The following is a 240361-nucleotide window of genomic DNA, read 5'->3' as shown; positions in this document are numbered from 1 at the left end:
CGAGATTCTGGCTTTCTCCTTAAAAGAGGATATTGAGACTCCTAGGCAGGGCTGTCACCCATCCAGACTTCCGGGGCCAGCCTTAGAAGCCAAAAGGACTTGCTTCCTCCATAGTACTTTGAGGGGTCCTACCCGGAGATGCAACTTCTGGGGTGTTCCAGGGAAGGGCCTGAGGTGGAGGATCCTGAAAGAGGGAGGTGAGCTGGCCCCACCTCCCTGGCCCCGGGCAGAGGTGGGGAGGAGAGGGCTGACACTCCCACCCACCTCCCAAGGAGGGGCCACTGAGAATGTTCTGGTCAGAGACCCCACTGCATACCCATCCCACCAGCCACATAAAGGAGCAGTGGCGGAACCAAGGGGTGAAAAAACCAAGGGGTGTGCTTTCATATCCAAAGGGAAAGACAAGAGGAAGCCGAAAAGTTTTCATAGAATGCTATGTGAAAGTTCCTAACTGTTCAGGAAAAAACTAGAACCCTAACCAGAGGGAACAACTCAGCACATCAGGTGTTTTGTTGGTTTTTTTTTTTTTTTTTTTTGGCCTCACAGCCTGGCAGGAAGGATCTTAGTTCCTCAACCTGGCAGGGACGGCACCCATGCCCCCTGCATTGGAAGCAGCGTCTTAACCACTGGACCGCCGGAGAAGTCACCAGGAGTATGCTTTCAACAGCAGTGAAAACGGACAGACCTGTAAACTGCATCATTGCACAAACCTCATCTTAAAAAAAAAAAAAACAAAACTGCAGAAATTAGCAGAACAAAGCAGAAATCTAGTACACTTTTCGACTCCACGCTCTGCTTTCCTCCACAGCGGAGGTAAGGACAGAGCCTGCAGGGTAAGGAGAGCATCCTGGTGAATATATTCTTTCCTTAAAGTTAATCTGTGTTTATCATTTTTTGAAACGTCTGCATAGTTTGCCATTCTGAGTAGTTTCTCTTTGTAGGATAATTGTTGCAATTTATTTTTATTTCAGTCAAGTGACCTTAAAGGTTGAGAGAGAAAAAGTAAAACGGGCTCCAGGAGATTTTCTTAAAGCCCTGCTCCCAGCAGTGCAGGCACTGGGGTCTACTTTCTGCGCACAGTCAGAGCCACAGGAGAGATGTCTCAACCTTTGACACCTCCACAGGATGCTCGCTCTTGATAAATAACCTTCTGATAATACAAAACTAGTATTTCTTGAGCACTCATCTTTTAATGGGCACATTTTCCTAAAACTGAGGAATTTAGCCTTGTGAGGGAGGTGCTGTTATCATCCATATATATATGTATGTATATATATTATCATCTTGATATTAAAAGCAAGGAAACCTAGGCATAGAGAGATTAGGTAATTTGCTCAAAGTTACAGAGTTGGTAAGTGAACACATACTGAGGTCTAACTACACAGAACTACCGACCTTTACATTCTGCCTCATGCCTACTGATAGCATATAAACCCACAAAGCAGTTTTAAATACCAAAAAAAAAAAAGGTTTTCCATGAATAAGTTGAGGAATCTGAAATCCAGAATATATGAGAAAACATCCTTCTAGCTCTAAACCAAACCAAGAACGTCCTAATGTTATGCAAGAATTTTATATTAGGAAACCTAATTATAAGGAAAGAACATTAACTTGGATAGTCCTCCAAATTAAAAGCATTACTTTCACCAAACACTCTGTGTCCCAGTCCATTTCTATTCATCTGTCAAGAAACTTTCCCTTTGCCAGAACCTTTCTCATTTTGTGTTGGCAATAAAGAACACAAGAGAATAAAATAACAAAGACTACAAAATCTATTTAAAACCCTAGGAACAATTTGCCCCTGCTCAGTGTTACCCAACTTTCTTATCTTAAATTCCAGCCAAGTCCTTAGGAGCCTAAAGGCAAATCACACAAAATTGCTGGTCTTCTTTATTTTCTTTGTTCTCTAAGTATTAGTCGCTCAGTCATGCCCAACTCTTCCCAGTTCTTTGAGACCCCATGGACTGCAGCTCACCAGGTTCCTCTGTCCATCAGATTTTCCAGGCAATGATACTGGAGTGGGTTGCCATTTCCTTCTCCTTCTCTTCAATGCAGGGATTGAACCCAGGTCTCCTGCACTGCAGGCAGATTCTTTACCAACTGAGCTACAAGGGAAGCCCTCTTTGTTCTCTACACATATTTAAAAGTCCACAGAATTCAGCAAAACTCAGAAACCCTGGGTTTCTCCTTCTGAAGAATGAGCCTGCTGTGAAGGCCACTGTCAACACCAACAACTCAGTGGCCCAGCAGCAGATTCAGAGATGCCAAGAAGTGGGCTTCCCTGGTGGCTCAGCAGTAAAGAGTCCACTAGCAACATGGGTTCCATCCCTGATTCGGGAAGATCCCACGTGCGGAAGAACAACTAAGCCTGCCCGCATACTTGAACTACTGAAGCCTGCAGGCCCTAGAGCCCGTGCACAGGAGATGTCACCACAATGAGAAGCCTGCACACTGCAGCTAGAGCAAAAGGCCGCACAGCAACAAAGACCCAGAACAGCCAGAAACAATAAATACAACTATTGTACAAAAAATGCCAAGAAATAATCACCCAAAATGTAGACAAAACACAGCTGTGAAGAAACCAGGCCATGGGGAAATCACCGTATGGTTATGCCTTCCCCTGTGATTGTGGGTCCCCTACCATGGCCCCAGATCAGGGGAAACAGCCCCTGAGAAAAGACCTCCAAGAAGCGCTTTTCCCACAGGCTGGGAAGCAGAGTTCGCAGGATGCGGGGAAAGCCAGCCTCCTTCGGGGAAGAAGAGGCAGCAAATCAGAGTGTGTTTGAAAGTAATGCTCAAAATTCTCCAAGCCAGGCTTCAGCAATACCGTGAACCGTGAACTTCCAGATGTTCAAGCTGGTTTTAGAAAAGGCAGAGGAACCAGAGATCAAATTGCCAACATCCGCTGGATCATGGAAAAAGCAAAAAAGTTCCAGAAAAACATCTATTTCTGCTTTATTGACTATACCAAAGCCTTTGACTGTGAGGATCACAATAAACTGTGGACAATTCTGAAAGAGATGGGAATACCAGACCACCTAACCTGCCTCTTGAGAAATCTGTACGCAGGTCAGGAAGCAACAGTTAGAACTGGACATGGAACAACAGACTGGTTCCAAATAGGAAAAGGACTATATCAAGGCTGTATATTGTCACCCTGCTTTTTTAACTTGTATGCAGAGTACATCATGAGAAATGCTGGACTGGAAGAAACACAAGCTGGAATCAAGATTTCCGGGAGAAATATCAATAACCTCACATATGCAGATGACACCACCCTTATGACAGAAAGTGAAGAGGAGCTAAAAAGCCTCTTGATGAAAGTGAAAGAGGAGAGCAAAAAAGTTGGCTTAAAGCTCAACATTCAGAAAACAAAGATCATGACATCCAGTCCCATCACTTCATGGGAAATAGATGGGGAAACAGTAGAAACAGTGTCAGACTTTATTTTTCTGGGCTCCAAAATCACTGCAGATGGTGACTGCAGCCATGAAATTAAAAGACGCTTACTCCTTGGAAGAAAAGTTATGACCAACCTAGATAGCATGTTCAAAAGCAGAGACATTACTTTGCCGACTAAGGTCCGTCTAATCAAGGCTATGGTTTTTCCAGTAGCCATGTATGGATGTGAGAGTTGGACTGTGAATAAAGCTGAGCACCGAAGAATTGCTGCTTTTGAACTGTGGTGTTGAAGAAGACTCTTGAGAGTCCCTTGGACGGCCAGGAGATCCAACCAGTCCATTCTGAAGGAGATCAGCCTTGGGATTTCTTTGGAAGGAATGATGCTAAAGCTGAAACTCCAGTACTTTGGCCACCTCATGCGAAGAGTTGACTCATTGGAAAAGACTCTGATGCTGGGAGGGATTGGGGGCAGGAGAAGAAGGGGACGACAGAGGATGAGATGGCTGGATGGCATCACAGACTCAATGGACATGAGTCTGAGTGAACTCCGGGAGATGGTGCTGAACAGGGAGGCCTGGTGTGCTGCGATTCATGGGGTCACAAAGAGTAGGACACGACTGAGCTACTGAATTATTTGGAAGGAATGGGTTAGCTTCTACAATGGGAGACCTCCAAATCTGCTCAGAGGATCGAAACTCAGGACCAGGGCCGAGCTCAGAGGCAGGGCCAAGCATCTCGCATCCCATTTGTGAACCTTGCAAAGACATTCCTAGGTTATAGTGGCATTGCCCATGAAGGAGCAGCCTGCGGCAGTGTGTCAGACATGTCTGGGCGCCTTACTGGGGTCAGCTCCACTGTTGCCTTTCATGCGAATTTTGGTCCCTAGGCCTGGTATCAAGGGGCGCATGCAGGATGTTTTCCCCGTGGGATCCAAGAATGTTCCAGACAGACCTAGGCTCACTAGCTGTTGCTAGGCTGCACATTATGCTATACTTATTGCTAACAGTAAAAATACTATTGGAGCTCTAATTAATTTTTTTTTTTACTTGCAATGCTAGTGACAGAACAAAGGCCGATACCTACATCAAACAGGAGAAACGTAATGGAAACTAAACAATTTAATGTAATAACATTGCCGTGCTCCTATACAGTTTGAATGTCAAACTGACATTCAAAAGGACATGATTTTTCTGAATGTTAGAATTAGATGTCTGCAAACAATAAAACTAATAATATATTAATACATAATGTTAATAATATACAGTTGGTCATTCTTTTTCCTATTCTACCACAGCTAACTGACTGGAAGTCAGTTTTAGAACAACAAGCATATATATTGAATGCTATATTGATCAGGGTTCATTGACAGAGAACAGAATCTCCTCTGGCTAGTTTCAGGGGATTTTTTACAGAGTATTAAGGAGGTAATCGGAGAAGGCAATGGCACCCCACTCCAGTACTCTCACCTGGAAAATCCCATGGACAGAGGAGCCTGGTAGGCTACAGTCCATGGGGTCGCGAAGAGTCGGACACAACTGAGCGACTTCACTTTCACTTTTCACCTTCATGTATTGGAGAAGGAAATGGCAACCCACTCCAGTGTTCTTGCCTGGAGAATCCCAGGGACGGGGGAGCCTGGTCGGCTGCCGTCTATGGGGTGGCACAGAGTCAGACATGACTGAAATGACTTAGCAAGGAGGTAATAGAGTTGTTGGGAGAGCCAAAGAAACCATCTACTAGACGGGACTTCAGGAACTCAATGCGGAGCTGGCTCTTTGGTGCTACTGTGACTTGCAGGACCTGAAGTCCTGCCAATCAGGGGAAGTCCTGATTTATCCCTCCCTTCCACATTTCCCCTTTGGTAGCCTTAAGTTTGTTTTCCATAGCCATAAGACTCTTTTCTAGTTTTGCAAATAAGTTCTTTTGTATCATTTATTTTAAATTAGATTCTGCATATGAGCTGTAAAGGTAATTTTAAATGTAGCCACATTAAACAAGCAAAAGGAAACAAATAACATTAATTTCAACAATATATTTGATTTTACTCAACATGTCCCAAACTTTAACATGTACTCAATATCAAAACCATTAACCTGGTGTTCTTCAACTTTTTTGTGCTACAATTTTGAAATCCGTTTACAGAGCATCTCAGTGAGAACAAGCTACATTTCAATTGCTTGATCATCACATGTTGCTACTGTGTTTGATGTGCAGGTTTAGAGCAAAGAAATAGTGATCACACTCTCTTTTTATAACAATTTCCACATTGGATTCCCCCAACTTAATATAACAAATATAGCATGGAGTACTTTACACATTGATTGACTTGCTTAAAAATAGAGGGATCGGGAGTTTAAATTAGGTCTTTTGAAACCAAATATAAATTTAAGTAAAATGAGAAATACCTTACACACCAGAAAAACACAGTTGAGTGAACCATTCACCTGCCTGCTTTTTATTTTATTGACTCGGCAGAAGCATCTCGTGTCAGACTGAATACCTGGCTCACAGCTCCCACCAAACTGGGATCCATCCAACTTATACTAAGAGAGGTCTCATCAGATTTGCTTTGCTTTTTGTTCCCTAAGTTTTGGCCTCCTGTACCCTTGGCTGTTGCTCTAGTCTGGAGCTTGTGTTCTGGTCCCAATCTTTGGTATGTTTACAGACTTTAGTAAGACTTTCAAGCATCATGCTGAACACTCTGCCTTCTTGATTTCATTCAGTTCTCACAAACAAAAACATCTGAAATTGGAATTATGATGGTTGTTTTCAAGATAAGGAGATCGGGGCTCCAAAAGTTTAATAAAATTGACAAAAGTCTCAAACTCCTGACTGGTGGACAGTAGATCAAAACTCAGATCAGTGTAAAGAGAGCCACTTGTCACTTGATCAAACAGTTCCTCTCAAGCAACCATTAAAAAAAAGATCTGAGTTAGGATTAAAAATTCAAGGCAACTTGTATTGAACCAATTCTATTTTTCAACAGTCTTATTTACATTCCAAGAGGGAGAATGAATAGATCCAGATAAAGAATTATGTTCCTTTTAAAATTTTTAAATGCTGAACTTTGAGTCTCCTCTCACTAATTTATTTGGGTGTTTATATTGAGAACTATGCTATCTCCATCTATTTAATCATTCATTACCACAATGCTATAAAATACTTGATGGCCCCAAGAGGAGTTTCTCTCCTTGGTCCTATACTTCATACAAAATCCAGACACACTCCTTTTTATATATCAAAATAACAGAGAGCATCTGAACAGAAATCCTTTCGGAACCAAGAACTAGATTTTTTTTTTTTCTGCATCTTGAAGTCCATTGTTTGGTCTTTTTTCCACACACTAGAATTTGGAATCTTTTTAATAGATGGAATACTCAATTATTTTGGGGAGCAGTAACGTCTGCTGTATGACAGTCCCTTCCTACTACAGCATTCAATAAAACAAAATAATCTTGATGCCGAAGATTACTGTTTCTAATCTCCAGCACCATTATGATCTGCAGCTGTAAAGGCTGCAATGAGTTACCTGTAAAAGTTCCCAGCGCTTGGTAGGTACCAGATGGAGGCTAAGCTGCTTCCCTCCTATTAACATTTACAAGACAGGATACAGGTTTCCATTTTGCCAGAAAATGACTTTCATGTTTTGGTTACATTATCTCAAATATCTCCATACATTACAGAATCTTGCAGAGTGTTTGTTGCTGTTTGCCAAATGCATTAACATCCAGCATCAAGCCAGCTGCTCATTTGTTGGGGCTTTATCCATTGTCTTAGTCCATTTGAGCTGTTATAACAAAAAAAAAAAAAAAATCACAAAGTGGGCAGCTAAAAAAACAACAGAAATTTCCACTCCCAATGCTGGGGCCTAGAAGTCTGAGATCAGGGCGCCAGCATGGTCAGGTGAGGGCCCTCTTCCAGAAGGCATACCTCTGATTGTTTCCTCACACGGTGGAAAGGGATGAGGGAACCCACAGAGACTCTTTAATAAAGGCATCGATCCCATTTGTGAAGGCTCCACCTTCACGCCCTAAACACCATTCAAGGTCCCAACTCCTAATACTATCACTTGAATCATTCGGCTTTCACCGTAAGAATTTTGGGGAGACACAAACATTGAGGCCATAGCGCCGTTTTTCAGGGGGACAGTTTGTGACTCTTACAGGCCGACTCTGTAAAGAGCAGCAGGAGCCAGGTCAGGCACGACTGCAAAAATGAAGTGCAGAGAAGACTTGGTACTCTCTTGCAGGTTTCCATGGCGCTTACTGCGCTCCTAGTAAAGATAATAAAACACATTAGGAGAAATTTATTTGGGACATTTTTCTCAATGAGATCAAATCAGAACATTCTTTCACATGAGAGCTGTTCAAAAATTTGAAAATGATCTATTTTGCTATTAAAAACTGTCTTTCTTCTTCTAAAGCTTGTACAACTCCTTTAGGAGTTTCCTAAGTGGCAGTGTTATCCAGAAACCCATAATTTCCTACTCGCTGAATGTTTTCCATTTATAATTTTCTCTAAAAATGGATTATGTGAATTTTTCTAAGCCAAATTATCACATGCCTCTTTATCATCCTCCGGTAGAAAGCATTTCAACCTATGACTTCAATGCAAGCCCACCTTTTTCTGTTCCTCACACTCTCTCCAGCACTGCCTGGTTCCTGAAATTTTTCTTAGTCTCCAATTCCAAGGATATATTTATCTTTAAAGACATGTAACCATTTGGTTTATCTGGGTGCTGAAACTTTATCTCAATCTACATAGTGCCATTTCTTGCAGGGCTGGTGAAAAAGGCAGGATAACGTACCGGGAACATATCAGGAACATTTCACATATCCTTTAACAAAGAAACTACTAACTCTTCCTCTAAGACCCTGCCCTTTTCTTTCTGGACACCCAGTTGTATTTCATTCCTCAGGCTCCCTCATAGGTGAGTATCACCAAGAGTCTGAGTTCTAGCCGCTGGAGGATTGGAAGAAGCACCGTGTGCTACTTTCAGGCCTTGCTTGTTTAAAATAAAAAAAGAAGAAGAAGAAGAGGATGATTTAACTGGCATTATTGTAAGGCCAGCAGGCTTCCCTGGTGGCTCAGATGGTAAAGAATCTGCCTGCAATGCAAGAGACCAGAGTTCAGTCTCTGAATCAAGATGAACCCCTGGAGGAGTGCATGGCAACCCAGTCCAGTATTCTTGCCTGGAGAATCCCCATAGACAAAGGAACCTGGCAACTACAGTTCATGGGGTCGCAAAGAACTGGATACAACCGAGCAACTAAGCAACAACAGCAACCATAATTGTAAGGCTATGAGTTTATAACACTTCACATGAAGTGGTATATTGTTAATTAAAGGTGTATATTGAACCCAAAGAAGGCATAAGAAGATTAGAAAGAGATATGGAATATACAAACAGTGGGCACAAAATAAAACATAAAGATATCCAAATAATCCAAAAACAGTCAGAAAAAGAGAAAGAAAAAAAAAAAACCACAGGACAGATGAAGCAAATGGGAAACAACTAACAAGATGGAATGTTCAAACCCCAGAGTATAAATAATTATATTAAAAATAAGCACTCCAAACACAATTAAAAGGCAGGCAATGTGATCAGTTTGGAAAGCAAAAAGAAAGGAGAAACTACATATTGTCTACGAAAAAGCACATTTTGTATATACATACACACACACACACAGATTACAAGTAAGGCATGCGTGTGCACGTGCTAAGTCGCTTCAGTCATTTTCAGCTCTTTGCGACCTTATGAACTATGGTCCGCCAGGCTCCTTAATCCATAGGACTCTCCAGCATGGAAGAGGACAAACAGTGCAAGTACTCATTAAAGAAGCTATCTAGTGTAGCAGCATTTATATCATACATAGAAGACTTGAAAACAGGGCATTTTACTGAAAATAAAGAGGAACAATACTAAATGATAAAGGGGTTCTTTTCCAAGAGGACATAACAAATCTAATTTTATACCCATCTACCAGTACAGCTTCAAAATACATGAAGCAAAACCAGTAGCTCTAAAATTAAAAATAAGCAAATGCACCATTGACATTAGAGATTTCAATATTCCTCTGTTAGTAATCAGAACAAACAGAGGGACTCAGTAAGGACGTAGAAGACCTTAACACATTGTTGAGCCATTTATCTGTTTGAGATTTATAGAACGTCTCACGCCAACAGAATCTTTTTTCCTAATGCCCAGGGGATCATTCTGCAACATAGACCACATTCTCGGGGGAATAGGAACCTGGGGTGGGATAAACTGTATATTCTTTGGTCACATGACTAAACAAGAAACTGATAACAAAAGTATCTGGGAGAAAAACCATCAAATATTTGGAAATTGAAGAATATACATAAATAATTCAAGGGTCAAATGGAGAATCAGAAGAAAAATTAGAAGACATTTTAAATTGAGTGGAAACAAAAATATGACATAGTAAAACATGTGCAAACAGCTACAGCAGGACTTGAGGCATTTGTAACATTAAATGTTCATGTTAGAGAGAATGACAGTCTCCTGCCAGTGATCTGAGCTTCTACCTTAAGAAACTGGGGGCGGGAAGCAAACGCACCAAATCAAGTGAAAGAAAGAAAAAATAAAGAGAAAAAAAATGTAATTGCAAAGAGAAAAAAATAGAAAATCAATGGAAGAAAGAAAAGGTTCTTTGAAATGATCAATAAAAATGATAAACAGCTAGTCAGATTGAATAATGAAAGACAGAGAAGAGACACAAGTTGCTGAAGTCAGAACTGAAACAGGGACTTCTCCATAGATCAACCCTTCAGACACTGTCAGGATAAGAAAAAAAAAAAATACATAAGGTTGTTGTTGTGGTTTCGTCTCTAAATCATGTCTGACTCTTTGTGATCCCATGGACTGTAACCAGGCAGATTCCTCTGTCCTTGGAATTCTCCACAAAGAATACTGGAGTGGGTTTCCATTTCCTTCTCCGGGGGGTCTTCCCAACCCAGGGATGGAACCTGTGTTTCCTGCATTGTCTGTGTCTCTTACACTGCAGGTGAATTCTTTACCACGGAGCCACCAGGGAAGCCTATAAGGTTATGTACATGTGTGTGAGAGAATCAACAAAACACACAGTTGGTTCTTTGAAGAGACCAACAGAATTGAAAAGCCCTAGCAAAAATTTTGTGAGACAGAAACAATATAAGGAAATATCCTGAACAACCAAAGGGCATAGTATTCTAAATCTTAAAGACATTAAAATATATAGCAAATAAATTTACTAACTAAATTTACTAAATTTATTTACTAATAAATCTACATTTGAAAATGCAGATTAAAAAAAGACAAATTCCTATGAAAACAAATGTGTCGACAAACTGAAACAAAGTGTAACATTAACAAAATCTGAATAATCATATTAAATACTTCAAAGATGTGCATGAAAATATCCTCAGCAAAAGATGGCTAGACTGGTAAACTCTTCCAGACATTTGAAAAAAATATATATATATATACACTAAAAGCATGCTTCTTTTTCACCCTCAGAAAATGGGAGAACAGAGAAATTCTCTAATTTGCTTTATGAAGCCTAGACATAATTTTAGTATTGAAACTAGAAAGGGGGATAGCAAAACTGAAGAATACTAACCAACCTCTCTCACAGATAGAAAATGAAAAAAAAAGTAAAATATTAATAGATATATAATAGACATATAATAGATATAGATACGTAATAGATATATAACATCAAATACCTTTCAACCAAGTTGGGTTTATTTCAGAAATTCAAAGGTGGCTTAATAATTGCAAATTAATCAATGTGAGTTTTAATATTAACAGAATAAAGGAGAGACATCATATTGTCATCACAGTAGATGGAAGAAAATCATTTTATCAATGTCATCATCGCTTGATAATAGAAAAGAAACACTCTAAGCAAAGAATAGAGGCAAACTTTCTTGATAGATATTATTAAGAAATAATTCTGCACCAGTACAAAGAAATGAAATAAGATATATGGATCAGAAAGGAAGAAAAGAGCAATATTATTTACACTTAACATAACTGCAGAAGTAAAATATGTAACAAAGTTGACTAATCACCATTTAGAATCGAAGAATGAATTTAGATAATTGTTGGATGCAGATCAATATACAAAACTCAGTTACATGCTTATATTCCATCAAAAAATGTAAATAAGCATTTTTAAAATGCCACTTAAATATCATTAAAATGTCAGATGTTTAACAGTAAATCTAATAAGTGACATGCTTTGCATGTGACGCTAGTGGTAAAGAACCTGCCTGCCAAGAGACACAGGAGATGCAGGTAAAATCCCTGGGTCAGGAAGGCCCCCTGCAGGAGGGCACAGCAACCCACTCCAGTATTCTTGCCTGGAGAATCCCGTGGACAGAAGAGCCTGGCGGGCTACAGTCCATGGGGTCGCAAAGAGTCGGACACGACGGAAGCGACTTAACAGCACAGAGCACAACAAATGGCATATAAGACCTGTATTCACCGTACTGCGAAATACAAAAGAGAACAACTAAATGAAACCTAAATATAAGGAGAGATACACCCTGATAATCTGTTGAAAGGCCCACTGTTAGAAATGTTTCCGTTTTCGTCAAACTGAACCATAAAGTGATTGTGACAAACTACCACATATTTTTAAATTGAATATTGATAGTTCAGTTCAGTTCAGTCATATTGATAGGGTGATTCTAAATGTATGTGGAGTTTCAAAATGATAGTCGCTGCAAGGGCAAACTTAAGGAAAAGGTTATATCATTTATTAGAAGACAATAAGAGTTCCCTGGTGGCTCAGCTGGTAAAGAATCCGCTTGCAATGCGGGAGACTCGGGTTTGATCCTGGGTTGGGAAGATTCCCCTGGAGAAGGAAAAGGTTACCCACTCCAGTATTCTGGCCTGGAGAATTCCATGGACGGTATAGTCCATGGAGTCCCCAAGAGTCAGACTGAGCAACTTTCATTTTCAAGACTTACTATAAAGCTACAGTAGCTTTATAGTAAGTAAAGAAGTAAAGCTTCATGACACTGTGGTATTGGTACAAACAGAAACCATACACAGAGTCACCCTCAAGCAGCTTTCCAGGATGAGCTAGGCAGAGTTTGGAGTCAAATGAGTTGGACCTAGAATTTCTGATTCTTCCAGTTGTTGTCACTTTCAGTTCAGTTCAGTTCAGTTCAGTTGCTCAGCCATGTCTGACTCTTTGTGACCCCATGGACTGTAGCACACCAGGCCTATCTCTCCATCACCAATTCCCGGAGCTTACTCAAACTCATGTCCATCGTGTTGGTGATGCCATCCAATCATCTCACCCTCTGTCGTCCCCTTCTCCTCCTGCCTTCAATCTTTCCCAGCATCAGGGTCTTCTCCAATGAGTCGGTTCTTCGCATCAGGTGGCCAAAGCACTGGAGTTTCAATTGTTATGACTTCGGGCCAATTATTTTTTTTATATAAATTTAGGCCAATCATTTAATATCTCCAACCTTACATTTCATTTGTATATAGGGTTTTGACAGTAATTCAAATATCATTATAAAAATTAAATAATATATTTAAGGTGCATAGCATTTAACACAATGTCTGACACCCAACAAACCCCAGAAATTTTAAATGTAACTGTCAATGCATATTAAATAGTTAGGAGAATATCTAGCCTGTGGTAAGCAATCAATGTTAATAGCAATTGTTATATTAATATTAAAAAGGCCAATGTGGAAATAATGTTTGCCCAATGCTAAGCCTTTATTATTCACTCTCTAAAAAGGATTGTGCAGGAATATTCAGGAGTGACTAAAATTCTAGAGACAGGCAGACTTGTCCTCGGTCCTGAAGTGGGTAATTGCTCCAGATCTCCTGATTTTCTAAAAGACCTGGAGAGCGTAGAGGAAAAAAAAACCCAAACATACCTCTCTAGTAGTTATTCTGGAAGTATGGGGACCACGTTGATAATAGCTAAAAATTGCAATTAGAGGAATTTCTTCACAGCACTTCTGGGTCCCATCACCCCTGTTTCACTACAAGAGTGTTTAGCCATTTTCAATCTGTGCCTCATTAGACAGTTAGCAGCAGGTGCTTCCTATAGAGACGTTTGGAAAACAAGCTTTGTGAGGAGTCAGGGGTGGGGTCCTCCCTCACCCTCCTGACCTTGTCCACTCTGTTCTGCGGAGGCTTGGGGACGCCGGAGAGAGGCTTTGGGAGAGGGGCGTCTGGCCGCTGAGCCGCCCGGCACAATTTCTTTCTCTCAGTTTACACGTGCACTCAAAGCACGGGTTGTGGTGGTTTAGTCACTCAGTCATGTCTGAGTCTTTGCAACTCCAAGAATGGTGCCCTGCCAGGCTCCTTTGTCCTTGGGATTCTCCAGGCAAGAATACTGGAGTGGGGTGCCATTTCCTTCTCCCGGGGATCTTCCCCGACCCTGGAATCAAACCCCGGTCTCCTGCACTGCAGGTGGATTCTTTACCAGCTGAGCCACCAGGGAAGCCCCAGAGCATGGGAGAGGTTGCCGTTCTGTCTCATCAGGGAATCCTTAGCTCTTGTGGAGTCCTTCCCTTTCCCGTAGCCTGACTGGACTTGCACGTGGTCTAAGAGGTCAAACACTCCAGCCAAATGCAGCCACTTTATTCCTGGACATGAGAGACCTAGGAGAACCCCATGACTACCCATGTGGTCTTGGCACAGCCACTTCACCTCTGCATACCTCGGTGTACCTTTCTGGGAAATGGGAGGGAGGTGGAAGGGAGGCTCAGGAGGGAGGGGACATCGGTACACCTGAGGCTGATTCAAGTTGGCATATGGCAGAAACCAACCCAATGTTGTAACGCAATTATCCTTCAATTAAAAATAAATAAATTTAATTTAAAAAATCATTTTCAGGCCAGAGCTGAGGATTGAATACAATCTAGAGTGATCAGCTTTGCATGTCTATCTCTTCCTATTTGACTTTGAGGAATTCCCTCAGCTAAAGGTCTACCCTCATCCATCCACTCCAGACTCTGGGATATTTCCCAATAGAAACCTTCCAGCCTCTCCTCAGGGTCTTTGCTCAGCAAATGACAATCCCCCCAAGACACGCTCTTCCCTTCCAGATGTGCCTGTGGAAATAAAATACTGCTTTCTAGGGAGACTACTGCTCTATCTTTTGACCTGTTTAGAATGAACCTCATCGGATTCTAGGGGCTCTCAGTACGTGGTGATTCCCCTCTCCTGCTCCTGTCCCACAACATCAGCAGACAATTTTGATCGTCAGAAGTGGGGTACACAGTGATGAAATGCTGCTACCAGGAGAGGGAGGGAAAGATGGCGGAGGAATAGGACGGGAAGATCACGTTCTCCCTCACAAATTCCTCAAAAGAACATTTCAACGCCGAGCAAACTCCACAAAACAACTTCTGTAGGCTGGCAGAGGACATCAGGCAACCAGAAAAGCAGACCATTGTCTTCAAAAACAGGCAAACACCAAATATACTCTTTGGATGGTTGTTGGTGTTTTGTTTTGTTTTTTTTTGTTTGTTTTTCAATAATTCTTTTTTTTCTTTCTTCCTTTTTCCTTCTGCTTTTCTTTAATATTGTATCTTTGAAAATCCAACCTCTACTCCAGATTTTTAATCTTTGTTGTCAATTTTGTACATTTAAAAACCCAAACTTCACTACCCAAGTTTACCTGAGAGCGAGATTACTGGCTTGTCCACTCTCTCCTCCTCTGGCCTCTCCTTTTTCTCCACCAGGTGGCCTCTGTCTCTTTTCTCCCCCATCTCTTCTCTATCCAACTCTGTGAATCTCTGTGTGTTCCAGACGGTAGAGAACACCTAAGGAACTGGTTACTGGCAGGATTTGTCTCTCTCCTACTCATTCCTCTCTCTTATCCTCCTGGTCACCTCTGTCTACTTCCTCCCTCTCCTCTTCCCCGTATAACTCTGTAAATACCTCTGAGCGGTCCAGACTATAGAGCGCACATAAGGAAGTGACTACTGGCTAGCTTGCTCTCTCCTCTCTTGATCTCACCACATCTCATTCCAGTTACCTCTAACTACCCCCTCCATCTTCTCTTCTCCTTGTAACTCAGTGAACCTCTCTGAGTGTCCCTCAAGGTGGAGAAACTTTTCATCTTTAACCTAGATGTTTTATCATCGGTGCTGTATAGATGGAGAAGTCTAGAGGCTACTGTGAAAATAAAACTGAAAACCAGAAGCAGGAAGCTTAAACCCAAAGCCTGAAAACATTAGAGAACTCTTGAATTCAGGGAACATTAAGCAATAGGAGCTCATCAAAAGCCTTCATACCTACACTGAAACCAAGCTCCACCCAAGGGCCAACAAGTTCCAAAACAAGACATACCACGCAAATTCTCCAGCAACACAGGAACACTCCCCTGAGCCTCAATATACAGGCAGCTCAAAATTATCCCAAAACCTTTGATGTCTCATAACCCATTACGGGTCACTCCACTGCACTCCAGAGAGAAGAAACCCAGCTCCACCCACCAAAACTCCAACACAAGCCTCCCTAACCAGGAAACCTTGACAAGCCACTGATAGAACCCCACCCAAAGTGAGGAAGCTCCATAATAAAGAGAACTCCTCAAATTATCAGAATATAAAAAGGCCACCCCAAACGCAGCAATATAACCAAGATGAAGAGACAGAGGAATACTCAGCAGGTAAAGGAACAGGAGAGTTGCCCACCAAATCAAACAAAAGAGGAAGAAGTAGGGAATCTACCGGAGAAGGAATTCCGAATATTGATAGTGAAAATGATCCAAAATCTTGAAATCAAAATGGAAACACAGATAAATAGCCTAGAGACAAGGATTGAGAAGATGCAAGAAAGGTTTAACAAGGACCTAGAAGAAATAAAAAAGAGTCAATATATAATGAATAACACAATAAATGAGATCAGAAACACTCTGGAGGCAACAAATAGTAGAATAACGGAGGCAGAAGATAGGATTAGTGAAATAGAAGATAGAATGGTAGAAATAAATGAATCAGAGAGGAAACAAGAAAAACGAATTAAAAGAAACGAGGACAATCTCAGAGACCTCCAGGACAATATGAAACGCTCCAACATTCGAATTATAGGAGTCCCAGAAGAAGAAGACAGAAAGAAAGATCATGAGAAAATCCTTGAGGAGATAATAGTTGAAAACTTCCCTAAAATGGGGAAGGAAATAATCACCCAAGTCCAAGAAACACAGAGAGTCCCAAATAGGATAAACCCAAGGCGAAACACCCCAAGACACATATTAATCAAATTAACAAAGATCAAACACAAAGAACAAATATTAAAAGCAGCAAGGGGAAAACAACAAATAACACACAAGGGGATTCCCATAAGGATAACAGCTGATCTGTCAATAGAAACTCTTCAGGCCAGGAGGGAATGGCAAGACATACTTAAAGTGATGAAAGAAAATAACCTACAGCCCAGATTACTGTACCCAGCAAGGATCTCATTCAAATACGAAGGAGAAATCAAAAGCTTTACAGACAAGCAAAAGCTGAGAGAATTCAGCACCACCAAACCAGCTCTCCAACAAATTCTAAAGGATATCCTCTAGACAGGAAACACGAAAAGGGTGTATAAACCCGAACCCAAAACAATAAAGTAAATGGCAACGGGATCATACTTATCAATAATTACATTAAACGTAAATGGGTTGAACGCCCCAACCAAAAGACAAAGGCTGGCTGAATGGATACAAAAACAAGACCCCTCTATATGCTGCTTACAAGAGACCCACCTCAAAACAAGGGACACATACAGACTGAAAGTGAAGGGCTGGAAAAAGATATACCACGCGAATAGAGACCAAAAGAAAGCAGGAGTGGCAATACTCATATCCGATAAAATAGACTTTAAAACAAAGGCTGTGAAAAGAGACAAAGAAGGCCACTACATAATGATCAAAGGAACAATCCAAGAAGAAGATATAACAATTATAAATATATATGCACCCAATATAGGAGCATCGCAATATGTAAGACAAATGCTAACAAGTATGAAAGGGGAAATCAACAATAACACAATAATAGTGGGAGACTTTAATACCCCACTCACACCTATGGACAGATCAACTAAACAGAAAATTAACAAAGAAACGCAAACTTTAAATGATACATTAGATCAGTTAGACCTAATTGATATCTATAGGACATTTCACCCCAAAACAACGAATTTCACCTTTTTTTCAAGTGCTCATGGAACCTTCTCCAGGATAGATCACATCCTGGGCCATAAATCTAAACTTGATAAATTCAAAAAAATCGAAATCATTCCAAGCATCTTTTCTGACCATAATGCATTAAGATTAGATCTCAATTACAGGAGAAAAACTATTAAAAATTCCAACATATGGAGGTTGAACAACACACTTCTGAATAACCAACAAATCACAGAAGAAATCAAAAAAGAAATCAAAATATGCATAGAAACTAATGAAAATGAAAACACAACAACCCAAAACCTGTGGGACACTATAAAAGCAGTGCTAAGAGGAAAGTTCATAGCAATACAGGCATACCTCAAGAAACAAGAAAAAAGTCAAATAAATAACCTAACTCTACAACTAAAGCAACTAGAAAAGGAAGAGTTGGAGAACCCCAGAGTGAGTAGAAGGAAAGAAATCTTAAAAATTAGGGCAGAAATAAATGCAAAAGAAACAAAAGAGACCATAGCAAAAATCAACAAAGCCAAAAGCTGGTTCTTTGAAAGGATAAATAAAATTGACAAACCATTAGCCAGACTCATCAAGAAGCAAAGAGAGAAAAATCAAATCAATAAAATTAGAAATGAAAATGGAGAGATCACAACTGACAACACAGAAATACAAAGGATCATAAGAGACTACTATGAGCAGTTGTATGCCAATAAAATGGACAACGTGGAAGAAATGGACAAATTCTTAGAAAAGTACAATTTTCCAAAACTGAACCAGGAAGAAATCGAAAATCTTAACAGACCCATCACAAGCACGGAAATTGATACTGTAATCAGAAATCTTCCAGCAAACAAAAGCCCAGGTCCAGACGGCTTCACAGCTGAATTCTACCAAAAATTTCGAGAAGAGCTAACACCTATCCTCCTCAAACTCTTCCAGAAAATTGCAGAGGAAGGTAAACTTCCAAACTCATTCTATGAGGCCACCATCACCCTAATACCAAAACCTGACAAAGATGTCACAAAAAAAGAAAACTACAGGCCAATATCTCTGATGAACATAGATGCAAAAATCCTCAACAAAATTCTAGCAATCAGAATCCAACAACACATTAAAAAGATCATACACCATGACCAAGTGGGCTTTATCCCAGGGATGCAAGGATTCTTCAATATCCGCAAATCAATCAATGTAATTCACCACATTAACAAATTGAAAAATAAAAACCATATGATTATCTCAATAGATGCAGAGAAGGCCTTTGACAAAATTCAACATCCATTTATGATAAAAACTCTCCAGAAAGCAGGAATAGAAGGAAAATACCTCAACATCATAAAAGCTATCTATGACAAACCCACAGCAAACATTATCCTCAATGGTGAAAAATTGAAAGCATTTCCCCTAAAGTCAGGAACAAGACAAGGGTGTCCACTTTCACCGCTACTATTCAACATAGTTCTGGAAGTTTTGGCCACAGCAATCAGAGCAGAAAAAGAAATAAAAGGAATCCAAATTGGAGAAGAAGAAGTAAAACTCTCACTGTTTGCAGACGACATGATCCTCTACATGGAAAACCCTAAAGACTCCACCAGAAAATTACTAGAGCTCATCAATGAATATAGTAAAGTTGCAGGATATAAAAGCAACACACAGAAATCCCTTGCATTCCTATACACGAATAATGAGAAAGTAGAAAAAGAAATTAAGGAAACAATTCCATTCACCATTGCAACGAAAAGAATAAAATACTTAGGAATATATCTACCTAAAGAAACTAAAGACCTATATATAGAAAACTATAAAACACTGATGAAAGAAATCAAAGAGGACACTAATAGATGGAGAAATATACCATGTTCATGGATTGGAAGAATCAATATAGTGAAAATGAGTATACTACCCAAAGCAATTTACAAATTCAATGCAATCCCTATCAAGCTACCAGGCACATTTTTCACAGAACTAGAACAAATAATTTCAAGATTTGTATGGAAATACAAAAAACCTCGAATAGCCAAAGCAATCTTGAGAAAGAAGAATGGAACTGGAGGAATCAACTTGCCTGACTTCAGGCTCTACTACAAAGCCACAGTCATCAAGACAGTATGGTACTGGCACAAAGACAGACATATAGATCAATGGAACAAAATAGAAAGCCCAGAGATAAATCCACACACATATGGACACCTTATCTTTGACAAAGGAGGCAAGAATATACAATGGAGTAAAGACAATCTCTTTAACAAGTGGTGCTGGGAAAACTGGTCAACCACTTGTAAAAGAATGAAACTAGATCACTTTCTAACACCGCACACAAAAATAAACTCAAAATGGATTAAAGATCTAAATGTAAGATCAGAAACTATAAAACTCCTAGAGGAGAACATAGGCAAAACACTCTCAGACATAAATCAAAGCAGGATCCTCTATGATCCACCTCCCAGAATGCTGGAAATAAAAGCAAAAATAAACAAATGGGATCTAATTAAAATTAAAAGCTTCTGCACAACAAAGGAAAATATAAGCAAGGTGAAAAGACAGCCTTCAGAATGGGAGAAAATAATAGCAAATGAAGCAAATGACAAACAACTAATCTCAAAAATATACAAGCAACTTCTGCAGCTCAACTCCAGAAAAATAAACGACCCAATCAAAAAATGGGCCAAAGAACTAAATAGACATTTCTCCAAAGAAGACATACGGATGGCTAACAAACACATGAAAAGATGCTCAACATCACTCATTATTAGAGAAATGCAAATCAAAACCACAATGAGGTACCACTTCACACCAGTCAGAATGGCTGCGATCCAAAAATCTGCAAGCAATAAATGCTGGAGAGGGTGTGGAGAAAAGGGAACCCTCCTACACTGTTGGTGGGAATGCAAACTAGTACAGCCACTATGGAGAACAGTGTGGAGATTCCTTAAAAAACTGCAAATAGAACTACCTTATGACCCAGCAATCCCACTTCTGGGCATACACACCAAGGAAACCAGAATTGAAAGAGACACATGTACCCCAATGTTCATTGCAGCACTGTTTATAATAGCCAGGACATGGAAACAACGTAGATGTCCATCAGCAGATGAATGGATAAGAAAGCTGTGGTACATATACACAATGGAGTATTACTCAGCCGTTAAAAAGAATTCATTTGAATCAGTTCTGATGAGATGGATGAAACTGGAGCCGATTATACAGAGTGAAGTAAGCCAGAAAGAAAAACACCAATACAGTATACTAACACATATATATGGAATTTAGGAAGATGGCAATGACGACCCTGTATGCAAGACAGGGAAAGAGACACAGATGTGTATAACGGACTTTTGGACTCAGAGGGAGAGGGAGAGGGTGGGATGATTTGGGAGAATGCCATTCTAACATGTATACTATCATGTGAATTGAATCGCCAGTCTATGTCTGACGCAGGATGCAGCATGCTTGGGGCTGGTGCATGGGGATGACCCAGAAAGATGTTATGGGGAGGGAGGTGGGAGGGGGGTTCATGTTTGGGAATGCATGTAAGAATTAAAGATTTTAAAATTTAAAAAATAAAAAACTAAAAATACAAAAAAAAAAAAAAGAAAAAGAAATGCTGCTACCATCCTACAGCTCACAAGTGAGCCATCTCAATGAAGAACTTCCCAGCCAAACACGCCACCAGTCCTGAAGTTGGAAACCCCGCCCTTATACATACAGCATGGTGTCCAAATCCTCAGCTTGTCCTTCAGACCCTCTGTGACCTGGTTCTGGATACAACAGCCCCATTTTATGCCTTGGCCCTTTCATATGTCATTTTTCCATCTTCTTAGTCTAAAGCCTGAAACATTAGGAATGTGTGAATTCCATGAAGACAGGGGTGATTTTTTTTTTTTTCATTTTATCCACAGCTGTGTTCCCAGGTGCTTGATAAACAATTGCTGAGTGAGTCGGTGAACAGACAGGCAGCGCCTGCCCCCAGGGTTTGCACAAACTCTCTCCTCTGCCTGCAGTGTCTTCTCTTCTTGTTAAGCTAACAAAGCCCTTGTCATCATTCAACATCTAAGCAGGCCCCCTCTTCGAGATGTCCCTGCTTGCCCCAGACCCAGTGTCCCACCTCCTCCGCTGGGCTGTTTGTACCTTTGACATCTGTCTGGCTTGTCTCGTCACATTGTTCTGTGATTTATCTTCCTCCACATTCCTCTTCTCTGTGTGATTACAAGAGCTTTCAAGGCAAGTCTCCTGTCTTAATTATTTGAATATCTCCATCACTGTTCATAGCACCTGACACTGAAGAGGTTCTTAGTAAAGGTATTTTGAATGAATGAGCGAGCGCGTGGTGACTAGAGGTGTGACAGGCATGGTGATAAGTGTGAAGCTGGAATGTGGGCGTCAATTCATCTAGGAGGCAGCAGAGGGTGAAACATCCCTTCTCCATGTGACTTAATGATTCTGCTCATCACCAGGAAGGATGCAGGGCCCTTGTGCAGGGTACCAACTGTTTCCTAGTAGCTATCGTGGACATAAGCTGGGATTCGGGAGAACAGAGACAGCATGTTGCATAGATTCACAAGAACAGGAGAAATTGAGAGCATGTATTAAGACAGATGCAAAGTGTAACTTGCACCACTCTGGGTAATTTCTTCACTTTTTATAGAGGAAATACCATACTTGCATGGAGGCAATGGGGGAGAATTGATGTTTTCAGGGTTAAGGCAGACACTCAGGGGACTGATGGAGTAGACGAGGGTCAGGCAGTCACACTGTCTCCCTGCAGTTGGTTACGATAAAGGTGAAACTCCACACGGGGCCAGGGGAGCTGAATGTCAAGGTGGCAGGGAAGGTGGAGGAGGAGAAAGAAGTCACGGCAGGGAATCAGCCCCGGGGGCGGGTACTCATTTACCGCCGAAAAATTCTCCCAGGGTTGAGTCTGGTGGGCATAGCAACTGTGCTAATCCCTCAGAATTTAAGGTGATTTTGCAGGAAAATGGAGTAAAATGTGTTGTCCCAAACAGTTGATTTTGGCTTGTTCACTGATGCTCAGAGTAAGGAAGAACAGATCTAGCGCTGGTACAGGTCTAGAGAGAAAGGGAAAGAGAGGGACCCAAGAAAGTTATTACAGAAAACTGCTGGCTAAATTGCTAAACAAATTTGGCAGTCTTAGTCATCTTATTGGATAATTCCATAAATACATCTTGTGAAATTGTTCAAGAAAATACGGCAGGCAGAGAAAGAAAATCGCCCCTTAATAGAGAAGAGTTATCCAAAATAAAATCCAGAGAGTGTTGAACTTATAATGTGGGGCTGCCAAATGTAAAGGCTGTTCTGTCCATGGGATTCTCCAAGCAAGATTTCTGGAGTGGGTTGCTTTTGCTTCTCCAGGGGATCTTTCCAATGCAGGGAACGAAGCTGGGTCTCCTGCACTGCAGGCAGGTTCATTATCGTCTGAGACACAAGGGAAGTCCCCTTAATTCTCTAAGGGAAGAGACTTTGGGGGCAGTCAGACAGCTGCACAAACAGTTCCATGAACCAGTGAGAAAAAAGACACTTCTCTTAGGACTCTATGCAATTGTTATATTGTTCTGAGAGCACTCTCCTATGAGCATAAGAAGCTCAACAAGGGCAGTGTTTTAAGTCAAACCAAACTTTTGGAAATTTTTATAGAGATAAATGTTGGGGTTTTGGCTCATTTAGCAGCAGTGTTTATTTGAATTTTTCAATTAGCAAAGTCCTTGATAGAATTACCTTCCCATTTTACATTTTAAATCCATTGGTCTTAATTGCCCAAAGCATTTTTGCTATGGTATATTTAAGTTTGGGGCTTCCCTGGTGGCTCAGACAGTAAAGAATCTGTCTGCAATGCAGGAGACCCAAGTTCGATCCCTGGGTCAGGAAGATCCCCTGGAGAAGGGAATGGCTACCTACACCAATATTCTTGCCTGGAGAACTCCATGGACAGAGGAGCCTAGCAGGCTTAAATCTATATCAACATTTGAGAAATGAAGGATTTCACATTAAAATTCATATTTATCCTTTCAATTAAAAAAATCCTGAAGATCTGGCCATTTGGAACCTTCTTTTCCTCATAGTGTCTTTGGATGGATCTGCCCCCTGCCAGTCCCCTTTTTGCCTTCCATCATGATTTAACAAGATTTATAAATGTTTTTATTGAAACATAGTTGAGTTACAATATTGTGTTTGTTTCGGGTATTTAGAATCTTCTCCATTATGAATTCTGGGAGAGTCTTGAGGATTCTAGCTGCCCCTCACCCTGCTCCCCGTGGCCTCACCCCTATATTTGCCCAGTTCGCTCTGATGGATATTCTGTTTCCCCAAGTCACACTGTTCCAATGGTCTCTTGGTCCAGGGAAGCCCAAATAAGGTCCGCACTCACAGACCCTGCACAACAGCTCCTGCCCATCCAGAAGGGATCTCCAGACACCAGTTGGTTTGATCATTACCTTGGTCCTTAGTTAACAGGACCATCAGAGAGTTTGAAAGGAGAGCTCTTTATCATCTGTACCTTACAATATTCTGTGGGGTACTTCGATGCTTACAATTGCAGGACACCAGAAAAGGCACGGATACCATCCCCGTGTGTGTCAGGGCCACCACAACCACAGAGGCTAGCGCAGTGCTGGCAACATGTTTTGTGAAATGATTGAATGACTTAATGGCTGCTGCTGCTGCTGCTAAGTCGCTTCAGTCGTGTCCAACTCCGTGAGATCCCATAGACGGCAGCCCACCAGGCTCCTCCGTCTCTGGGATTCTCCAGGCAAGAACACTGGGGTGGGTTGCCATTTCCTTCTCCAATGCAGGAGAGTGAAAAGTGATACTGTTTATTGAATACATACTATCCACCAGCTACTTTTCAGGTATTTTCTCAACCAACTGTCACAGCAGCCTAGTGATGTGGGTGGGTGTCTTAGTCTCCAAAGTCCACATGAGACCCACGAAGCTTAGAGAGGTAGATCATTTATTTGAGATCTCACAGCTGAATTTCAAAAACCGTCTGACTCCAAAGCACTTTAGATGAATGGATAATCAAATGAATGAAGGTATCAGTGATGGAAGGAATGCCTCTATGAAAATGCTAGTTATCAGGCTTGAGTCTCATATCAGAGTCTGACACAGTGATTCTCAATCCAGGTTGCCCACTGAATCAACCGTGGAGATTTAAAACCACTTATGACCTGGGCTCCACCCCCAGAGACTCTGGTTGAACTGGGGACAAGAGTGGGCATTAGGATTTTTGTTTTTTAAGCTCTGAAATGATATTTACATATACTCAGGGTTAGGGAAAAGGACATTATTCACTAGGCCTGGTTACATGATGAAGGAGATAAAGCTCATATTGGATATTTCTGGAAGTCAGGTATGTGTATTTTTAAGAATCACATAGAATGATTCTTATCATCTAGCAAGTTTGAGCACCATTGTAGTAAAACTGAGGCAGCTGATTATGTGTCTCCTGTCCAAGGATAAGGATTATGCCTGGACGTAGAAATTGGCCTGATTTTGCAAGGGGATTAGAGGCAATAAAAAGCTCATTGGCCCCACCTAGTGTCGGAGAAGGCAATGGCACCCCACTCCAGTACTCTTGCCTGGAAAATCCCATGGATGCAGGAGCCTGGTAGGCTGCAGTCCATGGGGCCGCTGAGAGTCAGACACAGCTGAGCGACTTCACTTTCACTTTTCACTTTCATGCATTGGAGAAGGAAATGGCAACCCACTCCAGTGTTCTTGCCTTGAGAATCCCAGGGACGGGGGAGCCTGGTGGGCTGCTGTCTGTGGGGTCGCACAGAGTCAAACACGACCGAAGCAACTTAGCAGTGATGGACAAGAGAGACCCACCAGACAGAGTGAAGTAGATGGCCAGTAATTTGGTGCTCTTCAAACTGACCATCCCTAAGTGTTCTTTAACATTTATTTCATAGGGGCTTAGAGTGATTGATTTGCTACTAATGCAGATATAGGTACATGAATGTGTTTCCTTGGTTTTTATTTTATTATTTTTTAATAACATTTTATTGCTGTGACAGCATTTTGTAAGAAGAAAATCGTTTGATAGAGAAATGTTAGGTTTTTGTTTTGAAATTCATTTGTATTACTTTCTAACTTTGGCAGAATAATATAGTCAAATTATATTAGGCAATTTTATTTTGTGGGTATTGAGAACTACTTATGTGATATCCCTAAACAGAGATGAAAAAGATGACCATATACTGTTAGAGGCATTGTGCTAGGTCCTTTAAAGGACCAAAAAAAAAGAAAAAGCAGTGAACTCTTCCCTCTAGTGGGGAAAACTGTACATGCAGGGACTCAGAAACTGCACACTGTAAAAGCTCAGGAATAAGACTGGTTTAGTTAGGGCCACCATGGGGCTTCCCTGGTAGCTCAGCTGGTAAAGAATCCTCCTGGAATGCAGGAGACCTCGGTTCAGTCCCTGGGTCGGGAAGATCTCCTGGAGGAGGGCATGGCAACCCACTCCAGTATTCTTGCCTGGAGAATCCTGAGGACAGAGGAGCCTGGCGGGCTACAGTCCTTAGATTTGCAGAATCAGACACGACTGAAGCAACTTAGCACAGGGCCACTACATTCAGTAAGAAAATAAGGAGAGGGCTCAGCCTCACCTCAGGTATCTCAGAGGGATTAGTGTGGGTCGGCTTTGTGCTGTGTACTGACCTAAATGCCCTGGATAGGGATGAGCAAAATAGACAAGAAAGATCCTGGCTTTCATAAAAGGTATATTCTAGCTGAGTTTTCGGAGAAGGCAATGGCACCCCACTCCAGTACTCTTGCCTGGAAAATCCCATGGACAGAGGAGCCTGGTGGGCTGCAGTCCATGGGGTCTCGAGGAGTCGGACACGACTGAGCGACTTCCCTTTCACTTTTCACTTTCATGCATTGGAGAAGGAAATGGCAACCCACTCCAGTGTTCTTGCCTGGAGAATCCCAGGGACGGGGGAGCCTGGTAGGCTGCCGTCTATGGGGTCACACAGAGTCAGACACGACTGAAGCGACTTAGCAGCAGCAGCAGCAGCAGCTGAGTTTTAAATTATCCATATTAAAAAATCAGCAAAGACCTGAACAGACATTCTTCCATAGAAGGTATAAGCCCACAGACGCATGAAAAGGTGTTCAGCATCACTAAACGTCAGGGCAACGCAAATCGAAACCGCAGTCAGGTGTCTCCTCACATTGTTAGAATTTTTGTTGTCGTTCAGTCGCTCAGTCGTGTCTGACTCTGGGACCAGGGATTGCAGCACACTAGGCTTCCCTGTGCTTCACCATCTCCTGGAGTTTGCTCTCACTCGTGTCTGGCTACTATCAAAATGACAAGAGATAAGTGTTGGTGAGGATGTAGAGAAAAGGGAATCCCTGTGCACTGTTGATGGGGATGTAAACAGGCGAAACCACTCTGGAGAACAGTGCAGAGCTTCCTCAAAGATTAGAAATAGAACTACCATGTGATTCAGCAATTCAAACTTCTGGGTATATTAAAAAAAAATCTCAAGGAGATATCTGAAGTCCCATATTCATTGCAGCATTGATCACAATAGTCAAGCCATGGAGACAAACTAAGTGCTCCTTAAATGAATGAATGGATAATATATATGTAAAATGGAACATTTTTCAACCTTTACAAAAAGGGAAATCCTGTCATCTGAAGCAACATGGATGAAAGTGGAGGGCATTATGCTGAGTGAAATAAACCAGACAGAGAAAAAAATTTCTTCATGCTAGCTAGCATTTATATGTGGAATCTAGAAAAAATGTTGAATCGATAGAAACAGAGAATTAAAAAGTGATTTCCGGGTGTTGAGAGGTGAGGAAAATAGGAAGAGTCTGGTAAAAGGATACAAACTTGCAGTTACAAGAATGGCAAGATTTGAGGATCTAATGTGAAACATGGTTCCTACAATTGATAACACTGTGTTGCCTACTTGCAGTTTGCTAGGAGAGTAGAACTTGAAAGTTCTCACCCTAAAAAGAAATGAATATGTGAGGTGATGAATGTGATCATTAACTAGATGGAGAAGGATCCTTTCACCGTGCATTTGCACATCACGTCGTCACGTCGTTCTCTGTGAATACCGTCCGCCCCAACGAGGTGCTCCCCAACAAGAGCAGCCACCACAGTGAGAAGCCAGGGCCCCACAACTAGAGCGCAGACCCTGCTCACCGCAGCTACAGAACAGTCTGTGCAGCAACGAAGACCCAGTGCAGTCAAAGAAATACAATTATTTAAAAATGCAAAATATCTTATAATTGCATTTGCCAACTGGGTGAATGGATAATGGTGAGCAGTTCAAAGCCCCATGATCAGTGCTCGCCACTAGGTTCTAGGGCTTTAATAATAAGCAAGAGACAGAGCTTATAGATGGCTGGAATAGGTCAGGTTTTACAAGACATTTAGCCTTTGTTCCAAGAACAATGGAACTCACTGTAATGTCACAAGCTGAAGACAACATATCATATTTACCTTTTTAAAGACGAATTTGTGAAGTGAGAGTTTTGCAAATGTAAGGGGTGAATTTTTCCCCCTATGAGGTCCCAAGCCCAAAGTCCATGAATTCCACTGCCTCACTTCTGCTTATCATCCTTGAGACCAGTGGATCAGCCACCAGGAGCCCTGTCACTGAGGGTGACTGTGGCAAGAGCATGAAAAAATAGGAAAAAAGAAAAAAAACCACATGGCCAAAAGCCTTTTCCATTTATTATATTGGAAAATTCAATTTAATTTATTGAAAAGTATATTACTGGCAGGAGTAGTAATGATATAAATTCAAAAGGCAAATATTAACACTCAGCCTACAAGCCCAGGGCTTAATGAGAACTCATCCAACATCTGGTCTCCCATTAAAAGGGCTCAGAGGGCCCCTGTGATTTATATCTGAGTAAAAGTCACTCTCCGTCTCTCAGAAGTTCATTTTTTAAGGGACAAGATAGAGAAAGGAAACTTGGGGCAGAAAGTGTTAAAAAAGCAGCCCCAGACCCGACTGTGGAGTGACCCCCTGGTGGAGAAGCAGCTGTAACAGGCCGAAACCCCCCACACAGACAGGGGAACACAGTCTACAGCGCAGCCAGGGTGGGGCCAGGTCACGGCTTCTAGAGGCCAGCAGGCAAACACCTGGGCCCTAGAGCAGCTTAGCTGCCTCCTTCTGAGTCTCAGTTTCCTCATTTGTGAAATAGGTGCTTGAACCCATGATTTTTAAGGGACGTCCCCATTCTAAAAATGCCAACGCCTCTGTCATAAGGAAAGAAGGGACTGGTCCCAGGGTGGGCAATAATACTAGGTCCTGGGAAAAGCTTGGCCACTTCTTTGCATTTTTTGAAAACTCTGAGCAATAAATACTTCGGTCTATGGCCACGCCATTCTCCTCCCTACACATTGTCTGACACACGTCAGAGCCTTTCATAAACTCTTGGAATAAACAAATTCACTTAACATACAAACAGGAGGGGCAAGAAAAAGTGCAAAGAGGGAAAATGATGCTAGAAGTATTCTGCTGTCAGTTTCAAAGAGCAGGAATTCTGGACCCCAGCTCCCCAAGTGAATCCCTTGGGCTCTATCCTTTTTGACAGCTGGGGGTTATGGCTACTGTTTGCAAATGAGGAGGAGGAAATCTAGAAAGGTCGATCCCTGTTTTATTCTTACTCACAAATTCCTCCAAGAAGAATACAATCTGACACGGGAAAAAATCAAACCCTCAACAATAGGAGAAGGCATCAATAATACTATTAACTATTAGACGTGAGAATCATCAGCGGGCCAGCCCGATGGGAGCTACGCTGATGGGCGGTTACTACTGGAAGTGGGCAGTGGGCATGAGCTCCTGGTAAAGGGCCTTTCCATGTAGCAGCAAACAATGGGTTCTTTTTCCCATGGTGTGCTCCTTCTTTTCTTTACGAAATGAAAAAAAAAAGTCTGTTATTTGTCCTTGTGATTTCTAGCAAAAAAAAAAAAATGGCGGCAACAACAACAACAAAAACACACCTCTTTTTGGAGAGAAGGAAATTATCCACTTAAAATACTTAGAACACTTAATCCCAGTAGTTGACTTAAATATCTTAATTCTGTTTCTCTCAGAATATTGATCATCCAGACACTTCCAGCCAAGCCACCTCCCAGAGTCCGAGAGTTCACTCCTCCAGAAGCATTCTGAGTGAGCAGCTCTGATGGTTAAACTGTCCAAGTACACAGGGTGCGCTGGGCACACGGATGAAGACTTGGGTGTCCCCTCTCACTGAAGGACACGGCCCACTTCCTGACCTGACCCTCCTAAAGGCCAGTTTAGAATCTCCTCACTGCTCTGTTCAACCACCCCAAGACACCATGTACCCTTTTTGCTGTGTGAGTAACAGAAATAACCTCCACCTGCCAGACGTCCTCTGACCAAATGTAGAAGTAACCCCTTCAGCCCTAAGTGCATCCCTAGAGAGAGGCTAATGTACATTTCATAAACACAAAGTCCTGGCCAAAGAAAGTCAAAGGATTTTTTTTTTATTATGATTGTTGTTATCATTATACACATCACGAGCTACACAAAATGCTGACCAAAAAGCAAATGTAGAAAAATAGTAGAATTATATTGGTTCTGATGACTTTGTTATTCCCATCACCGTAATTTTACAATTTCCAAGGATGTTTGGGAGATTATGATTATTGTATACATTCTCACCAGAATAAATATGCATTAGGAATTCACAGTGGCATCAAGCTATACATTCAGGTTCTATTTTCAGAGAAAGGGACCGTGCTGAAGACCCTGCCTCTATTTACCTTCTACAGCATAGGAGGTCACATTTGAAAACTAAATTAAAACATAATAAAACAAAATGAATTCCAGAGCCCTGCGTTGTATGATGGATAAACAAAAAGCCACAGGCTGGTTCTCCTGGTTAAGCTAGAGTGTGATAATGTTTATGGACACAATCAGTAGACCATTTATTTATTTGATAATCTGTTTCACCTATTAAGGGGCTTCCCTGGTGGCTCAGATGTTAAAGAATCTGCCTGCAAGGCAGGATACCCAGGTTTGATCCCTGGATTGGGATGAACCCCTGGCAAAGGGAATGGCAACCCACTCCCGTATTCCTGCCTGGAGAATCCCATGACAGAGGAGCCCAGCAGGCTGCACTCCATGGCATCACAGTCAGGCAAGACACTTTCACTTTTCACACTTTCGCCTATTAACTTGAAAAAAAAAGTAGAATAAACAGTTTAGCCACAGAGCATCCAGAGACTTTGTACTACAGACTGATAAGATGCCATTCAGGAGGTGGTGCTTCTAGGCAGACTGAGCTGAAACCAGCACCACTGAACATCTCCTTTGACAAATTTCCTGCCTTGACACTGACCTGGGGATGGTGTCAGTGTCAGCAAGGAAGCTTGGAGGTCCTGCATGAGAGGCACGGCTTATACCACTACGGCAACTCCTCTGGGCTATTTTCCTCCTTCCAGACCCTGGCAGGATGCTGGCATCCTGGTAGAAGCAGTTTGACTTGTTCTAAGAGATGCTGAGGTGGTAATGCTCTTGGTGTTTCTCATCTGCTCTTTTTCATTACTCTAAGTGGACATTCTTCTGTGTATGTGGGTCTCCTCTCCTCCCCTCAGATTATAAACTTTTGTATGGCAGGGTCTTGTCTGATGAATTTCTGTAGCCACCTGTAGCTAGCATAGAACTCAGCAGAGACTAAAAAAACACTGTTTAAAAAGAAATGCAGTCAAGTGTAAGCTCTGGGAATATTAGGAATGAAGGGAAAATCAGACTTTGATTTTGTTACATAGGAGCAAGACAGTTCGTGGGACAGAATGGGATGCTTCCTTTAAAAAAAAAACAGTTTCAAACAAGCAAAAGATAGTAATGTGTGCATAGGTTATCAGGATCATTATTAAATTCAGTATTTGGATTATTATGAAACTTCCTTGGAGCAAGAAGAATGGAGCAGGATATTTTGCCGTATGCAGTAAGCTTAACCTTGGACTAAAGGACATTTAGCCCAAGTGCTAAAAGTCTTTTTTGTTTGATGCAATAAAAAGATTCTGAGTGACATTTACAGAATTAACACTTCTGAACACCTTAAATTTGATGTAATATTGTTCTTAGTTGGCTGTCAGGCTTCAGCCCCTCCTCTCAACTTAACCATGGCTTACATTATACCCTGAGAAGGAAAATTAGATCATCCAGTTATTCATAGAACTGAGCTGGAAAACTCCAGTTTGGAGGCTCTTGGAATTAACGGAATGTTCTAACTTCTCGAAGTTTGAGTCTTCAAGTTTCAAACAGGGTGATCTCCCTCACACCATCAAGTACGAATGTAAAAAGGTGTGGAGTTATTTTTTATAAGGAAAATTCCTCAGAGCTAACATTTGCTGTAAAATATTTCTGAGCCATCCCCTCAGTGCTTACTCTGCTCAGGCATTATTCCTCTCTGGTTACCCCTTTCTCATCCAGATGCCCTTCCAACCCCCACAGCGACCTTTCAAAGTAGACACATGGAAATCTGTTTTATAGCTGAGGGCACTAGCCCGCTGGCTTGAAAGGACACCCCAGAGATACAGTGGTTCTTCCCGTTACAGGAAACTGCCACAATGAGATCTTCTCAGACACAACTACTTTCCTCTTGCAAATCCAGAAGCCTAGAGGGCAAACAGGAACCAAGGGCAAACAGGAACCAAGGTCAAACTGTTTCTTTATGGGAATCCATTGCTGTGTGTTGGATGAGATGCTAGAGAAGAAAACGCAAGCTTTCAAAGACCTGGCCCTGTCCAGAACTTCCTTACTGAACCCTGACTCTGTAATGGGAAACACTGGCAAATTAGACATGACTCCTGCTCTAAGGAGTCCATATGGAGGAGAACCACCAGAACACAGGAAGGAGAAGAGAGTGGGATCATGGAAACGTGAGAAAACCGAGCTCTGATTGTAAGACATCATGCGGAAGCAGGAATCTACAGGCCAGGAACCACTGGGTCCCGGTTCACAACCAACGGACAGGGAATTGACTCCAACAGGAAAGTAAGGTAAACCCCTCCAGTGTGGGGAAAGCAGAGAGAGACAGGAGGTATAGATGGAAGGGTATGGTCTGGGCAGTTATGGAACGCATTGTGGTCTAGGAGAAAGTGGTTTCAGGCCGGTAGGAGAAAGAAAACTTGAGACACAGTGATTGGGAAAGACAGATGATTAATCAAGAGCCAACAGGCCAGCCAATCACCCCATTATGCTTATGGACAGAGCTTTATAAAACCACCCTTATCATTGAATTATGTTTTCCTTTGCCATCTCACTTATCAGTTATGTAGGTGCCTTGAACAGGAATATATTATGAGAGAAAGCTCATAAGATTACGGTTTAGGATTTGAAGAATCCTGGCATTGATTTTTAACAGATATATGACTTTTGTGATCTATTAACATCTCTGGGTTGGATGCATTCAATAGCATGAAGGATAACAGGGAAGCTCAGGGCTCGAATCTTGACTCCACCATGGCTAAGCTGTGTGACCTTAGTCAAGTTACCTGACTTCTCCCAATACCATCGGCATGCTGTATGAGTTTTAAAGATTAGGTGGACTCATAGATGCACATGACCTAGCAAACCAAAGTGGAGTGCTGCATATTATTTCCATTCCTTCACTCCTTCACATGTTAAAAAGAAGATAAATGAGAGCCCGGATTTCTTTTACCTCTAGAGGTCTCTGAATCCGTGTTAAGTCATGAAGTTTTGGGTTTGCGGATCATGTCTTGCAGTCACACAATCATAACCACATCTATGAAATGAAGACACACACAAGTGGAGACACTTGATAATTTAGTTGTGAAAAGATCAACTGTAGGGCTATGACCTGGCTTAGATATAAACAGAGCGTGACCCACACGGCCATATGTTTACACCTGTTCTAAGCGTACTTGTATACAGTAAGACCATTCCTTTGTTTGAGAGAAGGCACTGGAGCCTTTTCCCCTAAAATTAAAACTGGTTTTTAGAATTTGATCCACTGAATAGTAAGGTGTGTTATTACCATTCAACATAAAACAAGCACTGGGAGAAGTTCAGCTTTTTTCGAGACTTTCCACAGTGTTTTCTATTGCAATGTCTCTAGCATTATGTATAAAGGTAAAGAGGTACTTCGGGGATAAAAAGCTTTGAAAAAAAAGTCAAAAGAGAAAGGGACATAGAAAGATTTGGGAAGGCACCTTGAAGGTTTAGAAAAGTCTTGGTGGGGCAGTCCTTTATCTGAAAGAAGCATGCAGGCAGGCATGCATTTACTACTGCCTGTAACTTCAAAAGAGTGCACTTCGACATACATGGATGAAGACTTAACGTGGTTAGTGGAGGTTGGGAGAACAAAGCTCAGATGCTAAATATCAAGTAGAGTCTGAATGAAACACCACCTCAGTCCTCTTCCAGTTCTGAGATTTCAAGGTTGTAATTTTAAAACTACCAGCTAAAAATAAAACATGAAGTCTGATGGTTGATCCAGATCCTTTTAGTGTTTAGAATTACACGATGCATCTTAATATCTCTACAGCCTAGGACGACAGCCAACACAAAAGAGATTTATAATAAAACAGAGAAAGAATACGTGAATGAAAAGAAAAAAAACAGGAAAAAATGGATCCAGATTTCAGCAGATGGTGTTTGGGTCTATAAATTAGAGAACAACATTCATTCTTCCTAAGGATATTGAGACGGACTCCTTGGAAGAACAGCATAAGACAACACCATTCCTCAATGTGTTCCGTGCTGTGACCTCACTTTCTTTTTATTCAACTTGTGGAGCTGCACATGGCAGCCTGGTTATTGCCAGTGCTTAGCAGTAAATTCTGTGAAATCAAAGCAACAAAAGTGTTAGTTGCTCAGTTGTGTCCAACTCCTTGTTAGCCCATGGACTATGGCCCACCAGGCTCCTCTGTCCATGGGATTCTCTAGGAAAGAATACTGGAGTGGGTAGCCATTCCATTCTCCAGGGGATCTCATCAAAGCAAAGAGCATAGCCAAAAAAAAAAAAAAAAGTCCTGTCAGTTACATTTGAAAGTAAAAGTGAAAGTCGCTCAGTTGTGTCCCGCTCTTTGCAACCCCATGGACTATACAGTCCCTGGAATTCTCCAGGCTAGAACACTGAAGTGGGTAGCTCTTCCCTTCTCCAGGGGATCTTCCCAACCTGGGAATCAAACTCAGGTCTCCCTCATTCCAGGTGGATTCTTAACCAGCTGAGCCACGAGGGAAGCCCTCAACTGGGGGCTTATAAATACCTAAGAATAGCCTCCCTAGTGGCTCAATGGAAAGAATCCGCCTACCAGTGCAGGAGACACAGGTTCATTACCTGGGAAGGAAAGACTCCTGGGAGAAGGAAATGGTAACCCACTGCAGTATTCTTGCCTGGGAAATCCTATGGACAGAGGGCCTGGTGAGCCACAGTTCATGGGGTTGCAAAAGAGTTGGACATGATTTAGCAACTAAACAGCAGCATACAGCAAAATACCTAAGATAATACTTTCAGTTAAAATATCCTGGAGAGAGATGTGATTACAGGTGTGAACTCTGGTTTCTCATGGGACCCTCCTTACTGAGCAGAAATTTCCCTACTAGTGTTAATAATGGAAATTTCTTCCTGATATAAGAAGACAATCCCCCATGGTGGCTAACTTCCACACTTCCTTTCTTGTACCAAAACTGACTCTATCTGCCTGTCCAGTGTAACAAAGGCTCTCAGCTCTCTCTCATATGAAACCTCTTCCTTACCCTGTTAACTCCCTGAGGGTCCCCACAACCCACCCTCCACCCAGCCAACTCTTCTTCAGCCTGGCATCTGGGTGTAGACACGGAATCTTCCACGAGGCCCTTTCTGATCACATACCACCCTACATCCGCAGGGTCCCTCTTCTAAGCCACCATCAGATCCCTGCCACTTCCCTGGGGCCCACTTGCTCTAACTTCCCATCTGATTGGCTGTATTCCTTGCTAAACTATGAACTACTGAATCTTACCAATACATTCCCAGCACAAAGTAAGCCCTCGAGATGTGTTTGTTGAATGAATGATTGAGTAAATGAATTGACGAATGCATGTACTTGGTGGTAACAGGCTATGTAAGGTCAGTATCACACTTTTCAGGTCTCACTTTGAAAGCCCCATTCTTATTCTCCAGGCAATGAAAACTAGACTTCTAGAATCCCCTTGATCCTGCCTGTGTTTCATCAAAGCCCTCATCATACCTTGCCTTACTAACAAGGCTGGATCTTCCGTGCATTCTCTAAGGACACAGACTCTGCATTTTAGCCTTGTGCTCCCACCTGGCACAGGTGGAAGTTGTTCAGTGAATACCTGTGGACTCCAGACACCAATAGGAATCTATTCTTGTCCCACCTGCTCCCCAGGTACACAGCACTCCAGCTGATTTCAACCTGCCATGGAGATATTACTTTTGCCCCAAGGTGACTTTAGCTTCACATTTGTTTCTCTGGGTGTATCTGGCTCATGAACAACAAATTCCATTCATCTCAATATTAGTCATTTTTACTTCTAAACTAGTTCTGAGAAATTTAACAAATCATAAAGACAAAAACAAAAATTTGTTGAGAATGAAGACATACTATTATTATCTTGGCAGGCATTTTGTTATAATTTTATAGTCAATAATAGAATGTCCCTGTTTTACATTATATGTATATTTATGTATATATATATATATATATTATGTGTCTATACTTTGATAGAAAGAGACATAAAAAAGCCTTTCAAATGAGGCATGACACGCAACACTGGACGCTCTTATTTACAATATAGAGATGTATACTTTCTACACAATTATAATAGATGCTCAGAGGCCAGAGAGGGTTTACAAAGACAGCAGAGCACCCCTATAAAAAAGAGGTGCACCACACAGCTGGATGTTTATTGCCATTAGTTCTATGTCCAGACAGCATATTGAAGTTAAAAATGGCATCTGGTTATTGGAAAAGACGACGGCCATTGATTCACCCTGGCTTCATAGCTGCTGGCTGCACGGTCTTTCAAATGATCAGGGGATGACAAACTTTGCTGATGGGCACAGGAAAAACAAACGTGAAATGCTCCTCATTTGGCCAAAAAGGAGAAGATGCTATAAACCATGGTCCCGCCCTGCACTTGGGCACTTGTAAGGAACTGCAGGTTCATAGGCTGCACTGTGGGAACCACACCCGCTCTGGGTCATACAGCAGACTGGTCATGTTCATAAGTAACCAGAGTCTACGCCCATCAAGAGCTTGGAAAAATACCCAGTGGGAGAGTGACCCAAAGCATTACCTATCCCATACATGTTAAGACTAAGATACAATGAGATTTCGAAGAAGACCCACAGAGACCCGGAATCTCTTGTGTGGGAGGTTTTTCCAACTTCCTCTCCAGCTTTTTCTTTCTTTAGAAATGCCTCAGTCTGCTCTCCTGCAAAGTTGTCTACCTGGACTTGATTGCCATGGTCTACTATGTTTTCAAAGTCACACTGTTAGTACCTGAGGAACTGAAAGTCTCAGCTGAGTCTAGAATTCCTTGGCTTACTACCATGGCATTGGTGGGCATCACTAAGGTTATCATCCAGGCACTGGGACCAGGAGTCTGGCTCCAGACGAGTTCCCACAGTTTCAGAAGCAACTTTTGCAGAAGTGGGAGGAGCTTCTGTCTGCAGAAGATGCGTCTCCTGTGTTAATGATCCCTATGGTCCTTGTTCATGTGTTCCTTCATTACAACTAAATGATCCTGCAGGCTTCTGTCAGCCCATAGCACACACTCAGTCTTTGGGACCATATTAAACACTCCCCATAATTTTTCAAAAGTCCCCTTAAGTCACTTACCGATAACAATCTGAGTCCCCAACCTGGCTGTTGTTCTCTCTGATCTCACATTTGTCCTGTTGTCTTGTGTGTGTATGTGTGTGTCTGTGTGAGTGTGTGTGTGTGTGAATCAATGGAAACCTTCCCTAGCCCTTTATTTTCCTAAGGCAAGAAGACATTTCTAGTGAAAGATAACCAGCACCCTTCTCAGAGCCCCCCTGAGGTTTTAAATCCAGCACTCCTCCATTGAGATGTCTTTCCCCTTCCATGGAGAGGAGAAGCAGCTGGCCATGTGGATGGTTTTAATTTTTTTGCAAGTGCATCAAATGCTAACATAGCATTTCTTTGGACGTGTATCAGCAGGAGCTTCACCAGGTGTGTGTTCATTTAAGGGCCACCTTCTGTTAGGTTTAATCTCAGTCTGTTTTCCCTACTACAGACAGAGATGTCAGCAATCACAAAAAATAATGTGTGAACCAGGGTTATGCATAGAAAAAGTCTGGAGGAGTAGTTGGAGCAGCCAGTTCACCAGTTAACTTTTTCTCTGCAACAAACTTGCATTTACCCATAGCATCACTCTATACCTCAAATCACCCCACCAGCTGTTGTTAAGAAATAAAACCAAAGTTTATGAAGCATTCCTTTGTCCCTTGTTGAGAAAAAATGAGGAAAGCATAAGAATATGGGTTCACACGGTCTTGAACAAGTGGCACATTTGAATCAATTAAGGATTATATTTACACAAATATGTTCCACTTCTGCACAGAGGTTAACCTGAGTTCTGAAATGCTTGAGTGCATCAAAAATGATAAAGCTATGAACTAGTCACATACCCAACAAACCTAGTTAACTTGGAGCCATCTCTCTGTGAGCCAGTGGGAGTTAAGAAGGTGGGCTCACCAACTCCAAGAATTCTGTTTCTTTATTTTCTCCAAATTTTGCTAGAAAGCATCTTGAATGAGACTCCAGGTGGCTAGACAGGTTCGGGCAAAGTCTGTTGTCTTTGACACTATTGATTCAGCTTTCCCAAACTCTCCGAAAAGGGAAGCACCTCGAATGTCCGGTCCCACCCACCCTCCACCCCTAGTGCCTTCCTCTCTGAGCTCAACCCTGGAATGACAGAGGTCTGTAAAAGGATGTCTCAGCCAGAGCTCTCACAGATCTTAAACGTTTCTGGCGAGCTCCCCAAGGCCCGCGTGCTCAAAGCCACTACTTGAAGTAGTTGAGTCCCGCCACCAAGAAGAACTTCTCCAGGAAGAGCTCGGAGTCCAGCACAGCGATGTGAGCCGCTCGGCCAATCAGAGTGTTGGCAGTGTTGGGCAAGGCGTGGAACACATTGTGTCTGATCAAAGTGCAGTCCTTGGCATCCACCAGAGGGCGGAGTAGGTTGTTGATCATTTCCGCGTAAACAGGGCCTGGGAGGAGGGAAGATGGATGAGACGTGGGGGCAAAAGTTCAGCAGTGGAATCTAAAGAAAAACACCAGGTGTGTGTTGGGCTCCTAGTCCTTGGCAGAATATCTGATGTGCCCTACTAGGCAGAGTTACCTTCATCATGATTTCCTTTTGCTTTTCAAGTCAGAAAGTCACAAAAATGAAGAAGAAGGAAGAGGAAAGAAGGAGGAGGAGAAGGGGGTGGGGAGAAGAAAAAGAAGAGGGAGATGGAGGAGAAACGGGAAAGGAAGGAGAGAAAGGAGAAAAAAGGAAAGGAAATGTGGCTTACCTGTATGTCTGTCTCTGAGGGCGGTTTTACACATCTCGATCCTGGCTGAATGAAAGGGCACGTAGCGGTCTTGGGGAGAAGCAACCAGCACAACATTTTTAAAATACTGTAGACCTGCAATAAACGGGGTGGGTGCTGTTTTGCTCAGGCAGTTTCAACCCACAGCCTCTGCTTTGTACACATTTCACAAACTTGTCCAGGAGAAAGGAAAAGCGGGAAGACACCAGACACACCAGTGGAGTCACTGAATGAGGGTCTTTGGGTCTAGGAGGGGGAAAGAAGCTCTGCAAGTTAGGGCGGAGGGGCGGCTCTGACTGCATCAGCCGCAGAAACTAAGAAGATCACGACCCTGAGCAGTGGAAGATAAATAACAAGTAAGTGACAAGAATGCCTTTCTGGGCTGGGAACAGTGAGGAGTCCGTAAGGAAATAGATCTAGTATTTGCTGCTCCTCCTCCCCAACCCCATGGTTCCCTGCATTCCAGCCCCAATAGTGTCACCTGCTGGAGGAAAACAGCCTCATCGCTCTGCAGGTCACCTCGCCTCCTTGAATCAGCCTGCTCTGAGGCAGAGGGATGTCCCAGTTGAAGCATCACAGCCTGTTCTTTCAGTCCCCAAGCTTACCAGGGATATCCCGGCACTGCAGTGCTCTACCCAGGTCCCCCATTGAACTGCTTTCAGCCCAGGGACCCTGTGGGGGATGCCTCCAATGAAATGAGCCTTTTCATCCCAGATATCAGCCCAAGACCACAAGCTGGGGTTGGCCAACTCTCAGTGATCCGCAGGGGGCAGATACCAGACCTCTTCCCTCTGCAGGATAACTGTGGAGGCGCCACGTTGTGATCCAACTGCTCCTCTGCCCAAGCCTGCTCCCCTCCCTTCCCCATGGGGGTGTAGCTCTCATGGTAACACACAGAAACAGACATGGGTAAGGAACTTGTCCAAGGTTATCAAGCCCTGGAACTTGCCCAGGGCTACGCCAGGCTCACATCCAGGGAGGCAGAGATAGCATCAGAGTCAGTGTTCTGACACTGATGGAAGATTGTGAACCATAGGACAGACCCTGGGCCAGGCCAGCTTGCTGGGAAGGACTCTGGGACAACTGGTCAACCTCTCTGCTCCCTCAGTGACATGAGGTCACTGCTATGCTCTGCTCACTCCCTTGGCAGGTAGAGTCTTCAACACCTGTATGTGCTTCCTCATTGCAAGTGTGGGTGAAGGTGTGATCTTAGGCACTCCCATGTCCCCCTGCCCTGTCAACAGAGATGGACAGTGTCTACCTGCCCTTTTGGTAGGGGAATCTGCACCTGGGTAAAGGAGCTGTTGGTTGGCACACAGACCTGGGGACATTGAAAGCTTGGTGGGAAGTGGATGCTGCAACTCTAGGGTAGAGGACACTGCAGACACCTGCCTCTGGCCCCCAGGCTGTGAGGGAGACGGTCAAGGGGCAGCTAGTTCTTGGGTAGCTGCTGGGCTCTCTGTGAACTGAGGAAGCTATGTCCCACTGCAGCTCCTGATGGCATCCTTCTGTGAGTGAATTAATGCAACTTTGAACCTAATTTGGGTCTCAAGGTTTGGCTCTCCAGCTCCCACTCATTGCCGCCTCAGGGTGCAGCTGGGGAATCCACTCACCTGTCTTTTGGCTTAGTTGGTAGAGGAAACATTTGCGCAGATCAGCATTATCCCTGAAGGTCAGCTGCAAAAGCGACCCAGATTTCTTCAGTTTCTGCATGAGCCACAAGCCTAGAAAGATGACAACCAAACCAGACCCACATCAAACACTTCCAACCAAAAAAAAAAAAAAAAAAAAAGGCAAAAAAGAATAGGGGAAAAATTAACATTCAACTGTGGCTTTTAGTTAACTTAAAAAAGGAGAGTGTGCAATTTAGCAAATCCTCGGGAAGTTCGAGGTACATTTGTATTGTTATATTCTGGAAGCAGAGATAAAATCTTATGAGACAGGCTTCAGGAGTCATGAAGTTAACCAAACCCTTTGATTTTTCAATCCCCTTCCATAAATCTAGCCTAAGGAAACAGTGTGAAATACATACATACATACATACATACATACATACATATGTATATATATATATATATATGTGTGTGTGTGTGTGTGTATATATATACACACACACATATAGACGCTCCTTACAGAGTTTTGCCAAGAGAACAAACTGGTCATAGCAAACACCCTCTTCCAACAACACAAGAGACGATTCTACACATGGACATCACCATATGGTCAACACCAAAATCAGACTGATTATATTCTTTGCAGCCAAAGATGGAGAAGCTCTATATAGTCAGCAAAAACAAGACTGGGAACTTACTGTGGCTCAGATCATGAACTCATTGCCAAATTCAGAGTTAAATTGAAGAAAGTAGGGAAAACCACTAGACCGTTCAGGTATGACCTTAATCAATTCATTACAATTATATAGTGGAAGTGACAAATAGATTCAAAGGATTAGATTTGATAGACAGAGTGCCTGAAGAACTATGGACAGAGGTTCGTGACACTGTATGGGAGGCAGTGATCAAGATCGTCCCCAAGAAAAAGAAATGCAAAAGGGCAAAATGGTTGTCTGAGGAGGCCTTAGAAATAGTTGAGAAAAGAAGAGAAGTGAAAGTCAAAGGCGAAAAGGAAACATATACCCATCTGAATGCAGAGTTCCAAGGAATACCAAGGAGAGATAAGAAAGCCTTCCTCAGTGATCAGTGAAAAGAAATAGAGGAAAACAATAGAATGGGAAAGACTAGAGATCTCTTTAAAAAAATCAGAGATACCAAGGGAACATTTCATGCAAAGATGGGCACAATAAAGGACAGAAATGGTACGGATCTAAGAGAAGCAGAAGATGTTAAGAAAAGGCGGCAAGAATACACAGAACTATACAAAAGAGATCTTAATGAGAGCCAAACATCCTGGAGTGATAAGACAAGTGGGCCTTCGGAAGCAACACTGGGAATAAAGCTAGTGGAGGTGATGGAATTCCAGTGGAGCTATTTCAAATCCTAAAAGATGATGCTGTGAAAGTGTTGCACTCAATATGCCAGCAAATTTGGAAAACTCAGCAGTGGCCACAGGCTCAGAAAAGGTTAGTTTTCTTTCCAATCCCAAAGAAAGGCAATGCCAAAGAATGCTCAAACTACCGCACAATTGCACTCATCTCACACACTAGTAAAGTAATGCTTAAAATTCTCCAAGCCAGATTTCAACAGTATATAAACTAAGAACTTCTAGATGTTCAAGGTGGATTTAGAAAAGGCAGAGAAACCAGAGATCAAATTGCCAACATCCACTGGATCATAGAAAAAGAAAGAGAGTTCTAGAAAAACATTTACTTCTGCTTTATTGACTACGCCAAAGCCTCTGACTGTGTGGATCACAGCAAACTGTGGAAAATTCTTAAAGAGATGGGAATACCAGACCACCTGACCTGCCTCCTGAGAAACCTGTATACAGGACAAGAAGCAACAGTTAGAACTGAACATGGAACAACAGACTGGTTCCAAATTGAGAAAGGAGTATGTCAAGGCTGTATAATGTCATCCTGCTTATTTAACTTATATGCAGAGTACATCATGTGAAATGCTGGGCTGGATGAAGCACAAGCTGGAAACAAGATTGCTGGGAGAAATATCAATAACCTCAGTATGCAGATGACTCCACCACTATGGCAGAAAGCAAAGAGAAACTAAAGAATCTGTTGACGAAAGAGGAGAGTGAAAAAGCTGCCTTAAAACTCAACATTCAGAACATTGAGATCATGACATCCAGATCGTCACTTCATGGCAAATAGGTGGAGGAACAATGGAAACAATGACAGACTTTATTTGGGGGGGCTCCAAAATCACTGCAGATGATGATTACAGACATGAAATTAAAAGACGCTTGCTCCTTGGAAGAAAAGCTATGACCAACCTAAACAGCATATTAAAAAGCAGAGACATTACTTTGCCAACAAAGGTCCATCTAGTCAAAGCTATGTTTTTTCCTGTAGTCATGTATGGATGTGAGAGTTGGACTATAAAGAAAGCTGAGTGCAGAAGAATTGATGCTTTTGAACTGTAGTGTTAGAGAAGACTCTTGAGAGTCCCTTGGACTGCAAGGAGATCCACCCAGTCCATTCTAAGGGAAATCAGTCCTGAATAGTCATTGGAAGAACTGATGCTAAAGCTGAAGCTCCAATACTTTGGCTACCTAATGTGAAGAACTGACTCATTGGAAAAGACCCTGATGCTGGGAAAGACTGAAGGAAGGAAGAGAAGGGGATGCCAAAGGATAGGATGGTTAGATGGCATCACTGACTCAATGCACATGAGTTTGAGCAAGCTCTGGGAGTTGGTGATGGACAGGGAGGCCTGATGTGCTGCAGTCCATGGGGTCGTAGAGTCGGACATGAGTGAGTAACTGAACTGAACAGATCCATTTAGGATACAGAAAAGTGAAAATCAACGTTTCATTTTGAAGCCCAGCTATTTACTCTGGTTATGCTGACAATAACATGGATGAGTATTATGCCATATGCACAAATACAGGAATTTGATAAAATGCAAGGAAATAAGACACAGGGCGTGTACATATTATGAGTGACGTGATGATGTGCATGCTCAGTTGTGTCTGACTCTTTGTGACCCCATGGACTGTAGCCTGCCAGACTCCTCTCACTGTGGGATTTTCCAAGCAAGAACACTGGAGTGGTCTGCCATTTCCTACTCCAGGGATCTTTCCAACCCAGGGATCAAACCTATGTCTCCTGCATTGGCAGGTGGGTTCTTTACCTCTGAGCCACCTGGGAAGACTTACTGCCACGCAAATGTGCATGAATGCAAATATAAGGAGAGCGAGCCATGCAGAATCACTGTAAATATGCTAGATGAGAAGGATTATTGGGAATGTCTCATTTTTTCAGAGAGACATTTCACTAGTATTGCAAAATTACTATTGGGGAAAATGTCTAAATCATTTGTTTCTGTTTAAAACTGGCTTCCTTGGATTGTGAGGGAAGACAGCTTGACAAAGGAAAGAACTTCATTTCTTATATATTGATGTCTAGATAACCCATGTTCCCAGCTTATGTTCTGTAATAACGTGAAAGCAAACGGATCTGAGCCACCTCCTGTGAGGACATCAAGCAGCCCAGTCCGCCCTGAGGGCAGGCAGGTATGGGTGCAGGGACAGTGTCAGACAGCCAGCGCCACCACTTTGAAGAGGCTGGCTCCAAAGCCAGGAGGCTCCATCAGGAAGAGCCTCCATCTCTGCTTTGCCCTCCCCTGGGCCCTGCATGATGCTGAGGAGTGCCGATGCTGGCGGCATCTTACCTGTGCTGACCAGGGCACTATTGTTGTACAGGGTCCCCAGGTGGGGCCCAGACAGTGACAGGAAGGTGTGGAGTTTGTTGAGGTAATACCGGAACCGAGGCCGCGTGAGGACCGATCGGATGATGATGTTGCCGAGAGAATGGCCGATGAAGCTGCGGAGAGATGGGAAGGGTCCACGTGAGCGAGCGAGGACAGCAGCAGCCCAGAAGATGCTGCACCAGGCGAACCGAGGTGTGAGCCAGCCTCCAGCTCCCTTAGGATTTAGGGGGACATGTGGGGTGAAGTGAGGGGAGCAATAATTCATCCCCGTTGGGTTTCCAAATGCTGGATACGTGGAGCCCAGGATGGAGCCTTTGTGATGGAGACCCTGGGCCCAGTGTGATCACAAGTATGGACACCTTCCCACTGTGTGTTATTAGAGCAGCCCCTCCACCCAGTTCTGGTCTCTACGCATTCCTCGGGGGACTTGCGGGTCCTTTCTGGAATACACATGGGGCATGAACCCTCCTGGTCATTCATAGGGTCAAGTCCCGGCTTCTCAGCCTGGCCCACTCCCACCTGCCTCTCCAGGACCACTCCGCCCTCCATCACCCCACTCAGCCCCCCCGCGCACGCTCTGCTCCGGCTGCTCCACTGCTCTGAGATCTGTGGATCTCACACATCAGCACTTTCAGCTTAAACAGTTATTTGTAGAAAGCCAACTAGATGAGAGTCAGAGCTCCCTAGCTCTTTTCATGGGTATCCTCTTGAAAAGTTTAAGTGAAAGTGTTAGTTGCTCAGTCCTGTCCGACTGTTTGCGACTCCATGGACTATAGACTGCCAGGCTCCTCTGTCCATGGGATTCTCCAGGCAAGAATACTGGAGTCGGTTGCCATTCCCTTCTCCAGGGATCTTCCCAACTGAGGGATCAAACCTGCCTCCTGCACTGCAGGCAGATTCTTTACCGTCTGAACCACCAGGGAAGCCCTGGTATCCTTACTTTTTAGTATTATCGTTATTAATTTTGTCTGCACTGCGGGGCTTGCAGGATCTTAGTAACCCAACCAGGGATTGAACCCAGGTCTTTGGCAGTGAAGGCACCAAGTCCTAACAACTAGACCACCAGGGAATTCTCATGAATTTTTCAGTTTGTTGATAGTCTGTCTGTCTGACTGTGCTGTGCAGCTTGTGGGATTTTAGTTCCCTGACTAGAGATCGAACCCAGGCCCTGGCAGTGAGTATGGAGCCCTAACCACCGGACCTCCAGGGAATTCCCATGTCCTTTTATTTTTACCTAACTCTGTAGGCCTCTGAATCCTCATTTGTGAAATAAAGAAGTGATAGTTCATCCCCAAGGCCTAAATGGGATTGTGGATATCGAGGACTCATTTCCAGATGTGTCCACATTGGCAAGTGCCTGAGGAACACGCTATGGACTATCCCCTTAATGCTTTCAACATTGATACCCAGTTGTCTATTACACTGTAAGGTCACAATTAGTGCTGAATGAAGCCCTTTTATGCGGTAGCTAATGAACCCCCTCGGGCTGGTCCCACTTAATATATGGGGAAACAAAGGATCAGAGATGTAGAAAGCTTGTTCAAGGTTACATGGTAGAATGCAGACACAAACTTGTAACTGTCAAAAGAATAAGGATTGAAAACCTAGAGTATTTGTTTAAGGCTTTCCCCAATGGCTCAGCAGGTAAAGAATCTGCCTGCAATGCAGGAAATGCAGGGACGCAGGTTTGATGTCTGGGTCGGGAAGATCCCTGGAGAAGGGAATGGCTACTCACTCCAGTATTCTTGCCTGAAAAACTCCTGGGTCCAAAGGATCACAAAGAGTTAGACACGACTGAGCACAGGGAACACACATATTAAAGCCCAGTTCTCTTTGTACTGAGTTGCACAAGCTGTAGGCTCCTACACAGCGGCTATGCCAGACATGGGTGTGTCAAGCAGGCCTGGGACCCACAGCTGCTCTGAAAGTAATCTAGTCCCTTGAAAACCCTAAATTAACTAATCCCAGCCTGGTATTCTGATGGCATCGTGCGGAACTCATACACAGCAAACACTTAAAAATGGCACCGCTCCCCCCAGCATTAACTACCTGTGGTTTCCTTTTACCTAATTCTCGATATGGAGAGGTTGTACAACTGGATGTGCTGAATGATTTCATCCAGTAACCGATCTGTCATGGTATCAAAATCCGCAAAAGTGTCCATCTGGAAGGAGAGAGACGAAACGGGTACCGAGGGGGCAGTTGCACAAGGCCAGGCTCTGTGCACAAGCCCGTTTTCCTCCACCAAGCCTTACGGCACATCCTGGGGCTATGCCCATGCCTGACCTTCAGGCTACAAATTAGGATTCAGCATCAAGAAAAAGAGCCCCCAACTGGGGCTTTCCAGATTGGACTGACTATGGGTTCCCTCTTCCATGGGGAAACAACAGGGTCCATACTTCAAAGAAAGGTTGTGAAGATTAAAAGAGCAAACAGGTGCAAGTGCTCAGCACATCGAAGACGCTTGAAATTATTCTCTTTCCTCTTCCTCACATGTCTGTCTCTTCACCCTGCAGAGTACATGGCCTTGTACAAGCAGGTGTCAGAGAAAAGGCGAAAGGACCGACCACTAAGAGGGGAGCAATGAGACTAACATCCAGTATTCGCTTGTTGACTATTCTCTGTACGGCTCCCATGTTCTGTGGCCATGAGACCCTCTAGTTACAAGCCGTTCTCTGCCTCCAGAGGATACTTAGCCTCATCCATCTCAAGTCCCCTGGGCTGGGAATCAGTGACAACACCCAACCTCACCTCTTGGTCATGGACTCTTGCAAGTCTCGTCTACCTTGACACCCCAATAAATCTCCAGCCCTGAAATGGCAAAGGCTCCATGGTTTCCCTCTGGTGATGAAAAGGTCACGATCCAGCTCCACCGGTTACACCAACACCAGTGACAAACCTCTTCCCCAGACAGACCCGCAGATGCCCTATTATTTATGCTCCAAAGCAGTCAGCCAACCTACGACCTGTGAGGTCGAGAGGGCCAGTCACCTGACTCACATGTTCCCCCTTCTTACTATTTCCTCCTCCCCAAGGAAAAGGAGCTCTCCAGACCTGAGCACCTGGCCAGGGTCACCTGGCAAAGCTCCCTCCCACCTGTGTGGCCATAACCATCACGGTGACTTTAGGAGGCTCATCTAAGACGTGAGTCAGGGGTTGTTTCAGTTCAGATGTTTTTGTTGTCATACCTGATTCTTCTCAGACATGAGGAAATCCAGTTTTCCTCCAGGAAGTCCCAGTTCTATGAAAGTCTTTACCAGCCGGAGGTCTGCACTGTTCCCTAAAGAGGAGAGATGACCCCACATAGACCCACATTGAATCATGTGACATCTGACACACTAAGGATTTATTTCTTATTTCTCTCCTCTCCTTCCTATTTCTCATTTTTCATTAAGTCCATAATAAAAGCAACTAACACATGTCCAGTCCACTGGTCCCTGTGCTGCCCCCTCCTCCCGTCCACACAGGCTCAGGGCCACCCTGGCAGCCCTCTCTCACTGGGATTATTCCCCGATCTATCAGTTTCTGGCTTGTGAACATGCCGGTCCAGGAAGAGTTGAAGACACGCTGCCTCCCCCTTCTTTGACAGTTCTGTTTATTCAGGACATGCTGCAAGTGTTGTTGATAAGCAGCAAAACCCAGCCTGATAGCTGTTTCTTTAATTTATTTTTTTTCCATTCCTACATTTTTAAAATTTAAATTTATTTATTTTAATTGGAGGATAATTCCTTTACAATGTTGTGTTGGTTTCTGCTGTAACAGCACAGATCAGCTGCAGGTACATATATACATTCCCTCCCTCATTGATAGCTTTTTTTTTTTTAATGTGGACCAATTTTAAAGTCTTGATATCTACAGGACATTTCACCCCAAAACAATGAATTTCACCTTTTTTTCAAGTGCTCATGGAACCTTCTCCAGGATAGATCACATCCTGGGCCATAAATCTAAACTTGATAAATTCAAAAAAATCGAAATCATTCCAAGCATCTTTTCTGACCATAATGCATTAAGGTTAGATCTCAATTACAGGAGAAAAACTATTAAAAATTCCAACATATGGAGGTTGAACAACACACTTCTGAATAACCAACAAATCACAGAAGAAATCAAAAAAGAAATCAAAATATGCATAGAAACTAATGAAAATGAAAACACAACAACCCAAAACCTGTGGGACACTATAAAAGCAGTGCTAAGAGGAAAGTTCATAGCAATACAGGCATACCTCAAGAAACAAGAAAAAAGTCAAATAAACAACCTAACTCTACAACTAAAGCAACTAGAAAAGGAAGAGTTGGAGAACCCCAGAGTGAGTAGAAGGAAAGAAATCTTAAAAATTAGGGCAGAAATAAATGCAAAAGAAACAAAAGAGACCATAGCAAAAATCAACAAAGCCAAAAGCTGGTTCTTTGAAAGGATAAATAAAATTGACAAACCATTAGCCAGACTCATCAAGAAGCAAAGAGAGAAAAATCAAATCAATAAAATTAGAAATGAAAATGGAGAGATCACAACAGACAACACAGAAATACAAAGGATCATAAGAGACTACTATCAGCAGTTGTATGCCAATAAAATGGACAATGTGGAAGAAATGGACCAATTCTTAGAAAAGTACAATTTTCCAAAACTGAACCAGGAAGAAATAGAAAACCTTAACAGACCCATCACAAGCACGGAAATTGAAACTGTAATCAGAAATCTTCCAGCAAACAAAAGCCCAGGTCCAGACGGCTTCACAGCTGAATTCTACCAAAAATTTCGAGAAGAGCTAACACCTATCCTCCTCAAACTCTTCCAGAAAATTGCAGAGGAAGGTAAACTTCCAAACTCATTCTATGAGGCCACCATCACCCTAATACCAAAACCTGACAAAGATGTCACAAAAAAAGAAAACTACAGGCCAATATCACTGATGAACATAGATGCAAAAATCCTCAACAAAATTCTAGCAATCAGAATCCAACAACACATTAAAAAGATCATACACCATGACCAAGTGGGCTTTATCCCAGGGATGCAAGGATTCTTCAATATCCGCAAATCAATCAATGTAATTCACCACATTAACAAATTGAAAAATAAAAACCATATGATTATCTCAATAGATGCAGAGAAGGCCTTTGACAAAATTCAACATCCATTTATGATAAAAACTCTCCAGAAAGCAGGAATAGAAGGAACATACCTCAACATCATAAAAGCTATCTATGACAAACCCACAGCAAACATTATCCTCAATGGTGAAAAATTGAAAGCATTTCCCTTAAAGTCAGGAACAAGACAAGGGTGTCCACTTTCACCGCTACTATTCAACATAGTTCTGGAAGTTTTGGCCACAGCAATCAGAGCAGAAAAAGAAATAAAAGGAATCCAAATTGGAAAAGAAGAAGTAAAACTATCACTGTTTGCAGATGACATGATCCTCTACATGGAAAACCCTAAAGACTCCACCAGAAAATTACTAGAGATCATCAATGAATATAGTAAAGTTGCAGGATATAAAATCAACACACAGAAATCCCTTGCATTCCTATACACGAATAATGAGAAAGTAGAAAAAGAAATTAAGAAAACAATTCCATTTACCATTGCAACGAAAAGAATAAAATACTTAGGAATATATCTACCTAAAGAAACTAAAGACCTATATATAGAAAACTATAAAACACTGATGAAAGAAATCAAAGAGGACACTAATAGATGGAGAAATATACCATGTTCATGGATCGGAAGAATCAATATAGTGAAAATGAGTATACTACCCAAAGCAATTTACAAATTCAATGCAATCCCTGTCAAGCTACCAGTCACATTTTTCACAGAACTAGAACAAATAATTTCAAGATTTGTATGGAAATACAAAAAGCCTCGAATAGCCAAAGCAATCTTGAGAAAGAAGAATGGAACGGGAGGAATCAACTTGCCTGACTTCAGGCTCTACTACAAAGCCACAGTCATCAAGACAGTATGGTACTGGCACAAAGACAGACATATAGATCAATGGAACAAAATAGAAAGCCCAGAGATAAATCCACACACATATGGACACCTTATCTTTGACAAAGGAGGCAAGAATATACAATGGAGTAAAGACAATCTCTTTAACAAGTGGTGCTGGGAAAACTGGTCAACCACTTGTAAAAGAATGAAACTAGATCACTTTCTAACACCGTACACAAAAATAAACTCAAAATGGATTAAATCTCTAAATGTAAGATCAGAAACTATAAAACTCCTAGAGGAGAATATAGGCAAAACACTCTCAGAAATAAATCACAGCAGGATCCTCTATGATCCACCTCCCAGAATTCTGGAAATAAAAGCAAAAATAAACAAATGGGATCTAATTAAAATTAAAAGCTTCTGCACAACAAAGGAAAATATAAGCAAGGTGAAAAGACAGCCTTCGGAATGGGAGAAAATAATAGCAAATGAAGCAACTGACAAACAACTAATCTCAAAAATATACAACCAACTTATGCAGCTCAACTCCAGAAAAATAAACGACCCAATCAAAAAATGGGCCAAAGAACTAAATAGACATTTCTCCAAAGAAGACATACGGATGGCTAACAAACACATGAAAAGATGCTCAACATCACTCATTATTAGAGAAATGCAAATCAAAACCACAATGAGGTACCACTTCACACCAGTCAGAATGGCTGCGATCCAAAAATCTGCAAGCAATAAATGCTGGAGAGGGTGTGGAGAAAAGGGAACCCTCCTACACTGTTGGTGGGAATGCAAACTAGTACAGCCACTATGGAGAACAGTGTGGAGATTCCTTAAAAAATTGCAAATAGAACTCCCTTATGACCCAGCAATCCCACTTCTGGGCATACACACGGAGGAAACCAGAATTGAAAGAGACACATGTACCCCAATGTTCATCGCAGCACTGTTTATAATAGCCAGGACATGGAAACAACGTAGATGTCCATCAGCAGATGAATGGATAAGAAAGCTGTGGTACATATACACAATGGAGTATTACTCAGCCATTAAAAAGAATTCATTTGAATCAGTTTTGATGAGATGGATGAAACTGGAGCCAATTATACAGAGTGAAGTAAGCCAGAAAGAAAAACACCAATACAGTATACTAACACATATATATGGAATTTAGGAAGATGGCAATGACGACCCTGTATGCAAGTCAGGAAAAAAGACACAGATGGGTATAACGGACTTTTGGTCTCAGAGGGAGAGGGAGAGGGTGGGATGATTTGGGAGAATGGGAATTCTAACATGTATACTATCATGTAAGAAGTGAATCGCCAGTCCATGTCTGACGTAGGGTGCAGCATGCTTGGGGCTGGTACATGGGGATGACCCAGAGAGATGTTGTGGGGAGGGAGGTGGGAGGGGGGGTCATGTTTGGGAACGCATGTAAGAATTAAAGATTTTAAAATTAAAAAAAAAAAGAAGAAAAAAAAATAAAAATAAATAAAGTCTTTATTGAATTTGCTACAATTTGTTGAATTTGTTCCTGTTTTATGTTTTGGATTTTTGGCAATTGAGGTAGGTGGGATTTAGTTCCCTGACCAGGGATTGAAATCCCAGCTCCTGCACTGGAAGGCGAAGTCTCAACCACTAGACCACCATGGCGAGTCAACTGCAGTAGCTGTGGGACCTTATACAAGTTACTTAGCTGCCCTCTTACTCAGTTTCCCCGTTTATAAAGGGGGAGGATAATAGCAGCTACTCTGCAGGGCTCTTGTCAGGATCAACAACATTAATATACATTAAGCATCTAAGAAGGCTCTGGGACCATGGTGAGTGATATATACAACCTGGTCTTCATCATCACTACCACCACTGCCATAATCATCTGCAATGGGTGATCTGCCGCTGGATTCTTGGACACTTCACCAAATAGACCTATTGACTCAGTGTTCTGGTATGCAATGCATATAGCCAGGACTGGATACAGACAATTAAATGCATTAGCCCCAAGAGTGAGAAAAATTAAGGATATTAACAAGAGTGTGTCACGGAAGTGAAGTCATCGCCACTCCCTATTTGGTTATCATAAGAAGTATGCGACCACAGCTTTTGCTGCTCGGCAACAGCGAAGCCCTAGAGAAGCCCTTTCATTTCTCTGACCCTTAGTTATTTGTTAGATCCCATATAAAGTGGATATGACTTATTTATCCCTCCATTGCATTAATTCATTCATTTGGGTATTTCATTAACTCAAACATATTTTTGGCCAAAGAGATCTTTCCTTTGGGAGCAAGGCCATGCCATTTTCCTAGATCCAGTACGCTTACTCTCATTCCACAGTCACCTACTGAACATTTGTTGAACAAGTCCCTGACCTAGAGTCAACCATAAATGTGATAATGTGTCTATATCACATTTTGAGGAGGAAACCTGTTAGAACTCACCATCCAGGCCATGGACACAGACTACCAGGTGAATCCCATCTTCCAAATTTTCTTCCTCTTCCTCTGGTGGGAAATACGGTATGTCAGAAGCTAGTACAGATAAGTCACTGTACAGAAATCCATCAATCTTCAGCTCTTTTTTAAATTTCTCTTTGGCCTGATAAAAACTGGAGAATACACGAATTAATCACAAGCCGAGCTGTGTGCACCACGTTGAACAGGGGATGAGTTGAGCTGAGATGCAGGAGTGATGAACATCTATAAGGAAGTCTCTGCCAAGCGGCAAAGGCTGAATATGGTACCTCAAGGGAGAGGCTAGTGAAGGAGGCTTGGTTCTGAAGGAGGCAAGAAAGCAATCCAGGAAAAACAAAGGCTAGCTTGAGTTGGTTTCTGCAGATGTGGTTCCTGCAATGAACAGAACCTCAGAGATTCTATCCAGCTTCAAGGACCCATACAATCTTTAAGCAGTGTTCCAGGAATGAAAGTTTATTACCCTGGCCTCCACCTACTTCTCCGGCATCATCCCCCAGCCCCCAGAAAGAACAGCTGGAGAAGATATTTCATTCCCTGCATGAATTATGTCTCATACCTTTACTTCCATGCGTTGTGCATTCGGGTCCATCTGCCTGAAATGCCTTTCCCACCTGGTTATCATCTTATTTGCCTGGCTACCTGGCCAGGTGGTGATTGAAAGCATGAACACAGGAGTCAGAACCCCAAGGTCACAATCTCAGCTTTGACACTTACTACCTGGGGGTCTCCCTAGTGACTCAGTAGTAAAGAATCTGCCTGTCAATGCAGGAGACGTGGACATCATCTCTAAAGAGCTTCTCCTGGCCACCATCCATTTCCATCCACACTGACTGCTCCACAGAAAAATTAGGTCCTGCTTTTTCTGGCTCAGCTGTGCATACATGAACCACCCCGTGCACTCAACTGCTCTCATCTGCTTCTGTCATCTCTCCACCTCCTTCTTAGACTGAGAGCCCAGAACACTAGCCAGTACCGGACAGTGTCTGCCATGTATTAATTAAACTGATGACATGGGCATATAATAGGTATTGAATAGCCTTCAGAAAACATGGGATCCAAAATTTACCTGTCTGTGCCATTTCTTTTGGAGATATTGTTAATATGTAACTGTTCAATGCTTTTTTGAACAAGTGAGTGAAATAGGATATTTTGGTTAAATGATTCAATACTCTATTTAATCAAATGCATAGTTTATAGGGGAAGGACTACTATGAATACAATCCCAAGACAAGGATAAAGGAATGGATTCTGGCATTTCAAAAGGAATGATAAACTTAATAATCACACAAGAGGTATTTAGGAAGAAAGTCTGATGAATTAGTCCTATTCTCAAATGGCTCTTAAAGGAATTGTGCAAAGACAGACGTCGTTCATCATAAGAAAAACTGAAAAAACATTTACAGTTTATCTCTAAAGGATTTTGTTAATAATTCATGGTACATTTATACAATGGAACATTATTTAAACACTACAATGGTAATGGAAAACAGATTTATAAACGTAGAAAGATGTTTCCAATATATGAAACTGGAAAAACCTTGGAGTTGGTAAAAATTATCTCACTTTTGCACATTAATAATATATACATTGGAGAAGGAAACGGCAACCCACTCCAATGTTCTTGCCTGGGAAATCCCATGGACAGAGGAGCTTGGATGGCTGCAGTCCACGGAGTCACAAAGAGTTGGACACGACTTGGTGAGTAAAGAAGAACAACACAATATATACATAAGAATGCACATAGGAAAAAATACTGAAGTACTTACACATGGGCTATATTTGAGAGATGAGGTTATTGATCATTTTTACTTCCTTTTACTATTCTACATTCCTGACTTGTACAATAGGAGCATCTTACTTTATTTAAATCAGAAAATACCTGGTACGCAATCCTGCAACAGTATGCATGAAACTGAGAAATATGTGGGAAAGCCTGAAAGATGATGCTGGGATAGGTTAGCCATCAGCAAACCTACCTGAACATCCTTTCGCTGACTTCCTCCTCCAGCTTGCTGGAATGGTTAGGAACGACTCCAAAGGAACCCAAAGGTTGATGAGTGATGGGGAACGGGGTCTGTTTGGAAGAGAATCCAGCCCTGGCAGGGGTCTCCTTGGGCACAGACGAGAAAGGGAGACAGGTGGCAGTGCAAGACACAGACAGGTTGACGACCTCGACAGCTTTCAGGCTGTCCAGAGAGAAGGTCTCTGCAGAGGTCACGTGGGACAGCATGATGGAGGTGCCTGGCCTGGGCTCCTGGTTCCCCGTAACCGGGGAGGGAATGGACTGAGTCACGGCAGAGCCCATGCCTGCTTCACGGTCATCCTCTGGGAAGGTGTCAGCCCCTCTGCTTGGTGCCATATCCTCCATGACACCAAGGGAGCTGCTTTGCTCACCTGCAGAATCCACATCGATGGATGGTGCACAGCTCACTTCAGGCACCTTGGGGTGGGTGAAACTCTCAATATCCAACATGCCGCTGTTGAGAGGAGCTCCTGTCCCTGCATCGGAGTCTCCAGGCACGCCTTTTGGAGTCTCCATAAGTTCTCTGGGCAAAGCTCTGTGCCCAGGTGATGCAAGTCCGAGGAGGCGTGGTATTTTTAAACCCAGACCTTTGGTTTCAACACCTGGAGGGTTGTCAGTCCTGCCATCCAGACAACAGGGGCCTTGGGGGTCAAACCAATCCTCTTGACCTTTGGGGATATCTATGTAACCGGGGCCCTGCAGGTTGTCAGCAGCGGAGACTTCCTTCACAAGGGCATGATCGACCCCAGCTTCCTGGATTGCGGGGCCATCGCTGGGTCGAAGGCAGCGTCCTGAGGGGTTGGTGCTCTCGGTGGGCACTGCTGAAGTTTCAGCGGGACCTCCCCTATGCCGTGTGGAGTCCGCATCTTCAGCAGACTCCTCGGGGCTACTGATCTGGGGCGCGGACACTGACTTGGTCAGCTTCGTGAGTGCCAGTTCCCGCTCCTCCTCCTCGAAAGGCAAAGAGCTAATGGACGTGAGGGAGGCCTGGATCCCGCTCGGCAAGCTCGTGTTGCTCTCGGTGTGCCCCCCCTCCAGGGAATTTCTGTGCAGGGCGTGTCTTCGGACCAGCTGGTGCAAGAAGTCCCTGTCACTGGGTAGCTCCAGGGTTCTGCTGCGAGCCTCGGACCAGGCAACGGAGCTTGGCTCACTCTCAATGCCTGAGTCGGAGATGATGGAAGCAGATCTCTTGATGACCCCAGAGAGGACACACACTTCCTCCTTTTCCTCTGCCTGAGGGTCCTTTGGCAAACCCTTGATGTCCAAGGGGTCCCTCAAAGAAGAGTTCAGGGGCTCACAGGGCTCTGAGGGGGTGACCTTCAGACTCAGCAGCACCACCTTGCTCCCTTGGTCTACCCCCTTTCCTAGACTACTTAACTCATGCAGGGTGGTTTTCTCTGAAGAGACAGCACTGTGATGACCTCCACCTGCTATCCCTTTGGTTCGCTCAGTTCTGCCTAATCCGTGCTTGTCTCTGGAGCACCCACTCTCATGCTGGGCACCAGTGAGCACTGTGGGTTCTGCTCTGAAGGGGTTCTTATTGCTAGATTTCACGTCAATGTAGGTCAGTGCTGGGGCCTGGCCATCCTCTGGACCAGGGCTCCTCCTGGGCAGGTCCTCATCTGCCAGTGGATGCCCCCCAACATCAGACCTTGGGCCAGTCTGATGGTCAACTTCAGGCACACCTGCCTTGCTCTGGAATTCACCAACTGTCAGATATACCTGAGATTCAGAGCATACGTCCATATGACTGGGTGTGGTGCCATTCTTACTGGGCCCTGGACACCTAAGAACCTCCTCATCAGAGTCCATGGGGGGTGGTTTCATGGAGGCCAAGACTAGGTTTTCCCTCAGAGGTGATTTTCTATTTACAACAAGGTTCTCCTCTCTGTTATTTAGGTTTATTATTGCTGGACTTGTTGCTGGAACATCAAAATTAGGGTAAATATTCAAATTACATCCTACAGAAAGAAAAGAAAGAAAGAAAAATGTGTTATACTCTTCAGAATCCACATTCACAAATGATCCACCTGACTGTATAATAAAGAGTTTGTCTGCACTCTTTTCCTTGATCCTGAGAGATAACCTCTAAATTCTTGAAATTTCACAAGAAAGAAGGGCTTCCCTGGTGGCTCAGTGGTAAAGAATCCACCTGCCAATGTAGGAGATGCAAGTTTGATCCCTGTGTCAGGAAGATCCCCTGGAGAAGAGCATGGCAACGCACTCCAGTATTCTTGCCTGGGAAATCCCATGGACAGAGGGGCCTGACAGGATACAGTCCGTGGGGCTGCAAAGAGTCGGACGTGACTAAACAACTAAGTGATAACAAAGAGTGTCAGTTACTCATGTTGGATTCTGATAGACAGTGGCGCTTATTTTAAATATCTTTTCCAACTGTTGAAACTTTCTGTAGTTCAACCACATAAATGTAAAGAAGATTAACATACATATAACATATATTAGCATATATATATATATATACACACACGTACATGTGCAGGTGTGTATGCACGCGCACACACACACAAGCCAATGTTTTGCACTTGTTTTGAGCAGCTGGGTTGGCTGCTTTCTCTGGAGCTTATACACATTCAAGCTGTTATGCAGTGTAGACACTAGATGTCAGGGTACAACTAACTGAAAACCAAATAACGTGTTTTGTTTGAAATGCTGTACTGTTTTCAGAAGTCACCTAGACTTTTATGATTTAACTGGTGGATAATTGCCTTACAATAGTGTGTTGGTTTCTGCTGTACATCAACATGAATCAGCCATAGCTATACACAATGTCCCCTCCCTCTTGAACCTCCCTCCCACATCCCACCCCAGGAGTCCAGAAGCGGGTCTTTCCTGTAACTGTCCTCGAGTTCCATGAGTTTGTCCGTTCCGGGGAGAAGTCATTTCCAACAACAAGCTTAATCTTAGTTCCCGCTTTTCCTCTGTGAACTGACAAAACACCTCACTGATTTGTTCCCATGGCTGTTGGGAGGTAAGCAGAGCAGCCGATGGGAACCCAATGGTAATTCCAACTCTTGAGTTTTTCCAAAACTAAAAAGACACACCTGTGGCTGGGCAGTCCACATATCTGTCCTCGAAGATAACGGGCAGGGTGTTCCAGTCTCCGTCAATGTCCAAGCACTCTGCAGGCAGCGGGGGCATGGTGGTGAGGTACTCCGAATTCCGGATATCCAGGGACAGCTGGCTGTGGGTCTGGATCCTGGGGAACATAGACCCGGTGAGCATCCAAGGGAGATTTAAAGGTTTTATTCTTGCTGCCCCTTCCCTCTCATCCCAAGACAGCATTTAGAAGGTGTACAGTAGACAATAACAATTGCCATCTGTCTATCCACCCTTCCTTTCTCCCCAGCTACCTATCCAGCCCCCAAAGCCCTGGCTATAGGTCTTCATATCAACATTTTCACATTCGTTCATTCAACAAACTGTCACTGAACACTTCCTTCCTATGTGAAAAGAACTGGCTGGCATTGGTCAAACAGGAAGAGAGGTGATAAAACATACCCTTGCAAAAAACCAGTTCTACGTCACCTTTAAACACTTTTTAAATAGTGCAACCCATGGCAAGAAATGACCCTCATTTTCCATGGCCACCCAGGACAATCACACACACTCCCAGAAACACTCATGCTGAAACAAAAGCTTCAGAAATACTTCTTCTTATTACTACCTATCTTATCTTATTTCATTTTAAAAGTGTTGTTCTAAAGCCATGAAGACAAATTCATAGCCCACCAAATGGCTATAACCTATTACTTGAAAACACACTCTAGTCTGTGCTTGAACAAGACAGGCCTTGACAGCTGAGTTTCACTTGTCCACCCTGATTTGGGAGGATGGTTCTTTCTCTGATGCAAGCACCATGACCTCCCTCCCCTCCGCCTCTGACTCTAGATGAGAATGCCTGCGTGCAGGCTTTGTTGCCAGCATCACAGAGCCCATGTTCACTATCTCAGTCTAAGGTTTCATTCTGTTCACAGCACTGAGGACCTGTCCTCTGGTAATTTTCTCAATCGAAATAAAATTTCCCTCTCAGTTCTATAGTTCTTATTCTTTTATTTTTAAACATTTACTTTTAGTTGGAGGATAACAGCTTTACAATGTTGCATTTGTTTCTGCTGTACAACAATGTGCAGTATAAGTATACATATATCCCCTACCTCTTGAGCCTCCCTCCCACCCCTCCATCCCACCCCTTTAGGATACAGTGCTTATTCTTAATGACCTAATTAAAAGTTCTGTTGTTGTTTACTCACTAAGTCATGTCTGACTCTTTGGGACCCCATGGACTGCAGCACCCCAGGCTCCCCTGTCCTTCACTATCTCCCAGAGTTTGCTCAAATTCATGTCCATTGAGTCAATGATGATATCTAACCATTTCATCCCCTGTCGGCCCCTTCTCCTCCTGTCCTCAATCTTTCCCAGCATCAGGATCTTTTCCAGTGAGTTGGCTCTTCGCACCAGGTGGCCAAAATATTGGAGCTTCAGCTTCAACATCTATCCTTCCAATGAATATTCAGGGTTGATTTCCCTTAGGATTGACTGGTTTGGTGTCCCTGCTGTCCAAGGGACTCTCAAGAGTCTTCTAAGTTTGCCTCCTCCTACATAGCATCGTTGCTATCCTAGTGTATGCTCTTTATTATAGGCTAATATCTACTACTAATCAAATGGTAATCAATTTCCCTAATATCTGAAGTTACACTATGGGACAAATTATATAATCACTTAGGTATCAGCAGGGCTCAGACCCTCGCCTGCTTTAGAGCTCTGCTCAAATGTCTCCTCAGGGAGCCCGTCTCTGACATATCTATGAAATAGCACCTTCTACAGCCTGTCACACTGATATATTTCTCCACAGCATTTACTACATTTGGCATATCATATTTATTTATTTATGTTTAAATATGTTTCCATTACTAAAATATGAGCTCCATGAGAACGTGTCTGTTTGGTTCACTGCTGGATATCCAATGCCCAAAATAGTATCTGGCATACAGTCAACACTAAATAGGCTCTTGTTGAATGAAGGAATCTGCCTTTTACACCTAAGCACAGAGAAAGGTTCAGTAACTAGTCAGATGTCACAAGTAGTAGAAGTTCCAGGATCAAAATGTCAAAACATGTAATATGAGATTTGAAACCCAAGGTCTTTCCACCATAGTCACTTGCCAGTTTTTTAAGATGTTAGTTATAAATATCATAGCATGAAGTGTGATTTCTTTATCCTGGCGCATAAGTTCCCACACAGGTTCGGTCCTACCCGACTTCTCCTACTTGCTCACTCCAGTGTAGCTATGCTTGCTTCTTGAAGCTTTCAAACACCTATGTTCCCATATAAGAAATCTTTACACCAGCTATCCCCTCTGACTCAACAGTCTTCTGTCATATCAGGATATGACTTATTATAACCCCAATTCAGTTCAGTTGCTCAGTTGCCTCCGACTCTTTGTGACCCCATGGATTGCAGCACACCAGGCTTTCCTGCCCATCACCAACTTCCAGACCTGGAGTTCTAGTATAATCCAGTCTCCGCTCCAATGCTACACCCTCAGAAAAGTGGTATTTTATCACTTCGGCCAAAACATTCCTAACCTCTAAGTAATGCTTTCGCCGTATTATATTGACATACAGGTTGTTCTTCAGTTGCTCAGTTGTGTCTGAATCTTTGCCACTTTATGGACTGTAGCACACCAGGCTTTCCTGTCCTTCACCATCTCCCAGAGCTTGCTCAAACTCATGCCCATTGAGTCGGTGATGCCATCCAACCATCTCATCCTCTGTCATCCCCTTCTCCTCCCGCCTTCAATATTTCCCAGCATCAATATTTCCATGAGTTGGTTCTTCGCATCAGGTAGCCAAAGTATTGGAACTTCAGCTTCAGCATCAATCCTTCCAATGAATATGCAGGATTGATTTCCTTTAGGATTGACTGGTTTGATCTCACTGCAGTCCAAGAGACTCACAAGAATCTTCTCCAACACCATAATTTGAAAGCATCAATTCTTTGACACTCAGACTTCTTTATGGTCTAACTCTCACATCCACACATGACTACATACAGGTTTTACAGGTGTAAAAAAGATGAAAGTGAAAAGATCTTCAGGTCTGTCCTAAGTGATAGATGAATTTCAGTGTTTTTCCTGCTGGATTTACTGGGGCATCTCAAACGTTATTCCACCCAAATTTACTTTGGAGACAAACATACTATTCAGAAACAGAAAGAAACCCATAAACTTGTGTGGCCAAGACCAAATACCATGGAGGAAGCAGGAAGCACTGACTCTACCCACCAGGGAAATCTACAACGAGAGACAATGATCTCCTCTTCAGTCAACCCTCTGACTTTTCTGTGTATTTTTACATTTTTTCCCATCTATCCTCCTAATTAGGTAGTTCAGTATTAATTCTTATGCTCAGTGCATTTCATAGCTGCTACAAAGTCTCAGGTGAATTCTATGGGCTTTTTTTTCCCCCTGACATAGCCTGTGGCCATACCACCTGCTCCTATTTCATTTTGCAGGGAGGACTCAGCACAGATGTCTTCAGGGACCTAGGAAGTCTTGAATCTGTGTACAGAACCATCATGATACTCAACAACAGCAAAAACTCTGACTGTTGACCTTCTCTGCCACCTGCCAGCTCCAACCTCTGCAATCTGTCTGGCTCTTGCCTTCAGAGGAAATGCACCTGAATGTAAAGAGATGGGCAGACTCTCTCGTTCATAATCAGGGATGAAGGGAAGAGCTAACTTTGAACAAGAATGTCCTTGGCACTCATGGTGTGACGTGGACATGCCATTGGTTACTTACAGGTTTTCCTGAAAAGTCAGGACTGCAAGTTTTTGGTGCTCCATATAAAAGAAGGCCTCAGAAAACCTTCGGACCTGAAGAATAAAACAGTATAAACAGCGTGACTCATTGGGTGGGTTTGCCTTCATTTTCTAAAAGGAAATTAAGGCTCAGTGAGGGAAGGAACATATATGAATAAGAAGAGAGCTGAGCCCACAACCCAGAGGTTCCGAAACACCTTTCTACCCTCCACAGTTGCCCTCTCTCATTTCTAGTTCTTAACACAAATCTGATCTATGGACACAATTGAACACATGTTTATTGATCTGCTCTTGTTTTGCATTCTGTCATTTTTAAAAATTTAGGTCTTATTTCTTCTACTAGAATAAAAGACACTTGCAAACAGAGGCCATAAATAAATGCAGATGAATTAGAGCGTGCAAACTCAGTCATGTAAGTGTGTCCGGAGACTCAGCTATTTGTCCTCTTGCTGGAAATGAGAGGACCAACATCTTTTATTATGCATGCGTCCCCACCCCCTGTGCACTTCCACCTGGTGGCAAAAAAAAAAAAAAAAAAAGGCCTTAAGAACAATGGATAACATGTGAAGACACTTCTTCAAAATACTTTCAAAGCACTTCATCATATCCTTTAATATCAGCTCACCATCACTTGGTAGCCAAGACTGGTACTTTATGAACAGAAGAGCAAAGAACTTCCTTAGAACAATGGGCTTCCCTTGTGGCTCAGTTGGTAAAGAATCTGCCTGCAATGCAGGAGACCCTGGTTTGATTCTTGAGTCGGGAAGATCCCCTGGAGTAGGGAAAGGCTACTCACACTCCAGTATTCTGGCCCTGGAGAATTCCATGGACTGTAGAGTCCAGGGGGTCGCAAAGAGTCAGACACGACTGAGCAACTTTCAGAGCAAAGAACTGAGAACCAAAGGAAGTTCACAGAGTTTCTCTGCAAGTTCATGGTGGGTCAGGGCTAGCACTTGGATTGACAGCAGCCAATCCTGACTTTTATTCTGCCCGATGAACCAGCTGTTGAAAAGCTTCCTTGAGATATCTCTGCCATGTGACTACAGAACTTATACTGTTTGACCCCTTACCCGCAGGGTGTGATGCTCCTGGGTGAGATAAGTGGTCACTTGGGAGTGCAGCGTCACTGTGTCCAGGAACTGGGTCCACAGGGCCATCAGGTGGGAGGCCAGCCAGGCAAGATCCTTACTTATCTGCTCAGCTATCTTCTCTGGATTATTCAACATCTGGGGAGGCAAAAGGTTACAGTGAAGGACCTCTGCTCCATGCAGCCACTGCCATCTTCCTCTGAAGCCTTTGCTGGCTTCTCTGCTTGTAATGAATCCCTCTCTCCAGACTCTCCTCTATAGCCCATTATGTTCTGAACTCAGTATCTGGCCATCATGATAGCTTCCAATTATTAAGTTACTACTTGGTAAGTAAAACACGAAGCGTCTTTTTAAATATACGCATGAACTACTTAATCTCTACAATGAACCTTTGTTAGAATCATTGTAACTATCATTTTACACAAAAATAAAATGAGAGAATTAAATAGAGCATACCCAAAGTCACAAAAAGCTGGGATTAAGCTGTAAGATCATCCCCCCACAAAGCCAGGGCACCATGTTGCCTTTCCAGAGTAGGTGCTGGAAAACATCTGAGAAATGATCAAATCTTTATAACTTCACAGACAGCATCAAACTCACTAGGTGATTTCCACATGATTTCCACAGACCCAGCACCATCTTGCTGCCACGACTTCATATTTCCTAAGTAGAATCCAAGGCTGCCTTAACGAAAGCTTGAAGGACTCACCCTAGAAAGGGCCTAGAGCTCTCGGAGGAACCTCGGGCTAGCTTCAGTTTAAAGCTAGGAGAGCCACCTGTTTGGGGGTGACTTTTATTCTGGAGAGGTGAGAAGAGAGATTACATCTCTGGGGACAGCCAGAGAACCAGTGGTCCAAGCCTAACACTAAATCCTAGGCTTCATCATTTATCGACCAATAATTTAAAGTCCATCTCCCAAGACCCAGGCTCATACTTAGAATACGTGGGGACACGAAGATGAATAAGAGAGTGTCTCTGCCTACAGAGAGCCTCATCCAGTGGAGGAGGTAGGAAGGTGAGTTTACCATGAAGAGTATAGCCATTATTTCAGAATAACTTTAAATGTTGTATAATCTATAAAATATCAAAGATTATGTTGTACATCTGAAACCAATGTAATATTATAATTCAACAATACTTCAATACAAATGTGTATAGTATCCTTATCCTTAAGATATGGTTAAACATGAACTCAAGAACATTGAAAAAAAAAAAAAAAGTTTAGGGATCTATCTGCCCTGGAAGATGATGCAAAGATACATAACCATGGCCATTTCAAACTCATCTCTGAGCTCCTTCTTTGCTGTGTGCCTCAGTTTCTCATCTGCAAAATGAAGGTGAAAGCAAATAACTGTTTATTGGACGTAATGATGTCCAAAGCCTAGCCTGAAACACTGAAAGGTCTCTTCATTCTTCTTGGACTAACAGCTGACACTAGCAAAATGCACAGAGGGTGGAGCAAAGCATCTGAGAGTGAGAAAAACAGAGAAGAAGAAATCTGACACCCAGCAAGGCTCTTTAATTGTTGGGTATTGACGCTTTGTAATTAATGACTAGCTTCCAGATACCAAGCATCACTCAACTGTAGCGTCTCTAAGCTGCTTCTTCCAAGGGGAAAGATATGTCTCTGATGAAGATGTAAGGTGCAAAACTCCAAAACGAAAGAATGACCCTTACTCTCTTCTCATGGAAGCATTGCTTCCATCACTGGTTCTGTTGGGAGTCAGGGAGAAAACGGGATGTTCAGTCTTGATTCAGGCCCATAATCCATGGCCCAAAGTGTTAAGGGTCAGAAAAAGAAGGACTAGGAGGGTGGGGGACAGGGTCAGCCACTGGAAAACCTCCAGGCTGAAGAGTAAAGCTTTTAGATGGACTACTATTGGCTTATCTTTAAATTCTCCAACCTGTTACCCTCACTAATGGACACCAAGCTCCTGTATCAGCACAAAACACTTTTTTGCCCTGATCATGTTCCCAGCTGTACCTCTGGCCTGGGGCTACCCATGGCTCCAGCCACATCAACCTGAACACACAGCTCTTAGCAAGCACCAGACCCTTGATCGGCTTGCACCTCTCCTTGGAAGGGCTCCTCCCATCTCCCAATCTCCTTTCCTCGTCTCTTCACCACTTTGGACTTGTCTGTTCTCTACCAGGGAACTGTTTCCAGAGCCAGTGCAGTTTGCCTTGTTTCTTTCTTTTCAAATTAATTTTTGTTAGAACTGCTTTCTTTTTTTTAAAATATAAATTTATTTATTTTAATTGGAGGTTAATTACTTTACAATATTGTACTGGTTTTGCCATACATCCACATGAATCCACCACAGGTATACACGTGTTCCCCATCCTGAACCCCTCTCCCTCCTCCCTCTCTGTAGGGTGGGATGATTTGGGAGAATGGCATTGAAACATGTATAATATCATATATGAAACGAATTGCCAGTCCAGGTTCGATGCATGATACTGGATGCTTGGGGCTGGGGCACTACAACTGCTTTATGATTTGTATTAGTTTCAACTGTATGGCAAGACGCATCAGCCATACATATACACACATCAGTCTGCCTTGCTTCTGATGGTTCTTTCGAAACTTCTGCTGTGTTTCAAGTGTGAGACTAGCCCTCCTCTCCTTGAAGTCTACTTGACCTTGCACAGACCACTCTGAGGGCACCACTTGCCAGGTATTGCTCAGTGCCCTGCCTGGCCTGCACGCTGAGGTGTATCCTTTTCAATATTCTCAGTATCTTCTCCGCGGCTGATGGATGATGAAAAGTCAGCAGTTCTTTCCTGAGTAAACGTGTGATTCTGCATCTGTTGAGAGGCACCTGGGCCTCAGCAACTGGACTTCCCTCACTGGGCTTCTTATCCCAACACCCCAGCCCTCCCCTGCCTCCATTTCAGCAATACTGGCAAACGCAGCATGAACTCTGAGCTCAGCCACCAGAGAGGTAAGGCAAAGCCGTTCATTAAATGTGTCTTTGGGAGAATTATTTTTTCTCCTAGTTGATGACAGAAATGGCTCCAGATAAGATTAAGAAAGCTTCTAATTAAGCCACAAGAGGACTTTCCTACCCTCACGGAGGCCTGGGCCTGTTCAATTACAGATGATGGGTGTGGAAGGGTCTCTCTGGCGAGAAAAAGAGAAGTCCTTCCTGCTAACAAGGAGGCGTCTTGGACCCAGTGACATTTCAGGGAGAAGTTGCCTGCAAAACACACAGCCGCTCCACCTTGCGACTGCCCTCACGCTTTTCACTTGGGCCCAGCCAAGCTCCTTTGCTCAATCACACCCCTACCCCAAGCCCCTTGTGTGGTTTACTGATGTCTCTTGTGAGCTTGGAGGATGCTGAGCTCTGGGGAACCAAAGATACATACTTGTAGTCCTGGAAGAGGCATGTGATAGCTATCTATCTCCATAGTTAAACCTACAAAGTGCTATGAAAGAAATGGATTCTGAGTACTGTAAAAAAAAGTCATGGAAAGCTTCCTGGAGATGAAGGTAGCATTGCATCTTCAAGGTAAGCAGGGGTCAGGTGGAGAAAGCCTGCTTTATCTCCCCTGAGTTAGCTGTGTTCTCTCATCATGGGTCTCAGTCCTGGCTGCAAACTGAATCATCTGCTAAGTTGCTTCAGTCGTGTCTGATTCTTTGCTACCCTATGGACCATAGCCCACCAGGCTCCTCTGTCCATGGGATTCTCCAGGCAAGAATACTGGAGTCGGTTGCCAAGCCCTCCTCCAAGGGATCTTCCCAACCCAAGTATTGAACCCATGCCTCCTAAGTCTCTTGCATTGGCAGGCAGGTTCTTTACCACTAGCACCACCTGAAGCCCCAATCTGAATCACAGGGTTTGGGCTTATCTCTGAAGGTAGGACCCAAACATCAGGAATTTTCAACTGCTGTCTGGTCGACACTGCATGATCTGACCCTGTCTGCTGTACCGAAGCACGTGGCTGAGTTTCACTAGAACCTTTCCATCAGTTACAGAGAGCACAACCCATCTTTTCTTAAAGCACACTGCACAGCACCCTGACCAGCTGCTCCAACTCACCTTCCCAGCCCAGCCTCCCACAGTCAGCTTCAAATGCGCCCCCTGAAGCCATCCCGGGTCCCAAGCACCCATGGCACTCCATCAGGTCCAGTCTCGCCCTGGTTTGGCACGGTGGTCCCTCCCTGCCTCTCTCCTGACCTCACTGAGAGCTGCCTGTGCTCCTAAAGCCCTGCCCCCCATCTTATGCTCCTGGTCCAGCAGTGACAGCTCCTGCCTCACGTGGGCTATTAGTCCTAGGAAGATCTCTGCCATCTTCGTGCTTGTTGTATTCCAACAGAGTAGCCGGCACGTAGTAGGTGCTTAAGCGATGTGAATAAGATTCACATAGAGTAAAAGTGCAGGGATGGCCCTGGCAGTCCAGTGGTTAAGAACCCACGGATCCGTTGCTGGGGTAACAGGTCCGATCCGTGGTTGGGGAACTAAGATCCTACATGCTGCGTGGCGCACTCAAAAAATAAAAATAAATTTTAAAATAAAGTGCAGGTGAATTGCTCCTTGACTGTACAGCTCTATGTTTTCAAATTGTCTTAAATCACCCAAAACAGTTTCCACTTCAGAGTCCACCCTTGAGACAGATGCTTTTGTGACCAAGTGCTTGGTTGACCACTTGGTGGCGATGCCCTGCCTCTAAACACCCTGTGGGCAGTGATGTGCCTTTTAGGAAGGTTCTGGGGAGGCAGCTCTGTTTCTTTCACTCCCAACAGTGGGCCAGCCCTTCAACAAACCACAGAACAGCCTGGTGCACACCCCAATTCCAATTTTCGGTCCCTGACACCCAGCTGCTTCCCTCCCTGCAGCTAATCTGGTTACTCTGAACCAGATTAAAGTCTGCGGCAACACTGTCACTCAAAACCAGGGGCCATTTCCCTGCAGTCTGTGGGCTCCGTGCCAAAGCAGACAGGCAACCCACTGGCTTTTCGTGAAATATGTCTAGCAGCCTGAGTTGTTGCCTGAACCACTGCAGGGACCAGATGCATGAATACTGCGGTGGCTCCCAGATGGCCTTGGGTTCAGGCCCCAGGCCCACCCCTTAGTGGTTCAGGGACCAGCATTCTCCTCTGTGCAAAATGAATGGGGACACACCTGTGTCCCCCCAACCCTAGGCATTCATGGGGCTGCCGTGGGGGCAACACCTGGGGCATGTGTGCATTTCAGGCGCACAGCATGATGACGTGTCCACAGACTGTGACGCCGGCACAGGCTGGGACCTGGGACCCTCTGCAGCAGTGCTCCAATGCCTGCATCTGGACATCCCTCTCCTCCGGCAACAGATACAAAGAAACTGTGTGAGACTACAAATAACTGGGTGCATGGAGACTTGAAACAAATTCTGGGCAAAAGATACAAACAGACCAAGACCCAACTGCCAGTTTTGAAGAGCCTGGAGCAAAAGCATGTCCCCTGCACAAGACATCTCCTAAGGGGTGGGCACAGCACCTAAGCCCTTCCCCTGGCCCTGGACATACCCTACCCTCACCCCATATAAAGAACCAGCTGGCCCCCACCTTGAGGAGTGAGCAAGCAAGTGAGTGAGTAAGCAAGTGAGCAAGTGTTACTTGCTCTCACTCCCTCCCACTGCAGCGGGGACCGCAGTAAAGCCTTGCCTGAATTCCCTGTTTGGCCTCTGATCAATGTCTATTGACTAAGAAGGCCAAGAACCCTAGTTGGTAACAACATGACTGACACAATAAACTTATTTAATACATCTATCACCTCATAGAGCTAAAATAGTTTTTCTTGTGATGAGCACTTCTAAGATCTACTCTTCTGGTAAATTTGAATGTATAATACAGAAGTGTTACTTATAATCACCAGACTGTATATTACAGCCCCAGAAGTTACTTACAATGGAAGACCACCAATGTGGTCTCTTTTCCTATGAGCCTTTTTTTTTTCTTTTTTAAGATTCCACATATAAATGAGATAATATAGCATTTGTCTTTTTCTAAATGACTTATTTCATTCAGCAACATGCCATCAAGTTTCATCCATGTTGTCACAAATATAACGATTTCCTTCTTTTTATGGCTGTATAATATTCCACTGCACACAGACACAGCACATCTTCTTCATGTATTCAGGTTGACACTCAGGGTATTCCCATGTCTTGGGAACATAACGTTACAATGAACATGGGGGTGCAGATATCTCTTCGTGATTTCATTTCCTTTGAATAAATACCCAGAAGTTGGAATTGCTAGATTGCATGGTAGTTCTAGTTTTAATTTTTGGGGGGAACCTCCATACTGTTTTCCATAGTGTCTGCATCAATTTACATTCCCACCAACAGGGCACAAGGGTCCCCTCTTTTCTCCATATTCTTGCCGGCACATTTTTCTTGTCTTTTTGATGAGAGCTACTCTAACAGGTGGGCTTTCCTGGTGGATGGTAAAGAATTTGCCTGCAGTGTGAGAGACCTGGATTCAGTCCCTGGGTTGCGAAGATCCTCTGGAGGAAGGCATGGCAACTTACTCTAATATTCTTGCCTGGAGAATCCCTATGGACATAGGTGCCTGGAGGGCTACAGTCTATAGGCTCACAAAGAGTCAGACACAACTGAGTGACTAAGCACAGCACAGCACATTCTAACAAGTGTGAGGTGATACCTCATTGCAGATTTATTAATATCTGGAGAGCTTTTAATTAAACATGCAAACCCATGAGCTCCACTCTACTCCCATCTCCTTTGTTTCAACCAGTTTAGCTGGGACCCAGGTCAAGATGTTTCTTTAAAGTCCAGGTGTACTTCTACTGAAAGGCCAGGGATAAGAAACACTGGTTTAAAAGGCAGAAATGCTAGTTTCCAATGAGACCATCTCAAGTCCTGCCCAGACATGGATTAGCATGTCACCAACCCTGAAGTGCATGCTGCCTTCCACCTCATGTGCCTCTCATTACATGAGGATAACCTTGCTCACCCAGACCTGCCAACACCATGGGATGTGACAGTGCTCCAGAGACTGGAAACAACTGCTTACATCGGCTGAGTACTTATTAAGCACAAACCCTTAGTACACGCTTGATGAACATTTGGCAAATACACATCACTGTTTCAACATCATCGCCATCACTGAAGCTAGCCTCATGATATGTGTGAGCTGTCTGAGCCAAGCCGCAAGATTTCTGTCACCCTCCATGAGAAGCACATAATCCAAAGTCAACAAACGTTTAGGTGAATGGATAATGGACAACAAAAAGTGTGAGTGCTAGGTTGCTTCAGTCACGTCCGACTTTGCGACCCTCTGGACTATAGCCTGCCAGGCTCCTCTGTCCATGGGATTCTCCAGGCAAGAATACTGGAGTGGGTTGCCATGCCCTCCCCCAGGGGATCTTCCTGACCCAGAGAAGAAACTCACGTCTCCTGTGGCTCCTGCATTGCAGGGAAATTCTTTACCGCTGGGCCACTGGGGAAGCCCAATAAATAGTGTAAGTGTCAGGGAAACTGAGACCTGTTAACCTGTTTGGTGTTTTTCAAAATAGCCAGCATGTGGCCAGGCATGCAATAGACGTCTAAGAGACCCAGAGATTTAGGGCAGTGGGATGCGAGAGTGTTTCTTCATTGAAGATGTAACAGGAGGTTACCAGTCATGTCTTTTCATCCCTGATCTCTACACCAAGCAAGCAATGGTGCCCCATATAACTACTGCTGTTCAGAACCAAGGAGTTCGCTCCCTGATTACCTGCAGCTCTGAGCACAGCTGAGAGAGCGTTTCTTCAACAGCAAGTGACTCTAGAAAGAAAAAAAAAAAAAACCACAGTGAAACAGACACATAACGAGCTGTGGAATTGTTAATGGGAGGTAAGAAGCACAGATTTCAAGTCTGCATTGACATCACAGAAAAAAAATACAGGCTCTGTGGACTCCTGTCATCTCTTGTGTCTAAAAGATCCCATTTATAAGAACCATGATTTGAAGCCATGTGCTGTCACCCTGGGTTAAAGTCAACATGTTCCATGTGATGCATTTCTGAGAAACAGAAGATCCCCAAGTTCACTTTGTGTGGTCCAAAGCAATCCCACATTCTGCTGTGCTTTTGTGGGTATGTGTGCACGCACACACACACGCACGCACACACACACACACACACACACACACACACACAACCGGGTCCTGACGTCTGGGACCTAGATCTAGATCTCCTTCACACAGGTGGATGTTCAGAAGTCCAGGAACGTGGGACTGCACAGCCTAGCCTCCTGCTCAGCACCACCACCTCATCACGACCTTCCATGCAGGCAGGAGAGGAGCCTGCAACCTTGCCGTCTTCTCAGTTGGAACTGGGTGGACTCTGGCCATTTGTGGCTTCACAGTTTTGCCTGTGTTCAAACTCTCCCTAGTTTCATGCAGCTGTGGTAAGACCTTGTGGGTGGCTGCTGCATGAGTTTTACTTAAAGCATCGTTGAAAAGGTGAGTGCAAGGAAACCTTCAGCTCCGACGGTCCTCACAGGTGGGCACACACCTGCCTACCTGGCAGCTGCCCTCTGCCCCCCATGAGGCAGAACAGGTCTTGGTCAGTGTCCATGGCTGTGCACTCGGGGTCTGGCACAATGCCTGGTACACAGTAAACATTCAATAAAAACATGGGGAGTGAGTGAATGAGCAAATAAATTCAGTTCTTTTCTTGGTTAAAAAAAAAAAAAAAGTTGAAGCAAGAAGCCAGCTACAGGACACTGGCTTCACTTTCCGCCTGAGCTAAACTGGCCCCGAGCTGTGCGGGTCTCCTTTAGTGCATCTGACCTGAAAAATTTCAACTCCAAGATCATGTGCTTCAAAGAGGGCATCAGAGGGACTTCCTTGGTAGTCGGCAGTTAAGAAGACTGCGCTCCCAGTGCAGGGAAGACAGGTTCAATTCCTGGTCAAGAACAAAGATCCCTTATCCCATCCGGTGCCACCAAATACAATTTTTTTTCAAAAGAGGGCCTTAGAGCTGACAAAACCCAGCTGGTAAGAGGGCTCCAGAGGTCAAGGCAACAACAATGCTGTGCCTACTTCTTCATTCTGCACACCAAGCACTGGGTGTGAGGGGTCTGGGCTCAGATCTGGCTTCTGCCCGTAAAGACCCCCAGTCTAGTGGGGAAGAGAAATATGCAAATACAGGATTGTTGTGTGGTGTGTTCAGTGTAATAACAGACACACACAAGGCCACTGATCCCACCAACGCTACGACTCGCTCCACAGGTGAGATCTCAGGGCTCAGGGAGAGATGCTGAGGTTCCCCACAGCAGGACTGTTATTAACCGTGAATACCAGGCTGAGTTGGAGAAGGAAATGGCAACCCACTGCGCTGTTCTTGCCTGGAGAATCCCATGGGCAGAGAAGCCTGGCAGGCCATGGTCCATGGGGTCGCAGAGAGTCAGACACGACCGAAGCGACTAAGCATGCACAGGTTGAGGGCCTGGCTTCTGTTCTAAGGACAAAGGGCCTCTTTAGGGGACTTCGAGCAGAACAATAACCTGCGGTGAATGAGTGTGACCGATATAAAAGAAGCCCCAAGCACAGCACCTCTGTGCTCCTGCCTCATCCTGCCACACATGGCTGTGTGACCCTGAGTGTTCATTTCACCTCTCTGAGCTGCAGTCCCACCATCTGTCAGTCAAGAAGGATGGGGCCCAATGACCATGATCTCTGGTGATGTACAAGAAGCAAGTCATCCCCGGAAAGCCAAAGATGATGACTACAGAGCTTTCTCTAGTCACCCATCAAACACATACATTTAGGTATTTCTTGGACTGTTTTACACTCTTGTAAGTTTCAATCCCGTAGTTACAGCCTCATTAAGAAAAAGGGTGTAAACAGGCATTTTCCCTTAGAAAGCAACTTCACATTATGTGCCCAGGATAGATGTTCAATACATGTTTAATAAACTGAATAACTTGGTGGATGAAAGCATGAAAGAGTAACTGAACATGACGACGAGAGGCACATGTGCCTTTTCTTGCTGCGTTGGCATGCCCAAGATGTCCTCCTGCTGGAAGGATGTAAAATGCCAAAACACCAAAACAAAAACCAAACCGAACCTACCTGAAATGGTGCTTGCTACTGTGACATTTACAAGAGCATGCTGACTCCCGAGGGCAGAGGGCCAGCTGCTGGGGTGCGTCTCCCCCGTCCCTAGTTCCCAGCCCCTTACCCAGCTCCATGCGCGGCAGCTCGGGGATGTCCCTCAGGATGGTCAGGAAGTAGGCGCGCAGTCCCCGGTAGGCGTGCAAGAGCAGGAAGCACAGCTCCCGGTGCCACTTGTAAGCGTGCTGCATGCAGTTCTCAGAGGGCACGTAGAAGCTCCCCTGTGGGGGGAAACAGAAGCAGAAGCTGAGGACCATCCCTGTGGGTGGCCTGGTCCTGAGAAAACTGGGGAAGATGGTCAAGACTGCAGCAAAAGAGTTGGGATCTCCTCCCTACCCTTCTGCATGGGAAACCCACTGAAACTGGCCAAGCCTCCGTCTTATAATTTTCAAATTAAAACAATAATGATAGTAATAACAACATTAGATGATGATGATGACCATGATGAGGCCACGGACCTCACAGGTTTGGGGCAAGTGAATGTCGCCCCCTCTTGTAAGTCTCTTTCTCTTGCCGCTTAAGAAGAAGCCATGTGACCGAGAGAGGGGACTCCTTTTCACAGGCATTTAGAAAGACCTCTGTATCGGTGGATGAAGAGCACAGTGCTGAGAAGGAGAAAAATGCTTTGCTGTAAAATAGGAAGAAGTCGGTGAGTTTCAGCTCTCAGTGTTGAAAGTGTCAGAGGCTGTGGGTGTCACCATGGAGCTTGAGAATGCTCCATACTGTGTTTGTAGGTGTGAGACACATTACACCCATCATTACACATTACAAGTCATCCAAAGAGGAAAAGATGCCTGAGTCCACAAGTTACTTGTAGGCCGAGACACGATGGAGGAGGACCAGGACAGTTCTGAATTTCTTGCCACCCTGCCAGAGAAGGATGACTTCGGGTGAATTTCAGGAAGGGCTTAAAAATGAGAGAAAGGATTTTCAGAGATGGGTTTGGACAAAAAAAGAGAGGTACTGAGTACTGTGGGCTTCCCAGGTGGTGCCAGTGGTAAAGAATCCAGATACCAATGCGAGAAAAGTGAGACATGGGTTTGATCCCTGGGTCGGGAAGATCCCCTGGAGGAGTAAATGGCAACCTACTCCAGCATTCTTGCCTGGAGAGTCCCATGGACAGAGGAGCCTGGCAGGCTATAGTCCATGGGGTCACGAAGAGCTGGATGCGACTGAACACACACCCACACACCAAGTACTGAGCTGGAGAATTCCACGGGGGTAGGAATCTATGGCCTGTGTGGCTATGAGGGGAGCAAGCAAATGTCTTTTCACCATCTCGTGCTTCCTAGCCTGTCCTGCTGGGTGAAACTCCAGGTAAAATGTTGTCAGAACTACATCCTCTTGGCTCCTGTGAGTTGACTTGCATGCTGTCCATGAGGCAGCTTCCTGCCCTCTTTGTCTCCTTCTCCCTTGCCTCCTTCTAAGAGGGCTGAGTCAGGGCAGTGGGGGCAGGACAGGTCTGATAGGGGTCAGCAGCCATCGGAACCTCCTCTACTCCCAATGGCGTCACGAAGGTGGGCGCAATTGTTTGCACTCTCGTCACTACATCATGATTGCTGGGTCATGGAATGCAAAGTGGTACAAATTAGGAAACCTGGATGGAAGTCTCAGTCAGGTCTGCCATCACCTCTCTCTGAGTCAGTTTTAGGTTAATTCCTTGTTGTTTTATTTCAGTCACTAACTCATGTCTGACTCTTTTCAATCCCATGAACTATAGCACGCCAGGCTTCCTGGTCCTTCATTATCTCCCAGAGTTTGCTCATATTCATGTCCACCGAGTCGGTGATGCCATCCAACCATCTCATCCTCTGTCACCTCTGTTTCTTGCCCTCAATCTTGTCCAGCATCAGAGTCTTTTCTAATGTGTTGGCTCTTCACATCAGGTGGCCAAAGTATTGGGGTTTCAGCATCAATCCTTCCGGTGAAAATTCAGGGTTGGTTTCCTTTAGAATTGACTGGTTTGATCTCCTTGCAGTCCAAGGGATTCTCCACTGGAGAGTCTTCTCCAGTGCCACAATTCAAAAGCTTTTGAATTGCTTTTTGAATTCCCTGGTAAAAGACTGCACGACAGACATTAGCCTGCAGGAAGATTGTGGCCTGTGCTCTGGAGAGCAACTTTCATGGGAAGGGAGTGGGGCAGAGGGAGGAGCCCACTGCACAGAGACCTCAGGCAATCCCAGGGGAAGCTCTGGACCTGCAGAGCTCTCTGGCCAGGCCTTTGTACTCATGCATTGACTGTTACTGGTCACCCAGGGAGGAGGTGTGACCGTGGTCAGCAGCTCTCTCAGACAGAGCAGCCTCCAGAGAGGGACTTGGCCACCTGCTGTTGGCCACCATTGTCCTTGGCAGAGTAGGAAGGAGCGATTCAGGTCTAAAGGTAGAAACTGGGCATCACAGAATTCCCTGTGGAAAGTTCCAGCAGCATCCTTCACTCCCCAGCACCTCAAATTAACCCTGGCTTTGCCTAACGAGGTCCCTACTGATTTGAACTGAAGAAAGACATTCAATAAGCTTTGGCATTGAAAGACTTCTGCATTTCATCAAGCAGAAACCCTAGGCAGGACACCTGTAGTCACCAGGGGCCCAGGGTAACCTGAATATTCCTACTTCTCATCTTTCCTATTATACTACGATCAGAAGCAGTACAGCTGTGGGAAGACAAGCAAAGTTTGTGCATAGCAGAGTGCGTGTGTGCTGCACTCTTCAGGTCTACGGAGCAAGAAATAATTCACTGTTCATGAACCATCTAGACGTTCCCATCACACTGTATCTCACTCGATCCTTAACAAGCACCTTATCAGGCAGATATTTTCGCTTTGATTTTCAAAATATAATACAGATATGGTAAAAAAAAAAAATCTCAGTATTACCAAAGGAAACACAATATACAGTTCCCTTTTCCCCAGAGGGAGTAAGTTTCTTGTACATCCTTCTATGAAGCTTCTATATACACACACCCATGTATATGTATGTGCACTTACATGCAAGACAGACTCATGTTGGAAGATGTTCTGGGACATTTCTCTGTGACTTATTTTTATCACTTATGCCTTGAAGTTCTTTCTTCTCAGACCAAATAAGTGATAGAAATCCAGTTCCCATTTTGCAGGCTAAAGGCTGTGGCTCAAAGAATACAGTGAGCTGCGCAGGGTCACTCTGCGTTTCTGCCCTCAGCAGGAAGGATTCTCAAGTTCAGGGGCTCAGCGAAGGCAGTCCTCGCTCACCTGCCGCGTGTGCCTCTGGGAACCACGCTGGCAGAGGACAGCTGCTCCGCTTAACTGTGACAGAGGCCTGAATACAAGCCCTGCATTACCTCCCTCAGCCATGACTAAGCAGAAATAAAAGCGACAGAGGATTAACAAAGGCATTGGATCTCTGAGTTCCCAGCTTGTTTGCTTCCAACAGCCCGAAAACCCTCCCTTTTCCAGTCCTGCTCACAACTGCATTTTCTTATCACCAAGGCCTCCTTTTGAAAGTGCTCCAGGACCCATGGATGAGGCAAAGTCTATAAAGTCTATAGATCTATAAAGTCCATTATTAAGTTCCACTTTTCAGACTAGACATGAATCTTAAATGAATCTTATTCTTACACGAATCTTATTCTCCAACAGAGAATGCTGGAGAACCTTCAGAAGGCTGATTCAATGTGATTACTGAGATAATATGAAGTCAGAATGCTAACCCAAAGAGAAATCCTAATAAAATATGCCTGGATATTATATACCTATTATTATAAACAAAAGAAATGGTATTTCCATAAGGACTCAACTGCATATTTGGAAAGTGAGTGATTTGCCATAGAAAATCCCATTCACTGACCCTCCAGGCCCGCAGAGCCAGCATGGATGAATCTATGCCCCTAATAGAACTGCAAGAAGTGGAATGAAAAACCTTGCCCAATCTCCCCAGTACAAAGGAAGAACTTTTTAGCCGCCCTCCTGATCAACAATCTGGAATGGAAACCCTAAATAATACAACAGGATTCATGCAGGGTGAGCCAAACATGAGACTGTGTGCAGAACCACAATGGAAGGCACTCCTGGCCAGGGCCCGCTCCCATGGGATCATCTGTACAACATGTACGTAAAGGAAGTGACCATAGTATGGTCTATTAGGGTTAAGGACTAAACAAAACCACTTGGGTAAAACACAGACTTATATGATGGCTCAGTGCAATGTCAGGGTACACCAAAAGGAGATTTTAAAACTAGGACATACCCATTGATGGCCTCTGAAAACACTATCAATTAAGCAGCTCGCACCTCCACGGGCAACCAGGAGGTTGAAACCGACAAGTGGACTTTAACTTAAGGGAAGTCTTCAGGGAGCTGTGCAGGGATAAAGTTTGGTTGGAACACAGAATCCAAAGTCAAATAGGGTCTATTCCTTGCTTGCATACTATCCATGTGTCTAAGTTAGTCCTCCAATGTCTGAAATGTCAGTTTCCAAACAAGGTAAGTGGGGACCATAAAGTTCAATTGTTTAGTACAGTGTCTGGTTTATATTAGGTATCTGTTAAATGTTAGTTAGGAAGTTCTTCTTTCTCCTTCATTTATTACCTAATGAAGATAGCTAAGCTTTCCATCAAATCAGACCTTTATATGCATGCCTCTCAAACCTACATTTCTGCATCTAACCCCTGCTCTGATCTCTAGATCCCTATTCCAAACTGCTGATTGGATAGCTTGCCTGTTGTCACAAAGGCATCTTAAAATACCTGTTATACAGAGTGAAGTAAGTCAGAAAGAGAAAAATATCATATTAACGTACATACATTGAAGGGACTGATGCTGAAGCTAAAGCTCCAATAGTTTAGACACTTGATGCAAATAACTGACTCATTAGAAAAGACCCTGATGTTGGAAAAGATTGAAGGCAGGAGGAGGGGATGACAGAGGACGAGATGGTTGGATGGCATAATTTATTCAATGGACGTGAGTTTGAGCAAGCTCCGGGAGATGGCAAAGAACAGGAAAGCCTGGCGTGCTTCAGTCCATGGAGCTGCAAAAAGACATGGCTGAGCAAATGAACAAAAATAAGTGGAATCTAGAAAAACGGTACTGATGAATCTGTCTGCAGAGCAGGAATAGGGATGCAGATATAGAGAACAGATTTGTGGACACAGCGGGGCAAGGAGAGGGTGGGATGAATTGAGACAGTAGCATTGCCATATATGCATGACCATGCGTAAGGTAGATAACTAGTACGAAGCTGCTGCATGGCACAGGAAGCTCAGCCTGGTGCTCTGTGATGACCTAGGGGGTGTGATGGGGGGAGGTGAGAAGGCGGCTCAAGCCAGAGGGGACATATGTATCCTTATAGTTGATTCACATTGTTCTACAGCAGAAACCAACACATTGTAAAGCAATTATCCTCCAATTAAAATTTTAATTTTTTTTTTTAAAAAGGAGCTTATTACTGTCACTCTTACCTGATCCTTCTCTTCCCTCTGGTCTTTGTAAATGGACCTACCTTGCCCAACATTCAAGGAAGCCAAGGAGTTCCTCTAGTCTCCAGACCTCTCTCATCTCAAGAATCTAAGTCTTGAAAGTTTGAAACCACTCTTGCCTCTGCCCTGCCTTTTCTCTATAGCTTACTTTAATTGCTACCGCATCCTTCTAGTCATTCTCACTGCCCAGGTACCACCTTTCGTCTGCAGCAGTACTGTATGCAAGTTGGTTTAGAGCGTCCCCACTGACTTCCCAGGTGGCGCTCGTGGTAAAGAACCCACCTGCCAATGCAGGAGACAAAAGAGACACAGGTTCCATCCCTGGGTTGAGAAGATCCCCTGGAGAAGTAAATGGCAACCCACTCCAGTATCCTTGCCTAAAAAAATTCCATGGGCAGAGAAGCCTGGCAGGCTACACTCCACGGGGTTGCAAAGAATCAGACATGACTGAGCGAGTGAGCACACAGACACCATCTACAAGACCGAGTTCATATTCCTTAGACCAGCATCCAAGGCCTCGAGCCCCAGTCACAATCCAGGGTCAGCGGCTGCCTCTTGTTTCACTCCAGAACCCACTAGTTGCCATTCCTTCTTTTAAAAGCCTGTCCCTTTGCTGCTTTAAACTCACCGCAAAGAATCAGATCAATATCCTGTCCCTTGTGAAGCTTTTCCAACTACCCCCTCCTCTCGGGTCCCTTACACATACCTCATTAGACCACAGTTATTTCTTAAAGTTCTCTCTCCAAACCTCCATGCACACTTTGAGGTTAGACGGTGTGCTATGTCTTTGAACCTGAAACACTTACCTAAAGAACTGATGCTTTCAAACTGTGGTGCTGGCCAAGACTCTGGAGAGTTCCTTGGACTGCAATGAGATCAAATCAGTCAATCCTAAAGGAAATCAACCCTGAATGTTCACTGGAAGGACTGATACTGAAGCTGAAACGCCAATACTTTGGCCACTTGACGAGAAAAGCTGGCCCACTGGAAAAGACTCTGATGCTAGACAAGATTGAGGGCAGGAAAAGAGGGTGACGGAGGGAAGAGATGGTGGGATGACATCACCAAATCAATAGACATGAGTTTGAGCAAGCTCCAGGAGATAGTGAAGGACAGAGAAGCCTGATGTGCTACAGTCCATGGGGTCTCAAAGAGTCAGACATGACTTAGCTACTGAACAACAATTGTTCATTGTATGCCTACTGTGTGCCTGGTACTGTTTTCTGGTCCCTGAATTCCTCTTCTTGGTGATTTAGCTAGTTTTTCACCACTATCTTTGTTTTAACCAATAAAAAAATAACAATAATAACTGCAACATCATTAATACACAGCTAACACGTATTATTTAACTCTATTAAATGTCAGGCAATAAGTGTTTTATAGGTATCAATTATTTAATTCATATGCAAACCCAATGAAATAAGCACAATTATTTATCCCCATTTTATAGATTGGGAAGCTGAGCTCCGGAATGGTAAATACCAAATCACTTGTTTGCAGGTCTCATGGCATACAAAAGGTACACCAGCAATGCAGACAGAGTCTGACACTGAAAACCACACATTCCTAGCCTTAATGCTGAGTTTCATCTTTGATTTGAGCTTCAGGGAGTTGAAAGAGTCTGTGTTCACACATCCAGGAGGCAGAAGAGTTAAGCTTCTAATTCCAGTTGAAGCCTCAATTTTCAAAGGAAACTAGCTCTATAGATTTCTAGAGGAATCCAAACCTCCGTGTGCTAGCCTTCACTTTGTAACTAACTAGCTGTAATTCCAGGAAAACAGTTTTAACTGCTGCCCTTTTAATTATCAGCAGCACACTGATGCTGGGCTTCCCAAGTGGTAAAGAATCTGCCTGCCAATGCAGGAGACACAGAAGGCCCGGGTTTGAGCCCTGGGTTGGAAAGATCCTCTGGAGGAGGAAATGGCAAGTCGCTCCAGTATTCTTGCCTGGGTAACCCCATGGACAGAGAAACCTGGGGGACTATGGTCCATGGGGTTGCAGAGAGTCGGACATGACTGAGTGATAGGGCACACACACAACACATCGCTGCTACCTTAGTTAACAGGTCCCAATTTTTGTGTCCCAACACACTGGATCATGGTGACTAGCTGTGGGTTGAGTTACACGTATTTCTTACCCAAAATGGTTAACATATAGAAATCACAGATTCAAAGTCGTTCCTATCACCCTCTTACTGGTAATTCACAGAGGTTCCTTTAGCAGGAGCAAAGGGGAAGGAGAGTCGCCAGGCTTGGACAGGTGAGCAGACACAATGGTCTCAAGCCTAGGGCATATTCCCACCTAGGCATCTGCTCCAGTTTGCATGCATGTACTTGCTGCCCTCCAGCATCACACGGCTCCAGGACTGAACGATCATCCGAATGACTCTTGAACAATCCCAGGGAGATCTATATGGCTCTAGCCATAAAAGGAATAAACTGGGTTTTGTCTTTCTCTCCCTCTGCAAGTTGGTTGTACCCCCACCTCCCCTCCTGGAAATCAGGAACAGAATATTATTCATCTTCTCATCCCAGCCACTTTCACATACTTTCCATCCATGTGGCTGACTGAAGGGAAATTTAGAAAAAATGAAGGGCAGTAGGGAAAATGAAGAGATGCGCTGCAAAGGAGTATCACGGCGGTGGAAGGGGCAGCTATGGCACAACGTCCCACTGAGGGGAGTTACAGCCAATGGATCATAGTCCTAAAGGCACACACTGTGGATGAGAACACTCTTCCTCTACTCTTGATGTGTGTTCAGTGTGGAGGGACATCCACTAGCTCCATACTTCCAGCTCCTCTCCACCCACTTATTGAGCAAAAGGTGAGTTCTGGATAAGAAACGAGTTTCTCCCTTGGACTCTCCCTCTCTCAGTAGCAAGTCCATTCTCAGCCCTGGGGGAAGCCTGGTAGATGAGAAGGTCTTCAAGGGGGGCCTGCATTTACCTAGCATGGCTGTATCTGATTAAGTAAGCAGTTGATTCTGGAGTTCAAGACCTGGGAGCCTCCTTGATCAAATATATGAACCAAATGATCTCACATCTTCATTTTAATTCTAATCTGTCTTATTATTTTGTCTTATTTTCCAATTGGCACAGCATTCAGTTGGAGGGGGGCGGGGAATAAGATATTGTGTAGCAGTTTCTCTCCACACCTAGCAGCTCTGATCTCCTGTGATGACACTGATTCTTCCCTATGTCTTATTACCTGGGGTGCTCAGGAACACAGGGTGCAAACAGAAGAGTTGGTCAGTGTTGGCTGGAGGGTTAGAATAGACCAGTGGATTTCAATCACTATTTTGAGAAGTCATGGGGCTACCACAGCAGTAGCAAAGAGGCAGGTTGGGTAAGGCCCCCACTTCATCAGAGCTTTTCTGTTCACAGCAGTTTTATGTTGGACTCTGCCTAGGCATTCATTTGAAAAAGAAGTCCTTAGTTAAAAAATAAATAAATAAAATTTGAAAATCACTGCACAAAGCTAATGCCCCTGAGTGCTCAACTGTTCTATTGTGGTCCAGAGGACAAGCCTAAATTGTGTGGCTGAAAATCAGACCTCAACAGTCTTTGTTGTTTATTGTTTAACTTCCTGATTCTCAGTTATTGTTTTCTTTCTTCTTTACTCACACTGCCTGTCTTAAATAGCAGTTTTTAAAAGACTTTAAGAAATGACCCCAGGTTATTTCTGTAATTCCAAGTTCAGTGAATTTTTATGGAACTCTGTTGCTTTACCCCACAAAAATTAAGAAAACCCTGAGGGGTTACAATCCTGTTTTTGCTGCTCACCAACTTCAGCACCTCTGACAGTAGGTGATTGGCCTCATTGGATAAGTGTGGGGATAAAGGAAAAATGCTCTTTGTCTTCTTTCCTAAAGCACAACAAACACCAGCCCATTAGTCTTCTAATCATTATTGGTTAAGAACTCCATATGAATTCTCCCACTGATGCACTGAACGGATGATATTTTCTTTAATAATTTTTTTCAGTCTCTATATCACCAAGAGATTGTGACTTATTTAAAAGTTTAGGGGGGGTGGTCCTAAGATGGCGGAGGAATAGGACAGGGAGACCACTTTCTCCCTCACAAATTCATCAAAAGAACATTTCAACTCTGAGTAAATTCCACAAAACAACTTCTGAATGCTGGCAGAGGACATCAGGCACCCAGCAAAGCAGATCATTGGCTTCAAAAACAGGTAGGAAAAAATATAAAAGACGAAAAAGGAGACAAAAGAGGTGGGGAGGGAGCTCCATCCCAGGAAGGGGATCTTAAGAAGAGAGGTTTCCAAACACCAGGAAACACTCTCGCTGCCGAGTCTGTGGCAAGCCTTGGAAGCACAGAGGGCAACATAACAGGAAGGAAAAATAAATAAATAATTAAAACCAACAGATTACAAGCCCAACAGTAACTCCCCCAGTGGAGAAGCAGCGCAGACACCTGCATCCGCCACTAGCAAGTGGGGGCTGGGCAGGGAGGCACGGGAGGCGCGGGCTGCAGTGCTTTGTAAGATTCGGGCCAGAATGTCCCATGCGTAACCAGAGTGAACTAACTTGGGCTAGCAAACCAGACTGTGGGATGGCTACCACGCGAAAAGCTCCAACATTAGACACCACCAGGACCGCGCACAGAACAAAGGATGGAACAGAAATGGCCGGCTGCACACCATCCCCCTCCGGTGACAGGCAGCCAGAGCCGTAAGGGCTGGAAGGGGGCAATCGCAGCCCAAGAGAGACATTACCTACCAATATGCAAGCAGGCTTCTTTGCTAACTAAGACTTCTGAGGGTTCTGGACAGTCATCAGCTGCCAGAGAAGGGATGCCAGCGATACACCCAGAAAACTGAGCAGCAGAGACGGGAAAGGTGATATGTTGCAGTGACTGCGCTCGCCAAACACCTGAGCTATTCAGACCTGGGAAGCGCACAAAATGCACGCCCAATCGAATCTGCGCCTCTGAGGGCTACCTGAGCGCCAAGCCTGAGCGGCTTAGACCGGGGAGGTGCATGCAGCCTAGGGCAGGCCTCAAACGATTCCCAGTGGAGCAATGTAGAGCCTGAGTAGTGTGCCCCGCTAGCAGGGGCAGGCCCAGTGGGGCTGAGACACTGCAAGCACACACCAGTGTTACTTGTTTGCAGCATCCCTCCCTCCCCACAGCGCGACTGAACACATGAGCCTTAAAAAAAAAAAAAAGTGTCCACCACTGCCCCCCCGTGACAGGGCAGAAATCAGACACTGAAGAGACCAGCAAACAGAAGAAGTTAAACAGAGGGAACCGCCTTGGAAGTGACCCCACACTGCCCACAACACCAGAGAAAGGGCTAGATATATCTTTACTATTTTTACGATCATTCTTTTTTTGTTGTTGTTGATATTGTTGTGTGATTGTTTTTTCTTTTCTTTTTCCTCTTCTTCTTTTTTAACCTTTTTAAATTTTTAAGTCCTCTATTTTTCCTTTAATTTTTATTTTTATAACCTACTATTACTTAAAAAAAAGACCCTATTTTTAAAGCAAACGCCGTATATACTTTTTGTGGTTGTTGCTTTTTAATAATTCTTTTGGCTTTGTGCTTTTTTTTTCTTTCTTCTCCTTCTTCTTCTTCTTTTCTTTAATATTGTATTTTTGAAAATCCAACCTCTATTCTAGATTTTTAATCTTTGCTTTTTGGTATTTGTTATCAATTTTGTACATTTAAAAACCCAATCTTCAGTACCCAATTTTACCTGAAAGCGAGATTACTGGCTTGACCACTCTCTTCTCCTTTGGACTCTCCTTTTTCTCCACCAGGTGGCCTCTGTCTCTTCCCTCCCTCTTCTCTTCTCTACCCAACTCTGTGAATCTCTGTGTGTTCCAGATGGTGGAGAACACTTAGGGAACTGGTTACTGGCTGGATCTGTCTCTCTCCTTTTCATTTCCCTCTTTTATCCTCCTGGCCACATCTGTCTACTTCCTCCCTCTCCTCTTCCTTGTATAACTCCGTGAACACCTCAGAGCAGTCCAGACAGTGGCGTGCACATAAGGAAATGATTACTGGCTAGCTTGCTCTCTCCTCTTTTGATCCCACCTTATCTCATTCCAGTCACCTCTAAGTAACCCCTCCCTCTTCTCTTCTCCATGTAACTCAGTGAACCTCTCTGGGTGTCCCTCAATGTGGAGAAACTTTTCATCTTTAACCTAGGTGTTTTATCATTGGTGTTGTACAGATGGAGAAGTCTTGAGGCTACTGTAAAAATAAAACTGAAAACCAGAAGCAGGAGGCTTAAGTCCAAATCCTGAGAACATCAGAGAACTCCTGAATCCAGGGAACATTAATCGATAGGAGCTCATCAAACGCCTCCATACCTACACTGAAACCAAGCACCACCCAAGGGCCAACAAGCTCCAGAGCAAGACATACCACGCAAATTCTCCAGCAACACAGGAACACACCCCTGAGCTTCAATATACAGGCAGCTCAAAGTTACTCCAAAACCACTGACATCTCATACCCCATTACTGGTCACTTCATTGCACTCCAGAGAGAAGAAATCCAGCTCCACCCACCAGAACTCCAAAACAAGCCTCCCTAACCAAGAAACCTTGACAAGCCACTGATACAACCCCGCCCACAGCGAGGAAACTCCATAATAAAGAGAACTCCACAAATTCCCAGAATATAGAAAGGCCACCCCAAATGCAGCAATATAACCAAGAAGAAGAGACAGAGGAATACCCAGCAGGCAAAGGAACAGGAGAAATGCCCACCAAACCAAACAAAAGAGGAAGAGATAGGGAATCTACCTGAGAAAGAATTCCAAATATTGAGAGTGAAAATGATCCAAAATCTTGAAATTAAAATGGAATCACAGATAAATAGCCTGGAGACAAGGATTGAGAAGATGCAAGAAAGATTTAACAAGGACCTAGAAGAAATAAAAAAGAGTCAATATATAATGAATAATGCAATAAATGAGATCAGAAACACTCTGGAGGCAACAAATAGTAGAATAACGGAGGCAGAAGATAGGATTAGTGAAATAGAAGATAGAATGGTAGAAATAAATGAATCAGAGAGGAAACAAGAAAAACGAATTAAAAGAAATGAGGACAATCTCAGAGACCTCCAGGACAATATGAAATGCTCCAACATTCGAATTATAGGAGTCCCAGAAGAAGAAGACGAAAAGAAAGACCATGAGAAAATACTTGAGGAGATAATAGTTGAAAACTTCCCTAAAATGCGGAAGGAAATAATCACCCAAGTCCAAGAAACCCAGAGAGTTACAAGTAGGATAAACCCAAGGCAAAACACCCCAAGACACATATTAATCAAATTAACAAAGATCAAACACAAAGAACAAATATTAAAAGCAGCAAGGGAAAAACAACAAATAACACACAAGGGGATTCCCATAAGGATAACAGCTGATCTTTCAATAGAAACTCTTCAGGCCAGGAGGGAATGGCAAGACATACTTAAAGTGATGAAAGAAAATAACCTACAGTCCAGATTACTGTACCCAGCAAGGATCTCATTCAAATATGAAGGAGAAATAAAAAACTTTATAGACAAGCAAAAGCTGAGAGAATTCAGCACCACCAAACCAGCTCTCCAACAAATGCTAAAGGATATTCTCTAGACAGGAAACACAAAAAGGGCATATAAACCTGAACCCAAAACAGTAAAGTAAATGGCAATGGGATCATACTTATCAATAATTACCTTAAACATAAATGGGTTGAATGCCCCAACCAAAAGGCAAAGACTGGCTGAATAGATACAAAAACAAGATCCTTATATACGCTGCCTACAAGAGACCCACCTCAAAACAAGGGACACATACAGAGTGAAAGTGAAGGGCTGGAAAAAGATATTCCACGCAAATAGAGACCAAAAGAAAGCAGGAGTAGCAATACTCATATCCGATAAAATAGACTTTAAAACAAAGGCTGTGAAAAGAGACAAAGAAGGCCACTACATAATGATCAAAGGATCAATCCAAGAAGAAGATATAACAATTATAAATATATATGCACCCAACATAGCACCACAATATGTAAGACAAATGCTAACAAGTATGAAAGGGGAAATTAACAGTAACACAATAATAGTGGGAGAATTTAACACCCCACTCACACCTATGGACAGATCAACTAAACAGAAAATTAACAAAGAAATGCAAACTTTAAATGATACAATAGACCAGTTAGACCTAATTGATATCTATAGGACATTTCACCCCAAAACGATAAATTTCACCTTTTTCTCAAAGGCACATGGAACCTTCTCCAGGATAGATCACATCCTGGGCCATAAATCTAACCTTGATAAATTCAAAAAAATCGAAATCATTCCAAGCATCTTTTCTGACCTTAATGCATTAAGATTAGATCTCAATTACAGGAGAAAAACTATTAAAATTCCAACATATGGAGGCTGAACAACACACTTCTGAATAACCAACAAATCACAGAAGAAATAAAAATATGCATAGAAACAAATGAAAATGAAAACACAACAACCCAAAACCTGTGGGACACTATAAAAGCAGTGCTAAGAGAAAAGTTATAGCAATACAGGCATACCTCAAGAAATAAGAAAAAAGTCAAATAAATAACCTAACTCTACACCTAAAGCAACTAGAAAAGGAAAAAATGGAGAACCCCAGAGTTAGTAGAAGGAAAGAAATCTTAAAAATTAGGGCAGAAATAAATGCAAAACAAAAGAGACCATAGCAAAAATCAACAAAGCCAAAAGCTGGTTCTTTGAAAGGATAAATAAAATTGACAAACCATTAGCCAGACTCATCAAGAAACAAAGAGAGAAAAATCAAATCAATAAAATTAGAAATGAAAATGGAGAGATCACAACAGACAACACAGAAATACAAATGTTCATAAGACTACTATCAGCAATTATATGCCAATAAAATGGACAATTTGGAAGAAATGGACAAATTCTTAGAAAAGTACAACTTTCCAAAACTGAACCAGGAAGAAATAGAAAATCTTAACAGACCCATCACAAGCACAGAAATTGAAACTGTAATCAGAAATCTTCCAACAAACAGAAGCCCAGGTCCAGACGGCTTCACAGCTGAATTCTACCAAAAATTTTGAGAAGAGCTAACACCTATCCTACTCAAACTCCTCCAGAAAATTGCAGAGAAAGGTAAACTTCCAAACTCATTCTATGAGGCCACCATCACCCTAATACCAAAACCTGACAAAGATGCCACAAAAAAAAAGAAAACTACAGGCCAATATCACTGATGAACATAGATGCAAAAATCCTCAACAAAATTCTAGCAATCAGAATCCAACAACACATTAAAAAGAGCATATACCATGACCAAGTGGGCTTTATCCCAGGGATGCAAGGATTCTTCTATATCCGCAAATCAATCAATGTAATTCACCACATTAACAAATTGAAAAATAAAAGCCATAAGATTATCTCAATAGATGCAGAGAAGGCCTTTGACAAAATTCAACATCCATTTATGATAAAAACTCTCCAGAAAGCAGGAATAGAAGGAACATACTCAACATAATAAAAGCTGTATATGACAAACCCACAGCAAACATTATCCTCAATGGTGAAAAATTGAAAGCATTTCCCCTAAAGTCAGGAACAAGACAAGGGTGCCCACTTTCACCGCTACTATTCAACATAGTTCTGGAAGTTGTGGCCACAGCAATCAGAGCAGAGAAAGAAATAAAAGGAATCCAAATTGGAAAAGAAGAAGTAAAACTCTCACTGTTTGCAGATGACATGATCCTCTACATAGAAAACCCTAAAGACTCCACCAGGAAATTACTAGAGCTAATCAATGAATATAGTAAAGTTACAGGATATAAAATCAACACACAGAAATCCCTTGCATTCCTATACATTAATAATGAGAAAGTAGAAAAAGAAATTAAGGAAACAATTCCATTCACCATTGCAACGAAAAGAACAAAATACTTAGGAATATATCTACCTAAAGAAACTAAAGACCTATATATAGAAAACTATAAAACACTGATGAAAGAAATCAAAGAGGACACTAATAGATGGAGAAATATACCATGTTCATGGATCAGAAGAATCAATATACTGAAAATGAGTAAACTACCCAAAGCAATTTACAAATTCAATGCAATCCCTATCAAGCTACCAGTGATATTTTTCACAGAACTAGAACAAATAATTTTAAGATTTGTATGGAAATACAAAAAACCTCTAATAGCCAAAGCAATCTTGAGAAAGAAGAATGGAACTGGAGGAATCAGCTTGCCTGACTTCAGGCTCTACTACAAAGCCACAGTCATCAAGACAGTATGGTACTGGCACAAAGACAGAAATATAGATCAATGGAACAAAATAGAAAGCCCAGAGATAAATCCACACACCTATGGACACCTTATCTTTGACAAAGGAAGCAAGAATATACAATGGAGTAAAGACAATCTCTTTAACAAGTGGTGCTGGGAAAACTGGTCAACCACTTGTAAAAGAATGAAACTAGATCACTTTCTAACACTGCACACAAAAATAATCTCAAAATGGATTAAAGATCTAAATGTAAGATCAGAAACTATAAAACTCCTAGAGGAGAACATAGGAAAAACACTCTCTGACATAAATCATAGTAGGCTCCTCTATGATCCACCTCCCAGAATTCTGGAAATAAAAGCAAAAATAAATAAATGGGATCTAATTAAAATTAAAAGCTTCTGCACAACAAAGGAAACTATAAGCAAGGTGAAAAGACAGCCTTCTGAATGGGAGAAAATAATAGCAAATGAAGCAACTGACAAACAACTAATCTCAAAAATATACAAGCAACTTATGCAACTCAATTCCAGAAAAATAAACGACCCAATCAAAAAATGGGCCAAAGAATTAAATAGTCATCTCTCCAAAGAAGACATACGTATGGCTAACAAACACATGAAAAGATGCTCAACATCACTCATTATTAGAGAAATGCAAATCAAAACCACAATGAGGTACCACTTGACACCAGTCAGAATGTCTGTGATCCAAAAATCTGCAAGTAATAAATGCTGGAGAGGGTGTGGAGAAAAGGGAACCCTCTTACACTGTTGGTGGGAATGCAAACTAGTACAGCCACTATGGAGAAGAGTGTGGAGATTCCTTAAAAAATTGCAAATAGAACTGCCTTATGACCCAGCAATCCTACTGCTGGGCATACACACTGAGGAAACCAGAATTGAAAGAGACACATGTACCCCAATGTTCATCACAGCACTGTTTATAATAGCCAGGACATGGAAACAACCTAGATGTCCATCAGCAGATGAATGGATAAGAAAGCTGTGGTACATATACACAATGGAGTATTACTCATTGTGTTAAAAAGAATACATTTGAATCAGTTCTAATGAGATGGATGAAACTGGAGCCGATTATACAGAGTGAAGTAAGCCAGAAAGAAAAACACCAATATAGTATACTAACACATATATATGGAATTTAGAAAGATGGCAATGATGACCCTGTATGCAAGACAGCAAAAGAGACACAGATGTATAGAATGGACTTTTGGACTCTGAGGGAGAGGGAAAGGGTGGGATGATTTGGGAGAATGGCACTGAAACAGGTATACTATCATGTAAGAATCGAATCGCCAGTCTATGTTCAATACAGGATACAGGATGCTTTGGGCTGGTGCACGCGGATGATCCAGAGAGATGATATGGGGTGGGAGGTGGGAGGTGGGTTCAGGATTGAGAACTCATGTACACCCGTGGTGGATTCATGTCAATGTATGGCAAAACCAATACAGTATTATAAAGTAAAATAAAGTAAAAATAAAAATAAATAAATAAATAAAAGTTTAAAAAGTAATAACTCATTGGTTATTAGCTAAGATGACATATTGACTCTGAATAATTCATAGCTATCTTCAAAGTTTCCTTAATGCCTATTAAGTAATTTGGGCAAATGCATATACTGTTGTTTTGGATCCACTTGACTTCAGAGAACTGTGTCCTTATATTAGAAGTACTATGATTGGAGGTCCCATTGGGTGTCTTCATCACATCAATGGGGTCAGTTCAATCTGGGTGATCATCATGATCCTAATTACTCTATGTTCGGGGTTTCCTGTGTGCCTATCATTGTGCTTAGCACTTGAGCTCCAGACATTAGCACACACTGCCCTCCTCCTCCTCCTGGAAGAAAATAGTCTCAAGCTGGAGGAACCAGGGACATGAATGCAAAATTGTCGTGCAACATGGCAAGCATACTAGACAAAACCTTGGGATGCGATGAGTGTGTGGAAAGGAGCAGCTAGGGTAAGCTTCCTGGAAGAAGCGGTGCTACAGTTGAATCTCAAATGGCTAGGTAGGTAGACCACGAATGAGGGAGGGCACCAGAACAGTCATAAACAAAGACAGTGAGGGAACAAATTAACAAAGTGCAGGGAAATATAATCAGTACTTTGCTGCTAAGGTAACTGAATCAGGAGAAACAAGCAGGAGATGATTTGGGACAGAGCCTGGAGTCTGATCACGGAGGGGCAGACATATCATGTTGTGTGTGCGTGCTAGGTTGCTTCAGTCATGTCCAACTCTTTGTGATGCTATGGACTGTAGCCCCATCTCAGGGCTCCTCTGTCCACAGGATTCTCCAGGCAAGAATTGGAGTGGATTGCCATGCCCTCTTCCAAGGGATCAAAAAACAGTTCCCTGGCACAAAGAGACATGTAAGAAATGGACAATACATGGCTGGTATGCCCATCAGTGGGGGATGGGAAGACATGTTTAGCCCTGTTCTATGACTGGCTTCTCATTAGTCATTGCATCTGGCCCTCCAAACATTCAGGGAAGTTGAAATCATGATGTAAATATGCAAAAATGGAACAGTCCCAGAGATGTTAAGTAAATAGCCTGAGGTTCCATAATTACTAAAAGACAAGTCCAGGATTCCAAAGCAGCACAGCCTTGCTCTGTTCTTCCACTGGGTCCTATTCTAAATTCACCAGAAACAACATCTTCTCAACTGAGGATAAGACAGCAAGAACAGGGACAATAAAAATGGCAGAAGTAAGGTGAAATGGCCATCAGATACACTGGGTTAATTATGTAGCGTGTTAAGGGTCAAACAATTAATACTTCCATCCCAAGGGACTAGTTTACAGATCAGAAACCCAGACATATCTGCAGAATAAGTGAGCAGTCAGTCTCAGCGCCTTAGGATATGGTAACCATAGTAAATGTTTCTACTTAGAATGCTGGAGGGGTTCACTACAGTCTCTTAAAGATGTAAAATTCTATGCCTTTGTGACTGTAATTATCAAAGGTATTAAATTCCTTTAGCTGGCACTAGAATTAAGTCAGCATCAATAATAACTCTCTTATTTTAGAGTCCTAAGTCTCCTGTGTAAATTGGGTCCTTATCTTTCTCCCTAGTACTTCAGGTGGACTTTCTATTATACACAGCTCATTCTATGGGGAACCAGGAAAGAAAACCAGAATAGGGCAACATGGAAAGAAAGAATCTATGTTCTGATAGCAAACATATAAACACCACCCATGTGGCTCCTTATAAACCTTATCTGAGATACACAGCAATCAGAGTCATTTCTAAGTGAGGTGGGGGACGACTGGCTCAATGTCACATGGAGGGTACAGGTACGGCTATGGCTGGAATGACATGTAACTAATCTCAGAGCCCACTTTCCTAACCACCACCAATTCCAGCCTCTCTGGAGCAAACACTGGTTCTCTCTTTGCCTCTGCAGAAAACAGATCATGCTGTTCTGAAAGATTATTAAGGCAAACGGGAGGCCACTGCACCAATATTGTCATTTTAGAATGTTTACTTCTGTAAGAAACCAGCTCAGAATACTTCTGGCTTTTATTGGAATGATTATAGCTATTGCAGAAACCAAAATAAGAGTGTTTGCATAAGAAGTCATAGTATAACTAGAGCTTTTAAATCAATCCTATGAAGGATGTGTCATTATTATCCTCATTTTATAGATAAAGAGACAAAGTGTCAGGTATTGAAGAAGAGCTTTCTATAAAATACTATCAACATTTATAGACCAATAAATAATCTTAACACATGTTAAGTAAAATCTGGATTGTGTCCACGGCCACGGTGCATTCAAATATTGCTGTGCAGTTTATGTAGCTGCATTTTCCTTAGCTGAACTTTTAAATGTAAGGCCACTAAAGTGACAGCATTAATATTGCAACACTTCTTAACTGAGGCTAGGGCAGTTGACTTATTTTTACGCTGGTCTATACTCATCATTGTTTCATTGCTAACTCTTTGTGACTCCACAGACTGAAGCACACCAGGCCTCCCTGTCTCTTACTATCTCCCGGAATTTGCCCAATTTCATGTCCACTGAGGTGGTAATGCTATCCAACCACCTGTACTTATTGACTGCATATTATTTGCTATTACTCTGTTGAATATGGTGAGCACCATCTGTATGACAATATAGCCCAGTCTGAATGTGTGATTAATACCTCATCCACAAAACAAGAATCGTAAGAACAATTACCACCAAGAAATATAGTGAGGAATAACCGAGACAGGAAACAGAAGCTGAGTACTTAGAAGAATATCTGGCCAAGAATGAACATCTCACAAATAACAAGGGCTTGTATTATGGCAATACAGAAAAGGTGCATGTATACCACTTCGTAGATGTGGGAGGACAGATGACAGAGTCCCAGCTCGCACAGAGAGGACAAGCCAGAGAGCCCAGAAGCCAGCATGATGCCGGTGGCCACTGTACTGGTAACCACACTATACAGACACTGTCTCCCTTTTCTCTGTGCCAAAGAGATCAAGGCATAGAAATGGGAGGTGAACCAGAATCCCACGTCCCTGCTCTCTTCCAAATACAGGTGATTTTTTTTTTAATTTTAATTTTAAAGTTTATTACAGACTTCGTTTGAGGGGATGAGTAATACTGGTTTTATTTTGTGTGTGTGTTTTTGGCTACATTGTCTGGCATCCTGACCAGGGATTGAACCCATGCTCCTGACACTGAAATTGTGGAGTCTTAACCATTGCACCACCAAGGAAGTCCCCAAATATGGGTGATTTTGATTTTCAGTATTACAGACAGAGCCTTCAAATGATATGAATAGGTCACTTGAAAACTATGTGTACTAACGAGGATCCTGCGGACAGCAGATTCTTTAATTAAGGTAACTGGAGTCAATACACATCATTACAATGCAGAATATCCTGAAATATCCAACATTTGAAAATGCTGAATCTCTCCATTAAAACATTTATAGCTTTGACACTTTCATTTTCTAGTATTTTACTTCCATTTGTTCTTCATTAAAAGCAGTTCCCCAAACTGTGTGTAACGTTCAGCAGTTTTGCCAGCAGCTGGCAAACTGGATGCTTAATATTTAATCTAATTGAGAGCAACATTACACAACTCAAACTGAACAAGCAATTTAGTTGTCAGATCATCATAAAAACCCCAAACACCTTTCTGATGGATGTCTTTATTTTTAAAGTCTAGTTTGAAGGAAGGCTCTGACTTAACTAAATAACTATCCATCAATGCAATTGGATGTATATTAAAGCTCTTTAAAAATTCCCAAACAGTTGCTATGTGTGATATTTTAAAAACACGAGACCACGTGTTGAGTGAAATGAGCATGCCCTCCATTGTCAGGGTCAATCTGAATTGACATGTTGGTGTAGCAGATTTTAACCTCATCATGGCTGCACTTTGCATGTGAAATCGCTGAATCTATCTGTTAGAAAAATTTTGGAATGAAATGCCATCCATAATACAAGTTTGATGACAGATTTTAGTTATGCAATAAATCAAGAGCCTGGTAGATATTAAGTATACCAGATGGCCACTCCATAAATAGTAGGTACAATGAATAAATAATAATGATGACTGTTATCACTATCACAGCTAATTCTATTATTTTTATTAATAATATTTTAGTGTTAATATAATATCATCTCATTTCTCCTCATAATCAGATCACACTCAAGGGTTACAGGAAGCAGGCAGTGGAAGCAATGGGAGAGGTCAGTTCCACTTTGGGCATTATTTCTGATTTCATATAATTCCTTTTTTGTTTCACTTGATGCCTTTGATTCTTAAAGACTTGACTCCCTGCTCTGGCATGAACATCTTTTGGGAATCGGATTTTAGCTTGTTGAGGATCAAATACAGAGGAGGTTTATCTCCCTTGAAAATTGCTGTTTGTGGATTTAAGCAAAAGAAGGGTAGAGCAAAAGGTGAAAGGAAAGAGAGTGCAAAGGAGGGAAAGTTTGCTGAGCTCAATGAGCAGCAGAGAGAAAGCCACCAGCTCCGCTGGGCTGGAACCCATGCAGAGGTTGGCACCAAGGAGGCACCATACAGAACAGGAGGGCTTGATGGGTATGAATCCCTCATCAGCCCTGGAGACCAGTGGCTGGACGCCTGGCTTTCAAGCTCACTCATAGTAACTTGACCAGTGGGCCCCCTGGGTTGTTATGAAAGCCACTCTAATTCAGAGACCAAAGCCTGGGCCCTCTGCCCATGGTTTCCCCTTGCCCTGACTTCAACTGTCCAGACACCAGCCTGTTCTGACCCTGAATCCAGTCTCCCATCCCCACCTGCCAGCATCTATATACCTTCACCTCACCAAACCCAAGTCACAGATGCCCTAGGGCTGGCCACTTGCTGCTTCTCAACAGAAAGAAAGAAAGTGAAGTTGCTCAGTCATGTCCAACTCTTTGTGGCCCACAGGACTGTAGCTTACCAGGCTCTTCCATCCATGGGATTTTCCAGGCAAGAGTACTGGAGTGGGTTGCCATTTGATCCTAGTAAATGAGAGCTGTTCTCTTTTTACAAACTACTCCACCATTTCCCTTATGCAAATAAATGTTACTTTTAGTAATGCTTCTACACCCAGACAAGAGAAACTGTCGAGAAGAGTTTTGGGTGGTCTTAACCCTAATTATGGCTGATATTATTACAAAGAGCCATTATCTCAGAATGAAGACGAACACGTCTGGTTTTTGTTGCTAAATCATATCCAACTCATTGCGACCTCAGGGACTGTAGCCTGCCAAAGGCCCTCTGTCCACGGAGTTTTCTAGGCGAGAATACTGGAGTGGGTTGCCATTTCCTTCTCCAGGGGATCTTCCTGACCCAGGGGTCAAACTCAGGTCTCCTGCATTTCAGGAGGTCTATTTACCAACTGGGCCACCAGGAAACCCAAAGTAGAATATACATACGTAAAATATTCAGCGTGGTGCCCAAATCAATCATGTATATCGTTTCTTCAAGAATCATTTTTTGGGTGTTGTTTCTGGGCTAAGTACTAAGCAGAATGTTCTTAGAAAATTTAAAAAGATTATTGGTACATAATTTCTGGATTCAAGTCCCTTGTAGTTGAGTGTGCGAGGCAGCACACAGATAAATGGTTTTGGCACAGCTTGGTAAATGCTGTGATAAATTTATATATAAATGCTACAGCAACACACACACACACACACACACACACACACACACACACAGAGGGTATCTGTATCGTTCTTGGGCAAGTCAAGAAAAAAAGCCATGTAAGAAGTGACCCTATAATTTAAAAGACATAGTCATATATTTTTTTAAAGGAGGATGAAAATTCCAGGCATGTATGTGAAAGCTCAAGTAAAGGAAAACCTTTGGCAGAAGTGAAAAAAGAAAACACAATTTTAGCACAGTGCACATGTGGGGAGAAAGCTGAAGATGAGTGCAGATTTAAAGACGTAAAATAAGTGAATATGACATCCTCTCTTGTTTGTCATGATGATACACTTATGGTTCATCATCTCAAATCAGCCTGGGTGAGATGAGTAGAGGGAAGAGGATCAGAAGATGAGGGACAAATGGGGAAGCTGTGCATTTTCCAGGCAAAAGGGCATCTGCTCAGGCAGTAGAAGAGGGATAAGGGAGGGAGGGGTACAAACTAAGACTCCTGGAGTTTGAAGGAATCAGTCACTGATGAGGATGGAAGGGAGAAGGAACCATAGGTGATTTTGAGGTTTCCGGTGACTCACTCAGATAAGCAACACAGAAAATGTGTTCGGGTCCCCGGAAGATGACCCCAGCTGAACAGATGTAATGGCTAAGAGCAAATCTCTAGAGTCCACCAGCGTGGGCTGAAATTCCAGCACCGTCACTCACAGTCTACCTGGACTTGGGTCGGTTGCTTATTTCTGTATGCTTCAGTCACCTTGTCTGTAAAAGGAGGGAAATAACAGGCAGCTTCTTCATAGGGTGCAAGCAAAGAGTACATCAGAGAGTGCATGCAAAGGCTTAAGACAGTGCCTGGAAAAGATATTTTAGTTAATATTATTAGTATATTTTAGCTAATATTATTCTATTAATTCACAGAAAGTACAGAGTCTGATCTGAATCTTAGTCACGGAGCAAAACTCCTTATAGCTCTATGAATTCCCTGCCATGATCACCAAGACAACTTGCGTAGCAGACAGAACACTGAATGCAGTCTTAAATTCAACATCTGAAGTTTACCAGATGGACAGTCCTAGGTGAATCACTTCCCCTCTCAGGGCTTCAGGGTCCCTGTCTGTGAAAGGAGCTCAGGAATCAAAGGGGTGTGACTGGCTATTAAGTGCAACAGGATGAAAGGGCTTTGGGACAGAGAGCGCACTATGGTACTCAAGGATCACGGTGCCAAGACTCAAAGCATCAATGGTAAGTCTCAAGAAGTGTAGCTAAGGCACCGTGGGAAGTTCTCAGGGGCTCTGCACCCTCCAACCCTCCCTCCCTCCCATGAATGTATCAGAGCCTACCGGCAGGGCTGAGCCAAAATTGGAGTGCTCCCTCAAGCCTCCAGCTAATATCCTGGCAGCCACAAGCAGGCATCATTTTCATTGAAAGTTCTCTTGGGAAAGACAATGAGATCAATATGGAACAGGACTCTCTGTGCTACCCAGAGGCAGCAGCCAATGAGGCAGAGAGGATGGCAGAAGTCAGCGAGGAATGAGATTCAGTTCCAACAGTTATTAGTGGAGCAGACTCTGTTAAAGTGAGAGGTATGGTCTCGCTCCCCCACCGTGGCCAACCCAATACCATTCACTCAACAGTGGCCATGTGCTCATCATTTTAAATACATTAACCTGGAGAACAACCCACGGGGGCCAGCATTATGCTCAGAACCACAATTTAGTTTAGTGCAAAACACAAAGAAAAGCAATCACCTCAAAACTGCATACAGGTGGTTTAGAATTATGTTTCAAATAAGTGCCCTTAGGAAAAACATTTGGCCTCTCAGATCCTTAGTATCTTCATCTATAGAATGGGATTCATAATGTGAAATGTTCATGGATCTTACAAGTCTCAGAAGAGAACCTGTTTGCAAAAATTGAACATTCTGTATACCATACAGTACTTGCTCAATGAAAATCCCTCTCCAGTTTTACTGGATTTCTTGCTTCCTATAGTGTACTATAGCTGTTGAGTCTACACTCCAGAAATCCTGTTCAATGACATGCCTCCCCCAAACAAATACATACACACACATACACAAATAAAATGTTTCTCATAAGACTAAGCAACATCACCAAGAAATATCTTACCAAACACTGGCAACATGCCCTTCAAAAAAATTAAACAGAACCAAACTAGAAAATAAAACCATTTATAAAATCCCAATGAAAAACATAAGTTGAAATGAGTTGAACACATTGCAGGTGATGATAAATATCATTTGCTTACTTACCAAGCTCACTCAGTGTGCCTTATATGAGCAGATGCCACTAATAATCACGCAGCTGAACACTGGTGATTTGGTCTCCATGGGAACAGAAGGTAATATCACACCACTGTTCTTTGATGGATCTTTTATTATTTTAATATTTGAAAAGTGATTTTTCAAGATGATAGAAACTATCAAATATATTCAATTATGCATAACACTGGAGATAGAAAGCATGGAGTTTGAGAATATTCCATTGGTCCTGCTCATTTTTCAGTGAGAAAAAAGGGACACTGATTAGAACAGGCTGATATGTGGGTGGGGGGTGGGGGTGGGGAAACATCACAATATCCAGTTTTCCTGTAATTTCTAGAACTGCTGAGCCTGGAACCTGACCTAGGCAGCTTTCATCATGGGCTTGAACTCCTGCCTTCAGTCATGTTATAAAAACCCACCAGGTACCAATGAAGGTTCAGAGCCCGTAAACTCAGGGAATACACTCAGCAATAATACGGTAAAAAGCATCAGATCTGGTTAAACACTGGAGGTGAAGATTAAGAAAATACCAAAAAAGAGCTTAAGGGAATAAATGGGAAAAGCTATATATACCATTCCCAATTAGCCAAAAACAAAACCAGAGTTGTCTTTGAATTTTTTTCTCCCTCACCCAGATCTATTTATTCCCCCTCCAAAATTCCTCTCACCCTTTACACTCCTCCTCCCATTTCCTGGGGTAACTACCTGGGGGCAGGTTCTTTCCTGGATTATTGCAAGGCCCCTCTGCTTGTTCACCTGTTTCACTCTTTCCCTCTAGGAGCCCTCAGGTGACAGGCACACAGGTATGCATGTGCTCGTGATAAGATGTTAGTAGGAACTAGTACATGTATAGCGACTTATGGAAGGTTGACCTTGTACCTTGTGCTATGTCACAGGCTTTAATGTATTAACACACTGATTTCTCATTCCAAACCTATACATTTTCCATATTAATATTATTTATATTTTACAGATAGTTTAACTCAGGTATAGAGAGAATAGGTGACCTGTCTAAAATTAAACACACACACACACACACACACACACACACACACTCTCATGCAGAGAGTCAAGAATGTAACATTTGCAACCTGGATCCAGAGTCCAGGGTTCATGGCAGATACTGTAGACACTTAAACAGGTATATATTTTGAAATTCTGCTGCTGCTAAGTCGCTTCAGTCGTGTCCGACTGTGTTACCCCACAGACGGCAGCCCACCAGGCTCCCCCATCCCTGGGATTCTCCAGGCAAGAACACTGGAGTGGGTTGCCATTTCCTTCTCCAATGCATGAAAGTGAAAAGTGAAAGGGAAGTCGCTCAGTCGTGTCCGACCCCTCAGCGACCCCATGGACTGCAGCCTTCCAGGCTCCTCCATCCATGGGATTTTCCAGGCAAGAGTACTGGAGTGGGGTGCCATTGAAATGCTAGGGTTTCCCAAAGATGATCATATATAACAAGAGTTCTTTATGGGGAGGGAGGTGGGAGGGGGGTTCATGTTTGGGAATGCATGTAAGAATTAAAGATTTTAAAATGTAAAAAATAAAAAACTAAAAATAATAAAAAAAACAAAAGCAGAGAAAAAAAAAAAAAAAAAACAAGAGTTCTTTGGCACATAGCTGAATCATCCTAAACAGGACATAAACATGATACAGAGAGAACAGAAGAGCAATCACTTGCTCTATACATTTTTAACTCTCATCACAACTATAATGTATGATTTAAGAATATAATGGGCTTCCCTGGTGGCTCAGATGATAAAGAAACTTCCTGTAATGCAGGAGACCTGGGTTAAATCCCTGGGTCAGGAAGATCCCCTGGAGAAGGAAATGACAACCCACTCTAGTATTCTTGCCTGGAGAATTCCATGGACAGTGGAGCCTGGTGAGCTGCAATCCATGGGGTTGCAAAGAGTCAGACATGACTTAGCAACTAACACACTTAACAGTTAATGATATAATTATTTATTTAAAATATATACTCCACTAGTGTCCTGCTTGTCTGTGACAGAAGGAGAACACGTGGTTAACTGCAGTCTCACTAAAAATGACCAGATACAGGAATATGGTGAGATGGCTGAGTTACTGATTATGTTAAAGAAAAAAAGAACAAGTATTTCTGTTACTTTCCTGACCAGGGCTCTGAATCTCAGAAGGTTCACTGACATACTCAAGAACAAAAGCTAATAAAGGTCAGCGTCCAATTTATTATGGATTTCTTAACTCCGAGTCCAGGGCATGCCTAAGAGCCAGAACATAAAATGATTCTTTTCAGTAACTCTTGCCAAGTCTTTAACTCCTCAATGAGTAGTTATGTTCAAATTACAGTTTTTATTTTCTCAGATGGAGCAATTATGAATATAGAGAGGTTCAGGGAGCATTCCTGCTATATTTAAGAGGAAGAAACATTCTATAAAGCTGCAGGTGAGGGTGAAGCAATGGGATGGGCAAGGTGTGGCAAGGTAGCAGGCTGCTGCCATGAACATGAGGTTCTTATGCACTGTGGACCAGGTCCCTACCTGGGCAGTTTCCAAGGCCAAGCACATGGGTGTTAGACACTCTCTGACACACTGGGTTCTCCTCTGAAGCTTTGCACTTGTGTGACCTAAGCCTCAGATTCCTCGTGTCCAAAGTACAAGTGATGATTTAGCTCAGAGGGTTATCATGGGCATTAAATAGGATAAAGCACAGAAAGCAACAAGAGCCATGTGACTGGGACCTCCTGGTGGTTCAGTGGTAAAGAATCTGCCTGCCAATGCAGGAGACACAGGTTCGATCCCTGGTCTGGGAAGATTCCATGTGCCACGGAACAACTAAACTTGATTGCCACAACTACTAAGCCTGTGCTCTAGAGCCGGGAGTTGCAACTGTTGAATGCTACAACCACTGAAGACTGTGAGCCCTAGAGCCTTTGCTCTGCAACAGAGAGGCCACCACAGTGAGAAGCCTGCATACCACAGCTGGAGGGTAGCCCCTGCTTGCAGCAAATACAGAAAAGCCCGCATGGCAACCAAGACCTGGCACAGCCAAAAATCAACTCATTAATTAAAAGAGTCACTTGACAATGGCTGTTCACATAGGGTTCCTTCTGGGGCGGGGGGCACCTGTTGGTTTGAAATGACACAGTGAATAGTAACTGCCCCCAATACTTGCAATCTTTTAGAAAGCTGAAGTCTCATGAGAGACCAGCTAGACAATGAGCAATGATAAGCAACTACAAAGTCTGTGACGATGAGAATGAACAAGAAGATAGTTGGAGTCCAGGAAGGGCCTCCTAATGCAATCTGGGGTCAGAGTGGAAATTGGAGGGAAGAAATGCTACAATCAACAAAGCCTAATTAGAATATGCAGAATCATAGATGTTAAAGCTTGGATTGCTTTCTTCATGGACTAGACCAAATATCTCAATTGAAAAGGGCGGTCATTGAGCTTTGCCTCCAAATTGAGCACTTGTGTGTATACATCATTCCAAGCTCAGAGAGGTGATGAACTCAAGGACTAGAGTGACCTATCATGGGTTTGTACCCAAGTGAGCCCAACTCCAAAGTCTGTACCTTCTGGTTCATTCCAGGAGACCTCCACTCAAGGATACACCAGAATCAGGGGAGATTTTTAAAAATACTGGTCTCTAAGCTTCACTATGATTGAGCTGGATCACAGTCTCTGGAAGTAAGACTCAGGAAACATCATCTTAAAAAGAAGTGCTTCCCAGGAGATTCTGATATGCACTCCTGGTTAATATAATAACTATTCCCAACTATAGGCCCCAGGGAAAGGCACTCTCTGCCTATGACCTGGTACCATATTCAAGGTTGTTTACTGCCAATGAGCTACTAAGAAGTGTGGATAGGACTTCCCTGGTGGTCCAGAGGTTAAGAATACATCTGCTAATGCAGAGGACATGGGTTTGCTCCCTGGTCTGGGAAGATTCTATACGTCAAGGAGCAATGAAGCCCTTTCTCCACAACTACTGAGCCCGCACTCTGCAGTAAGAGAGGCTGGAGCATTGCAGCTAGAGAGTAGACCCCACTTACCACAATTAGAAAAAGCCGCAAGCACAGCAACGAAGTCCCCAGCACAACCAAAAATACAAGTAAATAAATGCATTTTTTAAAAGTGCAAATATCCTGAACTTCTGATGTCTATACTATGGTAACAAATATAACTGAGAGCTAAGAAGCCATGGAGCTTGACAGGCACAAGTTAGCAGTGGACAGACCTGTGTTTAACAAGGTGGGTTTGACAGGCTGAGCTGAACTGGACACTCTTGAGCCAGTTTACTGGGGGCAAGTGCCACGTATGTCAGCTCTCGGGTTGCCCATCCCAGTTTCACTTTCTTTCTTTTCAATGCAAGAGTACCTTCAGTCCAGGGCGAGCCTTGGGGAAAGGAGGAAGTAGCAAAGAGGCTAGCTGGGCTTGCAAGTTTTGCCTGCATTGCAGCAAGAGGCCCTTGATCACCCTCTGGTTACCAGGACTCTCTCCAGCCATCTGCCTGCAGCACCTGCTCCTCCTGGGCCAGCACACATCTCAGACCAAAGACAGAAGCCGGGGCCTTGGGAAAATAAGTGTGCACTGCCCTGCTTGTTGGCTGATTGCGTTCAAACCAGAGCACAGTGACTTTGGGGGGACTGCTTCATCTTTCCTGCAAATATAACCACACATAGTTGTACAAGCACGTGTGTGTGTGTGTGTGTGTGCGCATGCGTGTGCATGAACACCCCACACTCACCTGGGCAACAGTGTCACCAGTCAATCAGCCGGTTGCTGTGCATTTTCATTGCTGGAGAAAGTCGCTTAAAGGAGGGTCGCTGAGTTCACGCTGCCGCGTGCTCTCAGCATCACAGCTTAGGTTGGGGCATCTGCTTCTAGTCTCTTCCATGTGCTCTTAAATCTGCTTCATTTCTTTGATTTTCTGCCTCCAGGTTTCTCTTAGGAACTAAATGGAAGTTGACTTGAAGGTTTCTGGGTCGATATGGAGGAGATTTGGAGCATTAATCTGATTTCTGCCCCCAGTCCCTGTCACTTTATTTATATATTTATTTATCCGGGCTGTGCTGGGTCTTCATGGTTGTGCGGGCTTTTCTCTAGTTGCAGAGAGTGTGGGCTGCTCTTCACTGTGGTGTGCAGGTTTCTCGTTGCGGTGGCTTCTCTTAGTGTGGAGCACGTGGGCTTCAGTCGTTGTGCCACGTGGGCTCATGAGTTGCAGTTCCTGGGCTCTAGAGCACAGGCTTAGTTGCTCTGAGGCATGTAGGATCTTCCAGGACCAGGAATCAAACCCTGACTCTTGCATTGGCAGGCAAAGTCTTTACCACTGAGCCAACAGGAAAGCCCATTGTCACTTTATTTAAACGAGTTTTCCTGTCACACAAAGTTTTTGCTTGCTTTTTAAAATCATCATCTTAATATTTGTGTTCAAAGAGAATGAGATTTTCTAGCTTTGCCATTCCCCAAACTTCTGCACAGACTCTCTCTTCCTTTCCATGTGTGTTTGGAAGACAGTTACTTCCCTCCTGAGCTCCCCAGTTCCCTGTAACACCTCCCCAAACAGAGCCACACGCAGTACAGACATGCTGCTGCTAACTTTCTGTTTTCCAATCTCTTTCCCCAGAGCAGAGGTTCTCAACCAGGGAAAATTTGGCCTCCTGGGGGACATCTGTCAATGTCTGGGGATATATTTGGTTGTCACAACTGAGTAGCAGGTATTAGGGCACCTAATGGGCAGAGACGAGGGCTATTGCCAAAAACCCTGCAACACACAGAATGGTGAAGAATTACCCACCCCACAGTGTTCCCAAATGTCCCAAAATATCAAACGTGCTGAGTCTGAGAAACCTCCCTTCAGAGATATGTTTCAGCAAGCTTGCAGTCTGCCTTCCAATTCTCAGAGGTGACAGTTTACCAGATGTCCTGCCACCTGGAACATGGGTCCTCACGGGTCCATCTTCTGATATCAAAGTCTCCATTTCTAGATTATGGATTGCCAAGGTCAGTGCCATGCACTTTTGGATTTCACTGTGCCTGACACGGAAAGGAACAAATTTCTCTTAGTGCTAACTATATAATAAGCAACTGCTACATCTCAGTTTCATTTTTTTTTTTTTTTTTTTACATCTCAGTTTCTTAACGTTATCTTTTTCCTTTCTGTTTTCCCAAAGTCTGATAGAGGTCAGAGAATCTCCTGTGTGGCTCTCCTCCTAAGGGTGTCTCTAGATCCAAATTCTTCTGTTTGGTGCCACTGCCCTCTTAAACACATGGCCACTGAGGTCACCATGGAAAGGAAAGAAAGACCATCAAGCAAGATGTTTTAAGAGTGGGGAAAGAGGCCTGTATCACTTCTGTTCCCATTTAACCAGAATCTAGACTTAAGGTTTAAATCTAATACCAAGTGTGCCTGGGAAATGCAGTCCTCAGAGATGCCTAAAGGAATGCAGTAAAAAGGAATGAAATTGTACCATTTGCAAAACATGGATGGACCTAGAGAGACTGTCACACAGAGTGAAGTAAGTCAGAAAGAGAAAAACAAATATTGCATATTAACACATACATGTGGAATCTAGAAAAGTGGTATAAATGATCTTACTTGTAGAGCAGAAATAGAGACCCAGACGCAGAGAAGAAATGTAAGGGAAAGAGAGGGGTGAGATGAATTGGGAGACTGAGATTAACATATGCACACTATCAATACTATGTATACAATAGATGACTAATGAGCGTCTGCTCTGTTCAGGGGTCTGTAGTGGCCTGAATTGGAAGGAAATTCAGAAAAGAAGGGACGTATGTATAACATATGGCTAATGCATTTTGCTATACAGTAGAAACAAACTCAACATTGTAAAGCTACTATATTCCAATTAAAAATTAATTTACAAAAAGAATGAAGGGTATGTGGGAACATCTCTGCAGTTTCTTCCAGACCTACACCCCACTCAGCTCCAAGGTTCAGCATTTCCTGATTTAGCCCTCCTGCAGGGGTGGGCTCTGCTGGGGTCTCACAGCATAGACACTTGGGAAATCAGTTCTAGAATCTCCAGCTTCTGGCTCCTGCATCAGCGTCCCTTCCACTAAAACCACAGTAAATAGAAACGGCCTTCTCTCTGACATCAAGACTTCCATTGGAAGATATCTGCCCAGCTAGATGTCAAGAAAGAACCAAATGAATAACCACTATGTTGGGCAACGTCAGTTACAGGCCCTTGTCATCCGTGAAGAACCAGCTGAGAGAAGTGCGTCCCACAAATCCATTAGCAGTGAAATGCTTTATGTTCAGACCTTGTTTTCACATTCACACAATGCTAAATATATCCTGGCAGAATGAGAGCCAACACCCAGCCAATTGCCTCTGTGGCCGGAACTGTGTCCTCCTCTCTAATTTGGTCATTAGTATTTGCAGCGGTCAAGCGTTTGGGCTCCATTTCTTTTGGCCCCCAGTTTCCTTAATGTAGACCCCCCCCCAATGATGACCTGTTATTATATCCACAAAGAGGACAAAGGCAAAGACTCTGGACACTGTCAGCTCACTCCTAGGGTCCTTAATTCCTTTCCTGCTTAAAATTCTGGTTATCGACCAAGTCTGTCATCTGTTTCCTCAAGGGGCAACCTGGTTTCACCCTGAGAAAGGAGGGTAAAATGTCCTTGGAGTGATTTAATTTTGAATATTGAGATGAATGACTATGCCCTTACGGAATGCTTTCAAATGATGGAACAAAAGAGACTCATTAAACAATTATTACTTTCTGGCAAAATGAGAGAAGTATGCTTAAAGTGCAAATGTAAGGCAGACAAATCAGCAGCTTAGGGTTATCTGGGGTAGTCAAAGAAAGCTTCATATAAAAGGTAATGACTGAATTGCGTTTTGAAGGCTAACTAGGACTTCTCTGGGTGGAGGGAGTGAGGGGAGGGATCAGAGAAGGATATTCTGGGCAGAGAGAATAGCATATATCCCCTTTTGTGAGATAAACATTCATCGTTTTAAATGAAACTCCTAAATTCAGGTGAGTAAATCTTCCCCTTTCTCCTTTGCCTTTTGCTTCTCTTCTTTCCCCAGCTAGTTGTAAGGTCTCCTCAGACAACCACTTTGCCTTCTTGCATTTCTTTTTCTTTGGGGTGGCTTTGGTCGCCGCCTCTTATCCAGTGTTATGACCCTCCTTCCATAGTTCTTCAGGCAATCTATCAGATCTAATCTCTTGAATCTATTCGTCACCTCTACTGTATAATCATAAGAGATTTGATTTAGGTCATACCTGAATGGGCTAGTGGTTTTCCCTACTTTCTTCAACTGAAGCCTGAATTTTGCAATGAGGAGCTCATGATCTGAACAACTGTCAACTCCCAGTCTTGTTTTTTGCTGACTGTATAGAACGTCTCCATCTTCGGCTGCAAAGAATATATAACCAATCTGATTTCAGTATTGACCATCTAGGGAGGTCCATGTGTAGAGTCATCTCTTGCACTGTCAGAAGAGGGTGTTTGCTATGACCAGTGTGTTGTCTCGGCAAAATTCTGGTAGCCTTTGTCCTGTTTCATTTATCCAAGGCCAAACTTGCCTGTTACTCTAGGTATCTCTTGGCTTCCTACTTTTGTGCTCCAATCCCCTATGTTGGGGCTTTCCTGTTAGTTTAAATAGTAAAGAATCCACCTGCAATACGGGAGACCTGGGTTCGATCCCTGGGTTGGGAAGATTCTCTGGAGGAGGGCATGGCAACCCACTCCAGTATTCTTGCCTGGAGAATCCCCATGGACAGAGGAGCCTGGCAGGCTGCAGTCCATGGGGTCGTAAAGAGTCAGACATGACTGAGCGACTAAGCACAGCTCCTGAGATGCAAAGAACATCTTTTTTGGTGTTAACTCGATAAGGTCTTGTGGGTCTTCATGGCATCATTTGACTTCTTTTGGCCATAGTAGTTGTGGCATAGACTTGGATTACTGTGATATTGAATAGTTTGCCTTGGAAAAAATCCCAAGATCGTTCTGTCATTTTTGAGACTGCACCTGAGCACTACATTTCAGAATCTTTTGCTGACTATTAGTCTTCTGCTGACTACCATTTCTTCTAAAGGATTCCTGCCCACACTGGTAGATACAATGGTCATCTGAATTAAATTTGCCCATTCTCATCCATTTTAGTTCACTGATTCCTAAAATGTCAATTAGGGTCCCCTAAAATGGATTATTCCAGCCATTCACACTTGAGTGTGAATCAAATTTACTAACTCTCTTTATTAGGAACCAAGCTCACAACCAAGTTGTAGTGATCCCTGACCAACAATTATTTTGTTGACTATGTGTAGTGATCCCTGACCATCCACTTATTTTGCAAGTCTCCCCGTTCTACTTCAGTTGCGGTTCTGACATCCATCTATCTTTCTTCTCTGCTCAACTCACCTCTTCATTGCCCAGGTAATTGTTCTGTTCTTTCCTGGACCACTGTGCTAGCCTCCATCCTCGCCTCTCTGGCCTCATCTCCAAACTCTTCTTCAATGAGTCCTCTACATAACAGCAAGGATGACGCCCATCCTGTCATTCCAGTCCCCGACTTGCCATATTTTTGTGGCTAAGCTGGCTTCCAGGGTTCCTAATGATCAGACCACTGTGACCGTCCCAGCCCCATGTCCATCCACACTGACCTCCCTGGAGTTCCCAGATGTACCCTGCCCTCTCACTCCCTGCCCATGGCCCTTCTATCACTCCTCCCCAGCCCTCCTCTCCCAGCTACAATCAACAATCCACTTATTTTGACTCAGATCAGAGACGCTTCACTCAGAAGGGTTTCGTGACTGTTTCTGAGTTCAGGAAGCCTGACCTTCCTTTGTGCCTCCCTAGCAGACCCCCAGCCAAAGACTGACCCCTTGTGACATGGAGTCCTCATCTCTCCCTTGGCTGTGCTTGTCTAATCCATCAGGAGGGCAATGAAAATAGGTATTCTTTAGAAACATGCTAAATAAAGTAATACATAAAAGCTCCAGGCAAAGGATATTCTCTCAAAAAAAGAAAGATGGGCCACATGCTTTTGGAGGCCCCCTAGTGAATGGCACCCCACTCCAGTACTCTTGCCTGGAAAATCCCATGGGTGGAGGAGCCTGGTAGGCTGCAGTCCATGGGGTCGCTAAGAGTCAGACATGACTGAGCGTCTTCACTTTCACTTTCATGCATTTGAGAAGGAAATGGCAACCCACTCCAGTGTTCTTACCTGGAGAATCCCAGGGACAGGGAGCCTTGTGGGCTGCCGTCTATGGGGTCGCACAGAGTTGGACACAACTGAAGTGACTTAGCAGCAGCAGCAACAGTGATGCCTAGCTTTGGAAGATGGAGGATTTGGGAGGCCACTAGTCATGGCAAAAGATGGATCTAAATTCAGTCTTGCATCCTGAGTACCTTCTAGCTGAACAAGCAGATTCAATTTCCTCCTGCAGAGAAGCCTGCCCTCAATTAGTCTGATATATATATATTTTTTTAATGAAAGTTAAAGTGAAGTTGCTCAGTTGTGTCCGACTCTTTGCAACCCCATGGGCTGTAGCCTACCAGGCTCCTCCATCCATGGGATTTTCCAGGCAAGAATACTAGAGTGGGTTGCCATTTCCTTCTCCAGGAAAGCTTCCCAACCCAGGGATTGAACCCGAGTCTCCTCCATTGTAGGCAGACTCTTTCCCATCTGAGCCACCTTAGTTTCAGCACGTAGAATCTAACTGCCTGACCAGGGATCGAAATCAGGCCTCCTGCACTGGAAGCATGGAGTCTTAGCCAATGGACCATCAGGGAAGTCCCACCCCAGTATCCTTGGGACCAACGCCCCCCGACCCCATTACATGTTTCAGCAGAGCTACAGCACCGTAGATGACCCTTTCTTAAAGTTTATCTTGCATGAAATTATTATTTCAGTATGTTTTCCTGGCCAGATTGTAAATTCCATGAGACTCGAGACGGGGCTAATTTGTTCATGGTGACATCACTCAACCTCACACTTGAGCATTAACTAAAAAGTTTGAAAAAATACACACAGAATGGCTTCAACTCGGGTTCTTCAAAAAATATTATTATTTGCAAAAAAGGATCAAACATTAATATAATTATTGATTCTTAAGAGATACCTGTGTTGAATGCTTGATGCCAAGAGTGGCAGATGTGGTCCTTCACTTGCTGGACGATTAAAGGAGACAAGCAGGGGAATAACGATTCCAAGTGGACAGAAGGCAGGGGTCAGATGCAGTCCTTCCTGGGTTCATGTACCAGGCCTATCGGGACCTTCTGCCTGGTGCTGAGCTATTTGCTGAAGTTGTTAGAGCTTTAGTTTCCTCAACTATAGCATGTGAACCTATGCAGGGAGCTGAGAGACTGCATATTAAAAATATCCAACAAGAGCCTAACACGGGAAAGTGTTTGATATATTTAACTGGTACAATTATGTTAGAAGGCAAATGTGATTCATGGTGTTATGATTTCATCATCCCTGGAGAACAGGACGGGAGAGAAGATGGTAGAGAGAGAGGGGTATGCCGAGGGGGAGTCCCCTCTCCCATCTGAACCAAAATCAGAATTTACAATGTGAGCAGGTTTCTTCTCTTGAGAGTCCCTTGGATTGCCAAGAGATCAAACCAGTCAATCCTAAAGGAAATCAACCCTGAATATTCATTGGAAGGACTGATGCTGAAGCCGAGGCTCCAATACTTTGGCCTCCTGATGCGAAGAACCAACACATTGGAAAAGAAAGACCCTGATGCTGGGAAAGATGGAGGGCAAGAGGAGAAGGGGATGAGAGAGGATGAGATGGTTGGATGGCATCACCAACTCAATGAGCATGAGTCTGAGCAAACCTCAGGAGCCAGTGAAAGACACGGAAGCCTGATGTGCTGCAGTTCATGGGGTCACAAAGAGTCGAACATGACTTAGCGACTGAATAACAACAAAAGACAAGAAGAAACAGCTCAGAGAGGTGAACTGACTTGCCCAAGCTCTCACAGTTCACCCATGGAAGAAGCTGGCCTTAGCCCTACTGGGTTTTCTTCCTCCAAATCTGGTGATGTTGCCTGTATGACCTGCTGCAGCCACACCCTGTATTCACTCGGTATGTGTTTATTTTTTTAATATTTATTTATTTGGCTGCATTGTCTCTCAGTTGCAGCACCTGGACTCCAGCTGTGGCTGGTGGGCTCAGAAGTCACAGCACATGGGCTCAGGTGCTCTCTGGGTTGTGGGATCCTCGGTCACCGACCCAAGATCAAACCCGCATCCCCTGCACTACAAGGCAGATTTTTAACCACTGGACTGCCAGGGAAGTCCCTCGGTATGTGTTCATTGAGTGTCTGCTGCACTGGACCCTGATGACGCAGTGAAGAAACGCAGGGCGGTCTGGGAAGGAGGGTACCACCCTCTCCTTTCCTAGCTGACATCTCCCATCATGCCTTGACTCTCTGGAGAGGAGCAAGGCATATGAAAGCAAGCACTATGGAATAAAGCAGCTCTTCACTAATGAAAAGGGTGGCACATAAATAATCAATACTGTAGACTTCTGCACGAAAAGCCCATTTCCACTGATTTATATCCACTTTTAGAAATAACCTGTACAATTATATTGCATCCATAAGCAGACTGATGTAACAGAAAGCCCATCATAGCCTGGGCACCATTTACCAACCTACTATTTAGTCCCCAGGATTTTAAGGAAATTAGATAATCATTTAAATGAGACTGCTGAAACTGTTTGGCAGAGAGGGAGAGGGAGAACACAACAGCGTTTGCCAACTTAATTCTCAAAATAGTAGAAGGTGGACTTCCCTGGTGTCATGGTGGATGAGAATCTGCCTGCCAATGCAGGGGACACGGGTTTGATCCCTGGTCCAGGAAGATCCCACATGCCCTGCGGGGTAGCTTGGCTCATGCGCTACAACTGCTGAGCCCTCCAGAGCCCGCAGGCCGTAACCACGGAGCCCATTGGCCACAATTACTGAGGCCTGCACACTCTAGGGCCCACGAGCCACAACTAATGGGCCCCTGTGCTGCAGCTACGAAGCCCACGCACCCTAGAGCCTGCGCTCCACAGCAAGAGAGGCTACTGCAGTGCGAAGCCTGCACGCCACAGCTGGAAGAGTGGCCCCCACTTGCAGCAACTAGAGAGAGCCAAGGAGCCAATGGGGGGACTTCCCTGGCGGTCCAGTGGTTGAGACTCTCCCCTGCATTGTGGGGAAGGAGGCTTCAATCCCTGGTCGGGGAACTAAACCCCACCTGCCATGGAACAACTAAGTCCACATACGACAACTAGAAAGTCCGAGCACCTCAATGAAAGATCCTGCATGAGACAACAAAGATACCAACTAAGATGCAATACAGCCAAATGAATACATAAATAAACATTAAAAAAATAATAATCCAGTGAGGTCTCATTTCAACTCAACCGTGCCTCCAACATTAACTGAGCACCTGTGATATGCCAGCAACTTGGATGGACACCAAGGGCAACAGAAATGATAGCATCCCACAAGGTGGGAGTTGAGGCTGCCATTTTTGTTCACCCTACATCACCATCCTTGTGCAGAGCCTGAGACACAGGAGGCGCCTGATGATCATCTGATTAGTGAACAAATCAACAGCAGTGTCTCTCCTTACGGCATCCTAATGAAGTGTTAATAGTAATAACAAACGTCCATGTCTTACCCTCATAACTCTGGATCCCCACAAGAGGGACCTGAAGATGCTGACAACAAGGAGCAAGGGTGTATTTAGAGCAAAGGGTACAGAGAAAAGAACCCAACAGAAATGGAGCAAGAAGAAAAAAAATAAAGAAGACCACAGTGCATCTGGGAGAGGGGAGATTTCCACGTGGAAGTCAGGCCTGTGCCTCAGTTTCCCTCCACATGCCGACCCCCGACAGGCACACGCCTGCCATCAGTGAGGGCGGGGCTGTCAGGCCACAAAGCTCAGCACAGAAGTACTTGCAAAACCTCGCACATGTGTGCACGTGCTGGGTGAGCACCGCGCCCTTCGAGGAAGATGCCGCCCTTCACTTCTCAGTGATCCAAACAAAAAGGAGCCGGCATTTCCTCTCAAGGACACACGTTCCTCCGTCTGGGGAAGCACCTTCCAAGGGAAGCGGAGGAAGGCAGGCTTTCACACCGGCGGCCGGCGTGTTCCTCTGAGGCACAGTCATCTGCTCAGGCAGCACGTCTTCTGTGATCTTAGCCGGTGAGCACAGGACCAATGAGGCTCAGGGCAGCAGCACCAAACAGATCTGGGGGAAAGTTAGAGGCCTAACTGTCTCCCGGCTGGGGCTTTTGATCTCTTTCATCCTGATATTCTCAGATTCCAGGATCTCAGCCACTCATTCACTCAACAAAGCCTTCCTGAGCATGCGCCCTGTGCAAGGCGCACCCGCGGGCCAATCAAACATTCACCTGCCTTGGCGGAGCAGACAAGCCCAAGCCCTTTCTCTGTCGCTGATTAACCAATGGGCTTCCCTTGTGGCTCAGTTGATAAAGAATCTGCCTGCAATGCAGGAGGCCCAGGCTCAATCCCTGAGTCAGGAAGATCCCCTGGAGAAGGGCATAGCAATCCACTGCAGTATTCTTGCCTGGAGAATTCCACGGACAGAGGGGCCTGGTGGGCTACGGTCCACGGGGTCACAAAGAGACATAACTGAGCAAATAATCCTTTCACTCTTTCAGCAGCTAAAGACGGGTGGGGAGTTGGCATCAGGCTGAGTTAAAATGCCAGCTTGGCCCCTGCCCAGCTGTGTGACTTTACAGATACGGCTTAACCTCTCTCTAAGTTTCTTCAGCTGTCAAAGGAAATAAGAAACTGTTTTGTGGAAATGGATGGAATCCACATGCATCAGTGGTTTAACAGAGTATCTTGGTGTAAAGCAGGCATTCAGAAATGTGATTTCAGGGACTTTGCTGGTGGTCCAGTGGTTAAGACTATGCTTCCACTGCAGGGCATGTGGGTTCAATCCCTGGTCTGGGAAGTAAGATCCCACATGCTGCACAGTGAGGACAAAAAATAAAAATAAAATGTAAAAAAAAACATGATTTCAAATGATGAGTATCACACTTTTCACTTGGAAAAGTGAAAAAAGTGCTCCTTGGAAGAAAGATTATGACCAACATAGACAACATACTAAAAGGCAGAGATATTACTTTGCCAACAAAGGTCTGTCTAGTCAAAGCTATGGTTTTTCCAGTAGTCATGTATGGATGTAAGAGTTGGACCATAAAGAAAGCTGAGTGCCAAAGAATTGATGCTGTTGAATTGTGGTGTTGGAGAAGACTCTTGAGAGTCCCCTGGACTGCAAGGAGATCCAACCAGTCAATCCTAAAGGAAATCAGTGCTGAATATTCATTGGAAGGACTGATGCTGAAGCTGAAACTCCAATCCTTTGGCGACCTGATGCAAAGAACTGACTCATTCAAAAAGACCCTGGTGCTGGGAAAGATTGAAGGTGGGAGGAGAAGGGGACGACAAAGGATGAGATGGTTGGATGGCATCCCCGACACGATGGACATGAGCTTGAGTAAACTCTTTGGTGATGGACAGGGAGGCCTGGCATGCTGCAGTTCATGGGGTCTCAGAGTTGGATACGACTGAGCAACTGAACTGACTGACTGACACGTTTCACATAATCATGGATTTTAAACATTTCAATTACTCCTATGCCTCACACACTAGATCTCATGACCCACTGAGGGTAAGGACTGAGTTTTCTTCGTTTTTGTCCCTGCGGCACACAGAGGCCAGCAGAGCGGAGGGCTGAATAAGGGACTAACAGATAAAATAACAGACACCCAGATCCCACTGCCCAAGGAGGCAGAGCTCTGAGAATGAGGGGAGCCCTAATGTCTGCGTCTCTCCACCATGTGGCTCTTCCTCCCCCGGGCAGTGGAGCGACCCCACTTCTTTCAGTGAAAAGAAAGGGAGTGTACCCCAGCTTCTGAGGAAAAAAGGCTTCCTCCCGACTGTGAGTCACTGGATTCCTGATCTTCAAGTAGAGTCTGTCAGACCCTGAGCACTGACGGTCAATTTTATGTGTCCATAGGGCCCATCCATGGTACCCAGATAGACAGTCAAGCATTATTCTAAACATTTCTGTGAAAGTATGTTTCAGAGGAGATTCACATTTAAATCATGATTTGAATCATGGGTAAAGGTTATTCACCACACTGTGGGTGGGCCTCGTCCAATAAGTTGAAGGTGTTAAAAAAAAAAAGACTGACACACATATTACCCATCCTTCCCACTCTAAAGAAGAAAGAAGTTGGTCGTTCGGTCAACAGATGGCCTTTGGACTCAAACTGTAACTCTGCCCTGGGTCTCCAGCTTACTAGCCTGATCTGCAGAAATTGGACTTGCTGGCCTCCATATTCACATGAGACAATTCCTTAAAATAAGTCTATCTCTCTGTCTCTTTATACGTGTGTGTGTGTGTGCGTGTGCACATGTAATCTTATTATCCTATTGATTCTGTTTCTGTGGAGAATCTGAATACACCAGGCACACGTCAAGTGTCCCCAGTTGTACAAGGAAGTATCAGGATATCACAATATAAGAGAGCATAGCGAGGACCAAAGGAGGCCTCCAGAGTGATCTCATCCAATTCTCTTTCTAGACATTGAGAAACCAAGGCCCAGAGAGGGCCATTATCTGGCTCAGGGTCACACAGCGGGCTGGAGCGGAAGCCAAGCACAGGGAACATCTAAGACCCTCCACGTCCCTCCCACACGACAACACGAGGCTCTTGGAGTAACATTCAATTTAATTATGTGGATAAACTCAAAGAAAAATAAGACCAGCAGAGGATTTTATTGAGCACTTTTGTGCCAAGCTCTCTGCTGCAGGATTTTATACGCTTATTTCATTTAATCTTCTCAGCAACCCTGCGAGGCAGGCATTAGTATCCTCTTTGACAGATAAGCCATGAGTGGGAGAGGGAAAACAGTTCCCCTGGGGCAAAGCTGCTGGTGTTTCTGGAGGTGCGAGGGGAAGGGGATGCAAGCTCCAGCTTCAACCCTAAATTTGAAGCCCTCTTTGCTTAAGATGCTGCAGGAAAGAGCAAGGTTGCAGAACCAGAGACACCTGGGCTCCTGGGGAAGGGGGCGTGTCACGTCATGGCAACCCTCACCCCCTGAGGATTTTTCATGCCAATGACCTTACTTTGCTGTGAATCTCTAGTTCCTGCACATGGCTCTGCACACAAAGGCTTATTTAGATGGGAACACCTGTTCCCTAATCGCTACAGCTGATGCTGCAATCTCCACGGATTGTGATGTTATTTGCTAATGCACTGGGCTTCTCGGGGACTTGAAGGCACAGCCAGCGAGGGAGGCGGGGGAGTGGATTTTATTCCTTGCTTGGCAGCCCTTGCCTTGCAGGGGGTGGGAGGGAAGGCAAAGGATGGGCACGGGGCTCTGAGCCCACATAATCGGATGGGACCCAAATGGAACTGGTCCTGAAAATAGCCCATTGAGCTGTGAGCAAGTTCACCACTGAGCACCCACCAATAAGCTATTTTATCTGACTCTTGTGAAAGACAGAGATGTCTTCTTTGACACACATCCCCAAAAATAGCCAATAAAAGAATGGAGGGGAAAAAAAAGATCTTGTGCCCGCTGTGAGCCTATTTCTGTACTAAAATCCTTTCTAAGATATAGGTATTGTCCCATTTTAAACTGGAGGAGCCTGAATTTTTACAGGGTGAATATAGTCCACCACATCACAAAGTACTGAGCAGAGCAGATATTTGAAAGCATAGCCTTCTCTCTGCGTCATCGCTGTGGTGATGCTTCGCCTCTCCAGGTGTAACAGAATCAGACAGGCTGAGATGATCTACGCTGTTCCTCACCCCGCCCCACACCAGGTCCAGGGCCTCTGAAAGGCCCCTGCTTGCCATCCAGGTGTCCATGACGATGCCTCGCTCTCCCCCTGCTCGCTGTCTGCCATCGTATAAGGCAAGGAACCCCTCTGTGACTCAGCTCTCTCACTGCTCAGAGTTCTATATGAACATGACCAGGTACTTGGATCAGTCATCCATCCAACACACATTTCCTGAGGGTTAACCACATGTGCTGGGCATGGTGCCAGGCCCTAAGGATGTGGAGTTGAAGGCACTGGGCTCTGTCCCCAGCTGTCTGGAGCCCAGTGGAGGAAAGACAGAGATGCCTTGAGTTGACTGTAGAGAAAGCATTTGGGAGGGAGAATTTCTTGCTAGGAGATCAGAGAGCGCTTCTCAGAGGGGGGTGGTGTCTGAATGGGGCCTTCGAGGATGTGCAGACAGGTACCCAGGAGTTCCTTCAGGGCAGACACCCGATCACCGTCATACCCTGTGCTCCTGTGGTCCCAGCAAAGGCCCCTGTCTGGGGATGGAAGTGTCGTCAAAGATGCATCGAACTGATCTACAACCCCTGATATGCCCTGATGTTCCAAACCATGTTCCCTGGAAAACAGAGTCTAAGCTGGGGATTTTCAGGTGGGTCTACTGGGGAGGTCTCAGAGGCAGAGCATATGCAGGAGTGAGAAGCAGCATGGGACAGAGGGCGAGGCTGGGCTGTGATGTGGTCACGATAAAGCCTTTGGTCAAGCCCTGGGGGGTCTGGAGCAGGGATGGAACCTTTTACCTATTACAGCAATGAACACACAAACTCACCTGTGAGGTTATTAAGTATCAGCAACCCCACTCTACAGGTGGGAAAACAGGCTCAGAGAAGGGAGCAAATGAAGGATGGACCCAGGTTTTGAAATGAGCTTATGGTCAAAGGGCTTTTGAGGTTCCACATGGTCCAGGGGAAGCCCCTTACAACGTGTCCCATGACCTCCATGGAACCATATTTTTCAAGGGGCCATATGACAGGGGTACCATGGGAAGACCCTCCTCTCTGCAACTACTCTGGGGCCTGGCATTAGGAATTTGTTTGATAAATGTAGCAGCCAACCAAAGAAGGAACGGATGGGTCAACAAGAGATAAGGATGGAGGGAGCAAAGAAACACTATATGCGGCATCTGAAATGAACAGAAGTCTCACAGAACAGACGCAGCCTGCCAAGTGAGGTCTGCAGTCTTGGGGCTGCTGTCCCTGTGCAGACGTTACCTCTGAGGAGGTCGGCTTGCAGTATCCAGCTCCGAAGACCAGGTTTTCCAGGGAAAGGCTAGACTGCTCTGGTCCTGTGTCTGGGCCGCCTTTCCCAAGCCAGGAGCCTCTTCCCGGGCGAGTAAAACTGTAAAGAAGGGAATTGAAAGAACTGAAAATGTGTCTAATTTTTGTCAAAGGGTGTAAAGGAAAAGATGGTGCCATTAATTCAGCCTCCTTGATGCTGTTCCTGGGGAGCCTATGAGATAAGCCATTTAGAAGAGAGAGCAGGTGGTCCTAGAAGTAAAGAACCGGCCTATCAATGCAGGAGACACAAGAGATGTGGGTTCATTCCCTGGGTCAGGAAAAATCCCCTGGAGGAGGGCATGGCAATCCCACTCCAATATTCTTGCCTGGAGAACCCCATGGACAGAGGAGCCTGGCGGGCTAGAGTTCATGAAATGGCACGAAGTCAGACACAATTAAAGCGACTGAGCATGACCCCACAGCTCACCCCCGAGGGATGCTTGGGGGGGACATTTATGCATGCTGCCAGGACGAGTGGGTGTAACTGGCACATGAGCTCTGGGGCCAAGGATGTCACACATCCCGCTATGTCTATAAATGCCCACAGCCTGCCTGATGAGACGCACGGAGGCAGCGGTGACTTAACCACAGGGGAAGGCAGCATGGGATCTTGATCAGAGAGACAGGGGAGGCTCCATCTGATGCGGTATGAGCCCTAAACTACTCCTGTCATTGGTCCAACCCAGAGTGAAGTCCTTCAACCCCTAGGCCCCTCCCGAACCTCTGTTCTTCTGCGGGAAAAGGGAAAACAATACCCACCTCCACACATGACCACACAGAAGTTTCATAGCATCGTGGATGTCAAAGATTTTCACTGTGTCGACACTAGTTAGAAACTCTGTATCTGTTCCACAGACAAAAATACAGACCCTGCTCAGCTCTGCAAGTCATCACAAGATCAACGAGCACAGAGCGATGGCGACCATCCATTTTAGGATCAAGGGAGATGAGAAAAGCCCATGTGAGTTGGTGGTGGTTTAGTTGCTAAGTCATGTCCGACTCTTGTGATCCCATGGACTGCAGCCCGCCAGGCTCTTCTGTTACGGGATTCTCCAGGCAAGAACACTGGAGTGGGTTGCTATGTCCTCCTCCAGGGGGTCTTCCCGACCCAAGGACTGAACCCCTGTCTCCTGCATCTCCTGCAGCTGCAGGTGGCTTCTTTACCCACTGAGGCCTCCCAGGGTTTAAATTCCAGCAGCAGCATTTGCCAGCTCCATGGGGAAAGTTTTAAACCTCTCTGTATCCTCATAAGTCAAAAAGGTTGATACCAGCACCTTAACAGTGGGGTTGTCTGAGGATCCCATGAGTTTAGCCAAGTGTAAGCACAATGTCTGGCAAAGAGCAATGATTCAATAAATGCTAGAAGTTCTTGTCAATAATACCACAAAATCATAAAAGCTAACAGAACCATTATTCTATTCATATAGCTATTGTTGATAATACCACAAATACAATCCACTCTAATAGAATCATGTCTTGGAATTGTTTAGAACTGAGATTTGAAGCAACTCTACAGTTTAGCTAGAATGTGGATAAATGGAACACTGCAGTAGAAACGGGGAATTTGTTATGAGCTGTGATGCTCATGGCACACTCAGAGGACCGACCGCAAATCAGTCACTAGAATAACTCATCATTGACTTCAGTGTGACCTTGAGCTGCTGAGTCTTCTCAGAGGAACTCCAGTGGTACCCAGCTGAGGGTTAAACACTGAGGGTTAAACAGACCTGAGTCTGTTTCAGGGAAGGATCTTTTAAGGTTAAATTTTCATTCCACACCTGCTTCTTCCTGGCTGGATTTAACAACTGATACTAAAACTGCTTTTTTGGAAAAACTGGAGCTTGCCCTACTTGACAGGTATTTCCCATAATCTTAAAGGGTTCCCAACCACTGTGAGTGAACTCACAGGAATCCTTCCTGCAGAACGCAGAGAACAGAAGGCAGCTCTATTTTTACCCCCATCCCTGGAGAAGCCTCAACTCTGCTGGTGAATTTCTATCTGCGCCGCTCTCTGGCAAGGCGGCTGCAGACAAACTTGCAAAGAATTATTTCTGTTAGAAGGTTAAACTTTCTACGCAGAGGCTCTGAAATAGCCCCATTAGCAGGCAGAGTCCAGGACGGAGCTCGGCAAGCAGATGGCATGGTGACCGGGGAAGCACAGCGTGGCCACGTCACCCCACCAAAATCTTATTTCCTACACGCTGACCCCAGCAGGGGATCAGGGCACTGACCCCTACCCAGCCATGAATGGAGACTGGAGTCTCCCCCACCTGTATTTCAACCCCCAGCACTGAGAAGTGTCCTGAAAAGGGACATCAGGAAAGTTCCCTTCCAGAAACTGCAGAATACAAGATTCCATCCCTAAATATCTCTCTGCTCACATGTGTAACCCTCACGCATGGGGGAGGTTTGAAGCAAGCTGATGCCACCTCTGGTCCTGCCAGGCATTTTGGATGAAGATGCCCGGGTATCATAGGACATGCTCGTTACTGTCAGTTCGGTCCCTCTGTTACAGCATTCATAGAACCTCAGTGCACCTTGAGGCCATGGAGATGCTGGGACAATTCCCTGAAGAGAAAGCATGGGACCACTCAGGTGGTCCTGCTACTGCTGCTGCTAAGTCGCTTCAGTTGTGTCCAACTCTGTGCGACCCCACAGACAGCAGACCACCAGGCTCCCCCGTCCCTGGGATTCTCCAGGCAAGAACACTGGAGTGGGTTGCCATTTCCTTCTCCAATGCGTGAAAATGAAGTCGCTCAGTTGTGTCCGACTCTTCGCGACCCCATGGACTGCAGCCTACCAGGCTCCTCCATCCATGGGATTTTCCAGGCAAGAGTACTGGAATGGGGTGCCATTGCCTTCTCCGCAGGTGGTCCTACCCTTAGACAAACAGCCACCGGAGGAGGAGGCAGAAAACTGCATGCCGGGCACTGTCCTCATGTGAGACTCTCTGAAACCTATGTGGACAACCCCCATAAGTGTCCTGGCTTAGAGACGGAGACTGTGTATCTCAGAGATGTTAGGTAACTTTTCAAATAAGGCATGGTTAGAAAGAAGCCAGGTCAGCTGAAGGCAACAGGTTGAAACCAATCAGCTCTGAGGTTCCCCATCCATGTCCTCCCCAGGCCCCTGTCCACCTCTCCTCTGCCCCTCAGAGAGGCTCAGAGCTGAAATTTGCAGCCTAAGGGAGCTTCTCTGGTCTGGGCTGATGTTCTCTGGGCAGCTCTCAGCATCTCAGCCACACGGGAGACTCAAGCAACAAGGTAACAAGGAACCCGAAGTGGCCACCCTGCCCCCAGAACCCCAGGACGTGTAACCTCATACCTGATCAGCGGCTGCTGCAGGGCCACCAGGGCGGCGTGGATGGTCACCGAGATCACCGACAGGTGGAAATAGTCGAACATGACGGGTACCTGGTGATGCAGGCCTCTCCGGGGGTGGAAGTGCAGGCCCAGCACACGGCTGCTGATCACGGGGACCCCGGCCATGTCCCTCAGCCTGGAAGGCAGGCAAGTGATTTACGTGAGTGGTGGTGGCATGTCCCTGCCTCCAGGAGAGTCCACATGGCAACCTTGCCCACACACAAACACTGTGCGCCCAGTGGCTTATCCAATCCCTCCCTGCAAATAACTCTACTAGGTAAAAACTTTTTTGCCATGATGGGAAAATGAAGCAACTGAGGCTCAGAGATGGAAAGCAACCCCCAGGACCCCACACAGCTGCTATGCTGCAGAGCTGGGCTCACATTCTGCTATCACGGATGCTGAGCTCACCTCGCAGTGATGGAAAGATGACCAGATGCTTTTCCAGGCCCAGCAGTGAAGCCCTCCTGGACTCCCATGCCCCAGCGTGCTCTTGTATTTCCCCCATGGGCCCCCAGCACAGCACTTCCTTGCTACCACTGTGTTTTCCACAAGAGTCCTACCTCTTAAAGGCAAGAACTGTGACTAAGTCACTGCTGAATCCCTAACACCAAACAGAATTGGGCACACAGCAGAAATCTGTCAGAATTTGTTTATCAAAAGGGATATGTGACTGAATGAATAAATGACCTCCAAAGAGCAATCGAGTCTGATCAGTTTCATCCAGGATTCCCCGTACCTTCTCTCTAGTGTTTTGTAACTGATGGAGACAGAATTCAGTTATTTGGGGGGTCTCAATATAGGAATGGCACCCCACTCCAGTACTCTTGCCTGGAAAATCCCATGGATGAAGGAGCCTGGTAGGCTGCAGTCCATGGGGTCGTGAAGAGTTGGACACAACTGAGTGACTTCACTTTCATGCATTGGAGAAGGAAATGCCAACCCACTCCAGTGTTCTTGCCTGGAGAATCCCAGAGACGGGGGAGCCTGGTGGGCTGCTGTCTATGGGGTCGCACAGAGTGGGACATGACTGAAGTGACTTAGCAGCAAAGCAGCAATATAGGAAAGGACTGAACTGCCTTCAATCTTTCCCACCCAGCCTTAGGGTGGGAAAGATTGAGGGCAAGGGTGGGGGGGGTGGCGACAGAGGGTGAGATGGTCGGATGGCATCACTGACTCAATGGACAGGAGTCTGAGCAAACTTCAGGAGAGAGTGAAGGACAGGGAAGCGTGGTGTGCTGCAGCCCATGGGGCTACAAAGAGTCAGACACGACTGAGCGAAAGAACAATAAAACAACAAGGTGGGAGAAAACAGAGATGAACTGGATGGCACTGAGAAGCAAATGCTTAGGTTCTTATAAAGGAACTAAAAACCAACCCAAAAAATCAAACAAATGCAAAACTCAGAGAAAGAGCCCTGGTGTTTAACTGGAGGGGAAGAGATGGCGCAAAGAGTCTTGTGTGTCTGTGCAGCTCCAAGGACTGAACCTGAGAGCAACTGAGGGAAGGCACACAGGGGTGACGTGTACCTTGAAGTAAAGAGGGATGTCCTGACAGGCAGGACTGTCCAGGACAGGGTGGGATCTGTCGGGGAGAAGTGAGCTCCCCACCCCTGTGCAAGCACGTGCTCATGGGCCTTTGCAGAGCAGCAGTTTCAAATGCGAGGTCAGGCTAGGGCAGGTTTCCCAGCCTCAGTGATACAGACCCTTGGGAGCTGAACAATGCTCTGCTGGGGAGTGGGGTGCAATCCTATGCATAATGGGATGTTCAGGACTATCCCTGGACCCTACCCACTAGAAGCCAGGAGCACCCACCCCCTGCCCAGAGTGACAATCAGAAATGTCCCCAGAGGGACCTCCTGGCCATCCGATGGTTAAGACTCTGAGCTCCCAGTGCAGGGGACATGGGTTCGGGTTCGATTCCTGCTCAGGGAACTAAGGTCCTGCATGCACGCTGTATGGCACAGCCAAAAAAATTAAAATGTGAAAAAAAAAATTTAAATAATGAGAAAATGTCTCCAGATTTGGCCAAATTCCCTTGGGGGACACAATCGTCCCCTGAGAACCACTGATGGGGTGGACATTCAGAGCCCTCGTGCCCCTGACATCACCTGGCATGCTCCTCTGTTTTGATCCTGCTCAGGCCTAAATGGCTCCAAAAGAAGCTGACTGGCTGGGTCATGTTTCAAAGCCTGAAGTCTACCCCCAGGATGTAATAGAGATGCTTTGTCATCCCTAAACCCAATTTATGAAAATTAAAAAATATGGCATTTTCAAGTCCTGCCTGGCCTCTGGCTTCCTGTTCCTCTTAGCTAATCTTATACTCCAAGAAAGCACTCTGCTCTGATGGTTATTAAGGGCTGTGTGCTATAGGGAGGAAGTGACACACGGAAATTTGCCCCACACGCATCTAGGAAGCCACAGAGAGGAAGACGACACTGATCCCTGGGCCCCGCGCTTGGCCCGGCTTAGATATTCCCTCTCTTAATCCTCATAACAGACCCATGAAGTACAGAACCTGTAATGAAGCCTGTCTGAGATTTAGAAAAGTGCCGAAATACACCCAGTGTCTCATAGTCAAGGAGCTCAGAGCCCATTGCTGAGTTACATTTGCTTTGGGCCAGTCCCTGGCATGCAGCCTCTCGGTTAACTACTATTCTGATGGCAACAAGGTAATACCTGATCATTTCCCACCCTGGAGGGCTGGGTAGGGGATGACTTCTAGGCTGAGTTTAGGATCAGTGACTGTGGTCCAATGGAAAGGTATGCCAGGGAGCTATGGATGAACACCTCTGAAGGAAGAGTGTAAGAATATAGATCAGGGGAAATTAATAAAATGAGTGAATGATAGAAATCCTAGATAGTTGAGAGGGAACATGAGAACAATAGAGACAAGGACTTCACTTCTGAGTTTATAGCTTAGAAAGAAGGCCAGCTTCATATAGGGCTTCTGAGTTCCACATGGTGCTAGAACAATAAGTCCTGGGGATGGGGTGAGGAAGAGAAGATTTCTCAGGCATCCACGATCCCTCCAAAAGGTAAGCAGAAGTGATGAGAGAAGCAGGTGGCCAGAGGGCTTGGGGTGCAGATAAAGACAAGCGTGAGGAATCTGTGATGCTGAGCACAGATCCAGTGGCAAGCCCGTGGACAGGTCCTCCTGCCAGCCAAGCCACGGCATTACCATCTACATATGCATCAGCAGGTGTCTATTCTCAAAGCAGAGACACAGTCAGGTTTCCGATATTTTAGTCACAGTCCCTCTAATTCAACGCCCCATGTTATGAAAACTCCTTTAACAATCAGACACATCTCAGGGATGGGAAGGCATCCCTGAGGGGATGCAAAGAAGGGAAGCAAAGCTCTAACAGAGACTGAAATTTGAAGAGTTTGGGAATCGTTCCACCAGCATCAGCCCCTTGGCCACCTGATCTCCTATTTCCCACTGGAGAAGGTGAAGCATTTGCTGAAGAGGTTGTGGAGTTCTGAAGTGAGGATTAATTTGCAGAAAGTGGTCAGACTGTGCTGAGATTGTGCTAATAAGACGAATGGAAAAGAAGCACCTCCATCTTCACCGTAAGCCTAATCAGGGGCGTCTTCAAGGGGGCATGCCCTGTGTCCCCTAGATTCGAAGGAACATAGGTCCTGGTGCCTGATGTATCCTGCAAAGGTTCTCAGGAGAGAAGCTGAGGGTAGCTGGGACAGCCAAGGAAGAGTGAACCACAATGGGGTGGGAGTCCCCACCAGCGTGAGATGAGGATGAAAGTGCTGTGATCATTATCCAAGAAACAGCCAGATGTGCAGTCCCCAGAGAAGAATCTGCCAAAAGAGCTTCTGGCAAGGAGTGAACGACCCAACCATAAGAGGCATCATTATTTCAAAGAACTGAAGGGGTTGGAGGAGAGGGGAACCAGTTAAAGGGCATAGCTCCAAGGAGTCACAAGCACACCCCAAGAGTAGATAGAGCAGTGACCCAGCACCTACCCTGTGAAGTGTCCTGCCTGCAACTGAACCCATGAAGCAAGACCCCCGGCGCCATCTGCAATCTCCTCCCTCCTCTTTGTGCCTGACCCTGAGAGGCCCACACAACCCATGGGGAAGGAGGCAGGAAGCTGTAAAAGAGGCTCCGCAAACCCTTTTGCCACAGTGGGAGTTTCCCACCTTGAGACATCTCGGAGCTGGGGTGCAGTGGAGCCAAGAGGCAGTGCCGATGAAAAGAAATTACATGTTGAATGATCGAGTTCAGGGAATACATTCTTCTGGACTTTTTCATAACTGAAAAAAGAACTATGCATGACATGAAAGAACGGGTGTGACATGACTGTTTCACCTCTAAGGTAGAAGGAAGAGGCCACAGAACAAGCTTAAAGGAAGCAGTTATGAATAAAAGGAGGGTTGCTTCCTTACTGAATCAGTAGGTTATACATCAGTGGATTTTCAGAGAGTTGAAACATAAAGCATAAATTCAGTGTCAAGATGAAGATCCTGGCAGAATCTCCTCTGATTCAGAAAGGGCCTTGAGGTTTGTCGGCTTATAGGGTCATTAATCTAAAGACCTAATTAATACTGCATTGCAAGTGTATGGGGGTGAGTGCTGGAGATAAGAAGGTGCTAGTGAATAAGGCTGGGAAGTCAGGAGTTGTCTGTGCCTGCAGCCGCTGAGCAAGCTGCCTAAAAGGCACACAGCTTGAAATTACCACATACATATTCCTTGTCCACGTTTCTTCAGCTGATCAGGAACCAGGTTTCTAAGCGAGGTTCTGAGGTTCATGGCTATCAAGATACCCTAGAGTTGGAGAAAGGCTGAGCAAAGGAAATTGTACCATCACGCTTGAAGGATTCCCAGGACACTCACTGTTGTTCACTGTCCGTAAAGTGCAAATCCACCTTGAGCTGGAAATCGACTTCACTTACCGCTTCTTCCACCTGGAAGAGAAACAACGTTTAAGGATTGCAGGAGTCAGATCTGGTCGAGAGGAAACACTGAGGTGGTCAATTTCCCAAAGTTTAAAAAAAAAAAGCTCATTGCAAAATAAATATCATTTATGTGTAAAGTGGAATTTCCATGTTCTATGGAATTCTGGTGGCACAGGACATCTGTATTACATGGAAAACAGAAGGGATTTATGTAGTCAGATTTTGGGAAAAGTCAATTTACAGGAAAATAAATGTTAAGTCCGTTTTCTAGCTTGCAGGACGGTTGAGAAACTTATTTCCCAAAGAGATTTGATCTGGAATCTTCAGAAGCAGAGGCGAAGCGTTCTCTGGCACCTTCTTTGGAAAGGTGAAAGCAGGGAATTTCCACAGAGGATACCCCACTTGGCTAGAGTTGGAAAAATGATGGAGGTGGCATTATTTGTGGCCCCTTCGAGGGGCTGGTGCTATCCTTCAGGTTCGGAGGAGGAAATAAAGTCACTTCCCAAGGCAACTCAGCTTCACAAGAAAGCGGATCCTGAATTTTTGTCTTGCAATCTATTTTATTTAACCTTTTATGCTTTCAGACACTTCAGCATTTCACATCCTACCCATGACTGTTTCCATTCTCCGCTTTTAGAAAACCGTATTCATTAACTAGCACAGGAACCTATTTGTTCTACTTGCCAACTTCTCACGTACATCTAAAAGATGGTGACCCCAGGAGTCACTTGCTAAAAACCAGATCTCATTGATGCCCCCATTCAGGAAACCCAGGTAAGTACCACATACCCGGGACTGGGGTCGTCTCCTCCTCACCCTCAGGCTGGATGGGACCATTCTCCTCTGTGAACTGCAAAACCCCGTTGTTGTTGTTTTCTATCTTAGCATTCAATGCTTCCTATAAAATGGTCTCAGCTTTATAACTTTGGGGTTACAAGCCCATGAGACAAATATCGGGTTGGCCAAGAAGTTCATAACGTGGTACATAAAAACCCAAACAAACTTTTTAGCCAACCCAATATTAACTTCTCAATGGACATGAATTTGAGCAAACTCCAGGAGATAGGGGAGGACGGAGGAGCCTGGTATGCTGCAGTCCACGGGTTTGCCAAGCGTCAGACATGACTTAGCGACTGAACAACAGCAACAATATTAGCTGCGGACACCTGTTTTGTCCTCATCGCACTTCTTACTGTGTTTTGAACAAGCAGAAAACACTTGTTTGAACAAGCAGAAAACAGGCAGTTTCACATTTCCATCGCAGGTTTCCAGCTTCTGAAAAAACAATCCCCGGATCTGGCCACGCTAAGCTGGCATTCAGAAGCTCCACTTGGCTCTGGGGACTCACTGAGAAACTCCATCTGCCTGTGGCTAAACCCCTCTGGCCATTTTCTTGCCTAGTGTCCCCTGTAATCTGGTATCATTAAGGGACAGACTAGGCTTAATCCGTTCTGGATCCACAGCTCCAGGAACAATGTCCCCCCTGTAGAGAGCATTCATGAATAAATGCATCTCTTCTCCACCCCCACCTCTGGGTTCTGTTTCTTTACAAGAATGCCCTCATTCTGCAGGGATGGAAGTCTCCTACCCAAAAGCCTCTTCGGAAGCATGTTCCTGGTTAAGCATAACTCAGGCAGAGACATATGGATGGAATTTATCTTTAGCTTCCCAGGGTTTTAAAATTTGTGAAAAAAAAATTAAGTATTTCAAAGTTCACATTTTGCTGAATCCGAGAGCTATGAATAACTTCCTCTCTTAGCTTTGTTTTGCATAATCATGCACCCCGCTTTATATACACAACCCAAGCAACTCAGCCTCTTGTCACCAGCTCCTGGGGAGTGAGACTGGCAAAACCAGCCCTCCTAACCACCTCCGAGCATGCATTTGCCTACTGAACAAAAATTCACGGTAGGCTCCAGTTTTAAACTTGCTGCAAGGCTCTTTGGAGCAAAGAGAGAAATTCAGGAGCAGGATCAGCTGTCGCTAGATGGAGCCTGGCTATGACTTCACTGAGATCCCAATACATCTTTAATTGCAAGATGCTCCAGAAGGCAGTCACTGGTTTCTTGAACCATTCACTTCTCTCATTTCATTACCTGCCTCTCTCTCCAAACACACACACTTACATGCACATGTGTACACACATACACACACACACAAACTTGCCCTTCCATTGCCCTGCCTTATTCTGGTTAAAGAGATGGCTTCCTTTCAAGGGTGTTTTTTCGTTTAATTGAAGAAGAGCTAACTTACAATGTTGTGTTAATTTCTGCTACTTAGCAAGGTGATTCAGTTATGTGTGTGTGTGTATATATATATATATATATAAAATATGTGTGTGTATATACACATAAATATATAAAGAACATAAAAACATTTTAAAAGAATGTAAGGGTACATACATATATGTGTAAAGACTATATAAGTACAATATAAGTAAAAAAATAAAAAGAATGTGTATACGTATATCCTTTTTTTTTACATTTTTTTCATTACAGTTTATCATAGCTTATTGAAATAGTTCTCTGTGTATACAGCAGGACCTTGTTGTTTATCCATCCTATATATAGTAGCTTACATCTGTTAACCCCAACTTCCCAGGTGGGTGACTTTCTAGCACCAGGAGTCAGTTTTATACAGTCGTAGAAACAATAACCTAGTCAGGATTTACAGAAGAGTTACTATGTAGCGGACACTACATAGGACTCGTACCACTGCCATACACTATCTTATTTAAGGTGGAAATAACTGAAATAAGACATATTTTCCCCACTTACAAATGAAGAAATTGAGACTCAGTGCAGGAAAGTCACTTCCAAGGCTTAACTAGTTAGTGGGTCCAAAGCCCAGATTTAGCCAAGGGTTCCTCACTTCCTCAAGTCTTTCCCCTCAGTCTAACCTGTGTTGTGGATTGTACAGTCTAAGGTAACTGATTTCACCTCTACTTATAACAGTAATTCTTGTATCTTCTCTTCCCATATGAACCTCTTTTCTGAGCTGTACCACAGCTGAGGGGATAAGAAAGCAGCTTTGGAAGCCAAGCTACATGGGTGCAGATCTTGCTCTGTCTTTTAGCATCTATGTGACCTTGGGCCAACCAACCTAAGTTTGTTTTTCATCTGTAAATTGGGGGTAAAATGATTATGCTTACTCCTTGCCTACATGCTAAGTTGCTAAGTCATGTCTGATTCTTTTGCAACCTCATGGACTGTAGCCCACCAGGCTCCTCTGTCCATGGGATTCTGCAGGCAAGAACACTGGAGTGGGTTGCCATGCCCTCCTCCAGGGGATCTTCCCAACCCAAAGGTTGAACCCGAGTTTCCAGTGGCTCCTGTACCGCAGGCAGATTCTTTACCACTGTGCCCACTCAGCGGGGAAGCCCACACTTACTCCATAGATCACTGCTTTTGTGTAGCTGTGTAAGAACACGCACATAAAAGTGTGTGAAGAAAGGCCATTCTGCACTTACGGTAGCACATGCAATTGTGTGCTGACTGTGTCAGCACTGTACACGCCGACTGCTCACACCCAGGACTGTGTGCATGTGTGACCACGAACTCTGGCCTCCTGGCCATTCGCAATGCTTTGGCTACCATAAACAGACATTCCCTAGAGCTAATACATCCATTCCAGAGATATAGCTTTTATGAACGTATCCAATTAACTCTAATTGTCACTCATCCAGATGCAATGATTAATGATAACACTGTTTGCTGCCATAAAGATTAACCCCAACACAATAATAAATTATTAGCTTCTAAAGATAAGTGATTTTCCATGCAGAAGAAAACACAATGTTCCATAGGAACAACATCTTGTACAAAATGAACACAGGACTCAGTGCTGGCAAACATGCCCTGTTCATGCTCAGAACATGGCTTGTGGCAACCTCATGTGATCTCAACCTGAATGTTGAGTGCAAACCTTGAAAAGATTTGAACTCATAGGGGCAGGAAAGAGAGTCTGATGGAATTCAGATGGAATAATGACTGAGAGCCTGAGTCATGTCCAAAACCCAGCCTCCAATTATAACCATTCTGCCCAGGTGCCAAAGGGCAATGGCCCATGAGAAGTCAAGTGACCTTCTCTTAGTAGAATTCGGGGAAGCTGAGCTTGGGCATGCAGCCTAACCAGGAGTCCCTGAACCCCCAAAACCACCTCCATATCTTTTCCTAAATGGCCTGTACCCACCAGAGTCCAGGAAAGAAGTAGATGATGGATTCAGTTCATTAAACAGAGTTGATTTACAAAGGTGTGGGGAGAACTTAGGGAGAGCAACCAGGGATGATGGCTGGGTACCTTGGGATTTAGTAACCACAGGATTCCTCACCACCTCCCCATTCCTACCTCAGGGCCTCTGTTCTAGCTGCACCCTCCTCCAGGGATGCCTGGCTCCAAGGCCTCTGGGCTTTGACTTGTACTGTTCCCCTGTACAGGATGCCCTTCATCTTTCTCTCAGTCTGATGAAGGCTTAGTCCTGGCATCTCAAAGCCAGCTTCTTTGTGAAGGCATTAATGTCTTCCTGCAGAGTTCATCTCCATCCTCAGTGCCCTGTGCTCATCTGCAGGTGCAGCTGGCACAGCACATTTCAGCTACTAGTTGTTGCTGTTCAGTCACTAAGTCGTGTCTGACTCTGCAGCCCCATGGACCACAGCACGCTAGGCTCCTCTGTCCTTCACTGTCACCTGGAGATTGCTCAAATTTATGCCCATTGAGTCAGTGATGCTATCTAACCATCTCATCCTCTGCCACCCCCTTCTCCTTTTGCCTTCAATCTTTCCCAACATCAGGGTTTTTTCCAATAAGTCAGCTCTTCACATTAGGTGGCCAAAGTATTGGAGCTTCAGCTTCAGCATCAGTCCTTCCCATGAATATTCAGGGTTGATTCCCCTTAAGATTGACTGGTTTGATCTCCTTGTAGCCTGAGGGACTCCCAAGAGTCTTCTCTAGCTACCAGCGCCTGTCTGTATGTCTTTTTTCTGATGAAGCATCCATCCTTTCAGGGAGTACTCCTGGTGCCTTCTTCAGCCCTGCCCATCATCTGAGGGCCCACCCCACATCCCTTCACAAAGTAGGTACTCAGCAAACACTTGCTGATTGACCCACTGACAGAGGCCCAGCAAGTTAGTCCACAGGTTTCATTAGGTATGTGAAATAAGCAAGTAAATGAACAAAAGCATGAGTACAAGACTGACTAACTCAGGAAGTGCAGGAATGCTCTAAAATCCCAAGTCCTGATCTGTCAGATTTCAGAACAAACCTAGAGCATCTTCCTTGCACCCCATTCTCCTAGCAATGGGGCTTCTCAGGTGGCACAGTGGTAAATAAATCACCTGTCAATAAAAGAAACATAAGAGACACGGGTTTGATCCCTGGGTCAGGAAGATTCCCCTGGAGGAGGGCATGGCAACCCGCTCCAGTATTCTTGCCTGGAGAATCCCATGGACAGAGGAGCCTGGTGGGCTACAGTCCATACGGTTGCAAAGAGTCAGCATAACTGAAGCGACTCGGCAGGCTCCTAGCAATGGGTACAAAAGGCGCAGGAGGACCCAGCACTTGTGGCTGGCGGTAGGCTTGGGACTTACCCTTTCACCATCTAAGAGTAGATGAGCTCGGAAGATCACGGCATCATTGATGGGCACCTCCTCATTCCTGTATAAGATCTGGAAGACCCGGCTGCGCATGGTGCTGTCGTGGACGCAGGCTGAGTGTGGGCTGCTGCTGTCTGTAAAACAAGAACCGGTAGAAGCCCATGAACTCCCGTCCTGCCCTGGATCCTCAGCCTCCTGGGCTGTCAGTCTAGCTCAAGTCTAGCAATGGCCCCAAACTGCATTTCAATTCCCAAAGACCAAGGTCTACAGATGAACACGACTCCATTGTGGAAGATTTATGGTCACCAAATCTCAGAAAGAACATTGTTCAATCCTTTATAAGTTGTAAGATCTTAGCGAAATCACTTGCCATCACATGGGCAGTGCTCCTTGGCTGGACAGTGAAAGGGAGAAAGTGTTAGTGGCTCATTTGTGTCCACCTCTGTGCAACCCTATGGATAGCAGCCCACCAGGCTCCTCTGCCCACGGAATTCTCCAGGCAAGAATACTGGAGTAGGCTGACATTCTCTTCTCCAGGGGATCTTCTCAATGCTGGGATCGAACTTGGGTCTCTCACATTGCAGGCAAATTCTTTACCATCTGAGTCACCAGGGAAGCCCCTGGCTAGAAATCAGTACCTGCGAAATTCTTCTCCTGCTTACACACCCCTTCCTCCATAATGTCTTCCTTAATCTCCCTCTCCGAGAAATAATAACACACAGATAAAGACAGAAATTGCCCTTTCTGCTCCAGAGATGCCCTAGTGCCCACAGAATCTCTCTCTCCTGAAAGTGTGGCTTTCATATCACACAGGATATGAAGGAAAATCTGTCTTTTACTTTAGATAAATATGTTATTATACTAGACATCCAGTTTATTAAGGAACCTGTTCAACTCCATGTCCTCTGATATATTCTGTGCGTGTGTGCTCAGACATGTCCGACTCTTGGTGATCCTAAACAAGCTTCTCTGTCCATGACCCCACACAGGCTACTTTGTTCATGGGATTCCCCAGGCAAGAATACTAGAATCGGTTCTAAATGTACCCTAATCCCTAAACACTGACTCAGAGTTCAGTTGAATTTCAGGATCTTCTCGTGTCCACTGATCAGGATTACTATGGAGAGAAAAATGGGTGAGTTCCTCCAAATCACTTAAACTGCACGGTTTGAGAAATATAGAAATCTTCTAAAATCAATAACATTAATATTTATATAAAGCAATCATTATGTGTTCATAATAATGGCCAAACAAGTGGTATTTCACAGCTTCCAACATATTTTTTCAAATGTGTTTCTTTCCTTAGCCCTTTCAGAAAATTGCTGGAGTAAGTCCTCATCACAGATAAGGAGACCAAGGTGCAAAGAGGAGGAGGCAGGTGTCCCGTCAGTTTCTATGAGGAGGTACTGTGTGGACCCATCCTTAGATCTGTCTGTATGACATCTAGAAAGAGAAGTCTCCAGTGAATGAACGAAATGCACCCATTTCAGACGTCCCTGGTGGCACAGAGGATGGGAGTCTGCCTGCCAATGCAGGAAGCACAAGCTCGGCCCCTGGTCTGGGAGTATTTCACATGCTGCAGGGCAACGGGGCCTGTGTGCCACAGCTACTGAGCCCACGCTGCAGAGCCTGAGAGCCGCGATGACTGCGCCTGCTGCGACCACCAGAGCCAGCACACCCGGAGCTTGTGCTCTGCACCGAGAAGCCACCACAACGAGAAGCCTGCGCACCGCACGGCAGAGCAGCCTCCGCTCACCGCAACTGAAGCCCGCACAGCAACAAAGACTCGGTGCAACCCCAAATGAATAAACACCCAATTTTAAACGCACCCATTTCCTAGCAAAAGGTAAGTTTTCTGTAACGCTCTATTGAGAAACTGAACTACTGTGATTGCTAAAGGAAGCAAGAAAATGTTTTTAAAAATGAGCTCAACCAGCAAAGGGAAACAGCTTGAGTGCCTTGTGCAATGTCCCCAGCTGGCTCAAACTGTCCCTCAGAAACAGGGACAAACGGTCACTGCCGCCACCCCATGCACAGTGATGCTCCACACCTGCCTTGTCGCTTCAGAGGAGGGAGGAAAAAAAAAAGAAATGTAAGATCCCAGGTTGTTTCCACAGCTGCTCAGATTGGCACTTCATCCTGAAGGAAATAAAATTACTGGCTCAATGCAGCCCTATTTAGACCTGTTGGATTCAAATTGATGTGGTTTTTAAACAGAAATGATCCTTGTGTGCAAGTGCCTTTCTGTTTTTATTTGCTGCACCAGCCCTTTCTCTATCACTGTCAAGGCCAGGTTGATCTATAAGTCAGACTGACATCATGGCCGAGGATGGATGGAGTAAATACTCTGAAGGTCAGAGCAACGCAGAGCCGTCTAGTACCTGGAGGGACAGCCAGCAAAACAGTTCAATCACTTGCCTTCTTGGGCAAGTGACATCATCCCTTGTAAGAGCAGCTTTCCACGTGAAAAATGGGCATCTCCACACACTGACCTTCTGTGATAAGTGTAGACCAAAGAGAATAAAATAAATCAAGATATGAAGACCAGGCATGTGGCTGACATGCAAAATACAGTAGGATGATTTTTCAACTGTGTTTTGAGAAAGGTCGTAGCAGTTTTCTGTTGAATGCATTTCCAATGGCTATATACATGAGACTGAGCTCCTCTGATTTTTCAGCAGATTGACAAACAGGACTTAGCAGTATTTACAAGAGACCCTCACATCCCAAGATGCCCCATTAAGCCCAGGACGAGGCATTTCTGATGCCCTGTGGGACCTGCGGCATCTTCTCATCACTAGGAACTAGGGCATAAACAAGTGCCTCCTTGCCAAGGAAGGTTCACTGATCACAAGGCACCCTCTGGGCTTGTGGGCATCACTGTGACAGTGCCTGCCGGCTTTGTTCCCACCAGGATTCTCCCTTCTTCGGCAATGACAACCCACACTTGGACACCTTGCTCATTATCCTAGCTCCCTCTTCCTGACCTTCTGCAAGGCCACTTCCTGAATTTTCTATGATTGGCTCTCTTGCTAGTTCACAGAACCATCCTTGGCAGACAGAGGGTGCTCGTTCACACTCGGTGCTCCACACCCTCTCATGAACCAGGTACTGGGCACCCAGAGGTGAAGGTGGTGCCCGCTCTCTCTGTGCTGAAAGACCTTGCTCAGATTTTGGGAGGCTGCCCCTTCCTAGTTGCTGGGTAGAAAGTCACTTTTCTCTCTCAACTGTTTTTTGTTGTTGTTGAAATGACACTCATTTCCCCTTTCTACGCTTTAATATTTTTACATTAGTGAAAAGAACATGTCTTGGCATATCCCAAGTGTTATTTCAAATATTCTGACTCACTTTTTTCTTAATTTTGTTGGAATATAGTTTATTTACAATGTTGTGTTCGTTTCAGATGTACAGTAAAGTGATTCTGTCATACATATACATATATTCATCTTTTTCAGATTCTTTTCCCATATAGATTAGTATAGACTATTGAGTTCCTCATTCTATAACAGTAGGTCTCACTGGCTATCCATTCTATATAGTAGTGAATATTAATCCCAGGCTCCTAATTTATCCCTCCCAGCCATGTTTCACCTTTGTTAACCATAAGTTTGTTTTCAAAATGTGTGTTTATGTTTTATAAATAAGTGCATTTGCCTCATTTAAATTAGATTCTATATATAAATGATATTATATGATATTTGTCTTTCTCTGCGTAGACGGCAATGGCACCCCACTCCAGTACTCTTGCCTGGAAAATCCCATGGATGGAGGAGCCTGGTGGGCTGCAGTCCATGGGCTCGCTAGAGTTGGACACGACTGAGCGACTTCACTTTCACTTTTCACTTTCATGCATTGGAGAAGGAAATGGCAACCCTCTCCAGTGCTCTTGCCTGGAGAGTCCCAGGGATGGGGAAGCCTGGTGAGCTGCCGTCTATGGGGTTGCACAGAGTCGGACACGACTGAAGCGACTTAGCAGCAGTAGCAGCCGCAGCAGCAGTCTTTCTCTGACTTATTTTACTATTGCCAAGTCACAGAAGCAACCTAAATGGCCATCAAGAGAGGAATGGATAAAGAAGATGTGGTACAAATATACAATGGAATATTTCACACGTGTTCAGTCATGTTCACCTCTTGCAACTCCATGGACTGGGCCTACCAGGTTCCTCTGTCCATGGGATTTTCCCACCAACGATATTAGATTAGGTTGCTGTTTCCTCCTCCAGGGAATCTCCCTGAGCCAGGGATCAAACCCTCATCTCCTGCACTGCAGGCAGATTCTCTACCTCTGAACCACCAGAGAAGCCGCAAAGGAATATTACTCAGCCATAAAAAAGGATGAAATGATGCCATTTGCAGCAACATGGACAGACCTAGAGATTATCTTTAGACTGCTTTTTGCATATCTGGTGACCAGACTACTGGTCCAATGAGAAGATGTAGGGTAGAGTCTTCCCAAGTATGTGTCTTATTTTTTACATGTCAGGATCGATATCATGGATGAGGATATAAAAGGAGAGTTAGAACTTTGAGGGGAAACAAGATTGATGGAAAGAAGGTGGGTGGATCCAGAGAAGGGAACAGAAGGAAGAGGAAACGAGTAGAAACAAGAGAGCAGGTAGATGAAGGAGAGGAGCTTTCCACTGACTCCCGCTGTCCAAAGAATACATTTCAAATAGTTCAGTCTGGAACTCCAAACCAGAAAGCAAGAGTAAAACACTTTTGGGTTCTGCTATTTCTTTTCCCCCAAAATGAGTGATATCAATACTTTGCATATTTATGTGCCTCTAAATGCCTACAACTCAAACAACCACCTTCCCTCTGCAGAGATCTCCCTCCAGCCCCACATGGCTCTGAGAGCACAGATTACAAAGCATGGGTGCTGCTGATCTGGCATAGACCCTCTGTCCCAGAGTCCAAGCCAGGATGCTCTCAAGGGCATCCTCGTAGCCTGAACTCCCTCTCCCATTCCAAGCAGATGGCCATGACTCTGCCTGCACACAGGAGCCCCCCAGAGAATCAGGTCTGTGCTAAGCAGTCAAAACTCTGGGGGATACCCTTCCAACCCTCCAGGCCTGACAATGTCTGGGTGAGGTCTAGGCTATTTGAAAACAAAGATGCTAAGAAGTTATCATAATATTTCTTGTAACCCAGGACACATTCACATGGGAGAACTTTCCAGAACATTAGAGTTCAGGGAAGTTGTAAAAGCCAAGTCCGATTATGAACAACTCAAGGTCATGACCTTGAATTTTGTATGGTTTAGAACAGGCTCTCCTTCATAAAGCAAACAGAGATGTTCTAGACTCACCCCTGCTACTTTCTCACTGTGTGACCTCGGGCAGGACAGTAAACAGGAGCTTAAAAGGGGCAAAAGTCATGCCCTGCTTATTTGACACAATCAGTGTCAGGTCCAGATGAGATGAGGATTAAAGAAGTGTGTGTTTAACTGTGAAATTCTCAAAACCCAACAGATTTCCTGGTATTATGAAGATGCCAAGGATGATGACTGTTTACATTAGATGATTTGCTGGCCATTTCTAGGAACAGGAAGGACAGAAAGTCACCCTGAAGCCAAGCTTCATTATTGTTTCTAACCGTTTCAAAGAACAGGCAGAGAAGAGAAGCCGCCTGAACCAGATGGTCACTGTTTCTCCAGAGAATAAGAAATATTCTCACTTGACCTTGAGGATGAGAGTTCTTCGCTTCCTTTGTGAGGGAACTCAGGGTCATAGGGTTATGTTATACTGTGGTTGTTGCTGTTCAGTCACTAAGTGTGTCCACTCTGCAGCTCGTCGGGCTTCCCTATCCTTCACTATTTCCCAGTTAGGGCTTCCCTCGTAGCTCAGAAGGTACAGAATCTACCTTCATCACAGGTGACTTGGGTTTGATCCCTGGGTCGGGAAGATACCCTGGAGAAGGAAATGGCAACACAGTTCAGTAATTTCGCTTAGAAAATCCCATGGACAGAGGAGCCTGGTGGGCTACGGTCCATGGGTTCACAAAGAGTCAGACATGACTGAGCGACTAACACACACAGTTTGCTCAGACTCATGTCCACTGAGGAGATGATGCCATCCAACCGTCTTGTCCTCTGTCAGCCCCTTCTCCTCCTGCCCTCACGTCCTCAGCAGCAAATGTCACGGCGATTCCCATCGCGTGCTTCTTTTCATTCTTTCATTTCCGAGCTTGTTTACTCAGTATCTAAACGACCCCACAGGCAATGCTGGACACAGTGCCAGCCACTGGTCACGGTGCACCAACAGTAAGGAATGGTCTGCCATGTTTACTGCAACATTTTCCAACTTCTTTTTTCTCTCATCGCACTTGTGTTACTCCATCACAAAATTCCAACATGTTACTCACTTCTGTTTTGCAGAAAAAGAACTGAAGTCCTAGCATGATGGAACAGCAGGCCTTGAGTATTATATCCAAACAAATATGCACTGAGTCCATCAATCAATTAGTTATTAATGGGGGGGGGGGGTGCGGGATGAAGAGGGATGGCTTTCAGAAGATTCCCTACATTGAGGCTAGCTCAGTTCCCAGGACACTTGACTCCTACCTTAGTCTGCAAGAAAACTCAAGTTGCAAAGCAGAGTTCGTGGCCTGGCAGAAATCCATCCCTGCAGAAGGAGAGTAACCAAACCAAAGAATGCAGGGGAAAAAAATACCCTTAAATTCCTGAAAATGAACAAGGGCTGCTGATGTAATTTAACCATGAGCATCCTCCCATCAACATTGAGTGGGCTTAATGACTTAATTATAAACCCTTGTCACCTACCTATTAGAATGAGCCCAGAAAGGCCAGCACTTGATAACACTTTATTAGCCAATAACGTGTGTTGCTATGTAATTTCAGAAGTAAAAGACCAGCGGGTCACCTCTAACACATTCCAATCACCCAGTGGTTTCCCTGCTGGGCTTCCTTCTGATCCATCCTAACCCTCTGTAGTCCAGGTGTTTCCATTTGTATTCTAATTAGAGCCCAGTCCATGGCCCTGTCCCTCTTGCTTTTGTAAAGACAAGAAATGGAAAGAATTCCAAGATGAGGGTTTTCTCGGGCCTCTGTCATGTGCACCTCACACACCTGTTAACAGGAATGTACCTGGTCTGCAACTGGGTGTCCTCCCCCTGTGACAGGGGCATGGTCACTCAAGGATAGGGAGGGTTGAATACCCAGATTACTGTGCATAAAGTCATGTTAACAGGTACTCAGACAGAAGGTGGGGCTTCACTGGTAACTCACTTAGTAAAGATTCTGCAGTGCAGGAGACCTGGGTTTGATCCCTGGGTTGGGAAGATCCCCTGGAGAAGGAAATGGCAACCCCCTCCAGTATGCTTGCCTGGAGAATCCTAAGGACAGAGGAGCCTTGTGGGCCACAGTCCGTGGGGTCACAAGAGTCAGACATGACTGAGCGACTAGGTCACCATGGGAGAGATGGCAGTGAATACACCACTGGATGGGGGAGGGGGGTATTGCTAATAGGACGATGAAACATTATCCAGAAGAGATTTCCAGCAGCTTTTAGCAGAACTCTTGGGGGTAGTGAAAGGGAAACCCTTAATTGTTTCTTTTTCGTTTGGATGTTTATTATGATCAGAGGGACAAATGTCTCATTGCATTTCATAATATCTGAGCTGTTCTTGGGTTTTTTTTTTTTGGCTGTGAGGCTCATGAGATCTTAGCTCCCTGACCAGGGATCAAACCCATGTCCCCTGCATTGAAGACGTGGAGTCTTAACCACTGGACCATTAGGGAAGTCCCCTCAACTGTTTCCTGATGCTGGGAAGAGAGTGGGCTTAGACCAGGGCAGTGGGTGATGCCTGGAAAGACAGAGCATCAGGGATGTCCCTGTAGACTTGCTGGGAGTCCTCCAGTGAGATGTTAGCTCTCCCAGCCTTAGTTCCTTCACAGACGAAAGATGACAATAAAGATCTGACTCAACAGGGTGGACAGACGAAGACTCCTTATTTCACCCCACTTGCCTGCTGACTGAAAGCAGCTAAGTTCATGCTTTCCCTCTCATCTCCTGACTCCTCCTAGGAGTCTCCTGCTTCTCCTGCCCCTCCTGTCTCTGGGTTGTAAACCTCCCTCCAGGTCTCACTGTTTTCAAGATTTTATATGCCACTCATTGGAAAAGACCATGATGCTGGGAAAGACTGAAGGCAAAAGAAGCAGATGGCAGAGGATGAGATATAAAATAGCATCACTGACCAATGGACTTAGTTTGAGACAACTCCAGGAGATGGTGGAGGACAGAGGAGCCGGTGTGCTGCAGTCCATGGGTCTCCAGAGTCAGACACAACTTAGTGATTAAACAATACAAGACAAACCAATATGCCACCTACAAACTCAGGGCCCTCAAATGTCTGAGTCCAGCTCCATCACTCTCTCGAGCAGACCTGATCCCTTGCTCACTTGACATTATTCCTCTGATGTAAGATCCACACCATAAACTTACGTAATCCAATACAGAGCCTTTGGTTGGTTGTGTTTGCCACATGTGTCCCTTACCCAAAAACTTAACCACAAAGAGTAAAACACTTACTACTCTTCATCGATTCCTCTTCCTCCCTCAGCCTCATATTCAATCTTGCACAAATCCTGAGAGTTTGCATTCAAAATGTGGTTCTGATGAACCCATTCTGGGTCACTTCATAATCTGCTCTCAATGGACAGCATGGAAAAGTTTATTTCTACTTCTAGTATTACTACTCTTTAGTTGATTAATATAAAATCTCAACCAGACTTCATCAACCCCCATCACACTTGAAATAAAATCTAAATTATTTACTAGGGTAGAACCAGCCTTAAATGACCACTTTGGAGGCTTGCAGTCCAGGTAAGGGTTTATGCAGCACAGAGGCAACTCTTTTCCTGATGTCCAGGTTGGGCAAATATTTATAAAACGCATGACTGACCAAGGCTGAGGGATCCGATTCCTAAGAACTTGGCAGCCGTGTTTCATAAACATTTGTGGACATGAACTGGATCTGGGCTCCAGCAGCTGAGTCCCGGAAGCTGGCTCTGTTTCCTGCTCTGTCCTCATGATGACCTGTCACCCACACCTACCCTGCTCCCTTACAAACAGTTGGCACTAAGTCTGCTTGAAACATACAGCCTGGGGTTTTTTGAGAAGAGTAGAAGCAAAGCTCCCTCTTCTAACTCTGAATCCCATTCCGGTAAAAAGTCATCAGGAGACCCAGCACACGGGAGGCAAAGAGCCCTGTTTATGTGCTTCAGTCTTGACCGAGCCATCTGTCCCAGCCATATGCTTCGCAAGGAGGACTAAGTATAGCACAATTACAGCTAATCAGATATTTGTAAGAGCTGCAGTGTCCCGCCCAGCCACCGTCCTGGCGTGTTCCAAGGAGCGCAGAGCCCTTCTCCAGCCCAAGGTGACCTGGTCCTTGATGGGAGACCATGGATGGAGGGGGCAGTTGAGACTTACTAGGAAAATACAGGGCGTCCCTGGAGGCACTGCTCAGTAGATAAGAATGGGTGGTCACTCCGCCTTTCTCTTCCATAGACATCGAAGTTCCCTCCAAAATACCAGCTCCAGGGCTACGGCTGAGCCAAGACTGACCAGTCCAGCAAGCTCTCTGAAGTCTCAGGCCTCAACTCTCTCCAAGGGTTGAACCCACCACTGTCCCCCGCCTAAGTTGTGAATGAGTGGAGCTACCCCTGAGTCATGTATGGATGTGAGAGCTGGACTGTAAAGAAAGCTGAGCTCTGAAGAATTGATGCTTTTGAACTGTGGTGTTGGAGAAGACTCTTGAGAGTCCCTTGGACTGCAAGGAGTTCTAACCAGTCCCTCCTAAAGGAGATCAGTCCTGAATATTCATTGGAAGGACTGGTGCTGAAACTGAAATTCCAATCTTTTGGCCACCTGATGAGAAGAACTGGCTCATTGGAAAAGTTCTTGATACTGGCAAAGATTGAAGGCAAGAGGAGAAGGGGGTGACAGAGGATGAGATGGTTGGATGGCATCACTGACTTCATGGACATGAGTTTGAGCAAGCTCCAGGAGCTGGTGATGGACAGGAAAGCTTGGGTGCTGCGGGCCATGGGGTTGCAAAGAGTCAGACATGACTGAGAGACTGAACTGAACTGAACCCCCCAGTGAAGGCCACTCTCACTTGGACTCTCCTCTGATGCCTCATTCTCCTTGCTTAGACCCCTGCCTCCTGTGCGTTAGGGCATGGACCCTGTCCGTTGGACAGGTACCGACTGATCGGAAGGCACTCCAGGCACAGTGAGGAGCAGTGTCCTGCTAGCCATCTGCTCTGCCAGGCACAAATTCATGGACCATGGACTACAGGGATGCGAGGGTCTGGGCGAGGGTCCAAGCTAACGGGCCAGGGAATGGGCAGCTTAGAAACTGGAGGGCAGTGGCTGCTCTGACAACTGCTCCTACCAGATACACTGGCGGAACACATCCCCTGGTTAACACGAGCATGGCATCTCCATACCGTGTGGGGGTCAGCCCAGCCTTCCTGTTGAGACCAGGCCCTGCAGCTAGAGGCATTTTCCTTCTTGATTTCTCAGGCTGTTGCCTCACTCCTTTTCCTTCTAAACTCAGTGTCAGCCCAGAGACACCTGAGAGCCTGTCCTCCAGGACATAGATGGCGTTGCAGCTTCTGTTCATCAGCATCTTTTCTTTCAGCTGTGCACTGGCACCAAGAGCCCCCGTCTGTGTGAGGACACAGAAGCAGAGTCTATGTGTGACTGGGAATGACCCCAGAGCCAGCTCTCCTCTCTCCAGCTCAAAACATCTCCATCACTAGATACCCCAGGTGCCAGGCCTCTAGAAAGGAGCATGGCATAAAAGGCACAACGCTACTCTCTTTTAAATGAATTGACAGCCTGGATCACATCTCAAAACCCTGTGTCTCTTCTCAAATGTCACCTCTTCATGGAGATTTTCACTTTCAGTGTAGTGACAAGCAGCCCAGGCTCTGACATCAGATCTGCATTCAAGTTCACACTCTCCATTCACTTGCCTTTTCAAAAAAAAAATTCTTTTAAAAAATGCATTGAATTATAGCATATAGCTATTGTGTGTTCGACTATGAAGTTGTGTCCAACTCTTTGCGACCCCATGGCCTATAGCTTGCCAGACTCCTCTGTCCATGGGATTTCCCAGGCAAGAATACTGGAGTGGGTTGCTACTTCCTCCTCCAGTAGTATATAGTCTACACTCCATTATAGGTTATTACAAGATAGTGGGTATAATTCCTTGTGCTATATTTTATGTTTATTTATTTTATACACAGTACTTTACATATGTTAATTGCATACCCGTATTTTGTCCCTCCTCCCTTCCCTCTTCCCTCTGTCTTCTATATGTGAGTCTGTTTCTGTTTTGCTATATCCATTTGTTTGTATCATTATTTTAGACTCCACATATAAGCGATATCATACAGTATCTGTTCTCTTCTGTCTGACAAATTTCACTAAGCATAATATTTCCTAGGTCCATCCATATTGCTGCTAATGGCAGAATTTCATTATTTTTTATGGCTTAATAATATTCCATTATATATATATATTTATATATATATAAACTTCCCTGGTGGCTCAGAGGGTAAAGTGTCTGCCTACAACGTGGGAGACCCAGGTTCAATCCCTGGGTTGGGAAGATCTCCTGGAGAAGGAAATGGCAACCCACTCCACTATTCTTGCCTGGGAAATCCCATGAATGGAGGAGCCTGTTAGGCTACAGTCCATGGGGTCGCAAAGAATCGGACACGACTGAGCGACTTCGCTTCACTTCATATATATATATTTTTTTTCTTCATCCATTCATTTGCTGAGGAACACTTAGGTTGCTTCCGTCTCCTGGCTGTGGTAAATAGTACTGCTATGAACACAGGTGTGCATGCATCTTTCCAAATTAGCATTTTTCAGTTTTTCAGATTATCTACCCACCTGCAAATTATTTTTGTTTTTTAAGCCTAATGTTCTTCATATGTAAACTAAACATGAAAATCTCTTCTTCTAAAGAGTTATGGCGAAAGTTAAATAAGACGGTGACTGGTGTCATTATTTGTATTAACAATACACTTTATCCTTCCACATTCACACCTTTGTTGTGCATATCCCACCTTCTATTTCATTCAACTTGGCATCACCTCATCCTCACCCAGATGCAGGTAGAGCATTTGCCTGGCTACCCCCAAAGGTAGACTGAATCCTCATTGAGGAAGGCAAATTTTCCTTTTTTCATCTGAGCCACTATCCTAAGTCTGAGAATCCACAAATCAATGTGGGGACTAATAGCTAAAAGGAAAGCACATAGTTCTATAAACCCATTTCACAGACGAGAATTTACACATAAATATGGGGACTAACAGCAAAGAGAAAATAACATAGTTCTGTAAATCTGTTTCAGAAAGGAACTGGGAGGCTCAAGAAGATGGCAGACCCAGCCCAAGGGCAGAACTAGTATCAGGACCCAGAATCCAACCTCCAAGTCCAGGGCCTTCCTTCCATCCCACAATGCCCTCCCTCGATGCTCAGTGGGGCACCAAAGGACTATTTCCAAGGATGCTTTAGTGCCTTTGTGTCTGAGCAAATTCTATAAACAGCATCCAAAACAGCATCCAAAATTCTATAGACAGCATCCAGGTGACCTGCAGTACCTGGCTGGGTGTCAGCCAACGCTTAGCCAGTTGGCTCCAAAATCAATGCACGCCTAGTCCTAGAGCCTCAGAATTAATAATTGAAGCTTTAGATTCAATTACCAGATGGCCTCTTCTCTCAGGCTCATTTTTCTCAACATCTCCACCCTGGTGCAGAGGAGATAGACCTGCTGATGTGTGCCACGACCACAATCACCTAGCTGGCGAAAGCTGGGATCAGGATATGGGGGTGGAGGCAGCTCACTGCTGGATGTCCTCCCCCAAGGCTGGGCCTCCATAGCAGCACATGTCCAATGATCACACATGCTCAATGACATCAGTCCTGTCCGACTCTTTGGGACCCTATGGACTGTAGCCCACCAGGCTCCTCTGTCCATGGGTTTTCTCCAGGCAAGAATACTGGAGCATGTTGCCACCCCCTCCTCCAGGGGAACTTCCCAACCCAGGGATCAAACCTGCATTTCTTGTCTCCTGCACTGGCAGATGGGTTCTTTACCACTAGTGCCACCCGAGAAGCCCCATGATCACGCAGCAGCTCCTGTTCATTTACACGTCTGCATGCATTTCTTGGGATCCAGTCATCTTGCAGTTCATCTCAGCAGCCATTGGACTGGGACTGAGAAAAGTAAACCTTTAATGACTAGAGAGTGTCAATGACTTTCCCTACATTATTTTACGGATTTAACTTCCCCCAGACTAGATCCTTCCCAATGGCTTTGAAGTGAAGTCAACTTTCTCTTGTTAGAAATAAAATACAAACAATAGCCCACACTCACAGCCCTTCTGGCAATCTCTCTGTCTGCCTCCATGCTGTGGCAGTGACGCTTACCCAAAGAATGCCCCTACTGACTGTCTCCATTTCTTCATCGTTTTACTCACACTTCAGTGCCTTCCCCAAATATAGTTTCTGGACCCTTCTCACCACCCAAAGAACTCCTATCAAGGTGATTAATGCTCTACCTGCCTGCAAGATTTTCAGGGAAGTTCTAGTGCACATCGTACTTCAATCCTCAGAAGCATTCTGCAAAGTCAGTCAGCTCTTCCTCCTTAAAATACTCTCTTCCCATTGTCTCAGTTAGATCAAGCCCCACCAGTTTCCTCTTGATGCTTGGGTAACTTTCCTCTGCCTCCACAGCCACCCCTCTGCCATCCTCAGCATCACTTCCTACCTTCCTTATGGTAGTTGGTGTTACCGCAAAGCTTACGGCACCACTGGAGGCATATTGACTGTCTTCTCTTCCAACAGAAGGTAACCCCTGTGACTGAACGACATTTGCCTGTTTCACGCATTCTCTGAGTCCTGCACATACAATGAAGCACATAGCCAGCCAATGAAATCTATGCATCTATTAATTACCCAGACTTCTCAGTGTTCAAGACCTCTAAGGCAGGTTGCCTAGTTGTAATCTTCTGTTTGGATTTTCAAAGGCACCACATACTTCACATGTTCCAAAGTAAATTCGTATCTGACTCTTTGAGACCCCATGGACTGCCTACCAGGATTCACTGTCCATGGGATTTTCCAGGCAAGAGTACTAGAGTGGGTTACCATTTCCTTCTCCAAAAGTAAATTCTGCAAACCTCAACTAGAGGGAAAAAAAAAGTTAAACTACCTGTTTCTCATCCAGCGTTCCTTATTTTAGTAAATGGCTCTATGAGCCAGCCTGTCGTGTGAATGAGAAATCTGAGAGTCACCGTCTCCCTGGCCTTCCAAGTGTGATCCTCATTGAATGCTCACTTCTCTCTATCCTAACCACCAACCAACCTGCCCACTCTTAGCTGGCCTCTCACCTGGACAGTTCAATTGCCTTCAGTCTGCTCAACCTGTCTCTGGTTCCAAAGCTTCACAATGTTTCCAAAGAAGTGTATTTTCGATATGCAAATAGAACCAAGCTGCTCCTCTGCTTCAAACCCTTCAGTATCTTTCCATTTCTTTTAGGATATAGGGAAAGCTTTTTCCCCCTAATATAGTCCTCAAAGCCCACCTGCCTCTGTTTAGCTTCACCACCTTCCAGGCCCCCTAGTTCATTTTCCTGCAGCCACAGTTGAATGCCACCCTCCTTGCCACCACATCACCTTTGCCCCATTCCTTCTCCTCCACTTCCCTGGAGACCACACCCACTTCCCTAGAGACCACACCCACTTCCCTGGAGACCACGCCCACTTCTGCTCACCATCTCCTTCCCCAGAAAATGTTCTCTAATCACCCTAAACATTGTCAAACCTGTGATTACAAGCTCACATAACACAAGGCATTTCTCTGAATATTGTGATATTAGCTGATGTAGAAATGACTAATTGAATAATCTCCTACATTAAATCTTCTGCAAAAGATAGGTTCTTTTTGCTCAAATAGACCCAGGAAATCTATCTTCTTTTGTTGACTTTTATTGAATGTGAAATTTTAAAAATATACATTTTTGGCTTGAAAAAATGTGTAAATACTTAAACCTGTTGGCTTTTTAAATTTTTTTTAAAAAAACATTTCCTTCTCATTTTACCATTACTAAAAATAATAAAAACAGAGAGAAGTCAAGTTATCCACTTCAAACAAAATTAACACTCCAACTGTGGCAACGATTCAGAAATGCCCGACTCCTTGATTCTACTGATTTATAAAATCTTTGAGATGGTTTCCTCCTTTGAAAATGGAAACAGAGATAACTTCTCTCCAAAGATTATTATGAGGATTGGTAAAATAGTATTTATGAAATACCTAGCACAGTGCCTGGTATATTCAGTTACAAAATCAATAGAAATTCATTACTGTCATGGCTACCAATCCATGAAAATATGGGTCATCCATCGGCACATATTTCAGAAGGCTGAGGCAAAGTACATTTATTTCAATGAAGATAAACAAGAACATTCATTTTCAGGAGGCATGACTTTTATCGTGTTTTAAACTTTAATAATATCGACTTGAACTGCTCTAAACCAAGGCAATCAATACTGGAGAACGTGCTCAGGTGAAGCTTTCAAAGAGGATTTAGATGAAAGGGAAAGCATCTTTCAATGAGGTCTAGAAGTGATGTGAATTCTTGGCATTCATCTACTCATCCTTTCATCCATCCATCAGTTCACTGATTCAACATATCTGTACTGAGTCACAAAGGCGTGATAGCAGGTGCGTGAGTGGTGGTCAGTAAGCAAGTTTCTGTCCTCCTAAGACTTACTTTTACAAGGGTAAAGGGGAAAAAGAAATGCTCAAGTGACCATTCAGCTATAATGTTATAAATACTGCAAAAACAGAAGCCGAAAGGAATATGGCACACTTAATTTGGAGTGGGGGAAGTGTACCACCTAAAGGTAAAAAGAGGCATCTTATGGGTTACTAAAATTAAATTTTGACAGCAACCACAACACACACTGCAAACCAATGTCAAAGGCTAGACTCAAAAGCACAGCTCACAAATGGAGTGGGTGAGAAACCCCAATCTAAATTCTTCAGTTAGACTAGAGGAATAATATGGCATCAGGTGGAGAGGGAAGAAAGGGTTTTGGAGAGAGCATCCATACAGTTGTTTGGAGAAAGCTATGTGTGTGAGGTCAGTCTCTATTTATACCACTTTCAGTGGAGGAGGGAAAAGAAAAGTAACTTCCTCTCAGCCAAAAATAGAGCACCTACTCAAACAGCATGATGTAGGTCCCCCTCTGGGGACCAGAGGACCAGGGCACGTCTGCCTCCTCAGGAAGTTAAGGCCACCCCACTTCCCTGATAGCTCAGTTGGTAAAGAATTGGCCTGCAATGCAGGAGACCCCAGTTTGATTCCTGCGTCAGGAAGATCTGCTGGAGAAGGGGTAGGCGACCCACTCCAGCTTGGGCTTCCCCTGTGGCTCAGCTAGTAAAGAATCCGCCTCCAATGTGGGAGACCTGGGTTTGATCCCTGGGTTGGGAAGATCCCCTGGAGAAGGGAAAAGCTACCCATTCCAGTATTCTGGCCTGGAGAATTCCATGGACTGTTTAGTCCATGGGGTCGCAAAGAGTTGGACACGACTGAGTGACTTTCACTTTCACGCAGATACACTGAATCACTTTGCCCCTCGCAATGATGCTACAAGGAGGAGCCTGTGGGCACAGTGTCACATGTCAGATCTGTGCATACCAGGCCAAAGAAAGATGGATGCCCCTGCCAAGTCAGTGCTGCAGGGATGCACAGCTAAAATATGGGAGAGAGAACAGGAGAAAAGGAGCTGACACTTGAACACTGCTGCTGCTTGTAGGGGATGAGCATCACGTAACCGAATCTTCAAGTGGACCCTGTGAGAGACGTTCTGATCTTGCTGTTGTTTTCATATGTGGAAATGAGGCACCAGGCACTTGTTTCACTGTTTCAAAGTTGAGGAACCAGGATTTGAACCCAAATAGACTGTAACCACTATTTTGTGCTCTTCAATAGGTCTTCCAGGCATAAATATTCATTAAAATAATGACAAACATTTGGCTCATTGCATCTTTTTAAAAAATGTTGAAAATATTTAAAGAGTAAAATTGAGATGACATACACAGTATTCTGCGTGGCACTTCTCAGGTGGTGCTAGTGGTAAAGAACCCGCCTGTCTAATTCAAGTGACATAAGAGAAGCTAATTCAATCCCTGGGTCAGGAAGATCCCCTGGAGGAGGGCATGGCAACTCACTCCAGTATTCTTGCCTGGAGAATCCCATGGACAGAGGAGCCTGATGGGCTACAGTCCTTAGCACCACAAAGAGTCGGACAGGACTGAAGCGACATAGCATGCATGCACATATGGCATCCTAAAAGCACATCCATGGGGCACTGGCAGGGCGGCCCCTGAAGGTCTGACTTTGCTACCGCAGTATCTATGGAGTAATGAGGGCTGAAGTGTGAAAGGAGAGAGGCTGGGAGAAGGTTGAGGCAGGGAAAGAAAACTGAGCATGAACAGAATGGGGTCTGTGAGCTTGGAAGGGACCCAAGAGACATGAGGAAGAGGAGAAAATCTCAAGGGACAGGACTTGAGGTGGGCATGGAAAAGTGGTCCAAGGAGTAGTTTGGCTTCATCCTGCTGGACCAGCTAGGTAGCAAGACCACGCATCAGCACAGCTGACGTCTTCCTCCAGTGGATGCTCAGCCCAAGTCTTGCCATCAGCACTGCGGATGGAGCAGGCAACACACAGGACCCGCCAGACTCTGGAGTCCGACTCACTGGGACTGAATTCTGGCTGCACGAACCTGGGGGACCTTGAACCAGTCCTTAGGCCCTCCACATCCAAATTTCCTCTTCTATAAAACAGGGCCTATTCATGTAACTTATCGCTTAGGAAAAGTGTGATAATAAAGTACATTCATACCCATAAATACTAAACACATTTGAAGCTTTCTATTTCCTGGCACATAGAAAACACTCCATGATGATTTACTGAAAAGAAGCATTATTATTAAATTGTAGAGGAGACACAGACAATAAATATGTAATAAAACTAGTTGAAGTAGTCTGAAGAAAAATAAAGCAGAATAAGAAATTAAATTACAACAGGAAATCTATTTTTTTTTTAAATGAGCAAGGAGCCTCTCTGAGGAGGTGACATTTGAGCAGAGACCTGACCTGAATTCATTGAGAAAGCAAACCAGGCTAAAACTGGGAGAGGAAAGACCAACTTCCAGGGAGAGGGACCCCCAAAGTTCAGAGCTCTGAGTTGGGAATGAGCTTGATATTTAAGGAAGAGTAAGTATGACGGAAAGAGGGCAAAAGATGAGTTTAAGGGCAAAGTCAAGGATCAGACCATATGGGGCCACCAGGACCTGCTAAGGACTTTGTATTTTATTCCCAGGTCCGCAAGAAGAAATGCGATGCAGTAGATAAGTTCTAGACTTCTTGGCTGGAATCCTGAACCCACCTCTTCCCAGGTGTTCCCATCAGTATCTTCATCTGTAAAGTGGCAATAAGAATAACACCTACCCTGAAGAGTTGTGAGAAGTGAGAAAATGTAATATGTGCAAAGAACTGCACAGTGCCCAGCACACAGTAAGCATTCTGGGTCATTATCATCATCATCACCATCATTAGCAGACTTTGAGGAGGGGCCTGATGTAATCTGAATTGTCTAAAATACATTACCCTGGCTTCTGTGTGAAGGTGATGCAGGCTGGCCTTTGGCAATGGTTGTAAGTGAGGTGAGTCTGAGAGGGACAGAGAGAAATCGCTGCAACAGAGTTGGATGGAAAAATTCTCGGGCCGATTTGCAGCAACATGGATGGACCTAGAGATTATCATTATTTCACTTATTAAGTGAAAAAAGTCAGAAGGAGAAAGACACACACCATGCAATATCACTTACATGTGGGATCTAAAATGTGATACAAACGAACTTACCTACTAAACAGAAACAGACTCCCAGACCCAGAGAACAGACCTGTGGGCGCCCAGGGGGAGGGATGGATGGGGAGTCTGAGGTGAGCAGGTGAAAACTACGACATACAGGATGCATAAACAGCAAGGTCCCGGTGCACAGCACTGGCCACCCACTCCAGTACTCTTGCCTGGAAAATGTCATGGACAGAGGAGCCTTGTAGGCTACAGTCCGTGGGGTCGCAAAGAGTCGGACACGACTGCGTGACTTCACTCACTCACTCAGCGCACAGCACAGGGAACTATATTCTGCATCCTGTGATAGGCCATAGTGGAAAAGAGCGTGAAAAAGAATGCATCTACTGCGTGTGTATTACTGAATCATTTGGCTGAACAGCAGAAATTAACAACTGCAAGTTAGCTATACATCAGTAAAACAATTTAAAGAAATTCTAGGCTGGACGGCTTTGTGCATTTAGATTTCCAAGTTTCGCTGAGAATGTGTGTGTCTGGGGTCAAGCCAAGTGGTCTTTTAGAAAATCACCATCTACTTAAAGTAGATGTGTTATTACAGAAAAAAAAAATATGGAGTAAAGAAAAACAAGCTTTTCCTTCAGGAACATTCTGAGTAAAAAGGCCATGCCCTTCAGAGGTCATGCGTTCCTTATAGCCTTTCCTATGATCGTCACAAGTAGCTACCAAGACAAAACAGGAAATCCTATTTCTGTAACTGTCCAAATACCATACAGATATGAAAAGGTAAGACAGGCATCTTCTGTTCATTTTCCTGCCTGAGCAGTTCTAACATCAATCCATCCTCTTATTTTGGGCTTTCATGGAAAGAAAGGCTTATTAGACAGAAGCATGGAGAGCCCATGTGTGGGAAAGCCTGATCCAGTAACCCCTCTCCAGGACAACCTCACTCTGCTTTCAAATGGATCTTATTCAAATTGCTAGGCACCTGTCGAGGAATTTTGCTCTGAGTGGAGGCTCAAGTAACATTTTCCTGACATATTTTTTTTACTGGGTGCACAGAAATAGCACCATGAATCAAAGGCACGCTATAAAAGGCTAGAGTGAGCCTGGATGGGGATTTCGAAATGGCTCTGGGGCTCCGCGTGGAGAGTACAGAAGCTCCAGCAGCAGGAGCTGTACCCTGAAGCATGTTTCTCCTCCCTCTATTCCAGAGGTTCTGATGCATCTGACCCTTCCTCTGTGTGCTCCCTTGAATTAAAAAGAAATCCATATGTAAACAGGGCTGCAGACTCCCTCATTCTACACATGAGAATATTGACAAGATGTGTGTGTGTGCTCAGGGGTGTCCTTTTCTTTGCAACTCTGTGGACTGTGGCCTAACAGGCTCCTCTGTCCATGGGATTCTCCAGGCAAGAATACTGGAGTGGGTTGCCACGTCCCCCCTCCAGGGAATCTTCCCGACTCAGGGATTGAAAGCTCATCTCTTGCATCTCTTTCATTGGCAGGCATATTCTTTACCACTGTGCCATCTAGGAAGCCCATTTATAGGATAGACTTAATCGTTTGTCATGGTAAAAGGAGAGCTTATGCCTGAGTCAGGGTGGACATCTAGGAGAGTTTGGACCAAAGAGAAGCAGGCTTCCTGCAGTTTACGGCAGTTATTATTCCACTTGTCTATCAGCCTCAGCCAGCTCAGCAGAAAATATTCCTTTTCATTTCATGATCGCATTGTTCTCCAGAGGAAATGGATAAAAGCACACCTGTCAGCAGATGGGAAATAAAGACCCTCTGCTGCTTGGGCCCATCCTCAGGGACCTGCCTTTCACATTAAAGTGTTAAGACTCCAGCATCTCTTCTTGTAACTGTAAGTCACCGAAGGGAGAAGACTAAATCATCCACTTATCCGTCATTAGCGTCAACTCCTTAGCTGCAATTACGGAATTCTAAGGTTCTGCTCTTGCGTGTCCCCCTGTGAATTTCCTCTTCAGCATTTTATCCACGTATCATTTCATCTTACTCTGAGAATCTGACTTAGGAGGCAGGGCAGGGTGGATCAAGAAACTGACTGCTTGCGAGTCCCTAGGGATCTTGTGAGAGGAGGTCCCTGGGCCACACTGGGAGAAACTGCAGTGGTCCGAGAGGTCCTGAACAAGCCCAGTCCCCGCCACCTACTCCTGGAGACCCCTCACATCATTACTCCAATTCCACACCCCGTGGTCCATTCTCAGACCTTCAGTGACCACTTGGCCGAATCAGAAAGAAGTTACCCAGCCTCTGTTGCATACTTCAGGGCTTTTTCTAAATAATCATCAGCTTTTTTTTAAAACAACTGCTTGATTATCAAGAACTCAAAACAGTATCCTTTCCCATTGAAATGCCTCCTTTCAAAACAACCTGTTCACTGCAGCTTCAAAAGCTTATTACTATAATTTTTTTAATTGCGTGGAATTCAGCCTCCTCGTTCCTTTCATTAAAGCCCAAGCTAAGCCCTCTGGTCTTTATTACTAACACAATAAGCATACCTGTTATGCCAACCGTGTCCCAGGCACTCCAGCAGGCACCAGGGAGTCAGAACTGAATAAAGAAGCAACATGGTACCAGGACTCTGGCGTGTAAACGTAAGCATCAACTTCCACACTGAGGATTAATTTATTCCTATAAGTATATAATGATAATAATAATAATGCCCCTTTATTTTAGAAAAGACTGAGGACCTCCCTGGTGGCCCAGTGGCTAACACTCTGAGCTCCCGATGCAGGGGAATGGGGTTTGATCCCTTGTCAGGGAACTAGATCCCACATGCTGCAACTAAGATTGGCACAGCCAAATAAATAAATATTTTTAAAATAAATAAATACAAATAAAAGACTGGAATGACTGCATATAATATATGTACACTATCATGCAATGTTCTTTTCATTAGACACTGTCTTCTGCCCTGTGAAAACTTTTGCATGAAGCCTCTAAAGATGAGACGTTCACTGCTTCTAGATAATAACATCAGGAGCTGGGCATCTGGAGGCTCAAGAGCTCTAGAAACAGTGCCTGACACATAGGAGGCGGGGGAGAAACAGGTACTGAATAAACTGCAAAACCCATCAGGACTAACATTTCAGTCCGTGTAAATTTCACCCAAGTCTGCTGATTCCGGTTTTGCAATAAAACTAAAAATAGCCAGCATTTACTGAGGGTTTAGGATAGCAGGCTCCCCTCTAAGTACTTATATGTATTCCTAGTAAAATGCTCACAACCCCATGAAGAAGTCACTGTTATTAATAATATTATTACCGTTGCCATTTTACAGAGAAGGAAAATGAGGCACAGGGAGGTTAGAACCGAGTCCAAGGTCACGCAGGGTGCGTGGGATGCAGCTGCCTGCTTCTCTAGCCTGTGTGGGGGCGTCTAGAGATAAAGACTGTTCTCTCTTCCATCAGCAACAGGCATGTGTATCTGATGCATGTGTGTCTTTTCTGGCTTACGCTTCAGGGGCCCTGCCCTCTCCCTCACCTTTCTCTCCAGGTGTGTTGCCCTGAAACATGGTTCCCCAGGTGCAGGGTGTGCAGATGCGGGTGCACCCTGGTGGTGCTGCTGCCTGAGCAGGGGGCGCGGGGGGACAGCAGGGGGCCCAGGAGCCTTGTTCAGTGCGGAGGGAGACACCCGGGCAGCTGAGGCTGTGCAGACCTGGTGGTGGGGCTCTGCCCACTTTCTGAACACAGAGAGATTTGCACTGATGACCTGGACCGAAAGCAGGATAACTGGAAGTCAGGTGTGCTCACAGAAGGCCAGCTCGGGAAGATGGCAGACAAGCCTTCCCGGGGAGGCTGCCTTGAGGCCAAAGCGCCCCCCCCCGTCACTCTGGTGATTGTCACACACCCCTCAGTTCCCCACCCCAGTCCTGGAGCTCCAGGAAAGCAGCCTCAGCCATCTAGCTCTGTGTTAACTGTGCCTCACACACAGCCAGCTCTAGGAACCAGGGTCTGATGCTGTGTAAGTATCACCACTGGAAGCTCATTAAATGTGGGGTAGATAGATTAGGGGACTCCTCCTGACAAATGTGGTACAAAGGTGACCGAGGACATTATGTTCTGATGTGTAGTTATACAGGAGGCTCCCAGGCGAGAGGAAGTCCATTAAATGCCCACACACAGTACTTTCATTGATGCCCCAAATGGTCCTTCAGGGTCATTTCTATAGAGGCTGCTGGCACAGAGTCACCAGGAACGCAGGGAAACACGGGTTTGGCTGACTCCACACCCTGCCTCCCATATGATAAGGAGCGGCTGTACCGCTTCTAGTGGTTTCAGGGGACAGATGATAAAGAGCAGATTGCAAAGATGAGGACCTGTGTGCAGGTGGTTTAGCACACATGTGTCCCATGAGATTGGGGAAGCAGGGACCCAGGGCAAGGAAAGCAGGGAAGGCAGGCAGAGGCGCATCTCAACAAAGGTCCCCAAGAAGGGAGTGCCAGCCTGCTCCTGCAGGGGACTCTGAAGAGGGGACTACATCTCAGCCTGTCCCATCCCCCGACAGGAGCGCACCTCCACATGCGTGCACTGATAATCACAGGCTCGTGGCAAAGGCTGGGGGTGGGGATGGGGTACGTTGGGCTTCAAACTCCCAGACAAGTTCAGATCTCGGACAGAGTGCTCCCGGGAGCCTGGGGCTGGGTCCTCCAACGCAGAGTCCCAAATGCAGGTCCCGAGAGCAAAGGGGCAGGGGTATTGCACGAGACGGGGAGGGACACATGCCACGTGTGTACAGGCAGTGAGCACAGGCAGTGTGCTCAGACAGGGAATGAGTGATTCTCACAGGGACAGGGATCACTGCAGAGAACCAACACAAATCCTTTCTGCCAGCCGAGTGGGCTAGAGGGGTGGAAGGTGAGCAAGAAAGGGACAGGCATTAAAAGCAGTGTGTGTGTGTGTGTGTGTGTGTGTGTGTGTGTGTTCAGTTGCTCAATTGTGTCCAACTTTGCAACCCCTGTAGACTGCAGCCCAAGCTCCTGAGTGCGTTAAATTTTCCAAGCAAGAATAATGGAGGGGGTTGCCATTTCCTCCTCCAGGGGATCTCCCTGACCCAGGGATCAAACCTGCACCTCCTGCACTGATAGGCAGATTCCTTACAACTGAGCCACCTGGGAAGCCCGTTAAGTCGAAGCAGAGAGGGATGAACCAGGGTACAGGAGACTGAAGGAACCTTCCCAAAGAGGGACCTTGGAGGTCGAGCAGACTTTAAGATTTGATCTCAAAGGACAAAGACAGACAACAGTTCTGGCTTGGACCCCCAGGGAGCTGATCACTGAACCAGCTGTCAGAGCAGATTCACAGTCTACACTGGGAGCCCAAGGTGAGGGGCCCTGGCCTCAGAGTTTCCGAGATGACTTTTGTGAGGAGCAGAGGTGCCAACATCCTTCAGGTCTGGACTCCTCCAGACATGTCCTTCTTGACAGCCTTCTTGAGCAGCACTCTCCTCCAACCCCAGGAGGGTACTCAGAGCCTAGGAGAAGGGGCGTTTTTACCTGATTAATACTCTCCATGAAAACAGGCATATTTGATATTTAGCTGACTTTAATGGGCCCTGAAAAGAAATTAGTTTGATTCATTTGAAGAATAAATGTCTCTCCCCACCCCTTACACGGTGAAACTCTTAAAAGCTTTCACTTAATGAAAATGCAAATTACCTCTCAAAACATTACTAAAACTAATCATGGCAATTTTTTCACGCTTCCACAATTTACTGCTCATCCCTTTCTCTTGCTTTGATGAGCAGTGACTAGCAGATGTCTGTTTGTGCCGAACCACTTAACACAGCCTCGGTAAGTTTAAGCAGTGTCCCTCCCCCATATATGACTTAACTGATCATCCCCCTAAGAGAAAATAATATTTTTTGACATCTCCAGGTAGGAAGGGTTGCAAAACCTATTAAATAGCATCACTTGGGTGAAAGGAAACAGCCAAGGGTAAGTATACATAACATTCACTCACAGACGCAGACAATTACCTATAACCCTGAACTCAGAAAACAAATCTGTGAAACCCACAAAATGCAAGCCTTCAATTCAAGCAGAATCACATTTAAAAAAAAGTTCTTACCTCTGGTTTCTCTTCCTAGAATACTGTAACCCTCATGTTTTCATTCACCATCACTCATCTCTGTATCTCTCAGTGCTTAGGATTTTGGCTTATAGGAGGAATCTGAAAAGTTTTGGAAGAACCAGAGCTATCCTGGCTTCAGTGAAGCATTAGAAGATCACCTACAATTCATAGTTTTATATTTTTGGTGATGACCAAGATCCAGTGGCCTTTAGAATCATACTGACCACTAAGCCCAAACCATCCACACGTCCACATCCACAGAAAACAAGCTCCCTTGACGCCCTGCACCCGGTGCCATGAACAGAGGAATGCAGTGTCACCGCTGGGGTGCACCCACCTCTTCACACACGTGTCCCTACTGTAATGTGGGGTTCTTTCCTGAAGGCCTGGGGAGGATAACTCTTACCTGGTGCAAGCTCAGAGACTGTCCTACTCTGTTCCACAAGATATGTTGCTAACTCAGACAAGAAGGAGCCATCCATTTACCTGAGCAACTTTTCCCAAGTCACCTTTTTAAAAAGTATTGAGAAAAGAAACATTGTAGTATGTCAATTATGACTACATTTCCCAGGGGAAGTTACTATTTTTTCTCACTCACAAAATGAAATCATAAACACCGACCTTGGAAAACCCAGTGAGAAAGTAAGTTCCATCCAGAGAAGCAGAATCTAAATCACCTGCATAATTAAAGCACATTTCATATCATATGGCTACCAGAGAAGGAACATATTTTCAGGGAGAATAAGAATGTATAATCCTGCCCCTTAATTTATGCGGCAGCACCCTCTGTGTGAACAGCACTGGGTCTATGGCTTCCTAGCGCTTTTGTGTCATCTGGCTGTGCCTTGGCAGACAAAAATCTCATCTCAGCCTCCACCTCTACTGTATTAATTACTGTGACACTTCTGTCTCCCCATGAAGACTGGGTGCCTCCAGAGCCGGAAAGCATCTTCTCATCCCCAGGGATGCGTTCCACAGCACCAACTTGCAGCAGATGCTACTAAGTAAACTACTGAGCGTGTAATAGCGTCACTGACTCTTGCTGGTGGTTATTGTGAGCTTACTACGGGTCAGGACCATTCTAGTCATTTCCCTGCATAATTCATTCAAACCTTAACACAAACCTTTGAGGCAGGGACCTCCTACCAGCTCAACTTTATAGGTGAAGAATCCAAGAAACCAAATAGGTGAAATAACTTTTCTAAATCCAGAAGGCTGAGAAGTGTCAGAAGCAGGAATTGAACCTGGAAATTTTGGAATGTGCAGCCTGTACCACTCCCGAATTCTGCCTCGCTAGACACAATGAGTTTTTCCTATTTCTATTTTAAAGCAATTATCTTGCAATTTATAATAATTTTCTAAAAAAAGTAAAAAATAATTTAAAAAAATTTTGAAAAAGGTTCTGTTTCTGACCTGGGACATTTCCTTTAATAACCTCTATAACATGTAAAGTGCCCTTTACATTTATAATCGCTAAGATACAACCACACAAAATTGATGGGATGCAGCAAAAGCAGTTCTTAGAGGGACATTCATACCAATATAGGCCTTACTTAAGAAAGAAGAAAGATCTCAAACAACCTAACCCACCACCTAAAAGAATTAGAAAAAGAAGAACAAAGAAAACCAAAAGTTAGCAGAAAAAAAGCAGATAATAAAGATCAGAGAGGAAATAAATAAAATAGAGATTTTTAAAAAGTCAGTAAGACCAAGATCTGGTTCTTTGAAAGGGTAAACAAAATGCACAACCTCTGGCCAGGCTCACCAAGAAGAAAAGACAGGGCTCAAACAAACAAAAAAAGACATGTAATGTGTAAGACAAAGCCCTACAGAGGACGGATATTTATCCTCATGTTTCAGGTGAGGAAATGAAGCTCCAATTGTCAAGGCCTGGGGTCATATGACTAGTTCATGCAACATCAGGGTTCAAATGGCCTACTTCCTCAGTCAACTCCACGAACCTTCTTCTGGCAGAAGCTGGGGTGGGAGGAGGCACGATGCAGATGGGAGCACAGTGGGAGCCTGCAGGCACTGGAACGAGCACAGGACATAGGAGAGGGGCTGGCCTCCAGTCTCAGGGGCCTGATACTCCTTGGAGAAAGGAGGAGTGAAGAGTGGAGGAGAAGGACCTCCTTGGAAATGTGGGGCCTTGACTACTGCGTCCTGCTTAACTCTATGCAGAGTCAGGGGAGAAGCCAGTGGTCTCCAGGGTCTTTCTCTTTCTGGATCACAGGCCCCAGCCAGCCTGTAGCCTGTTGCCCATAAACCATCAGCCTCCCTGGCTTGTCCCTTGCATGGTCCATGTAAGCTCCCTCTTCCCTGCATCTCCCACACCTCCCCCAAGGAGGAGCTAAACAGACCACCACATCTGCACTAACTTTGCAGTCATTCAACTGCAAACAATTCTACTCGCCATAATATCACTGTCAACAACAGGGTAATATAATTGCCAAGGCAACCCAAAATGAATTTTTGGAAATGTAGCTATGAATGACCAGAACTGTTGACCTTGCTGAATTTGAAAGTGAAAGTGAAGTCGCTCAGTCACGTCCGACTCTTTGCGGCGCCATGGACTGTAACCTATCAGGCTCCTCTGTCCATGGGATTTTCCAGGCAACAGTACTGGAGTGGATTGCCATTTCCTATTTCTGCAATATTCCTGGCTACCTTGTAGAGTGAAAGTTAAGCAGCTTTTACACAGTTCTTTTTGTTTCCTTACCTTCTCTCTCTTCCATTCCAAAGTATGTCTCCTTCTTCTTAAAGTCTGGTTGATCCATACATTCTCCCAAACTTACTAAATGCAAATACTTCTACCAGAATATAATCTTGATGTCTAGCTTTACTTTTTATGTAATAAGTTCTGTATTTCTGACTCAATGCTATCACATTGAACCTGCTGAGAGCCTGGGATACCTTACTAACGCTTCAAGGTTAGAACCTGGATTGTCCTTGGCAATCCTTCTTCCCAGGGAGGACTGCCTTTGACTCCTTATTGTGCACAGAAAGTGCTACCACACCTGGCTACTGACTCAGTCCCATACACCGAACTGATTATTAACTCCTCTTTGACAACAGGCTTCTTACCTACCAGCTAGATGCCATTTCCCATCCTCTTCCTCCCTGATTTGATTTTAGCCAACCTCTACAGCCAGGTTTGGGGCTTCCCAGGTGTCTCAGTGGTAAAGAGTCGACCTGCCAATGCAGGAAACCTAAGAGACACGGGTTCGATCCCTGGGTCAGGAAGATCCCCTGGAGGAGGGCATGGCAACCCACTCCAGTATTCTTGCTCGGAACATTCCATGGACAGAGGAGCGTGGCAGGCTGCGGTCCATGGAGTCACAAAGAGTCAGACACACCTGAGCAACTGAGCATGCACTCACAGCCAGGATTATCCTCAGATACCAGCTGCTCCTAGGAGAGTTTTTTTTTTTCTTTTAGCCAGGTCCCCTTTGCAATAACACAGGGCCAAAGCAACAGTGGGTCTACGTTTCCAAAATCCACTTATTCAACAATCAACAATGGTTCACTGAGTGCCTCTATGTACCCTGCTAAGCCCTGGTTTACAGTGATGAATGAAGGCTTACCAGTGGGCAGCAAGTGCCCCACTGTTATCCTCCTGCTCACCTGTCTGCCCAACGATGGAAGCGCTCAGTCTGTGGGGGATCCTTGAGGACACCTTCAAGGTCACTCGGATCTGATAATACCTAAGAAAAGAACAGAGGACAGGCTGCTGAATATCGGACTTCTTATTATTGCCTGCTTCTAAAAACACCTAGACTTAATCCTAAAGACTGCAGGCAACAGGCTAGTTTCTGGATGGCATGCATGATCGTCTAGCATCAGAGAGAGATTTATTTTGCCAGCACTGTCAGGGAGGGATGAGATGGGCCAAGATGGAGACAGGAAGTTGGGTACATCTGAGGATCCTATGAGACACAGAAAAGGTTGGTGGTAATAGAAATAGGAACAAGGGAGCAATAAGTCCTATGCCACAGGCACGTATGAGAGATGGCTTTTCTTTAGGTAAAAAAGTCCATTTTACAGAAAATTGGATTTGAGTGCATGATGGACAATCCACACATGAACTGAACTGCTATCACATTGCAACACAAATATTTCCTTTAGAAACACAGCAGCTGAGCTGCTAGTCCTGGGGGTATCAGTAAACAATGTCACCAGTGTATATCTATGTTCTGGGTTTTATCACGGCACCCCCATTTCCAGATTCGGTGGTTGCAGAATGTCGAGCAGGTTCCCATGCTGTCAGGAGACTCCTATTTGTCCTCTTCTGCCACATGCGCAGAAGCATGTTTTGAAGTTCTGTGCCTTGCAATTAACAAGCCTTTCATTTGCAAGAACATGTCTGGCCTCATCATTGTCCTCCCCTTCCACTGTTTTCAAACCCACTGGGCAAAAGACTTTGAATAAAACAAACTGAAAGAGAAGTAAAATAGACCATGAACACACATCAGTTTCTTATGGCTCACTGAACCCACAGCGGGGAGCTTCTCTGCTACTGAGTCCGTGAATACAGTCAGAGAAGGTCCCTGTTGACGCGTTCCTGTGTATACGGTTATCCAAGGAGACTGAGCGCAGAGGACGCAGGCACTGCACTCGTGTAGCCTGGGTGACATCACGCGAGAGCTGTGTGACTCTGAGGACATCCACACCTTCTCTGACCTGTTTTGTATCTGTTAAATGAGGTCTCCTGCATTGCAGGCAGATTCTTTACCCTCTGAGCCACCAGGGTAGCCCCAAAAGAAAGAAAGAAAAAGATCTGTCATACCTTCTGCTTCCAAGAAATATGGAGTAGACATATTTTTCCCTGTTCTCACTAACCATAGCCAGAAGTTCTAGACAGTGTACAGAAGAAGAAACAAAAGGAGATTCTCAAAGGTGAAGAAGAAAGCAAATAGTCCAGGGACCTCAAGGTCCAAGGAAAGACATGGTGGTGGGTTTTCTGTATATTCTTTTGCCTCACAAACTTCTCACTGCAGTTCATCTGTTATTTCTCTCTATAGCACATTTAAAGAACAAAGGTTTTTAACCTCGAGGAAGCTGAATTCACCATTTTTTATGGGTGATATGTTTCATGTCAAGTTTAAAAACTCTGCTTAGTTCTAGACCCCAAAACGTTCCTCTATTTTGTTTTCCTAAAAGCTTTCTATTTTTCAAAGAGGTCTATGATCCACTTTGAGGTCATTTTTACGTGAGGAGTGAGATAAGCTAAGTTTCTGTTTTGTCTTATTGGGGCCTATGGGTGTCCAGTTGCCACAGGACCATTTATTGGAAAGGCTTTATAGAATTACTTTTGAAGCTTTGTCAAGGATCTCCTGGGTGACCTCTGACTGCTGTGTGGGGCTACAGGTCCAGGCTCCCCATATGGTCTCTGTTTAAACCAGGCCAGGTGGAGTTCTAGTTCTTATCACTGCCTGCTGGTAGTGAAATCCTAGCTCCCTACTTGAGACCTTCTCTTGCTGGGGGAGAGGGGGGAAGGTGCTTGTTACAGCCTGGCAATGGTGGACATCTAGGATCCCACTTGGGCTTTGCTGGTGTGGGTGGAGGTCAAGCCACAGTTTTTCCTGTGCTGCTTGGCTAGTACAGAACTACTACTGTCAAAACTTTTCTGTCTTGCTAGGCTGCTTCCTATTAAAAAACAGAGACATTACTTTGTCAACAAAGGTCTGTCTAGTCAAGGCTATGGTTCTTCCGGTAGTCATGTATGGATGTGAGAGCTAGACTATAAAGAAAGCTGAGCGTCGAAGAATTGATGCTTTTGAACTGTGGTGTTGGAAAAGACTCTTGAGAGTCCCTTGGACTGCAAGGAGATCCAACCAGTCCATCCTAAAGGAAATCAGTTCTGAATATTCATTGGAAGGACTGAGGCTGAAGCCGAAACTCCAATATTTTGGCCACCTGATGGTGAAGAACCAACTCATTGAAAAAGACCCTGCTTCTGGGAAAGATTAAAGGCAGGAAGGGAAGGGGACAACAGAGGATGAGATGGTTGGATGGCATCACCGACTCAATGGACATGAGTTTGAGTAAACTCCGGGAGTTGGTGATGGACAGGGAGGCCTGGTGTGCTGCAGTCCATGGGGTCGCAAGGAGTTAGACATGACTGAGCGACTGAATGAACTGCAGCTGCAGCTGCTTCCTTCCTGGTCCTGTGTCTCAAGAAAGCAGACATTTTCGGTTGGAGCTTTTATTTTGATATTTCAAATGGCCTCTGAGTGTAGAGCTAAAGTGCTGTCTAGTGTCCCTAAAAGCAAGAAGCCTGTGATGTGCCTTACACAGAGGCAGGCTTCATTCAGGAATGAGCTACACTGCTGTCAGCCATGAGTTCAATGTTAATGAATCAGATGAATATATGTGTATAGACAGATACATATATATGAAAATATGTATATATGCTACACTACACTTAGTCGTTCGGTCATGTCCGACTCTTTGCAAACCCATGGGCTGTAGCCCACCAGGCTCCTCTGTCCATAGGGATTCTCCAGGCAATAATATTGAAGTGGGTTGTCATACCCTCCTCCAGGCAATCTTCCTGCGGATCGAACTCAGGTCTCCTGCATTGCAAGTGAATTCTTTACCTTCTGAGCCACCAGGGAAGCACAAGAATACTAGAGTAGGTAGGTAGCCTATCCCTTCTCCAGGGGAACTTCCTGACCCAGGAGTTGAACTGGGCTCTCCTGCATTTCTGGTGGATTCTTTAACAGCTGAGCTCCCAGGGAAGCCCATGTAAAGGCACATATATATACACGCTTATTTTAGGTGTTTCCACATATACCTTTAAACAGAAACCCACCTAAACAAGCTATATATTGATCAGGTGATGAGAACATGACCGGAGGCTGTCAGGAACATAACCCTGTGTTTCTGCTGGGATCTTTTACCTCCATCATGAAATCCAGAGAGGAAGCATCTGAGTCAGGGAGACAGAGGCAGAGTGGAAGGTTCTTGCACTGTCTACAGCAGACAGTTGCTACTTAGCAGTAGTTAATGACCACTGTGCAGAAATGCTGGCTGTGGAATGCTAGACCATTTTAGTTTTCCAGGGAAGACAGTAATTCAGATTTTTAATAAACCATTTTAAAATTTTTGAATGTTGGTTCATAAATCAATGACAATGCCAAGAGCAACAGCAAAAACAATTAGCAGCAGCAACCGCAGCCACCATGTTAACAATAAAGCCCTGTGCTGACAAGATAAAATACACTTGCAGGCTGAATCTCCATGGGCCAGCAATTGGCAAACTCTGATTTGTACAAATATAAGATGTCACTTTTAGTGTCTCTATAATAAAAGACCAATGCATTTTAATAATTTCATCATCAAAGGAAAAGGCACAAATCCTACCACCACCACCAGCAGCAGTTGTAATATTCAAATGGTTTCCTCTCCAAACATAAAATAGGTCAATTACTGCCAGAGGCTATGCATTGCTTTTCTGTTGGATTATGCTCAGAGCAGTTACAATAATGCTCAAGCTTTATTAAGCATCTCTGTGCTAGGACTTGTCCTAGGAAATCTCATGTATGCATTCTTGCTTGGTCTCCACAAAGGCTTCATAAAGGGCTTCCCTGCTGGCTCAGTGGTAAAGAATCCGCCTGCCAGTGCAGGAGATGTGGGTTTGATTCCTGGGTTGGGAAGATCCCCTGGAGGAGGAAATGGCAACCCACTCCAGTATTCTTGTCTGGGAAATCCCATGAACAGAGAAGCCTGGTGGGCTACAGCCCATAGGATTGCAAAAAAGTCACATAGGACTTAGCGACTAAGCAATAAAGTCTTTGTAAAAGAAAGCGTTATCTCAAGTGTCAACCAAAGAAGACACTGAGTCATTGGAGGACTCAAACTGCTTAGCTAAAGTAGTTAAGTTAGCAAAAAGCAATGAGGTTCTAACTTGAGAAACAACAGTAATTTGTTTTTGCCTATTATATCTGATAGGAGTCATATTTTGTTGCACAGATAATAATTCTTTTGTTATCAACTCCGGAGCATTATCTGAATTGTTGCTCCTTAAAAGCACTAATGGTACTGAACCTTATTTCAAGGAACTCGTCATCTTGAGCTTCAGATGCTTTATAGGCATATGCTGAAAGAAACAGGTTTCAATTAAGTTGGCCCATTTGGCTTCTTGTCTTGATTACACAGAATGTTTCAATCCCTTTAGCAATTATCTTTTGTCTGAAAACAAGTTTCTGTCAGGCCATAAACTCATAAACCATGACATCTGTGACATAGATGATTTTGTTCGATTCTTTCAGGAAATCTCTGACGCACTTACTGTGACTTCCATCTTAAAGATTAGAAAACTAAAGCTAGAGATGAAGGAATCTGTCCAAGTTCACATAGTCAGTAAATAATGTTAGTGCATCTCCTAGAATGACCTTATTGCTTCAAATAAATATACTTTAACCATTTTAAAGTCACCTTCTTCCAGTTGTTTTGACTCAAGGAAGACCACATGAAGAAGGGAGTAGTTAGCACCAATCCCTGGAGAATGAACAAGCAGTAGGAGAAGATGGGGGTAAGTACCAGTCAGAAAGAATGGAGAAGCTAATACCAGGAAGCGAAAACCTTCAGACTACGTGCTGGTTGTATCTGAATAGTCTAGATCTGCAAAGGGCCCTTTTGGGAAGTAAGAGGAAAACAGGCATCCTTTATTGGCTTCTGCCTGTAAAAGTGACACTGAACGATGCCCCTTACATAATGTGGCAGGTAGAATAATGTCCCTTCCAAAGATAGCTACATCCTGATCTTCAGAACTTTGAAAAAGAATTAAGGTTGCAGGTGGAATTACAGTTGCTAATCAAAGAAAAAAAAAGTATTTTAAGTCTAATGAGAGCTGTACATTTGCACACTGTTGATAGAATGGAAAAATCATGATAGCCTTTCTGGAAAGCAATTTGGCAAGAATATCAAACATTTTTATTTTCCTTGATGCAATAGTTCAATAGGAATCTAACTTTATTTTTATTTTCTTGGCTGCACTGCACAGCATGCAGGATCTTAGCTCCCTACCAGAGATCAAACCCGTACCTCCTGCAGTGGAAGCGTGGAGTCCTAACCACTAGACCACCAGGGAAGTCCCTAGGAATCTAACTGTAAATGTGTGTGTGTGATTTTTGTAATAGTGAAAAATCAGAACAACAAAGATGGCAAAATAAAATCCTATGATGACACTTTACATAACCTATAAAAACTATGATTTTGAGAACTACTTAACAAAGGAAAAGTGTACAATACAACATTTTTAATAGGAGTATCCTCATTAATTTTTTCTAATATGGTGTTTAAAAGTTAAAATAATGCCAATAAGTGAATCAATAAAGTTTTAATAAGTTTTTTAAAAATCAGGAGATTATTCTGGATTCCCTGGGTGTGTCCAAAGCATTCATCAAGCTTCTTCTCAGTGAAAAAGAAGCGAGTGACAGAAATGCAGTGTGAGAAAGGTTATCATCCATGCTGACTACAAAGAGTGAGAGGCCACCAGTCAAGGAATGTGGACAGGCTATAAGAGCTGGAAAAGAGAGGTTCGTAGAACCTCCCCTAGAGACTCCACAAAGGATCACAGTCCTGCCAACATTCTTATAACCCAGAAGGACTCATTTCAGACTTCTGTCCTCCAGAATTGTTAGATAAGTTTACATTGTGTTAAGTCACCAAGTTTGTGGTGATGTATTACAGCAATAATAAATTAATGTGTACAGGCTTTCAAATCCCCTCCTCATGACAAAACTAATAGGCAGGAAAGGTTATCTCTATGTTAACAATACATAAACTGTAACTTGGAGAGATTATATAATTCTCCTACAGGCACACAGCTAGTTAATGGCAAGATTTAGTGGGGATTAAAACGCAGGAGAAGGCAATGGCACCCCACTCCAGTACTCTTGCCTGGAAAATCCCATGGACGGAGGAGCCTGGTGGGCTGCAGTCCATGGGGTCGCTAAGAGTCGGACACGACTGAGTGACTTCACTTTCACTTTTCACTTTCATGCATTGGAGAAGGAAATGGCAACCCACTCCAGTGTTCTTGCCTGGAGAATCCCAGGGACGTGGGAGCCTGGTGAGCTGCCGTCTCTGGGGTCGCACAGAGTCGGACATGACTGAAGTGACTTAGTAGCAGTACCAGCAAAATGAAGGAGGGCCTAGAGGAGCTACTCCACGTTCAAGGTCAGGAGGGGCGGCAGTGAGGAGATACCCCTCGTCCAAGGTAAGGAGCAGCAGCTGCACTTTGCTGGAGCAGCTATGAAGAGATACCCCACGCCCAAGGTAAGAGAAACCCAAGTAAGATGGTAGGTGTTGCAAGAGGGCATCAGAGGGCAGACACACTGAAATCATAATCACAGAAAACTAGTCAGTCTAATCACACTAGGACCACAGCCTTGTCTAACTCAATGAAACTAAGCCATGCCATGTGGGGCCACCCAAGAAGGGCGGGTCATGGTGAAGAGGTCTGACAGAATGTGGTCCACTGGAGAAAGGAATGGCAAACCACTTCCGTATTCTTGCCTTGAGAACCCCATGAACAGTATGAAAAGGCAAAATGATAGGATACTGAAAGAGGAACTCCCCAGGTCAGTAGGTGCCCAATATGCTACTGGAGATCAATGGAGAAATAACTCCAGAAAGAATGAAGGGATGGAGCCAAAGCAAAAACAATACCCAGTTGTGGATGTGACTGGTGATAGAAGCAAGGTCTGATGCTGTAAAAAGCAATATTGCATAGGAACCTGGAATGTCAGGTCCATGAATCAAGGCAAATTGGAAGTGGTCAAACAAGAGATGGCAAGAGTGAACGTTGACATTCTAGGAATCAGCAAACTAAAATGGACTGGAATGGGTGAATTTAACTCAGATGACCAATATATCTACTACTGTGGGCAGGAATCCCTTAGAAGAAATGGAGTAGCCATCATGGTCAACAAGAGTCCGAAATGCAATACTTGGATGCAGTCTCAAAAATGACTGAATGATCTCTGTTCGTTTCCAAAGCAAACCATTCAATATCACAGTAATCCAAGTCTATGCCCCAACCAGCAACGCTGAAGAAGCTGAAGTTGAACGGTTCTATGAAGACCTACAAGACGTTTTAGAACTAACACCTGAAAAAGATGTCCTTTTCATTATAGGGTACTGGAATGCAAAAGTAGGAAGTCAAGAAACACCTGGAGTAACAGGCAAATTTGGCCTTGGAATATGGAATGAAGCAGGGCAAAGGCTAATAGAATTTTGCCAAGAGAATGCACCAGTCATAGCAAACACCTTCTTCCAACAACACAAGAGAAGACTCTACACATGGACATCACCAGATGGTCAACACTGAAATCAGATTGATTATATTCTTTGCAGCCAAAGATGGAGAAGCTCTATACAGTCAGCAAAAACAAGACCAGGAGCAGACTGTGGCTCATATCATAAACTCCTTATTGCCAAATTCAGACTTAAATTGAAGAAAGTAGGGAAAACCACTAGACAGGTATGACCTAAATCAAATCCCTTATGATTATACAGTGGAAGTGAGAAATAAATTTAAGGGACTAGATCTGATAGAGAGAGTGCCTGATGAACTATGGACGGAGGTTCGTGACACTGTACAGCAGACAGGGATCAAGACCATCCCCATGGAAAAGAAATGCAAAAAAGCAAAATGGCTGTCTGGGGAGGCCTTACAAATAGCTGTGAAAAGAAGAGAAGTGAAAAGCAAAGGAGAAAAAGAAAGATATAAGCATCTGAATGCAGAGTTCCAAAGAATAGCAAGAAGAGATAAGAAAGCCTTCCTCAGTTATCAATACAAAGAAATAGAGGAAAACAACAGAATGGGTAAGACTAGAGATCTCTTCAAGAAAATTAGAGACACCAAGGAAACATTTCATGCAAAGATGGGCTTGATAAAGGACAGAAATGGTATGGACATCACAGAAGCAGAAGATATCAAGAAGAGGTGGCAAGAATACACAGAAGAACTGTACAAAAAAGATCTTCACAACCAAAATAACCATGATAGTGTGATCACTCACCTAGAGCCAGACATCCTGGAATGTGAAGTCAAGTGGGCCTTAGAAAGCATCACTACGAAGAAAGCTAGTGGAGGTGATGGAATTCCAGTTGAGCTCTTTCAAATCCTGAAAGATGATGCTGTGAAAGTGCTGCACTTAATATGCCAGCAAATTTGGAAAACTCAGCAGTGGCCACAGGACTGGAAAAGGTCAGTTATCATTCCAATCCCCAAAAAAGGCAATGCCAAAGAATGCTCAAACTACCACACAATTGCACTCACCTCACATGCTAGGAAAGTAATGCTCAAAATTCTCCAAGCCAGGCTTCAGCAATACGTGAACTGTGAACGTCCAGATCTTCAAGCTGGTTTTAGAAAAGGCAGAGGAATCAGAGATCAAATTGCCAACATCTGCTGGATCATCGAAAAAGCAAGAGAGTTCCAGAAAAACATCTATTTCTGCTTTATTGACTATGCCAAAGCCTTTGACTGTGTGGATCACAGTAAACTGTGGACAATTCTGAAAGAGATGGGAATACCAGACCACCTGGCCTGCCTCTTGAGAAACCTGTATGCAGGTCAGGAAGCAAAAGTTAGAACTGGACATGGAACAAAAGACTGGTTCCAAATAGGAAAAAAGGGTATGTCAAGGCTGTATATTGTCGCCCTGCTTATTTAACTTATATGCAGAGTACATCATGAGAAACGCTGGGCTGGAAGAAGCACAAGCTGGAATCAAGATTGCCAGGAGAAATATCAATAACCTTAGATATGCAGATGACACCACCCTTATGGCAGAAAATGAAGAGAAACTAAAAAGCCTCTTATGAGAGTGAAAGAAGAGAGTGAAAAAGTTGGCTTAAAGCTCAACATTCAGAAAACTAAGATCATGGCATCTGGTCCCATCACTTCATGGGATATAGATGGGGGAACAGTGGAAACAGTGTCAGACTGTATTTTGGGGGGCTCCAAAATCACTGAAGATGGTGATTGCAGCCATGAAATTAAAAGACACTTACTCCTTGGAAGAAAAGTTATGGCCAACCTAGATAGCATATTGAAAAGCAGAGACATTACTTTGCCAACAAAGGTCCATCTAGTCAAGGCTATGGTTTTTCTAGTGGTCATGTATGGATGTGAGAGTTGGACTGTGAAGAAAGGTGAGCGCTGAAGAACTGATGCTTTTGAACTGTGGTGTTGGAAAAGACTCTTGAGAGTCTCTTGGCCTGCAAGGAAATCTAACCAGTCCATTCTAAAGGAGATTAGCCCTGAGTGTTCTTTGGAAGGAATGATGCTAAAGCTGAAACTCTGGTACTTTGGCCACCTCATGCAAATAGTTGACTCATTGGAAAAGACTCTGATGCTGGGAGGGACTGGGGACAGGAGGAAAAGGGGATGACAGAGGATTTGATGGCTGGATGGCATCACTGACTCAATGGTCGTGAGTTTGAGTCATCTCCAGGAGTTGGTGATGGACAGGGAGGCCTGGCGTGCTGCGATTCATGGGGTTGCGAAGAGTCGGACACGACTGAGCAACTGAACTGAACTCAACTGAAAATGCAGGTGGTCGTTGTTCAGTTGCTCAGCCGTGTCCTACTCTTTACAACCCCATGGACTGCAGCACACCAGGCTTCTCTGTCCTTCACTGTCTCTCGGAGTTTGCTCAAATTCATGTCCATTGAGTCCATAATGCCATCCAACAGTTTCATATTACCCCCTCTCCTCCTGCCCTCAATCTTTCCCAGCATCAGGGTCTTTTCCAATGTGTCACCTCTTCCCATGAGGTGGCCAAAGTACTGGAGCTTCAGCCTCATTCCTTCCAAGGAATACTCAGGGTTGATTTCATTTAGGATTGACTGGTTTGATCTCCTTACTGCCCAAGGGACTCTCAAGAATCTTCTTTAGCACCACAGTTCAAAAGCATCATTTCTTCAGTGCTCAGCCTTCTTTATGGTCCAACTCTCACATTCATATATGACTTCTGGAAAGACCATAGCTTTGACTATATGAACCTCTGACCATTTGACTAAAATGTAAGTTCTTATGTGGTGGAGGCAAAGCCTGGTACTTTAATGTTCATAAGCTCACTTAAATTTCTCCATTGTCCATTTTTCCCCGGAAGCCTAACCCCACTTATTCTGATCACTAATGTATTTTTCGTCTGTTTTCTCAAAAATGCAGTCAGAATACAAATGCTGCTTTTTGCTTCTATGTTTCTTAGAGCTCTTACTAAGAGCATTGTACAAAGGGAAGAAAAACATCTCATAAACATCGGCTATTAGTTGATTAGAAATATCCAGCTCCTGGGGGAGACAAGCCACGCCATATTCTTCTATTTCCAACAATTAACATGGTGTTGACACAGAGCTGACATTCATTCAGTCCCAGAGGAATGCACAGATGAATGAATGAATGAAGATTCCCGCAATAAACCGCAAGGATATACAATCTAGTCCCAACATCTACAACTGAGTGAGTGGCTCAGAACCCACGTGTGATTCTTCTAATATTAACAGAACTAGAAACAGGGACTTTCCTGGCAGTCCAGTGATCGAGACTTCATTTTCCAATGCAGGAGGTCCAGGTTCAATCCCTGGTCAGGGAGCTAAGCTCCAATATTTCATGGCCAAAAAACCAAAGCATAAAACTGAAGCAGTACTGAACCAAAGCCAATAAAGGCTTTAAAAATGGGCCACATAAAAATAAATACAAAGTAGAAATACTATTCAATAATGGGAACACAGAGGTCTTTGGCATTTCGTCATAACCACTTTCATACCAGAAGTATTATGAAACCACCTTTCTGACCCAGGGACGTCTGACATGACTTAAAATACAAATCACTGTGCTTGTGGAAAGGTCAACAACCAAGACTCTGGAGCCAGAATGTTCCAGAGCCAAGCAGGCAAACTTGAGATAATAACTTTCCTTTTCTGAGCTTCTTTCCTTGTGGGTAATGACACCACTAATGACACAGAACTGTCATGAGATGTGAACAGGGCAGGGCCTGTTAAGCCCAGGGTGATTCTAAACCCCATATTCCATTAAAGACAGAATACTGGTGTTACTGTTACCTAAGACAGGTGTGAAACACATATCCTCCCCACACACGATCCCACTCTATCCTCCAACTTCATAGCTGGGGTGAAGCTGGGGGAAGGCGAGGGTCTGGGTGGGACAAGGTTCAAAGATGCCTGTGGCACAGAGGACTTCATAATACAAATAAGAGACACAAGATGGAACTGTCTATTCTAACATAGCTTTGTTCATATGGCTGGAAAAAGAAGCATCTTTCTTTGAGTCTTCAGAGTCAATATAGCACAGTGGTTAAGAGCGTGCACTCTGAAACTCTGCCTGTTACTGGTCATGTAAAAACCCCATAGTGGAGGCCTGAACATCAGACATAATTAAAAGTTGTGAGATTGAAGGAAAACAGACTGGCTCCAAATTGGGAAAGGAGTACGTCAAGGCTGTATATTGTCACTCTGCTTATTTAACTTACATGCAGAGTACATCATGTGAAATGCTGGGCTGGATGAAGCACAAGCTGGAATTAAGATTGCTTGGAGAAATATCAATAACCTGAGATATGCAGATGACACCAGCCTTATGGCAGAAAGTGAAGAAGAACTAAAAAGCCTCTTGATGAAAGTGAAAGAGGAGAGTGAAAAAGACGGCTTAAAACTCAACATTCAAAAAATGAGGATCATGGCATCTGGTCCCATTACTTCATGGGAAATAGATGGGGAAACAATGGAAAAAGTGAGAGACTTTATTTTCTTGGGCTCCAAAATCACTGCAGATGGTGATTGCAGCCATGAAATTAAAAGATGCCTACTCTTTGGAAGAAAAGCAATGACCAACCTAGACAGCATATTGAAAAGCAGAGACATTACTTTGCTGACAAAGGTCAATCTAGTGAAAGCTATGGTTTTTCCAATAGTAATGTATGGATGGGAGAGTTGGACTATAAAGAAAGCTGAGTGCCGAAGTATTGATGCTTTTGAACTGTGGTGTTGAAGAAGATTCTTGAGAGTCCCTTGTACTGTGAGGAGATCCAACCAGTCCATCCTAAAGGAAATCAGTCCTGAATATTCACTGGAAGGAATGATGCTGAAGCTGAAGCTCAAATCATTTGGCCACCTGATGTGAGTAGCTGACTCATTGGCAAAGGCCCTGATGCTGGGAAAGATTGAAGGCAAGAGAAGGGGATGACAGAGGATGAGATGGTTGGATGGCATCACCGAGTCTACGGACATGGGTTTGGGTGGACTCCAGGAGTTGGTGATGGACAGGGAGGCCTGGTGTGCTGTGGTTCATGGGGCCAGAAAGAGTCGGACACGATTGAGTGACTGAACTGAACTGAAGAACATACTGTTTTCAACTGTCTTTTCAATTTTTATGTTTTTATATGCAGCTATTAAAATTTCTTTGTAAGCCAAAAAATAAAATAAATAAAATAAAATTTCATTTATGGCAAATTAAAAGCAAAGTGGAAGACCTGCTAACTTTAGGGTGAAACTCCCTGGCCTAGCAGGGAAACCGGTGAAGCCCTGCCAGTAAATAGAGGCTCAGTGTTCTGAAAAACGAACAACAAAGACCTAGGAGAATGACCAATCTAGTTTCACTACACACTCATAAACTGATTCATCTATTCTGAAAGTATCCACCCACCATGACAGAACTACAAGCCATTTGGCCCCAGTAACAAACGATAAGATACTTCTTGAAGAAAAGTTCACTTTACTATTTCAGCAAAACTTATCTGGATACTTCTACATGGTCAAACAATGATTATAACAATCCAGTCAGATTCCACTAGTGTTTATACTGAGGACCCTCCTCATTCCTTTATCCCTATCCTCCTTATTGATCCAGAGGGTCTGTGTGTGGTACTCATACTGTGAACTGTCTCAGAATCCATAATCCCAATGCAAGGGGGTGTGGGTTCCATCCCCGGTCAGGGAACTAAGATCCCACATGTCTCACAGCATGGCCAAACAACAACAACAACAAAAACACTACAACAGCAATAACAACAGCCATGATGCTTTTGTGTGACTTAAGACAATTTAAACTCTCTGAACTTCAGTTTTCTCATTTACCGAGGGATGTATCAGTTCCCTTCTGGAGTTGACACTGATAAAAACAAAAACCAAGAGCAACCCTGGGCTGCAAAAAATGATGGATATTATTTTTGCTCTTGTTACTTTTACATATCAACCCCAACAGGTTCACAAACAAATGCCTGTGTTCATAAAAGCAGGCCACTTAAAGGAACACAAAGCTGCAACACCAGTAGCCTCATTGGAAATGCTTCTGTAAAAAATGAGGCTGTGCGCCTGCTGGAGCATTGAGATGCGCCTCCCCACCCTGGCATCTCCCTCCGCCGTTTCTGTTCACACTGGCTGCTGGACCTGTTGTTCCCACCTGATGAGTCAGCCCAGATGGGGTTTCTAATTTGCATGCGTGGCCATGTGTCAGGGTTGTCAGTGCCAGTCTTTATGTCACCCAGAAAAGCACCCTTTGCCGGTAAAATGAAGGCTCCTTCTCAAGAGCCAGTATAGGATGGGATGCCATCGAAGATGCCTGACACCTAGGGCAGTGGGTTCTCCTCCTTTTTGACTGGAGGCTGTGTTTGATTTTCTTCACATTTGTGTTGCCTGATTAAATGACATCGGGGGGAGCAGGCTTGCAAGCTTCTCCTGCAGCTTGAAATGACAGAGGTAATTTAAAACCTCAGACCAGAAAATCTGCTGCGCAGTATCACACTGGGGTGAGGGTCTCTGCAGAGAGAATTTTTCTGATGGGTGAGACCTGACCCAGCTACGATTTCCAAGCTGTCTGAGGATAGGGGCAGGGTTGGAAAGCAAACACAACTCACAGGTCTTTTGTGTAGAGAGGTCAGAGGCAAGGGATGGAACCCCAGAGCTTGTACCTCACAGGGCCAGGTGTTAAACACTGGCTCATCTCTTATGAGTGACCTCCAGCAATTCATCTGACCTCTCTGAGCACTGGTTTCCTCATCTTAAAAATTAATGGTTGTGAAGAACACATGGGGCCCTATAGGGAGAGCACATGGCACAGTGCATAAGGCATGGGAAGCACCAACTCCTTTTAAAATTATAATTGTAATTATTAAAAGAATCGTGACTTAGCTAGACGCTGCCATTGAGAAGCAGATGCATCAAAAGGGAAGACGATCCCCAAGACCACCGAGCTGGTTTGCAGAAACCGTGACAACACCACGACAGAACCAGAGACTGCTCCTTCCGGCCCACTGTCCAACCCACCCTGCCAACATATTTGCATACAATTTAATTCTAGGATATATATTCATATGAACTGATAAGGCCCTCTACACAGAGATGACTAAATTATCTTATTGTTGCTCTGAATACTCCACACATATTAACAACCACCACAATATCATAGTAAGAATAAAGGAAGCATATTTCTTACAAGCCAGTCTGAGGCAGGCACCATACCAGAGGCTTTATATGCAGTGTCACATTCTATCTGGATAATACTCATAAAAGGTGGTCATTATCTCCTCTACTATTCCTTTGAGGAAACTGAAGCTCATAAAAAAAACAAAACTAAACACTCACAGACTTTAGAACTGAAATACAGACTCATGGCTATGTAACTCCAAAGATAAAAATATATATTTTGAATTAAGGCCAACTCAAAATAAAATGGCACGTGTACCCCAATGCTCACTGCAGCACTATTTACAGCAGCCCAGACATGGAAGCACCAAAATGTCTACCAACAGATAAAGAAAAGGAGGCGTGACACGTATATACAACGGAGTACCACACAGCCATCAAAAGGGACGGAGCTGAATCATCTGCACAGACAGAGGCGGACCCCAAGGGCGTCATATAGAGCGAAATAAGTCAGAGAGAGGAACACAGGTATCACAAAGGAGTACCACACAGCCATAAAAAGGGACAGAGCCGAATCATCTGCAGAGACAGAGGCGGACCCAGAGGGCATCACACAGAGCGAAATAAGTCAGAGAGAGGAACACAGATATCACAAACTAATACATACATGTGGCTGCTGCTGCTGCTAAGTCACTTCAGTCGTGTCCAACTCTGTGCAACCCCATAGACGGCAGCCCATCAGGCTCCTCCGTCCTTAGGATTCTCCAGGCAAGAACACTGGAGAGGGTTGCCATTTCCTTCTCCAATGCATGAAAGCGAAAAGTGAAAGTGAAGTCGCTCAGTCGTGTCCGACTCTTAGCGACCCCATTGAGTGCAGCCCACCAGGCTCCTCTGTCCATGGGATTTTCCAGGCAAGAGTACTGGAGTGGGGTGCCATTGCCTTCTCCACATATATGTGGAATCTAGGAAAAATAGATTATCTTATTTTCAAAATAGAAGGAGACACAGAGGTAGAGAACAAACACACGGATGCCACAGGATATAGATGAGGGTGAGGATGCATATTGGTATTATTGATATATATTGACTGACACCATTGATATTATGTGTAAAATAGATGACTAATGAGAACCTACTGCACAGCACAGGGAACTCTACTCAGTGCTCTGTGGGGACCTGAATGGGAAGGAAATCCAAAAACGAGGACAAATATGTATGCACATGGCTGATTCACTTTGCCATACAGTAGAAATTAACACAACATTGTAAAGCAACTATACTCCAATAAAAACTAACTTAAAACAAATCAAGGTCATTTTATATATATACTGGCCACCTGCAAATACAAGTGGGGTACAGTGATGGCTCATAATAACAGGAAGAATCCAAACATTCCATCATGCCAGTGGTAATAATGGGGAAAAAATGTGCAACCTGGGTGTCCACTTTATCCACATGCTTGCTACTCAGTTATGGTCAACTGGAAATTAACCTATGCCAAGTACAAAGCATCAAGACAGGGACTGAGGGCCCAGAGACAAATGAGAAAACAGTCCCTGCCCTTAAGGAGCTTACAGTCTAGCAGATATGAAAACTGATTTCACAAATTATTCTAACCATAGGGAGGCTCTCAGAGTTTTCAAGAAGATGAGATGAAGGGCAAGGTTAGATCAGAGTGGGAGATGTTGGCTCCAGTACAAAGCAGGGGTCCATCCAAGGTAGAAGTGAATTAAATCTCGTCCTTAAAAATAGCACAGCGTACTGGAGAGACCTTATATGTCAAGGGACAGGAGTGCAAGCCAGGTGTTCAAGTCCAATGAAGACATAAGAGTAGCTGGACCAGAGAGGGGTAACTCAAATGTCACCCATTTTCAGCATGCCCACATTATAATGCTGGTCTCCAGGAAACAAGGCTAGACCCTTGTTCAATAGAACCACAATGTGCTTCTTAGGTATTAGAGTGCAGGCTTTGCCCCAGAGCGTGACTGAGATCTTAGCAGACAGGGGTGCTCTAGAACAGAATTGTGTTCCTGTTGCATGTAGCTGATGCAGCTATGCATGAGTTCACCTGACTTCTGTAGGGTTTGACCCATCTCACAGGTGTAGGTTAGAACTGATGAAGCTTAGTGCCATGTTGGCTCACCCTTGAAGAATGGGTAGATCTTGGCTATGCTGGGAAGATGGAATGATTATTTTAAAGTGGAAAAGCAACTTAGAGACCTTGCAGAGGGGTGGTTTCTGGAGAGCGTGAGTGAGAACAGTAGGGAGCTAAGTTTGGCTGGACTGCAGGATGGGGAAGGAGGAACTATAAATACATATTTCCCAAATATTTACTCTAATGTGCATGCTTACTCAGTCATGTCCAACTCTTTGTGAACCCTTGGATTGTAGCCTGCCAGGTTCCGCTGTCCATGAGATTCTCTAGGCAAGAATACTGGAGTGGGTTGCCATTTCTTCCTCCAGGGGATCTTCCTGAACCAGGAGTCTAACTCTTGCCTGTTAGGTCTCCTTCATTGACAGAAGGCTTCTTTACTACTAGTACTACCATTTGCTATTATAAACAGCAAGATACCCAAGATAACCTCCCCCACCAGAGGATGTAAGTGTCATGGCTAAAGATACCAACTGTGAAATCAAAGAGAGTTTGGTCCCACATTCATCACCTCCCAGCTGTTTGACCTTAAGAAAGTTACTCAATGTCTCTGAGCTACCATTTCCTCCCTTCCAACATGCAGATAAACCATTATCTGCTAGTGTTTCCTAAGGGTGACATACGATAGTTTAGCACAGCACAGAGTCAGTCCTCAATAATCATTGGCTGAATTAATTATCACCATGATTATTCTAATAAAGGTAGTTTTGTGGAAGGCATTGTGCAACACCGGGGAAGACCAATCTCTGGAGTTAAACCTGGGTTTGAATCCTGGCTCTGCCACCTGCCAGGAGTGTGACATTGGGAAAATCATTGGACCTCTCTGAGCCTCTGTTTTTTCATTTATCAAAGAGGGGTAGCAACACCCATTTGGTAGGTCTGTTGGAAGAGCAAATGTGATAATGTATGAAAAGTGCCTCCACTCCACGTCTACTCAGAAAATATAAAATTCTTCAGACATCATTTTGGATGATATTACCTTCTACTCTGCTTTCTTCCTGAAAAAAACACAAGGAATCTGGTGTGAGTCATATATCATGCATGGGCTATGATGACGAGTAAGTGGGTACTAAACCTGTGTTAAAAACAGCTTGAAAGATGATGAGTGCACAGACAGAGACAGACGCATAAACACACTCGCCAACTGTTCTCTCGGAGGAACCCCTGACCGATTTCCAGCCCTTTCCAAGGAGAACGTGTCTCTTTTGAGAAAACACTGTCACTACCCTGCTTAATTTTATTCCCTTGGCTGCTATGTCTCTTGATTGCCTTTTGCTATAAAAACTAACAGGAGTTTGAAGGCATCCTGGAGACTTCAAGGAATTTCCTTGTCTGCATAAAAACGTCCACTTCCTCACCCATCAGATCTTTATTACTGCAAAACCGTTCAGACAGAACCACCATGAAGATGTCCCTGAGCTCCATTTGACTAAGACATGTGCTCTATAATTACCATGGGGGAGGCGTTTTGAAACCAAAATACCCTTCTATGAGGCCAATTGTCTCTGCCAGCTGAGGAGGCCTTGGGGTGAGAAAGCCTCTGGGTTTGGCTGTGAGGCTCAGAGGAAGCGGGAGGTGTTTAGAAGGCAGCACAATGCCCAGCCAAGCCTCCGCTCTCTGGTCACAACTGTGAATGCTAATACAAGCGTGATAAGCACGTGTGGACAAGCCCTGGGCTCAGTGCAAGTGAGACCTGGGTCAGGAAGTTAAGAGACAGATGACACCATTTAAACGTTAAGTGAACTGAACAGATGGACAAGAGAAAAGAGTCCCGAATGTTTAAGAGCAGAATTCAGAGGCAGCTTAAGGAAGCTGAACCCAGGGATGCTAGCTCAAATCTGGTGTGCCTCTCACCCCGGTGGGCAAATAGACTGCTCCTTGATGGGCTGGGTTTGCTCAGTCTCTCCCTAAGCAAACTCTCCAACCATTCTCCCTCTCCTGCCCCACCATCCACCAGCCCCCACCCCATCAGCGACACCTTCTTCTCTGACGATAAGGCTGAGGCATCTGCTTGTATTTCTGCAGCCAGGCACCAGCTGCTCGATTTTACTATCAGTTGCCTTTTCTTACATTTCTCCCTTAATCTACAGTCAAGGGGCCTTGAGTTCAAAACTCTGGCTGCTGGGATAGGCCCTTCAGGGCCATGCCAGTCATCTTTATGGATAGCAATCCACCACTTCAGTGTCCTCCCTGCCCTTGAGGACTGGGCAAGACAAACACCCAACCAACATCTGCAAGGGCGGGGCCTTGCAGGGAAGTCCCAGGCAGTCTGGATTCACACAGGACACTGGAGAGAGCTCCCTGCACGGTCTCAATCTCAACACTGTCCGACCAGGAGGTGCTGCCCTGTCTAGTGAATTGAGCACAACTTCCGGCAACCAAGCCCTGACCCTGTAGTGAGCGCAGCTCAGTCCAGGAGGACACCCTCTGTCCAGGGGTCAGTGAACCACGTAAGTGCAGCCATCTTCATCTTACCAATGAAGGGAACAAGTCCTCAGAGGTTAAGTGGCTTTCCCAAGGCTCTGCTGCTCATAATTAGCCGAGTGGGAACTGAGAGACCCCATCCAGCCTCAAAGCCCGTGTCCTCTCCCCACCCCACTTTTTCGTAGTAAGACGTGTATCCCGGAGGTGATTGATCACCTCCAGAGTGAGCTGTCAGCCCTTCTCAATAAATCTGCCATTCTTATCCTCAAGTCCTTGGCACGTCACACACAGTGGGTGCTAGGGAACGTTACTTAACACAGAGTCCCCAAAACATGAAGAACTGAGCAACGAATGGCACAGATCATGAATGCAGTAAATACTACATGCTTCCTTCAGCATGCATTTTGTCACTTGACCCAGGCATGCAAGGCACTAATCGAGAGTCTCTGGGTGGTTTTAACCAATGATGTGCCAAACCCCAAGTAGCTGACTTTATGACTTCGTTCTCAAGAAATAAAATGGCCCTACTAGCTTCAGGATGACAGAAAACAGCTTCACTTCTTTCTAAAAGCAGGTCTAATAGTCATCATTATCTGAGATTACAGGTGAGGAAAAGGTTCAGACAGGTTGACTGACTTCCCCAAGGCCACACAGCCAAGAAGCCGCAGAGATGGGATTAAAAACAAGGTTTGTCAGACTTGTTAAACCACATAACCCCACACTAGAGAGAGATCTTCCGAAGCTGAGCATAACACAGTCAAACCTTAATAACCTCACACTGAAGACAAATGAGTGAAAACGTGAAAGGAAAAAAAATATCTTTACACCTGAGTGACCTGCTGAGCTCCCAAAGCACTGGGTTTTGTTTGTTTGGTTTGGTTTGGTTTCTACTTCTTTTATAGCAGGTTGAGTTGAAGCTGGGATACAGAAATGTAACAGAATCGGGGTGATCCCCCAAGAACCCTGAGATGGATTGTTTTTGTTGCTATGCATGCACGCTCAGTCGTGTCCGACTCTGTGTGACCCCACGGACTGCAGCCTGCCAGGCTCCTCTGCCCATAGGATTCTCCAGGGAAGTTCACTGGAGTGGGCAGCCATGCCCTCCTCCAGGGGATCTTCCCAACCCAGGGACTGAGCCCATGTCTCCTCAGTGATGCCCTGAAGTCAGTTCTAAGGGGAAGCAGGAGTTCAGAGGGAAACCTGTATATGACAAAAGGAGGTGGCCTGCCACTCATCCCAGGCGAAGAGACTGGCGAAGGTGCGGAGGGAGATGAGCCTGGCCAGGGCGGACTTTGCTGTTACATGTGCTCCAGGAGGGGCGGCGAGCGTGTGTGTTGGGGCAGAATCCAGGGTTGATGGAGAGGAGTCAGAGAGCATCTACCAGGCCCCGGGCACCGGGATGGCTACTGTCACATAAACGGCAGCATTCAACCCTGGCAGTCATGCTACTGAGGTGCCGCGTCCCAGTGCACAGGAGATGAACCTGAAAGGCACGGCCAAGCCAGCCCGTCTGTTGAGGCGCTAGAGCTGGGATTGGGACCCGGGCCTGGTTGGAAAGAGCACACTCATCCTCTGTGCCACTCTGCCCTGCCTGAGTTCAGGCAACAGGTGCATTATGATGCCATTAACCCTGACAAGTGAAGACCCGGTGAAGGTGTGTGTGGTCTGTTACGGGGCTGGGAAGAGGCCGGAGTGAACACAGAGCACAGTCAACCCATGCTGGAGTCAGCAGGAGCCCGCTGAACTCCAAACCAATTTAACTGGACTCCGAATACACCAGAGGGAAAATGACCTCTAAGTGAATGCAGCCAGCTGCAAGGTCACAAAAGGCACCGCCTCCTTCCAGATCTGAGGCAGGGGAAGGCACTTGAAACTGTGCTCGTGACAGAGTCCTCCAGGTGACTTTAAAGGGCCAGTGCCAATCACACGGCTCTTAGAACACAGCCACGCAGACCTCCGGGAGAGGAGAGGACGTCCGGGAGGGCGGCTGAGCAGGAGGCTGTGACACCTGGCGGAGACTCCACTTTTAGCACAATGAGGTGGATAATTAAAGACTGACTCCAGGGAAGGACACAAGAGACGACAGAACCAGGGTCCCTCCTCGAAGTCCAGAGCCCCCAGTTCTGCATGACAGAGTTCAGATACACCTGCTAGTGCAATTATTTGAACAAGTATACATGCGTGCCCACAAACATGTGCACACAACCAGGCATGTCCACCACTATGCACGTCAGAGACATGTGTGTGTGCCCACGCATGCCCACAAATGTAAGCACACATGACCACAGGCATGGGCACATGGAAACAAGCATGACCACAACCAGACATGCCCACAAACATGGGTGCACGCACCGCGCACTGCAAACACGCATGCATGGGATTCAGAACCAACTGCACTCGAGTTTCATGTCCACAGACCCGCAATCTGTCCTCCCTTAAGTTCCATGCTGCAACGACCTGCACTGATTCTTCAGATACGCCTGCAGTGTTTTTTCTTTGAAAGTTTGGACCATGAAGAATAGTAGAAGAATGCACTCACTTGTAGGGAGCATCCTTTTTTTTAACTGGAGGATAACCACTTTACAATGTTGTGTTAGCTTCTGCTGCACAACAGTGTGAATCAGCCATAGGCAGACATATATCCCCTCCCTCATGAGCCTCCCTCCCACGCACCACCCCCGCATCCTACCCCTCTAGGTCATCACAGAGCACCGAATGTTAGGGGGGATCTTAGGTACTGAAATTCATCAGCGAAAGGGACCAATAAAAATCACAGCATCTGTGCAGCTTACACTTTAGCAGGAGGATCAAACAAAGAAAGAAGGGACAAATGAGTTATGTCCATGGTATGTGGGGAGGTAATGCAGAGAAGTTGTGGGGTTAAAGTGTGATTAAAGAAGGTGACAAGAACAGACTTGATGGAGGTGAGAAGTTTTGCTCTGCAAACATACTAGGGAAGAATGTTCCGGATAGAGGGAGATACCCCAAAGGCCCCGAGTTGGTGGCCAGAGAGGGAGCGGGGGACAGAGGGCAGTGCTGGAGGAACAGGCAGGTGTCCAGAGTGGCTGGAGCGTCAGGAAGGGGCTTAGAGGCCATCACAGGGGCTCGGGATGCCGTCCTGGGTGAAACAGGGAGTCGAGTCACTGGGAAGTTTTGAGCAGAGACGTGACACTCCCTGACTTAGGTCCTAAAAGGACCCTCTGGCTGCCGTGCTGACAACAGAGGGAACAGGGGACAGGGAGGAAGCAGAGCCTGGGAGAGCAGCGGAAGGCATCCAGAGAGGAAGGAGAGAGGCTTGCGGAGGGTCTGGGGTACCTGGTGAATGTAAGTCCAAGGCACTGCCCGAGGCATTAGAAGCACCAGGAATAACTCTGAGGTTCTTCTGTGTGTGGCTGCCTGTGATTCTCCAAGACAAGATGCCTGAGAAGCTACAACGGAAGACCTTCAGTGGCACCCCGAGGCCATGCAGAACCAGGTAGTCTTTTTAAAAATATAATTCACATGGATATTTTAAAATCAAACACAAATAGAACATGGTTTAAGTACATGAATCCTTGGCTTCAGAAGAACAACAGAGGTGGTAGGTAGTAACAAAAATGTATACACAGCCCTGTAGCTTCTTCTGTTGATGAAACAGTGTTACCTCTACAGAATCAAATATTGCAGTGGAAAAATTCTCTATTCATTCAAGACTTTTTCCAGAACAGAGGTGATTATTACACACACACACACACACACACACACAGACACACACACACATTTGAAGGGCTTCCCAGGCACAATGATAAAGAATCCGTCTGCCAGTGCAGGAGATGAAAAAGACTCGGGTTCAATCCTTGGGCCAGGAAGATCCTCTGGAGCAGGAAATGGCAACCCTCCTCCAGTCTTCTTGCCTGGGAAATCCCATGGACAGAGGAGCCTGGTGGGCTACAGTCCCTGGGGTTGCAAAGAGTCACACAGGACTGAGCAGACACACCACACACACACACATGCCCAAAAGTCCAAGCACAAGCAGTAACACGCAAGAGATTCTGGCCCTCGCTCACCTTTCCAGCAGTCACAGCGGCCTTATTTCAGCTTCTGGATGAAGCTGTTCCTTCCAGGGCCTCATACCTGCCCTTTCTTCCTGCTTTCTTTCCTCCCACTCGTACTTGGCTATCATTTTTCAAGTAACTTTCAAGTCTCCTTTTAAATGTTCCTTCCTCCATAAGATCCCTCCTGAGCCCTCACCTATTAATAAATGAAGCATCTCCTGTCATACTTCTTACGGCCACCTGCACTTTACATCACAGCACACGCTTCATACCGAACTGGCTCCTTTAGAAAAGGGAGCTTAGATTCAATGACTGTCTTGCCCAGTGGACTAATGTTCTGTAAGAACAGGGACTGCTTTGTTTGGGTCATCACCCTGAAAACGGCACCCAGAACTGTGTCAACTACACAACTGACCCTCAATGAATACTGTTGTACTGTTCAATACAGAGAAGAGGAGGGTCAAAATATTTCAACCCAAATCATCCATTTGTCAACAAGCTTTTATTGGGCTTCACTGTGTGCCAGCCCTGAGTGGCAAGCCTGGGAACCAGGAGTGGATGGAACCTGGATGCCAAGACCTAGCACGTAATGAGGAGGTGGTTGGCACAAGTGGTGGGACAAAGGGAGGCCTGAAGGATGCTCCTGCTCAGGCTAAACTATAATAAAGTCTCCTGAGATAGGTGATATCTTAGAAGGGACAAAGACAACGTGAGCAGGAGCCAGCAAGGAGAACACTGCAGCAGCTGTGGGGCAGGCACAAGGCCTGGACGCAACAGAACGTGCAAAACCCCGGCTAATTTCCAGTGCACAGGGTGGGTGGGAGGCAAGGAAGCTGCCAGAACCATGAGAGGACTTCCCTGGGGGTCCAGTGGTTGAGAGGCGACTTGCCGATGCAGGGGACGTGAGTTTGATTCTTGGCCCGGGAAGATTTCACACGCCGTTAGCACTGTACTCACAGAGAGGGACAACGCGCCTCTCCTCCAGCGAGGAGGCCATGCAGCAAGGAGCCCTCCTGCAGTCTCCTGAGATTTTTGAGTTGCTTTTCAGATAGTCCAGGTAGCAGCCCTCGGTCACCCACCCACTCTGCTTACACAGCTACGGGTGCTGCTGGCTAGTCAGAACTGGACTCAGACACACAGTTCTGGGAGAATCAAAGACTGGTAAAGAATTGGCACGACCTTAGTGACCCTGTGATCCTGAGCCCAGCTGTGTCAACTCAAATGTTGTCCCATCAAATGTGACCCTCTGTTCTTTCATCTGCATAACAGGCCACACAATCATAACTCGGACTTCCTTAGGTTGTTTGAAGAACTGAATGAGATAATAAATATGAAGCCTAAAAGAATTTCAGGCTCAGGGTTCAAAAAATGTTAGTCAATGTGGTGTTTACACATTTACTGATGGTTTCCCAGTGGTTTTCAAACAGATGCAATGATACCCCCATGTCCTGATGAACAGCCTCGAAGGGCACACCTCAAGAAATGTTGACCAAACCAACTCTACTTTTCCCTTTTATATTTCAGGTTTCCTTGAAGATTCATCCTGAGGAAAGGAAGTCAAAAGCTTTTCACAAATGTCTGAAGGTTTATGATCAAATATATCATCACCTTTTCATCAAATATGTAGTTTTCCAAGATTCTCAACCATCTGAATCCCATCTTCTTTAGGAGAACATTTGTGATGGTCAAAGCAGCCTGGCCCACTGAAGTTAGGTTTACTAGAAAACATTTCCTGACATCAAGCACTTAAAATATGTCTTCCTTTCACTCCCACGGTCTTAGTTCTGGTCTCAGTTGAAGAAACTATCGATGAATCTCTTTCATGTTCCTGGAAGATTATTAGTGATCCTGAAATGGTGATCACAATCCTGAATCCTCCCCAGTTCATTTAATTACTCCTTGTTGGGCATAGCTGGGGCATCATTTGTAAGCTTAGAGAACTTGGGCTTGTCAACAGGCTGCCAGGTGTCCTGGATGTGAGACACTGAGAGGCATTTAAAGTCCCTGAGACGTGGCCGCAGCCTAGATGAGGGAGTAATGCCCAGCCTCCCTCTGGCACCAGGACTGGACAACGCAAGCCAAGACGTATGAGTTGGGCAAGTCCTTCCCAAGCTCACTCTGGACTAATGCCACTTGCGAAGTTACCGCCAACAAAACGAATGGTGTCTGTGAATTTCCTCAATTCGTCAGTCCCCGGGAAGATGTGTGGATGTAGAGGTCCAGGATGCGGGCTTTGGAAGGGAAGCCGTGTGGCTTCTGAGAAAGCGTGTGGGGTTGGAAGTGAGACAGACTTGGAATGGAAGCTGTAGTAGTCTACATGGCTTCAGTCATTATGTTTTACTGTTTGTCAAAGGCGGTTTGCTCATGTGTAAAATGGGAAAGATAATATCTGCTTCTCCAGGATAATTAAATGAAATGATGGAGATAAAATGCCTAGCTCAGTTCCCAGGATACTGCAAGGACTAAGCTCAGGCCAATTCATTTCTTGTTTCTTTTCCTGTTTGCTTACTTCCCCACCATTTGCATAGGTCGGGCCACCCATTACCTATTTGATATCTGCGTGATGAGAGGAAGCATAAATGGGGGGGGGTGAAGGGATGGATATGCGGAGAGATGAACAGTCAAATCTCGAGAGAGGTGATTCTGTGGCCCCTTCTGCAGGCTGAGATAAGGAGTGTGGAGTCAGCGATGCAAAGCACGCACAAGAATATATGAGCTCCGCAGCAAGCTGGAGGCGGGCTTAAATCCTGGGCTGACACCAGCAGTAGGGCTCCTTCAGGCAAATTGTGTAATAACCATAATGATGATAAGGATAAATAATAATTGGATAGCTCAAAATCATCGAACACAACACACACACATGTAATTTTTTGTTCACAAAAACCACAGGAGGTAGATACTACCATTATCTGGCTTTCAGATGTGGAGAGATGAAGTCATGTGTCCAGGACCATACTGCCCTGGGGGTTTGGGATCAGGACCCAGAATCAGATGCTCTGACACCAGAGCCCAAACATCAGCCACTGAGCAAGCCCCTTTGAATTTTCCTTGTGTGCTCATCTAAGGAGTGTCCTCAGTCATACGGCATCTCAAAAACGCAAACTAAAAATCCAATTCAACTTTCTTAATACAAATAGAGGGCAATAAATGTCACCCCAGATCCTTCACCAACATCAGCATTCATATTGCTTATTCTTCAAAAGAAGGCTTTGGGACAAAATGGAAAAAAGTAATGTACCATCCTCCCCCTACCCCCAGTTAATTCCAACTTTGGACAGTTTTGCAAATCTACCCTTGTGATGGATGGACAATGGCATGAAGGAAAAAGCAACCTCCAAGAGATGTTCTTTGGAACATTAGTATCACACAGCCCACTCCACATGTGTGCGCACACACACATAAATACACGTGTGTGTGCACACATCTGTGATATCATGAGTAGAGAAATACTGTTGCAAGGAACATCCCAAGAGAGGACTCTGGCAGGAGACCATGGAGGGATTAATGTTCCACGGAAGACACTGGGGATTTTTTGGTTATGAGAGAAGGATTATTGATTAGGAATCAGGAAATCTGAGATCCTGGGAACATTTTTCCACTCTGCAGCTGTCTATTACAGGGCAAAGCATCATTTCTCTGCACCCAGTTTCCTCATTCATATATGAGGCAAACTTGAAAGAGCTGATGGGAGAGCATCCCAGGCAATAGGAACAGACAGCACAAAGGCTCTAAGGGAGGGCCATGTCCAGTATAATCAAGAAACTACGGAGAGACTATTGAGGCCAGAGGTAAGCAAAAGAGGGAACGAGTAAGCCAGCCGTATGGACTTTGGCTTCATTCATAGCCAACTGGAGAACAGCGAGTTGGAACAGAGAAGCACCACCGTCTGACTCAGGCTTTGCAAGGACCGTGTGGCTTCTGCGTTGTGAGGAAACTAGACATGGGCATGGATCAGTAGGATCAGCTGGGGAGATTATGGTGCAATCCTGATGGAACTTGATGGTGGCTAGAACCAGAGAGCTTTAGCAGTAGAGGTGAGAAATGTTATGTTCTGCATAACCTTGGACGATAAAGCCAGTAGGATTTCTGGATAGAGTGGACATGAGGTGTGAGGTAGAGAGAAGTCATGAGTTGCTCTAAGATGTTGGCTTCAACAACAAGAAGGATGGAGGCGCCATCAACTGAGATGAGGTTGTTTGCTGGAAGAGGTTTGGGAGGGCAGGAGATCAGGTTTGCTGTCTGGATAGATCAAGTTTAAGACGCTTTAAGACAACAAGATGACGATGGATGGAGGACACCTACTGCGCAAGTGTGAAACTGAGAAGAGAGGAGAAACTGGTGACCTAACAGGGAAGTCAGTAGCTTATAGGCGGGCTTTCTAGGTGGCTTCCTCAGAGAAGGCAATGGCACCCCACTCCAGTACTCTTGCCTAGAAAATCCCGCGGACAGAGGGGCCTGGTAGGCTGCAATCCATGGTGTCGCAAAGAGTCAGACACGACTGAGCGACTTCACACTTTTACTTTCCAGGCGGCCATAGTGGTAAAGAATCTACCTGGCAACGCAGGAGACGTAAGAGATGTGGGCTTGATCCTTAGGTCCGGAAGATCCCCTGGAGGAGGGCATGGCAACCCACTCCAGTATTCCTGCCTGGAGGATTCCATGAGGGGCCTGGAGGGCTTTACTGCAGAGTCGGACACAACTGACGTGACTTAGCACAACACAGCTTATAGGTGGTATTTAAATCCACTGGATCAGGTGCCCAGGGAGTGAATGTAGGAAGGCACTGCCAAACTGATTGGTGAAAACCTGGGCTACTGAAAGAGATGTATTTTGATAATAGATATAATAAGAGATGTATTTTAATAATAGATAATAAATATCAAGCACCGTGCACAGACCTCTGCTATTTATTCCTTGTATTCGGTAAGTACAGCTCAGTCTATGAACACGGGGCCCCTCTTGGGCCCGAGGTATCCATTCATCTTCTCTCCTTCCCTCTTCCTCCCCTGTCTCTGAACACTGGAGTCTAAAGATTTATTTCAGTTGGGGTAGACAGAGACAGGAAGAAATCCCATTTTGGCATGCACGCCTATGCTTAATCCTTATTGCTCAATCTATTTTCTCAATACCCTGCCCTAAGAGAGTATTAGGAACTTTCCCAGCTATAAATAAAGACACCGGCTCCATTTCATTACTGTTTCTTATGGGTCTAGAGCTCACTAAGTCATCTGAAGACAGAAATCAGGGGTGGGATCTGAGCTTTATACAGGCCTCAGAAGCTACCAGTCAATAGGATTTGGAATGCAAAGAGAAACTTCCTTGTCACAAGGCTCAGTAAACATCCCCTTCGTCATCATGACTGGACTCAGGTAAGTAACCTCACCCAATGACTAGGATTCAAATGTATGAGTGTCAGCTATCTGTCAGGCAGTGCTTGCATTCTCCATGCTTCAGCCAGAGGATGTTTTAACCCAAATTTGATCCTCTCTTAAAACATGCCATACTCTCCCCTCCTATACCATCCTTGGGGCTTCCCTGGTGGCTCAGATGGTAAAGAATCCACCTGCAATGTAGGAGACCCATATTAGCTCCCTGGGTTGGGAAGATTCCCTGGAGAAGGGAACGGCAATCCACTCTAGTATTCCTGCCTGGACAGTTTCACAGACAGAGCAACATGGCTGGCTATAGTCCATGGGGTTGCAGAATCAGACACAACTGGGCAACTATCACTTACGCTTTTTTTTTCATGCTATCCCTAGAGGAGAAAGTTCAAACACCTTGGTCTGTATTTCCAGACCTGTCCCTCCAGCCAGGAGCCTTCTCTGTGTATCTTCCCCAACCTCAGCAGCATCAGCTCAGACAGGCCATCAAGTGATGGGTGACTGTGCTCATCAGCCCATCAGCCCGATTTTGGCTTGATTACACTGAACAGCAAACCTGCTTTACCATGTCAGCTTTAGGTGGTAGCTCTCCCCAGCGCCTGGTGCAGTTTCCCTCTACGGGACCAGTTCACATCGCAGACCATGCGCCCACCACACACACACACAAGCAGCTCCGACAAAGGTTCTGTCTGTTTCACTAGGGGCCATCTGCACCACAGTTGCATGGAAGGGACGCCACACATTTCTTCTTGAGAAGGATGACAACAGAGAAAGCTTTACTGGGTAGAAAAGGGGGATGGTGTCATGCATCTGGTAATGTACGTATGACTGATGCAGGGCACCCAAAACTGGCGCTCTGTGACAACCTGGGGGTGGGGTGGGGAGGGCAGTGGGAGGGGGCTCAGTATGGAGGTGATAGCTGTATGCCTAAGGCCAGTTCATGCTAACGTATGGTAAAAACCATCACAATATTGTAAAGCAATTATCCTCCTATTTAAATAAATAAAATAGGACAACTAGCACATTCTTCAACTGAGGTTCAGCCCAATAAATATTAATCGTATAAAACTCAAAAAGAAAGAAGAGAAGGAGGGGGCAAGAGATCATCTCTGAGGATTCCATTCACTGAAAGATCTTTTGTCAAGGAAGTGTGAATAGATTTGGGTAAGAAAATGCCTCTGGGGCCTGCCAGTCATTGGCCAAGAGGATCTAATTTCCAGTACATCATCCTCTGATTGTTCAAGGTAAACAGACAGTGTCAGGCAGCCAGGAAAGGAAGTCTGAGTGAGAGTTCCCCCTAAAAGTTGTGCTCTGAAGTTGTGTTGTTTGCGCAAGTGGGAGTATTTAAAGAAGTGGTAGTGGGGAGTGTTGGTCAGAACATCTGAGCACCTCTGTCTGCTCCAAGTGGAACAAAACAAGCCCAGCGGGGCAGAAAGCACGTGTGGACTCTGGGGTGCAGGCCACCCCAGGAGAAGCCCTTCACCTGGCCACTTGTACAAAGTCCAAAACTGAACCAGACCTGGAACTCCTGTCAGTCTGTGCTTTCTCTGTGATTGTGGATAACACTGCATCCTTGAAGAACTGAGGGCTTATGTGAGGCTCTTTGTAATGGGCTTCCCTGGTGGCTTGGTGGTGAAAGAATCTGCCCTCAACGCAGGAGACCCAGGGTCAATCCCTGGGTTGGATTTTACAGTTTTCAACCCCAAATACATTGTGGTTGACTCTAGTGGGATGAGACAAAAAAGTTTCATGCAGTGGAACCAAAGAGACTTTTCTCAAAGAGAACAGAGAATGTCCCCCTTTCTTGAAACACACAGCATGCTGATGAAAGTTAAGTTCTATCTATATTTAGAAGGAGCTGCAAAGGACTAGCCTTGCAGGGGTGTCTTTTCATTTTCCCAAAGTTCCCAAACAGTAACTTCAGGGACCTGAGTGTCAGTCGCTGGGACATGTGGAGCCACCCAGACACCAGCGACATGGGAGATTGTTACATCCCTACCATTCACAAATGCTCCTCAACAGAAGGTGGAGATCTGCCTGATGCCATGAAGACTCTTAATCGGAGTTTAATTCCTCTAAGCTTTGCAAATGCCTTCTGCAGAACTCTAAGAGGAGACGGAACAGGGATCTGGGAGTAAGTGGGGACCGTTAGGCTGAAGATTATGCCCTCCCTCACCTCACTGGATGATAAAAGTGCTTGGTCAATTTACATTCCCATCAACAGGGAGAGTGAAACTCGCTCAGTCATGTTCAACTCTTTGTGACCTCATGGACTATACAGTCCATGGAATTCTCCAGGCCAGAATACTGGAGTGGGTAGCCTTTCCCTTCTCCAGGGGATCTTCCCAACCCAGAAATTGAACCCAGGTTTCCTGCATTGCAGGTGGATTCTTTACCAGCTGAGCCACAAGGGAAGTTCAAGAATACTGGAGTGGGTAGCCTAACCCTTCTCCAGCGGATCTTCCCACCCCAGGAATCAAACTGGGGTCTCCTGCATTGCAGGTGGATTCTTTACCAACCAAGCTATCAGGGAAGCCAACAGCACACCCTGTCCAGTAGAATCTAGAAAAATGGTACAGATAAACCTATTTGCAGGGCAGGGATAGAGATGCAGACATAGAGAACAGGCCCATGGACATGGGAAGTAGAGGAGGGTGGGATGACTTGGGAGAATAAGATTGGCATATATACACTACCATGTGTGAAACTGATAGCCAGTGGGAAGCTGTTGTATAAAATAGGGAGCTCGGCTCACTGCTCTGTGATGACTGAGGTGGGTGGGGATGGGGGTTGAGGGTGAGAGGCTCAAGAGGGAGGGGATATATGTATACACATAGCTGATTCACTTACTAGTACAGCAGAAATCAACAACATTGTAAAGCAATTATACTCTAATTTTTTTTTTTTTAAGGTGCTTGGTCAAAGAGTATGCATCTTCATCAACATCACCAGAGACTTAGAACCAAGGCGACTTCCCTTGGGGCTCAGCTGGTAAAGAATCCGCCTGCAATGCAGAAGACCTGGGTTCGATCCCTGGGTTGGGAAGATCCCCTGAAGATGGGAAAGGCTACCCACTCCAGTATTCTGGCCTGGAGAATTCCATGGACTGTATAGTCCATGGGGTTGCAAAGAGTCAGACACGATTGAGCGACTTTCATTTCACTTTCACTAGAACCAAGACACATGGGGAAAGTTCTTCATTTTCAGGGTGTACTGTTTATGTTATTAAGAGGAAAGTGCTTCCTAGTTATTCAAGAACAAAAATGTCACGGTAACTTCTGAATAATGAAATGCATTTTATTATGTAAAAAAAGAAGCAAAACATCCAAAAATAGGGCACTGGTTAAATAAATTATGATGGAGTTATATGACAGAATTCTTTGCAGCTGTTAATCATGTTGTAAAGGGACACACAGGTGATGAAAAATGTTCACCACGTGGAAAGAGAGAAAACAGAGAACAAATTAATATCGCACTTTTTTTTTTTTGGCCAAGTGCACAGCATGTGGGATCTTAGTCCCCTGACCAGGGATCAAACATGTAGCCCCTGCAGTAGAAGCATGGAGTCCTAACCACAGGACCACCAGGAAAGTCCAATATTTTACATTTTTGTAAAGGAAAACACATGTGCATATGAAAGAATGTTTGCCCAGTGAAAAAGGAGAGGAAGAGGGATGGAGTTCTGATTACAAAAGTGATGATATGTATCATGAAAAGTAAGAAAAAGTACAAGGATGAAAATGTCACCATGATTCTTTCAATAGGCAAAACTGCTTTATATGTATCTCTGTGTGTGTGTGTGTGCCATTAAAAGTTAAAAACGAGAAAATGATGAAGTACATTTACAGTTGCTTTTGAGCAACATTTGACAACTGATGGGAATAAAAACAGAGCAGCTAAGGAGCTCACTGTCTTACATCTACTCCTCTGACCCAAGGTGCACTCAAAGACCCTTCCAGGAAAGAAACATGCTGTAGTTCAGTGGCCTCTAGTGACGACAGTATTTCGCTAGCTGCCCGACCAGGTCAGCTCCAGCCCCGGCACGAACCAGCTGAGGACCATCTGGTGCAGATTTCAGTTGTGGCCAATGAGAGAGAAAGGCTAGGATGGGCCTAGCCCACCTTACCAGCACTGCCAAGCCTGGTTCTCCCTAACTAGATGCTTTACAAACATTACTCATGACTTCTTGTGTGTGTGTGTGTGTGTGGTTATTTTTAATTGTGTTGTGTTGTGCCATACGTCAATATGAATGTGTAGTGTGTTGGTTTTGCCATACATCAACGTGAATCAGCCATAGGCACACATAAGATACTGCCAAACTAGAAACAGGCCAGAGAGTCAGTGATGAGCCCATGGGTTCCCGGCTCATAACAGAAGATGAGGAAGCAGACCTGAGATCTCTGACTCTTAGACCAGATCTATGTCTTTGCTTTTTCCTTCATACCAGGTTCATGACCACGTGCCCTTTCGCTCCCCTTGAGAGGCTTGAGTGAACACCGCAGTGAGCACAGAACTGAAGGGGCCTGCACCGCCCACCGGCTTTCTGGTCCACCTTTACTCCTCCAGGAGGTTATCAGGCCCTGTGGGTGGCTCTGAGCTCACAGAGATGTTTCAATCTCTGCAGGCCAACTCTTAGCCCCCTGGAAGAGTCTTTTCTCTACAGATTTGCCGAGCGTATCCTCAGCCAGGGGTTAAGAGGATAAAAGGCTTAGAGCCGTAGGCTTATGAAGTCACAGATTCAAAGTGGGAAAAAAGTGGGGGAAAAAAAGTGGGACAGGGTAATTGTTAACAGGAATGTGGATTTGCTAGAAAAGTAATCCGGACGGTCCAGCTGCATAAGCCCGTGGGTGTCTGACGTCTGTTCCCTCTCCATAGGAATATTTTTTTTTTTTAATGCCATTTCATGGGGAAAGAGAGATCAAATTTTTATTATAATAATATCATGGAATTTCACAGAAAGAAAGACACTTAAAGATCACTGGGTCTATCTACTCTCCCTTGTGCTAGATGGAACCATTGGCAGCAAGTGATAAAAGTCCCAAATCAAACCATGTGTAATCCCTCCTCCCTTTCTAAAGGTGGGAAGGACTGAAAAGGATGGCAACAAATTTTAATAAGAAAAGTGAAGAGTGGGATTGTTTCTGGCAGAATCAGACAAATCAATTCATTGATCTCTGGCAAGCAAAGATAATTGTATTTCTGAGTCTATTAAGGCACATCAGGGCTAGTTAGCTAATTTCACAGGGAGCTTAGGGGGAGCTTAGCTGTCACTGGGCATCAGGGTACAATGGGAAATGTCAGGGCAACAACACAAGACGGCATTTTCTTTCAGGAGCCACTTGACTTAGGAGTGAACCGTTTTCACTTCAGCAGAGATGAGGCAAGTGAGTTTTTTCAGAGGGGATTTCAACCCTAATATTTCTATGATATTTGGGCTTACACATCAGGTCTTGATTATGGGTCCTTTTTGTGCAACTCTTCTGTGGGCAGGATAAAATTTACATGTAAAATCATCTAAAACTTCTGGGCAGAAAAATCTTCTAAATGACGTTGTAAAGAAGGAATGGAGGAAAGACAGGAAATGAAGCTTAATATCAAGCAATGAAAACCTTCACACACATTACAGTCGTGTGTAAGTGAGTGGATGACAGAATAAAACATAAAAGATACTCTTTAGAAGCAGGGGAAAGAGGATTCACAAAAACTGGGCTGAACAGAGTAGGTGAATATCAATCAACACACAGAAGTAGTTTGGCGAGGAGGTTATATTTGAGCTGGAGCTTGCAGAGGGTAGAACTGTCAAGGCAGCTATTAATATCAGGGGCAGGAGGGTCTGAGCACAGACAATAACATAGCAGAAGTTTAAGATCAAACCACTGAGAGTCTGAGCACTGGGCTGAGAGTAAGAACAGAAGGAAGCTGGGGGGGGGGGGTGTTTAAACAGGGAAGCAAGATGGTAACATCAACCCGTTGGGGTAATAACTCCACTATCCATTCTGAAGGAGATCAGCCCTGGGATTTCTTTGGAAGGTATGATGCTAAAGCTGAAGCTCCAGTACTTTGGCCACCTCATGGGAAGAGTTGACTCATTGGAAAAGACTCTGATGCTGGGAGGTTTGAGGGGCAGGAGGAGAAGGGGACGATAGAGGATGAGATGGCTAGATGGCATCACCGACTAGATGGACATGAGTCTGAGTGAACTCTGGGAGTTGGTGATGGACAGGGAGGCCTGGCGTGCTGCGATTCATGGGGTCACAAAGAGTCGGGCATGACTGAGCGACTGAACTGAACTGAACTGAACAGTGTGAAGGACAGACTGGAAGCCAGGATTCACAGGTAGAAGGGACTATTTGGATAGCTTCTATTCGATACCAGTTTCCCTGTTAGCTGCTTGCTCCGCATGTATTAACTAAAGCAGTTAGCGCCCTACCTGATCAGATTACCCCACAAGATGGACTTTGTCATCACCATTTTAGAATGATAGCTGGTTCATGTTGTCAGAGCCTATACATGGCAGAGCCTGACTTCAAAGCCAGGTCTGACACACAGCCAGGCTCCCCAGTGCCTCCCCGTCCTGTCTTTTTATCAGGATGAGCCTCACCACCAAGCACAGAGGTGACCATTCATGAAGCTTTTGACTGGTCTCAGGAGATGCTTTTCCTTTGAGAATTCACCTTAGCCCTTAGCCCTAAATTCTTGAGCTCACCTCCGTGTAGACTTGAGATAAATCAAGTTGATTGTTCAACATCACCAAAAAGCAGTATACATTCTGGAACTAGAAAAACCTAATGATAAACATAAAAGTGCTGTAAGCAAGTAACTCCCCGATCAGGACAAATCCCCAGTCAGTATTCTCAGTCCTGTAGCCATGTGATTTCCACACAGCATCTCACACAACACAGCATCTCACAGCAAACCAAGAGTGGGGAAGGTGGCTGGGACCTCCCTGGTGCTCCAGTGGCTAAGACCCCACGCTCCCAAGGCAGGGGGCCTGGGTCTGATCACTGGTCAGGGAACCAGATCCCACACGCCACTACTAAAGATCCTACTTGTTCTAAGACCTAGTGCAACCAAATAATTTTTTTTTTTTAAAGAAGAGGGTTGTCTATCTTGGCAGACAGGGTAAATGAACTGGCATATCTGGACAGAGGCTCAAGAAGCCTCTCATTAACTGGAGAAACCAAGTGGAACACAGATTACCACAGTCAAACAGAGTTCAAAGAAGGACACGTTCCTTCTTCTCCAAGCTCCAGCTCTATTCCCTACCATCCAAGGACAGCATGGAGCACACATTCCCCAAGCCCACTTTCTCTCTCTTTGATGACATCAGGAGATCATCTGCCACCTTTCACCCAGGCCCCCACTGAGCCCACGAGGTCTGGATGGCAGGCATCACATCCCCATGGAGTGCCTGCTAGGAAAGTAATTACATTTCACATACACAGGGTGCCTGGGAGGTTCAGAGCAGAAAAGTCCTTAGCCCTTGAGCTCCAGGGGTCACGCCTATCAGGAACTCCCCTGGCAGAGACAGAATCCTGGCTAGCATCAAGCCCAGCCTGTCCGCAGCTCCCTGCTCACAGAACCCAGGGGGCTGGGGACCATCTACATCAAGGTCTTCCTGCAGATGGGATCTTAATGAAGTGACGTGAAGTCGCTCAGTCGTGTCTGACTCTTTTCAACCCCATGGACTGTAGCCTACCAGGCTCCTCCATCCATGGGATTTTCCAAGCAAGAGTACTGGAGTGGGTTGCCATTTCCCTCTCCAGGAGATCTTCCCCACCCAGGGATCAAACCCAGGTCTCCTGCATTATAGACAGATGCTTTACTGTCTGAGCCACCAGGGATGGGATCTTAGGGATCTTAAAACTCCTGCCATCCCCTCCTGAGAAGCCTAACAGACTTCACCCAAAAGTTGCCCTGGCCTGTTCCTGAACGTAGCTAAACTGAAACCCACTCTCAAGCAACTCTGATCATACAGTTATGCCCCCATCCACACTAAAGTGTGCCTAGATTTCCACACTCCTTGACTCCATGAAATAGAAGCATTAAGAGCTGAAAGAAAGCTGAGTCTTCCTTGCTCTGGGAGATGACATGGACCAGTGGTCTCCAAGCTTCAGGATTTGCATATTTACCCATAAAAATATTTTCAGGCATGCAGCCCCAATATATGTGTGTTTATTTATATCATATGCATGTACAGTTCTACTCATAAATGGTATGTGTTATAAAGATATTTAAAAGATAAGAAATATGATAATTGATGGTTTAAAAATATTTTATGTGTTAATGGAACACATAACTTTTTGTAACAAACACAATAATCAAAATATCTATAGCATATATAACATAGATATACAGTGGTAAGTATACATATGGTGATATACAATTATAAAAAGTATATGTATTATATATAAAATATACATATTAAAAATAGTAGAATAGTGATTCAAAGTTCTGGTTTTAACTCGGCCAATTCAATATTAGATTTTGTCAGTGAACACGGCTAAATAAGATGGCTCCCCAAACCATGTGGATATGGCAAGAGGAGTACCACAGGCTTACTGGATAACTCGTGATTCCCATATTCATTTTCAGCCAGTTTTATCTCCTGCACAGAGCTCTCTTTGTGCCCTGGATGTGCCACTTTGAACTGTCTTGCTAACAATAATGATTTCACACAAGCCTCGGTCAATATCTGAAGGTCAATAGACAGCTCAGATGAGGTGCATTATTAATAATTAGGGTTACAAATCCATATGTGAGTTCACATGCCTCAGTCTACCAAGTGCTGGCTCTGATGAACTGGTCACTCTTTGTCAATGTGGAATTCAAATGCCAAAGTCAGAGTACAGCCTCAAAAAGTGAACCCAGCTGTATTTTAATTGTGTATTTTTAAAAGACATTGTAAATTCTCAGCTTCTGAACGATCTGGGTACAGGTGTATGATATGTGGTTTGGTGAGCTGGCCTCTACAAATATTGATCCTACAGACACCTTTTTATCAGAGTTACACAGGCAAGCTTCATTTCCAATCAATTCACCTTCCTTAAGTGCTGACTGACAGATGTCATGGGAATAGCAAGTAGGTAGAGGTGCAGGAGGAAGAGAGAAATTAGCATTTGCTGGTCTTTGTCAACTTATGGCTCATTTTCAAGTGCACTAAAAGTCTGGGTTTTCCACTTGGCAAGAAAAAAAAAATCATACAAATTCTTTTCTCGTGAATCCAAAATTCCCTCTGACGTCTCCTCACCAGCGTCATCTCCTGCCAGAGGAAAAGCAAAACAAGAGAAAGCAACAAACAGCAGTATAAAGAAGCACGGTCAGCGAGAGCACACTCACCCTCTCTGAAACAGATCCACATTGTAAAATTTATGCAGCTCTACAGAAAACTCAACCGTTCCTTGTACTTCCGACATGATCTTCTTGGTTCATTACCTGAAAAAACAAGAGGGAAATGAAGAGCTTGAGGTCTCATCAGCCAAACACAGCCAGCCTGGGCTTCTACAACTGGACCCCAAGCAGCGCTGATGCAGACGGACAAGAGCGTCTGGCCGATGGACCATAATGTGTCCACTGGATGTCATCACTCAGGGGGGCTCCTTTCAGAAGAAAGACACAGAGAGAGGAGATGACTTACATGATGCCAAACAGCTCACACTTCTAAGAAGTAGGACTCAGACCCAGACACCCTAGTTTCTAAAGCTGGGCTAGCCCCCTGCCCTTCCTTACCTTTCAGGCACTACCATCTGGCTATGAGCACGCACATAATGACCAACAGTGCAACAATCCCTGCTCTACTTGTGTGACCTTGAGCAGGTCACTGAACTTCACCCAGCCTCAGTTTCCTCATCTGTAATGGAAGGACTGGTAACAGCGCAGAAGTCTCACAGATGATGGGGAGATTAAATAAATCTGCCCCTTCGCACGGCTCCTTGTTGTTGTTCAGTGCCTAAGTCATGTCTCACTCTTTGCCACCCCAGGGACTGCAGCACACCCCAGGCTCCCCAGTCCTTCATTCCCCCCTGGAGTTTGCTCAAAGTCATATCCATTGAGTCAGCGACGCTATCTAACCCTCTCATCCTCTGCCGCCCCCTTCTCCTCCTGCCCTCAATCTTTCCCAGCATCGGGGTGTTTTCCAATGAGTTGCCTCTTCCCATCCAAAGTATTAGAGTTTCAGCTTCAGCATCAGTCCTTCCAAGGAATACTCAGAGTTGATTTCATGTAGGATTGACTGGTTTGATCTCCTTGCAGTCCAAGGGAGAGTCCCAGAAGAATGCTGGGATAAAAGTTCTTGCCCCATATGGCAGATAAGGAAAGAGATCAGGAAGTCTCTAACCTGAAGTCCCTTTGTGACTTTAGAAAGTTCTAGTGGTGTGTGCTTTCATCAGCAGCCTCTCTTAACTACCATGTGTAACGGGACAATACAAGCTACCTAGGAGGAGGCTAAAAGGTAATTACTTGAAATTCCTTGCAGTTGAGCAGGTTCTGGGGGGACTGTTGCTGCTGCCGCTAACCCCATAGACTGTGGCTCACCAGGCTCCTCTGTCCAGGGGATTCTCTAGGCAAGAATACTGGAGTGGGTTGCCATTTCCTTCTTCAATGCATGAAGGTGAAAAGTGAAAGTGAATTCATTCAGTCATGTCCGACTCTTGGTAACCCCATGGACGGCAGTCTACCAGGCTCCTCTGTCCAGGGGATTCTCCAGGCAAGAATACTGGAGTGGGTTGCCATGCCTTTCTCCAGGGGATCTCCAAGGATCAAACCTGTGTCTCCTGCATTGGCAGATGGATTCTTTACCACTGAGCCACCTGGGAAGCCTCGAAGAACATCATGTTTCTAAATAGGTCATAATAGTAGCTGGCATGATCTTGGAAAGGGGAGAGAATAAGGAGGGAGTAAGAAGAGATTTGGTCTCTCTTGGCTGGTGAAGGATGATTGGCACCTGCTTCCTTTCAAAGGGCCCCCTCTTTCTGCCCCCCAGTTGACTGAAGTACCAGACCACCATTGCTGGCACTCAGAATCCAACCTCACTGCAGGTAATGGGGTCATGCTATGCCAGATCCAAAAATAAGAGTACACGGGATTAACTAGGCTTTAAGATTTAGTAACTAAACAACGACAACAGCTTTGTCTCAGCTCTGGCCAGAGTACCATCTGGGGTACCGTATCTGAAGATGCAGGATTCCACATACCACGTTAAAATGCAGCGGATCTTAGGACCCAAGCTCTATAAATTCTGCAGGATGGAATTTCAAGCTGATGAGCCTGAAAGGCCATACTCAGAAAATGTGTTAAAAACCTATTTTCCTAATGGGTGAGCCACTGAGGCATGCCCCAGTCCTACAAAAGGCATCAGAGCCAGTCAAGGTCAGAACCTGCTGCTCAGTTTCAAGGCATTTCTAGTAAAAGCTCAGTGGAAGGACCGACAGATAAAGCCATTCTGAGCTTCATTTCGTTATCACATTAAACAGGAACCATGCAACTTCCCCTCTTTCTCATCACCTCTCTCGGTCTCAATTCTAGAAATACTGCAGAGCTGGCAAAGGTGTCTGATACACTTGCTTGTAGGTATCAGTTCCCATAGTGCCTGAACCTTCTGTGATCTCTGCTCCTGGGGGGAAGGATCAGGGGGAGGGCAGGAACTGGACACCTCAACACCCACAGGCTCAGGGATTTCCGTCCATTATTTCATACCCTCCTCACATCCTCTCTGAGGCAGGTAATACTGACTCCGATGCACACAGGTGTTTATCCATACCACACGAGGGAAGAACACTGACCCAGGGGCCCACAGCTCTGGTTTCCCAGTGCCATGCCTCACTTGCAGAATAGCTAGTGTCTTGTTTTAGAGTGGGGAATTAACATTTAGAAGGAAAAAAAATAATACATAGAAAATATACAGAATATTTTCTCCTGGGAAGTCACAGCCTACCCTCCTACAGTTCGGGACTAATAGGATGCAATCACGGAAGGTGTAGATGCAAACAGTTTCTTGGTGAGAAGCTGCCTTTGCCTTTTTAACACGACATGGTTCATTATAACCCAACACCCAGTAATTCAATGAGTGTGATGAGCTCACGTTCAAAATATCAGCTTTAAAACTCCACATTGATTGTGCTGGTAACCACTAGGTCCACACTGAAGGAGGTGCAGGAATCTGCAGGAATCCAAAATCACTGGCTCTATTTCCAGCCCCCTCCCTGATCTTTCTGAGGCCTAGAGAGAGCTCAGTGGCAGCACTGGTTTACAGGGCTGGCTCCCCAGGCCCGCAGCACCTGGTTGACCAGATCACCATCCTCTTTCGGGACCGTTTCCACTCGCAAGTGAAACGGAGCAGGACCCTGTGGTCCTTGCCCCTCCCCAATCTGCCCCCACGTCATCCGCCTGCCTTTTGTCTGTGGAAAATTTTAATCAAAGATTAAATTTAATCAGAGAAGTGGGAAATGGGGAAACCAAGGAAATCAATCACAGGAGCCTAAATAATAATAATGCGGTCATTAAGCATAGGCAGGGCCTTTAGTTCTTTCTGAAGGGCCATAGGCAATAGCCTGGGCCATATCCCGTGAGCTGTCTTACAGATACTAAAACACCAGGTGGAGAAGTTACCTACATGATGACCAGGACATAACGGCCACAATTCTGAGAACTGGCCGCAAAGAAGTGGGAACAAGTGCACCCCGTTAGGCAGTGATTAGGACTATTAACTGTACTAATTAAATATTAATTAGAAAGACTGTACCTGAAACCACCAAGATGATGCTGGTCAGGCCACTGATGACCAGTTTGAAGATCTCTGTTAGAGATGACTATGCTGTTTCTGCACTTTGTCTATAGAACTCTCACCCCCTGCTTTTGGGGGTGGGGGTGGGGGGAGGTCAGAGTTTGGACAGATGTCTGCCACCCTCCTCCTGCCGCCCACCTCCAATTGCCAACATCTGAAATAAAGCAAACTTTCCTTTCTACCCACCTGTCCTGTTTATTGGCTTTTGAGCGGCCAGCAGCCAGACCCCACACACACTCTTTCGGTAACACAGGCACAAAACTCTCCTCCCTCTGCACGTCAGAGCTGAGTCTGAATCCCCTCCCCTTAATTCTTACATCCTGAGAGATCCTGCCAGGCCCCATCTCTCCATGGGTACAGTGAAAGAAAGTCAAGCGCATTAAGGAGGTTCAGAGGATTGAAGATTATCAGGTATATAAAGAGCTTCCGTCATTTTCTGACAAATCGTCAATCATTCATCAGTGGAAGCAGCAAGTATTTTTATTTCTGCCTTCAACACCACTGGCAGAAATTCAAAAGCCCCCTCATGCAATGTAGACCCAGTGAAGACTCATTCTCTCTTTTTCATATTAGAGGTTCTGGGGTCCCTGGAGGCCTGGCCTCCATGTCAATTAAGGTGGAAAAATTGTTTGCACTTTTCATTGCAATGTTTCGTAAATGTTTCATTAGTGACTTACACTTTCAGAAAATGTTTCAGAACATCCTCAAAAGCCTCTGAGGAAATTTGTTAAAAATATTAAGGCTATTTTGGAGAAATACCACGATGCCAAAACCTCATTAGATACTGCTTGGAAACAAATCCCTTTACAAACACGTCTTCCTTTAAAATGTAATCTTTTCCTTCAAACATCAATCTTCAAAGTGTGTGGCCTTTGAAAGATTAAATGAAAAAAGGTGTGTTGATCTTAATGGGCATCAGCATTGACTTTATGAAAAGGGCATGCAAAGTTACTGTGCTCAAAAGATTACCCGCCGTAGAATTACAACATGGCGAGTGGAGACGGTTCAGGAAAGGACCATCTGATGCTACAGAGCAGAAAGTGAGGACAGGGAAGGCATGCCAGAGCACAACCCAGCACGTTCCAGGGGGACCCGGACACTCTATCAGATCCTGCGGCTTCCTCTGGTCTGAGAGAAGCAGCAGAAATGGTCCTCTGACCTCCCGTAACTGCATTTAACTGCATTCCCGAGTGCCCTTCTCCCCAGGCAGTTTTCTCCCGGCAGCCATGCTAAGGAGGTCGATAGCTCCACTTTTCTGCCCTGTCACTGCAATGGGAATCAGCTCTGCGTTCAAAGAAAACGATCTCATTGGGAATGAAGACCAGCACCTCTTCATTGGAAAGGGAGCTTCACCTACGAGGAAGGCTTGTGCCCTGCTTCAGGAGCACCGCAGCTGCATTATATGCCGACCTTGGGCCTCACCTCTGAACGGGACCTTGGCCCAGGCAAGCAGCACCTCTGAGCCTCCGTATTCACACCTGGAACGTGGACCAACACCCCGCTTTCAGGCAGGATTGCTTAGGATCCAAACTGGAGCATCTCCTGGAGTGTTTATTCCTTTCAGACACTGGGAGCAGAATCAAGCACAGGGACCCACCCAGAGCACCAGGGATAGACAGACAACCGTGTCATCAGAGGACACAGGCCAGAAAGGAGAGAGCTGGGTCACAGGTGTGGTCCACGGGAATAGGTACCCTGACATAAAGGTGTACAGAGAAGACCCAGCAGGGCAGCCTGAAGGAGGCTGGCCAGTCTCTCAGGTACCAAGATCAGCTCCTCAGAGCCACAGGACCTCAGGCAAGACCTTAGGCACTCTGTGCCTTGGTTTTCCCAACTGGAAACTGCTTTGCAACCAGCCTATCATACACGCTTAATAAGTATAAGCCATTCTGATACGGAAGAAAACCTAAAAACAATATGATGAGCACGGCAGGAAAGAAATGATAACTGCCTTCCTCCTACAGGTTACTGGACCCCCTGGCAGACTGTGAGCTTCCCTGGGGTCTCCCAGCTGGCAGGAGGCAGAGGGGTGGTCTGAATTCATGTCTCTGATTCCCACACATCACAGCAAATGCAACCTCAGCCACTTGGCCCCCCTGATGTTAAAAAAAATAGTATTTCCTTTCCTTCAGTGTAGAAATTAAAATAGGCTGTATATGTCTATTATTTTTCATGTCTGAAGACAATGCCAACCGAAGCATCTCACACTGCACTGAGGTCTTATTTCCCATGGGACGCTGAGCTTGCCTTAGGCAGCATCTGAAAACCCAGGCATGAAGGCACATAAGGTTCACAACCTCGGAAAAGGATGACAGAATTGTAAACTCAGGTAAAGTCTAAAAGCACTGAAAGCAAGGGAGCAAACACCATTGTTGTTGGCAGCTCCCAGCACAGAGCCGGTCCCTTCCCACCAGTGCTGGTAGCGCTCACCCAGAAGTTAAGCTTGTAGCCAGAGTGGGGGGCAATGCATCTCTCCTTCTACTGTCTGAAATGCACGTACATAAATGGGCACCTGAGTGTGTGTGTGTGTGTCTGTGCACACACACACACATACTTAAAATGCATGTCAGGAGTGACCTCTTGGAAAGACGACACAGAAGCCTACAAAAAGCAGCAACTCTGATCCTGCCAGACACAGGTCACGTGCAGATCATTTTAAGGTCTAGCAGGAAATGGCAACCCACTCCAGTATTCTTGCCTGAAGAATCCCATGGACAAAGGAGCCTGGCAGGCTACGGTCCACAGGGTTGCAGAGAGTCAGACACAACTGAAGCGACTTAGCAGCAGCAAGGCCTGTTAAACCAGGTTTTGTCCTCCCAGCTTCCACAAATGCAACCCTAAAAAGTAGTGTCTATTTTGCAGTGACTATTTTTTCAAATGGACACTAACATATTTCCAGCAACATTATGGATGCTCAATAAATGGTGGATAAGGCTCATTGTTAGAATAGTTAATAATAACAATAGGAGTTTATACAGAGTAAAGACAAGCTTGAGCACCCAAAGAAGTTCACCCTGGAGGGTAGGGGAACCAGCAGGAGAACTAGGGCTGAGCCCAAAAGACAGACATGCCCTTCAAACTCTGGGGCACTCTGCTCTGCCAACCTGTCTTCTCCTACCCTGTTACCCACCTCCACCAGAAGCTCCAGGGGCAGCCTCATTGAAGCGCTCCACCTCCTCTGAACAAGGCTTACTTTTACATGACCATGATCCGCTCTGCCCACCAGGTGGCTCACATATCTCCTCCCTCCCTGACCTGCTCCCAGTGCTTAAATGTCCAACCCAGCTCCCCCAGGACCATTCCTCAACAGTTATGCCCCCAACAGGCTGTGCCACCACCGCCCTGACCAGTACTGTGTTCTGGAAGTACATCCATCTTTCAGGTTATACACGTAAGTTCCAAGGGCTTCCCTGGGGGTCCAGTGGGAAGGAATCCACCTTGCCATGCAGGGGACACTGGTTCAAACCCAGGTCTGGGAAGATTCCACACATCACAGGGCAGCTAAGCCTGTGTGCCACAACTACTGATCCTGTGCTCTAGAGCCTGGGAGCCACAGCTCCTGAAGCCCAAATGCTCTAGCACCCGGGCTCTGCAACAAGAGAAGCCACCACAAGGAGAAGCCCAAGCCCCCCAACCAGAGAGGAAGCCCCACTCTCTGCAACTAGAGAAAAGCTGTAGCAGCAAGGAAAACCCAGCACAGGTGGGGGGAAAAATGTGAGCTCTTTGAAGGAAGGACATTCACTGAGTTTAGCAGAAATCATAATAGAGAAGAGCATGAAATAGCATTTGAGGGACAAATCAGAGAAGGAATGAAACAAAACCAGATGTAAGAGAAATTTACATACACACTGATAAATAAACAAATCAATGAGTTGATTCTCTTATTTCCAATCAAATATAAAGTTTCCCCGAGCACCTGGCACCAGCCCTGACTTAGGACTTAGAGAGTCTGAAATGATTCACAGCTCTTAGTTTCAATGCAAGCCTGACTTCCTTCTGCGCTCTGTGCAGGAAGCGCAAGGCAGTTCAATCCATCATATTTAAGAAAATTCCAGAGAGAAGCCAACATCCGAGAGTGAGGCAGTCACTGATGGTGGCTCCACAGCAGAGGACACTCTATTTATCCTTCCAGAAGCCACAGTGTAAACAGGGGGGGCGGTGAATGCCAGCCGCGAGGCTCCCACCCAACGCGTCGAGGCTGGCATTTCAGACGTGCTATGTGTTGGTGCCCCGTCCACGGAGCTTAGGGATCCGATTCTGCTGACATCTGTCACTAGCTTCACAAAGGCAGCAATGACTCAGCCTGAGGCAGTGTTCCCACGTGGACCACCCACAAGATCTGGGTTGATAGCCCCCACTATCAACCTTCTCACACACGGATGGCCACCCTCTTCCCAGCCACGCTTTCAGCCGAAAATAGAGAGGAAAGGACTTCAAAACAATGTGAAATGATGTTTTGTGGAGCCTCCTGGGAGCCAAGAGGAAGGGGAGAACCAGCCTGCTTCGGCAATTCTATTTTTTTTTTTTCCACATGGCATGTGGGATCTTAGTTCCCCAACCAGGGATTGAACCTGTGTCCCTGCATCGGAAGCAGAGTCTTAAACACTCGACTGACAGGGAAGTCCCAGTGTCGGCTCTTTAGAACTGATGCTGCAGGCTCCTCCTCCTCTGGGGCCACAGGGACCCCCAGGGATCAGTGCGTCCCACCAGGAATGGTCTCTGCTGAGGCTTGGGCTGTTGGCTCCCAGGCCCACAGAGCTGCACAGGCCTTGGCACTTAGAAAGCCTGACCCCCGGTGACCCAGAAGAGAAAACTGAGGCTCCAGAGTAGAGAGGCAGCCAGACGCAGAGGAGGCAGCGAAGTGCGGTGATGTCAAGGCCATGAACCCTCACAGCCACGAATCCTGGCCTTGATTAGCTCCTGCTTTTGTGCAGGTTCCTTTTCTCCGGTCCTCAGTGTTACCATCTGTAGAAACGGCTCCTGATACCTTCCCGGCAGGGCTAGTGTGAGGAATGGAAGGATTTATATGTAAAGTATACCAAGTACGTACTGCAATAGCCAGCCCGCAGAAAACACTCCAAGTAGCTGCTGTTATTGACATGATCTCTATAGTGACAACAAATACTCAGTGAGCAATAACTGAAGGAAACAATAAGGCCTTCATTCAAGGTCAGCAATTCCTGTTGTGCAGCTGCCAAGTTCTGTCTGACTCTTCATGACCCCATGGACTGCAGCACGCCAGGCTTCCCTGTCCTTCACCATGCCCTGGAGTTTGCTCAAACTCATGTTTACTGAGTCGGTGATGCCATCCAACCATCTCATCCTCTGTCATCCCCTTCTCCTCCCGCCTTCAATCTTTCCCAGCATCAGGGTCTTTTCCAGTGAGTCAGTTCTTCCCAACAAGTTGCCAAAGTATTGGAGTTTCAGCTTCAACATCAGTCCTTCCAATGAAAATTCAGGGTTGATTTCCTTTAGGGCTGATCTCCATGTTATACTCCAATAAAAAGAAATGCCCAGATTTTTGTGGGCTAGTAACTGTCATGATGGTTCTACACCAGCACAGCCTCAGCTGTGAGTCCCTGACCGGTGAGAAGGGGATGATAAGCATCCTGGAAAATGGAAACCAGGGTTGTGCTGAGGACATGGGGTCATGGGGAATAAGGATGGAAGGTAAGATCCCAAAGGAACAAACACAGTTCAAGACCTGGCAGGGTGAAGGATTAGGGTAGTTACCTTCAAGTGTGATATAGAACAGACTTGAAATAGCAACCTTCACACTGGCGTGAATATTAATCTTCATAAAAGGACGATGACAATGTGTTTTGGGGCATGAATTAATCATGAGCTTACACTTTTTAATTTTTAAAAACAAGCTTCCCTTTATAAACATCTCAGCAACATCTGCTCAGACTCCTTTTGTGGCCGTGGTGAGACCACTGGTTCAATTATTCTGAAAATGCTGATACTAACTAAAGGCTTTGCATGTGTCAGCAATGGCACTAGGTACCAGGGAGACATGGATGTGTAAGTCAGGAGTTGAAGAAAGGAAGAAAAGACAGCAGAGGATTAGTCTGTTGATTACAGTAAGTGCTGATGACTACAGTAAGTGCTACAAGGGGACCATATAGGAAGTCTGTCCCAGGGCCATGGAGCCTCCCTTCATTGTCTCACCTGTGTAAGAGGTGAGGGGGGTGGAGATCACATAACAGGATGCACACCTGTGAAGGCTGAGCACATGTGAAGTGCTGCTGCCAAGGTGAACATCTCCCACTTAACCTGACATGCTTACCCACATACGAGGTGTTAGTTGATATTTAAGGATGAAGGATGCGGGATTCTCTGGTGGCCCAGCGATTGAGAATCTGCCTGCCAATGCAGGAGACAAGAGTTTCAATCCCTGGAATGAAAGGATCCCACATGCCACGGGGCAACAAAGCCTGTGCACCACACCTACTGAAGCCCTCACGCCCTAGAGCCTGGGACCCACAGCAAGAGCAGCCCGCACACCACAACACAGAGCAGCCCTCACTCCCATCTAGAGGATGTCTGTGCAGCGAAGAAGACCCAGCACAGCCGAAATAAATAAATAAGACTATATGAGAGAGGAGAAGGACACATGATATAGTTCACCCAAATAGCATGCTTGATTAGACAGAGGGGCATGACAGAGCTGTCCCCACAGGGAACGCAGGGGTAGCTCCAGAGCCAGCCTCTCTAAGTCCTGCCTCTAAAGGACCACACCCAGCTGGAGGCCAGGACTCACCCCATCCATCTCTCCCAACCTGCCAGCAGCACACAGACCCCACAGATTTCCAGAATATTTGAGACACTTCATAATTCTCACCTCCCAGTTAGGGGAGAATGGGTACATGTACATGCATGGCTAAGCCCCTTCGCTGTCCACCCAATACTACCACAACATTGTTAACCGGCTATCGGTCAGCTCAGTTCAGTTGCTCAGTCGTGTCTGACTCTTTGTGACCCCATGAATTGCAGCACGCCAGGCCTCCCTGTCCATCACCAGCTCCCAGAGTTCACTCAGACTCATGTCCATCGAGTCAGTGATGCCATCCAGCCATCTCATCCTCTGTCGTCCCCTTCTGCTCGTGCCGCCAGTCCCTCCTAGCATCAGAGTCTTTTCCAATGAGTCAACTCTTCGCATGAGGTGGCCAAAGTACTGGAGTTTCAGCCATAGCATCATTCCTTCCAAAGAAATCCCAGGGCTGATCTCCTTTAGAATGGACTGGTTGGATCTCCTTGCAGCCCAAGGGACTCTCAAGAGTCTTCTCCAACACCACAGTTCAAAAGCATCAATTCTTTGGTGCTCAGCCTTCTTCACAGTCCCACTCTCACATCCATACATGACCACAGGAAAAACCATAGCCTTGACTAGACAGAACTTTGTTGGCAAAGTAATGTCTCTGCTTTTCAATATGCTATCTAGGTTGGTGATAACTTTCCTTCAAAGGAGTAAGCGTCTTTTAATTTCATGGCTGCAGTCACCATCTACAGTGATTTTTGGAGCCCCAAAAAATAAAGTCAGCCACTGTTTCCACTGTTTCCCCATCTATATCCCATGAAGTGATGGGACAAGATGCCATGATCTTAGTTTTCTGAATGTTGAGCTTTAAGCCAACTTTTTCACTCTCCTCTTTCACTTTCATCAAGAGGCTTTTTAGTTCCACTTCACTTTCTGCCATAAGGGTGGTGTCATCTGCATATCTGAGGTTATTGATATTTCTCCCGGCAATCTTGATTCCAGCTTGTGCTTCTTCCAGCCCAGCGTTTCTCATGATGTACTCTATATATAAGTTAAATAAGCAGGGTGACAATATACAGCCTTGATGTACTCCTTTTCCTATTTGGAACTAGTCTGTTGTTCCATGTCCAGTTCTAACTGTTGCTTCCTAACCTGCATACAGGTTTCTCAAGAGGCAGGCCGGGTGGTCTGGTATTTCTATCTCTTTCAGAATTTTCTACAGTTTACTGTGATCCACACAGTCAAAGGCTTTGGCATAGTCAATAAGGCAGAAATAGATGTTTTTCTGGAACTCTCTTGCTTTTTCGATGATCCAGCAGATGTTGGCAATTTGCTCTCTGGTTCCTCTGCCTTTTCTAAAACCAGCTTGAATATCTGGAAGTTCAAGGCTCATGTATTGCTGAAGCCTGGCTTGGAGAATTTTGGGCATTGCTTTACTAGCGTGTCTGGGTCGGGAAGATCCCCTAGAGAAGGAAATGGCAATCCACTCCAGTACTACTGCCTGGAAAATCCCATGGACAGAGGAGCCTTGTAGGCTACAGTCCATGGGGTCGCAAAGAGTGGGACATGACTGAGCAACTTCACTCACTCACTTACTAGCGTGTGAGATGAGTACAATTGTGTGGTAGTTTGAGCATTCTTTGGCATTGCCTTTCTTTGGGATTGAAATGAAAACTGACCTTTTCCAGTCCTGTGGCCACTGTTGAGTTTTCCAAATTTGCTGGCATATTGAGTGCAGCACTTTCACAGCATCATCTTTCAGGATTTTAAATAGCTCAAGTGGAATTCCACCACCTCCACTAGCTTTGTTTGTAGTGATGCTTTCTAAGGCCCACTTGACTTCACATTCCAGAATGTCTGGCTCTAGGTGAGTGATCACACTATCATGATTATCTTGGTCATGAAGATCTTTTTTGTACAGTTCTTCTGTGTATTCTTGCCACCTCTTCTTAATATCTTCTGCTTCTGTGAGGTCCATACCATTTCTGTCCTTTATCGAGCCCATCTTAGCATGAAATGTTCCCTTGGTATCTCTAATTTTCTTGAAGAGATCTCTAGTCTTTCCCATTCTGTTGTTTTCCTCTATTTCTTTGCATTGATCACTAAGGAAGACTTTCTTATTCTCTTCTTGCTATTCTTTGGAACTCTGCATTCAGATGCTTATATCTTTCCTTTTCTCTTTGCTTTTCATTTCTCTTCTTTTCACAGCTATTTGTAAGGCCTCCTCAGACAGCCATTTTGCTTTTTTGCATTTCTTTTCCATAGGGATGATCTTGATCCCTGTCTCCTGTACAATGTCACGAACCTCAGTACATAGTTCATCAGGCACTTTATCTATCAGATTTGGCCCTTAAATCTATTTCTCGCTTCCACTGTATAATCATAAGGGATTTGATTTAGGTCATACCTGAATGGTCTAGCGGTTTTCCCTACTTTCTTCAATTTAAGTCTGAATTTGGTGATAAGGAGTTCATGATCTGAGCCACAGTCAGCTCCTGGTCTTGTTTTTGTTGGCTGTATAGAGCTTCTCCATCTTTGGCTGCAAAGAATATAATCAATCTGATTTCAGTGTTGACCATCTGGTGATGTCCATGTGTAGAGTTTTCTCTTGTGTTGTTGGAAGAGGGTGTTTGCTATGACTAGTACATCCAATATAAAACAAAAAAGCTCAAAAAAATAATTAATTTATTAATTAAAAAAATAATTCTCACCTCCCTAGCTCTGCACAGACTATTCTACCTCCCTGATCTAACCTCAAAGAATTTTGAGCATTGCTTTGCTAGCGTGTGAGGTGAATGCAATAGTGCGGTAGTTTGAACACTTTTAGGCATTGTCCTTCTTTGTGATTAGAATGAAAACTGACCTTTTCCAGTCCTGTGGCCACTGCTGAGTTTTCCAAATTTGCTGGCATATTGAGTGCAGCACTTTAACAGCATCAAATTGCCAACATCCGTTGGATCATAGAAAAGGCAAGAGAATTCCAGAAAAACTTCTGCTTTACTGATCATGCCAAAGCCCTTGACTGTGTAGATCACAACAAACTGGAAAATCCTTCAAGAGATGGGAATACCAGACACCTTACCTGCCTCCTGAGAAATCTGTATGCAGGTCAAGAAGCAATAGTTAGAACTGGACACGGAATAACAGACTCATTCCAAATTAGGAAAGGAGTATGTCAAGGCTGTATATTGTCACCCTGTTTATTTAACTTATATCCAGAGTACATCATGTGAAATCCAGTGCTGGATGAAGCACAAGCTGGAATCAAGAATGCCAGGAGAAATATCAATAACCTCAGATACGCAGATGACACCACCCTTATGACAGGAAGCGAAGAGGAACTAACAAGTCTCTTGATGAAAGTGAAAGAGGAGAGTGATAAAGCTGGCTTAAAACTCAACATTCAAAAAACTAAGATCATGGTATCCTATCCCATCACTCCATGGTAAATAGATGGAGAAACAATGGAAACAGTGAGAGACTATTTTCTTGGGCTCCAAAATCACTGCAGATGGTGATTGCAGCCATGAAATTAAAAGACATTTGCTTCTTGGAAGAAAAGCTATGACCAACCTAGACAGCATATTAAAAACCAGAGACATTACTTAGCGAATAAAGGTCCATCTAGTCAATGCTATGGTTTTTCCAGTAGTCATGTATGGATGTGAGAGTTAGACTATAAAGAAGGCTGAGCACTGAAGAACTGATGCTTTTGAACTGTGGTGTTAGAAATGGGTCTTGAGAGTCCCATGGACTGTGAGAAGATCCAACCAGTCAATCCTAAAGGAAATCAGCCCTGAACATCCATTGAAAGAATTGATGCTGAAGCTGAAACTCCAATACTTTGGCTACCTGATGTGAAGAACTGACTCACTGGAAAAGACCCTGATGCTGAGAAAGATTGAAGGCAGGAAGAGAAGGGGACAACAGAAAATGAGATGGTTGGATGGCATCACTGACTCAGTGGACATGAGTTTGAGCAGCTCTGGGAGTTGGTGATGGACAGGGAGGCCTGGAATCCTGCAGTCCATGGGGTCGCAAAGAGTTGGACATGGCTGAGCGACTCTCACTCACTCCTTTCACTCAAGAAGAACTTACACGCCAGCTGCCCTCTGACATCAAAACAGCCTACCTGCTTGGCCCTCAGTCCCAACTCTGCTCCCCTCATTTACTACAGTCATCCTCTAGTGATTAGAGCAGCTAATATTTACTGAGTGCTCCCTGGGTGTCAGGCCCAACTCTAAAATTTCCTGTGTAATTAATTTAATCCTCCCAACAGTCCCACTGAATACTGCTATGGTCATTTCCATTTTACGGATCATGCCCAGATAGGTTAAGCAACCTGCCTGAGGTCACACAGCTAAGTAGAAAGCAAAACTTAGATTAGAATCAAAGCAGTGTGGTGGTGGGCCAGCTTCTTACCTCAGTGCCTCCTACAGGCACCACACAGGAAGGAAGTATGCTCACCAGTCTGACCCAGAACCAAGCCCAGGAGGGAGCGCAGGGTGCTCAGTGAGTAGAATGGGATGTTGTTGTTGAGTTACTAAGCTGTGTCTGACTCTTTGGGGACCCCATCAACCTCCTCTATCCATGGGAATTCCCAGGAAAGAATACTGGATTGGGTTGCCATTTCCTCCACCAAGGGATCTTTCAGACCCAGGTATAGAACCTGTGTCTCCTGCATTGGCAGACGGATTCTTTACCACTGAGCCACCAGGGAAGCCCAAATAGGACTGGGTATTAATTCATTAATTGAAAGAAGTTGGATCACATACGCAAACCACCTTGCATAGTCACACATTCAAACACAGTTTGGAATGTAAACCTCTCATTTGAATAAATATTTGCCTTTTCTGTCTCTGCAACAGTCTTTGCAAACTGCTCTTTCATCTCCTGGCCCCCAGCCCAGGAAGCCCTCCCACCCATTTGAGCTTCTACTCCCAACTTGCGTGCACCTCCAGGCCTGCTTCAGAGAACTCTCTAGGCCAGGAGACCAAGCAGCACTTTGCTATGTGTGAAGACATTAGCTAAATGGGGTAATTCACACTAAAGTGTGAATGAAGCCAACAGTGGGAGGGGAGCAGGGAGGAGAAGGCATTTTAAGGTGGGAGCTGAGTAAATCCTCTATTTGTTGCAAGCACCTCAACTTTCTGGACCTCGAGGTCACCATGGACACTCTTTATCAGCCTACCCACCTTGATCCTCCCCCTCAAAGTCACAGAGCCAAGTTACTCAGTTGCCCACTGGCATAGTATTTTTCTGAGCCAAATGGGAAAAGAACAGTGTTTTAAAATTAGACCTGACTTTGAATCCCTTAGACAAGTAACCTAACATCTTCCAAGCCTCTAGTTTCTTATCTGTAAAATGGATCTGGAGAAAATCAGATCCGCCCAAGATAGTCCCAGCACAGGAAAGGGACAGTGCGCTGAGCATTGCTTTCTCTTCCCTGTGCCAGCCTCACTCCTCCTCCTTTCCCTTTCTCCAGGTCTCTGGAAAGGACTTTGAAATTATACCAAGTCATCTACATATGAACCCTCAATCTGTGAACTCTCAAAGATTTGAATGTGTGTCCAGGCACGTAAGTTAGTTCACGTGTCTGGCATACCTTGTCACAGGTGCACATCCTCCACAAGTGGTTACGCTTTTGTGAACTTTACTGTACAGTATGCATAGAGAACAGCAGAACAGTATCTGTATTTCCAGCCCAGGATGTCCAGTAGCAAGGGTAAAAGGAGCGGTATATAGACAGTTGTGTTAGCTGGGTACCTAGGCTAACCTTGTTGGACTTACAAACAAATTGCACTTAAGATTGTGCTCTCAGAACAGAACTTGTTCACATGTAGGGAACTTTCTGCACCTCCTGGACTATGTTCTGAAGATATTCTTACCAGATGTTTCTTCCCAAAAGAATCTCTTGGTTCAATAAGCTTGGGAATCACCAGATTATGCAAGGTTAATTCTTGAGCCTGAAGAACTTTTCACAACTTTTAACACGATGCTACTTGCAGAAACTCTTCAAGGCAAGGACTATGATGCTGATTTGTCCCCAAAATTACATTTTAAGAATACGCTACGTGCCATGAACATTGATATCTACCAACAATGAACTTACTTCCTGAAACTTCGCTTACAGGCTAGAGGGGTATGTGCATTAGCAGAAAATCCCCTTTTGCCTGAAAGGGTAATTATGATTTCAGTGTGAGGACCTCTGCATGGGAGCAACGGCTCAGTGAGTATCCAGGGGCTGGAAACTTCAGGCGGCTCACTTTCCAGTCCCCACCGACCACATGCCAGGCATCTGCCCTCCTTCATGCCCACCCTTTGTTCTTTTGCATCATCTCTGTGTGTGCCTCTCGGAGTCTCTGATGTCCTGGGAGGCAGAGCAGAGTGTGAGACAAAATAAGTATCCACAATAATGATGGTTGAAAGGATGGATGGAGGACTGAATGGATGGATGTATGGACAGATGGGTAGATGGATAGATGGATGGATGGGTGGATGGAAAGATGGGTAGATGGATGGATGGACAGATGGATGGATGGACAGATGGGTGGATGGACAGATGGGTGGATGGATGGATGGACAGATGGATGGATGGAAAGATAGATGATGGAGGAATAGATGGATGGATAGATGGATGATGGATAGATGAATGGATGGATAGATGGATGGATGGAAAGATGGATGGATGGACAGATGAGTAGATGGATGGATAGACAGATGGAAGGATGGAAAGATGGATAATGGAGGAATGGATGGATGGGTGGATGGATGGATGGATGGATGATGGATAGATGGGTGGATGGAAAGATGGGTAGACAGATGGATGGATGAACAGATGGGTGGATGGACAGATATGTGGATGGATGGATGGACAGATGGAAGTATGGAAAGATGGATGATGGAGGAATGGATGGGTGGGTGGGTGGATGGATGATGGATAGATGAATGGATGGATAGACGGGTGGATGGAAAGATGGGTAGATGGATGGATGAATGGACAGATGTGTGGATGGATGGATGGACAGATGGAAGGATGGAAAGATGGATGATGAAGGAATGGATGGATGGATGGATGGATGGATGGATGATGGATAGATGGGTGGATGGTGAAGAGACAGAATGACATGAGAGTCAAAATGCTAATCAAGGATTCATACCACCCATACTGAAACCCAGATCTTCATGAGCACATACATGCCTGTGATTCCACCTCTCCGTTTATGAAACAAGTGACCTGCATGAGTCAGTGGAGACCACGGGGCATGTGATGGGCCAGAGAACAGCACCCCAGGCTATGTAGACCTGGAGCTGCCCAATCTATTTTCCAACAGAAAAGACAGACATCTTCCTTACGAGGTGAAATCTGACATCAATTGTTGGAAATAAATTTAATAACTTTCAAAACCATCTGCAGTCTAAACAAAGTCCATCTGTGGAACGTGTTTGTCCCAAGGGCCACCAGCTCATGAGGTGTGGAGCAGATAGTCATGAGCCAGTGTTTATTCAGTGGCCACCCGGGGCCAGGAGTCTACGTGCTTTACCACAACATCAACCTTCCACTGGTTCTGGGACTGGTTATGATCATTATCCCCACTTGACAGATGAGCGGATAGAGGCTCAGGGAGGCTAAGTAAGTAACTTCCCTGTCGTCAGAGAGCAGGGCCGGAGCTGGGTGACCTGGGAGGGCCTCCTCCTGTGAATGGCATGGAAGCTCATGTTCCTTGTCCTTGGCATCAGCTCTCACTCAACCCCATAGCAGCCCTGACAGGTTCCAATTTTCCTGGTGAGCCCACTGAGGCTCGGAGAGTCCCCAGTGGAGTGCAGGCCGGTCCCAGCTCAGGTCTGTGTAACTGAAAACAGCAGCGCCACAGTTAGCTGCAGGCTGTGCACAGACAGGGCTTCCCTGGGGCTCAGCTGGTAAAGAATCTGCCTGCAGTGCAGGAGACCTGGGTTCAATATCTAGGTAGGGAAGATCCCTTGGAGAAAGGAATGGCTATGCACTCCAGTAATCTGGCCTGGAGAATTCCATAGACTGTATAGTCCATGAGGTTGCAAACAGTCAGACACAACTGCATGACTTTCACTGCGCACATACAAGGAAGCTGGTACTTCATGCAATTTCCTGAAAGGTGGGGGAAGGAAACACATATAACCATTTAAGGAAAATCATTTAGCAGCGTGGTACAATTAGGTCACTGTGACCCTTCTCAAGACTTTCATTTTCCCCTATTTCTCTGCCTTTCTCCACCCTACTCTTTTTAAACTACCCCCACTGACTCAGCAGGACATTCCTGATGTAGTAAGTTAATGCCTTTGCCTTTCTCTGGGCGCCCATGTCTACAAGGGAAACATGCCCCGAATCCCAAGTGCTATTTATCTAATAAGACTGCAGTTACCTTAATTATATTTCAATGTCTCCACTTGTCTGAGAAATTTGCTTGCACCGCCCTGCCATATCTCTGCTTCTCTAGCCACCTCATGGTCTCTGGGTCCTCTAAGGAATTCCCCACAGAACTGCCAGCCCCCAAACAGAAGGAGCCTGGTGGGGAGACAGCACACCCGCTGGGTTAGCGGTTAGTGTGGAAGGTCTTCTACTTTGCACGGCAGATGTGTTCCACACCAAGCCAGACAGAGCTCAGAAGCCAAAGTGGCACTAAGGTGGGGGTGGGGGCTGGGGCAGGTGAGGCTCAGACACACCTGAGCTTCTGCATCTAGTCTCTGCCGCTCACCACCTGGATGGCCTTGGTGCCATCACCCGACCTCGTTGAGATTCAGTCCTGTTAGATTTCAGAGTTTGGATCGGTGCAGGTATAATGATGAATGTCATCCTCCCAAGTCCCTGGTGGGTCTCCTTGGGATCAGGTCTCATTTACTCAACAAACATTTACAGAGTGCACATTCAGTGCCAAATAGTACTCTTGGCACCAGGCACTCAGATATGAAAGTGGATTGTTAGTCCCTGTGCTTTGTGGGGAGAAAGCAGGAAAATTCTGACTCGGATGACCCAGAAAGTTGTTATGGGAAGGGAGGTGGGAGGGGGGCTCATGTTTGGGAATGCATGTAAGAATTAAAGATTTTAAAATTAAAAAAATAAATAAATAAATAAAAAATAAAAATTTTCAAAAAAAAAAAAACATAAAAAAAAAAAGACTTGTGTGATCTTAACCCCTCTGCTGCTTAAAAAATAAAAAAGACAAGTTTAGGCAGATGATTTAACTCTGAAGCACCTCATTTTCATTATTTGCACAAAGAGAATAGTTGCCTTTTCCCATATGCCTGTGATGACTAAAATAATACAGGTTAAATCCCTACCACGGTCTTTGGATCACAGCCAGTGCTTCACAAATCAAAGCAGTTATTCAGCTGATAACCTGTGAACAGGATGCAGGGTATCAGGGCTTCAATTTCAGTATCCCTGGCAAAAATTCACGTCATTTATTTTTCTGTTTAAGGACCTCAGTTTACCCATCTGTGCAATAGAAGCGCAGTTCTGCCTCCTGAAAAGAACCCAGGCTTTGGGGGCAGACTTGCACCAGAAGGCTAGCTCTGCCCCTTACTGAGCAGGGTGACCTTGGACTCTGGGACCTCTGAGGGCTCCTTTCACAGGCCTCTAAACCCTGTGTGTACCCTTGATCATGTGTCCATAAGGGAAGAATGGTGGCCAGCATGCGGCAGGCTCCATTATCACTGAGAGTGAATAAAGGAGAGAAAGTGATAAAATTAAAGGCAGCCACTTTACAGCTCTGCTATAAAAGACCATATGAACTAGCGAACACTCATTCTTGATTCTTTTCAGTCTCCATCTAAACTACCAAGTCCCCAGCACACAGGGATGAGGTAGGGAGGATGAGAAACGGACTAGAGCCTGAGCAGATTCAACTTGTCCTCCCTCCCCAGCATCAAAAGTCCTTAGATACTGTTAGTGCTGCGACTGCTGTTTAGTTGCTAAGTTATGTCCGACTCTTTGCAATCCCGTGGACTGTAACCCGCCAGGCTACTCTGTCCATGGAATTTCCCAGGCAAGAGTACTGGAGTGGGTTGCCTTTTCCTTCTCCGGGGAACATTCCCAACCCAGGGATCCAACCTGCATCTCTCTCTTAGGCAGACTGTTTACCACTGGGCCACCTGGGATTCCCAGATACTGTTAGTGAGGGCTCCGTAAATAGTCTGTGGATGCACTGTCATTTATTCAAACCTCACAGCAACTTTCTGGATAACAACTGTTGCACTGGGGAAGTTGAGGTACATGGCAGAAGTGCAGATTCAAACACAAATTTTCCTCCACAAGGCTCCACTCTGTCCACCTTGGCACACACGGGAGAACCTCACCCAGAGCTGAAGGTGCTGTGACTCGGCTCACCTGGTCTCCCAACCCAGAGAGCATCAGCAAGAGCCCGTCTGGTTCCCTGGCCTGGACCTACTGCCAGCCAGCACCTGCCTCTGCCCCAAAAGACGTGCACACGCCTCCCTCACAAGCATCTGTAGGGGGCACGTGGCTCATTCAGTCATGTAACCTGAGCATCCGCAGAAACACAACAAACATGTATCCAAGGAGGTGTCCTTGGCTGAGTTGCCCCAGATCCCGGGGCCCTTGTGCCTGAGCCAGGGTGTACAGTCCACACTCAGGTTTGGAGAGCAGGGTGGTTAATCACTCCTGATCTGGAGCTGCCCAAGAATTGGCAGGCTGTTCCAGTAGACTGAGATCACACGTTTGTATCTGTGATCCTACGTGGGGCCCAGCTCTGTGACAGGTGAAATGTTTCCGGGAAATCTGGAGCCAGAGAGCTGGAGTGCTGAGCCCCACGGTGGGGATGGATCTTGAAAATATTAAAGCCAGACACAAAAGGATCACATATTGAATGACTCCATTCATAGGAAACATTCGGGATAGGCACATGCACAGAGAAGGCAGTGTGGGGTTTCCAAGCACTGGAGAGGGACGTGGTGGTGAGTGATGCTAAATGAGCAGAGGCTGTCCCTTTAGGGCGGTGATGGTGTTGTGGCACTAAATGGGATGCTTGCACAACCCTGAATGTGCTCAGGGCCACTGAATTGTACACTTCAAGTTGTAATGTTGATGTTTTGTGAATTCTATCTCAGTTGAAAACATATCATCTCCAATAGCACACACGCTTGTACTAGGCAACTCACCTATCCAACAGCTCAGTAAACACTACTTCATTCTGAAAATAACTTGTAATTTTCTTATGTCTTAGCTCTGACGTCAAGGCTGCCTGCCCCTCCTGGATTCCACTTGCTGTGGTTTAGAATCCACAGATTAAGCCTCCTTCTCCCATAGGACAGGGCTTTAAGAGTCTGACACCAGAGCTCATGTCCCAAGAGCGTTTTCCTCGGAAGATGGCATGTGCTGGGATCGTTCAGCCCCAGACAAGAGAGAGATGCTGTCAACAACCCTTGCTCACTGCACCCCCAAGGTGTCTTCTGCACCAGCCGGGGTGGCCCCCTCCCTCCCCTGGATATGGCATCTAAGTGCACCACAGCCCCAGGGGCCACTGCCCATCCTTGGCTCAGCGTGGGGTTCTCCTGGACCTCAGCCTGCTCGTCTTCATCAGCTCCAGATGACACAGCCTGGGAGCGAGGTTCTGTACCTCTGCTCTTCAAGGACTGTGTGATGCTGGGTCAGCTACTTGCCATCTTCTATAAAACAGGAAAAGACTGCCATCCTGCACCCACCAGGGCGGTGAGGAGTCACAGCACAGATACTCCAGTGTGTAAGTGCAGAGGCACTGACTGGCTTTTCAAGGGTATAAGGGACATCCGTAGCCCAAAGGATGCTGCTGAAAATATTAATAGCAGCTCTCCTATGGGTTCTCCCATTAAATCTGCTCAACTTAACCTCATTACCTTCCTTCCCCATGCCTGCAGGCCTCAGGGAGCTAGTAACAGATGCTCTCAGTACACAGGAGAGCGAGCCATGGGTTTTACTAGAAATCAGTCAAGTTCAGAGATTCCAGAGGGAGGGGTCCAGCTTAACAATCTGCAAACCCAATCTCAGGGTGTGGACTAAAGGCTTGACTGTGGGACAGGGCAGATGTGAGAGGGCCTGGCAGGTGGGGTTAGGGAGAAGATGGTGTAGGGAGCAAAGAATGGGTAGACGACATCCTCCCAAGTGTGGGGGCAGGGCTTTCATTCATCTTAAGGCAGCATGTTAATGTGACCATTTTAAATGTGTAGTGAAAGGCTTTCCGGAGCAGCCATGGAAAATATGCTACTGAGACGCCCACACTCAGACCCCAACAGAAAGTGCTAAACACGCTCTGTGCTCAGTGCACACCCCCACCGGCCCTGTCTCCAGCCTCTGCTTCCCTCGAGTCATCATCCAGTCAATTCCTTGGGTACTCATCCAGTACTCTTGTTCAAAGACACACTAGGAGCACACTAGGCACTTTCTTACTAGAACTTGAACCTGGTTCCTCCAGACTCTGGAACAGTTCATTCTACCATACTCCCTTGCTGTGGATATTTGGTCTCAAACTCCCTATTGATAGAAGAAGAATAGGAGCAAACTGATGCCAACTAAATAACAGAAGAATTGATGCCTTCGAACTGTGGTGTTGGAGAAGACTCTTGAGAGTCCCTTGGACTACAAGATCAAACCAGTCAATCCTAAAAGAAATCAACCCTGAATATTCATTGGAAGGACTGATGCTAAAGCTAAAGCTCCAATACTTTGGCCATCTGATGTGAAGAGCTGACTCACTAGAAAAGACCCTGATGCTGGGAAAGATTGAGGGCAGGAGGAGAAGGGGATGACAGAGGATGAAATGGTTGGATGGCATCACCGACTCAATGGACATGAATCTGAGCAAACTCCAGGAGATAGTGAAGGACAGGGAAGGCTGGTGTGCTGCAGTTCACGGGGATCCCAAAGAGTCAGACACAACTTAGTGACTGAAAAACGATAACAAATAGAAGCAATAATAATATCTGTTTAAAGAAACACCCATTTAGGTCCTATCACATACCGTCATCTTAAGGAACCTGCATGTCTTTATTTTCCAGGGAATGTCCCAGTTGACATCTACTATCCTGGCAGAATTGTTAACAGGTCCTCACTTGGGCTCAGAAGTGGCCAGATATGAACACGACATTCTCTGGTCCATGGCAACCCCCTAAGAGATACCTCATGATTGCATGATCACTGCCCGTTTACAAAGAATGCAATGGAGGCTCAGACAGATGAGTTATTTCAGCCAAGTGTCAGAGAAGGATTCAGTTTAGCTGGTCTGAAATCAAGGCTGAGTGCTAATCTCTCCTCCAATCCTTTTCTCTCAACACAAGTGGTTTTCAGATAGTATGCCTAAAACCCCAGGGCAGGGGAGAACCCATTCTTAGAACTCATCCAGAGAATTCAAGGTAACCAAGTAGGTGGAACTCGAAGATTCTCCCACCCCTACTACCGTCAGCAGATCAAGCCTCTTCTCTGTTTTACAGAGGGGGAGGGAGGGCTTTTGTAGGAGTTCCTTGCGGGGAAAGTCTATTATTTAAAAAACTGAACAAACTCCCCTCCCATCCAGGCTGCCACATAACATTGAGCAGAGTTCTACAGTAGGGAGGGGAGTTTGGGGTTTTTCCAGTAGTCGTGTATGGATGTAAGAGTTGGACTATAAAGAAAGCTGAGGGCCAAAAAATTGATGCTTTTGAACTGTGGTGTTGGAGAAGATTCTTGAGAGTCCCTTGGACTGCAAGGAGATCCAACCAGTCCATTCTAAAGGAGATCAGTCCTGAATATTCATTGACAGGACTGATGTTGAAGCTGAAACTCCAATACTTTGGCCACCTGATGCAAAGAACCGACTCATTGGAAAAGACCCTGATGCTGGGAATGATTGAGGGCAGGAGGAGAAGGGGACGACAGAGGATGAGATGGTTGGATGGCATCACTGATGCACATGAGTTTGAGTAAACTCCGGGAGTTGGTGATGGACAGGGAGGCCTGACGTGCTGTGGTCCATGGGGTCACAGAGAGTCGGACACGACTGAACGACTGAACTGAACTGAACTGAACTGGGGAGTTTGGGCAAGAATGGATACATGTATATGTATGGCTGAGACCCTTTGCTGTCCACCTGAAACTATCATATTATTAATCAGCTATACTCCAATACAAAGTAAAAAGCTTAATAAGATAAATCAATAAAAATAAACAGAATTTCAATTTTGCTTATTGAGGGCCTGGAACAATGCTGGGCACACTGGGTCCCCAATAAAAGCTTACAAAACAAACAGATGAACTATAATCAATATCAAATATCTTCCCAGGCTGATGGCTACTCTGAACATGACTGACACAGACTTCACATTCATAGCAAAATTCACTACCAAAATATTCAAATCAGAATCATCCAATCCTAACTGCAGAGGATATCACATGGAAAAACAACAGAAGTCCTAATTACAAAGGAATCCTTGAGGTCACCTGACCTTGCAGGTAAAAAGTATGCCCTTGGCAAGGTTATAAAGCAAAGCCATGAACACATATCATTATCTGCTGAAAGTACCTAGCAAACAACATACTTTTAATTTTCTCCTGAAAACCGGCCTTTAATCAGCATCCATCTTCTCTGACCCCCCAGTGCCTGGAAATGCATCATCATATTTATCCAGGGCATAGATAATTCCTCGTTTGCTTGTCTTCCCCATCAGGCCAGAAGCCTCGGGGACTTGGTTTTTTCATATCTAATTCCTCAGGGGCTCTGAAGAGTACTTAGCGCTGTGTAAAGATTCAATAAATATCAGATGGGTGGATGGAGGTGTGGGGCTTCCCAGGTGGCGCGAGAGGTAAAGAACCTGCCTGCCAGTGCAGGAGACCTAAGAGACAAGGGTTCAATCCCTGTGCCGGGAAGATCCCTGGAGGAGGGCATGGCAACCCACTCCAGTATTCTTTCCTGAAGAATCCCACGGACAGAGGAGTCTGGTGGGCTACAGTTCTTGGGTTGCACAGAATCGGACACAACTGAGGCAATTTAGCATGCACGCATGGATGGTTGTTTGGGGTAAAAGATTTCCCCTGTGCTGGCTCTCTTTGGAATGTGGGTTCAGGTGTTCTGGCTGCATCGCAAGACTTGGCGGGAATTCTGTGTGCTGTGCTATGCTGTGCTTAGTCACTCAGTCATGTCTAACTCTTTGTGACCCCATGACTGTGGCCCGCCAGGCTCCTCTGTCCCTGGGATTCTACAGGCAAGAATACTGGAGTGGGTTGCCATGTCCTCCTCCAGGGGATCTTCCCAACCCAGAGATCGAACCCAGGTCTCCCACATTGCAGGTGGATTCTTTACCGTCTGAGCCACCAGGGAAGCCCAAGAATACTGGAGTGGGTAGCCTATCCCTTCTCCAAGGGGATAGTCCCAATCTAGGAATCGAACTGGGGTCTTCTGCATTGCAGGCGGATTCTTTACCAACTGAGCTACCAGGGAAGCCCAGGGTGGCATTCTGCTTGAGGTCAAAAGGAAGGCTGGCTAATGCTGAAGCCAGAGATATCACAGCTAGGTTGGGACTTGTAATGCTGAAGCCAGCGATTTCACAGCTAGGATGGGACTCGAGGAGACCATGAGTGTCCCGGACCAGGAGACCGCGCAGCCATTTACCCAGAGCCCGTCTAGAACGGCATGCTTGCTGTTATCAGTTCTGGAAAGGCTGGGGAGCAGGATACAGTGTGCAGGTGGTGGACCTGAAACCTGGTCATTTCCACAAGGCTGATGCGAAACCCTGGTTTATCCCAGGCTCATCTGCCACCCACCACCTCTGGATGGAGGTAGGAGGAAGGGAAGAAAGAGAGGAGGAGGGAGGAGGGAGGGAGGAAAGAGAAGAGGGAGAGACGCATCAGGGAAAGTAGGTCAGACGCCTACTCTTCCAGCAGAACCCCAAATGTGGAGACGAAGCTTCCACCCCAAGGAATCCCCTCTGATTCCTTAGCAAGCCGCTGCTCACCCCGTGTTTAAACCCCCCAGAGACAGGGAACTTCTACCTTACAAGGCTGCGATGGCCATTTCCCCCCAAGGCTACTCAGTCTCTCTCCACACTTATGGGCAGGGACTCTTTCCCCGGACTTTAGGCACCTCCCTATCCCACATTCTAAGTTGCCCTGGACATGGGTCCCTGTTCTAAGAAGGTTTGAGAAATGCTGTCTAAGATGAAGAATTGAAACATTGGTGGACTATGTGCAGTTTGCTGTCAAACATCTGGTGAGTTTGCAGAAACTAAGCCATCAGCCGTGTCGACACATTTCACAGTGCTGAGTGGGCAAGCTGGTGATTTAGGAAACTCACAAAATATTGAAGTCCACAGAAAGACCTCTTAGTCCTCTAAGATTATCTAATAGAGCATATTTTTATAAAATTTTGAGCCTGGATACTCTTTTATATATGAAATATTTGTTGGCATTATATCAAGGAGGTCTCCATGCTCACCCAAGCTTAGGAGAAACTGGGTTAGGTAGCTGTCAAGACTCCAGGACTTGTCAGAGCCTTTAATAAGACAATTTCCTCTCTGACAATCCAAGCAAATCTAGTACAAGGCATCTCTCTACCTTCCTTGATTGTGATAATCCTATTTTGTAGGTTATCACCTGGACTAATAGACCACAGTCCACTTCTTGAGAAAAGCTATTAAATAATATGATCTAATTCCCATTAAAGATAAGGAAATTCTCATCTACCAGCTCTGCAACCCGAGCACATCATGGACACTTTCCGAGCCTTGGCTGCTTCCTCTGAATTCCCACCTCCAGCTACAGACAGAAGAGGAATAACTATAAAATCAGGAGCAAGCACATGGGAGCCCTATGGCACTCACATCACCCTCTTCCCTGAGTGATAGCCACACACTTGCAAGGGACCCATCTGTTTACCAGCCCAGGCTCTGAGCCAAATGTTGGTCCCAGAGACATCTTCACATCTGTTTTCCCAGCCTTCAGCAAAAAGAAAGAAAAATGGCCTTTTAACCCCAGCTCACACAGCACTGGGACCTGGAAAGTCTAAGGAGGCCAGTCTTTCTAGTGAATGCAATGTTTTTTCCCTTCAGAGGTCATGACCAATTGCATTTCCTTTCTCAGGAGCTGGGTGATGAATGTGGCTGATGGACAAGAAGTATCACCTCTGGGTGACACGTTTTAGGGGAAAGTGAACTCATCTCATCACTTTTGAGCACCGCGTGACTTAGGTGGATCTTCACAGAAAGTAGAGCTCTGGGAAGCTAGCCTTGGTTTTCCTGGGTGAGCTCTGTCTTTCACAGATATTTATATTGTTCACAGGCCAGTCAAGAGGCGCATAAACAGTTATTGAGTGTTTACTATGTGTGTGTCCCTGGCATGAGTGTGTGTGTGTGTGTGTGTGTGTGTGTGTGTGTGTGTGTGTTAGGGAGAATTGGCAGAGGCTCTCCAAACAAAATGGTTCTTGTGCACAGAGAAAAAGAAAGAACAGTCAAGGGCAAACTCCTAATTCATGGGGGTTTTAGGAGCCTGCAGACCCAGAATTACCTGGAACATTTCCTTTCAGACACAAACAACCTTTCCTGTGGGTGTGAGACACACAGGATATTTCTGGTATTGTTCTAGGTCCTGTAAAGCCTGGACACTTACAGATCAGGGACCTATTATTTTATTTGGAAACAGAATTCACATTCAAGAAGCAAACACGGTGGGACTGTAAATAGGTGCAGCCATTAGGGAAAACAGTATGGAGGTCCTTCAAAAATTAAATCCAGAGCTAATATATTATCTAGCAATCCCACTTCAGAGTATTCCTATGAAAAGGATTGTGCTGCTATGAAAAGTAAACTTTCTTCACAGTGTTACCTAGAGGTTATTTGATTTAAACCTTACAACAATCCAAAAAAGAACAGGACTTTTTATAACAATCCAAGAATGGGTTTTTTTACCCTGTTCTACAGGTGACAAAATTAGACACCAAATAGCAGAAGAGGCTTCCCAATGCCAGTGGAGAGCCAGGCCACAGTGCTCAGCACACAGTGACCCTGAAACACTCCCCCTTCAGCACACTCTACACTCTTCTGCAGCTCTCTCTACCCATTCCTTTCCCGGAAGACATAAAACCCTCAACATCCATCCAGCCCTTCATTTTGTTTTTTAATTCCTGAGTTTTGATTAGCACAGGGCAGAAGTCCTCAACTGGAGGGAAAGGCCATTTTTTTCTGGCAATATCTGGAGGCATTTTGGGCTCTTACAACTAGAGAGAGTCACTGGCATGTACTGAGTAGAGGCCTGAGATGCAATGAACTTCAATACGGTAGTATCAAGGTTGAGAAATTCTGGGTAGAGTGTATACAGTGAAAATTATAGGGAGTTCCCTGGTGGTCCAGTAGCTAAGACTCCAGGCTCCCAATGCAGGGGGCTCAGGTTTGATCCCTGCTCAGGGAACTGGATCCCGGATACCTCATGTAAGAGTTCACGTGCTGCAACTAAAGATCCCACAGGCCGCAACTAAGACAGAGAAGCCAAATAAAACAATATATATTTTTTAAAAAAGAAAATCATATGCCAAGAAAATTCTGCATTGTTTCATGTTTTTATATATTAAACTAACCAATCTTCAAAATGGCATTATGAGATGAGTAAAAACACTATTCTGTTTCAAGTGGAGGAAATGGAAAGCTGAGCATTGACTGCAGTTGCCCTGGATCATAGAATGGAGATTTACACCCTAAAGTCTAACCTCAGGGGCACACACACGCTAAACTGCCCTTCATGGTAGAAGAAGACACTGCCTGCATTTTACTCTGGTGGTCGAAGTGGGAGATTCCGCAGCAGACATAGTAGAACCAAGGCCAGGATGACTGGGGTGTCACCTGGTCCAGCCACAGTGCCCACAGCATAGCTGAAGAAAGCAGAGTGCAATGGGGCTGAAGTCATCAGGATGGGCTCTGGGCCCAGGAAGGGTTGAAAGGCCTCTGGGCTGATGTCCTCAGTGGCATAAGAGGATCGTGTTCCCGGGATGACCGTAAATATTGACTGCAAGAGTCTGTGTGGCAGGCAGCCTCTAAGATGGCCCCAGGAACCCCATCTCCCGGGATCCATGCCCTTGTGGATCCTCTTCCAAGACCACAAACATCCTGGTTCCACTCTGCTTGTCCTCTCCTGTTCTGCCAGATAAACCCGCCACATGGTCGTAAGCTGCCCCATGGCAAGGGCCAGCCGTAAAGGGACTGAGGGACATCCCCAGCCAACAGTCTATGGGACCCACATCCTGCCAATGACCCTTTGAGTGAACCAGGCAGGGGACCATCCTTAAAAGGACCGGAGCCCCAGACAGCACCTTAGTGGCACCCGGGTGAGAGACCTGGGCTAGACTACCCGGCTGAGCCATAACCACCCGCCTGACCCACGGGCACTGAGAGATAATACACGTTTGCTCTTTCAAGCTGATAGTCTTTGTGCTAATTTATTTCACAGCATAGAAAACGAATACAGCATGCCTATCAGATGCTTTCTGCAGGCTGTTTCAGACCCTCTTGGCCTCACCTGGCTCTGATTCCAACCATCTCAGGGCAGACTGAACTGTTTGTGCTCCAATCACCTTCATGCATGTAGGTGGAACCTGATCTCATCTTGCCTGATTCTTAAAAAAAAACAAAAAACTTTAATTTAATCAAGGACATGGAAAACCCATAGCTGTAATCAAACTCAGTAAGTAAACCCTGAAAACCTTCTCTACACAGACATGAACAAAAGAAGGATGCCTGCTTTTGCCGCTTCTATTCAACATAGTACAGCAAGTCCTAGCCAGAGCAATAAGGCAAGAAAAAGAGATACGAAGGCATCCACATATGGAAGGACAGAGTAATATTTTCTCTGTTTGCAGACGTCATCACCTTGTATGTAGAAACCACTACAGTTCATCACACATATAAACACACACACATACACAAACAGCAGGACACACGCACATTTTCAGAGCAATTAAATGCATATAGCAGGGTTGCAGATACAAATCAACATGCAAAGTGATTTCCGTTTTTATACACTAACAATGAACAATGCAAAAAGGAGTAAAATTCATAGGAGTAAACAGAACTCACGAGGCAAAACACCTGTATATACACATACACATATATACACATACATATAAAGATACATGTATACTCACATACACATATATACACACATACACATATATACACATACATATAAAGATACATATATACACACATATACACACATACATATATACACATACAGATAAAGATACATATACACACAGATACACACATACACATATATACACATACAGATAGATACATATATACATATGTGCACATAGACACATACATGTATACACGCATGATGAGATAGATCTTTGTTCACTTTGCCTGATTCTTACCACACCCCTCCCTCCTCCCACCTGCTTGACCTCATGCATGTCCAGTCTGCAAGCGCAGGGGAGTTACTTTGCTGGGGAACAAACCTTGACCACAGGCAGGCAGGAACAATGGATAAACAGTCTCCTCTCTCCTGCCACCCACGATGGGCATCAGAGATGCAATGTAAGCTGGCTCTCAGGTGAAGCTCTCTGGTGCCCAAGGGAGTGTGGAACCACTGCGGGTAGAGTTGGCTCCAGGCAGCCCCTGCACGGGCTGGCCCTCCTTCCTTGGAATCACTCTCCCCAGAACTACGGGCACACAGGCCTTTGTCTCTAGTTCTGCCTTCCGGACCAGCTGGGCTGAGACAGACAATATCTAGCACAGAGGGAGGTGCAGTCAATGGGAACTATTGAGCCTTCTCTGTCTACGGCTGGGTGACCCCAACTGTGCTCCTTTGACTTTGAAAGTTTTACAAGTCCACAGCTTCTTATTTCATTCTCACGGCCTCTCGCCTTCCTGGGGCACAAAGCTCTTGGGCAATGAACAGGTTTTGCAATCACATTAATGAAGAGCTTTCTTCTTAACTCTCTCCTTCCTGCGTGCCCGCCTTCTTTCCGCACCACCTCCCTGTCCTTCCTGCCTTGTTGATACTTCCCAGCTTAGGTTTCCTCCATCTCACCATCTGTTCATACTTCCAAGTCTTTGCTCATCTGTTCCCTCTGCTTCCCTCCCACCTTATGCTTAATTCTTTTAAGATTTTTTTTTTTGATGGACCATTTTTAAAGCAGCTACTGAATTTTCTACGACATTGCTTCTGTTTTGTGTTTTGGTCTATTTTGGTTCAAGGCACGTGGGATTTTAGCTCTCTGACCAGGGATCAAATTGGCACCCCCTGCATTGGAAAGTGCATTCTTAACCACTGGAACTCCAGGGAAGTTCCTAGTTAATTCTTTTCTTAAATTTAACTTCAGGACAAGTAGTTTACAATATTGTGATGGTGTCTGCCATACCTCAACATGAATCAGCCATAGTATACATATGTTCCCTCCCTCGTAAGCCTCCCTCCCACCTCCCTCCCCATCCCACCTTTCTAGGTTGTCACAGAGTACCAGCCTTGGGTTTCCTGCGTCATACAGCAAATTTCCACTGGCTGTCTATTTTATATATGGTAATGTACATGTTTCAATGCTACTCTCTCAAATCATCACACCTTCTCCCTCCCCCACTGTATCCAAAAGTCTGATCTGTTTCTGTTGCTGCCCTTGGGTAGATTCCTCAGTACTCTCTTTCTAGATTCCATATGTATGTGTTAATATGTAACATTTGTCTTTCTCTTTCTGACTTACTTCACTCTGTATAATAGGATCTAGGTTCATTCATCTAATTAGAACCAACTCAAAGGCACTCCTTTTATAGCTGAGTAATATCTCATTGTGCATATGTACGACAACTTCTTTACCCATTCATCTGTCGATGGACATCTAGGTTGCTTCCAAGTCCTGCTGCTGCTAAGTCACTTCAGTCGTGTCTGACCTTGTGCAACCCCAGAGATGGCAGCCCACCAGGCTCCCCAGTCCCTGGGATTCTCCAGGCAAGAACACTGGAGTGGGTTGCCATTTCCTTCTCCAGTGCAGGAAAGTGAAAAGTGAAAGAAGTTGCTCAGTTGTGTCCGACTCTTTGCAACCCCATGGACTGCAGCCCACCAGGCTCCTCCATCCATGGGATTTTCCAGGCAAGAGTACCAGCTACTGTAAATAGTGCTGCAATGAACACTGGGGTACATGTGTCTTTTTCACTTATGGCTTCCTCAGGGTATATGCCCAGTAGTGGAATCACTGGGTCATATCGTAGTTTTATTCCTAGATTTTTCTTTATTCATTTTTTAAATATTCCTGGTTTTTAAAGGAATCTCCATACTATTCTCCTTAGTGGCTGTACCATTTTCTCCACATCTTCTTGAGTATTTATTGTTTGCACACCTTTTGATGATGTCCATGCTGATCAGTGTGAGATGATACCTCACTGTAGTTTTGATTTGCATTTCTTTAGTAATGAGCGACATTGAGCATCTTTTCATGTGTTGATTAGCTATCTGTATGTCTTCTTTGGAGAAGCATCTGTTTAAGGCTTCTGCTCACTTTTGGATTGGGTTCTTTGCTTTTCTAGTACTGAGCTTCATGAGCTGCTTATACATTTTGGAGATTAGTCCTTTGACAATTGTCTAATTTCCTATTATTTTCTCTCATTCTGAGGGTTGTCTTGACACCTTGCTTACAGTTTCCTCTAGCTAATTAGGCATTCTTTTTTTAAAATTTTTGTTTTATATTGGAGTACCATTGATTAACAATGTTGTGTTCAGGTGAACAACAAAGGTTATACATATATATGTATCTATTCTTTTTCAAGTGCTTTCCCCAATTAAGTTGTTACAGAATGTTGAGCAGAGTTCCCTGTGCCATGCACTTGCTCCTTATTTTTAACAACCCATGTGAAAGGGCATCCTATCCTGTAATCTAGGACATCTGCCCCAAAGACCCCTGTTCAGTCTAAACATCCTTTCTTCTAGATCTTGGAAGAACCTCAAGCATTTGTCTGCCTTAAATTATTAATTTTTCTCCAAAAATGCCACAAACTCAACTGGGAGAAGGATGAAATCTTCTCTCGTCTAGCTTTTGAGTATGTCATGCGTGCGTGCTAAGCCGCTTCAGTCGTGTCCTACTCTGTGTGACCCTATGGATTATAGCCCCCCAGGCTCCTCTGTTCACAGGGATTCTCCAGGCAAGAATACTAGAGTGGGTTTCCATGCCCTCATCCAGGGGATCTTCCCAACACAGGGATTAAACCTGTGGCAATGCTGTCTGTCTGTCTGAGTTTTGTGGCTGCCCCTGGACCAGTGATGGCTGATAAATATTATGGTTTTCTGATTGATCTTGGGGTCCATCTGTGATACTTCTTTGTGCCAAAAAAGAAAACTAAAAAGAATGGTTCAGTTTGCTAAATGAACATTGAAATGCCTTATCTGTGTTTTCTGTAAATAAAAGAGTGCAATTAAAAAAAAAAAAAAACACCTGTGCCTCTTATGTCTCTTGCATTGGCAGGCAGGATCTTTACCACTAGGACCACCTGAGGCGCCCTCGACTATGTTACTCAGTTCAGTTCATGGGGTTGCTCAGTCGTGTCCGACTCTTTGCAACCCCATGAATCGCAGCATGCCAGGCCTCCCTGTCCATCACCAACTCCTGGAGTTCACTCAGACTCACATCCATCGAGTCGGTGATGCCATCCAGACATCACATCCTCCGTCAACTTCTTCTCCTCCTGCCCCCAATCCCTCCCAGCATCAGTACTTTCCAATGAGTCAACTCTTCGCATGAGGTGGCCAAAGTATTAGAGTTTCAGCTTTAGCATCAGTCCTTCCAATGAACACCCAGGACTGATTTCCTTTAGAATGGACTGGTTGGGTCTCCTTGCAGTCCAAGGGACTCTCAAGAGTCTCTTCCAACACCACATTTCAAAAGCATCAATTCTTCAGTGCTCAGCTTTCTTCACAGTCCAACTCTCACATCCATACATGACTACTGGGAAAACCATAGCCTTGACTAGACAGACCTTTGTTGGCCAAGTAATGTCTCTGCTTTTCAATATGCTATCTAGGTTGGTCATAACTTTCCTTCCAAGGAGTAAGCATCTTTTAATTTCATGGCTGCAATCACCATCTGCAGTAATTCTGGAGCCAAAAAAAAAAAAACTCTGACATAGTTTCCACTGTTTCCCCATCTATTTCCCATGAAGCGATGGGACTGGATGCCATGATCTTCATTTTCTGAATGTTAAGCCAACTTTTTCAGTTTCCTCTTTCACTTTCATCAAGAGGCTTTTTAGTTCCTCTTCACTTTCTGCCATAAGGGTGGTTTCATCTGCATATCTGAGGTTATTGATATTTCTCCCAGCAATATTGATTTCAGCTTGTGCTTCTTCCAGCCCAGCGTTTCTCATGATGTACTCTGCATAGAAGTTAAATAAGCAGGGTGATAATATACAGCCTTGATGTACTCCTTTTCCTATTCGGAACCAGTCTGTTTTTCCATGTCCAGTTCTAACTGTTGCTTCCTGACCTGCATATAGGTTTCTCAAGAGGTAGGTCAGGTGGTCTGGTATTCCCATCTCTTTCAAGATTTTCCACAGTTTGTTGTGATCCACATGGTCAAAGGCTTTGGCATAGTCAGTAAAGCAGAAATAGACATTTTCCTGTAACTCTCTTGCTTTTTTGATGATCCAGCAGATGTTGGCAATTTGATCTCTTGCTCCTCTGACTTTTCTAAAACCAGTTTGAACATCTGGAAGTTCACAGTTCACGTATTGCTGAAGCCTGGCTTGGGGAATTTTGAGCATTGCTTTACTAGCGTGTGGGATGAGTGCAATTGTGCAGTAGTTTGAGCATTCTTTGGCACTGCCTTTTTTTTGGGATTGGAATGAAAACTAACCTTTTCCAGTCCTGTGACCACTGTTGAGTTTTCCAAATTTGCTGGCATATTGAGTGCAACACTTTCACAGCATCATCTTTCAGGATTTGAAATAGCTCAACTGGGACTATGTCACTACTCTTTATTAAATAAATGACAAATAGGATAAAGAAAGAATGGCAAAAGACACTTTTCTCTTGAACACTGCTAACAATTTCAACATAAATCTGTTTAAGCTGCTCATTTCTGTATTCAAAGAGAAGTGTTGGAATAAAAGCACATATTTTTTCAACCAATTCTCTTCTTTGAGCCTACAGTTTGACAGGCCCCATTGCCACTTTCTAGCAAGGCCAACAACGTGCCCCTCCTCATGCATTTGAGACCTTGTGAGATGACACAATAAAACGCAGAGCAATTCAGGGCAGAAGGTAACGAGTGCTTTTCACCTCCCTGTTTACCTTGGCTAAGCCAACAACCCTTACCTCTCAACACCTCATCTCCTGTATTTCCAAAAGCGAAAACATGAAGAATCCAAACTTCTACAGCCTGAGAAATGTGTCTATAGATCAGTGACTTGAAATCAAGATCCTGAGGAACTGCTGGGATAACCAATAATTCAAGCCACTTAAAATTCCTTGGTGGTGGTGGTGGGGCACTTCCCTGGTGTCCAGTGGATAAGACTCTACCCTCCCAATGCAAGAGGAGCCTGGGTTCAATCCATGCTTGGGAACCAGATCCCACCTGCTACAGTTGAGATCCCACATGTGGCAACACAGATCCTGTGAGCTGCAACTAAGCCCTGGAGCAGCCAATTTTTTTTTTAATCCCTTGGGTCACACACACATATACACACACACACATGTACCAAAAAATGGGAAGCTCATTAACCCTTGGGGCAGCTCATTCAGTTTCCACCTAAATAATGAACACGCAGGATTTTTGATTTGTCTTTGTAAGGATGTAACCTGTGACAAGTCACCTACCCACTAACCCTCAGTTTTTTCATCTATAAAATCAAAACCATAATGGGCCAGCATGGCTCCCCCACAAGGGGTGGAAGTGATGATTACAGGAAATAATACGAATGGAGTAAAACTCTGAAATATAAAGAGCTTCCCTCTTCCATGCAGACAACTGTCCCAGCACTGTCTTTCATTTTGGGCCCCTAGGCATCCAGCCTTCCCCAGTCCCAGAAGAGAGATGGTGCATTTAAATTGCAGACACAGAAAGAGAAAATTGGGTCCCTGATTTTAAGTTTCAAAACTGACTTTTGAATGTAATGAGAAAGACCAAAATTTGATAGCAAACATTTTGGAGTTTCAAAAGTCTAGGAATTCCAGCCTCAATAGTAGCTTTAGAACATTACGGTGTAATCTATTCTTCCCCCTCTTCAAACTATAAACTACCAATGTTTGACTGGAACAGGGCAATTTGAGAGAGAGTTGAAAGGAGGAAAGATGGCACATTCCCTGTAGGAGGCTCCATGCTCTTCCCCACCTGCAAACTCGGCCAGGTGTCCCTACTTACAGAGACAATGAGTCTCTCCTGATGATCTGGAAGAATCTCTGTGCAGACTGCCCCTGTATCTGCTCATCCTGGATCAGGCTGGGGGACGCATCAAGTCCTCAGTGTTTTCCAGGCACTGACAGGTGTCCTAGAAAAAGGACCTTAAAGTCTTCATGGAGCCAGACATGGAAGGAAGCCCTGGGCTAAGAGCTGAGAGGTTAAGACTAAGGCTCCTGTAAGAAGATACAAAATTCAAATGATGTTGATGAGGGCAGATAATAACCAAGGATTAAACAATTCCATCTCCCAACCTCCACCCTCACCTCCAATACTGTGACTTTCTGCAAGCCCAAGAACTTGGCTTCAACCTCACAGAAGAGTAAGGAGAGATTCTGGACTCTATGGCTGCTATTTTATAACCTAGAGATTAGAATAGAAATGAAGTTCAATGTCAGAAAAAGAGCTACATCTCTTGTAAACCTGGGTTGGTGAGCTATGTCACCTGAGCTAAGGGCCTAGCACCGTGTCTGATTGGTGAGCTGTCACCTGAGCTAAGGGCCTTGCATGGTGTCTGGTCTGGAGCAGCTCTAAACTAAGTAGCAGTTTCCTCCCCGGGTTGTTGAACTGACTCTGACCTTCCTGTGAAGCTCTACAGTTTAGCTGTCTGTGGCGACAATGACAAAGGATTTAATCACAGAATTTTTGCCTGGTGGGGAAATTGCTAGGCTGCCTCCCTCAATATAGAATTTGGCACTGAAACCATGGCAGGTTAAGAGACACCCCAGGACACAGCAAAGAAGCAGCAGAAATCGGGTCGGGACAGGTCTCTGATTCATGACAGGGTCCCTTCCACTTTCCATGAAGCTTCCCAAAGAGCAAAGCTGAATAGGCCTTTGCAGGAGATCATCAGTGATTTAAATGGCTGAAGATAGAAGGTCAAGATGCAGTTAATTAGTATAAAGAGCCAATTAAGAGGACATTGTCCCAAGGGGAATCCTTTACTCTCTGGAGTCTAAGAATGAAAGGCAGTGATATAGTAACTTACTCTAATAATCCCTCAGCTCCCCTTGGGCCCAACCCCTGAAAAATAGTTTTATCCACTTCCTCTGTCAAACATCTCCACTGGCTTCCCAATGTCTGGAGACTAAAGTCCATCCCTTTGGCATAGCACACAAGGCCGTCCTTGATCTGGCTTGAAGGTACTTTTTAGCTTCATCTCTCACCCTAGCCTTCCAGACAACCTCCTCTCCAATTCTTTGACACTTCCTGAGCCATACATCACACTGCATTTTACAAATATTATTTCTTAGGTAGTTATTCAAAGTGTCCTTATGCAGAGATATCGTGTAACCTTGGTGGCTCAGATGGTAAAGCATCTGTCTGCAATGTGGGAGACCTGGGTTTGATCCCTGGGTTGGGAAGATACCCTGGAGAAGGAAATGGCAACCCACTCTAGTATTTTTGCCTGGAAAATCCCATGGATGGAGGAGGCTGGTAGGCTACAGTCCATGGGGTCACAAAGAGTTGGACACTACTGAGGGACTCCACTTCATAAGGCTCAGTTAGCCGTAGTTTGTTTACACTGCTGATTTGCCTCTTTATAAGACCATTACAAATGCGTCCCAAAGCTACATAGAGCCAAACCCGTGGTCATCACTATCTTACTAAATCTCAAAATTACACACTCTAAGTATCACCACTAATGACAAGATCTGTCACTAAGTGAGTGATCAGTCTTTGCCAGGAGTTCTCCCAAATATTTCATATTCATGGACTATTTGACCCTTAAAATGACCTTGGGGGTGGGGGATATTAACCTAATGTTAAGCTGGAAAAGACTCAGAGAGGGCAAGTCATTTGACCAAAGTTCAAATGGAGTAAATGAAAAGTGTAACTGGATCCCAAAGCACATACTTTTAGGCACTGTATTTCAGCCATAAGCACTTACTTGGAAGCACTGAGTGTAACTGGGAGATCAAGGATCACTCTGAGTAGGCTCCATGTAAATGAGATGTGACTGTGGAGGGAGATGAGACAGAGCCCGCTCCTGTATCCATAAAAGTGTTGAGAGGGAAGGCAGGTGTTCTCCTGACAGTGGCCATATTAGAATGTCCATTGTTCAGAAGGACTCCACTCATTGGCTTCATTGAGCATTCCATTTGGAATGGCTCTAGTGCAATGGAGATGAAAGGGGCCGCTAAGCCTTCTTAATGCATTCTCTTTAGAGCACAGGATTAGCATCCTCCAGGCTTGGCTTTCCATCCTGGTTTCACCTCTTTGAATATGAACCTTATTTGAACCCTGAGCTTTCACATGAGCTTTGATGAACAACTGGTCTGGTAGGCACTGTCCTTGGTGCTGAAGCCACGCAAACGAGGCTTAGTTCATGGCATACAAGAGTTTATAGGAACTGGAGAATTTTAGTACAATTTGGTAAGCACAGCACAAAAGGAACATATGCCTCGAACTATACATCAACACACTGCACCAAATGACTAGTAATCAAATGTAAAGGTGCTTAACTTCACTTACAAACACAAATTAAAAATTGTAATATGAAATTAGTTCACACTGACCAGATGGCCAAATGAAAAAGGCAGATGAAGCCAAGTATAAGAGGATGTGAAAGTGTCAGTCACTCAGTCGTGTCTGACTCTTTGTGACCCCATGGACTGCAGCCCACTAGGCTCCGCTGTCCATGGAATTTCCCAGTCAAGAATACTGGAATGGGTTGCCATTCCCTTTTCCAGGGGATCTTCCTGACCCAAGGATCCAACCTGGCTCTCCCATATTGCAGGCAGACTCTTTATCATCTGAGCCACCAGGAAAGCCCAATAATCAAATGTAAAGATGCTTAACTTCATTTACAATCTTACAAACACAAATTAAAAATTGTAATATGATATTAGTTCACACTGACCAGATGGCCAAAATGAAAAAGGCAGATGATGCCAAGTGTAAGAGGATGTGAAATAAATGAAATTTCTTTGTACAGATGGGGTTAGTGTAAATTGATATGACCACTTTGAAAAAACTATGTAGCAGTATCTATAAAAACTAAATGTGCACATACTCTATAATCTAAACTAGCTATGCCAGTCTTAGCAATATATTCAATGGAAACGCATACTCATATACATTAAAAGGAGTGGATACGAATATTATCTTTACCTATAATACTTCAATACTGGAAATTATACAAATCTTAGTAGAATGAGTAAATTAAATGAAGTATATTTATACTTTAGACACTAAATGGTAAAATACAACTATAAGCAAGAATAGGGATGGATTACATAGTCATGTTTGAACAAAAGAAGCCAAATGAAAAAGAATGCATACTGTATGATCCTATTTCTATAAAGTTCAAAATAGTCAAAACTAATAACCTATGGTGTCAGAAGTCAGGACAGTATGTTCTTAGCAGTAGTTTTCAGTACGCAAAGGGAATCAGGCAGAGTGTATATGATACCTGTTTGTTTGATATAGATGCTGGTTAAACTGAATTTCTGAGTTTTGGAAAATCCATTGAGATTATACAAATATGCATTATTTCAATCATTTTTACATTTTCTTCCACAATATTAATATATTGCAATATGCCTTTTAACTTTTTTTCAAAAGGCTCATGTTTTATCCTGAAACAAAAACACACATTCATATCCATTGAGTTAGTGACACTATCTAACCATCTCATCCTCTGTCATCCCCTTCTTTTGCCTTCAATCTTTCCCACATCATGGTCTTTTCCAGTGAGTCAGCTCTTTGCATCAGATGGCCAAAGTATTGGACCTTCAGCTTCAGCATCAGTCATTCCAATGAATATTCAGGACTGATTTCCTTAGGATTAACTGGTTTGATCTCCTTACAATCCAAGGGACTTTCAAGAGTCTTCTCTAGCATTACAATTCCAAAGCATCAATTCTTTGGCACTCAGTCTTCCTTATGGTCCAACTGGGGATTCAATAACAAATAGCTAATGAGGTCATGGCTTCCCTTGTGGCTGAAACAGTAAAGAATCTGCCTGCAATGCTGGAGACCTGAGTTCAATCCCTGGGTCAGGAAGATGCCCTGGAGAAGGGCATGGCAACCCACTCCAGTATTCTTGTCTGGAGAATCCCATGGATTGAGGAGCCTGGCGGGCTACAGTCCACAAGGTTGCAAAGAGTCAGACACAACTAAGTGACTAACACTTTCACACTTTCACTTTCAAAGAGGTTATACCTTCCTCTTAAATTGTCAATATTTTTATGTTTACTTTTGTTCCTATTACAGATGCAGACTTCTATTCATCCTTCAAAACCTAATTTAAACATCTCATTCCCTCAGAAATCTTCCCTGATCTCATGCTCCCTTATTCCATTCAACAAACTGTCCCTGAGTGCCTACTGCATAGATGTCACCAGCCCAGCTCCCAAGGATTCCATGGTGAGTAAAATGCCCTGTCCCTCCAGTGCTCACATTGTTGAAGCAGGACTCATGTGTAGGACTCTCAAATGCAATTCCAGCTGTCGTAAATGCTATGAATGAACAATGCACAGAGCTTTAAAACAGGGAGCATCAGGGCCAGTCTTGGAGGTCAGGGAAGACTTCCTCAGGCAGAGTTAATTAACCTGGTGCCATCTGGACCTTCTGCGTTTGCACTCTCTTCACTGCACTGTAATTCATTTTCTATCTGTCTCTACTATCGTCTATGAGCAACACAAGGTCTGGACTGTGCCTTATTCATGCCTTGATTTCATGTCTGAGGAAACTTGGGTGGCCTCTTACAGGCAGTCAATAGATCTCTCCTGAATTGACTTGTATGATCGTCACCATTATTCCTGCTCTCCTTGCGGCTGCCACCATTACTGGAGAAAAATGTAGGAAGCATCTAAGTGAGCACAGACCCTGTGTGATGAACTCTATATTAACCATAACTTCTTGGCAGCTAAAGGAAGAAAACAGTCATTTGCTGATGATAAAAGAGAAGAGGAAGCTGAGGAACTCAGACTGCTTCTTTGGAATGTTCATTTGTTTTCAGCACCTCCTCTCGAGTTCCTGTTAGCACTGGCACAAACTTGCATGGGGACAGCTTTCCCCCCCATGGATGACTATGGGCAAATCCCATATCATGATTGTGTTTTGCAAAGAGCCTGGTTAAAACCTCTGCTTACAAAGAGGACAGCAGACAGAGGTGGCATCCGGACCAGAGCAGAGATCAAAGAAACTGTCCTGACATGAAACAAAATCTGCTCTTAAGTACTTTAAATATTATAGCTGGATTTATATATATATATACCTGAAAGGCCCCTTTCAGAAATTCTCCCCCATCATAAAAGGACAAAGGCACTGACTGAGACCTGGGAAGATCAATTCCAGGACATGAGCAAGCAAAGGGCAAAACTGTGTCTTGGGTCCTAGCTTTGAGGGTTTTATATGCAAGAATCCCCCCCACTGTGCCTGGTTATTTTAATATTTTTCCTTGTACTTTGTGACATATCCTGTGCATCTTTTTAAACAATTGTGGTAAAATCATTTAACATGAGATCTACCATCTTAACAAAATTTTAAGTTGTACAATACAGTACTGTGAGCTATAGCCATGATGTTATACAGCTGGTATCTAGAATTTACTTAATCTTGTATAACCGAAGCTTTATATCCATTGCACCCAAAATATGAAATTCTAGCTAAGAGAGCACTTTCTAGAGAGCAAAGTTTACAGAGATGGCAACGTCAGTATTTTCACAGTTTTCATTTAATCCTTTCAACATCTTTGCAGCCCCACCCTCTCCTGGCCGACTTTCATATGCACCTGACTTGGCTCCTGTGGTTTCTAATTCCATCTGTGCTGATACGAGCAGCCGCTGCTTAGTGATCACCAGTGAGCCACACACACCCAGACACTTGGTACACACCGCTTCTCAGGCTCGGATGGACACTGAAAGGGCATTTCCACGTGCCTTGGACATCCTCTGACGCATAACAAGACAACCCTG

The 240361-nt window shown here is 44.7% G+C and overlaps 1 protein-coding gene across 1 annotated transcript; it reads right to left on the bottom strand.

Moving 5' to 3' along the window:
- Window positions 1–38580: 38580 nt before the first annotated feature.
- On the bottom strand, window positions 38581–197965 carry FAM135B (family with sequence similarity 135 member B). The gene is made up of 19 exons (XM_069600794.1): window positions 197870–197965; window positions 159762–159841; window positions 131106–131245; window positions 125459–125529; window positions 120570–120743; window positions 117180–117306; window positions 73017–73170; window positions 70566–70615; window positions 62825–62980; window positions 61735–61808; window positions 57973–58127; window positions 54864–56871; window positions 52855–53021; window positions 47644–47735; window positions 46522–46619; window positions 44417–44568; window positions 40724–40834; window positions 39093–39206; window positions 38581–38786 (listed from the first exon to the last, which is right to left on the bottom strand). The coding sequence occupies exons 1-19, from the start codon at window positions 197944–197946 to the stop codon at window positions 38581–38583; spliced, it is 4206 nt and encodes a 1401-aa protein (XP_069456895.1). The 5' UTR covers window positions 197947–197965.
- Between the last annotated feature and the right edge of the window lie 42396 nt (window positions 197966–240361).

The sequence above is a fragment of the Ovis canadensis genome, chromosome 9 (assembly GCF_042477335.2).
Source record: "Ovis canadensis isolate MfBH-ARS-UI-01 breed Bighorn chromosome 9, ARS-UI_OviCan_v2, whole genome shotgun sequence".
In the NCBI taxonomy this organism is placed as follows: Eukaryota; Metazoa; Chordata; class Mammalia; order Artiodactyla; family Bovidae; genus Ovis; species Ovis canadensis.
The sequence above is the reverse complement of the archived record's forward strand: the minus strand, read 5'-3'. Positions and strand labels throughout refer to the sequence as shown.

What these genes read in the sequence shown, in the direction of transcription:
- FAM135B (XM_069600794.1), bottom strand. Translation starts at nt 197,946, where the DNA reads ATGTCGGAAGTACAAGGAACGGTTGAGTTTTCTGTAGAGCTGCATAAA. An exon ending in TACTCTTAGATGGTGAAAGG is followed by an intron (nt 125,530 to 131,105) that starts GTAAGTCCCAAG and finishes TTTCTCTTCCAG; the next exon opens with GTGGAAGAAGCGGTAAGTGA. An exon ending in CCAACTAAGCCAAAAGACAG is followed by an intron (nt 39,207 to 40,723) that starts GTGAGTGGATTC and finishes CGTTTATTGCAG; the next exon opens with GTCTACAGTATTTTAAAAAT.